Consider the following 267,285-nt stretch of genomic DNA (forward strand, 5'->3'; position numbering starts at 1 on the left):
TAAAAGATTGGTTCGGCATTGCTAATTAAAGATCTGCTTACAATTAATTCTTACACTGATTTAAAATTACCACATTTTGCTTGAATGAAGAGGTAAATCCAAATATACAAAGCTCAATTCTCACTATTATATCTGTTTCCCCCCTTTATATATACATATATAGATTATAGTATACCAATGTTCACTTATCACTTACAGATACTTGTAGGTTCAGATGACATATTTTGCTATCAAGCATATTCGCAAATTCGAGGAAGTAATTGTCTTCACTTGCGTTTATTGTTTATTTGAAAACAACGTTAAGATATGGCTGATAAAATAAAATAACAACCGAAGTTCATGCTAATTCTAAAGATAGACTAAAAATCCGGGGAATTCTCACTTGAGCCCACGTGATGTCGCTAACCATTCCACACCAGGTACAGCATCATTATCTTATTGTTTATAACGATCTTAATTGCACATAAATGGACGCATGTCAGTTCGCATTAGATATGGGACATTATGCGATTCTCCACCTTCCGCCTTGAATTCAAGATACAGTTGACATGTATTTGGACCTTCAGTAGTGTATTTAGCATATTTTGAGACGTTTTGGGGGGGGGGCTAGATTAAAATTTGGTAAAAATGACTGTGCTGTACACACTACTGAAGGTCCAAATACATGTCGATTGTAACTAATTCTCAAGTTACCGTGAGATATACAGCAACATATATGTAGATGTCCGAACGGTAGAATCTCAAAATGGGGCTGTGGTTTGGAAGGTCGTGGAATTATTTCACGTTGAATAATTAAGTCATATAAAGTCATAGTCTATACATATGTAATTATATCTTATTGTGTCCACTATTATCATGTGCTTTAAGTTGTTTGTTTGTTTTTGTTTTTGTTTTTTCTTAATTATTGAATTTTAAAATCCCCGCCAGATTTTGATATTTCTTTCTAACTATATTACTTCGCTGGCTTTAGGCTCTTACCATCACTTTTACGATTTCTAGAAGGACGGAACAGCTGTATGGTGTCCCTAACATCACTGACTATTCATAGAAGGACGAAGCAGTTGTATGATGTTCCTGGAAACAGCTGTATCATGTCCCTAACATCACTGGCGAGTTCTAAAATGACGGAACAGCTGTATGATGTACCTAACATCAATGGCGATTCCTAGAAGGACGGAACAGCTGTATGATGTCCCTAACATCAATGGCGATTCCTAGAAGGACGGAACAGCTGTATGATGTCCCTAACATCACTGACGAGTCCTAGAAGGACGGAACAGCTGTATGATGTCCCTAACATCAATGGCGATTCCTAGAAGGACGGAACAGCTGTATGATGTCCCTAACATCACTGACGAGTCCTAGAAGGACGGAACAGCTGTATGATGTCCCTAACATCACTGACGAGTCCTAGAAGGACGGGACAGCTGTTTGATGTCCCTAACATCAATGACGATTCCTAGAAGGACGGAACAGCTGTATGATGTCCCTAACATCACTGACGAGTCCTAGAAGGACGGAACAGCTGTATGATGTCCCTAACATCACTGTCGAGTCGTAGAAGGACGGAACAGCTGTATGGTGTCCCTAACATCACTGACGATTCATAGAAGGACGACGCAGTTGTATGATGTTCCTGGAAACAGATGTATCATGTCCATAGCATCACTGGCGAGTTCTAAAATGACGGAACAGCTGTATGATGTACCTAACATCACTGACGAGTCCTAGAAGGACGGAACAGCTGTATGATGTCCCTAACATCAATGACGAGTTCTAGAAGGACGAAACAGTTGTACGATGTCCCTAACATCAAGAACGAGTCCTAGAAGGACGAAACAGTTGTATGATGTCCCTAACATCAATGGCGATTCCTAGAAGGACGGACCAGCTGTATGATGTCCTTAACATCACTGACGTGTCCTAGAAGGACGGAACAGCTGTATGATGTCCCTCACATCACTGACGAGTCCTAGAAGGACGGAACAGCTGTATGATGTCCCTCACATCACTGACGAGTCCTACAAGGACGGAACAGCTGTATGATGTCCCTCACATCACTGACGAGTCTTAGATGGACAGAACAGCTGTATGGTGTCCCTTGCAACACTGACGAGCCCTAGAAGGGCGAAACGGAATTTTAATTCCTTTTTGACTCGAATGTATCTAATTCTGAACTTACTGGTAGGTGCTATTAAAACACGTATCTTGTGTATTTCGTGTAAAACCATTTTGTACAAAATCTAAGCTGGGGCTAGTTTTATCAATATTCCTTAACTTACGGACGTTTTTTTAACTCCATTATCACGGAATTTGGAACTAACTAACTTCTGTGATACTTTTTTATGATTAATTAAAAGTTAAGGGAATATTGATCAAACTGCATGAGGACAGATGTCGTCATTCCTGAAAACGTTCTAACTAAATGACGCAGAACACGTGAGCTGTACATAATTTGTGAGTGTATACGTGTAACAGGAGAGGAGAAAATGTAGCGGCCAGACCGGCGTTCGAACCCGGGACCTCCGAACACTAGCCGGATGCTCTACCAATTGAGCTACCTGGTCACCGATGATCGACCCAGTCCAGTTCCGCTACACACCTCCCTCCTTTTTTCAAGTCTTCGCCCTCGAAGACACACGAGACCCTTATACCACCACCGTGGGTATTTTAGTTGGGCGCCAATTTTGTAACAGGAGAGGAGAAAATGTAGCGGCCAGACCGGGGTTCGAACCCGGGACCTCCGAACACTAGCCGGATGCTCTACCAATTGAGCTACCTGGTCACCGATGATCGACCCAGTCCAGTCCCGCTACATACGTACATACATACGTACCGATTTTTGGGTAAAATATATTTTCAAACATTTTGGGCTTACGTATTTTATGTCAGATTTAATGTAATATAATCACATTATCGTGGTACAGAGATCTCTGGGCTAGAATAAATATATTTCGGGTCGTGTACCAAATGGAGTCTTGTACCACATAGGGTCCTGTTCAAGACTTCTACTTCATTTAAGTTATCTCCCTTTGAACGATGTTTTTCATGTACAGTAAAACCTGACTTTACTGACACCTGACTTTACCGACACCTGACTTTAATGACATCCTGTAATATACAGTAAAACCTGACTTTACTGACATCCTGTAATATACAGTAAAACTTGACTTTTCTGACACCTGACTTGAAGGACATCCTGTAATATACAGTAAAGCCTGACTTTATTGACACCTGACTTTAATGACATCTTGTAATATACAGTAAAACCTGACTTTACTGACACCTGTCTTTAATGACATCCTGTAAAATACAGTAAAACCTGACTTTACTGACGACTGACTTTGATGACATCCTGTAATGTACAGTAAAACCTGACTTTACTGACACCTGAATTTACGGATATCCTGTAATATACAGTAAAACCTGACTTTACTGACACCTGACTTTACTGACATCCTGTAATATACAGTAAAACCTGACTTTACTGACATCCTGTAATATACAGTAAAACCTGACTTTACTGACATCCTGTAATATACAGTAAAACCTGACTTTACTGACATCCTGTAATATACAGTAAAACCTTACTTTACTGACACCTGTCTTTAATGACACCCTGTAATATACAGTAAAACCTGACTTTACCGACCTCTGACTTTAATGACATCCTGTAATATACAGTAAAACCTGACTTTACCGACCTCTGACTTTAATGACATCCTGTAATATACAGTAAAACCTGACTTTACCGACCTCTGACTTTAATGACATCCTGTAATATACAGTAAAACCTGACTTTACTGACACCTGACTTTATTGATATCCTGTAATATACAGTAAAACCTGCCTTTACTGACACCTGACTTTAAGGACATCCTGTAATATCGTAGAGGATGTAATACTCTCACTCGTCTGATATCTCTGCTGAAAAGATACATAAAATGTACATATCATATGTTAAGTTTCTCCTTCGATCACCAGCAGACTGGCACTATTAGAGGAATCAAAATATCTCTAAAAGTTAAAATCAATGACATAGGCAATATGTCCTCAGTAAACAAAACAGTTTTAATGATTTCCGGGTGGCACAGTGATTACACACTTGCCTTTCACCTAGGCTGCCGGGGTTCGATTCCCCCATCAGACGTGAAAAGGTATGGGGTCACCTGCCCGACCACGTGGGTTTTCCCCGGGTACTCCGGTTTCCTCCCACAGTAAGACCCCTCACGTGCTTCCATCCGGGCCAACAAGCATGATTAATATAAGTTAATTTAACTTGTTTTGCAATTGTTGTAAAATAAATAAATTTACAAATAATGATTTCCTTTTCATTTGTAGACAAAATAAATAAGTGAAGACCTTTCGTTTAATATGTTGTTTGTCACAGTCACAAGATCTACTGTTATGCAGTAAGCCACGCAAAGGCACAGAAACCTTGCAATTTCAACAAGAGGCCCAAATGTCCTGTATCACCCACTGGGATATTTTAGTGATTATGACAAAACCTAAACACTCAAGGTAATTAAATCACAAATAATTTCCTAATATTGGATCTGTCACTCATGTTCACACATTGTAGTAAACACTTTACTTCAACTATAAGTTATCTTTCTAGATTCAAATATTTGATATTTTGATTTCACGACAATTTCCTATGATCTGAATCTTGTTTCCTTCTACAGTTTGGTTCCGTTTATTTTGTTTAATGTCCTATTAACAGCCAGGGTCATTTAAGGACGTGCCAAGTTTTGGAGGTAGAGGAAAGCCGGAGTACCCAGAGAAAAACCACCGGCCTATGATCAGTACCTGGCAACTGCCCCACGTAGGTTTCGAACTCGCAACCCAGAGGTGGAGGGCTAGTGATAAAGTGTCGGGACACCTTAACCACTCGGCCACCGCTGCCCCATTCTCCCTTCTACAGCCATGCAGTATGTAATGTACAGGCACAGAAACTGATAGGAGAAAAAATCTTTTGTTCAAACAAACATGTTGCTATCAGTAGCAGTATGTTTCAGTTACATATGGTCGCAGAAAAATATACAAATCTATAAATATTTTCTGATGTCATTTTAAAAACAAATAAAACGTAAAACTTTCACAGTGCACCAAATTTTATTTTTAGAATTTCAGAATATATGAACACAATTTCAAATAAAAAAATAATCAATCATGAATACGATACTGCATCTGATTCCGGGACGTACCAGACTATACATGTCCTTGATTCAGGGACATAGGTACACCAATATATATATCCCTGCTCCAGGGACGTACACAAATATACATGTCCCTGCTCCAGGGACGTACACAAATATACATGTCCCTGCTCCAGGGACGTACACAAATATACATGTCGCTGCTCCAGGGACGTACACAAATATACATGTCCCTGCTCCAGGGACGTACACAAATATACATGTCCCTGATTCAGGGACGACCACTGATATACATGTCTCTGATTCAGGGACGTACACCAATATACATATCCCTATATGTCCCTGACACAGGGACGTACACAATATATTTGTCCATTATTCGGGGACGTATATTAATAAACATGTCCCTGATTCGGGAACGTATATTAATAAACATGTCCCTGATTTGGGGACGTACACCAATATATATGTCCCCGACTCAGGGATGTACACTAATATACATGTCCCTGACCATATATCTCTATATTTGAATTTCATGTTTTAAAGTTAATTAGTAAGAAATAAGGCGATAAATACTAGAACTGCAGATTATTAGGAAAAGCTAACAGGCACCAAATAAACCAAGTAATACTAAAAATAAATTAACCCTTTCAACCCTAAGAAACATTAGTGGACCCTGCCATTCATTCATCACTTGAAGTCCAATATGGCCAGTAGGGGTGAAAGGATTAAAGTTATTTTTTTCTTCAGAAAAAAGAATAAAAAAAAGTTCATGTATGATCATTTTTAGATGACTCCTAAGTGACATACACGTCGTCATTAATAGATGTTTATCTTACTACTATCAATTAAAGGTCTGATCACACGTCGGGACCTGATAGAGTCAAACGGAATAAAACTCCCAAACCTTGTAATTTATATTGAAATTTATTACTAGACTACCTTTGTTAAAATAAGATACCCATGACAATTCATACCACCTACCTATTAAAATATTTCTAAAACCACCAAAAAAATTACCCACAAATATTTCATGTTGTACAGTAATTATATAAATTATCGGATATTTTTGTATGCGTTGTATGTTAATAGGATGGTGGGAGGCCCAGTGGTAACACACTTGCCTTTCACCTCGGCGGCCGGGGTTCCCACAGTCAGACCCCTCCCACACTTCCAAGCGTGATTGTCATAAGTTGATATGACTTGTTTCGTAATTGTAAAATAAAAAAGTATATATTTTACGTTTATGTATTAATAAGCTATATTTGGAAAATATTCCACAACAACAAACAAAGAAGCTTGATATAAAGCAAACTAGAAAACATCTGTTTTAAGTCAAACATGACAATAACAGAAAAATGATATTGAACAATATGATATTAACTGATATGATATTAAGCAGAGTGGTGTGATATAAAAAGAAAATTTTCCGACATCCCAATACTGAAATATTTTTTGGTAGAATATGCTCAAGAGATTCTTGATTAATATTTTTTTTTTTTTCGTAATATTTACTGATAACAATACAGCTATCAATTTAAAACATAACAAAAATATTTTGATATAATTCAACCTCCTCATACAAATCATAACAACATGTATGTTAAACATACTACAACAAAACTAACAAAAGGTCGAATAGCTGTTAGCGACCAGCTGTATAAAATTATATAAAATATAGCTGAATGATAAGGCCAAAAAACTAGTATGCGGTTCTCAGGCCCTCATCTGCTCTGAATTAAAAAAAAAAACCAATCAACTCATATATTTCCTTGGTTAGTAATAAAAAAAATGTCCCTAATATTATTCTTCGAGAGAAGAATGTTTGGAAAAACTCATCACCGACAAACCTCCCTCCTGTAATATCCATTATATTTATTCATTAATTTGAAACAAAGACAAAGAACAATGATCATTGTTTCCCTCATTTTGAAGCAGTTAATATGAAAATGGATGATTGGTTAAAAAGATAAAAAGAAAAGGTAATTGCGATCATCTGTTTTCACTAATTAAATGATACAAACAGTGCGACTTCCTTCCTCATTTTTAGAAAAATTGGCCTGAGAACCAAATAATTGATTTCATTTAGCCTTTTTACAGTTGAGTATTCCCTTTTCTAAAATTCAACAACTTGCTAGAATTAACAAATAACAACCACATAGATTTATCTACGTTACTGTAAAGATGGTTATTTACGCAAAGGGTATATTTAAGCAAAATATGCAAATGCAATTGGGCTGCAAAAAATTTACTCACGCAAATTATTTGTGATGTATGTGGTATGTATTGATGGAAAAAGTGAAAAAATTAACCCTCATGTGTATATCGAAATTGCAAAATTACCATTCTCAAAAACAACCCTCATACATGAGTTTATCAGTCAAAATCACGAAGTTTAACACTCGCAGAAACAACCCTCATGTGTTAGTTTATCTGTTGAATTCACAAAATTTAACACTTGCAGAAATAACGAGGTTTATCATATCATTCATTTACTTTTATCAACAACAAATTTTTTTTTTTTTTTTGCAAGAATTACGGTAATAACTGAATCAATTCATACATTAATTGTTGTTTAAAGCAATAGTAAATTATCACAGGGACTTGACACAAATTGATACATAAAATACATTTATGGACCAATGGACTTGGAAATTGCGTGAAGTCCCTGTGACTTAAATCAAATTTGCACCAAATCCTGGATCAACAATTAGGATTTTAACTGCAAACTTTTTATCCATTGGAATCATAACAATGAAAACAAAACTACATAACAAAATTATCATAACCAACCAAGTTTCAAACAGTTTAAAACTGAATGAGATTTTTTGTTTGTTTTTGTTTGTTTGTTTGTTTGTTTGTTTTTGTTTTTTTTTTGCTGGTTTATTGCCCTGCGAGCAGCCATGTTTATTTTGAGGCAGAGTCTCCTTGTAGTAGTTGGTGACTACTTCACAGAACAACATACGGGAGGTCTGTCATATGCCACCAAGAACAATTTAGTTAAAATGTCTTGCTCAAGGTAACAACCATGATAGCACAGATCGACCCGTTTCTCAGCTTTCCGAAAAACACAAACTGACACGGATAGGGAACATCATACAACACACCTTGAACTTTCACCAGAGGTTACATGGCGCTCTAACCAACTGAGCTATCGCGGCGAGAAGATTGAGAAGATCTCTGCACAAAGATTTTACAAGACAACAATGGTATACCGTAATGTTCCAGTGAAATTTTGACACGTAAAAACTAAGGGCTGTTATAGTAAAAAGGACACAAATACTGGCATCAAAATCTGGAATGATAACATCAATGTTTAGAAAGCCCAACTAATTTTGTCATAATAAACTACACTTCTCCACATTGTATTTTAAATTTTAAGAAATCAACCATTTTTTAAACAACTATCTCTTTCACCAAAATCCATAGCAATATCTTTATGGCTATTCATGAATATGGATTCTATAATTAGAAATTTTTATCATTTTTGGGTGAAAAAGAACTATACCTCAATATAGATTATGATAGAGTTTAATGTCAAGGGACAACTGTAGGTCACTACGGGATACCAGCTATATTTTATGATGATTTGGATTAAAGCTTACAATCAATGTAATGAGGGTTTTGAAACTACTATGCAAGATATTCTGATATAATACAGGCTGATTTTTTTTTCTTTTTTTTTCTGGTCGAAAAACTTTTCCCTATTTTACGAAAAATACCAAATACAGCTATATATCATCTTACACATTATTTGATTAACATACAGAGTCCATCTGTTTGATAAGTTTTAATTATCTCCCTTGAAGGATACATGTGCCATGTGGTTTATGTGAATTATCTCCCTTGAATGATACATGTGCCATGTGGTTTATGTGAATTGTCTCCCTTACATAGAGTTATCTGTTTGCTATGTTTTGATTATCTCCCTTGAAGGATACATGACATCTATGACAGGCTATATAGTTTATGTGAATTGTCTCCCTTACATATAGTTATCTGATATTTTGATTATCTCCCTTGAATGATACATGACACCTATGTGTTTTTATGTGAATCATCTCCCTTATGTGGATAGCTATCTGTTTGATGTTTTAATCTGCCTATTTGTTTTTTTGTGTGTGTACTCATTATGGTTAATATAAATCAATATGGATGAAAATTAGATTTTATTCAGGTATTAATTTTTTTTCAAAAAATAGAAATTAAAAAAGAAATAATCAAAATAAACACTTCAGCTCGTGCAGTTACATTTACACATTTACCACTCACATCTATAAATTATATTTCTTATTCATATACTGTAAAACTGTAGTAATGGTAAACATAATTAACTTTAAACTTATTTTGTAGATCATGGATTTCAATTTAATGTTTTCCGGAGCAAATTTATCTCTGATCTTCAGATTGTACATAGGTTTTTAACAGTCTTCTTGATTAAAACAAGCTGGAAAAGTTTTCTTTCTTTCAAGTTTTGAGTTTCCAATACTTTATCTTTGGGTAAGATCCTGCAGAAAATTATGAAGACAATTTAATATAGAAGTTTAGTGATCACATACGCAGACATCATTCAACATAATTCTCTTCTCATATTCCTTATCAAAGATTTCTCTATACTCACGCATATACAAGTCACAACCTTAGTATCAGGGTATCATAATTCCTGGCATTTTCATTGGCTAATATACAGGCACGACCTTTATTATTTATTAGTATCAGAGTATAATCATTCCTGGCATTTTCATTGGCTAATATACAGGTCACGACCTTTATTATATATTAGTATCAGGGTATAATAATTCCTGGTATTTTCATTGGTTAATATACAGGTCACGACCTTTACACGAGAGTTTAATCATTACGGGCATTTTCATTAACTACTGTACAGGTCACGACCTTTAGATGAGACCAAAATCAAACAGGTCACAAGCTGCAGGAATCTTTTTTTAACTTAATTATTTTACTGATCATACAGCTAACACTTTAGTGCAATATGTTTTAAATTTAGATGAACCTGACTTCAATATTAACACATGTATAATGACTTCATATCAAACATCGTTTGTGAATTCCAGATAATATTTCCTGTGAAGGTGTGTTTGGAAAATGATCACTTTCGGATTATATGTGATTTAAAGCACACAAGATGGGAATCCAACTTTTGAAACAAAATGGGAATCCAATATGTGAAACAAGACGGGAATCCAACATGTGAAACAAGATGGGAATCCAACATGTGAAACAAGATGGGAATCCAACATTTGAAACAAGATGGGAATCAAACATGTGAAACAAGATGGGAATCCAACATGTGAAACAGGCGAGCTGTGACACATGGTATATTGAGGGTTTTGTCTTCCTTCTGATACAGTATCAACAAGCCTTCTGACCCAAGAGCCATTATACTCCATAGGAATTTCTTTCTCAGCAGGAATTTCTTTCTCAGGTCTCTAGTTATTTTCAGCAGATTCTTTACAATATGCTGCACATTCATTAGGCTTGCCCTGAAAGTACAAAACCAAACATGTATAATGGTGAAGACATTTGTTTTAACAGTTTTCAAAGGGAGACAACTTGTCCAGAAGAGGTAGCTCAACACAATAACGGGATGTTCAATGGAAAATTACTAAGGGGAGACAGCTGAGAGTACAATGGGAAATTACTAAGGGGAGATAACTGAGAGTTCAATGGGAAATTACTAAGGGGAGATAACTGAGAGTGTAATCGAAAATTACTAAGGGGAGATAACTAGATGTACACTGGCAAATAACTCAAGGGAGATAACCTGGTGTCCGAAGGGAAATAACCAAGGGAAGATAACTGAGAGTAAAATAGGAAATGACTGGGTGTCCAAGGGACATTATTACGGGGAATTCAAAGTAGGTAATTTTGGATACAAATAATGATCGCCAAAATTGTTTAAATTGTCACTTTTGTAGAATTCAGAGTATGTATTAGATATGAACCAGCAGGTTATCTTGAATTATATTTTACAAATTGCAATTTTTTTTACATTCTACTACTTCAGGCTTTCCCTTGGAGTTTGTAATACACAGAAAATTATGAAGTTATGGCAAGAAAATTATTTCTACATACACAAGGGGTTCGCTCCCCAAATTTGCTCCAGAAGGTGACCTTTCCTGGAAAACTATGGCCCGTGTTCTGGTCAAAACATCGACACTCATCAAATGGCGGACTGTAGAGATGGAGAGACACAGCTTTGTCGGAGTGGCTCGGGTTTAGTACGCGGTGGAGTCCAAGCTCATCTATAACATAATGTCACATGTCACGTTGACGCTGTAAACACATGTATGGCTATCTGCTAGGTTTTTGTAAAGAGAGTTGAACTCTAAATAAACCATAAGCAATTGATGATGAGTATAAACTTCCCTTTTTCGTGTTATAGCTTCTTAACATCAATAATCACATTCAAGTTAATCCTTATAATTTAATTAACAATACACAATCACTTACAAATACACTTTTATTGATGAACTATTTTTCCTTAGAAATTATTACGCCACTGTTTCAGCCAATCCGAAGCGATGTTACAAACAGCAACATCATTTTTTACATAAGGGGCTGATAACGCATAATTAAGGAAAATATATCATTTCTAAAATTTGTCAATTCCCTATATATATTGATACTACATTGCTATAATGTATGAAGTGTTATGAATACTTATGAGCTTTAAGTCAATAAAATGAAATGAATTGAATTGATAACATATATATTTATAAGCCAATGAAAATGCTTGTTAGAAGCAAGATTAAACTATAAGCTTATAAGCATCACTCTGTAGTTTGAAACTTATGATCTAGAAGCAGACATATATACAAGACAGCAAAATTACAAAGCTTAATTTTATTGATAATTTTAAAATTTCAGACATAGGGGCTAATCTAAGGATGATCTATAATCCTTAATCCAATTCTCTGTGTGAATTTTGACAAGATGGCGGTATCATTCATCAACATCATTGTTACTAGCTTTTGATGCATGGAACCTTCGCGAATTAAGTTTGAGAATATCAAATTACCATTCTAATTTAACTACTGGCAGATATCAAACGAGTAAACTTGTCCATAGAACAGACCCAACTATAATCAAATCCCAGTCTTGCCAACTTTCCCGATTTAGTCAGTAGTTTCCCAATTTCAGACCAATGCACAAGAAAATGTGTTGTCCCGTCAAAAATGTCGTTTAAGTATGACATGAGGCCGCGGTGGCCGAGAAGTTAAGGTGTTCCGACACTTTAACACTAGCCCTCCACCTCTGGGTTGCGAGTTCGAAACCTACGTGGGGCAGGTGCCAGGTCCTGATTGTAGGCCGGTGTTTTTTCTCCAGGTACTCCGGCTTTTCTCCACCTCCGAAACCTGGCACCTCCTTAAATGACCCTGGCTGCTAATAGGACATTAAACAAAAATAAAACCTAACCAAAGCCAGACTGTCATCAAACTTACCACAGATGTAGGCAGTTTCATTTTTTTTAAACCCTTTTGTGTCGATGTGCTTCATCTGCTCGGGGTTATCAGCCGATTCATCCGGCCACTCAAACCGTTCCTCCTGGACACCGCCGTCAAGGATCTTCATAAAACAGTGAGAGTTAGCATGAGAGTGTATACTGCTTCCCTGTGACTCATTCCAACAGAGCAACATTAGGTTGAATTTCCCATTTCCTTCGTCGACCAGGTTCCGAGTATATCTGTCAACAGAAAAAAAAAAGTGAAAAAATAAAATTTGATTTCCTGGTCACTAAATCAACAACAAGAGGCCAAGAGGGCCTGTATTGCTCACCTGGTTGGATATGACCATGCAAACATCAATGAAAATGTTCCATGTTCAATTTGTTAATACATTGTATTAATATTTGTTGATGTCAAATAATGCTATTTATGGTTATGGGGTTGGAATCTCAAAGGTTTCAAAAATATAACCAAGAAACTAAGTCCGTAGGGGTGGGGAAGGACCCAAGGGTATATTTTTAGAACATGATTATGTTTATCTCTTTTTGCCCAACAATGCTATACATAAAATCAGAAAAGAAAATTCTCCCTAAGGAGAAATTCTCCAAGAACCAACGTCCTGCAGAGTTCAAAAATGTGCTTTGTTTCATCGCTGGGTTCCAGATATATATAGTTATAGGGTTGGGATCTCAATGGTTTCAAAGAAACTAGGTCCCTAAAGGTGGGGAAAGACCCTGTTGCCTATTTTTAGATCAAGATTGTGTATATCTCTTTATGCCCAACAATGCTATATATGGTTATGGGATGGGGATCTCATGGGTTTAAACTAGTAGCAATTTAAAGGATTTAGCTCAATATCCCATCCCTCGGGAGCCACACCCTCCATTTACACAACATTAGATCACATTTACCAAATGGTGCTCCAGACCAAATTTCATCAAAATCCTGGCATTCAGGAGCTCAGAACTATTAGCGTTTTAAAGGATTTACCTCAATTTCCCCTACTGTGCCCAGCCCCAGGGGAGCCACAGCCTCTGTTTATACAACATTTGATCTCCTTTGTCCAATAATGCTCCAGACCAAATTTAAACAAAATCCATCTAGGCATTCAGGACATGTAGGGATTTAAAGGATTAACCTTGATTTCCCCTATTGGGCCCCACCCTTTAGGCCCCCTAGGAAAGTCAAACCCTCCTTTTATACAACATTTAATCCCCTTTGCCCAATTATGCTCCAGACTAAATTTCATCAAAATCCATTCAGGCATTCAGGACAAGTAGCAGTTTGAAGGATTCACCTCAATTTCCCCTATCGGGCCCCAATTCTCCAGCCCCACAGGAGCATCACCCTCCGTTTATACATTTGATCCCATATGCCCAATAATGCTACAGACTATGTTTCATCAAAATCCATTCAAACATTCAGGATTAGTAGGATTTAAAAGTTTAACCTCAATTTCCCCCCTATTGGGTCTCGCCCCTCTGGCCCTAGGGGGGCCACACCCTCCGTTTATACACTGTTTAATCCCCTTTGCCCAATAATGCTACAGACTAAATTTCATCAAAATCCATTCAAGCATTTAGGACAAGTAGGATTTAAAAGATTAACCTCAATTTCCCCCCTATTGGATCTCGCCCCTCTGGCCCTAGGGGAGCCACACCCTCCAGTTATACAAAGCTTGATCCCCTTTACCCAATTATGCTCCAGACTAAATTTCATCAAAATCCATCTAAACATTCAGGACAAGTAGCAAGTTATGAAAAAGTTGACAGACGGACAACGGATGTCATACCACAACATTAGCTCACCAGACCTTCGGTCCAGGTGCACTAAGAAAATGTAGATGAAATCTATTTTTCCCTTCACCTCGTCAACAAGGTTCCGAGTATATCTGTCAAAAAAAGGTGAATAGATTCAATTTTCTGTTCCTAAATCAACCCAAAAAATATAACTGAAAATTATGTTTGTCTTCCTCTCCTCAACCAGGCTGTAATTATATCTATCAACAAAACAAAAAAAGAACAAACAAAAATTTAAAATATTAACATAAGACTTTCTGTTTCTCTCCTGTATCAGTTTACCTGGAATTTATCTGTCAACAAAACCAGAGATGTAGAAAAGTGTTGGGACACTCTCCCTTAACCGGAAAATAACTTAAAGACCTTTATACAGTAGAAAATTGGCCTACAAACATTTAATACATATCTATTAACATATCTGGGACAGTCGACATCTCTGACAATGAAAAATACACTGAGGAACACACTGCAGAATAGAAATTTGAAACAGACTATACTGCGACCTTCACCTTTCATACATATGTCTTGTGGGTGTGTACAATGCAGGCATTTTGTTTGGTTGATAAATTTGGAATCTTGCCAGACACTGTGCTTGGGAGAATGCATGTACAATGCATGAATTCATATCCCAGCTGTCGATTCTCCCAATCTATTTCTGGATGTTACTAGTTCGACACCACAAGAATGACAAGATAATGTCACAAAATTTAATTATATAAAAATATTTATTTAACATATTCTTAAAGCATTGTTAGCTTAAACTGAAAATTTCTGTAGAGGCTGAAAATTATATCTTTATCAATGGCATATATTTTACTGCCTAAATTCTGATAACGTTGTTAATTATGTCACAGAATTTCTTACAAGACATATACCGAGACATATACCAGCTTTATGTAGCCCACAAGCGGTCTTACTTCAATAAATTGATTTATAATCTGGTATTTTACTGCATATAAAATTTTAAAAAATGACTCCATTTTGATTAAATCATTAATACGTTTGATGCTGTTAAAAATACGGTACCCCATCCAAAATAATATTACATCTAATTTTTTAATACCAAGAAATGTTACTATACACATTTGAAAAATAATGCTCCATAAAATTATGGCTTAATTTTTATCCGATTAATTCAAGGATGTATCAGCATATTAAGGCAAGCTTTTTTTTTTAGGATTCCATTTAAGCAAAAATGTACAAAGAGCATTATATTCCGGTACATAAAATCTGTAAATTTTTCGTTAACTTTGAAAAAAAGTTCCATGGAGTAGGTTTATATAAAATGGATGAAAATTTTAGAATCTCGAAATATTTGAATACCTATTTTTGCAAAATCTAACATTAGCATATATATTAAACCCAGATAACTTTCCAAAATACTGAATTCAGGATCAATACAGAGAGCTTTATATATACACCCATATATGTAACTAGAATACATCTATACATATATGTATATATATAAACAAAAACATTCACTACATAGCACATGCTGCCATCACAAAGATTTGACTCGCGATGTTATTTTGTTAAACCTTTTAGTTATATTATTTATCTATTTATTTACTTTTACCATCTGTACAGCACCTAAGATGTTTTCTAATTAATTATAACAGGCCCTCGGCAAATTAATTATCGGCCGAGGGGGATCGTTTTCACAACATAACGATATTTATTGTTGTTTATACCTACTATATTTGTGTAACTGTTCCATGTTCTATGTCTATATGTGATCGTATGTAATTTACCTGTGTCTTGATAAAGGGGTAAATTGCCTCGAAAATTCGACAATTTACTTGTCTGTACTGTCGTTATTACTACTTGACAATTATACATATATATATATACATGTATGTATGTAATTTGCCCACCCAAAACTTCAAAGTTAAAAAAAAACAAAAAAACACATATGATATGGAGTTTTATGGTACATGTACAACAAAACGATAGCTCTGTCAACAAAACAACCGGATCAATCGAAAGCCTGGGAAAAGCTGACAATTGATTGAACGTTGCTCAGATATAAGATGTTAGAACATCTGGTCCTCGACATTAAGATACGGATCAATTTATCTACCAGAAACGTATATATATCATCAATTGTGTAAATATTTCAATTTGATCACTTGGAAGGGAAATTGTTTTACAGCCACATCTGAAAATGTTTATAATGTCCCCTAGGTGACAATTTGTCAAACAAATGTATAACAAGAGGCCCGATAGGGCTTTATGGTCACCTAAAACCTGTTTATATCTACTGTAAATCACTTATATTTCGTGTGGGATTTATTTCGCGTTAATTCGCGAGGAGAGTCAAATGCGAATTCAAATCCCTCGCGAATATTTATATAAGAATGACAAGAACACTAAGTGGCATCCATTTTGAATCTACCGTAATCTTTAGTTAGTGAGTAAACATCGCCGTTAAAGTAATAATAGAATGATAGATTATATAACATATCAGAGTAAGTTTTTATATAACAAAACGCTAAAATTTCACACACAAAAAAAACCCCCAATGAACACTGATATTGTGGTTGAACTCGGACTTAATTAACTTCTAGACAACGTTTTACATGTAGTTAATTTATGTACAATACACACGTCCTGAGGATCCTGAGGATCCCAGATGGTCACCCGGAATACGTCCTACTTTATTACCCACGCTGTTGTAAGTTATGTTAGGTTACACGTATATATAGCACTTCACATCGCTTGATTCTCGAAAAGATATTTACCATAACAAAGTTGAAATCAAACAAATTATTTATTTCATTCAAACATTCAGAGCAAATAATTGCCTGGAGTATAAATCATTCGCAATAGTCTGTCCCGAGAACTGTTCATCGGTATCACTGTATACACACGTACGTTAATTACAATGTACGTTAACTCACAACCTATTGTAGTCCCATCATCTTCCAGGCATTCTTAATGAGCTGTGGGTTTTGTTCAATGTCTGACATCGCCTTTGTAAGCTATTTAGCATGTATACAGGTACGGTAAATACAATTCAGTATGTCCAGACACCGATATCACATGATTGAATCACATGACTTCTCTTGTACCGTCACATGACTTTCATAAACAAAATGGCTACCAACATGAAAAAATCTCCCATCTGTTAACGTCATTCGCAAATTTAAAGTCATTATGAGATCAGAATTCGCGAAATTATGTATTTGTGAATAAGTCAAATTAGGTGAGTTCCCGAAATTAAGGGGCATCTAAACAGCAAATCCAGTCAAAACATTGATATTTTACAGGCCTATAAATCCCTATTATGGTGCAATGTCACAGAAGTAACATGATGAACTTTTAGTATGTATCATGGCAAACCCTGGGTCTTGCTGTTGACATGTAATTTGTTAAGCTGTTTGTAAATTTCAACAAAACGTAAGAAAAATGCATGTTTAGGGGGGACATAATTAACTCATTTGTATCCCATATATTAAACAAACTTGCCATGTCGTTTTGCTCACAAGTGTCTAAAGCACAAAATAGGAGCATTGGTTTGACCAGCTTTGACGTTATTATATGTATAAACGCTGTTTTTATTTTGACCTTGAATTGCAAATGGCGGTCGTGAATGATATCACACAAATATGGCATATGAGGAGGTATTTAAAACATCAAAAATGCTCTTATTAGACAATATAAAGTATTCTTGAAGTGGCAAGAAGACTGCTTTTATGAAAAAATGTTCAACCGTTGAGTTTGGGGTAAAATATGCCAATTTCTGAAAAAGGCTGCAAACTCGCCATTTTCACAAATTGACATTCAAATGTTCATGTTACTATGATGAGATGTCTTAAAAGTACGATATAGGAGTTTTGTTATTAACTGAAATGCCTCCTTTAAGCCATATTTGTGTAATATTATTCTCAGCTGCCATTTGCATTTCAAGGTCAAAACAAAATAAGTGTTTATACGTACATACAGTAAAATCCGGTCAAACAAATGCTCCTACCCTGTGCTATAGACACTTGTGAACATAACAGCATGGCTATTTTTCAGGTTTGATCATTTGCGTGACTTAGAATTATTCCATGCCAAATCTTACCACAAAGTTACTCTACAGAAGAAACTGGTAGCATCTATAGCATATTATTGGTGATTGTAAGAAGCTACATGTCCAAACAAACATTTTGGTATATTACATGACATTTTTTGTGCAAATCTTAAGGTATTTATTCATGTTTGAAATTCAACACTATTCTGCTATATAGATGACCCTTAAGTACACATGAAATATAAGTGATTTACAGTATTAAGTTTTATTTCTATTTCTTAACAAAAACAAAAACATAATTCAAAATGTAAAACCAATAAAACATCTAACACAATAGGAGGGGGTTATTTAACTCCCTAGGCATGAAATAATCATTACAACTGTTGAATAACATTCAGTTTATACCACATGAGGAATAAACTCTTAAATGCGTTTTGATTGGTTGACACGGTGACATTTGACCCAAACAGCCATTGTTATTAATGCCACCAACAATCGAATTACGTCATATCACCGTGTCCTGGCTGTCACTTGTACACCTTATTTGCATATACACGAAATTATACTTGGCCACGTTCCCCTTTGATTCAAGCCGATATCATTGTGGTAGAAACAGGTCACATGACTCGTGATTTTTTTAATATGGAATTTGTTTCATGCTCATATATTATTCTTTTGTAACTTTAAAAAAATAAAAAAAAATAAATTTCATATCCAACAACCACTCGTTGTTAAACAAAACAAACCAAAAAGTGTCGGATAACTTCTATCGTACGTACATCCTGTCCGCAAATCTCCCATATGCGGCCTTTCCCCCCAAACTCTCGATCCTTATAGTACAAATGTCACTTCAAATCTGTCCCCAGACCCTGGTCTGACTATTTCTAATCCCCTACAACCTCGTGTGATCAGAAACAAACACTAATTGTTGTAAATGTTTCAATTCCTGACAATTTGGAGTCAGCAATATTATCAATAATATCAAAATCATTATACACAGTCACTGTTAGCTATAATATATACGAAAAATTGAAAACTTCCCTCACCAATTAGCAGTGAAACATCTCCACAGAATAGTGAAATTAATGAATGCATATGACTGTTCCGAAATAACTTATTCTGAATATGATAATTAGAGACGAATTAAGAAATAATTGTATTGTTATCAAACAAGCCTTCTCTCTGCTCAATAAAACACTGCTCAGTATTTGAAAACAAAATATATTATTTTTTTATATTTTTTTTTATGCTCAGATATAGGCTCATACATGTATATAGTCCAACTTCTCATTCATATTTCATTACCATACTTTTACATTTCTCGTTATACATATCATACAAACGTGGTGTTCATAATTTCATCCTCGAAAGTAATAATCTCTGTCTCTGTCTCCCTCTCTGTCTCTCACTATCTCTGTCTCTCTCTCTCTCTCACTCTCTCTCTCGCTCTCTCTCTGTCTGTCTCTCTCTGTCTGTCTCTCTCTCATATACGTGCTTATATAATCTTACTTAACACCACAAATTTATAATTATTAATTAACACTAATTAATTAATTAATCATAATGCATTTCACAGCCATTTTCTCACAATATATAAAGCAAATTCGTCAAACATTTCTACAGCAATATATTTGTTTTGTGGAAAACAGGAAGAAAACTAGCAACATCAAGGCGAGAGTTGATACATATATGGTGGAATATTATACTGTATACCTGAAATCTGAATACAAATTATATAACTGAGGTGAAAAATTGTCTGTCTACAGAATTGCCAACCTGAATATAATATGATACGGCCTACAAGATATCCACTTATCTTTCATAAATTAAACTGGATTTTTTTTTCATTTTCTAACAACCATTGCTTGGCTTTCAGTAACAAACACAATAATATCACAAAATATGGTAATGATTTCATTTCATGAATGATGACAAACATTTGCATTTTTTAAGTTCTGTATATCTCAACACAATGATATACAGTTTCCTCTTAAAATATTTCAAGTAGGCACAACATATATATATGTAGTCAAGTATATAGTGTTATATATACTATAGCATTGTTAATTAACATTATAGCAGATGTTTTAATTCAGATTACGTAGAATTGTTATACAGTATCGTATTAAATAGTCGCACTACAAACTAGACATGGCAGGCAGGAAAACCTGTCTAAACTGGACGTCACAGGGACCAGACAATTTGGTCGGTTTACACAAGTATCTGGTTTATAGAGGTCTGTAATAATCAACAGCTGTGAAATGGGTTTTGACTTAAATTTAAAACAAAGAAAATGTACATTTCAGCTATTCAATTACTTACTACAACAGAGGCAGAGTCGACCGTTTCATGATCTGGATATTTTATTGACAAGTGCATAATGAAAAATTCAACATTTGTTCGAAATTAAAATGTCCCGTCATTTTTTATGTGTGTTAGAAATAGATTTTTCATGAATAATAAAAATACATGTATATTTATTTTCTGATGCCATTTTCAAGTCCTAAACAGATCGTAAATGAGACTTGATAACAGAAGCTGTGAGCACATCTCTGCTATGTTCATGCTGGAGCTTGCAATGTATTGAATCGGTAATGCCCTCATAGGTATTTTTTTCCACATAAAATTTACCACGTAATTAGTCAATGACCAAATCATTTTCCTAGTATGGAAGCTTGAAAGGGAAGCATTTAAGATTTTTGTATATTTGGCCCCTGTGACTTTGAATGTATAGGTCAAGGTCATTCATTTATATTGACATTAGCCCATTATTTCAGCATACATAGTCTCAGTGTCTCTTGGTCATCGAGAAATTCTCATTCAAAGATATTTGATATTTTGATATTTGACCTCTGTGACCTTGAATGTAAATCAAGATCATTAATTTGAACAAACTTGGGAACCCTACACAAAAATGCTACTGGGTCAATATTAAATCTCTGGGCCTCTTGACTACTGAGAAGAAGTTGTTGAAATACTTTAACCTATTTAAACCCTGTGACCTTGAATGTGGGTCAAGGTCATTCATTTGAACAAATTTGCTAGCTCTTTATTCCAGCTTGCTACGTATACAGGCGCATGGCAATATCAGGTCTCTGGGCCTCTTGCAAATTGGTTACTGCCAAGATATTATTCAAAGGGAATAAATCAAGAAAACAAGATTGAAGTTGATTTGATTAATTTGAAACTGCCCTACAAACTTTACAAAAACGGCCAACTGGATGGATGTATGCCAGTATAAGTTCACTTGCACTTTGGGCTAATAATACAGTTTTTGTTTAAACCTAACTACTCCAATTAATGTAGTCTATCTCTTTTTAAAGAAGCCAAAGTCCTACCATTTGAACATTTAAGAATAAAATACCATACAACTGTATTAGTCTATAAAGCCTCGCATAATATGACACCTGATTATATACGCTCATTAATTGAAATTTGTCAAAATTCGTACTTCTATAACGTGAGGTCAACAACAGAGAACAAACTTCTTTTGCCCAAACAGAATCAGAAAAAATGCGAAAACCATTCACCTACTCTGGAGTATTGTCATGGAATAACCTTCCACTAGATCTTAAATATATAACATCTCTTACAACTTTCAAACAAAAAATATGCATTTTCTCTCAAGCTTAAAGTCATAAATTTCAGTTCTTCCGATTCAAGCGAAACTACATTATTAAGAAAGCATGCGTATTATGATCTGTTGATTTATAAAGAAATTCATGTTCTTCAGAATGAAACATGTAACTGTATACGATTGTTCTATGAGTACCTGTATGTTCATTACTATATATTTACCATTGTATGGCACTGCAACTATATATAACCCTACCAATTCAGTTGCGAGTTCACCAGCGTATGAACTGCCAACTGAAATTTGAATTTGAAAATTTCAACAAAAAAATCGCACGACAAATAAAAAATCGCAGATGGTAAATATAGCGCTTCATGTTGAATTTGCCTCTGTCCAGTTGGCATTCATCTTGACTATGAATGCCAACTGAAAGACGTTCAATGCTTAAAACTTGTATCCAATTACTCAACTATATTGTATATATTTCAAGATATCATGGTATCTGTTGATTAATGAATAACATGTTTTGTATGTTGTTATAGAGGGCCATATGGATGATTAGCTAAAGCTAAATATGTCACTCTCAGAAAATCAAGTATTATTATTATAATGGTATATAAAAAGATTGTGACCGACAAACTGGGTCTAGACCAACATGATTATATTTACACACTGGTAACCAGAATAGTACTAATTTCCTCGTGAGAGGCCTAATTATTAGACATTCTTGAGTGTAAATAAGCCTGAATTCCTAACTTATGCCTAGTTTCCTCAAAACGTTATAACTTCCTCAAATTAACAATTCTAATCGATTTCATCAAAATAGTTAACAAAATAGTTCTAATTTCCTCAAAACAGTTCTAATTTCCTCAAAACAGTTCTAATTTCTTCTAAATAGTTAACAAAACAGTTCTAATTTCCTCAAAATAGTTAACAAAATAGTTCTAATTTCCTCAAAACAGTTCTAATTTCCTCAAAACAGTTCTAATTTCTTCTAAATAGTTAACAAAACAGTTCTAATTTCCTCAAAATAGTTAACAAAATAGTTCTAATTTCCTAACAAGAGACCAAATATATTCAAGTAGGCCTAATAATTAGGCTTCTCGCGAGAAGATTAGTATTATTCTGGTTACCAGTGACAGCTGCCAGGAGACTAACAGGAAGTTTGACCAGTATCAGACTATTACATAATGGTTATTCCTTGCTTTTGACAAAATTCCAGAAAAAGTTTGAAATCTTTTTTGTTTTTTCTTTGTATTTAGCCATACTATAACCCCAAACAAGGCCTGTATATACCAATGAATGTATATATATATATATATAGACAGACAGCCATATATAACTAAATAATTGGTTTGGCCGTGGGTTCTTGTTCTTAGGAACATGTAAACATATCAACAAATAACAAAATTTAATTTGATCTATTAAACTTATTACAGCCTGGAAATATTCATTCTACTGGTGTTCACTTCTGAAGGCATTAAGTGAACCCAACCCCCCAATTCTGTTGTCAAAACAATTCTTTTGTATAACAGTCTAAATTTAAACCACCTATCCATTGGTCTTCATTCACAAACAAACAAAATGTCTGAATTTTTTTTTTTTTTTTTTAAATTTGACCAAATAAAGTAATCCTTATCCTGATATCATAGCTTTAAGGTCTATATATATATATACATCATCTACTGGCATTCAACTCAGACTGTAGAGTGATCTCCCCTGTTGTCAAAACAATTCCTTTTAAAACATATTCCTTCTTGGAATCTGACATTGGCACTCAGCTGGGTTTCTCCTTGAATCTATATATGAAGGATTACAACATTTGAAAGAAATAAAAAAAATAGTTGGCTAATTAAGCTTAAAGTACAAAACTGGTCGTAAACAAAATAAGAGATGATGAAATATTTGATCAGCCTTGACTTCTATGATATATCGGTAATTCTAGGTAATTCTCACATGATTAACTTTACCAGAGCCCCACTCGATTTGCACTCTTCTCAGAAGAGAAGCCTTCTAAGAAGATTGTATTCCGTTATATGTAAATCGAGTTAACCGGTAGAATATAACCCAAAATAAACAAGTTTTAAAGTTTTTTCAAACACTATGACACAAACACATGCATGTATGTGTCATAAATCCTTCTTTAGTGAAACTCATCACTCGCACACTTAAAACATGGTCGCCGCCATGTTGGAAGAGAAATATTCCGGCTTCGAGACAGAAGAGGTAGAAGATCTTCCAGAAGCAGAAGAGCTTCAAATCGAGTGGCCGGAAGATATATGCTAGAAGGAGAAGAGTGCAAATCGAGTGGGGCTCAGGCCATAAACCTATACCCAATAGTCACTGTGGTTCTCAATAAAAGTCTAAAACTTGAATTCCTATGAAATACAGTGTCCTAATATAAGCTCAGTTATAACTGGAACAAAGTTGTTAAGCCCCAACAATCAATAAAATCCTACAAAATATTCGAACTTTAGAATGTGCTGTCCTCATCTTTTATATGATTAAAAATTACCAAAATAAGTTGGTAAATCTGTAGACAGAGTTCTCAATTGATACCATAAAATATGTTATAATTTTCACCCCTCATGTCTGTCTTCAGTATATACTGCATTATATATAAATTAAACGTGTGCTTTCCTCTATGATTCTACCAGGAAGTTCGGGGATCATTTTAATCATTTACGAGGGGGCCCTGGGGTCATTGGCCCACAATTTTCCTGTATGACCCTCATGATTCAGAAAAATCCTTTAAATTCCTATAAATGGCCCAAGAATTATATTACAGATATTTCTTTGTCTTGAAAATGACTCATGCATTTGGTAACCCAAAATAATAAAAGAAATTGATAAATGTGATTAGCCTAATCACCTTCTGAACAACTGGGCCCAGGTATACTGTAACTATGATTAAATGATCTTGAAATAAACTGACCTGTCTCCAATTTTTTTTTTTTTTAGTTAACCTAATTAAACGATGAGAACCAGGACTTTTATCATAAGTAATGGGACAATCAATATTAAATGATTAATCTGCGAAAAAATTTGGCATAGTGAAAAAACAGTCTAAATCTAAACCACCTATCCATTGGTCTTCATTAGCAAACAAACAAAACTTAATATCTCAATGTTTTTTTTTTTTTTGGGGAATTTGACCAAACAAAGTAATCCTAATCCCGATATCATAACTTTAAGGTCTATATATATATATATTTATCCTGCAACTACCACCGCATTGTCGGAATACACCCACCGTATATATTTTTGCTGTATACGGCAGTGACGGAAAACAGCTGTATTTTGGAATCTTAGCACGTGCGTCAGTTCGACTGACCTACTTAAAAGTGAAATAACGTTTAAAAGGCGAACATATTTCTGTCATTTTTGACACTGTTTCACTTCAAAATGATTATTTTTGATGATTATTTTTTTTATTGTTGCAGGATAAATTGAATACATGGTCAGTGTCTTAAAATATAAGCTGTATTTTGGCTCGGGACAGAAAGACACTTTCTTTACCCTCGCCAAAATACAGCTTTTATTTTAAGACACTGACCATGTATTCTCTATATATACATCATCTTCTGGCATTCAACTCAGACTGTAGAGTGATCTCCCCTGTTGTCAAAACAATTCCTTTTAAAACATGCTTCTTGGAATCTGACATTGGCACTCAGCTAGGTTTCTCCTTGAATCTATATATGAAGTATTATAACATTTGAAAGAAATAAAAAAATAGTTGGCTAATTAAGCTTAAAGTACAAAACTGGTCGTAAACAAAATAAGAGATGATGAAATATTTGAACAGCCTTGACTTCTATGATATATCGGTCATTCTAGGTAATTCTCACATGATTAACTTTACCAGGCCATAAACCTATACCCAATAGTCACTGTGGTTCTCAATAAAAGTCTAAAACTTGAATTCCTATGAAATACAGTGTCCTAATATAAGCTCAGTTATAACTGGAACAAAGTTGTTAAGCCCCAACAATCAATAAAATTCTATAAAATATTTGAACTTTAGAATGTGCTGTCCGCACTTTTGATATGATTAAAAATTACCAAAATAAGTTGGTAATTTGTAGATAGAGTTCTCAATTGATACCATAAAATATGTTATAATTTTTTACCCCTCATGTCTGTCTTCAGTATACCACTGGGGCACTTTACAATAATAACGTATACATGAAATGATAAAAAATATATGTGGGTCAGTATAAACATATAGCACAAGGGATCAAGCTCCGATTCTGGAATTCCGGGGGCGCAAATTTCAAATAAAAATTAAAAACACTTATTTTCATTCTTTTTTCACGAGAATTGCTGCTATCATTTCGTTATTAGCTATAGTTATCACATATATCATTCTTATTGGACCATCTGTTCTCGTTCTCTCCATTTTGAAGAATTTTGATGACAGTTTTCAATGTTCCCTCCAAAAAAGTGATGATATCGACCGGAAGTTGCGCAACAACTTTCGGAAGGCGCTGCACAATAGCAACAAAAGATACGTAAAGTCCCGATTTACACCGAAAGTATCATCACCGCAGTAAATATTTTTAGCGCAAAATTTGAAAAAAATATGGCTGAGATCGTTTCTTGGTGAGTAATCCTCAATTATTCGCCTTATGCGTGACCAGAAAATAACCAAATGTTTTCCATAATTAGGAGAGGCCTTTTCTCTGTACAATTTCATCTTACGTTTCAATAAGGCATCCCGATAGTACAGATAATTCAGTGCGGGCCTGTCAAGGTGTTGCGCAACTTCTTTTCTTTTTTCCAAAAATGGTTTTCTTTTTATAAAGTTCTGTAAAAAAATTCCGCTTCTTTTAAAACTTCTTTTTGGTCAAATATTGTCAAACCATATCATATTTGTTGCATATATTCAGTAGTTTTTCTCCCTCCCTTTTCCATTTTGCCCTTGAACAAATCATATCTCCAGTTATTTTATGTTTTTTTTTAACTTCCTGACATATGGTTTTTTTTTGTTTATCGTAATTATAGTTTTTTTTTTTTTTTTTTTTCATTTCATGTAATTTTACGTTTTGTTTTTATTTCATGTAATCTTATGAGGTATTTTTTGATTTCCTGCAATTTTATGGGTTTTTTGTTTACAGTAATGTTATGTTGTTTTTTTTTAATTTTCATTATTTTTTGCTTTTTCATTATCCCTCTCATTCTGCTTTTTTATGGTTGTAGTTTTATTTATTCTTTCTTAATTTCCTGTAATTTCTTGTTTTTCATTTATTTTAATTTTTGTAATTTTACATATTTGTATCCCTTTAATTTGGTGGGTGTGTTTATTTTCTGTATTTTTATGCATTATTTCACTTCTTTATTTTTGTTTTTTTAATTTCCTGTTATTGAAGTTTTTTTTGATTTCCTGTAACGGTAGCTTCGTATATTTCCTGTTATCAAATTTCATGTTCTTTATTTCCTGTAATTTGATGAGTTTTTTCACTTCCTGTAATTTTGGTTTTTTCTTATTTCCTGTAATGTTATGGGTGTTTTTCATTTATTGTAAATTCATGTTTTTTTCTGTTGTTTTTTGTTTTTCATTTATTATTATTTCCTGTAATTTCAATATTTTTTTTTTATTTCCTGTAATATTATGGATTTTTTCTATTTCCTGTAATTTTACATATTTTTATTGCTTTTGATTTTTTTTTTTTTTTTTTATATTTCCTAATTTTTTTTTTAATTTCCTTTTATTTTATGATTTTTTAAAATGTTCTTTTATTCCATGGTTTTAAAATTTCCTGTAATAAAATTTTTATTTTTATTTCCAGATTTTTATTTCTATTTCTTGTAATTTGATGGGTTTTTATTTCTGTAATATCATAGGTGTTGTTTTTTTATTTCCTGTAATTTTGGTTTTTTCTTATTTCCTATAATGCTATGGGTGTGTTTTTCATTTCCTGTAATTTTGTTTTTTTCTTATTTCCTATAATGCTATGGGTGTGTTTTTCATTTCCTGTAATTTGATTTTTTTTTAATTTTCTGATACGTGATGCTTTTTTTTATTTTCTGTAATTTTACGTTTTTTAATTTCCAGTCATTTGTATTTTTTTTTATTTACTGTAACTGTATGTTTTTTAATTTCCGTTAATTTTACTGTTTTCATTTTTTTTTTATTTCCTATAATTTTATGGATTTGTTCATTGCCTGTAATTTAAGACATCTTTCATACGAAATAAAAATAATAAATCGCTTTAAAATTGCCACATAACACATATTTGTTTCTAATGTTTTCTATGATATTTAATAGTTGTTCAAAAAAAGACGATTTGTCAGTGTTGGGTCCATACAGTGTTGTCAAAGTTAGTTTCTCCTCCTGAATTTATATATCTAAAGCTAGCATATTACCATTATCATCTCTTCTTATCTGTAAGACTTTGTATTAAAACATAATTATTAGAGAATATTCGAAGGAGTCCTCCTCGAGTTGGAATTACAAGAGTTAAAAATATTATCCAATCCCCAGTTAGAATGAATGACATTTTCTTAATCATCTGTACAATGGGTGTCTTGAATGCAGTAAATATTATATTTAAAAAAAAAAAAAATAAATTGATATATCAAAGACTCTGGCATTTGACAGATACATGTATGTATAATCTTTAACCTATCTTGTATTGACGCCAGACGCAAAACTTCGCCGATAAAAACATGTAAATTATTTTATTGTTTATCAGCATTAGGTATAACAACAAGGTCAATTTATCTCCCTGTTTATTGGCCGTGTATCACCAAGCCGAGTGACTCCCCTGTCGTCAAAACAATCCTCTTTAAACTTAGTAACAGCCTTGAGTTCAAACCACATATCAAGGGATCGTCACTAACAGTAGGCCGGCAGCCCTGGGCAGTCTGGAATCTGGACATTCTGGCAGCGCTACCAGATTCCAGACTGTTCATTTACTTCAATAATTTTATCATCAAAATTTTCCTCATAAAACCGTTTGGTGTAATATCAAATATTTTTATGCTCAAAATGAACTAAAATGCAGGAAACTGCATCTAGAATATTCAATTTTTTCCTTAGTGTTGGGGTAAGGGGCTGGTGGGACAATGCCCCCATATCCCCCAGGAGGGGCTTCACCATTGGCAGCCCAGGTTGCCTCATTTCAAACTCTAGCAGCCAGGCAGTCTGTCGAGGTGAATAAGTGTGTGTGAACCCCTGGAGGGATAACTCTGGAGGGGGCCATTTGCCCCATATTTTCCAAAATGGCCCACCAAATTTCACATATTTTTTCAATTGTCTATCTTTTTGCCCATGCGATTTCTGAAATTTTGTCAAAATGGCCCAAGATTTTTGGGTCCAGGGTGAACCCTGCCTGTGTATCAGCTGGTTTCCCTTAACAAACCAAAATTCTCTGAAAATGTTTTTTTTCGAATTTGACTGAATAAACTATCTAATCCTGATAACAACGCTGTAAGGTTTATTTTAATTATATACCAGGGAACATCGTGACCTTGCCTGTTGTCAAAACAATTCCTAAAATATACTTCTTGAAATCTTATTTGGCTCTCGACCAGGTTTCTCCTTGAATCTATATATGAAGGATTACGACATTTGGAAGAAAGTCAAAAATCATTAGGCTTGATATAAGCTTAAAGTCCAAAATTGATTGTAAACAAAATAAAACAACAAAAGATTTGAACAGCCTTGACTTCTACGGTATACATCAGTCATTTTAGGTGCGCCCCATGTGATCAAAGACTGATTATAAAAGACTTCTCTAAACTGGATTTGTATCATATATCAATCTATTAAATTTCAACAACAGAAATTGTAGAACAAAGTCAAAAAAGCAGAAAACAACCATGAAAACAAATTTAAACAGCCTTATGATCATTTTTATTTTTATATATATGGCTACACAGCTGTCACAAAATGGTTCACAAATCATTATTCGGGCTTACTGGACCTTTAGCAACCAGCAAATGCCTTTAATGACTCCATGGAGAGCATGCAGCCGGAGCTGCCATTTAAGCAATGAACAGTGGTTTTAATGTTGTTATTGTCGATATGGCAGCAAGATGTATGGTGGGCAAATGGCATGGGAACCCAGCAAGATGTATGGTGGGCAAATGTAGCATGGAACCCTAACGGGTTCCCATGCCATTTGCCCACCATACATCTTGCTGCCATTTCGACTATAACAACATTAAAACCACTGTTCAATACTTATATTTACATTGTCTTACCATTTTCGTCAACTTTGAAAAAACTAAACCAACACAAAAAAAAATCCCGCCTTTTTTAATGTCACATTACCCACTGGGTGTTATAGCCTGAGGCACTGGGTGTTATAGGCGTATGGTGGCAACTGCCTCTTAGCATTGTGTCAAATGGGAAATGCGGAGCTAATGTAAATTTCTTAGCGTTAACATCTTAGACATGTCATTTCTTGCACTTATATCCTGCCCTACCACATACTCATTTACAGCCGATTTGCCAGCTGGAATACAACGGAGTAAAGTATCTTGTTCAAGGATACAACACAGTACTAATATGCCCGGACTAAGAGCTTCAGCGACCCTGCTTCCTACCACTAGACCACTGTGCAGGGGACACTCAGGGACGAGTGAATATTGGTTCAGGTTAGTGAAAGTTAGTGCGTTAGTTAGCTACTCGTCCCGAGTACTCTTACTGTTAATATCAGTGATAATCACAAGTAATTAAGGTTAATGAAAAAACAACAACAAATACATGTACATTAAAATCTGAAGAAAAATATGCCATTTTTTTTGTAATTTAGATCAAATGTTAATGACTTTGGGCAAAATTGTCAGAAGATTTGGACTTGGACTACCGCTACATAAACTCATGTATATATATATATATGCACTTTGTACATATACATTGTGAACAATCATATAAAGAACTACATATATACATGTAATAACAAGTACTAATTGTAATGGGAAACCATTACAGATGTCCCCCCAAACGCCTCCGCAGTCGCACAATTATGTTCGGCATCCCACAAAATTCCTATATACCAAATTTCATTGAAATCGAACAACATCTTAATTTAGACCTATCAGAGGTCAGGAAATGGCGGCCATTTCATTAAAAAGTGAAAGTGAGGTTACAAGATTGACCAGTGTCCCATGATGTACCTACGTACCAAATTTCATCAAAATCAGACAATATGTAAATTTAGACCAATCAGAGGCCAGGAAATGGCGGCCATTTTGTTAAAATGTGGAAGTGAGGCTAAGGGAGTGACTGGTGTCCCATGATGTACCTACGTACCAAATTTCATCAAAATCAGACAATATGTAAATTTAGACCAATCAGAGGCCAGGAAATGGCGGCCATTTTGTTAAAATGTGGAAGTGAGGCTAAGGGAGTCACTGATGTCCCATGATGTACCTACATACCAACTTTCATTAAAATCAGACAATATCTAAATTTGGACCAATCAGTGGCCAGGAAATGGCGGCCATTTTGTTAAAATGTGGAAGTGAGGTTACGGGAGTCACTGATGTCCCATGATGTACCTACATACCAAATTTCATTAAAATCTGACAATATCTAAATTTGTACAAATCAGAAGCCTCAATTTCGTTTCCATGGCAACGGACGGTTTCGTAAGTGGTACCTTTGTGTTCGCCTTCCCTCAATACCCCTATGTACCAATTTTCAGCTTAATCCGACAACATCTAAATTTCGACCAATGACAGGCCACCATTTCATTACCATGGCAACAAATCTTTTCGGAAATGTTACCACGTTATTCGGCATCCCTAAAAACCCCTATATACACCAATTTTCACTGAAATCAGAGACCGAAATCTAAAAACAGGAAGTGGGCTCTGGCGGCCATCTTGGATGTACGATCGCAAAAAAAACACCTGGTTGCACACCCCCATACACTAACGAGTATGTCTGTAAAGGTTGATGATGATCCGCCCAGTAGTCCATGAGAAAATTGTTGGAAACCTCCGCGGCGGAAGAAAGTGGAAGAAATAAGAATAATTAAATAAGTATTTATATAATAATCCGAATTTTTATGTTAATGACGGTAGCGACTAAACAACAACTGTTCTGAATACATATAGACAAAATTAGATGATCTGACCACACGGGAACCTTGTACGATGTTTACTTGCCGAAATATACGCAATTTAATTCCAATCCAAACCGCCACACAGCTTCAGGTCGCCATCTTTGCTCAAATCAAAGCATCTGGGCGTTTGAAAGAGTCAGTACTGCAAAGCTTCTAAACGATCTTGTGATAAAAATTTTAAGATTATAATAGAAAAGAAATGTGAATTTTAGAATAATTTGATTTCAATTACTTATGCTTTAGGTTAGCAAATCGTAGCAATTATTTACGATGAAACTTTAATGTTGCACTAAATACTGATCACAATATTTTTATTTAGACATTTTTTTATTTCTTCCATTTCATTTCATTTCAAGTGTTGATTTAGATTTCCCAATAAATTCGCGGGAAATGAATTTTATGACGTAACCGGAAGCCCACATGCTATTAGAACGTGACCCGGAAAACATGCATGACGATAATAAAAACAGAAGATGATTGAACATTATACCGGATTATTTTCGCATTTTTTGAGACACCAATGTGCTAAAATACAACGGAAGGTAACACTGATTTTGTTCATAGCTATATATCGTATCAAGTAAAACGAACAGTTATTGCGTAAATAGCAGCATGTGCTTCACCTAGTTGGGCTAGACCTACTTTCGTTTTACAGTTTACAGATATGGTCGTATAAATAATTCATCTTCTCAACCATAGTCGATCTAATTGCTTATCCGCGGGATTTTTCTATTAAGAATATTTGTACTTCTCATGTACAGTGCATCTTTGTTTAAAATTGACTGGTCTGCAGGTCTGATCTGACTACCCTCAGCTGACCCTGACCCCAGGGTCACGTTACTATCGAGTATCGTATCCCTTTGTAAACACTTCATAATAAATATCTGTATCTACGGCAGATTCGTCTGTATTACTACAAATGTCTACCTACTGGCAGAGACGTGTATATGATATACACGTCTCTGCTTCTGGGACGTTGTGTCTCCACCGGGGTACCCCCCTGTATTGACTTCATAATTCTGTTTACCCACAGGGACTTGATAATTAGTTACAGTCTACATGTATTTGAACAACCCCACCCCCCCCACGTTTTGGGGGGCTAGATTAAAATTTGGCAAAAATGACATCCCCAGTGGTCAGAATTCGAAGGGGGGGGGGGGGGGGGGAACCCTATGACTCTAGCTCATACAATTTATTGTAACCTGTCTTTGTACTCTATGACTCATAACCTGTCACAGGTTAACTGGGAATGAGTTACTGGGTATTAAAAAACAGACATACATGTACATGTATCAAGTGTGTCACAGGTTATAAGTCAGAGGTAAACAGACATGTAACAGGAGAAAGAGAAAACTTAGTAGTGAGACCAGGGTTCAAACCCAGCACCCTCCAAATACTAGACAGACACGTGCACTCTAACACTGAGCTACATGTACCTGGTCGCCGATGATCAACCCAGTCCAGTTCCGCAACATTCCTCCCTCCTTTTATCAAATCTTCACCTCCCAAAGACAACAGGTTCGGATATCCTGTTGCTTTAGCATCCTCCCAATGCTTTAAACAAGGATTTGCAAGCTCGCTAAATATGTAACTGGAGAAAGATAGTAGCCAGACAGGGGTTCGAACCCGAGACCCTGCAAACTCTAGACGTACACTTTACCACTGAGCTATCTGGTTGCTGGTGCATTAGTAATAATAATAATAAGAAGAAGAAACGGAGCAAAAACAATATGTCCCCCCACTTCGTTTGGGGGACATAATTACCTCAAAATTTAAAACAGTGAAGTGTGTTGTTTTGAGTAATTTCATTTATATCCGATATTCAAGTTACTGCACGTACAAACTTCTCTTAAAATCATTGACCTTAAGTAAATGGTAGAAAAAAATACTGATTAAGACGGGTTAATTGATGATTTGGACAAGTTCATGTCACTGATCCTTTGTCTAGTGACCATGTTTTAAAAAAATATTCAGACTCCTGAAACCGCCTGAAAAAATACAGCATGCATATATAACTGCCAATAGCTGTTCTGTGTGTAAGCTGTGTATCTATCAAGGCTTTTTACAACATTTTCAAACCATTGAAATATTGTACACCGAGCATATGTATTAAATTGTCTTATCATTTCAAATCATAGTGGATACATATATAGCTACCAGGGATTAATCTAGAATTTAGGGGAAACTACCCTTTTTGGACAATAGCTAGAGGGGAAAATCAGTTCTGAAAAGGGGAAATTTAAACATCACAAAGTTTCAGTTTTTTGCTTTAATAACACATTTTCCAAGTAAAAACAGCAATTAATTAATTAGGAAAGCAAATCTGGAGTATTTGGGAATATTATTGCCATGAAAATGAGGGAAAATACAATATTTCAGTGAATTTAACAGAAGTCTGAGGGGAAAAATGGAACAAAATTCTAAGGGGAAACTACCCATAAACGGTAGTAAAAAATCCCTAGTGATCCCTGACTACATAGTATTGACACTGTCTCTGATCTATGATAGATGATGAATTGATGACATAATCAAACACCAGGTGCCGGACAACAAAGTTATTAAAAAGCTGCATCATGTTTTCTGTTGATTATCTTGTTGGCAAATCAGTTTTTTATACAAGGCCAATACTTTATATAAATGGTGCATCGATTCACTGAAAAATTGGGCACTTGATCGCTGCACAAGGAGCTCAAGGTCAAGCTCAAATTGGCCATTGCTGTTCACCGATTGCGAAAATATATATATATATATTAAGCTCAAGAACAAACAAAGCTTACTGGAAAGGCATGTATGAGTTAATGACAGGTTTATATTATATAGGTGACCTTTATATACAGGTTTATATTATATAGGTGACCTTTATACATATACAGGTTTATATTATATAGGTGACCTTTATATACAGGTTTATATTATATAGGTGACCTTTATATACAGGTTTATATTATATAGGTGACCTTTATATACAGGTTTATATTATATAGGTGACCTTTATATACAGGTTTATATTATATAGGTGACCTTTAAATTTTATATACAGGTTAACATTATATGTGACCTTTTTAGGCAGGTTTACATTACAAAGGTGACCTTTATAGACAAGTCTATAGTATCCAGGTGACCTATATATATATAGGCAGGTTAATAACATGATAGGCCTTTAGGATTTTAGACTTAAAAACAATTTTAAATGCAAATTCTTACCTGTGAAGGTCAAATTTGGCGTATTTCTTCCAGTCGGCTCTGTTGCTTTCATACGAGGTCATCAGCTCTTTCACATACTCCACATTGACCTTGTCATCTTCAAATACTTTGTGTAGTGCTTTGATGAGGTCTTCCAGAGTACGCGGGACGTCAATCTTAGTGGTATCACAGAACCGTGATTCCATTGTGTCGGTTTCCATGGTGACCGGATTCCTTCGTATTGTGGCTTCTAAAGAGCGACTGTATACAACTGTCTGTAATTAGATTATAATGAATGTGTTTATTGGCCAAAGCGATTATGATTTTTTTTTTAGAATCTTTCTTGATATGAAATTAAGGCTGATGAAAATTTCAAGTTGAAAAAATAAAGAGGAATTTTTCACCAAAGAGTTTGAACGAGCTCCAGACAGCCTTAATATCGTGAGGTCTAGCTAGCTAATAAGCACCGGAACTGGACATTTTACATGAATAGTTCGTACTAAAATAGGAATCAGATGTAAGAAAAATATATAGAAATTGAATGGCTTGTATGACAAAATATCAAAATATTCTGTCATGTGTGATGTGTGAAATATGTTATACATCTGTATTACATTCCATAGGAAACGAATCAATTTTCTTTTTTTTGCATTTTGATGTGAACAAAAGTGAAATTAAAAACACCGAAAAATTAATAATGTCAAAAAGTGCGGAAATCAGTAACATAATTCATAATGTCAACCCATTTGTGCCGTTACACCACGTCAACTTAAAAGGACTGGTCAATGCAGTTTAAGCGTTTCTGCTGTTATCGGAGAATCAGTGTATGAAAAGCTAATGTCAAGTGAGGATTTTGTCAAAAACTAAACTGAATATTTCAGAACTACTGCATAATAACCCATTTATCTATCTTCACTTCAACTGGAAAAATCAGCAAGTTTCAATGAGGTGAATACAAAGGTTTTTGCTCTGACTTGTCAAAAACGAAAAACTTATATTTTCACAATCTGATTAAAATGGCTAAGTTTACTACATATATGTATACTATGTCTGAGAATCTGAAGGTGCTCCTATCAGGATCATGTACGATCAGGTGACCTTTCAATAATATAATAGCTAATTATCACATTGCTGCTGGCAAGATCTGTCCAGCACTTCAATATTCCTAGGCCTCTTGACGGTACACTTAGTCATAATAAAATCCAAATAATCAAACAGATGTAAAACAATATGGCGTTGATCCTGACGCCCAGAAAAATCAAACAGATTTTGTAATTTGTGTAATTACCATGCCGTTTTGCCTTTGGTTAATCATTGACACATGCAGATGTAACGTCAGTTCAAACGTTTTATGACCTACTCGAAAAACTTCAGAACTGTCTTTATCACTTCATTTAAATCTGCCATATCTTTGTCGCATCTTTTTGCTAACCAAAATGTAACCAAAGCCTTTGGAAAGCTTATCTATGAATAGCTTATATGAATGAGCTTTCATTGTTGAGGGGGTGATCACCTGAACATGAATGACCCTGATCGGAGCACCTTCAGATGTTCACTCAGACATATAGTAGGTAGTAAACCTAGCCATGTAACAGCTGATTTTAATCAGATTGTATCTTTTATATTTTTGCTGCAAAATCTGATACATGTATTTTCACTGTTCATGCATGATCACCACTGCAGTGAGCGAAAACAAAAGTTTTTCCAGTTCAATAAATTTCCCTGGCAAAAATGCAATAACCAAATATTCAATAGATTATGGTATTTTATATTATTATTATATTATTATTATAAAATCTTCATTTTGAAAGGCAAGAGCATTATGACTAAGTGCACCCTACCAGAGCAGGGTTTTTTCTTGGGACTTTTCGGGGTCGTTAATGGGCCCCATTCCCAATTGGAATTACGTGTATTTTATTTGACAGCCAAATTCCCAAAATTTGCAGTTTACTCATGAACAAATCTTTCCCAATTCACCAATTTTCTTCCCAAAATGAGACAAAAAGGCCCCGTACCAAATCAGTGAGAAAAAGCACTGCAGAGATTCTAACTCTATAAAACTTTAAATTTTTGATGTTGAATATTTAATTGAAAACTATAACGTTACCTCTTTTGCTTAGTCGTAAAAACAACCTTTGTTTGAATTGAATAGCTGTTTTTTTTTTGACAAATTTCTTGGTTTTAACACCTTCTGAAGAACAGCGATTTTGAACCCTTTGAATCAGCGATAACTAACACATTACAAATGATACCAACATACATTTAATTATAATAATTTCAAAAGTCAAATCATCTTTTTTGTAGGGAAATCTTAATCTTCAAAACACATATATTGTGACTTATCCCGCCAATTTTAAAACAAAAAGAATCACATCTTATTTTAGGAAGACCATGGCTAGTCTCAGGAAAGGCTAATCTCGAATCGTCAAAAGAGAAAAACTGTTCCCAAGGCAGATATGGGTCACGCTCACTACGTATACCAAAATAGATCACCAATCTGCATACTGGCCTAGTGTTCGAGATGTATATCATGAGAATCGTTCATGACATGATGTGAGGTCATAATGTCAGATAGTGATACCCATGTCTGGCGCTGAAGATAAAGTTGTAGGGGATCGCTAACATAAACCATGCGTATCTAGACTTTATACATGCTTTTAGAGAAAAAAGCTACTAGTCTAAATTGGATTATATAAGCACGATGGTAAACAAGTAATATTTTATGTAAGTTTGCATTTCACTCATGCACCGAAGCATGGCGAAACATAATACCAACGTAACCTTGATTTTCGAGAAATGTTTCCGGAACACGGAACATGTTACCATCAAAATTGATAAATATCCACACATCATCTTATTCGTCTTCCATCGAGAAAAAAACTCACCTATCTCCTTTGGTTTTCTGTCTTTCTTGTTAACATAAATTCCAAAATCCAAGCAGGAATTTTTTCGCACTCCTTATCGTTGTTGATGTAAACACATGTATGACGTCTGGGAACTTCGGGTTCTCTCTAGACCGGTCGTTTAATTAAGGGTCAAGGTCATCGAACTAGCCTATAGTCCGTTTCCGAAATGTTATATGCTCTATGCTTCATGAGATTTAACCTCTAACTATGGAATGCCGGAGCCCCGTTCGATTTGCACTCTTCTAAGAAGAGAAGCCTTCTAAGAAGATCGTATTCCGTTATATGTAAATCGAGTAAACCGGGAGAATAAAACAAAAAATAAGCAAGTTTTTAAGTTTTCTCAAACACGATGACACAAACATGTGCATGTATGTGTTATAAATCCTTCTCTAGTGAAACTCATCACTCGCACACTTAAAACATGGTCGCCGCCATCTTGGAAGATAAATCGTGAGATGATGTAATTTTAGTGTGGTATCTTTGCTTCTAAATATTTGAAATCCTGTCAATAAAATTTTGCTACTTTAGTCAGTGTTAATAATTGATTGACTGACAAGTTAAGAGTATCTTTTGATTGACTGACAGGTTTAGTGTATATTTGTATTGACAAGTTTAGTGTATCTTTGTAATGACAGGTTTAGGGTATCTTTGTATTGACTGACAGGTTTAGTGTATCTTTGTATTGACTGACAGGTCTAGTATATCTTTGTATCGACTGACAGGTTTAGTATATCTTAAGATTGACTGACAGGTTTAGTATATATTTGTATTGACTGACAGGTTTAGTGTATCTTTGTATTGACTGACAGGTTTAGTATATCTTAAGATTGACTGACAGGTTTAGTATATCTTTACATTGACTGACAGGTTTAGTATATCTTTGTATTGACTGACAGGTTTAGTGTATCTTTGTATTGACTGACAGGTTTAGTATATCTTTCAAATGACTGACAGGTTTAGTGTATTTTTGTATTGACTGACAGGTTTAGTATATCTTTGTATTGACTGACAGGTTTAGTGTATCTTTGGATTGACTGACAGGTTTAGTATATCTTTGTATTGACTGACAGGTTTAGTGTAACTTTGGATTGACTGACAGGTTTAGTATATCTTTGTATTGACTGGAAGGTTTAGTGTATCTTTGTATTGACTGACAGGTTTAGTGTATCCTTGGTATTGACTGACAGGTTTAGTGTATCTTTGGATTGACTGACAGGTTTAGTATATCTTTGTATTGACTGACAGGTTTAGTGTATCTTTGTATTGACTGACAGGTTTAGTGTATCTTTGGAATGGCTGACAGGTTTAGTGTATCTTTGTATTGACAGACAGGTTTAGTATATCTTTGTATTGACTGACAGGTTTAGTGTATATTTGTATTGACTGACAGGTTTAGTGTATCTTTGTATTGACTGACAGGTTTAGTGTATCTTTGTATTGACAGAGAGGTTTAGTATATCTTTGTATTGACTGACAGGTTTAGTGTATCTTTGTATTGACTGACAGATTTAGTATATCTTTGTATTGACTGACAGGTTTAGTGTATATTTGTATTGACTGACAGGTTTAGTGTATCTTTGGAATGACTGACAGGTTTAGTGTATCTTTGTATTGACAGACAGGTTTAGTATATCTTTGTATTGACTGACAGGTTTAGTGTTTCTTTGGATTAACTGAAAGGTTTAGTGTATCTTTGGATTGACTGACAGGTTAAGTGTATCTTTGGATTGACTGACAGGTTTAGTGAAACTTTGGAATGACTGAAAGGTTTAGTGTATCTTTGTATTGACTGACAGGTTTAGTATATCTTTGTATTGACTGATAGGTTTAGTGTATCTTTGTATTGACTGATAGGTTTAGTATATCTTTGGATTGACTAACAGGTTTAGTATATCTTTGTATTGACTAACAGGTTTAGTGTATCTTTTTATTGACTTACAGGTTTAGTGTATCTTTGTATTGACTGACCGGTTTAGTGTTTCTTTGGATTAACTGACAGGTTTAGTATATCTTTGGAATGACTGACAGGTTTAGTCCTTCTTTGAATTAACTGACAGGTTTAGTATATCTTTGTATTGACTGACCGGTTTAGTGTATCTTTGTATTGACTGACAGTTTTAATGTATCTTTGTATTAACTGACAGGTTGAGTATATTTTTGGTTTGACTGACAGGTTTAGTATATCTTTGTATTGACTGACAGGTTTAGTGTATCTTTGTATTGACTGACTGGTATAGTGTATCTTTGGATTGACTGACAGGTTTAGTATATCTTTGGATTAACTGACAGGTTTAGTGTATCTTTGTATTAACTGACAGGTTTAGTGAATCTTTGTATTGACTGACAGGTTTATAGTACATCTATGGATTGACTAACAGGTTTTGTGTATCTTTGTATTGACTGACAGGTTTAGTATATCTTTGTATTGACTGACAGGTTTAGTGTTTCTTTGGATTAACTGACAGGTTTAGTGTTTCTTTGGATTAACTGACAGGTTTAGTGTATCTTTGGATTGACTGACAGGTTTAGTGAAACTTTGGAATGACTGAAAGGTTTAGTGTATCTTTGTATTGACTGACAGGTTTAGTATATCTTTGTATTGACTGACAGGTTAAGTATATCTTTGGATTAACTGACAGGTTTAGTATCTTTGGATTGGCTGACAGGTTTAGTATATCGTTGTATTGACTGATAGGTTTAGTGTATCTTTGTATTGACTGACAGGTTTAGTGTATCTTTGTATTGACTGACAGGTTTGGTATATCTTTGTATTGACTGACAGGTTTAGTGTATCTTTGTATTGACTGACAGGTTTAGTATATCTTTGTATTGATTGACAGGTTTAGTGTATCTTTGTATTGACTGACAGGTTTAGTATATCTTTGGATTGACTGACAAATTTTGTGTATCTTTATATTAACTGACAGGTTTAGTATATCTTTGGATTGACTGACAGGTTTAAGGTATGTTTGTATTGACTGACAGGTTTAGTGTATCTTTGGATTGACTGACAGGTTTAGCTGTATCTTTGGATTGACTGACAGGTTTAGTGTATCTTTGGATTGACTGACAGGTTTAGTGTATCTTTGGATTGACTGACAGGTTAAGTGTATCTTTGGATTGACTGACAGGTTTAGTGAAACTTTGGAATGACTGAAAGGTTTAGTGTATCTTTGTATTGACTGACAGGTTTAGTATATCTTTGTATTGACTGATAGGTTTAGTGTATCTTTGTATTGACTGATAGGTTTAGTATATCTTTGGATTGACTAACAGGTTTAGTATATCTTTGTATTGACTAACAGGTTTAGTGTATCTTTTTATTGACTAACAGGTTTAGTGTATGTTTGTATTGACTGACAAGTTTAGTGTTTCTTTGGATTAACTGACAGGTTTAGTATATCTTTGGAATGACTGACAGGTTTAGTGCTTCTTTGAATTAACTGACAGGTTTAGTATATCTTTTTATTGACCGACCGGTTTAGTGTATCTTTGTATTGACTGACAGTTTTAATGTATCTTTGTATTAACTGACAGGTTGAGTATATTTTTGGTTTGACTGACAGGTTTAGTATATCTTTGTATTGACTGACAGGTTTAGTGTATCTTTGTATTGACTGACTGGTATAGTGTATCTTTGGATTGACTGACAGGTTTAGTATATCTTTGGATTAACTGACAGGTTTAGTGTATCTTTGTATTAACTGACAGGTTTAGTGAATCTTTATATTGACTGAAAGGTTTAGTATATCTTTGTATTGACTGACAGGTTTAGTGTATCTTTGTATTGACTGACTGGTATAGTGTATCTTTGGATTGACTGACAGGTTTAGTATATCTTTGGATTAACTGACAGGTTTAGTGTATCTTTGTATTAACTGACAGGTTTAGTATATCTTTATATTGACCGATAGGTTTAGTGTATCTATGGCTTGACTAACAGGTTTTGTGTATCTTTGTATTGACTGACAGGTTTAGTGTATCTTTGTATTGACTGACAGGTTGAGTGTTTCTTTGGATTAACTGACAGGTTTAGTGTTTCTTTGGATTAACTGACAGGTTTAGTGTATCTTAGGATTGACTGACAGGTTTAGTGAAACTTTGGAATGACTGAAAGGTTTAGTGTATCTTTGTATTGACTGACAGGTTTAGTATATCTTTGTATTGACTGACAGGTTAAGTATATCTTTGGATTGACTGACAGGTTTAGTATCTTTGGATTGGCTGACAGGTTTAGTATATCTTTGTATTGACTGATAGGTTTAGTGTATCTTTGTATTGACTGACAGGTTTAGTGTATCTTTGTATTGACTGAAAGGTTTGGTATATCTTTGTATTGACTGACAGGTTTAGTGTTTCTTTGTATTGACTGACAGGTTTAGTATATCTTTGTATTGATTGACAGGTTTAGTATATCTTTGTATTGACTGACAGGTTTGGTATATCTTTGTATTGACTGACAGGTTTAGTATATCTTTGGATTGACTGACAGGTTTAAGGTATGTTTGTATTGACTGACAGGTTTAGTGTATCTTTGGATTGACTGACAGGTTTAGTGTATCTTTGTATTGACTGACAGGTTTAGTATATCTTTGGATTGACTGACAGGTTTAAGGTATGTTTGGATGGACTGATAGATTTAGTATATCTTTATATTGACTGATAGGTTTAGTATATCTTTGTATTGACCGACAGGTTTAGTATATCTTTGTATTGACTGACAGGTTTAGTATATCTTTGTATTGACTGACAGGTTTGGTATATCTTTGTTTGACTGACAGGTTTAGTGTTTCTTTGTATTGACTGACAGGTTTAGTATATCTTTGTATTGACTGACAGGTTTGGTATATCTTTGTTTGACTGACAGGTTTAGTGTATCTTTGTATTAACTGACAGATTAAGTGTATCTTTGGATTGACTGACAGGTTTAAGGTATGTTTGGATGGACTGATAGATTTAGTATATCTTTATATTGACTGATAGGTTTAGTATATCTTTGTATTGACCGACAGGTTTAGTATATCTTTGTATTGACTGACAGGTTTAGTATATCTTTGTATTGACTGACAGGTTTGGTATATCTTTGTTTGACTGACAGGTTTAGTGTTTCTTTGAATTAACTGACAGGTTTAGTATATCTTTGTATTGACTGACAGGTTTAGTGTATCTTTGTAATGACTGACAGGTTTAGTATATCTTTGTATTGACTGACAGGTTTAGTATATCTTTGTATTGACTGACAGGTTTAGTATATCTTTGTATTGACTGACAGGTTTAGTATATCTTTGGATTGACTGACAAATTTTGTGTATCTTTATATTAACTGACAGGTTTAGTATATCTTTGTATTGACTGACAGGTTTAGTGTATCTTTGTATTGACTGACAGGTTTAGTGTATCTTTGGATTGACTGACAGGTTTAAGGTATGTTTGTATTGACTGACAGGTTTAGTATATCTTTGTATTGACTGACAGGTTTAGTGTATCTTTGTATTGACTGACAGGTTTAGTATATCTTTGGATTGACTGACAGGTTTAAGGTATGTTTGTATTGACTGACAGGTTTAGTGTATCTTTGGATTGACTGACAGGTTTAGTGTATCTTTTGATTGACTGACAGGTTTAGTATATCTTTGTATTGACTGACAGGTTTAGTATCTTTGGATTGACTGACAGGTTTAAGGTATGTTTGGATGGACTGATAGATTTAGTATATCTTTATATTGACTGATAGGTTTAGTATATCTTTGTATTGACCGACAGGTTTAGTATATCTTTGTATTGACTGACAGGTTTAGTATATCTTTGTATTGACTGACAGGTTTAGTATATCTTTGGATTGACTGACAGGTTTAAGGTATGTTTGTATTGACTGACAGGCTTAGTGTATCTTTGGATTGACTGACAGGTTTAGTATATCTTTGTATTGACTGACAGGTTTAGTATATCTTTGGATTGACTGACAAATTTTGTGTATCTTTGGATTGACTGACAGGTTTAAGGTATGTTTGGATGGACTGATAGATTTAGTATATCTTTATATTGACTGATAGGTTTAGTATATCTTTGTATTGACCGACAGGTTTAGTATATCTTTGTATTGACTGACAGGTTTAGTATATCTTTGTATTGACTGACAGGTTTAGTATATCTTTGGATTGACTGACAGGTTTAAGGTATGTTTGTATTGACTGACAGGTTTAGTGTATCTTTGGATTGACTGACAGGTTTAGTGTATCTTTGTATTGACTGACAGGTTTAGTGTATCTTTGTATTGACTGACAGGTTTAGTGTATCTTTGGATTGACTGACAGGTTTAGTGTATCTTTGTATTGACTGACAGGTTTAGTGTATATTTCGATTGACCGACAGGTTTAGTATATCTTTTGATTGACTGACAGGTTTAGTATATCTTTGCATTGATTGACGGGTTTAGTGTATATTTGTATTGACTGACCGGTTTAGTGTATCTTTGGATTGACTGACAGGTTTAGTGTATCTTTGGATTGACTGACAGGTTTAGTATATCTTTGTATTGACTGACAGGTTTAGTGTATCTTTGGATTGACTGACAGGTTTAGTATATCTTTGTATTGACAGACAGGTTTAGTGTATCTATGTATTGACTGACAGGTTTAGTATATCTTTGTCTTGACTGACAGGTTTAGTGTATCTTTGTATTGACAGACAGGTTTAGTGTATCTTTGTATTGACTGACAGGTTTAGTGTATCTTTGGATTGACTGACAAATTTTGTGTATCTTTGTATTAACTGACAGATTAAGTGTATCTTTGGATTGACTGACAGGTTTAAGGTATGTTTGGATGGACTGATAGATTTAGTGTATCTTTATATTGACTGATAGGTTTAGTATATCTTTATATTGACTGATAGGTTTAGTATATCTTTGTATTGACTGACTGGTTTAGTGTATCTTTGTATTGACTGACTGGTAAAGTGAATCTTTGGATTGACTGACAGGTTTAGTGTATCTTTGTATTGACTGACAAATTTTGTGTATCTTTGTATTAACTGACAGATTAAGTGTATCTTTGTATTGACTGACAGGTTGAGTGTATCTTTTTATTGACTGACAGGTTTAGTGTATCTTTGTATTGACTGACAGGTTTAGTGTATCTTTGGATTGACTGACCGGTTTCGTGTATCTTTATATTGACTGACAGGTTTAGTGTATCTTTGTATTGACTGACAGGTTTAGGGTATCTTTGTATTGACTGACAGGTTTAGTATATCTTTGGATTGACTGACAGGTTTAAGGTATGTTTGTATTGACTGACAGGTTTAGTGTATCTTTGGATTGACTGACAGGCTTAGTGTATCTTTGTATTGACTGACAGGTTTAGTGTATCTTTGGATTGACTGAAAGGTTTAGTGTATCTTTGGATTGACTGACAGGTTTAAGGTATGTTTGTATTGACTGACAGGTTTAGTGTATCTTTGGATTAACTGACAGAATTAATGTTTTTTTTGATGGAAGTCTCGTGAAGATCTGGTCTCCTCACAAAACCTCTCCTATCCACCAGATTGAAGTTGCTCAGCGCAAATTTTTGAAATTTTTGTGTTTCAAGGCACACGCCGATTTTAATTCTATGTCTTATGCTGAAACATGTAAGTATTTCAAACTTCCAAGCCTCAAACAAAGGCGAGCATATTTAGTGTTTTTCTTTTCAAATGTGTAAATAGTGTATTTGACTGTCCTTATTTAGTTGAGTATAGTACCTGGACGTAATCTACGATCATCCCGTTTTATTCAGTTTTACTGTCAGAAAAGTCGCATAAATATTAGAAAGTATAGTGTTTTAAACAGGATTCAATGTAATTTTAATTCTTTTGATCTTGCTACAGACTGTGATATGTTTTATTTGTCTCTCACTGGGTTCAAAGTTCGATTACAACATATTTTTTTCCACTAGTTCAATACTTTTGTACATATATGTCTGTGTTACATTCATAACGAACTGTGATATTTTAAACTTATGTTGTAATTGTTATCCATTCTGTAAGTGGACCCTCGGGTCTGTTGAATTGGAAATAAATAAATGAATAAAGAATTTCTCCCAACTGGAATTTTTTCTCGTCTCTCACATTTTGTTTGCTTTGCTTTAAATATTTGTTACATTCTTTGCTCTCAATTTTAGCACAAAATGTAAATTAAAGTGATGGATAATAATCCTATGCTTTTTGTCAAATGTCAGGAATTCCGCATTTTAAACTTCTTCTCAAAAACTGTTGATAGAATTTCAACCAAACTTTGCCAAAATAACCGAGTTGGTATGAGTGAGAAATATGAAGTCAGATATTCTAAGATAGTTTTATCATATTTTCAGTTTTATTTGCAACTTGTAAATAAAAACAAAGACCAAGAAATTCTTAATTGTTCATTTTTAATTGTGATGAGCACACAACAAAAACTTAACACAGATAAAGTAAGTTGTGTGAAGGCTGTTTCTTATCACAGTTCACATGACAGACATGTGATCCCATCATGTCACATGACACATCATGTGATCTCACTGTGTCACAGGACATCCATGTGACCCCATCTAAACCTATCACTACTTTTGTAAATTTATTTTTGAATATTATATAAATATTATAATTATATAATATACCTCAAACTAGACACATAATTTAAGGATATCAACAAAAAGTACATCAGTGTAAATCTTTTATATACTATAACACTGTACAAACTGTATCACATAGTCATTTAATTATCACTCATAACTGTGTGCAGTCTTGGACACAGATATTAATAAATTAGATTTAGTTAAAGGCTGAACCCTGATATTGATTCAGAGTTTATATCACAGTCAAACGGACGGAATCAACAGGGAAAAAATACATCTTAAAACAAATGTAAAATGAATCGTGGAAAAAATAATAATATAAGGCAAATAAATATATAGGATTTAGAAAATAAACGAATGTTTTCAGCTACATGTATGATTTAAACAAGGCACATTTTGAAGATGATAGCAATTTAAGACACTAAAGAAAAACAGGCACAGGACACTCAGAGATCTGTTCTCAGGACAGTCAGCTTTGAAAAAATACCTGAAGTTTCCAAATCTAATGTTTAGTGACTTTTACAAAAATATTTGTATTCCTGTAATCTTTCATTGTTTTTTTATAGACTGAAGTTTTTGTTGTTGAATTATTCCATTAGAAAAATATTTAGGGTTTTTTTTGTATTTTTTTCATTTTAACATTTCTGATTTTTCAAATATGTCTTAAGATTTTCTTAATTTGGCATAAGATTTTCTAAATATGTCTGAAGATTTTCCAAATATGTCTTAAGATTTTCTTTTAGGATTTTCTAAATGTGTCTTAGATTTTCTAAATATGTTCTAAGATTTTCCAAATATGTCTTAAGATTTTCTAAATGTCTTCAAGCTAACAGAGTTACTAATGAGTGAATAACATTATATTTTATTTACACATGAAACAATTGCTTTTATTTACAAACGGAATGTACCATATACATAGACATTTCAAAGTCCTTCATATTATTAAACTTCTTTCAAATGTTTAATACAAAAATAATTTTACTCCATGAAAAAAGTTTTTACACAAATTGTAGCAAATACCATTTACCACAAATAGCACATTAAATTTCCCCATTAAGCGGGTCAGAAAATGTTTTTTTTTTTCACAACATGATGATTTTTGATGAGCCAGTTCTCTATGACAGAGTTATGTCCCTTGTTATTCATTAAGCTGGCACAACAGGGCGGCGCCCTTGGCGATCCAGTAGTCGTTGGAGAACTTGGACGGTAGATGTGTCATCACAACAAAGTTTGTAGAATGACCTGAAATAGACATCAGAAATATACATACTGGGAAACGTGAAAGGACGCCTGCGGTCATCGTCCGAAAAAATCCTGATACATGTCATCATAACTTACAGTAACATATTTGTAAAGAACCCAATCAAAAAACTTAGTCTTTGCTAAATTACAAAAATCTTACTAAAGATTTTCAAAGTAATCAATTCGTACTTATTTCCCTAGCAATACAAAATGTAAAAAAAAAATATGTTGTATAATTTTTCAAAACATTATTTCTATCAATATGTTCCCAAGGATTTCAACTTGGGAAAAAGAGCTACAACAAAGCATTACCTCAAGATTATCTGATTTAATATTTGAATCTGATTTTCTCTCCTTCAGAATAAACATGAAAATAAATTTTGGTTTTCTTTTACTCTATATACCTACCCAGTATCGCAGAGACAATTATCAACTGTGACCTTGACCTACCTGTGATGGAGAGATCACCTATGACCTTGACCTACTTGTGGTGGAGAAATCACCTGTGTCCCTGACTTACATGTGGTGGAGAGAGCACCTGTGACCTTGACGTACCTGTGGTGGAGAGGTCACTTGTGACCTTGATCTACCTGTGATGAAAATCACCTGTTACCTTCAACTCCCTGTGATGGAGAGATCACCTTTGACCTTGACCTTCCTGTGGTGTAGAGGTCATCTATGATCTTCACCAACCTGTGATGGAGAAATCTGACCTTGACCTACCTGTGGTGAGAAGAACACCTGTGACCTTGACCTAAATGTGGTGGGCAGAACACCTGTGACCTTGACCTACCTGTGGTGGAGAGAACACCTGCACGAGCTGATGTTTTGTAGAGTGGAGCTCGATAATCCTCCGGGTCAGGAGAGAAGTCCATCTTAGGCTCCATGTGAATAACAGGAAGAACGCCGTTCATAATGCCAGGGATGGAGTCAACAACCACCATGTCTTCAGTGTCCCAGCGACATCCGTCCATGAACATCCCGTGTACGAGTACACCATCATCAGGTAGTACAATCTGTAACACGAATCATATATGATATCTGTCATAACACATACAGATACAATGTACAGTTACTGACCTTTTTGAGGGAGACATGAACATTTCTTAACCATGGTAACCATGAATGACAACCAAAACATACATGTACAATAGGGAGGATGGGGAGGGGGGACTCTTGGGAATTCTTTTTAAAATGTATTCACTTTTAAACCAAAATTAGACCTCACAATGAGTGCAAATTCTGAAAATTTCTAAAAACTATTTTAGCAAATCAAGAATATGGAGGAGGGTAAATTGTATAAGTCATCAAATGGGAGAAAGAACATCAACTTAAGATGAGTAGATTAGCAATTTATCACACAGTAACAAGGAAGCCAGGTCACATGACAGAAAATCAGACAGTTTGGTTTGGTTTATTTTGTTTAATGTCCTATTAACAGCTAAGATCATTTAAGGACGGCCTCCTGTGCGTGCGTTGTGCATGCGTCTGGTGAGTGTGTGTGTGTTTTGGGAGGCTGCGGTATGTTCGTGTTAAGTCCCCTTGGGATAGGCCGGAACTTTTGCCGATTATACTGCCGGAGACACCTAGCAGGACACCCCACCCGGTCACATTATACTGACAAGGGGCAAACCAGTTGTCCCATTCCTTATATCTGGTGTGAAAGAAACCATTTCCTGCACCACATGCGGCTCCTTATACTAACCAAAATTTTTAAAAAATTGGTTTTCGATATTCGAACTTATCATTCACATAAACATTCATAAAATATTATGGTGTAAGAAAACACAGAAATCCATTCCATCTTACCTCTTTGTCAAGCTCAATCTCCTCTCCAAATTTAAGCTCTGCCATCTGTTTTGTTACTTCCTTCTGGTCCCGGAAAAGCTTCATCGGATGGAAGTGGAATGACAGGTGATCGATGGGAAGGTTGTATTTACGAGCGTAATTCTGTAGTGACCCAGTGAGGAAAGCCTGACAAGGACAAAAAGAGGTCAAGTTAGTATTCTATTGTCAAATCAACTTTGATTTTTAGACAAAAATGGTTCAGGAAAATAGAATTTGAATTTCAAAATTGAAATAAAATTTTAGTGATTTTGTTTTCTTGAATATTTGAAAAAAAAATGATTTAGCATACAATCTTAAATGAATATTTCTTTTTTCATTTAAAAAAAGATATCTAAAGTTTTTCAGAAGATTTTATTGTGGCTGGTAATGGGATCAATTTTGATTATTAGTAATGGAGCATAGATAACTAAATAAAATCTTCTTTCTTTTTTTTTTTAATTTCAAGAAAAAAACAAGTTCTATATTGATTTTCATTATCAGTAATGGAGCATACCTAACTAAATCAATTTTTTTTTCCAATTTCAAGACCAAACAAGTTCTATATTCATTTTGATTTTTCTGGAATGAAAAGTTATAGATAATCCTACAAAGTGATTGTTTCTGACCTTGTGGGAAGAAGAACCCAGACATCCAGAAAGACTTGGGAAGTCCGTGTCTGATCCAATTGTCAATAAACGCTGTACGGTAGGTCAAATCCTCCACCCAGGAGCCGAGGGGCTTGAGGGAGGGGTAGGCTGCGTTGGCCCACATAGTTGGCACCTGTTTGTTGAGGAATGCGTTGTAGACCCCTTCTAGGGCCTCACTCATCACCACCATCCCTTTGATGGCTTTCTGCAGTGTCAGCAGAGAGTTCTGAAACACAAAGTTAAAACTGATACTTTGGAGAAAATAAACAACAATGACAAAAGTCAACAGATGGTTCATTGATTCAGAAACTGAGGTTCAAATCTAGGTCACCAGACAATACTGATACATGTTATTGATTAATATTGTAGTTATTTTCAATGGTGTCTGTTACGTAATAAACAAATGCATCTCCAAAAATTAAATCAATGAAAATAAGATGGTTGCTACAAATCTGATTTTGTCTAATAATATGTATTTGTATGACTACAGAGAAAGGATATAACTATCAAAGTGATAGGAGTGAACTTAGAGTTGTTTCCTTTGATGACAATTTTTTTGCTTTATTTTCTGGAGTTATCTCCCTTGGTAGCCTGGTAGAGGTTGCTATTTTTGTTGGGTTGTTAACCTTCAATTTAATCCTTCATCGAGTGACAGGAGAAAATGCTAAAATTATGTTAATCAGTCTTTTCAAAATGGCGATATCAAGTTGACGGTCCGGTAACGTCACAAATAGACGAAGTCATAATTATGTTACCTATTCCTGCCCCTATTAATCCTCTGAGCCTTTTTTCACTGCGTATACGCTAATTTATTCGCAGTCAGAGTTCACTAAGCTGAAGAAGGAAGAGGTGTAAATATACTCTCCCCCCGAATGATCCGGATGCTCAATAGATTTAGAGTTATCCCCCTTGGTAGAAATAACTTACCTTGATGACTCCCAGAAGGTTATTGAAGCGGTCAACCTCCTGTGTGAGCACAGTGGTCAAGGAGTTGAGACGACCCTTAGCGTCCAGCGCAAACATCTCCTGGTTAGCCTCGTCGATGTCCAGTTTATCCGTCACTTTCTCCAGAATACTCTCGGCCAGCTCGTAGACGATTTCGTCATTTGACTTACCGGTACCGCCGGAAGACATACGCGGTTGTACATCAAGTATAGTCGTAACTAGGGAGGTGGTCTCTTGGTTCTGTCCAAAATAACCATCATAATGATTAATAAATTAAGTAATTAATTTTCGTTAAATCAAGCTTCTTCATAACAAGGATCCTATGAAGTACATCTTCATTCTCAATGACAACAAACGACATTATCTCAAATTTCTCATCTTTTCTCTGCGTGTAAACTGCCTAATTAAATGATACCATTTATGTATGCGACAGATTAAAACACATTTACAATATGTCTCTATACATTGTATTTAAAAAAAAAAGGTAACTAAATTTAGCAAGGGCATCCCAAAGAAGACAAAATGAAAAACGGTTTCCTCACGAGTGCTACAGATATTATTTAACTTAGAGTTGTCCATAGAAAAGTACTACTGGCCATTTCCTTAAAATCTGTAATTTTGTTTCAGTTTCCTTTGTTTGAATATACTGATGAAACTGGAGGTGGAAGATTAAGATTCTCATCTACTCCATCAATTGGTAACATATTCTATGGATTTACATAAAATTCACGATACTGATTTGTGTAGCCCAATAAAATATCCTAATTTTCAGACTTTTTAGATTTAGATTTTTTCTTGTAATTTTTTTTTCTGAAATATTTTTCTTGAATAATAATTCATTGAGCTGATTTTATATGTTTGAGAAATCTTTCTGTTTTGAATTATCAGGTGTTGAAGAGTACAGTGACAGAGAAAAAATATTTTTGGAACATACGAAATTATCCCTAGGACAGTATACACACAATAAATTACCTGGAACGCTATGTTGGCGTTTTCGTGCATGCCGAATATTTCCGGTTCCTCAATTTGTGGTAAAGACTCAATGTAGTCTCTGTACTGATGGAGCTCCTCCAGATCGGGGGCGTAGTATATACCTGTCAATCATACCAAACTAATATTGTACGTCATTCACACATAAAATATTGCTCAAAGCAATCAATAAAGGGACATAACTCCAAGGAAAATCATCGAAATGACAAATCAATCACAAGCACATCATTTATTTTTGTGATGGAAATAAGCCCCTACTCTATAATAAGTCCTTACACACAAATAAGCCCAATACCAACAAATGAGCACCATACCCATAATTAAGCCCTTTCCCATGAATAAGCCCCATATCCACAGTAAGCCCATTCCCCACAACTAAGCCCTTTCACACAAATAAGCCCCTGTTCACAAATACGCCCCCTGATTCAATTTTGCAGAATCATCAAGTTTAAAACAGTAACCTTACAGTGGTTCAAAAATAAGCTGTCCTCACCAAACTTTAGTATCTTTAACTAGGGGAGGGGCTTATTTGAGGACGGATACTGTATAGGTATAAGTTGACTTACCAGAGGGCGAGTACTTGTAATCTGGATCAAGCGTCTCTGGGTAGAAGAATGTTTTGAGTATGGTACCAAGGCATCTCTTATCCTGGACATCAGTGACACGTCCTCCGTAAGTGATCTACAATATAGGTATGATATTAGAAGGCTCAGCAAGGAGATAACCGTCAAAATTGACATTATAGTACATTTTGAAAATATTTCTTTTTTTATTTTCGGAAGAAATCAGTAATCACCAGGCTTGGGGATAACTGAAGATCTGGATTTTGAGTGAAGGAAAATATAGGAGCTGACGTTAATTTAAAGATAAAATCTGAAATTAAAACAAATAAAAAATTTTGACCACAAACTCTGAACCGGCGGATATGCTTCTGATAATAGGATTATGCAGCTTTGATCATTGTGTGGAATTCGCACACAAACTTGACCGGCTATTATATTAAAATATATTTATTTTCAGAAGAAGGGATTCATTGTAAAACTGAAAACTAGGCGCGTTAGTTGATCTAAAATAAAGATCTAAAACTAAATCAATAAATAATTCTCACGAAAAACTCTAAAACAGCAACTTTGCCCCTGATGATCACATATTGCATTTTCGGTAAATGGGTGGAAATTGTACATGAATTTGACTGACTACTAAGTTGAAATATGTTAAATAATTATTGTTTGCATAATATATAAAAAGTGTCCTCAAATACGGAGTTGTCATGACTTACCTCCCTTGAAATGTAGATCAGGGCGTCCCATGGAATCGTCCCGTCCTTACAGAACATCTGAAGGTTGAGTAGAGCGCATTCCCGATCACTGTCGCTAAACTCGTACTGTAACATAAAAGAAAAAAAAATTACGGTAAACCTTGAACCTGTTCGAATTATTTGAAATTATACTTCAGAAAATAAGTGTGAGTTCGAACTATCTGAGTCAATATCGGCAAAAATCTTGGCCAAGTAAAATCATTCGATACAAACACATCCAATGTAAATCTGATACGTAACAACAATAAGCCCATGTTTGATAATAAGCCCATGTCTGCCATATCTAGTAATAAGCTCATTTTTGATAATAAGCAAATATTATCTTATCATCCTACAATATTCGCCTCCCCTACTTTTGACAAGTTAATGTGTTGGTACCATGGGTTTATGAGATAATTACAATGCTCAGACATTTTAATCAATTCGACCACACTAGATACATACCCTAATATTCCCCTGCCCTAATTAAAGTTAATGTGTTGGTACCGTGGTTTAATGAGATATTTGCAGTGCTCAGACATTTAAACAATTCGACCACACTAGATACCTACCCTGATATTCCACACTAGATACCTACCCTGATATTCCACACCAGATACCTACCCTGATATCCCACACTAGATACCTACCCTGATATTCCACACTAGATACCTACCCTGATATTCCACACTAGATACCTACCCTGATATTCCACACTAGATACCTACCCTGATATTCCACACTAGATACCTACCCTAATATTCCACACTAGATACCTACCCTGATATTCCACACTAGATACCTACCCTGATATTCCACACTAGATACCTACCCTGATATTCCACACTAGATACCTACCCTAATATTCCACACTAGATACCTACCCTGATATTCCACACTAGATACCTACCCTGATATTCCACACTAGATACCTACCCTAATATTCCACACTAGATACCTACCCTGATATTCCAGCCGAGTGGACCGAACTTCTTCCTCTCAAGAATAATGGCGTGGAAGAAGCAGAGTCCAAATATCATTCTCTTCCATTTGACACCCAGTACTGTTAAAAAGAAAGGTGATATAGCATTAACAGCTATACTGGGTATGAAACATGAAATACAATACAATTTACTTAACATAAATCATAGGTAATAATCAAATTGATATCCTCATTTTTAGTTCTTTAGAAGCCAAAAATCTGTATTTTGTATGTCCTGAGGAAGCATAATCACGGATGAAACTGGTAAACTAATAGATAGATGAACCATTGAGGTCTGCTGCTCACTTTTCTCCATTTTACATTCAATATTAACAACCTAAGTTTTCCATTCTGGGGGAGGGGGGGGGGGGATTTTTTTTTTTTTTTTTTTATTTTTTTTTTTAAAATAATATACACTTGGTGACTAGATACATATAAATTAACTTATTGTGAAATAGAATATATCTCTTTATAATAAATTTGACATGTAGATATAATAATATAGGAATTTCAATACCCCTCGACCCAGCAAGTATTATATCATACCATTTTCCTCAAAGAATGTAGGCGTCATCTCGCCAAACGCACGCCTCATATTTGCACGTAGGCCCTTGGGAGGTTCGTTGGTGACCTTGACACTGTTTTGAAGGACACTGACGGGGAATGCCTTGGAAGGCATTGAGCTGAGGAAAAGACGGAAATCCTCATGGATGTCTTGTGGGGCTTCTCCCATCTGTTTTACGACGTTCTCCATCGACAACATCCAGGAGGCAGCCAAGTGACAGTTCTATTATAAAATCAAAATGGTGTCATGTAAACAATGTACTCTTTACAAATCTTGAGACCCTAATTTTCTGGTTTCCAACATGAAAAAAAAGGATATTAATTCAGGTGAGATCATGAGTCAAAAGTGTTCAAGCTACATGAGATTTTAGTTAAATTTGAAAATAAAACTTATATACTTACCAACTAGAAAATAAGATGAAACATCAAAAACCTTTGATGTATTTTGATGTAACTTGATGTAATTTAATGAACTTTGATTTAATTTGATGGATTCTGATGTTTTATTTTGATGACTTGTTTTTACCTGAATGAATATTATTTTTACCTGTAAAATGACCCAGTCGCCTGTTTTAACTGCACTGGAGATGAGTTTTTCTGCCACGGGTCCCTGTCCCTGTCCGAGGGAGATCGACTGGATCCTACGGACAAAATAATTAAACAATTCACTCTCAGCAAAACCTGATTACCCATGATTACCCATGGTAGTAATTCTTAAATCAATGATATCCTACACATCAGTTGGGAAGCTGACAAGTTTTTCATAATTTTCGTGGTCACCTCATTTTTTTTTTACTTTAAAAGTTACCCTATTTATCTGAGAATAAGCCCCTGCTCACAAAATAACCCCTTTCTTCATTTTTTTAGAAGTTCCAAAATTGGTTCACAAATATTTAGCTTTCCCCAAAACTTCAATGTTTAATTTTTACACAAGGGGAGGGGGATTATTTTAGTGGTTCACAAATATCGAGCTCTTCCCAAAACTTCAATGTTTAATTTTTACACAAAGGAAGGATATTATTTTAGTGGTTCACAAATATTCAGCTCTCCCCAAAAATTAAATGTTTAATTTTTACACAAGGGGAGGGGATTATTTTAGTGGTTCACAAATATTCAGCTCTCCCCAAAAGTTAAATGTTTAATTTTTACACAAGGGGAGGGGATTATTTTAGTGGTTCACAAATATTCAGCTCTCCCCAAAACTTAAATGTTTAATTTTTACACAAGGGGAGGGGATTATTTTAGTGGTTCACAAATATTCAGCTCTCCCCAAAAATTAAATGTTTAATTTTTACACAAGGGGAGGGGATTATTTTATAAAATAGATAAGATAATTAAGACCAGCTGACAAATACTTATCACATTGATGGCTTTGTTTTAAATTTGAATATGCAAAATTGAATTTTAACAGTAAACCTAAAATGTTGAGTATTGTAAAGTATACATACTTGTCTGAGTAGCCTTTGTCCCGAGCAAACCTCAGGAAAGCTCCCATTGGGTCGGAACCTGTGCTCAGTACGAATACAAGAGGCGTAATTTTGTTCATATCATCATAAAGGGTCTGTAAACTGACGGGAGGACTCTCCACAAACTGTTGTCCAAGGTTCTCACGAACAAAGTCAGTCACCGCAAAAATTGTCTGTAGATCAAAATAATTCACAATTTAGTTGATTTGATAGTAGAGAAAATCACTTAAAATACATCCCAAAGTTAAATTGATGCAAATTTATCAACAAAATCAAACGGCGTAATTTTCTTCTTAACATTATCTCTGAAGTAGAGTTATCTCCCCTTAGCTGCAAGAGTTACCTTCTCTTCCTGAAACACTTTTATGAACATGAGTTTCTGGAAACTTGTAAGACGTAGATTCCAGTGACCTTTAATCGTGCCATCATCGACCTCGATCTCCTGTTCCTGACCTTCCTTCAACGGTTCTGGCTCTGGGGGGAGGGGCTCATATGTTTCATATTCGTCAGGGTTTGCGTGGATCTACAACGAATACGCCTAATAGTCAAACTCCTGAACATTCACTACTGCAAGTAATTGTTTATTTCAATGTGTCATATCTATGTTTAAGAAAATACAAAGTTCAAAGCAGTTTAATTACTTTGACTTGATATCAAGGACAATTATATGTATATATAAAAACTAATCTCACTTTTGCCGGAAAAAAATTGGGGAAGGTATATATGTGCTGGTAAAACAACAATTTTGTAAAATATTTTACAGATTATCAAAAAAAGTGCTAAATTTCTCAATCAAAATGTAACCCTGGTTAATACTAGCTGCAATATCCCGCTTGGCTAGAGAGATCTTCTCTTTAGCTCGATCGGTTGAGCGTAAGACTAGTAAGCCAGAGGTCCCAGGTTCGATCCCTAGCGGAGGCAGTGATTTAATTCTAATCAATTACGCACTCTGTTACAAAAATGTTCTCATTCAATTGCAATCTTCACAAGTTTACCTCAGTTTCTCCGAGTTTGACCCAGACAGGTGTTTTCAGAAGATCAGTATGTACACCCCTAAATATAGGCAGGGTGTCGTTGATATCGCATGCCTGGTTCCATGTCAGTTTCTTGATGAAGTTCACCTCAGGTTTCGGAGCTCGTTGGCGGTCCATACCAGTGGCTCCTCGCAGGAAGAAGTTCCATTCAGGCATAGATATGTTATTCTCTTGTTTCATTATCTCGACACACAACATAAAAGAGAATACGAGTTTGTCTTTCTCAAACAGTGCCCTGTAAAAAAACAAAGTGGTCAAGGTAGAATTAGTTGTTGTAACAGCCCCATAATAAAAGAATGTCACAAAGGGTGTTAAGTTAAATGTTGCAACAGCCTAATAAAAGACAGAAGAGGGGTAGAGTCAGTTGTTGTAACAGCCTCATAAGAAATAGAAAGTCGGGGGAGGGGGTTAAGTTAAATGCTGCAACAGCCTAATAAAACACAGTAAGGGGGTAGAATCAGTTGTTGTAACAGCCCCATAATAAAAGAATGTCACAAAGGGTGTTAAGTTAAATGTTGCAACAGCCTAATAAAAGACAGTAGAGGGGGTAGAGTCAGTTGTTGTAACAGCCTCATGATTGATAGAAAGTCAGGGAGAGGGTTAAGTTAAATATTGCAACAGCCTAATAAAAGACAGTAGAGGGGGTAGAGACAGTTGTTGTAACAGCCACATAATAATTAGAATGTTGGGGGGGGGGGGGGGGATTAGATGTTGTAACAGCCTAATAATAGACAATAGATGGGTAAATTTAGTTACTGTAACAGCTACTTGAAAGACAAAAGATGAAGGAGGGGGTAAAGTAAGTTGTTGTTACAACGTTGTAATAGACAGATGATGGGGGATAGAGCTAGTTGTTGAACCAGCCTTGTTAAAGCCAACAACAGGGAGTAGAATTATTTTTTGTAACAGCCTAGTCAAGGCTTACCTGGCCACGTTTTTGTAGATGGCGCTTGTTGTTTCAGCCAGACAGATTTTTAATCGCTTCTGTAGGTCTGGGTTCTTCTCACTCGTTGAGATAGTTGTGTTAAAGAGCTGGAAACACAACAGTAGATTTCATTGGACAATTGTAATACAACAGTGGATTTCATTGGACAATTGTAATACAACAGTTAATTTCATTGGACATTTATGATACACCAGTGGATTTCATTGGACAATAGTAATACAACAGTTGATTTCATTGAACAATTGTAATACAACTGTGGATTTCATTGGAACATTGTAATACAACAGTGAATTTCATTGGACAATAGTAATATAACAGTGAATTTCATTGGATGATAGTTATACAACAGTGAATTTCATTGGACACTGACCACATAACAGTGTATATATTCCAGTCCAACATTTCACTATTTTGTATTAAACAATTTTATCCTATATTGCCTGATTTGTGAATATTCAACATAATTACTTCCATTAGGTGATGAGGGTGTGAAATGTTTTGTATTATTTGAACTAGATTTAACTAACTAATTATATACCGTGATATCATTGGTTTGCAATAAGTTTAACTTTAATGTATTGATTAATTTTTTTATAAACCAGTCAAATATTTAGGTTGAGATGTTATCTGGTTTAGACTGTTTATACTGTTATTATTGTTAATCCCCACCTTTTTCCCTTACCTGTTCTGTTAATCCCCACCATTTGTCCTTACCTGTTCTGTTAATCCCCACCTTTTCCCCTTACCTGTTCTGTTAATCCCCACCTTTTCCCCTTACATGTACCTGTTCTGTTAATCCCCACCTTTTCCCCTTACATGTACCTGTTCTATTAATCCCCACCATTTGTCCTTACCTGTTCTGTTAATCCCCACCTTTTGTCCTTACCTGTTCTGTTAATCCCCACCATTTGTCCTTACCTGTTCTGTTAATTCCAACCATTTGTCCTTACCTGTTCTGTTAATCCCCACCATTTGTCCCTTACCTGTTCTGTTAATCCTCACCATTTGTCCCTTACCTGTTCTGTTAATCCTCACCATTTGTCCCTTACCTGTTCTGTTAATCCCCACCTTTTGTCCCTTACCTGTTCTGTTAATCTCCACCTTTTCCCCCTTACCTGTTCTGTTAATCTCCACCTTTTCCCCCTTACCTGTTCTGTTAATCCCCACCATTTGTCCTTACCTGTTCTGTTAATCCCCACCATTTGTCCTTACCTGTTCTGTTAATCCTCACCATTTGTCCTTACCTGTTCTGTTAATTCCAACCTTTTATCCTTACCTGTTCTGTTAATCCCCACCATTTGTCCTTACCTGTTCTATTAATCCCCACCATTTGTCCTTACCTGTTCTGTTATTCCCACCTGTTTCCCCCTTACCTGTTCTGTTAATCCCCACCATTTGTCCCTCACCTGTTCTATTAATCCCCACCTGTTCCCCTTACCTGTTCTGTTAATCACCACCATTTGTCCCTCACCTGTTCTGTTAATCCCCACCATTTGTCCTTACCTGTTCTGCTAATCTCCACCTTTTTCCCTTACCTGTTCTTTTAATCCCCACCATTTGTCCTTACCTGTTCTGCTAATCTCCACCTTTTCCCCTTACCTGTTCTATTAATCCCCACCTTTTTCCTTTACCAGTTCTGTTAATCCCCACCATTTGTCCTTACCTGTTCTGCTAATCTCCACTTTTTCCTTACCTGTTTGAAGTATTTCAGTGAGAACTGGTACATAGGGTCCACCTCCCCCATGTCAGCCACGACAAAGTACATGACAGATCCACGAGCGGCCACTGGGATGTATTTCTCACGAGCTGTGTTAATCTTCTCCTCCGTAACCTCAGCCTCAGCAAGGCGCTGCTTGATCACACCTGAGGTCACCTGACAAAGGTCAAAGTTCAAAGTTGTATATCTTGCAATTCTCTGTAGCAAATGATCCTGACCTTTGACCTATAACTCGTTGTTGACTCACAAGAGTCATTTTGACTCACAAAGCTGACCTTTGACTTGACTCATTGGTGACCTTTAACTCTTTATTAATCGTTGACCTCTAACCCTAGCAAATTGATTACCCTAAACTCTTGAACATTTGTTGACCTCTGACCCGACTACTTGATGTTAAAAAATTGTTGACCGCTGACTGAACTCATTGGTGACACTTAACTCTTAAATAATTGACTCCTCATCCTGACAAACTGATGTCCCTTAGCTCTTGAACAATTGTTAACCTCTGACCCTGAAATATTGATGAACTTTGACTCATGAACAAATGTTGACCTTTGACCTGACTCATTGGTGACCCTTAACTCTGACTTGTTCATGTCAATTAGCTCATCATTACTCAAACCCACATAGTGAACTACTGTACTAAATTCTGATTGGACTCATTGAAAATATTAATGAGCTCCTAATGCGACCCTTACCTTAGACTCATTTAGAGTGTTAATGAGCTCCTCGTTGTCCAGAATGTTGCCTTCTGATTCAAACAAAAGCTTAAGAATCCTGTCCTCGATGGCCTTTAACTGGTTTTTGTCGGCGTTAATCTTCATGATCAGTTGATTCCTCTGTTCCTCCAGATCCGGTCTCTCCAGGCCGACCACATCACTACAACCACATGATATCAATGATTACTACACAAAATACTGCATGTTACTATAAAAGTAGTTCATTTTAGTGCATTTAAATTTTAGTGCATTCAAATTCTGGTGCATTCAAATTTTAGTACATCCAATTTTTGTGCATTCAAGGTTTCAAATTTCAGTGCATAAAATTTTATATTCGAATTTTCGAATTTTAGTGCATTCAAATATTAGTACATTCAAATTTTAGAACAGTCAAAGTATCGAATTTTAGTGCATTCAAATTTTATGAAGTAATTGCAATGACAAATTGGTACCACAACATTATTTACTTTGTATTAAAGAATCAATGTTAAAATAAGCGTAATTAACACAATCAACTGCCAAGATAAGATTTACCCCTAAAGGAGTACTTTTACTGACATTCCAGTGTAGCAAATATCAAAATTGGATTGCAAACAATCCATTTGTCAGAATTTTCTCTAACCCTGGGTTTGGCAAAACAATTTCTGCAGTTACAGTTCAATGTCATTTGATCAGTTCAAATTATGTCAATAGTACAATACAATGTATGTCAAATAATTGGAAAATACAAAAGCTGCAAACCTTACATTTTAATGGTTTCATGAAAATTGAGCTAATATACAGTATGCTGACATTTGGAGTGAGGTTGACAAACTCCAGTTACTGTAAATTTCTATCTGTATCAATAAGGAGACTTACCCCAACAGCTGGTCCTCCAACCCCTGCTTGGTCACGGTGAAGTTGATAATGGTTACTTTAATACAGACTTCCGGGAGGTAATGAGGGTTGGTCATCTTGGATGTCATGAAGAAACGGAAGTTACGATCGTAGTCGATGTCACTGTCTCCAAGACGGATCAGCAGACGGCCACCCTAAAACAGACATATCAAAGGTCAAGGTCATGTTTTGAGGTCAATATTACATTTTGAGGTCAATGTTGCATTTTGAGGTTAATGTTGCATTTTGAGGTCAATGTTGAACTTTGAGGTCAAGGTTGCATTTTGAGGTTAATGTTGCATTTTGAGGTCAATGTTGCATTTTGAGGTCAAGGTTGCATTTTGAGGTCAAGGTTGCATTTTGAGGTCAAGGTTGCATTTTGAGGTCAAGGTTGCATTTTGAGGTCAAAGTTGAACTTTGAGGTCAAGGTTTTCATTTTGAGGTCAAGGTTGCCTTTTGAGGTCAACATTGTGTTTTCAGGTCAATGTTGAATTTTGAGGTCAACATCATGTTTTGAGCTCAATGGTGACTTACCGACATAAATGTCTGTTTGAGGAGGACTGGTTCTAGGGCAGGGTCCAGAGATTCTCCGAGGTCCTCACACAACACTGGCATTCCGATTCGGATACAGTTTTCCAGGGTCCGTAGGAAATTACTGTCAGTGAGCTTGATAAACTTTAGGCCATTCTTAGCTTCCTTGTTCCTTATCCAGCGGTTAGCCTTAAATACAATCAACACATGTGTAAATATATAACTTTAGATATTCCTTGATATTTACTGTTAGAATATTTTTGATCAAAAGTAAGAAAGTCATCAATTTAAGTAGAAAATGTCTGTAAGACATAAACTCCCCCGATGCCACTTGACGTCGCAAACACAGTTTTGTGAGAATTGCATCCGCAGTTCCTGATGAGATTAGCTACACAGTCGTTACATTGCATTGGGACGGGATGGGACGTGACGGGACGCGACGGGATGCGACACAACACAATAGGATGGGTAACACTATATACATTATGTATGCCCCCCCTCCCCCTATCCATTTCCTGGCTGGGCCAAAAAAAAACACAAATATCACTATTACTATAAAAGGTAACTTCTGGTACATCTAGAAAATGTCTATGATATTGAATATTCTTCATAAATTAACTATGAATGCACTGATCGACTCCCATACAAATAAGTATCGCTGTTTAACAAAAACATTGACATGACTAGATTTTATATAAGGGCCCTCAGGAAACCTGTTGGCCCCTTAACCAAAAGGTTACATGTTCACTGTACCTGTTCCTGCGGGTCTATCATAAGGGGCCAGCGCCGGCCCCGTGTCACCAAGATGGCGTTCTCCGTGGACAGTTGATCCTTTGGCAGACCATCCATATTCCACTGCCGAATCTCAAAGGGGTCCGCAAGTACGGAGATGATTGTCATTCCATGAGTGACAGGGATTTCCATTTCCTGGCAACGCTCCGTCCATCCTGTCACCAGTTCGTGACGATATTTTGCCGTAAACGCTCCATAGTACGCCACACAGGCCGCGGACACAAATACATCACCAACAACGTTACCGATCTGCTTGTTAAATTCCTGTCAATAGTAACCAATTAAAATATGCTCAGTAAATTAATATTTCTTTATTAATCGTGTATGAAATGTCTCAAATGTCCTCTAAATCTGACAAAAATATTCTCTATCAGAGCTTAAATTATTATTTAAATCGTCTTAACCAATCACAGACTTCTGCCCACATTGAGGACATACGTTGTCCCAGAATGGGCTGTTTGATTGCCATATGTTGGCATTGACTTAATGATGTTGATCAAATGTTGGCTGAATGTTATAAACCTAACTGCTAATTTCATGTGCAAAATGGCTAATGCTGGCTGGATGTGGCCATCTTGAATCCTAGATCTTAAAAATTGGTTGTTTACAGATTCATCCCTCGAGAAACAGATTTTACATAGAGCTTGGTTTGTTTTTGTTTAACCTCCTATTAACAGCCAGGGTAATTTAAGAACGTGCTAGCTAGGTTTTGGAGGTGGAGGAAAGCCGGAATACCCGGAGAAAAAACCACCGGCCTACGGTCAGTACCTGGCAACTGCCCCACGTAGGCTTCGAACTCGCAACCCAGAGGTGGAGGGCTAGTGATAAAGTGTCGGGACACCTTAACCACTCGGCCACCGCGGCCCCGATTTTACAGAGAGATTGAAAATAATTGCATTAAGTACCTAAACCAGGGCATCCATTAGACCCTTGAGAGCATGTTTGAGATTCGTCAAATTCAGATCGGACTCTTGGAATTGACGGTACACAGGCCAATTTGACTAAATTAATGTTTTGATCCTTCAGATTTCTGAGAAATAGTGATTCTGAAATTGCTAAAAACCAAGGGTCAACTGGATGCCGAGTAGCTGCTAAACATCTAATTTTGTTGTCAATAAGAACATTCCAAGTTGGCAGGAACATTCAATTTTGAACACAGTCGTAACATTACAACATACCTTGACTGTTTCATCCCATCGGATCTGTTCGTCACCTAAAGCTGTCGTCAACTTAGCGGCACGCTTCAGACGAGATGCTGTCTGGGCAATGTTGCGTTCCAACTTCTGTTTTTCTGAAACACTTTCATCGTATGTTTTCTGAAGCTCTGCAATCTTTGCTTCAACAGCCGCCAATTGGTCCTGTTTTTCCTTCAACAGGGACATGACGGTCTCGAGTTCTGATTCAGCGGCAGCCAACCTGCAAAACAATGATACATTGTTACTGAAGGTGTCGGATATTCCTTAAGGTATAGATCTGTGATTTTTGATTCCCAGTGAAATGTCCACATAGTCAAATTTACAGATATTAAAACAAAACAGGACTTCTGTCAATTTTAAATCTTAATGATTCTTTTGTGATACCCTTAATGGAAATGGAGATATCATTTAACATTCATCTAGCAGAATTTTATCTTTATGTCATTGATTTCTGTGTAAAGAAATTCAATAAACTTCCTTCAGATGAATTCTTCAAAAAATATGATATTTTAAATCAAATGGTAATTAATACTTTTTTTTTTTTTTTTTGAATTTTGACAATATTTTTGGGAGACATGATATATAATTTCAGTGGATGATAAGTCACTTACTTTTGCCTCTTTGGCTCCACGGTTTTAAATACATGCGAGTAAGAGTCCATGGCCAGCACCCACATACACATCGACTTACAAGCCTAAAACAGAGTAAAGCAGAGTGGAGGAATAAAATTGTCAAATTTGATATTTTGGTATTAATTTTCTTTATTCAAATTTTGTACTTAGAACACTGCATTTTATGGAGTTTCTGTTGCAAATGGTGAAATTCATAAGCAAATAACAAATTTACCACCAAAAGATAATTATTTTATCATGGAATTTTTCACAGGAATTAATTAGTTTTTGTTGCTATGGAAACAGATTCTACACATAAAGCATCTTAATCTATTTGGAATAAATTTGTGTTAACAAATATACACAATGTACAAGGGTTTTTACCTTGGACACCTTCTCCACGGTCTCAGGGATAAACTTTGGATTGTCTACATATTTCTTTAGTTTCTTCAGTGTTGTCTCTGAAATGCTGTCTTTGTCATAATTCAGCATGTTTTTGAGGAAGTTCGAGTCACCCAACACTGATTTGGCTGAAGCCCAGTCTGTCCTTTAAACAAAATATAAAAACGTAAATATTTTAGTGGTAATCTTATTTTAGCACTCTTGTGCTGAAAGCATTTGCTAAATCATGGTTGTGCTTCTTGATACGATAACAATTTCTTTACACTTTTGAGCTAATCTGTTGACTCATTATCGAGCTAATCTGTTGACTCATTATCAAGTTAATCTGTTGACTCATTATCAAGTTAATCTGTTGACTCATTATCAAGTTAATCTGTTGATCAATTCATTACCGAGCTAATCTGTCGACTCATTATCAAGTTAATATGTTGACTCATTATAGAGTTAATCTGGCGACTCACTATCGAGCTAATCCGTTGACTCATTTTCAAGCCAATATGTTGACTCATAATCGAGTTAATCTGTTGACTCATTATCAAGTTAATCTGTTGACTCATTATCAAGCTAAACTTCTCACTCATTATCAAGCTAATCTGTTTGAATTCAGAAATGCATTAAAACTAGACAGCACCAAAGTATATTAGCAGTACATGTGTATTAGCAAGTATGTGTTTTGCTCTTGTATAATGTTGAGCTGTGTCTTTAAAAATCTAAACAGGGTTATTTTCATGAACTACAAATTTGAAAATTTCTGTGTTAATTACCTGGTTTTTGATTGGATGTTAAATCATAAAAACTTATTTCTGAAAGATTTTCTCAAGTTTCACAACTGCTGCCCTTGTTACTTACTTGGATCCCATCAGAATACAGACAGCCTCCATAACAGTTTGCACCAACTCTGGGGGCTTTGAGAATACACGGATCTCAGAAATATCATTCTTGTCGAGGGAATCAAGTGCCTGTAGAGCAAAAATTAACCAATCATAGCTAGGATTCATTCAGATACAACTACCGTATTGGAGACTAGTTACCATATTTATCTGCAAATAAGCCCCTTCTATTTTTTTTTTTGCAGAATCATCAGTTTAATTTTAATAAAGAAGGGTCATAAATGAGCTCTCCTCAAACTTTATAAACTTTAATACTATACTTTTACACTAGGGGAGGGGTCATTTAAGGACGAATATGGTACTTAACATCTACACTAGGGGAGGGGTAATGTTTGAGGATAAATATGGTACTAAACTTTTACACTAGGGGAGGGGTAATGTTTGAGGATAAATATGGTACTAAACTTTTACACTAGGTGAGAGGGCTTATTTGAGGATAAATATGGTACTAAACTTTTACACTAGGGGAGGGGGGTTATTTGAGGATAAATACGGTACTAAACTTTTACACTAGGGGAGGAGGGTTATTTGAGGATAAATATGGTACTAAACTTTTACACTAGGGGAGGAGGGTTATTTGAGGATAAATACGGTACTAAACTTTTACACTAGGGGAGGAGGGTTATTTGAGGATAAATACGGTACTAAACTTTAACACTAGGGGAGGGGTAATGTTTGAGAATAAATACAGTACTAAACTTTTACACTAGGGGAGGAGGGTTATTTGAGGATAAATATGGTACTAAACTTATTTAGGGAAAATTATAGTATTGACCTCTGAGCTACCAATCAAGATTGATTTACTTGAAAAGGACTATTTTTACCTGTGATTGTGAAAATTTTTCATTAATTGTTCAACAGTTTGTCATGTCATATCTAAAAAACTATACATTTAAGAAGTTTTATCCACATTGAAGATGAAAACTCTGAAAAAATCTGAGTAAACACAGGTGACCTCTGACCTTAACAGCTGCCTCAAGAGCAGGGAGAGCTTGGTCGAGGTCTCTCTGGGCGTCGTCTGCGATGGCCTGTGTCTCCTCTGCTTTAGCCTTTGCTGTGGCCTCATCTTCCATGACGACCTTACGAACCTAAAACAAGATTTTTACGGTTTTGAATAAGAACGGCATAAATAAATAGAATATTGTTTCATTTATTAGCAACATATACAGAGCGTAGAAACATGGACTAAAGGATAAAACTGAATTACTGTTAAAATAATCTTCAAAAATAAATAAATAAATAAAAAAGAACAATGAAACAGGAACAAAAATTGCAAAATCAAGATACATGTCAATTGCAGGGGTTTTCTTTCCAAATGAACATATACAGAGCGTAGTAACATAGACTAAGGATAAAACTGAATTACTGTTAAATAATCTTCAAAAATTAATTAATTAAAAAACAATAAAAAACGAACAAAAATTGCAAAATCAAAATACATGTACATGCCAATTGCAGGGGTTTTCTTTCTAAATTAACAAAATGTTTCATGAAAAAAAAAAAAGAAGATTTCATCAGTATACCAATAGATGATGAGGAAGTTCCTTAGAAATTAAAAAAAAAATAAATAAATCTAAATAAACAGAATTTTTCTTACTTGCGAACAGGAAATCATTGGAAATATTTTCATACTTTAGCGATATATGAAACTTGATCAAAATGTATTTTAATATGAAGTTTCTATAGAGTCATGCAAAGATTTTCTACAGATAGAAACTGTTGCCTTGACATTGACATATTGAAACACGATTTTATTTTTGTGATATTCTCTTACTCAACCATGAAGTTTGATCTAAATTCAATTAAAATTTAAGTGGCTAGAATGATGAAAGAAAGTGAAGATACGAACGAACAAACGTATGTGTGAAGATAAACGAACAAACGAATGAACAAAGGAACAAACGAACGAACAAAGGAATGAAAAAATGAATGTTTGTGCTATGAGAACAGTCTATCTATTGTTGTGTAGAGATATTTGAAGCCAGAGTTACCTTGTCAGCGGACTCCTGGTCCACCACAAGACGTTCCATCAATTCGTTAGTGTCCTGTGACTTCTTCTTCAGCTCCGGCTCCAGTGCCACCAACTCTTTCTTCATGTTGTCCACCAAATCGTTTGTCTCAAGAAGTTTGATTAAACCGTTCTGGACGCGATCCCGAGCATTCTTCAGTGACCTGTACAGAACAAAGTATGGTATGTGAAGGCAACTTACTCAGAAATGCTGAAAGTAATTTATCAAAAATTTCTGTTTTACTTTGTGGCAATAACCAAGTAAAAACCTGAAATCTGACATATTAAGATTGGTGATTTTGATAAACATAATTGTATTGCTTAGCAAGGTTGAAAAAAAGAACTACAATTTTAATATTTTACGTCATACAGACGTATAATTTTTTTTTTTTTTTTTTTTAAACATTTTTATTTTCTTCCATAGCAATATAACATTGTTACATGATCCATTACAACAATTTCTCATGCTTAAGATTCACTTATCAATACATGCACCTAGTGAAAAATTACCACCCCAAAACTGGCATTGAGCTTATTAACACATATTCAACATGTCTGCCGTTTTGGGTACACTCTTGTTTTGCCTGATCTTTTTTCAGTAAAAAGTTTTCAAATTTTTTAGTTAGAAATAATCAGTTTAAAATAATAATTAAAAGACAAAAATGTATTGTCAAAAAATGTTGACTTTGTTGTGTATCTATGTTCATGTGACAATAAATATCAACTTTCCTTCCAATATCTCATTGTTCAGTAAGAATCATTGTATTTCAATGTATCATATTCATCCTCAAATAAGCCCCCTCTCCTATTGTGAAAGGTCAGCATTAGAATTTGGGGTGGTCTTAATTGTGAACCAGCTTTCCCTTACTTTTTGAAATAGACAACTCTGCAAAAATGAAGAAATGGTTTATTTGTGGGTAGGGCTTATTTGTGGGTAGGGGTTATTTGTGGGTAGGGCTTGTTTGTGAGTAGGGCTTGTTTGTGTATAAGGCTTATTTGTGGGTATGACTTGTTTGTGAGTATGACTTGTTTGTGAGTAGGGCTTGTTTGTGGGTATGACTTGTTTGTGGGTATGACTTGTTTGTGGGTAGGGCTTGTTTGCGGGTAGGGCTTGTTTGTGAGTAGGGCTTGTTTGTGGGTAGGGCTTGTTTGTGGGTATGACTTGTTTGTGGGTAGGGCTTGTTTGTGGGTAGGGCTTGTTTGTGGGTATGACTTGTTTGTGGGTAGGGCTTGTTTGTGGGTAGGGATTATTTGTGGGTAGGATTTATTTGTGGGTAGGGCTTATTTGTGGGTAGGGTATTTGTGGGTATGACTTGTTTGTGGGTAGGGCTTATTTGTGGGTAGGGCTTGTTTGTGAGTAGGGCTTGTTTGTGGGTAGGGCTTGTTTGTGAGTAGGGCTTGTTTGTGGGTAGGGCTTGTTTGTGAGTAGGGCTTATTTGTGGGTAGGGCTTATTTGTGGGTAGGGCTTATTTGTGGGTATGACTTGTTTGTGGGTATGACTTGTTTGTGGGTATGACTTGTTTGTGGGTATGACTTATTTGTGGGTAGGGCTTGTTTGTGGGTAGGACTTATTTGTGGGTATGACTTGTTTGTGGGTATGACTTGTTTGTGGGTAGGACTTATTTGTGGGTATGACTTGTTTGTGGGTAGGGCTTATTTGTGGGTAGGGCTTGTTTGTGGGTAGGACTTATTTGTGGGTAGGGCTTGTTTGTGGGTAGGGCTTGTTTGTGGGTAGGACTTATTTGTGGGTAGGGGCTTGTTTGTGGGTAGGGCTTGTTTGTGGGTAGGGGCTTATTTGTGGGTAGGACTTGTTTGTGGGTAGGGCTTGTTTGTGGGTAGGGGCTTATTTGTGGGTATGACTTGTTTGTGGGTATGACTTGTTTGTGGGTAGGGCTTGTTTGTGGGTAGGGCCTATTTGTGGGTAGGGCTTATTTGTAGGTAGGGGCTTGTTTGTGGGTAGGACTTATTTGTGGGTAGGGCTTGTTTGTGGGTAGGGCTTGTTTGTGGGCAGGGCTTGTTTGTGGGTATGACCTATTTGTGGGTAGGGGATTATTTGTGGGTATGACTTGTTTGTGGGTATGACTTGTTTGTGGGTAGGGCTTGTTTGTGGGTATGACTTGTTTGTGGGTATGTTGCCAATTTGTGGGTAGGGCTTATTTGTGGGTAGGGCTTATTTGTGGGTAGGGTTTATTTGCAGATAGATATAGTCCCCAATAGTTGAGATAACTCACTTTGTTTTCTCGCCCAACATGCTAAGGTAAAGGTTGATCAGCTCTAGGTAACTGGTGGGCGTCGTGTAATAGCGGCGTTTCAGCTCCCCGTAAAATGTTTCTGCCATACTGCTTACACTTGTGTGGATCTCCACACACATCTCCGCGATGGCCGTCTGTGGGAGACAAATTCATCATTCTCCGTAAATATGTAACATGAATTTTAACATATACAAGTTCACTTGAAGAAATTTTACAAATTTTTAGAATATACAGTCCATTAAGATCTTCAACACTATGAAACTGTTCACTTACTTATTACATATTTTTAATTTCTGCTAAGACTCCTGGATTTCATCAGAAAGTTACATAAACCATTAAAACTTAATTAAAACAAATTCTGCATCCAATTAATATATTTTTTGAAACATTATGTAGACCATTAAAATTCCATTAATTTTTTTTAATGAAAACCATTAGATTTTAACTAGCATAACATAATTGATTCTCAATATCTTTTTAAATGGTTAAAAATCATGACTTTTAATGATAAATGCTTACTCTGAGTTCATCTTTTCCTAGGTCAACATTTTCAAAGAAGGACCGTGAGACACCAAGCAGAGCCTCACGTGGCCATTCCGTGAACCAGTCGATAGTACAGCAGTTTACAAGGGACGGAAACATTCGACATCTTGTACGGAATGCGTTCCCCACTGGACTCATACACAACACAATGTGCAAATTATTCCTGGAATGAAATGGAAAGAAACTTGATAATATATAATCATTTTCAATAAAATATTTTTGAACTTTGTCATCGATGAAATATTCTATCAAATATTTACATGATTATTAAATTTCTTTATCTTTGAGATTTTTTGTTCATTTTCTTATCTTTTGTTAAAAATGTTTTGCCCTACTTCATTTACATCTCAATCTGACAGTAGCTTTCTTCTTTCAAATGTGCAATATTGATAGATATTGGATGAAGATTCATTTCTACACAGTGCATGCTTTATAACACTTTCCTCAAGAGTGTACAAGACTGTGAGAAAACCTCTTTGAAAAAATTTAATGGATTTATACACATAATTCTATAAATAGCATTTCACAAGTCTAATGAACACATGGATGCTGCTACTTTGGACATATGATTGTCTCCCCTTGAAAACAGTTACTAACCTGACTCTGTTAATACAGAACTCATAAATAGCATCTCTGTTGCCCTCGGGGATTCCTGCTTCCTTGGCCCCTGCGCGACATCCAATGATAAGCTGCTCGTATTCATCGGGCTCGAACAAGTTTGGCACCTCACCAGAGTTCAGGATGTTGTTAATATCCTCAAGGAACTCTTCAACTACAATCTGTAAAACAAGACACCAGTTATCTCCCTTCTTTGACTATGATCTGTGAAACAAGACCCAAGTTATCTCCCTTCTATGTCTACAACATGTAAAGCAAGACCCAAGTTATCTCCCTTCTTCTACAATCTGTAAATCAAGACCCCAATTATCTCCCTTCTTTGTCTACAATCTGTAAAAAAAATACCCCAATTATCTCCCTCCTTTGTCTACAATCTGCAAAACAAGACCCCAATTATCTCCCTTCTTTGTCTACAATCTGTAAAAAAAAATACCCCAATTATCTCCCTCCTTTGTCTACAATCTGCAAAACAAGACCCCAATTATCTCCCTCCTTTGTCTACAATCTGTAAAATAAATTCCAAGTTATCTCCCTTTTTTGTCTACAATGTTTAAAATATATTCCCCAGTTATTTTTTTCTTTGTTTACAATCTCTAAAACAACACTCCAATTATCCCTCTTTTTCAACCTGCATCTATCATATAAAACATTATTACAATTATTTCATTTCTTTACAAACCTGGCAGGTAGGTTGTCTGTGTTTTTTAATGAAATATCTAACTTTGGGTCTGTTTCCAAACCTAGCATGTACAATAAATGTGATTTATTTTAAAGCTACATACCTGTGTGTCTGTAAATAAGAAGACAGTGTGTTCGTTCTTCACTCCTGCCGACTGGTACAGCTTCTTCAAATCATCGTGGAACGCGTTATAGTCGTAGCCTCGACTTAACTCTATCTGGAAATTCCTATATCCGCAGATATGAGCAGCAAGTCTGTAACACAATCAGATAAGAATCAATTTGATTTTAAAATAATCAAGAAAATCAGAGATCCTCTTTTTTCAGATCAAATAAGACCTAGCTGGTGGACATAAGACTGAATATTTCTGTGGATAATTTTTTGGTCATAATAAGATTGCCGTGTATAAGAGGTATATTTTCATGGCCTAAACTGAGGATAAGATTTACTTCGGCCATGGTAATTACCCTTCAATAAAAACACATTAAATAAACTAGAAAAAGTCTGTAAGACATAAAATGCCACTTGACACAGAATGGTGAGAATCGCATCAGCAGTTCTTGATGAGGATGGAATGCAACATGATGCAACATGACGAAATGCGATGGGACATGCTAGGACGTGACAGGACGGACATGGGTAACAATGTATACCACTCCTGCCCCCCGGAGTTCATGGCAGGGACATATAAAAAGAAAATTCCAGAATAATCAACTGGAGACTCGACTATTATGGTCTGTAGTCTGAATACCTTGTAAGGGATTGTTTTCCCGTTCCACCGACGCCGACTAGAAGTGCGTTTCCTCGTTCCTGACGAATCATTCTGGTAATACGTGACACATGCTCAATGGCGTCCATGAAAAATACCAGCTTCATTTCTTTGGAAGATTGCATGTTGAAATCATCGAGGTACTGTTGGAAAATTAAGAGAGATTAATGACATTTCGAAATTATCAAGGTACATATATGTACTTTCGGAAAATTAAGACAGATTTATGACACTTTGAAATCATCAAGGTACTTTCGGAAAATTAAGACAGATTTATGAAATTTTGAAATTTTTGAGGTACTTTCGGAAAATCAAGACAGATTTATAACATTTTGAAAACATTGAGGTACTGATGGAAAACAAAGTTTTGATATTCTGAAATCATCAAGGTAATTGGTAATCAGGTAATTGTTGGAAGACTAGAACATTGAAATAATGACAAGTAATCAATGAATAAATCTTTTTATACAAGACATGCGTCAGCGAATACACATATGGGAGACAACAACGTTACATGTGTTTGTCAATTTGTCAACATTTTGTACGTGTGTCAAAAAAGGAAACAAAACTATAAATAGAAAACAACAATAAACACATACATGTCTGAAAAGTCAAAATAAAAATTGGATCAGTATTTTGAAAACCTAACTTACATCTTGCAGAACATTTTTGACTTTCTTCAATTCAAGTTCCTCATACAGACGGTCTGCAGGATCGGCACCCATCTTTATGTAGTCACCAAACAGGATTGGATTGGTGGAAAAGGAATCTGGCTCAACATTCTTAGATAAAAAAAGAAATTGTTTAAAATGGGTGTAATGTTTTTATCATTTCTATCTATACCCACAGCCCTCCCTCCCCTCACTTCCTCCTCCACTTTTTTTTTCTTGGGTGCCCTTATTTGGGCAGGCGCCCTTATTAGGTCATATACGGTTTATCATGTTCAGGCAACACTTATAAAATGTATACCCTAATGATACTTTTTGAAAATTGTTTTTACTGTCATATAAGTTTAAAAGACAAAATAATTATGACAGAATCTAATCTGCTCTTTGATCGAAGCTGCTGAAAATCAATACGAACTGAATTTTTGGTTTAAAATAATGATAAAGGATTAACAATAGAAATGTAGGAATTTTATTTTTAGATCTACATGATGTAGATTTTAAAACATTACTTGTACTTACTTCTCCAAAGTGTTTGCTTGCCATCTCGGCCAGAATCGTGTAGAAGTACTGTTTGTCTTCGTTATTGATAAGACGGTCATGGAACACACGCATCGCCTCGTGACAGAACAGGCGGAACATCTGTTTATTGTCTCTTATTACACCAGTATCAGCCTGGAGTATACCTGTAAACAAAGGTCAAGGTCATTAAACAATCTACTCTAAACAAAGGTCAAGGTCAGTTAATCTACTGTAAACAAAGGTCAAGGTCAGTTAACATTAAAATGTTAACAAAGGTCAAGGTCAGTTCACATTCTACCATAAACAAAGTTCAAGTTCTTTTAACCTTCCACTGTCAACAAAGGTCAATTTTAATATCCTTCCGCTGTAAATAAAGGTCAAGGTCATTTAGTCTTTTATGGTAAATAATGGTCAAATTCATTTTTTAGCTAATATTTTTTTTTTTTTTCAATTTTGATAAAGGTTTCAAACCAATGCATTGGGAGAGCAATAAACTGTGTGGCAACCTCCAGTTGTCCTGTCAGTACCTACCTTGTACACACTTAGAGAGATCTCGCAGATTGAAGACATAGTGAGATTTGGCCGGCGTTGGGAGGAGATCGGTGTACATTCTCCCGTAGATTTCCACGGCGGCGGTGACGATGGATTCTGTACACTGACGTACAGAGGTCGGGAAGTCCATCAGGAACCCGTTTAGAATTTGCTGTAAATAGGATAAACACATAATTAACCATTAGACATTACAGCGGAGACGTTCTCTAAAAGGGAAAAGACAGCTACCGGGGTATGTATCTAATGAACACTCATGGAAACCGGATCGAAACCTCAGAAAGGGAGTCTGGAGAATTACAAATTCTAAATTATAATCAGTACATATATTGTACACATGTACACTGCATAAAAAGTTTCCTAATGTTTAACTGTGGTTAAGGGAAATCAAAAGGAACTCGAGGCAAATTTAAATATTTAGATAGAACGATAGACAGACGGATGGACAGCTGGACTTGTGGAGTATGTAGAATCTGAAACATTTGCATTAATTTTTTTTAAAAATTAAAAAAAAAACACATGCACAATGAGATTTAATGATGAATTGTGGGTGAAAAAAAATTAGCCTCACTTTCTTTACCAATAGGAAACCTGAGAAATTTTTAAAGAAAGAATCATGAATTCACCACATAAGGATAATTCTTGAGTGGGTGTGAACAGACGGACGGACGGACAGACAGTCCATCTGGATCCAGTAATATACCTCCCTATATATTTGTGATGGACTATATAAGTTAAGGCCCTTACCATAAACATGTGCTTCAGACTGTGCTCGGAAGGCGATGGAATACAAAGCATGGCAAAATGGCGGAACATCCGGGGTGACACAGGATTACGGCCACCACCAGGGGGCGCACATGCAGCTGCCAGAGTAACATCCTGTAAACAAGGTCAAGGTCACAATTTTAAAATTGAAATTATTATCAGTAAATGGATAGAAATAAAGCAAATCATATCTTTATTCATTCCTTAGAAATGAGTGGCAGTTTAACCAATATCATCACACACTGGAATATTATAGATATGTGTGTTTCCAGTTCAAATAATAAAAATAATGAATATTAAAAGTTTATTCATAAACAATTAAAATCATCAACAAAAAAAAAGACTTTGAAAAATTACCTGGATCTCTTTCCAGTTGAGTTTCTGACGATCGTACATTCCACCAAAATCTTGATATTGACGTAGAAGTTCAATGGGAGGCTGTGACCCATATGTGTCCAGCTTGGGCATGTTCATATCATCAATGAAGATGATCACACGCTTGCCAGTAGGGGCACCTGGGGATTATACAACAAAAGTACCATGTACAATCCAAAAAAATAATTCTGTCTATGTGAAAGGAAAAGTATAAAAAACATTGAATTATTGCAAATTTATCATATCATAAAGTATTCTCAATTGCAAATGAATATTTCACAAACTAATTCATACGCAGGAAATGACCTTGTCTTTGATATATAATGTTGATCTTTAACTTTATCCCTTTGACTGCTAATAATGACCTTTGATTGTCATGAACTTTGACCTTTAAAGGTGACCTTAACCTTTGACCTGTAGTGATAACTTTGAACTTTGACATACTCACCAATGACATTTTTCCTCCTCTTCTCCAGTTTTCCCTCAATCATCTCTTGGGTACGTTTGCTGCTGGTCTGCGCTGAGAAATTGATGAACACCGGTACATAGTCAGCCTTCTCGGCGATGTTGTTGAGGAGACCGCGGGCAATCACAGACTGAAAAACAAAACAATTTGATGATGTAGGCCAGTCTAACTCAAATTTTTTTTGCATTTTAGAAATTTTTGTTAAATTTTCCAAATTCAGTCGAAGAACTTGTGTATCAATGTTAAGTATATACAATGTAGCCTCAATATACTGCCACCCTTTGCCCAATGGGTTTTGTGGTACAAGTTTGGAGGCAAAACAAGTTTTAACTGTGAAAGCCATTTCGCTGTTTTACCAGCTGGATGCTGGACTTTTTAAGGTATTTTTTGTGATACATTGACAGTGTTTTGATGAACCCGAAATAGATATTTACCATTTGTTCTCAAAATATGGTAGCAAATGGGAGTATGGTGGGACATCAGATGCATTTAAATGTAGAGAAATCCATTCTGATAAAATCGATGAAGTCCTGCAAGTCAGGTGCTAAAGCAAGTAGTAATATCTAGAACTCAATTTTCAAAATGAGTTACTTCCCTTGCTTAAGCACCTGACAGAAATGAGATTGTATTGTTCGTTATCTTCCATCACTGTCTAACGGCCGCAATGGTAGCCTTAGTAAGGTCTTAGTTCTTTGCCTAAATTTCACATACATACATATTTTTGCAGTAATCTTATTTTAGCGGTTTTTGCCTTCATATCATTTTGCTAACAAAACAAGCATACTACTAAAGTATATGTCCCATAATGGCCCATGCTAAATATAGTAAGTAACCTTGACCTTAACCCAAAACCCTGAAACTCAAATATGGGCAAGATATTATGGTCCTTTATCATTGTGTGAAGTTTGATGAAAATCCCTCAAGGCATGAAGTCGTTAGAGCACTGACAAAATTTGATGTGAAATATGTAAATATACATACAAGACGGAAAGAGAGGAAACCCATAGTTTGGTTTGTTTTTATTTAACGTCGTAGTAACAGCCAGGGTCATTTAAGGATGTGCCAGGTTCTGGAGGTGGAAGAAAGCCGGAGTACCCGGAGAAAAACCACCGGTCTACGGTCAGTACCTGGCAACTGCCCCATGTAGGTTTCGAACTCGAAACCCAGAGGTGGAGGGCTAGCGTTAAAGTGTGCGGGACACCTTGACCACTCGGTCACCGCGGCCCCAGGAAACCCATAGTTCCCCTAGTTTCACCAGTAGGGACTTAAATGAAAACTGCCCTAAATTGCAGTTTCTGTATGTTGTTTTCTACAGCAATTACTATCTAAACAATTACTCAATTCATCATCTTGTTAATCTGATAAATTCAGTTATTCGCTAAAATTTCAGCGCACCAACATAAATACTTTTGCAGTAAGTCCGATTTCATTGGCCGATAGTTACCTTGCCGACACCAGTTCCTCCTGTGAACAGGACAGAGAAACGCACAGCAAGTAACTTCTGTAGCAAGTAGCCGAAGCGAACGGTGTCCACTGTTGGTACCAACATCTCAAAGAACGGCACCTCTTTGTCATATTTGAAGGAAGGCACAATCTTCTCCCAGTTGTCCATGCGGCGTGTCTCGAAGTCCATGTAACAGCTCCAAAGATCACCTCCTGTGGGTAACTATAAGAACAGAAAATATCTTAAGTAATGCTGTCGTCTGTAGCAACTTTATTATCACTTTTATTATCAGTATTAGAAATTGATGAAGAAGACGCTTACTCTACAGAAACACCTGGTTCTATTCTCCTTGTACATTTTCAATGATCTCCATGCAAATCTTAATGTTTTTTCTTCAAATTTTTTCCTTATTTTATCAATAACACAATAGAATTATGCTTTTTTAACTTTAATAAAGCGGCTTTTGTTATTTTTGGATTATACCCGTCAAAATTTAACTTTCAGTTCTCGTGATCAATTCGCCAAATTTTATGACCGCTAAAATTTCCTGCTATACGGTAAGCCCCGTTCCTTGTTGAATAACATATTTACCCTCAAATACTTTCCTACAGTAAAAGTTAAGTACCTTATTTATCCTCAAATACGCCCCCTCCCATAGTGTAAAAGTTAAGTACCTTATTTATCCTCAAATACGCCCCCTCCCATAGTGTAAAAGTCAAGTAGCTAACTGTTACCTTTGCATCGCCGTTATCTTCAAACAAATTTCGACAGAAGGAGTCGAACGCGTCCCAGTTTGTCTCCACAAGGTTGCCTCCGATGGACCAGACGTAGCAGAACACGAATGTCGTGCACAAGATAATATTCAGCTTGCTGGCGTCCAAGCTGAAATCTGGACCGCCACGTCGGAACAGCAGAGATTCCAACAGTTTACAAAGCATGGAGACTTTATTGATGTCCACCTGTGATTAATCAAGGAATGCCTATATTACAACCCTCGTAACTTTGTTAGAACGAGTGGAGAAAAGGGAAAATGCTGAATTGTTTATGGCGTGGGGCCCCTCCCCTGGGGTAAAAAATTACTACCATATTCATCCTAAAATAAGCTCCCTCAGCTATTGTAAAAAAAATTAGTACCGTATTGATCCTAAAATAAGCTCCCTCAGCTAGTGTAAAAAAATTAGTACCGTATTCATCCTAAAATAAGCTCCCTCTGCTAGTATAAAAACTTGGTTCTGTATTTATCTTCAAATAAGCCCCGTTCCTTTCCTAGTATAAATGTTGAGTAACATATTTCTCCTCGAACACGCACCCTTCCTTCCCTAGAGTAAAAGTTCAGTACCATATTTATCCTCAAATAAGCCCTCTCCCCTGTAAAAAGTTTAGTACTGTATTTTTCCTCAAATAAGCCCCCTCCCATAGTGTAAAAGTTTAGTACCATATTTACCCTCAAATAAGCCCCCTCCCATAGTGTAAAAGTTTAGTACCATATTCATCCTCAAATAAGCCCTCTCCCCTAGTTTAGAAAATATAGTTAAGTTTGGGGAGAGATTATTTGTGAACTAATTTTAGCTAATTATTTTCAAACTGAAGATTCTCAAAAAATCAAGAAGGGGCCTTATCAGCGGATTCTGAGACTAAACACAAGATGACCACTGGTCAGTCTTGACCATCAGTACATACCTGATTAATTGCCTGAGTACACTTTTTGTGTACGTAGACCAGGCCAGCTTCCACATACTTCTTGAACAATTCTAGTAAATATTCAGACGTCTCTGCTTTCATCTTCTCGGAAAACTGTGTAATCCATGTCTGGACGTACGGCAGCCATTTTAGTTCACCGGGATCAATGAAAACCATGCCACAACGGCTGACAGTGGCAGGCGAGGCCACGGCTAAGTCCTGAACCTCGAACAACATGTGAATGTAAGGAGTGAACTTTATACGTTCGCTGTTGGCGAGACACAACATCTTGTTATCGTCCAGTACGGTATTCATGTTCTCGATCCATAACGCGTCGACTGGACCATCGCATACAACCCACTGGTGGTCTTCAGTAGTATCCTGTCAACACATGCATCATACGGCGTGAGTTAGGAATTTTAATTTTATTTAAATGCTACCTTACCAACCTAATTTTACCACAACAGTTGTAAATATCTTTAAAATGGACGTTTTTTGAGTCAGAAATTATGCTTATAAGATAAATGCTTTTTTTTCGGTTTTTTGAGTTAGATATTATGATTATGAGATAAATGCTATTTTCATGCGCTACTTTTGTCAATAAAAGGGACATAACTCTCCGGAAAATTCACAGAAATGAAAATAAACAGGACACTTAAATCTCATTTATTTTAGCATGAAATCATAACTTTCAGATAAATGTTAATTTAATGTGCCAATTCGCCAATGGATGGACATAACTTCCTGCAAAATCATTGAAACATACAAATGGAGAGATTACATTTCGTAAAACTTGGTTAAAATCGAGTTACTTACGTTGACACATTTCCTCACAGTAATGGCCATGAGGCCATCGGCCCACTCAAGCGTGAGTTTGTTGATTCCTCCGTACAGCTCCTCCATGGTGATGGCTTTCGGGTTCATCACGTACGTGTGGACGGGCTGGTAGAAGTAGTTATCGATTTTGGCTGTGTGAAGGTTTGTCAGGGTAGTAGCAAGTATCTGCAAAAATATTCAATAATATTATATAAAATTTTCAAACAACTTGGACTCAAGGACGTTTTCTTTCATAAAGATCTACTGAAAATTGTCGATTTTGAAGTGAAAATGTGTGGGTTTATTACCAGACATCGTGTTATTGTCAGATAAATACGGTATATTGCTGTAAAACATCCTTCATTAATCCCCAATTTTATATATTTGTTACAGATGACAAAAAAAGATAATAATTTCAAGCGCTTAAAGTATACTAACGTTGTAGACGGTTGTCTTTCCTCCACCGGTCGGTCCGACCAACATGACACCGTGACGTACGACCATTGTTTCGTACAGTTGTATAATCTTGGTGATCTGCGTTTCCACAACTTGTAAGTTCATACCCTCGATCACGCTGATGATTTCCTCACGCAAACGGCCGTAGTCGTGCTCCGGAATCTCAACGCCGGGGAACAGATCTTGTAGAATAGCCTGTTAAATAAAATGCGAAAAAAATGTACTACACATCCCTCGAATATTGTCAGTTACTTTATTTCTCAAATTCTAATTCATAATTGTGTACATGTTTACTGTAAATACACTATTTTTAGTGGTAATCTTATTTTAGCGATTTTCATTGACTTCTGTAAATACATTATTTTTAGTGGTAATCTTATTTTTGCGATTTTCAGTGACTTAAATTTACTTTACTTACTTTACTTTACTTTGTACGAAATTTATACGAAAACTGAAATTGGAGTGCAGGAATTTGTTTACACATTACTGGTGTGTTCACTGACCTGGAACAGGAGAGCGTCCTGTTGAAGGAACTTCGGCAGGTTACTGTCCCGGAGAGCTCGGATCAGTACAACATCCTCACTCTTGTCCGGGTTCTGTCTCTTCAGAGCTCCCGCCATGACAAGCACGGACTTGACAGCACGCATACCGAAGTCGTAATGATCCTGCTGAGAGAGCTGTTCACTACATAACTTGTACATCTGTGTCATCTTCTGGGCCAAATTCTTGGAGGACTCGAAACCCTCGGAGTACAGGATCACTTCCGCAATCAGACCTGTAAACAAAGGAAAAGAATCAAGGAATGAAAGAAGAGCGGCAACTCCGGAGTCCAGGTTTGAATATGATCCTGCCAAATGTTAATCATCAGATATTTTGTCGTCTTCAATAAAATGCTAATAACATATTTTACGAATTTGTGAACCAGGAATTTTTGTCTAAGACATGTTCTTCCTGACGTCATCTAAAGAAATTTTCCTTTTATTGTTTTCCAGGTCCTTTTCATTAACATGCACAAGGAAAATTTTCAACATTAAAGTATTTATCCTCAAATAAGCCCTCTCCACAAGGGCTTGACACATTCCTATGACCCAAAATGAAAATTCAACAATAGGGTCCAACCCCTAGATGAAGTTTGGGGATAGCTTATTCTGTGAACTATATTTTTTTTACAATAGATGATTTTGTAAAAATGAAGAAGAGCTTAGTCAGTTAGATTTCAATATTACATCTTGAGAAAAATTTATGATTTCATTGAAAACGGCAGATTTAAAATTCTAAATTTCAAAAACTCAAAATGTGGAACGGAAATGAAGTAGATAAAATTCGGCCAAATTTAAATAAAAGTTCTTCAATATCAATTATACATACGATAGTCTGGCACCATCATAGCGAAGGGTCGGAATAGTGCCTTTAAATTATCTGGCAATTCTGTACGACCAGCATATCCGGGGTTCATTGTGATGAAAGCAGCACAAGTTGAGATGAGCTTGATCTCACGGCCCTCAAACATGAATCTTGACACCTATAGACAAAGCGAAGACATGTGATTAAGGTAATGCATTTGTATATTAACCAATCAGAGACAAGCACTCAAAACTACTTCTACCAATCAGAAACAGTTGCTCAAAACTATATTAACCAATCAGAGGCAGACACTCAAAAATTTATTTCCCAATCAGAGATAAACTCTCAAAACATCAGAGAACATCATTGTTGATATTGTGTAAATATGAACGAAGGGGGGTTGGGGGATGGGGTGGTGGAAGGATGGGGGGGCATAAATGAAGATTTTACCTTGGCGGCCTTTGCATTTCTGATTGTGATCAGTTGCTGGGCAATCACAGACAAAACTTCAATGTCAATACGATTAAACTCGTCAAAGCAGCACCAGGCACCAGACTGTGCCAGCCCAGAGAAGAAGCGACCCATCATCTGTAAACAAACAAGTACATACATGTAAACAAAAATTCAAATTTCACATTTTTTAATTTTTTTTTTTAATTAATTTTTTTATTCTTTTTTTAATCATTGATTATTATCAAGTTTCTACATTTTAGTAGCAGGAGATGGCATTTTTTTCTCACAGCATGCTATACTTTGTTTTTAAAAACAATCTGTGAAAAATGATAACATTTGAATATTTTCTTAATGAGTAAATCTAACCTGATAAGGAAATTGATGCTCTTTTCCTTTAATTTATCAAAAAGTCATTGTTTTAATTGTTTAAAAAAAATTTCGCTGTTTTTCATTCCCATTCCTTCCGATTTAAACTGTAAAAAACATTATCATCAGAATAGGCTGTTTAAGAACTTAATATTGACAGAACATACCTTGTAGTCGAGGCCGTCGGAGCAGTTGAAGACAACACACTGTTTAGACAGGGCTTTAGCGAGATCTTTAGTTGTCTCGGTTTTGCCTGTCCCGGCGGGGCCAGCTGGAGCCCCTCCCAGGTCAAGTTGTAAAGCTCCCATGAGACACAGATAGCATCGATCAGTGAGAGGGGTGATGACAAGACGGGCCGATGCTCCGAGGTACTCGTAACCACACACATATAGAGAGTTCGACATACGAATCGCACAGTTGTCAATCTCGAGATCCCAGTAGTAACGTAACTGTTTCTGCCACTCAAAACTGCCGACATCATCCACCTAAACAAAAATATGTAAACTAGTGCTCTAAACGCAGTCCTCATTTTCAACTAGCTTCACAAAAAATTATCTTTATTTAAAAAAAAATATGTAAACTAGTGCTCTAAACGCAGTCCTCATTTTCAACCAGCTTCACAAAAAATTATCTTTATTTAAAAAAAATATGTAAACTAGTGCTCTGAACGCAGTCCTCATTTTCAACTAGCTTAACAAAAAATTATCTTTATTTTAAAAAAATATGTAAACTAGTGCTCTAAACGCAGTCCTCATTTTCAACCAGCTTCACAAAAAATTATCTTTATTTAAAAAAAATATGTAAACTAGTGCTCTGAACGCAGTCCTCATTTTCAACTAGCTTCACAAAAAATTATCTTTATTTTAAAAAAAATATGTAAACTAGTGCTCTGAACGCAGTCCTCATTTTCAACTAGCTTAACAAAAAATTATCTTTATTTAAAAAAAATATGTAAACTAGTGCTCTGAACGCAGTCCTCATTTTCAACTAGCTTCACAAAAAATTATCTTTATTTAAAAAAAATATGTAAACTAGTGCTCTGAACACAGTCCTCATTTTCAACTAGCTTCACAAAAAAAAATGTTGAATATCTTAATGTTGAATATCTTACATCTTACAAGTATCCAAGGGCCAATTTATTGCTGATCAATTTTTTTTCATTTTTCCCACAGATCATGTTTTTTAATTTTTCTCCACAAATAAATAGTCGACCTCACATGCTCTTGATAATTTCCAACCTACCTTGTTCTGACACATTTCAGTGATCATGTCCCTGCCGTGTACATCAATGGTGATCAGGGCACACAGATTAGCACGAGCCAGTTTAGGAATCTCCTGACGAACAACACTAGCCAACTCGTTCAGATCCTGGAAAAGAAAAAAAATCTTGTCAGAACTTAAAACCAAAATCAGAATCATTCTTTAAATCCAGCTTAATCTACATTCACCATCCCTCATAAATCCTGTCAAAAGATAATAATTAAGATACCTTTGAGAAGAATTCTTCAACTTGTATGTAAATACTGTGATCGATAAACTGATAGATTCCAATAGAAACGTTGTATTTATTCTCTCCAGTTCAAGGAAAATTAAACGAAATGATTTTCATGCATATTTTATACATTATATCTTTATAATTTTTAATGCCCAAATAATGTGCAATATGTAAATTTGTTGTCTTAGAATGAAGACTTCTGAATTTAAATAAAACATGTAAATTTTAAACATGAATTTCAGCAAGAAAAAAAAAATCACAATTCATATCTAAACATTTCTAATAATGATAATGTATTTATCCGTAAACAACCCCACAAATAAGCCCTTTCTTCATATAGTTAGCAGGTACATTTTTAAGGTTCATTTTCAGAAAGAAAAAAAGAAAAAAACTTGAACTAAAATTCTGCACTAGGGGAGGGAGCTTTTTTGGGAAATAAATACTGTATTGTCTTGGCGATACTCGTTAATATATTATTGTCATGGCGATACTCGTTAATACTGTATTGTCATGACAATACTCTTAATTATACTCACTCTGAAGTTCTTCTGTTCAAAGTCTTTCATTCCTTCCACACGATCGAAGGTTTCACTTTCTAAAATCTCCGTCACATCTCGACACCAGACAATCTGGGACACAGCTAACACAATCTGGAAAAATGGCATAAAAATATTTGAATTTCTACTGATCTATAAAACATTTATAATCAATTTTTAGAAAAAAAAGTCACTCTATCTGAGATAATGAGAATTGCTTTTTACTTACCAAGAAAATACAATTGAAAATCAAATAACTAGTGAATGTCTATTCTTACAGAGAACAGTGGCCATTTTGTAAATTCTAAAATAAAAGTCATATATTCTATATATGCATTATTTCAATTCTGGATCATTACCATGGCAAGCTTATAGGACTTGTCTTACCAGAAAACAAAAACATAATTATATATTTTGATTTCTTAAAACTTCATAAAGAATTATGAGAACTGGTAATTTCAAAATTTTAGTATTTCTTATTTATTGAAAAATTAAATTAATCTATTTTTGCATGATTAATATCTTTGAATAATTTTAAGAAATTGTTTTGATATTTTGTATATAGATATTTTACCCACAATGAGGTTATTGAAAAAAAAATGGAAGCTAATTAAGCAATATACCTGAGAAGCATGGGAGACAACCCATTCCTTACGAGGGCGCTTCTCAAAGTCGCCTATAGCCGATTTGGTGAGTCGGCGAAGGTTTGAAAACATGGCTTCCTCCACCTTACCAAGCCAGTCTTCTACATTTCCTCTGGCCTTTAGCCCCTGTAACACACAGACAACAATCAAATACGATGGTCAACAACGACTGACCACACACATGGACAATGGTCAATGAAGATTATTGGTCACTTGAAAGTTACATTTAAAATATTTTTCCTGAACATTTTTTAAACATAATTTTCTTTTTTTCAGATTATATTGAAAAAAGAATGCAATAGAATGATATTTGTTTAATTTTAATTTCTAAAAACAAATTCCACATCAATTTAATTTACATAAACAAAATAACACTTTACATTTTCTTTTTGATGAATTTGGTGGATTTTAATAATTTGAAACGAACAATATGTGTAATTTTCAAGGAAGATTTTATAAAGATAAAAATAAACATATTTATTTTTTTAAATTAAAAGTAAATGGTATAAAAAATATTTATAAATTCTGTGTCTTGATACGATGACGTATATTGATTTTTACAAGACTTACCCTGCCAAGACTGACTTTCTCACTCTCCGGCGACACCATAGCCAGAATATCATTACTGTATTGTACTTCCTGGTCGTCTGTAAGTAAGGTATAATTGTATAGATGTATAATATGTATATACTAAATAAACATAGTGATGAATATTCATAAATGCGAAACTGTAAATTTGTGCATATAGTGAACAGGTACATTTTTAAGGTTCATTTTCAGAAAGAAAAAAAAATGAAAAAAAAAAGAGATAAAATTCTTTTATTTTTTTCTTAATGTTTAACTTGAACTGCACAATAGCAGAGTAATTGTTGAATCCATTTTTTTTATTTGCGAAATGTTTTGCAGTAAAACAGACACCAACCAGCATCTTGTAACTTAAATGTGTCTGTAAATCAATAATTCTCGTGATTTTTTGTATAAAACTTGACCAATCGATCTGTATACACATGCATTGTCCCGAGATTGTCCATTAATGACAAACTGACCATCACAGTTTAAGTTTTGTTACTCGAAATAAACTGTCCAGGCAAATTATGGTTGGTTGAAATATACTGACCGCTCTGTTCTGATTGGATGCCAAATTCAAGTTTAGCGATGGCGTCAAAGCACTTCCGAAGATGGGGTTGTACAGCAAGTGGATTCCTCGTCTGGGCGAGAATCTCCAGCAACTCGTCGTTAGACAGGAAATAAAACCTGGGGTGAAAGGTCACAAGTCAATATCATCAAAACAGAGACTATAAAGGTCAAGGTTCAGAGGTCAATTACAAGATCATGTCAATTATTTGATACAATTAGTAATTATGACCATCAGTATATTTTTGTTAAAACGGTATTCAGATATGAAATTGTATACAGTTAAACTTTTTCTTGATACAAATTTCTGCACATTACAAAGCAATTAAGTTAAATTCCCTGAATTTGTCCCAACCATACTTATTTTACGATCAAATTACGAATTTCAGATTGAATTAGTTTATAGTAAATTTTACAGTCTTTAAGTCGAAAGATTAAACAAATTGATTTAGTTTCTTATTTTGGAAAGATAAGAATTTAAACAGAAACTCTTTATTTAGCTGAATGCATTACCTTGGGAAGATGGCCCGTTTGGACTCGAGATAGGCCTCAAGACACTTCTGAATCTGGTCGAGGAGGGCGTTATTGTTTTGGAATGTTTCCAAAAGTCCAGGCTGTGTAGCTGCACGGATAGCTAGAGGCACCTTGTTAACCTTCCTCATGATGTCCTTGTAGGACTTGTCCACCTGCATAAACATCTTGGCCTCTGCAGGTAGCTGCCGCTGTATGTCGGGAGCACTGAAGATCGACTCCAAATACAGCCACGACCTCTGACAGTTCAGCCACTCATCCTAAAGGTCAAGGACAAAGGTCACCATGTGTTAAATATAGCAAAATTAAATTTTTTATTATCTAATTTATTTTCAAAGATTTTTTTTTCAGTTTTCCTTTTGATTTGAAACAATTGATCAACAATGTTTAACTTAACAATCCATTATTTTTTAATTTACACAGACTTTATGATTTAAATACTAAATAATTTAATTTCTTGCTCTACAAGGCATCATTAATTTCTCATTGGCATAAATTTGTAGTTGGAGAAAGATTTTTTTCAATCCTTCTTTAATTTTGATTATTTAAAAAAAAATTTTTTTAACTTAAAATAGATATTTTCAATTATAGTTTAAATTCATTTTTAGAAAGAAACTCACAAAATTAATTTTATTATTATTACCAGCAGTAAGTAAAGAAGATCTATGAAAACATAAAGAATTTGAAAATTTAGATTTTACATCCCTAAAAATATCTGTAAAATCAATGATCAAACAGTATGTATAATAATTACTTCAATAATGCTACATCGCCAACAGTGTATACACAGCTTCTCGATAGTTGGCATACAATAACAACCAGTGTAAAGAAATAAATCTAATATAACACCAACAGATGAAACAAATAACATCAGTGTCATAAAAATGCTTGTAAGACCGAAAGTTACGTAAAAAAAAATTCGGATGCAATTGATTATTTTTTCTCTTCAAGTTTTGAAGATAAAAGCATCTAAAAATTTTTGAGGATGGTGATAGCGAAAAGTATGATATTTGGGGTATTATATATGATTATACAACAGTTCGCTCCTGTCTTCCTTCGATCACAATAACACTGTCGGAGAGGAAGCACCTGGGCCCAGTTATTATTTGATAAGTGAAAATTTCATTTCTCATTTGTTGCAAAACCTGTGAGGATATCAACTTTAAATTATGCCAGTTGGAAGAGAATTAAGAATTACAGAATTTGAATTTCATAAAGTTTTGTCAAGTTAGATCTACTAGAAATTATTTTATCAGCATTTGAAAAATGTTGTTAAAATGTGATTAGCCTAATCACCTTTTGAACAACTGGGTCATGAATGCTAATATACAAACCAAAGTTTTGCCGAAGAGGTCAAGCTGTTTGACCCAGTCTTCAACACGAGATTTGATTGGTCCAACATGACGAGAGCTTGCAATGGTTGCTATGTTGATGTTGCTGTCGTCAAGGAGTTGTTGGATTTCGTCTGTACCACCAAGGATGAAAACGTCCTTGCTATCTTTATGGAACAGGACCATAAATTCTGTTGTCTTCCATGAATCCTCAACCTACAAAAGGAAATATCATACCATTGTACCATAGAACGATGTTACCGTAAAAACTCGTGTAATTTGCGCAGTTTTCGGCATAGCCGTATAATTTTCTTTTTACCCCGGATATGACGCGACAGGTGGCGTTACTGGTCAGGATGAAGTATGTGATTGGTCAATGTAGCGGTAAATGCAAAATGCAGATATGCAGTAAAAAACGAAACAAAGTTAAGATTGAATGCAAGCTAAATAAGTGGATGAATCTTTTGAAATGACATACTAATAATAGATTCAAACTGATCCGTGCTGAAATGCATTATATCGTTAATTTATTTCACCAACAGTTTTACAGTTAAACCACCAGCATTAAAACTATGCCGTTTATCTTTTTTAAAGATATTTCTTGTTTATACTGAAATTTTCCGTCCGTTAGGAACTTGAAGATAATAAACATTCACACAGCAATTTATTCTTTTTAAATATGTCAGATAATGAAGTGATGTATAGCTACCTACTATATGTGTTGATATTTGAGTTAATTAGGGATTCATGACAATTAAATAGAAATCAGTTCTTGAAAAACGTAAGTTAAAGAATGGTGTAACAGCGCCATAGTCCTACTCAGGTCTTCAAAGTTAATATTTATTTTCACAAATTCTTTATAAAAAGGAGGAATATATTCTTGGTAATCTAAACTGCTCGGAGGACATTAAATTATTCTGTTTGGTTACTGTAAATATATCTATTTTGGAGAGTTCTAATATTCGCGCATGACTGAATTCAATACTTGTCATAGAAAACAGAACAGGAACTACTATTACCATAACCACAGTTTAGTAAAAGGCTTTCATTGCTTGAAGAAGCTAAAATATGATAACTGCAAAAATATGTTCCAATATGGCAACCAAAGATTTTCCATATTTATGGACGGCCTTCAGAGGTTAATCTTGACCGATTTTACTACCGAAATTAGGTAGTATTCCCCACTGATGGTATTTTCCCTTTTGAATAAAAACAAATTTCCCATCAAGAAAAAAATCACATAAATCAGGGCCGGAAAATTCTCCATAACGGGAAATCCCACAAATTTTGATGAAATGTGTAAGAATTTTAGCAAAGATTAGCTGTAAAATGTTAAAATTTAAAGAATAATCAAGACATTATGGCCATTCATTTCCCCTTAATTTCATAGTGGGTATCATTCCCCAAACCCTGAGATTAACCACTGGTCTTATTATCAGACATGACAAATTTCGGGATATAAACAAAAGTAACATGTCTGCATGTGACTCCAATGAAGTAAATTTTATAATTTTCACATTAATTATGAAACAAGTTATATCAACTTATTTTGTCACTCTCGTTGGCCCGAATGGAAGCGCATGACAGGTTTCATTGTGAGAAGAAGCCGGATTAAACGTATCCATGACCCTACCTTTTTGAGGATGCTTTCGAGACTGGCTTCCGAACTAGCCTTGCCAGAAACCTCTTGGAGGGCCTCGGCACTCTTGAATGCCTGTATGTCGGTAAGTTTTCCGAATGTGAGAGGGTCTTCTGGTGTGAATTTGTAGTCGAGAACGTTCTCAATCATTTCCCAATGGCGAGGCTTCAGGGTCGGGTTTCTGAGGTCCGTAATGACAGGCAGCTGAAACGGCACAAAGTTTAAACTCAGAGTTGGCACAGTGATTGGGTGAGTATTCCATTATGTAGGAATTGAGATATTTTAATTGTAAAACTCGTTTTAATGATGAATCGCTCAGAATGTATACAGACTGATGCAATTTTTATGTCATTCTTTATGATTTTTATCCTAAGGTCAAGTCTTTTAAAACATGAAAGCTCTCCAAAAATCACTGACATCGTCTTTTTTCAAGCCAGGTATATTTATACTAAAATTACTGAAATTAATTAATCAATTAATTAATTAATTGTCATTCTTTTAATTACTGTAAAAAGTCTAATTTTACATCCCTTGCTTCTGTAGGCTGATTTCATAAATCTGTCAATCATAGTTTAGATTAATATTTGAAAATAAGATAATTTAATTCTAGTTAAGAGTTTTATGTTTCAACTAAGCAAATATCAAAATGACAGTGTCATCAGTTTTAAGCACAGGAAAATAGATCTCACAGTTACTATGGTTTTCACAGCCTTCAATATCATGATCTATTTCTCCTCTGTCTGTACCATACAAACACTTAGGGCCGCGGTGGCCGAGTGGTTAAGGTGTCCCACACTTTATCACTAACCCTCCACCATTGGGTTGTGTGGGTCGAAACCTACGAGGGGCAGTTGCCAGGTACTGACCGTAGGCCGGTGGTTTTTCTCCGGGTACTCCGGCTTACCTCCACCACCTCTAAACCTGGCACGTCCTTAAATGACCCTGGCTGTTAATATGACGTTAAACAAAATAAACCAAACCAAACACTCACCCTTTCCCTCATTTCTTCCACTTTTTCCTTCAGGACTGGTACGACTTGGTTGGGTGGAAGACCTTTCTCAAGCTGCATCACAGACTTGGCGTACTTCATAGTTGTGGCATTCATGGCTTCCGGATCCAACGTCTCGAACGGAACGGTTGTCCAGTCCAGGAGCAGCTTATCCCAGTCATCAATGGCCGTCCACAGCAGTTCCTTCAGTTTGAGTTCAGCATGCGCTTCCTCAAGCGCGTCAAACTTTGTAACTTCCACTTTAAAGTTCTTTTGATAAGATTTGTAGGTGAAAGCACGTTTCTGAAGGTCATCCATCTGGGTCAATAACCGGGACAAGATATTTCGAACTTTGTCCTTTTCTGAGTTCACGTCTAGAATCATTGGGTTCTGTAACAGACAATATACCGTAAAAACTCGTGTAATTTGCGCACCGGTATAATTTGCGCAGGTACTTTTTTGGGGTGATAATGATGAAAAAAACAAACTTCTATCTGTATAATTTTGCGCATGAAAAATTTGACCAAAAACGATGTCCAGGAGGTCCCGAAAACGATGTATGAAAATGACACTAACACAAATTAGTACAATACTTTGCTTTAAAATCATTCTAATAAATACTTGATGATTAAAATAATCTGATTATTTTGTATTTGTAATGAGAAAATAGCAAAACTACATCTTGTTTATTTTCTTTAGGTACCATACTGTAGTTCACTCTCACAAGTTTTTTCTACAGTTATGAAGCTTTTGTTATGCAAATAATTGGTAGAATGAAATGATGTGACATGCAGAGCTATAATATTTTCTCAGTTCACCTAAGTTCTTTTGATAAGATTTGTAGGTGAAAGCACATGGTGAAAGTAGGTGAAGGAAGAATGAAATGATGTGACATGCTGAGCTATAATTGATATTTTCTCAGTTTACCCAAGTGTAATTTTCCTTTCCGTTTTAATTACAATATAAAAAGAACAAGAAATATCCTAAAAACCAAGAAATACTACGCTTTTTCAAACAATCATCATGAAGGAAAAAAAAATGAATATTCATATGCCCTTGTGTTCAACTTTACCTCTTGCCTGGGTTTCCTGTTTAACCCCTGACCTCTTACCTGAACTTCTTGTTTGACCTCTGACCTCAAACCCATAACCTTGACTCTCTATTTGACCACTGTCCTCTTTGACCTTTACTTTGACCCACTGACCTCTTACATGGGTCTCCTGTTTGACCCCTGACCTCTTATCTTAGCTTTCTATTTGACCCCTGACCTCTTACCTGAGCCTCTTGCTTGACCTCCTTGACCTCCTTTGCGAGTTCTGCGATATCTTTGTCAAGGTGGGTACAGAACTTGTCAATGTTGGCATCTCGTTCAGTGAGGCTTTTGTCAATGGCATTCCGTACATTAGTGATACTTGGGCTCAGCGTCTAAACAACACAAATCATTTGCCATTAATATTTTATCTTTCACTACACTTCACATTTTTATCTTTAAAACATTTATTGAAGTTATTTCAAAAACTTGACGGTTATCTTAACAATCAAAATCTTCACATTTCATTTAATTCAACGTTGATTTCTCTAAACAAAATATGAAATGACGGTGAAGATAAATGTATAAGGTCGCTAGGTTAATTGCCCTGTAAACATCCACGGTAATTTTGAGGCTGGTACGAATACAAAACTTTACAATCCTTACATGTACGTCACGCAATATTTGTAGAGAATTTATATGGACTACCTTGGATTCCATTCTACAACAATCTGTGGCAGGGCTCAAAGTGGCGCCTATTTTAGTGGCCATGGCGCATATTAAACTCACCATTGGCGACCAGTTATTGACCTATAAGGCACCTGCATGGGCACTAAAAAAACTGGGTAAATTTGCGACACGGTTAATCTTTGAAAGGTTGCAGTCAATGCTTTTACACAATGGTGTTCACAATTGAAAAAAGTTACAGAGAGATGTTAATTTAAGACAACTAGGCCAGGCAAGTAACTTTTCCAATTGGCGCCTAGATTTTATGACTTGGTAGCCAAATAGGCCACTTGATAACAATATCAACTTTGAGTCTTGTGTGAGACAAATATTTAGAAGTATTCTTGTTCACACTAAGTCGGCCATCATTGAAGTGATATTTCGATCATACCTGGTAAACAGCGAAGTCCTCTGGCGGAGTTGGAACGTTGTACAGTTCTATCAACTCGTACATATCCTTTACAACCATTGCCTCTTTCTCGGCTGGGTCGATCTGGAACAAAGGGAGATAACTGTTAAAGCATGGAAATACTGGCATTGATAACTCAATCTTACTGAATATCACTTATTTCGGGGACATGATATGGAGGCCATATTTCTGTTTCATTTAAAACAATATTTTAAATCTTTCAAAATGGAAATTCAATTTGACGACCAAGTGAGTATATTACATTAAATCATGCTTATCATGTTATAGGGGAAAATATCAAGATGACTGCTAACTTTGTGGTTAGTATAATAATGAAGCAAGTAACAATGGGTCTATTATAACCAGAAGGTACGATTTTTAGAGTTACGACTCATAAGAAAATGGAAAAACACGAAAATCACAATGTCTACAAATTTTATGTAACTTCAAAATATATAAAAAAAAACCATGAAAACAATATCATGTTGATATATAGGAAATTAATTGTCAAATGTCAACAAATTGTGTATAATGTTAAAAAATGAAAAATATGGTAACAATTTATTATCTAGATACCGGTATTTATATTTAAGAAATATATTGTCAAAAAAGTGTAGAAAGAGATGGAAAAACAAGGAAATTAAAATGTCTTCAAATTGTGTGTATTGTCAAAATATCAAAAAAATCATGGAAACAATTTATTATCTAGATGTTGATATAAGTTAAGGAAATTCATTGTCAAAATCATGACTTAGAGTAGTAAGAGATTGAAAAACAAGGAAATTACAATGTCTTCAAATTGTGTGTAACGTCAACTTAATATATTTGAAAAAACTTGGAAACAATTTATTATCTAGATGTTGAAATATAGAAAATTTATTGTCAAAATCAGCGTGATCAAAGTCTCAATACATTTATACTCTCAATTCTAAATTGTAATGTTTCTTGGAAATTATATGTTAAATTGACATTTAAACATTTTGATTTATTCAATTAAAGATGTTATTTTGACTCACCCTGACTTGTATATCGTCCAGGAACGTCAGCGTCTTCACAAACTCCATAGTTGTGGTGGGCGCAAATTCCAACTTGAATTGGGCGTCCTGCAGCTCAGCTATCAGACGATTCACCTCAAGGTGGGCCTTGACTGGTAGTAGATCGTTTACCACCTAAAAAAAAAATAAAAAATATGATAATATTTATAAGGTGAACAGATTAAGTATACTTCCTCAAAATTTAGTCAGTCCAGAAGAAAGAGTAATGTTCAGTCTTAATTAAGTTTGCCTGAAGAAGACTTGTACATGTATAATTTACATTTAAGAGGTATGAAATTTTGAACAAAGAGTCTTCCCCAATTTACATTTAAGAGGTATGAAAATTTGAACACACAGTCTTCACCAGTAAAATTCCATCAAATCAAAATGTATGGACTTAGTGAAATAATTGTTAGATACATATCTAGGAAGTTAGGTATCTTTGCATTAAACTGTAAAATAATATACAATGGCCTTTATATATGGAAAAAACTAGGAAATGTCTGTAAGACATAAATGCCCCACTGCTATGTAACCTTTGTATAGATATTGACCAAACTCTGTCAAAGAATGAAGTTTGAAGTGTTTACACTGAATCGGGACAGGACGCATGGGACGAACACCGGGCAACATAATATGTCCCACATTTTATGGTGGGGTATGAAAAATTGCATTCCACACGAGACCTAGAACATAGTATTTTTTCATCAGTTCATGCTTCCTGCTCTCTGAAATGTACTTACGTCAAGACAGCGTAATGGTGAAGGTATAAGCAGATTTTTCATCTTCGTGCCATCCACCAGCAGCATTCCGATTGGTCGTTTCTCCTTGATTACTTGCGCCATGCGGTGCTGACCATTGTAACGCTCCAAAGCCTCAGTGAAGAATGCAACATCTGTGGAAAAATGTTAAAACAACCAGAAAGTATGAAAATATATCCTACTTGTGTCAATTTGGATGTGACAGCTATTTGCCAAAATTGGTTAGTGTCCATGCAAATGAAAAATGAATGAATGTCTATGTAAATTTGAAACAATCATTATTCAATTTACACCAGCAAAATAAACATAAAATATATATTCAATTAACATTTTTTTTCGTTTTTCATGTATCTGAACTCTTTTGTCAAGGAGATGCTTAATATGGTAGCATGCATCCTTACATGTAACAGTAAGGTAGCATACACCCTTAACATGTCACAGTAAGGTAGCATACAACCTTAACAACATGTCATAGTAAGGTAGCATACACCCTTAACAACATGTCACAGTAAGGTAGCATACACCCTTAACAAAATGTCACAGTAAGGTAGCATACAACCTTAACAACATGTCATAGTAAGGTAGTGTACACCCTTAACAACAAATCACAGTAAGGTAGCATACACCCTTAACAACATGTCATATTAAGGTTGTATTATACACCCTTAACAACATGTCAAAGTAAGGTAGCATACCCCCTTAACAACATGTAACAGTAAGGTAGCATACCCCCTTAACAACATGTCACAGTAAGGTAGCATACACCCTTAACAACATGTCATATTAAGGTTGTATTATACACCCTTAACAACATGTCAAAGTAAGGTAGCATACCCCCTTAACAACATGTAACAGTAAGGTAGCATACCCCCTTAACAACATGTCACAGTAAGGTAGCATACATCCTTAACAACATGTCATATTAAGGTTGCATTATACACCCTTAATTAATAACATGTCACAGTAAGGTAGCATACACCCCTAACAACATGTCACAGTAAGGTAGTGTACCCCCTTAACAACACGTAACAGTAAGGTAGCATACACCCTTAACAACATGTCACAGTAAGGTAGCATACACCCTTAACAACATGTCACAGTAAGGTAGCATACACCCTTAACAACATGTCACAGTAAGGTAGTGTACCCCCTTAACAACATGTCACAGTAAGGTAGCATACACCCTTAACAACATGTCACAGTAAGGTAGTGTACCCCCTTAACAACATGTCACAGTAAGGTAGCATACACCCTTAACAAAATGTCACAGTAAGGTAGCATACACCCTTAACAACATGTCACAGTAAGGTAGCATACACCCTTAACAACATGTCACAGTAAGGTAGTGTACCCCCTTAACAACATGTCACAGTAAGGTAGCATACCCCCTTAACAAAATGTCACAGTAAGGTAGCATACACCCTTAACAACATGTCACAGTAAGGTAGCATACCTCCTTAACAACATGTCACAGTAAGGTAGCATACACTCTTAACAACATGTCACAGTAAGGTAGCATACACCCTTAACAACATGTCACAGTAAGGTAGCATACACCCTTAACAACATGTCACAGTAAGGTAGCATACCTCCTTAACAATATGTCATAGTAAGGTAGCATACACCCTTAATTGTCAGTGAATTATTCAGCCATTTTATAACGTACCATGCTCCTGTGTTTTAACTGCCTCCAGGTCCATGCTCTCATTCTCACGGAAGAATTCACGATGAGGCTCGAAGGTGTCGGCATACTGTGATGCCGCATTGAAGGCAGCAGCCGTAGCTTCCTGAGGACAGAAAAAATAGAAATAAATATATCTATTTCCAAATGATTTCAACACAATATCTTCTTAGACTCTACATTTTAATGGGGTTTTTTTTCTATCATGTGTTATTAAAATCGACAAGTTTAATAAGGATGGAAAACTTAACTGTCACCTATGAAATTCAAATTTCAGTTAAAATCATTAAGGAAACTTATTGTGAAATAAAACTTTGAGATCAGAAAATGAGGATTAGGATAAGATCAGAAAAGTGGGTGTGGCATAACTTGATGCCATCTATAAAAGTGGGCGTGGCATAACTTGATGTTATGTATAAAGTGGGCGTGGCATACCTTAATGTTATCAAAAAGTGGGCGTGGCATACCTTGATGTTATACATAAGTGGGTGTGGCCTACCTTGATGTTATACATAAGTGGGTGTGGCATAACTTGATGTTATACATAAGTGGGTGTGGCCTACCTTGATGTTATACATAAGTGGGTGTGGCATAACTTGATGTTATACATAAGTGGGTGTGGCATAACTTGATGTTATACATAAGTGGGTGTGGCATAACTTGATGTTATACATAAGTGGGTGTGGCATAACTTGATGTCATCTATAAAAGTGGTTGTGGCATACCTGGATGTTATCTATAGAGTGGGCGTGGCATACCTTAATGTTATCAAAAAGTGGGCGTGGCATACCTTGATGTTATCTTTAAAGAGGGGTGTCATACCTTAATGTTATCAAAAAGTAGGTGTGGCATAACTTGATGTTATCTATAAAGTGGGAGTGGCATACCTTAATGTTATCTATAAAGTGGGCGTGGCATACCTTGATGTTATCGATGATGGTGTTCAGATGTTTGTCGTCCTCAAACATGGTGGTAAGACTCGGACCATCTCCACATGTCTTCTCCTCAAACTTATTGTTGATAATCGGCCTGAAACATAAAATTTTATGAATTAGATTTTGTTTCAAGCCATTTCTTTTTTCATGAAATGATTTTAGATAATTCCACATTCTTCTTTAGAAAATTGTGAGAAAATGAAAATCACTCTGTAAAATGATAAATACAGTTTGAGTTCAAGTTTTTCAATTAAATACTTCCCAGTATGGTGGTAGCCATTTTAACAGCTGGGTAGATTGGAACAATCTGGGCATCTTCCATAAGGACACCACAGAGGTAGATACCGCCCTGGTAGCTATTAGCAGGGCTATGTCTTAAACCATTAATCAAGGATTAACTTGAATGATTTTTCACGTTATGGAAACACAACACAAAAGTAGTATACTTTAGATAGGCACTGAGCTCATAAAATTTATCATTTGTCCGAGATGTTACCTTGTGAAGGCGTCGAAGTAGGTATCCGGGACAAGGTTTTGTACGGACAGGACAGCATCCTGGAACTTCTGGATCACATCCTTCAATCCTTCCTGGAAGTCCTCCAGGTCCGGCTGGAACAGGAGCTGGTTCGGCTCCAGGACAAACTCGGAGATAAACAGGGGCGGGGCCTGTGGAACTTCATCTTCATCCTACAAACCAATCACAAAGGTCATTCACTTACAAGGTCATCAGGTCAAAAAGGTCAAACCAATCACAAAGGTCATTCACTTACAAGGTCATCGGGTCACAAAGGTCAATCCATTACAAAGGTCATTCTGTTGAAATTAAAGACAAGGCGAAGAGGGTTCAAAACTTGTAATCTAAAAATAGCCCCTATTTTGAAAGGAGAGGATTTCTATGAAAATGAAAATGAAAAATCTTACCTTAGTCACTTACAAGGTAAATCTATACATATTCTATATTCAGAAATTAGATATCATGGACATATTATATAAAATTTTATACAAAATTTTGTGAATGATCTAAAGTATTTCAGTTATAAACAGTAAATTACTTACTTACTCTGAAAGTGAAATTTTCTAAATGTAAATAAAATTTCAAATACAAGAATTTCAATATTTATCATAATCAACACAACAGTAGCTGTATTCATAACATTTTTTTTTTAAAACTCTTAACAAGTGAACTCATACTGTTTATTCTTTACCTAGACTATTAAAGTACAATGTATATAAAATCAGTAAATTCATAGAATTCTTTCCTCCCTTACATCAGATGATAATAATTACGATATCCCCTCCCCCATCTCTGGCATTTTATAAATACCCTATATAACCTAATTAGTGCCCCCGTCCCTAAAACACTACTCAGCTTTTTTTTCTGGAAAACAGACTAGCTGAGACATATAAAAAACTACTGCTCACCGATCTGCCAACATTATCTACCATCTTTCACCCAAAACTCTAGATTATTTTGGCTATATATACTGGTATATAAATGATAAAACGATACTATTTTTCCCAACCAGATGTCGCAGAGAAAATTTTCCCTGTACCTGGTTTCATCAAACACACATGCTTCTCCATTAAATATAACAGATTTTTAATTGATTTTTTAATGGATTCAGGATAATATTTAATGGATTAATTCATTAAAACACCATTAATATGCTGATAACAATATATTCATTGAGCAATATATTCATAACAAAAATGAACTATTCAGAATTTTTAAACTATTTATTTTGATATACATGTACATTACAAGGAATTCCCTTAAAAATGTAAAATATAATGAAATATTGATTAACATCAATTAATTAAACAAAATAAGGCCAAATAAAATTGTTATCTGTTTTGTTTTGTTTTGTTTTGTACCCAAAAAACATAAATCAAGTGAATAAATTTTTCAGTTGGCAATTTTTTTTTTAAATACACAAAATTTCCAAATGTCAAGTTGCCAACCAGATATTTTTAATTGGCCTATTAATTAAATAACATGAGCTGAAATTGAAAATATCTAGCACTACAAACTAAATAGAGAGAATGCTATACCAGGAATCAATTTGGATATTTTTTTTGATTACTTATAATACTTGATGTGTACATGAGACAGATTTTGTTTTGTTTATTATTCCAAAAGCTGACAATGCTACATATACATGTATATGTTTTGATAATTTCATTTTATTTATCACAAAGAATTTAAAACAAGTTTAAATGATCATCTAGCACTGTAAAGGGAGACAATTTACATTTTTTTCAATAATTTTTGTGAAATGTATAAAGAAAAAGAAAACTATACAGGCTGAGAATCTGAAAACAGGTTTTGTTTAGGCATGACTACAGAAGGATGTCCTTTACTTAAAACAAACTCCATCACCTGGCTAATAAGCATTTTCTACATAAATACCAGTAGATACATTTATAGCTGCTTAAAAACCAACAGAATTTTCCTATGGTAGGATGTCATTTAGCAGAAGCATACAGGCCTTGAAATAAGTTAAATTTTCAAAATAAAAACAAATGAAACGAATTAATCTCTTTAGAAGTATATTAAACTCATTTTAGAAATATAACATGTATATAAAGAATTTATTTTGAAACAAAAAGATTTCATGTTTTCCAGTTTATTTTTTTACATCAGTTTTTCTTCGATTAACAATTGAAACACAAAATGTACATTCAAATGTTTTCATTGAAAATGAAAACGAAAAGCATTTTCACCTCAATTATTATAAACAATTCATATGGTTCCTTCATTTTTAAATGAGTTAAATTAGAAAATAAAAAATTAAAAAAAAAATTTTAAAAATTAATTTTTCAAAGATGTCAAGGCCATTTGTATTGGACTAATTCTTTCATACCTAGCCTATTATATCTACGAGTCTGAAGTAGAAGGTAGGAAGTTCAAAGTTAATAATTTTCTATATGAATAACTCGCTAATGTTAGCAACTAAGGTAGATAACTCAGAAACAGAAAAATTATTAACTGAACATCGAAAGGTCAAAGAGACCAATGATATGACGTAGGTCAAAGAAAGCTGACCTTTCACATCCAGAGGTCATAAAAGGTGACCTTTGACATTTCGGGAGTCAACTGTTAAGAAATGATAACCTTTGACCTTTCCAGAGGTCAAAGGTAAAACACCTACCGTAGCCATTGTTTCTGAACTTTGAACTTCTTTCACTTTTTCTTTCTCATCCTTTTTAGACTGAAAGACCATGTCATGTGACTCCAAATTTTAGTATAACTTCACACTGGTTACAAACACTCATTTGATTCAAACATATCAGAGACACGGATGTAATGTTGAGTACTGCTTTGTGCTTCAATTTCAGAGGTTCATGTTTATTTCACCCTAAAACATTCAAATCTGTCAATCTGTTGTCTTTCTGATAAATGATAATTAAATCATACAATGCCTTATTATTTTAAGGTATGTAAATGAAATTCATTTCTTATCTTTTTGTTTTAAGAACCAAAGCTGATTTAAACATTTTATTCTGAGAAATCAAAGCAGTCTACAGTATCAACATTACTGTTACAAAACTTGTTAAGATTAATTCAAACATATTTATGACACAGATTGTTAATTCAAACATAGTTGGGACTTTGAATGGACTTATGGGACATACAGGGCATAACAGACTGGGACTTATTGGGTAACATTTAAAACGTTGGCAACAAACCTGGGACAAAATGTAATATTGGGATATGGAACGTCTTATGACATCATCAGAAAATTAATTAGGCAGAGTGTTAATTGACTGCTATAAAAACGGTTTCTAACATGAAATCTAAATTGGTCTTACTTCTGCATGCTTCGCCTGTAAAAATTGACACTGACATGTCAAACTTCTCCTCATTGGTCAAATACCCTAACCATGGATGTCTCCAATATTGTGATTGGTTGTCTATATTTAGACATCAATCAAATCATATAAGTTAATCATCAAATCAGCTAATGGTAGAGACCCAGAATTTGATTGTATTACTATAATAAACATAATATACCTTAAATTTATTCACCAACATTAAGGATTTTGAATTTTATTTTTTTGATTATTTTGAGCTTTGGTACACCAGAAAACAATCATAATTTAATGTTTAATGAAATCACATACAATGTATATAGCGGCATATTAGAATTATCCAAAACATGAGTTTACTGAAACACAGCAAAATAAACGACATGCTGAAATCTGTAGATCAAACACAAGTTCATCACAAGTGTTAAGTGTCATGAAGCTGCGAACAAAAGTGTTTCACAGAAGTTGATCATATGTGTGCTAACGGCACATGTGTAATTTGAATGTGTGCGATATTTGTCTGCTAACTGCACATGTGTAATTTTCAATGTGTGCGATATATGTGTGAAGTTTTTACCTTCTCAGCATCTGCATCCTCGATCAGCTTGTCAGCTTCCTCCTTAGCCTCATCAGCATATGCCTGGATCTGAGCGATGGTTGGCGTGGACGACAACTGTTCAGTGAGGTAGTTCAACAGTGTGGACACCGAGTTTACAGCCAGAACATGCATGGTGTTTACAATGAGGTAATCAGCCAAACGGATAAAGCTACAAAAGGTCAAAGGTCAGCATCAGTGAAAAAACATTCAGTGACTTAGAGATGTTTACTAGGAACTTCAAGAGATGTTTACTGGAGACTTAGGGGAATGTTTACTGGGGACTTAGGGAGATGTTTATTGGGGACTTAGGGAGATGTTTACTGGGAACTTAGGGAGATGTTTACTGGTGACTTAGGGAGATGTTTACTGGAGACTTAGGGAGATGTTTACTGGTGACTTAGGGAGATGTTTACTGGAGATTTAGGGAGATGTTTACTGGAGACTTAGGGGGATGTTTACTGGAGACTTAGGGAGATGTTTACTGGGGACTTAGGGAGATGTTTACTGGGGACTTAGGGAGATGTTTACTTGTGACTTAGGGAGATGTTTACTGGAGACTTAGAGAGATGTTTACTGGGGACTTAGGGAGATGTTTACTGGAGACTTAGGGAGATGTTTACTGGGGACTTAGGGAGATGTTTACTGGTGACTTAAGGAGATGTTTACTGGTAACTTAGGGTTTAGTTTGATTTTGTTTAACGTCCTATTAACAGCCAGGGTCATTTTAAGGACGTGCCAGGTTTTGGAGGTGGAGGAAAGCCGGAGTACCTGGAGAAAAACCACCGGCCTACGGTCAGTACCTGGCAACTGCCCCACGTATGTTTCGAATTCGCAACCCAGTGGTGGAGGGCTAGTGATAAAGTGTCGGTACACCTTAACCACTCGGCCACCGCGGCCCCTTAGGGAGATGTTTACTGGTGACTTAGGGAGATGTTTACTGGGGACTTATGTTTACTGGTAACTTAGGGAGATGTTTACTGGGGACTTAGGGGGATGTTTACTGGGGACTTAGGGAGATGTTTATTGGGGACTTAGGGAGATGTTTACTGGAGACTTAGGGAGATGTTTACTGGAGACTTAGGGGGATGTTTACTGGAGACTTAGGGAGATATTTACTGGTGACTTAGGGAGATGTTTACTGGAGACTTAGGGAGATGTTTACTGGGGACTTAGGGGGATGTCTACTGGGGACTTAGGGAAATGTTTACTGGGGACTTAGGGAGATGTTTACTGGTGACTTAGGGGGATGTTTATTGGGGACTTAGGGAGATGTTTACTGGGGACTTAGGGAGATGTTTACTGGGGACTTAGGGGGATGTTTACTGGTGACTTAGGGGGATGTTTACTGGAGACTTAGGGAGATGTTTACTGGTGACTTAGGGAGTTTTTTACTGGAGACTTAGGGAGATGTTTACTGGGGACTTAGGGGGATGTCTACTGGGGACTTAGAGATGTCTACTGGAGACTTAGGGGGATGTTTACTAGGGATTTAGCGAGATGTTTAATGGGGACTTAGGGAGATGTTTACTGGGGATTTAGGGAGATGTTTACTGGTGACTTAGGGAAATGTTTACTGGTGATTTAGGGGATGTTTATTGAGAAGTTAGGGAGATGTTTACTGTGATTTAGGGAGATGTTTACTGGTGACTTAGGGAGATGTTTACTGTGATTTAGGGAGAGGTTTACTGGTGACTTAGGGAAATGCTTACTTAGAACATAGGAAGATATTTAGGTAGAAAATATTCAGTGATTTTGAGATGTGTACTGGACAATATTTGTTGAGCACAAAGTGTTATTTTCACAGTGAAACAAACAGTATTGTCTGACTTACTTTGTGAGCTGTTTACAATGGGAGCGCTTGTTGGCCTGTTCTGTGTAGGTCATCCTGTCTGGAGCCTCCCCATATATGTCCATATCATAGTTACTGGGCATGAGATAGCTGGAGGATGTCCCAGGAGCAGCATCACCTAGCAACAGTTAACAACTGCATGACAACAGAGAATTACCTAGCAACAGTAAACAATCACCTAACAACAGTCAACAATCGCCTAGCAACAGTCAACAATCTAAAAGAAACAGTAAAAAATCACCTAGCAACAGTCAACAATCACCTAGCAACAGTAAACAATCACCTAACAACAGTCAACAATCACCTAGCAACAGTCAGCAATCTAAAAGCAACAGTCAACAATCACCTAGCAACCATCAACAATCACCTTGGAACAGTAAAAAATTACCTAGTAACAGTTATCAAATTAACATTTTACTTTATACAAGTTTAAATGATCAGATATCATTATGTGTTCTTACCCATGAGCCCAGGACTCTCTGCCCCATCATAGAAGTAATCGTCTGGTGTGAAACCAGCTTCCAGCAGAGCTGTTCTACATGCGCTGCGTACGACCTCCTTCACAAGCTCACGGAACTCAGTCAGACGGCCTGCAACCTGTCAAACAAAGATTGCAGGTGTACATCTATAATGTTTGTAAAGATCCAATATCATAACTCTTTTGTTTCAATTCGCTTAAATAACATTCTGTATCTAAAAGTCAATGGGGTCATGAAAAGACTTTGAGAATTAAATCAAGATTATTCAAGGTAACTAAGTATATTTTATATAAAATTGCATTTTTACTTTGAGTTCTTCATGTTATTAGAATTGAAGATAATGAAGTTTGGCTGTAAATGCAAAGATCATTTGTTAATGATTATTTTTTTAATTTTACTTTTATAATTCCTCCGTAAGGATAAAAACGATTTATTATCTATTATATATATATATACTGAAAACTTAAAAATAATGACAGATTGATGTTTAATTCATGAAAAGACAAAAAAATAAACAAACAAAAACAAAAACAAAAAAAGCAAAAAATCAAATGACTTAGAAAAGTACCTCCTCAAGCTGTTTGAACTGAGCGTCCTTAAAGTCAGTGAGTGTGTAAGTGTTGCCTTTCTCCACCTTACAGAGACCCATATCACTGATACGATGACACATCTCACGTACGTTCAGCAGCGCTGGCCGCAACGACTGGAAATAAATATTTTATTTGGTTTAATTTATTTGATACAAAATTAACTTTAATACTCTTTGAATTATTTAATAACGTTGAAATCCAAATATAACAAAAATCACAAATAATTTAAAAATTCTTTGTATAAAGAATGACAGTTTTAAAGAATTTTTTGCCATTGTCCTAAGGTGAGAAAATATACAATGAAAACAATTTGTTTTTACATGTATGGTTTGCCTTTGGATAATAAATGCAGTATAAATTATAAAAATTAAACACTGTAAAGGTTTATTTTCTTCTTCTTTTCAGTTTCATTTTCAAGGTTTCCTCAAAACTTTTAAGAAAGTAGGGAATATACCTATATTTACCTTTTGACTCTATAATCAAAGTTAAAATTTACGTAACTGTATATTTTATATTTTTAAAACATCTGAAAATTTAAAAGTAATTTAACATTTTTTTCTAAATGGAAGATCGACATACCGGGTTGACAATGAAGAGGTTCTCGTTTAGTGATTTAGTGCAGGCTTGTAGTCGTTTGGTTCTCACGTTTTTACGCCACACATTAAACGCTTTCCACTTCCTGAACAGTGCAAATGTTCGGATCTGAAATATATGAATGATAGTTAATCACAATTTATGTAATAAAATTTAAATACGAACAGAATTAATAAAGATGACTCCCTGAACAGTGCGAAAGTTCATATCTGAAATGAACTTATGACAGGTAATTACAATATACACAATGAAAGTTAAATAAGAACAAAATTAATTAAAGCCACTTTAAATAATTTTATGGGTACTTTATCATCCAGGATTTCACAGTCGTAAGCTCCCCTTTTACCTTGATGAGTTTCTGGAAATAGTGATATTCTTGTTCCCAGCGGTCCAGCGTGACAAATTCGGTTTCGTCGTCACACCTCATACGGGCAGCGCCCTGCTGACTAATCGTACAGTAGTCGGCCTTGTTGATATTTTCATGGTCCACGACCCTGAAGTCACGTAAGGTCACAAGTTTAAGTTGATTTCATATTTATTTTGAAGTTGATATCTGATTTTAATTGAATTTGGCGTTTAAATTTACTTGAAGTTGATGTTTGACTTAACTTGAAATTGATGTTTAACTTGACTAGAAGTTCACACTCAGATGTTTAATTAAATTTACTTGAAGTTGATGTTTGACCTTATTTGAAGTTAATATTCAAATTTTACTTGAAGTTGGTGTTTGACTTAACTTGAAATTGACATTTAACTTTAATTGAAGTTCACACTCAGATGTTTAATTAAAAATTTAATATATACTTGAAGTTGATGTTTAACTTTAATTGAAATCGATGTTTAACTTTAATTGAAATTAATGTTTAATTTGACTTGAAGTTGATGTTTAAATTTACTTTAAATTTATATTTAACTTAACTTGAAGTTAACATTTAAGTTAAAATGAAGTTGATGTTTAACTTTTCGTGAAGTTGAACTTTACTTTTTTTGTATGAAGCCAGACTTACTTGAGGTTGTAGTAGTGGTACTTGACCGATGTTTTTGGCACGGCGGGGCTCAGGTACATAAACCCCACCCCTCTGTCTGCCTTGATGATGTCTATGATTTCCTGAGCATCACTGAGTCCCTCAAACGACTCCAACACTGCACAAAAACCACATACATACAATAACAACAGAAACAACACATAGAGTTATGTCCCCTGTTTTGGTACATGACTGATTTAGAAATCATTCCACCATGTTTTTTTTTTTTCTTTTCTAAATTAATTAAAAATTGATTAAGTCATTTATACATAAGCTGTATCTTTTACTTTTAACAAAATGTGTTGCTTGGAATTTCTCAAAAAGTTATAGGAAAATATTTTATTTGTAATAAAGATATAATTGTTGTATAACTCATGTTTGAAAAATATTCAGAAAACCATTCCAGTTTAAAAGACGGACTAAGAAAACTGATACAAGTAAACATACTTTTTGGCTTAGTAGAGGTCGGGATTTTTGGTCCCTGGGCATGAATCCTGCTTCGAGGGGACGCAGGTTTTGGAGATTTCGGAGGAGTAGGCATTCGTATAAGGGATTCCTAAAACAAAAGAAGATGAAAACAAATAAATGCATTTTATCTTAACAAATATAGAAAAAGGCACTCATGAGAACATGACTAGAAAAAGAAGTTTATATATTACAAGCCAATATATTTCTTGTATCATATTGAATTTAAAAATAATTGAATAAATAGAAATTAATGAATGCAGTTTATTCTGCCTCCTCCCCTCTATACCCCAAATACAATACTCCCCTCACAGAAACCTCTCCTCCCTCTATACCCCGCCAATACATCCTCCGTCCCAGGGCCCTTCGCCCCTCTCTACCCCGCAATACATCCTCTCTCACTACCCTGCCCACCCCCAACCCCCCCAAACCCCCCCCCCAACCCCCCCAACCCCACCCCCAACCCACCCCAACCCGCCCCTAACCCCAACACCTACGAACCCCCCCTAACCCAACACCCCACACCCCCCCCCCAAACCCCTAATCCCCCCACCCTCAACCCCCAAAGCCCCAACCGGAGACCAAAACAGAAGGGACAAGAACCCCCAAGGAAAAAAAAAAGGAAGAAAAGGAAAAAAAAGAAAAAGAAAAAAAAAGGGCCCCCCAAAAAAAACCCAAACAAAAGAAAAGAAAAACGGGAAAAAAAGCCAAAACCCCAAGAACACAAAACCCGCCCCGGAGGAACCCAAGAAGCCACAAAAACCACAAACCAAAAAAAAAAAAAACCCGAACAGAAGCAACCCCAACACAAAAACCAAAGCCCCGCACACCCCGCCCCCGCGAACCCCAAACCCAAGCCCCAACCCAAACACCCCAACCCCGCCCCGCCAGACCCCAAGAAAGCACCGCAAATACATCCCCTTACACCCTCCCCCTCTATACCCCCAATACATCCCCTTACATACACCCTCCCCTTCAATACCCCCAATACATCCCCTAACATACACCCTCCCCCTCAATACCCCCAATACATCCCCTTACATAAACCCTCCCCCTCTATACCCCAAATACATCCCCTTACACCCTCCCCCTCCATACCCCAATACATCCCCTCACACCCTCCCCCTCTATACCCCCAATACATCCCCTCACACCCTCCCCCTCTATACCCCCAATACATCCCTTACACTCTCCCCCTCTATACCCCCAATATATCCCCTTACAACACACCCCCCCCCCCCCCCCTAGTACATACAATGGCATCTCCCGCTCTATACCCTCACTGCCACATAACGTCCCCTTCCACACACCCTCCCCCTCTATACCCCCAATACATCCCTTTCCACACACCCTCCCCCTCTATACTCCCAATATATCCCCTTCCACACACCCTCCCCCTCTATACCCTCAATACAACCCCTTATTCCATGACTTATGTTGCTAACCTGTTTGGTTTTAAGGTCCTCTGGAAGCTCCGGTAGGGGTGACTCCGTAGCACTCCTTTCCAGGGGATCCACAGATCCCTGTCGTCGTATCTTTTTGGGGACAGGCTCATCCTTCTGGATAAGTGTTCCCTTAGAGACCTGTTCATTCCGGAATTTCCTCTGCAAGAACTCTGGCTGGTTCCTCTCCTGGTATTTCTGTAGACTAGGCTGGTACAGAGAAACACACACAAAAATCAAGGCTCAGCCGTGATAATAAAATAATTGTCATTTCACTATATATATATATATACCGTAAAAACTTGTGTAATTTGCGCAGTTTTTTTTTGTACTGAAATAAAGTTTAAAGTTGGGGGTGCGCAAATTATACAGGTAGAGAAGTTTTTTTTCAGCATTTTCAATCCCAAAAAGTACCTGCGCAAAGTACACTGGTTTTTACGGTATATTAGGACAAATACAAAAACATATCTGTTTCATATCTCTGTTTTTTTTTTATATTTTTTATTCTAAGGCCAAAGATGAGGAAATGTTTGTTTTAAACTACATTTAACTGTTTCAAAAGTATCCTTAAGCTTAATTAGTAAAACAAATTACATTATAAAGCTAGTTTAATTCTAAAACAGAATTTGTCAAATGTGGAGGTAAGGAAATATAGCTACAGGGATTTTTCCTGATTTATAAATTTAGAAGGATCCACTTGAAACATACCACTGGTTCCAGCTTTGTGGCGCGGGGAATATTTGCCTTCTTCTTCTGAGCGACTGTGACTCTCCCAAAACTGTAAACAGATCATTGGGTGTGTTCATAATTAAAATATATAATTACAATTACGTTTTGAAAGCTAAATTCAATTGTGAACAAAAAAATATTTTATTAGAATTAAAGCATGATCATTATTGCTTGCAAATTTATGTAAACTTTATTTATTTTACAACAGTTGCGAAACAAGTTAAATATTAACTTATATTGAGCACTCTTGTTGGCCCGAATGGAAGCATGTGAGGGGTCTTACTGTGGGAAGAACCCAAAGAAACCCCACATAGTCAAACAGATGACCATAAACCTTTTCATGTCTGATCCAGGAATGGAGCCCCGGCCGCCTAAGTGAAAGGCATGTGTTACCACTGCGCCACCTGACCACCCATTAGTTGCTTATAATATATGGTAGTTAAAAAATAAAATAAAGAATACCAATATGCAAACAAAATTGTAATTCTTACTAAAAATGAATAAAAATTTGATGAAGTACGAACAAAATTATAGATTTGTATGGACACCAAGTAAATGAAGAATGAGACCAGACGCTCCAGAAGAGGAAGCATCCTCTGCTTCATTGATGACAGCTGTCATACAAATCTAGGTCAATCCAAGGGAGATAATAGGCCAAAATGAAAATATAGTTGGTTTGTTGTAACCCGCCCGACCCAGAAAAAAATGTACCGACTTAAAAAATTTATTGTGAATAACAAAACATTATTTTTTAACGATTTGACCGTTCTGGATATTTATGTCCAGAAGTTGCTGTGCAAGTTTGAAACTTACATCCCCCAAACTCAAATAAGGTTGGTATGTGTTTCTTTTGTTTAAGAACACAAAATAAATAATGATTTCTATATTCTGGTTTGTTTTCCAATTAAAGTTTGAAAAACTGTTTTAAGAACTGAATAAAAAAAACATTTCAGCCCTACCTACCTACCCATATGTAAAACCCCCAGTCGGGTTACAGCAAACCAAGATATTTTTAAGGGTGGCCTTATAACAAACTTACTGTAGAGCTTTGGAATTTCCTTTAGATTGTTGTGGGGCATATGAATATAAGCGACTCTTCAAAGCCTCTGGATCAATAGTCCTCAAGCCCATTGGCTGACTGCTTGTCATGTGACCATTCTGTGATGTGCCGTTCACCTCCATGCCATCCATAAGTGGGGTTCCAAAGGCCCCATTCATACTGTGGCGGGTTGGCTGTGGTCCGTAGGACATCCTACTGTTGGATTGTTCTACAAATAAATAAACAAAAAAATATTTAAATTTATGGAATTCTATTTAAGTTAAACTATATTTGATTAAAAAATAAGGAAACGCAATAACATTTCAATGATATTTTCAGAAATACCTCAAAGTTTTTTATTTTGACATTCATGTTTATGTTTTTTGAACAATTGACTGTATATTTTAAAAGTGATATACAATTTTTGAAAGGTTTCGCATTCACGAAAACTCATTACAAAAAGTATGAAGTCACAATTGAGACAGAGTATGAATGATCATATTAATCTAATATCAATATCAGATATGTCCTGTTTAGTCAGTAATGAAAAATATTCTCTCTCTTTCAAAAAAGCAAGAAAAAATTTATCTTAAAAATCAACTTGACCATGAAGAAAGAAGTCAAGACCCCATGATATCCAACCACTAGGCAAAAAGGAAATTCACACCAGGTAGACAGATGACATTATACTCTCCACTTTTACATTACTGATACCTCCTTCGTGAAGTTTTTGCACCTGAAGACAACTACAAAAACCCAGGTTCTTTATCGTAAAAGGAAGCCTCTCAGTCTCAAAAGTTTATAATATAAGTACTTGTATATGTAGTCACCAAGATTTAGTCTGTAATTGGAAGAATTAATGAAAATATTGTTCGTACTGGGGGGGGGGGGGGTCGGGTCAATTGACAGCACCACTATAAACTAAATGAAATTCCATTACATAGATAATTAAATATAAATGGGAATTTTGAGGAAATTAACTTGTATTGACACAAGACAGATCAATAGAATCATGATTTTTATCTAATCAATATAGAGAACCCTTGCCAATCATATTATGTAATATGATAAGTTCACATTTAAATGGAACAGTGTACAAAAAATATAAAATCTGTATAACCATTCATTATGGGACCATATACTTTTAAAAAAGATCACTTAATAGTTAGTAACTGGATCAAATATCAGTGATCATGATGGTATGACAGTTTATGGGCCAAATTTCTTGTAACAAATTTCAATTCAAGAAATCACGACACACTAAGTATCATAATACCTACATTATTCTGACTCAGCTTATCGATGCCAGACTGATAGGAAAAAGTTGATAAAATGACAGAATAATTTGGACTGTCCCTACAGGTACATATATTTTTGTATGTGCATGCGCATTTGATAAATGTATATGGGCAAAATAACAAAAAATTATACTTGTAAATGGAAAACTTGGCTGATACACTATAATGGTGTATTATTAAAATAGCAATGACGCACAAGTTTTGGCAACAAATGTGAATTTAAGATTATCTAAATGTTGATCTACATATATAACATGGGTTATTTTCATGGAGAGTATACATGCAATGAGAATATAATCATATCAGGTTTCAGAAATTCAGATTCTGAAACCCATCAAATACAAACAAGTTATATGAAAAATCCACACATACATAAATCTGATAAAAAAATTCGATAACCATTTTTGTTGGCACTATTCCCTAAAAGCACCTTGCCCAAAAAAAGTGCCAACATTATTTGATTCTTTTCTACTTTTCAAACTGTTGGGAAAACAATAGGCAATAATGTCATCTGTCTAACTACCCTTACTTACAAACACAAGGCAATGACAAAATGTTTTTCATGATTTGCGTCATATCGCCCTACCATTCCAGAGTTTATCAAAATTTATGTAAATTCATTGAAATTTTACTTTACAAAGGAACATTTCCCCTTTATATTCGATATATTTCATGTGTTTACAACATTAAAATATATTTCTATATAGTTTAGCATATGTTTGATCTATACCATACCTTGTCAATACAAATAAACCTTCCTATGTTATGTTATTTGAAGCTACACGGCATAATCTACACATTTCCGAACGTTGTTTTCATGTAAGCCGCCGCCATGTTGCTTCTTGATCGCTTGGCAACGACTAAACTTAACATTTTATTATTGTATAAATTCTCCAGAAAAAGCAGGAAGTTAATGATTTCAATTTCTATAGAAAACACAATAACGATTATTAATAATATTTCAAGAAAAAAATGTTGGCTATCTCTCGCCGAGACGAGATGTGTATATCTTACGGAAATTGATAAAGGTGAAGGTCATTCTGTAGTGTCTTGCTGGGGAAGGAATTTCTGAACTGAAGTTGACTACATCCTGTTATTTAAGGTAATGTAAACGAATCTGTATATTTCAAGTAACATTGCTTCACACAATATGAGTCTTTGGGGTATTTCCTTGTATAATGCATATTTGCTTTTTCACAATTATTTAAAATTTGTTGGTTAGCACGAATCAAGTGAAGATGCCGTACCGCTGAATCATAATAAACGGTGACTGATCATCATGATCAAACATAAACCGGAACCATTATTTTCTTACGATTGATGACCAACGTTGGCGTCTTTACGTTTCAAATATTCATGTGTATATACAACTGAATTGTTCAGAATTTTGCACAGCGTTTAACGTTCGCATGTATAACTTGACAACATTTAAAGACGATAAATGTTTATTCGGGTAAAAAGTAAGCTGTAAAATAAAGATCACAAACTCAGGAATAATTGTTACATATTTATGCAACTGAACATGGAAATGTTCACACAAATTTCATATCAGATTACGTTTATCTTAATAAAAAATTGTGGTGGCTTTACCCAGTGTATCGATATCCCATGAAAGAAAAATAGGGGCGGCACAAATTAACAAATAAAAACAGAACCCAAAAAAACACAAAAAAGTCAAGAATAGAACTTTAAACAATGAATTAATAATATAAAATAATTAAGATATTTAAATCATTATAGATGTTCATTAATATGCATTTATGGCCCTGGATGCAGGGTAATATGAGGTTTTGTTTACCCGAAAGGATTCATATTTCCAGAGGGCTTGGCCGAGGGAAATATGAGAGCTGAGGGTAAACAAACCTTCATATTAACCTGCATCTAGGGCCATCAATTGTTTATTATACCGAAATATAATCAGTAATGATGATACTCAAAAATAAACTGAAGATATGAACATTTTTATCACAATATCACAAACCCCTGTGATCCCGGTCACTCAATTGATACGAATCCAAGTCATGGTGTTATTGACAGTTGGCGTGTACATTTGTTGATATTTTCATGTTCTGAGCCATCTTGTTTTACAGAATTTCATCTTTTTCTGCTTCTTCGACTGCACGAAAACGTTTGTGTTTCTGTTCGTCTGCCATTTATAAATAACTGGAAGGGAGACAACTCCTCGCAACAGAATGTTGGGGTCGCCATTGGGGCACGCGGTCCAGGGAGATATGACATTTATCTCCCTGGCTCACGCGCCTCAGGGAGATATGATGTTTTATCCCCCTTCCACGTGATGCCTTTTGGCTAATGAGGTATAATAATACAAATTATGTATACATCTTAATTGATAAAAGATATTGTGATTAATCGATATTAGTGGTGGGCCGATTATCGATTATAATCGAAAATTAATCGAAATTACCAAAATACAGCGACAATCGATTATTAAATTCATAATCGATTAGTGAAATTTCCATTGAAAATATTTCCGGTAAAAAGTGCTGCGTTTCCGGAATAAGTGCCATGTGTTGGTTTCTGTGTTAGTCACTGTTCCGGTCACGAAAACGCTTCACGCACTCAAATTATATACAGTTATAAAGCGTCTGTTTAACTCATACGCTTGAACAAAATGGAGGCACTTGAGACGGTGACACATGAGGCGGAATTATTCAACCACCCAGGCGCGAGTACCTTTAGTATGGAAATATTTTGGAATTGGAAAAGTAAAAAAGGGCCTCCAAATAAAGAAAACCTCGATATGAAGGCGGCAGTTTGTCGCCTTCGCTGGTAGTCATATGCTAATAAAGATAAGTTGACGTATTTTTTGTCTCCCGTATGATGGCGTATCAAGTGACTTGTTTCAGTTTCAATTTGAATTTCAACGTTTGCCGGTGATATTTATGCTAAAGTAAACGAAACCAAAAGTTACATACTGACTGGTCTGTTATGTTACAACTTTGAACAATGGCTTTAGTTTTGGATTACGTTGACATGTTTCAAATACTGGATTTCTGTACCAATTTATGAGAGTATTATACAGATTGTGGATGAGAAATAATAACAACAACAGTGATGTAGAATTTTGTAAAAATATTGGCAATGAAAAGTACAATGTGTTCCTTGAAATTATCAAATGCATCAGATTGCAAATCAAATTATATGTAAAATTGAAAAACTCATTTCCTCATTGACTGTTCATAGTATTGCTGAAAGAACTTCTTTTTCTGGAATGTTGACACTTTAATCACTGCCACGTCAAAAGTCGGTCAAGTTATGGCAATTTTTATTGACAAATTCATTTGTTCATCACTGAATTATGAACCATAAAAGGAATGAAATTTTTGTGCAAACTTATAGTTTGCCAAATTTGGGTATGATCTGTCAAAATGTCAAAAGTATTTTTGGCAAAAACATCAAAGAAATTAAAAAATTAAGAAATTGGATGGGTGGAAGACATTTTTGCCTGAAAATTGGAAGTGATAAAAAGAGAAAAAGACTCTTTCATTATGTCTGTATACATGTACACCCTCGGGATCACAAAATGTGCTAAAACCCTTAAGCCTGGCAAGCTTTATATTTCACTACATTTTGTGACCGCTCAGATGGAGTATCCCTGTTCTTCATATATATACAGTATATACATGAAAAAGATTTAAAATCTTAATATTAGAAATATTGATACTGATAGACCAATTTGTACAACATGTAACTTTGACAGTGTTTACATCAGCTGGACAGTCACGTAAAATTGAAGCTTGGTTTGGTTTATTTTGTTTAACGTCCTATTAACAGCTAAGGTCATTTAAGGATGGCCTCCCGTGCGTGCGACATGCATGCGTGTGGTGAGTGCGTATGTGTGTTTTGGGAAGCTGCGGTATGTTCGTGTTAAGTCTCCTTGTGATAGGCAGGAACTTTTGCCGATTTATAGTGCTACCTCACTGAAGCATACTGCCGAAGACACCCAGCAGCACACCCCACCCGGTCACATTATACTGACAACGGGCAAACCAGTTGTCCCACTCCAAATATGCTGAGTGCTAAGCAGGAGTAGCAACTATTATTTTTAAAGACTCTGGTATATGTATGTCTCGGCAAGGGGACAGAACCCAAAGCCTTCCTCACAGGGGCGAGCACTCAACTAAAGGCCAAAAGTGAGGCATTGTCAAGGGAGACATTAGGAAGAAGAAAGTTGTTCAGAAAGAATTATATAATTTACACAGAAATAACATTAATAACATTTGCCGTTTTTCAACAAAAAATGTTGATATGCTAGTTATTAAATATGTGTAAGTGTTTAAATGAACATGTTTTAAAACTTTTTAACATCATTCCATCTCAATATTCCATCCAAGCTTAAATTGTCCGATGAAACAACGTCCTGACGAAAACTTCTGTCAAAGTTATGAGTGTTGAGTTGGTCTTTTTGGTGTTTGAATCTGTGAATAATCCGTTGCCAATCAAAGAATTTTGGATGCATCAAATGTACTTTCGACCATAACGATAAATGGGAAGTTGCTGGATAAAAGTAAAAAGTAAGACGGGCTTAAATTATCGAGAAATGAGAGATGCATTCGCCATCTTGTTGTTCTCTTTAGTAACATTGACCTACTTATAAATTGCATTGTTAAAAAATGGAAAATATGAGTCAATGATTTTCCTCAAGTTACAAATCAGACAGTGTGACCAGTGCAATATATGTGAAACACATGTATCATTATTTAGACCTGTTATATAATATAAGGCTGAACATGTAAAACCCAAATGTCTATTGGGCCAGAATATTTAAATAAAAATGTGATTTTATTGGACTATTATATAATATACATCATATATAAAGCATTTAAATTAAATGATTCTAGTTAAATATTTTTTGCATTTTGAAATCTTAATCTATAGGATGTTTAAGTCTCTAATTATATATAATCACAATGATGAGCTCTATTACATGTTTTAGCTTTGAGCAGATAAAGATCGAGTCAAAGGCAGGTGAAAATAAATGCCGGACCTGAAAGATCTGCGTGCTATTTTTAGATAAAAAAAAATGTTGATCAGCTCCCATTGAAGCTATATATATATGTATCTTGATCATATATATTTGAAAATGAGTGAGTCTATTTCATTTCTTTTGCTTTACATTCAAAATGCTTCATTGAAATCAGGCCAAGCATATATTATTCAACCCCAATGTCATTATTTACAAAGCACCTTTGCTACAGGGATTGATTATATACGTATACGTATATATACGTATACATCACCAGATTTTTAAGTTGTGATCATGGGACCATGGCATTTTGTATATATATCCAATACTTAAACTTTTATGGTTATGAAATATATGTGTGAACAGCTTTTGTGTGTAATATTAGTAGGAAGCAAGAAATAAATTATTGAAATATATATCACTACCAGTATATATAATTATTTGTCAAGTATGTGTAGTAAGAATGACAGTACAGACAAGTAAATTGTCGAATTTTCGAGGCAATCTGCCCCTTTATATCAAGACACAGGTAAATTACATACGATCACCCATAGACATATAGAAGATGGAACAGTTACACAAATTTAGTAGATAAAGAAAAATATTGTATGTTTATGAAAACGATCCCCTTGGTCGATAATTAGTTCGCTGAAGAGTGAATTCGAAGGACCTATTATAATTGATAAGAAAACGTCTTAGTTGGTGTACATATGGTACAAGTAATTAAATAAACAAATAAATAAATAAAAGATGATAGACCCTCATGATCATTACCAGTAACTCTTGTGATTATATATATATTAAAGGTCTGGAAGAAGTTCTAGAAAAAAAAAATTATATGATTTAATTTTGATAAATTAACTTTCAAGAGATGTACGTGTCATACTCTATTTTACGGTGTAATGTGCTGCGTAGAGAGGTGATATAGCTTATAAGTAACGGTTAGGAAAATTGAAGCTGAGGTTGGGCGCTCGTGTCCTTGTTTGTCCTTCGGCAGGCTCGTGATTGGTCATGCATGACCGAATCTCCTTTATTTCTCCTTCAGTCACCTTGATGTATCAAAGATATGGCTTCTTTTATGTATCGGTGGACAAAATGTCACAATTTTTACCTGTTCATTATATAAATAATTTATGCAGTTCAAAATCAGCAGATGTTAGTTCTATAGTAATAGGTCATTTGGTATATATGCATATATATACATTGTAACATACAGCATCTAATTAGAACTTGAACAAGCACCTGTTTTAGTTGTCATGGTGACCAGAAAAAACTTTAATAAATATAGATTTTTGGCAAAACTTTTTTCCCTTATGAGAATTGAATCTTGAAATATTCATTGTGATGAAGAAATGAATATCTGCCTTTTCAAACATAGGCATATAACTTCTCCACATTATTAATTACAGAAAGGCCAAGTTTAGTATAACATACCGTATCCTGGGGTCATTATTGTAGCCTTAACAACTGTTGATTAATGAGATGTTTATAAGATTCTGTACATCCATGGCTACATTCTCTTGGCCAGGTGTTCAACCTTAGGGTAAAATACAGTAAAGATGACCATGTTTTCCAGGACATTTTGGGAAATAGCCAGCTGGTGGAAAATAGGAATTTTGTGTGTGGCAAAAGTGTAAAATTAGAAGCTTGGGGAAAATCATGAATGAAATATTGCATTTTTACAGATTTTAGTGAATTTTGAGGTCTTCATTAATTAGGAATGTTTGGTTTTGTATTTTTAAACATCCTATCAACAGCTATGTTCATTAAAGGACAGCCTCCCTGCATGCGAGGCACATTTTTATTAATTATTCACTAAAATCATCATAATCAAAATTAGTTTTGAATTATTCATTTTCTGCAAAAAACAAAAATTGGAATGAAATTTTATGTTTATAAAGGTAATATTGTTTGCTGGAATTTGGCAGATTATGGTTAATATAATTATTGAAACAAGTTTTGTTAAATACATTTGATTGCAAACTTTACAACTTTGTAAATGGGTGATTGATACTAGGAATGTTAAATAGGTCAAACCTCATGGTAAATAATAGGAACTGTATATATACCTACAGGGTATATATTGTATAGAACAATAGGCTTTACAGCTGTTTGTGAGGTCAGTTCTCTTTTGTTTATGTCTGTATGTACAATGACTAGCTGATGATGATTTATGTCACTCAGAAGTTGAATAGACTTCACCAGTCTATGGAATTTCTTGAGGGCTCATCATGATTACTGGGACATGTATACACTTGCAGATGTTACACACACTATGACTATATGGCCCCCCCAACCCCCCACTAACTCCCACCCACACGCATACATACATCCAATCCATTCATTTGCATGAGTTGATGATCAGATACACATGTTGGTGGACCATGGTTATCTTAATTACTGAACAGTAAATTAATCTATAATCAGCATTAATATTCTTGTACATATAGTTATAACATGGTTAAAAAGTGATTCCACTAAATATTAAATCATCATGCAATTGTTGTTTAAGAATCACTAAACAACAATGTAACACAATAGCTATTGTCTAATTATTGTAACTATTCAATGAATTACAGCTGTGTACCATTACCATAGAAACCTGTAGGTAAGGTGATGATGGTGCCAGACCAGCTATTTATAGCTGCAGGGAGAGAAGTACCAACATGTACAGTGCGCCTCAGCCTCCCCATCAACTAAATATATCCCTGGTAAAATTTTCTCTTGGAGCAGAGAATTTAGACAGAAAATTAGCTCCATTATCAGAAATAATTAAGGTTGGTAGATTTAACATTACCTGTACAGTACAGATGTCTACTTCCACTAAATCGTAATTAGGAGTACTCGTTTCACTTAACATGTAGCGTCCCTATCCCAGGCAGTGTTATATAGCTAGACTGTAAGAGCTCTTCATGGTGAATTAGTGACGTCCTGATCCCAGACAGTGGCACATCTATATAAAAACTGCACCAAGGTCGGAATATTACACCTTCCCCTCTCCACCAAACTTTCTGGACTTTAAAAGTGTCTGTGACTGGGATCTATCATAAAATAAGGTTTGTAAAATCCTGTTGTTAATTTGTGTCTGAGAGGATATTATAGAATATTTTGATCTAGATTCCATTTTGTAGGAACCTTACACAGCTGTAGGAGCTAGCTGTTTTAGACTGTTTCGGCCTGCACTCTCCTCTGTAGCAAACCTTGACTGCGTAGAATGTTCATCTAAAGACTAGCTACCAGCCCTGAAGATTTTGTAAAGAATTATCCAACTTAAATTGTTAATGAATTTAAATCTCTCATCTTTTATATATCATACAATTATACAGAGTAAAATTAGAAAGCTAATATATATACCTTGTGTACAGGTATGGTAAACATGATTAATTCTATATACCAAACTCATTATAATGTTTATAAAGCATTTGAGTTTTGTCCCTAAAACATATCATGATAAAAATAGAATTTAACTATGTCCAGTATATAGGTTACTTGCATTTTGGTAATAATATAATTAGAATTCATATTTTTAACAGACACTGTATTTCTGTTAGTTTTCAAAGTGACTGTATTTTGTTTTTATTTAACACAAGTTGGGCCTGAAATTTTGTCTATAAACACTTCAAGTGTGTAAAAGTTTAAAGGATTCAGGAATGATGTCTCTGTATCACATATAGAGGCTAGCTGTACTGTTCTTGAATATACAATATACAATATACAATATGCCGATCTTGCAGTAAATACACATATATTGCATAGCACCATATTGAATCAGAAAGATCACATATCTATGACATACATCTGGTATGCCTGCTGGGCTTAGGTAATACAGTGCTGAATTGTTTACCACTTGTTTACCCCTTGTTTACACGTTGTTTACACATTGTTTACTGTCCAGCTCTGTTATTTAAGGTACTGGTCATGGCTCAGTAATGTGTATTGCCAACATTCCCGAGGATGAGGCTACTCTGATAACAGCCGAACAGCTTCTGAATCTAGTTCCTCCCAACTTCCTGGTGTATATAACATCTGTATCACATAATGTACTTGATATTTCTTGAGAATTTGAAAAAAAAAATATAGGGATCACTACTCTGGGTTGAAGTTAGGGTTAATGTCCATATTTTTGCTGCAAATCTCATAGAAATTCTCATGAATGTGCTATAATATCGTGCACGTGTATACAATATATTACGATATATGTATTTATAGCAAATCCCATCCATTTTTCCAAAACTCTGAAATTTTGTTACAATATTATTGAATCATTATCCTTGAAGCAATACAACATTAAAGTGATGTTTCCAGTTGATAATTCCTTGGCATATATTATATACTAGTAGAAATTTCACTGTGCTAATAAAAGTTTGTTTATATTTGAGCTTTTTAGGTCATCTGACCCAAAGGGTCATCGTGCTTCGTCCGTCGTCCGTAAACTTTTTCTTTCAAAACGCTACTCCTCCTTAACGCTTGGGTGGATTACTTCCAAATTTGGTTTGAAGCATCATTGGGAGAGGGCAATCATATTTTATATAAATGAGGCTGGTCTGACCCCTGGGGCCAGAAGGGCGGGGCCCCAAAAAGGGAACTTAGGTGAATATTACTATAAAATCCTACTCCTGCTTTACCCTTGGGTGGATTACAACTAAATTTGGTGTGAAACATCATTGGGGGAGGGCGGTCATATTTTATATAAATGAAGTTGGTGTGACCCCTGGGGCCTGAGGGGCGGGGCCCCAAATGGGGAACTTTGATGAAATTTTGCTATAAAATCCTACTCCTCCTTAACCCTTTGGTGGATTTCAACCAGATATTGTGTGAAACATCATTTGGGGAGGGTGATCATATTTTATATAAATGAGGCTGGTGTGACCCCTAGGGCCTGAGGGGTGGGGCCCCAAATGGGGAACTTTGATGAAATTTTGCTATAAAATCCTACTCCTCCTTAACCCTTTAGTGGATTTCAACCAGATATGTTGTGAAACATCATTTGGGGAGGGCAGTCATATTTTATATAAATGAGGCTAGTGTGACCCCTGGGGCCTGATGGGCGGGGCCCCAAATGGGGAACTTTGATGAAATTTTGCTATAAAATCCTACTCCTCCTTAACCCTTTAGTGGATTTCAACCAGATATGTTGTGAAACATCATTTGGGGAGGGCGGTCATATTTTATATAAATGAGGCTGGTTTGACCCCTAGGGCCAGAGGTGCGGGGCCCCAAAAGGGCAACTTTGATGAAATTTTGCTTTAAAATACTACTCCTCCAAAACCCAAAAGTAGATTATTACAAAATTTGGTGTGGAACATCGTTGGAGGAGGACAATCATATTTTATATAAACGAGGCTGGTCTGACCCCTGGGGCCAGAGGGGCCGGGCCCCAAATAGGGAACTTTGGTGGATATTTGCTATAAAATCCTACTCCCCCTTTACCCTTTGGTGGATTTCAACAAGATATGGTGTGAAACATCATTGGGGGAGGGTGGTCATATTTTATATAAATGAGGCTGGTGTGGCCCCTGGGGCTAGAAGGGCAGGGCCCCAAAAGGGGAACTTTGATGAAATTTTGCTTCAAAATACTACTCCTCCTAACCCCCATAGTGAATTATTACCAAATTTGGTGTGAAACATCATTGGAGGAGGACAATCATATCCTATATAAATGAGGCTGGTTTGACCCCTAGGGCCAGAGGGACGGGGCCCCAAAAGGGGAATTTTGGTGAATTTTTGCTATAAATCCTACTTCTCTCTAACCCTTGGGTGGATTAATACGAAATATGGTGTGAAACATCCTTTGGGAAGGGTGGTCATATTTTATATAAGCGAGGCTAGTGTGACCCCCGGGGCCTGAGGGGCAGGGCCCCAAAAGGGGAACTTTGGTGAATATTTGCTGTTAAATCCTAATCCTCCCTAACCTTTTGGTGGATTACAACCTAATTTGATGTGAAACATAAGGTGACGGCAATCATATTTTTTAATGAGACAGGTCTGACCCCTGGGGAAAAAAAGATGGGGCAAAAGGAGCGCTTAGGTTAAACATTTCTTAAAAATGCAATTCCTCCTTAATGCCTTAATTGATTACAACCATATTTAGTATGAAACATCATTGGGGAAAGGCAATCCTAATTGATATAAATGAGTCTTGTCTGACCCATTGAGACAGAGGGGCATGCCCCAAAAATGGGAACTTGGCTAAAATTTTGTTTTATGATGCTGCTCTTCCTGCACAAGCTAAATGGATAAAAACCAAATTTGATCTAAAACATAACTGGCTGAGATAAATAATTTATGGTAATAATGCTGGATTGAGGGGTGTGTCCCTGCTGTAAGTGTAAGTGTTTGTCAGATGACCGTTAAGGCCCATGGGCCTCTTGTTAAAAGTTATAAAGCTTATTATCAACAATATATTGACCTCTTTAAGACATGTGTCAATATATTATAAAAATTTCTTCATGAGGTACCAACTCGTTCATGATCATGGATTTAATAGCTAGGTGAACACGTATATATATGAGGTGTGTCTATATTTATAAACATGTGACATGTACTATTTACTGGTTTTTATCACAAAAACACAAAAAATGGTATCCACTGATTAAAAATATTTCAAATTAACACAAATATGTGGAAAAATATCTACAATGCCCCAAAAAAGGATCGCTTAAAAGACCAAAACTTGTTATAACAAATTAAATATAGATGCAGAGCATGGTAGATTTTTTTAGAAATGAAATTTGTTATTTATCCTCTTAAAATATGAAAGATGAAAGAGAAGCTAGAATTTTTTAGAAGGTGGTTTTAGTATGTAACTTTTGGTTATGAATGAAAGAAAGAAAAAGTTGCTGTTTTTGATCAATCATGATTACTGTGGTATCTTTATGTAATGATTGGTGTCTTGTCATGATCATCTCTCCCCTGTTAGAGAACACATGTGTTCCTGTGATGGTGAGTATCATGTACACATGTGTACCTGTGATGGTGAGTCTGTACACATGTGTACCTGTGATGGTGAGTCTGTACACATGTGTTCCTGTGATGGTGAGTCTGTACACATGTGTACCCGTGATGGTGAGTTGTACACATGTGTACCTGTGATGGTGAGTCTGTACACATGTGTACCTGTGATGGTGAGTCTGTACACATGTGTACCTGTGATGGTGAGTCTGTACACATGTGTACCTGTGATGGTGTGTCTGTACACATGTGTACCTGTGATGGTGAGTCTGTACACATGTGTACCTGTGATGGTTAGTCTGTACACATGTGTACCTGTGTTGGTGAGTCTACATATGTATACCTGTGATGGTGTGTCTGTACACATGTGTACCTGTGATGGTGAGTCTGTACACATGTGTTCCTGTGATGGTGTGTCTGTACACATGTGTTCCTATGATGGTGTGTCTGTACACATGTGTTCCTGTGATAGTCAGTTTGTACACATGTGTACCTGTGATGGTTAGTCTGTACACATGTGTACCTGTGATGGTGAGTCGGTACACATGTGTACCTGTGATGGTGAGTCTGTACACATGTGTACCTGTGATGGTGAGTCTGTACACATGTGTTCCTGTGATGGTGAGTCTGTACACATGTGTACCTGTAGAATATCTGGGAATGATCATGAGGAGCAGACAGATCCACAACACAGTAACACTGACTATTTATATATAGGACACAGCTGGTACCTTATCTACATGTTGGGTGTATTATACTAGTGGTAACCACTGGCCAACACTTTACAGTTGTCTAATGACTTTATTATGATACATTTCGACATTTGAACTAAAGTCCATATTCTTCATCTGTTGATATGCGCTGTGCAATGTGCCTTCAAACATTTCATGACTCTTTTGAAGTTGCACCAGTGGGATTCTGCTCCAAACCTGTTTGAAATGATCCTGAGATGGTCCTGATATGACCAAGTGTGTTGTTATTTTTCCAGTCAGTCCGAACTCCAAGATGCCTACCATCTTGAAAAACACATTTTAAATATCCTCTACAGTTCTGCTGGTGCCATTGAGCTTAAAATTGGTAGGGATTCAAAGGAAGGGAAGCTGATCATGACAAAATGTTGTTTTTAGGCCACCCATAAATACATTGTACTTATGTTATAGTATGGCATGCGCATGCAGTAATGGCGACCATTTTATGGCATGATTGTACCAAGTTCAACCAGTGTGATTCAGCTCAACTACATACTGAAGTGATCCAGAAATTATAAATCCTTACTAAGTGTTGTTATTATAACTATAACTTTAAATTTGGGAGGCTACCGGTTGTAATGGTGTTTTAGTATAAATTTTGGTAATAAATAAATGTACATGAAAAGTTCTTTTTGCTTTCAATTGATTTATAATTATTGTTCATCATAGATGTGGCATCTTTATGTAATGGTGTCACAGTTTTTGAGATTTAAACCTTAAAGTTTAAACATAGGCAACTGTTACTAAATATATTTATTTTTATTATGTTTTAGACAATGGCTTTGGAAGGTGTTAGTCTTAAGCCCTCAAAGGAGGTGGAGGATTTTGATCTGGAGGACATTGACAAAATTCTCTCACAGCTGACAGCAGAAGAGATTGAGGAGCTCAATGGCGACTTTGACCCTGATGTGAGTAATTATGTGCGATGTAAATATCACTTTATTTTCCACATTGATGCACAATATTGCAGGGGTATAACACCGCTAGCCAAACGCCAGAGAAAACATATTTTTATGCTGGGGCAGGTGAAAATTGTTTTGGCAATTAATGATCAAAAAATGTTTTTAAATTATTCTCAAAAGTAAAAATATGAAAGGTGTTTACTGAACTACATTTAAAATAATGACATTCTTACGTTGTAGCCATGGTAACATTCTAATTTGGTATATATCCATACATTCCAATATGGCATCTATGATAACATTCTAATTTGGTATCCATGGTAACATTCTTATTTGATATCCATGGTAACATTCTAATGTGGTATCCATAGTAACATTCTACTGTGGTATCCATGGTAACATTAATATTCTAATATGGTATCCATGGTAAAATTTCAATGTGGTATCCAAGGTAAAATTTCAATTCTATCCATTGTAACAATTATTGTATAATCTATTAATTTCAGAACTCATTTCTGCCACCAAGTCAGCGTATGAAACCACAGACCACAAAGGAAGCGACGGGTCCATATAAAGCGGGAGAAACTTCTGGCCTTCCTGGAAAAGAAAGCCAAAAATGAGAAAGACTGGGAACAGATGAAACCTTTTGTCAAAGAAACCAAGGGTCAGTCACTAAAGGGGAAACTCAGTTAAAGGGGAAAGTCTCAGTCATTGTGTAGCAATTGCAAGAGAGAATACTCTGTCACTGGGTTACAAGGGAGATAACTCATTCATTGTGTCAAAGGGAGAAAACTCCCAGTCATTGTGTTAAACGGGGGATAATTCTCAGTCAGTGAAGCAAGTGAGATTTCTCTTAGTGTGCTTCAAGGGAGATAACTCTCAATCAATATGTTATAAGGGAGATAAATATCTCAGTGTGTTGCAAGGGAGATAACTCCCTGTCGATTGTGTTACATGAGAGATTACTCTTTTAATATGTTTCAGGGGAGATAACTATATGTCATTGTGTTACAATGGAGATAAGTATCTCTGTGTTACAAGGGAGATGACTCCCTGTCATTGTGTTAAATTAGAGAGATTAAGCTTTTTATGTGTTTACAAGGGAGATAACTATTTGTCATTGTGTTACAAGGGAGATTACTCTGGTCATTGTGTTGCCAAGGACTCACTTTATTTTGTCTCAGAAAGAATTACTAAAAGTGAATTACTGACATTTATAATTCAGTCCGATACAGGGCCGTGGTGGCCGAGTGACTAAGGTGTCCCGACACTTTATCACTAGCCCTCTACCTCTGGATGGCGAGTTTGAAACCCTAAGTGGGGAAGTTGCCTGGTTTTTCTCTCCGTACTCTGGCTTTCCGCCACCTCCAAAACCAGGCACGTCCTTAAATGACCCTGGCTGGTAATAGGACGTTAAACAAAACAAACAAAGAGTCCTATACCTTATGTGCAGGAAAATGGAATGTATACTTATATTTATATCATATGCTGACAGACAGTGAGAAACTTAACGTAATCTTTGATTTATAGGGAAAGTGTATAAACCAAAAGAGGAACCCAAGGCCCAGATACACGAAGACGAGACTGTACAGACAGAATGGGACGACATCTTAGCTGAGGCCACAGAGGAGGAGCTTGTCGACCTTGCTGGTAACATCATGTCATATGATATACTATCACTTAATACTAGATATTTTGTTTCTAGAGTCAGAGATCCGATTGGGCCAAATGAAAAATACCCAGTTCTCAGGCCCTCCTCATCTGCTTTAAAGTTAACAAAAAACAGTAATCTCATATGTTTTTCCCTGTTAAATAAAAAAGATCTTTCTCATTTTTCTTCGAGAGAAGAATGTGTTGAAACAAGCATTAACAAAACCAGTTATATCGGTTTTACTATTTAAACTTAAGATTAGAACACATGTTCATTAATGTGAAACAAATTGGTCATTATATACAGATGGTCACTATAGACAGGTATTCACTATAAACAGATGGTCACTATATACAGTTGGTTTACAATAGAGATATTGTCACTATAGACAGGTGGTCACTATATACAGTTGGTCACTATATACAGTTGGTCATTATAGAGAGATGGTCACAATAAACAGGTGGTAACTTTAGAGAGATAGTCACTATAGACAGGTGGTCACTATAGAGAGATGGTCACTATACATACTGACCTCCACAGATAGATGATCACTATACATACTGACCTCCACAGATAGATGGTCACTAAACATACTGACCTCCACAGATAGATGATCACTATACATACTGACCTCCACAGATAGATGGTCACTATACATACTGACCTCCACAGATAGATGGTCACTATACATACTGACCTCCACAGATAGATGATCACTATACATACTGACCTCCACAGATAGATGATCACTATACATACTGACCTCCACAGATAGATGGTCACTATAAACAGATGGTCATTATATACAGTTGATCATTATAGAGAGATGGTCACTATAAACATGTGGTCACTATAGAGAGATGGTCACTATAAACAGTTGGTCACTATAGATATTTTGTCACTATAAACAGGTGGTCACTATAAACAGGTGGTCACTATAAACAGGTGGTCACTATAAACATGTGGTCACTATAGAGAGATGGTCACTATAAACAGGTGGTCACTATAGAAATATTGTCACTATAAACATGTGGTCACTATAAACAGGTGGTTACTATAAACAGGTGGTCACTATAAACAGGTGGTCATTATAAACAGGTGGTCACTATAAACAGGTGGTCACTATAGAGAGATGGTCATTATAAACATGTGGTCACTATAGAGAGATGGTCACTATAAACAGGTGGTCACTATAAACAGGTGGTCACTATAGAGAGATGGTCACTATAAACAGGTGGTCACTATAAACAGATGGTCACTATAAACAGGTGGTCACTATAAACAGGTGGTCACTATAGCTTGATATAAGAGAATGTTCCATGGATTGTGTTTACTACGAACAATTGATAAGTGACCTGTTTTGAATGTGTAGCTAGATAGTGCCACGTATTATTATTTATTATTACTATGGCCTAACAATTAACAATTTGTGCACATTCTTCATGAACATTTCACTTAGTAAATTTATAAAAAATATCAATTTTCATCTTCTCATCCTGATTTCTCTACATCTGTCCCTTTTCCTTCCAACTATTTGCTATCTTTCTATATAAATCAATGTAATCATTTTGTGTCGTTATCACACTTTCTGTAACATATATTTGTGGAGAGGGCTTTTTCTAAGTTGTAATAACTTGTGCCCGATCCTTTTGTTTATAACAATAAAATGTTTTCAAATCAAATCAAGAGAGATGGTCACTATAAACAGGTGGTCACTATAGAGAGATGGTCACTATAAACAGGTGGTCACTATAGAGAGATGGTCACTATAAACAGGTGGTCACTGTAGAGAGATGGTCACTATAAACAGTTGGTCACTATAGAGATATTGTCACTATCAACAGGTGGTCACTATATAGGGGGCCGCGATGGCCGAGTGGTTAAGGTGTCCCGACACTTTATCACTAGCCCTCCACCTCTGGGTTGCAAGTTCGAAACCTACGTGGGGCAGTTGCCAGGTACTGACCGTAGGTCGGTGGTTTTTCTCCGGGTACTCCGGCTTTCCTCCACCTCCTAAACCTGGCACGTCCTTAAATGACCCTGGCTGCTAATAGGACGTTAAACAAAAACAAACCAAAACAAACCAAATCACTATATAGATATTGTCACTTTAAACAGAGATGGTTACTATAAACAGGTGGTCACTATAGAGATATTGTCACTATAAACAGTTGGTCACTATAGAGATATTGTCACTATAAACAGTTGGTCACTATAAAGAGATGGTGACTATAGAGAGATGGACACTATACATACTGGCCTCCACAGATAGGTAGTGAGGTTTTATATTTTATATTACAGCTGTATTGGGATTCCATGGCATGCTGAACCAGACACAGTACTACGCTTCCCTGGAGAGTGATAGTATATCTCATACAGGAGGCTTCTCAGGTAAATACTGGCTTATATATACCTGTTTAATTAGTTACAACAAAAAAACAGAGTTATTATTATAATTTTGATACAAAATTTCACTTAAATGATTGTGAAGAGTTAATCCTTTTGTCAAATTTGGAATAAAAATTTTTTTTTTAAAAGGTTATGTTTGAACATGTGTTATGAGGCATGTGTCTGGATTGTGTATGAAAGTGTGGTTCATCACTAACAAGTGTTCTGCATGCTCCAGTTTAGTCACACAATCAGGGGTTTGTCACATATGGTCACACAAGGCCCACGTGGTCACTCATGGTCACTCACACACGGTCACTCACACATGGTCACTCACACACGGTCACTCACACATGGTCACTCACACATGGTCACTCACACATGGTCACTCACACATGATCACTCACACATGGTCACTCATGGTCACTCACACACGGTCACTCACACACGGTCACTCACACACGGTCACTCATGGTCACTCACACACGGTCACTCATACACGGTCACTCACACACGGTCACTCACACATGGTCACTCACACATGGTCACTCACACACGGTCACTCATACATGGTCACTCACACATGGTCACTCACACACGGTCACTCATACATGGTCACTCATACATGGTCACTCATACATGGTCACTCACACATGGTCACTCACACACGGTCACTCACACACGGTCACTCATACATGGTCACTCATACATGGTCACTCATACATGGTCACTCACACATGGTCACTCACACATGGTCACTCACACACGGTCACTCACACACGGTCACTCATACATGGTCACTCATACATGGTCACTCATACATGGTCACTCACACATGGTCACTCACACATGGTCACTCACACACGGTCACTCACACACGGTCACTCACAAAAGGTCGATATGTTTCATGTAGTCTTGTCAGCAATATGTTTTTATGTTTAATCATGGAGAAGAGAAACCATTATTATTTACATATGGCCTTGCAATTGGATATGTTTGTGTTTTAAATGCATGTGAACCTTGTATTGACAGCATCTCCAGGTAAGGATACAGATCAAACTCATCAAATGTTAGGCCGGCCTTTAATAAATATCTGTTTGTTGTGTCTCTCCCCATACAAAGTTGCTGAAGTCAATGTTAATTAGGCCGGCCTTTAACAAATATCTGTTTGTTATGTCTCTCCCCATACAAAGCTGAAGTCAATGTTAATTAGGCCGGCCTTTAACAAATATCTGTTTGTTATGTCTCTCTCTATACAAAGTTGATGAAGTCAATGTTAGGCCGGCCTTTTACAAATATCTGTTTGTTATGTCTCTCCCCATACAAAGCTGAAGTCAATGTTAGGCCGGCCTTTTACAAATATCTGTTTGTTGTGTCTCTCCCCATACAAAGTTGATGAAGTCAATGTTAATTAGGCCGGCCTTTAACAAATATCTGTTTGTTGTGTCTCTCCCCATACAAAGTTGATGAAGTCAATGTTAGGCCGGCCTTTAACAAATATCAGTTTGTTGTGTCTCTCCCCATACAAAGCTGAAGTCAATGTTAGGCCGGCCTTTAACAAATATCTGTTTGTTATGTCTCTCCCCATACAAAGCTGAAGTCAATGTTAGGCCGGCCTTTAACAAATATCTGTTTGTTATGTCTCTCCCCATACAAAGCTGAAGTCAATGTTAGGCCGGCCTTTAACAAATATCTGTTTGTTGTGTCTCTCCCCATACAAAGCTGAAGTCAATGTTAGGCCGGCCTTTTACAAATATCTGTTTGTTGAGTCTCTCCCCATACAAAGCTGAAGTCAATGTTAGGCCGGCCTTTTACAAATATCTGTTTGTTGTGTCTCTCCCCATACAAAGCTGAAGTCAATGTTAGGCCGGCCTTTAACAAATATCTGTTTGTTATGTCTCTCCCCATACAAAGCTGAAGTCAATGTTAGGCCGGCCTTTAACAAATATCTGTTTGTTATGTCTCTCCCCATACAAAGTTGATGAAGTCAATGTTAGGCCGGCCTTTAACAAATATCTGTTTGTTATGTCTCTCTCTATACAAAGCTGAAGTCAATGCTGGATTTTGAAATCAAATATTTTCTCAAAGACACAGCACAGTATGATCTAGTCTAGAGATATACCTCATGAATTATATGAATTTTGTCAGTGTGATATTTGTTGGTATAGATGCACAGCAAACAAATATTTCTCATGGTCTGTCTTAGGATTGCTTGTAACAGTGATATCAAACAGTGCTTATACATTGTATTTTATACAGACTGTTTGCCTGGTGCAGCTTCAAAAAATGTTTTCATCATAATCATGATTTGGCAACTTTGGGAACTTATGGAATTAGGATTTGTTTTATGATAAAATTTGAATTTATCTGAAAAAAATTGTTCTATACAGAAATTAAAGTTATCTATATTTTTCAAAAACTAAAAAAAACAAAACAAAAACAAGCAAAAATATCATACAGGAAATATTCCACAACAAAGATTAATTCTTTTCACATTTTAATTTTCCAAAATATTTTTAAAAAAATTTTGTTTTGTAAATTTCCACATCAGAGGAAACTTCCTTGATCTGTGAATTAAGTATACTGTTGTTTATATGTTGTTTATGACGCTGTACGTTGCGTGCCGTTGTTTGACGTGACTAACCTTTGTTTTATATTTGCCTGTCAGATCCCGGTAAGTAACATATATCTCTAACCTCATCCTCACTTCGGACGTAGAGCACTCGCCCTATAGGTACATGTGTACATGGACAGATTGCCTCACTCTCGGATTTCGATTATTACGGAACATAATACTTTTACCGATCTAATCTGATGGAGGTGGGCAGATAAAGGTTCCGTCCTTCAGTACACATGTCCTAAGCTTTATTCTTCAAACTCTAGCATTACTTCACTTCTATTAGACTTTGCATGACCTGTTTTCAATTTAAGGTGTTAGTAACCCTTTTCTCATCTATACATTACACAAAATGTTCCCTGGTCGTTGTATACTTTGACTCCTGTAGTTCCTAAAACTCATATACCACTACATACACTCACAAGGATCCTCAAAAGTGTTAGTCACCAAACTCAAATGATGTGTAGTGATGTGCAAGAGTAAAATTGGAGAAGTTTCAGCAAAACAAAACATGAAGATATTCTAGTAATAGATGTTGAAGGCATTCTAGTTAATGATCGTTTGCTCTCTGAAGAATGTAATGAGAAAGTTGTGTCAAAAGCAAGTAAGAAGTCAGCATCTAGGTAAAAAATATGTGTTCAGTGTCTGAACATATTAAAAGTGGGAAATGTTTCTGGTCAGCGAAAGTATCATCATCTTTTTACAATGTGCACTTTAACCATAAAAGAATTACCGACAAGAAAAAAGAAGTACTTCAAATTTGTCTCGGGGTTTGTAAATATACTTCAGTAGTACAACTTATTGGGGCTGAGGTGGCTGAATAGTTAAGGTGTCACAATACTTTATCACTAGCCCTCTACCTCTGGGTTGCGAGATCGAAACCCACACGGGGCAGTTGCCAGGTATACGTGCCGACCGTAGGCCGGTGGTTTTTCACCGGGTACTCCGGCTTTCATCCACCTCTTAAGCCTGGTACTGACTGTAGGCCGGTGGTTTTTCTCTGGGTACTCCGGCTTTCATCCACCTCCAAATCCTGGCACATCCATATAATTAAATGACCCTGGCTGTTAATAGGGCATTAAACTAAACAAACCAAACAGCTCTACTCTCACAAAATATTTGAGATTTATTGGCATCACAGCTTAATTAGTAGAAAACATTTGTTTTGTTTTAACAGTTAACATAATTACAGCACTCCTACTTGTCAACCTTCAACTCGGCTTCAGCGCGTTCTCGCCTTCAGCGCGTTCTCGCCTTCAGTGCGTTCTCGCCTCGCTTTACAAGGCATGCTCTCATTACCTTACACTTATATATTAGATATTGTTGGTTTTCAAGAACTTAAACTCTCCATTCCTCAACTCTCTTTTACTTCATTTCTTTTTAAATTAAAAAAAAAAATTCTTCTTTATGTCTGAAATGTACAGAAATATACCTGTACAAGATCAGTCCTTAATACATGTTTTATATCCACTGAAGATGAATTAACACCACTTTGTAGTAAAAACTGGTGATGGTTTTCCTTGATTTAAATATTACGTATGTTATTCCTGCATGCTCTTGTTTACCAAAGGACAAAAAAATTGTTCCTGTTCTCTCAGGTATTACTGTTTTGATCAAAAATAAGCCCATGCCCATATATGGTATCATTAGTTCACTTACCACTGTCACTATAGACAGAAATATTTATCTTGATTTTAACAAGTTACCAAATTTTGTCAAATTCAGGAATGTTTTCTTAACTGGCTGTAAAATGAAAAGAAATCATGAAATATCTTAAGTGATTGACAATTCTAGGGTTATGTGTATATTTTATATAAGTATCTTTGTGTTTTAACATTGCACTGTTTGTTGTATAAGATAATCTTGTAAAATTATGTTGTTTGATTTGAATACTGTTGATTATGCATGTCATTCATTAGTTAAAGTTCCTTCATTGTCAGAAAGTGATGTCTCTTATTAAATGTAATAAGTTTATGTCCCGTTTTGGAGGGGGAAATCTGCTTTCTCCCTGATCATGTTAGCATCACCTGAAACTTATCACTTAAGAATTATTAAAATAGCTTTAGAATGACAGCAATGTCCTCTGATAATTTAAGAATGGTGAGTTATGTCCCCTGAGGACTTTATAATGATGAGTTATGTCCCCTGATAAACTAAGAATGATGAGTTGTGTCCCCTGATGAATTTAGAATGATGAATTGTGCACCCAATGATGATGCATGATGAGTTATGTCCCCTGATGATGATAGCATGATGAATTATGTCCCCTGATAACTTCACAATAATGAGTTATGTCCCCTGATGATGATAGCATGATGGGTTTTGTCCCCTGATTATAATGATTAATTTATGACCCTTTATAGGATCTGCCAAAGCACAGGCCCTGAAGCTGGTACCTTCCGAGCCCCCTAACAATACAGATGTGGAGGAAAGCATCAAGAAAGTCCAGGGCAATGATGCCAAACTGAAAACACTTAACCTCAATAACATCAAGGTAAGGCCAAGTCATGGTCTAGTGATTTGATATCAATTCAAGGCCCAGTTATGGTCTAGTGATTTAATATCAAGGTAATACTCAGTCATGGTCTAGTGATAAAACATCGATATAAGACTCAGTCATGGTCTAGTGATTTAACATCAATATAAGACTCAGTCATGGTCTAGTGATTTAACATCAATATAAGGCCAAGTCATGGTCTAGTGATTTAACATCAATATAAGACTCAGTTATGGTCTAGTGATTTAATATCGTCATGGTCTAGTGGTTAAACATCAAGTAAAAACTCAGTTATGGTCTAGTGATTTACTCTCAATTTAAGACTCAGTCATGGTCTAGTGATTAAACATCAATATAAGGCCAAGTCATGGTCTGGTGATTTAACATCAATGTAAGGTTCAGTCATGGTCTAGTGATTTAACATCAATATAAGGCTCAGTCATGGTCTAGTGATTTAATAATAATTTTAGGCTCAATCATGGTCTAGTGTTAAAATATCTAGGTCATGGTGACATTCTAGTGGTCATGGTGATAGAATATTTTTAATAAGAATGACATATATCTTAAGGAATGGATTTACCCAGTAAAATATGTAAAATGTATTTCAGTCTACAACAAAATTGCTTCTTGATTTCAAAATATCACTCAGGGGAACATTTAGTGATAATTCTTAATTTCAAAGAGTCATATCTAATATCTATACAAATGTACAAAATCTATTGTTCCATTATAAAACAAAAACTCTTATATGATGATATTCATTAATATAACAGTTTTTCTCAATGGAATGGATTGAGCCAATATTGATATTTTTTATTTCAGAATATTTCAAACGAGCGTCAGATTGAGATTATAGAGGGACTCAAAACCAACACCTGTTTAGAGACACTTGAAATGGCTAACGTCGCTATGACCGATAAAGTTGCTACAGTAAGTAGAAACTTATGGCTAACGTCGCTATGACTTTCAAAGTGGCCACAGTAAGTAGAAACATTCATGGCTAACGCCACTATGACTTTCAAAGTGTCCACAGTAAGGAGAAAAATGGCTAAAGTCCCTTTGACTGACCAGTGGCCACTGTAAGTAGAAACACTTATGGCTAACATCACTATGATTGTCAAAGTTGCCACGGTGAGTAAAAAAATGGCTAAAATCCCTTTGACTGTCAAAGTGGTCACAGTAAGGAGAAAAATGGCTAAAGTCCATTTGACTGACCAGTGGCCACAGTAAGTACAAACACTTATGGCTAACATCACTATGATTGACAAAGTGGCCACAGGAATTAAAAACACTTACGGCTAACATCGCTATGATTGACAATGTGACCGCAGTAAGTAGAAACACTTACGGCTAACATCGCTATGATTGACAATGTGACCGCAGTAAGTAGAAACACTTACGGCTAACATCGCTATGATTGACAATGTGACCGCAGTAAGTAGAAACACTTACGGCTAACATCGCTATGATTGACAATGTGACCGCAGTAAGTAGAAACACTTACGGCTAACATCGCTATGATTGACAATGTGACCACAGTAAGTAAAAACACTTAATGTCTATATTTCAGGTTGTCCCAGCTGCACTGAAGGCCAACAAGACACTCAAAGTGCTGAGTCTGGAATCTAACTTCATCAGTGGAGATTGTTTGGTGGAGATCCTTAAGGCTATTAATGAGAACCAAACAATTCAGGAACTCAGGTTTGCTAATCAGGTAAGAACTTCAAGCATGGTTTGATCACCAGTTTAAAGGTAAAGAAAAAACAATGGTTAGCTGTTAAACCAGGTTACAGGTTAAAATTGGTTAGCTGTTAAACCAGGTTACAGGTTAAAATTGGTTAGCTGTTAAACCAGGTTACAGGTTAAAATTGGTTTACTGTTAAACCAGGTTACAGGTTAAAATTGAATTGCTGTTAAACCAGGTTACAGGTTAAAATTGGTTAGCTGTTAAACCAGGTTACAGGTTAAAATTGGTTTACTGTTAAACCAGGTTACAGGTTAAAATTGAATTGCTGTTAAACCAGGTTACAGGTTAAAATTGGTTAGCTGTTAAACCAGGTTACAGGTTAAAATTGGTTTACTGTTAAACCAGGTTACAGGTTAAAATTGAATTGCTGTTAAACCAGGTTACAGGTTAAAATTGGTTAGCTGTTAAACCAGGTTTCAGGTTAAAATTGGTTTACTGTTAAACCAGGTTACAGGTTAAAATTGAATTGCTGTTAAACCAGGTTACAGGTTAAAATTGGTTAGCTGTTAAACCAGGTTACAGGTTAAAATTGGTTTACTGTTAAACCAGGTTACAGGTTAAAATTGAATTGCTGTTAAACCAGGTTACAGGTTAAAATTGGTTAGCTGTTAAACCAGGTTACAGGTTAAAATTGGTTTGCTGTTAAACCAGGTTACAGGTTAAAATTGAATTGCTGTTAAACCAGGTTACAGGTTAAAATTGGTTTGCTGTTAAACCAGGTTACAGGTTAAAATTGGTTAGCTGTTAAACCAAGTTAGAGGTTAAAATTGGTTAGCTGTTAAACCAGGTTAGAGGTTAAAATTGGTTTGCTGTTAAACCAGGTTACAGGTTAAAATTGAATTGCTGTTAAACCAGGTTACAGGTTAAAATTGGTTTGCTGTTAAACCAGGTTACAGGTTAAAATTGGTTTGTTAACAGATAAAAATTGGTTTGCTTACCTTGTAAGAGGTGAAAAAACTGTCTTATAAACATTAAAATGAGTACCAGGGGTCAACATTAACTTTTTTGTGGACAAGTAACATTTATATTCACTTGTCCGAATGGAATTATCACTTGTCTCACTTGAACATTTTCAATTAAGTTTAATGATGTTTTTTCAATGTCTGTGTGTCATGCAGTAAAACGATAACATTACAATGACAACTATATTACTGATATTTATTGGTGCTTTGTCCAAGTTACATAATGAAGAAGAAAAAAAATGCTACGGATTCGATTTACAGAAACTAAAGTAGTAGAATAGAAATAAACTGACTAAAACATGAACATAATTGTAGAAATGCAATAGTGCATAAATATCTGAAATACTATTTATGCTAAATCTTGTAATAAATAGCGGGCCTGATAGTATCAGCATATGTCGCCACTTTAGTCCTTCAAATTCACTTACAATTTCCTTGTACGCTTTTATTCATATTCCCTTTTTTTCCAATATGCATATTCAATTCAAAGACACCAAAGGGGCTGATTGAATATTTTCGGAAAACATGGAAAGTTTAGTTATCATCTGCATAGTGTTCCGAATTTTCGTTTCATTTTTATCATATGTATAAGGTGAAGTCTTGTGAATGTTGATTTTAGAATAAAAATAAACAACACAAAGACAATATTTGTTACTTGTCCCATCGGACAAGTGTTTCGATACATTCACTTGTCCGACAGTAATTTAGTCTGGTACCGGACAAGCCTTTATGTCGACCCCTGAGTACTTCCGTACCATGTAGAACTGTATTGAGCGTATATTTTGGATAAGATTTTGTAGTATAGAAAGGGGGATAATTTGAATAAAAAAAACTGAAGTACTGTAAAGTTGCATATAGGAACTGATGACACAGAAATGTACACAAGAATTGATGCCACATGTGTAAGGTACACGAGAATCAACAACACATGTGAAAGGTACACAAGAATTGATGACACATGTGAAAGGTACACAAGAACTGATGACACACATGAAAGGTACACAAGAATTGATGAGACATGTGAAAGGTACACAAGAACTGATGACACATGTGAAAGGTACACAAGAATTGATGACACAGACATGTACACAACAACTGATGACACCTGTGAAATGTACATAATGAACTATGTATTTAAAGAACTACTGACACATTTATTATATTTTTGCATGTTTTCCCTTCTACAGAAACCTGAGGCTCTAGGAAACAAAGTGGAGATGAAAGTACTGAAGCTGATAGAAGCTAACACCTCCCTACTTAAGTTTGGTATCCATTTCGAATTCCCCGAACCCAGAGTCCGTGTCCACGACAAAATACAAAACAACAATGATGAATGTAAGTACCTGATAGATAAGGGGTCAAATATGCTAAAATCAGTGTACGACTTCTTCTTGATAACCAAAAGCCCCAATATTAGGTCTGTAGCATGCTGGGATGAAGGGCTACCAAGTTTGTTCAAATGGATGACTTGACCTTCATTTAACGTCACAGGGTTCAAATATGCTAAAATCAGTGTACGACTACTTCTTGATAACCAAAAGCCCCAATATTAGGTCTGTAGCATGCTGGGATGAAGGGCTACCAAGTTTGTTCAAATGGATGACTTGACCTTCATTTAACGTCACAGGGTTCAAATATGCTAAAATCAGTGTACGACTTCTTCTTGATAACCAAAAGCCCCAATATTAGGTCTGTAGCATGCTGGGATGAAGGGCTACCAAGTTTGTTCAAATGGATGACTTGACCTTCATTTAACGTCACAGGGTTCAAATATGCTAAAATCAGTGTACGACTTCTTCTTGATAACCAAAAGCCCCAATATTAGGTCTGTAGCATGCTGGGATGAAGGGCTACCAAGTTTGTTCAAATGGATGACTTGACCTTCATTTAACGTCACAGGGTTCAAATATGCTAAAATCAGTGTATGCCTTCTTCTTGATAACCAAAGGCCCAGAGACGCAATATTAGGCCTGTAGCATGCTGGGATAAAGTGCTACCAAGTAGATGACTTTGACCTTCATTCAGGATCACTGGCCAAATATGCTTAAATATATCAAAACTCAGGTGACCGTTTAAGGCCCATGGGCCTCTTGGTTTTTTTTTTTTATTTATTTGTTTTGTTTTGTTTTGAAAATAAGATACAACAACGTACCTGTGCACTATACATGAATATCTACTGTATGTGCTGCATTAGGAAATATTTACAATAGTCAAGCTAATAATAACTAAACAGCGACTGTGAGAGGTGAATTGTGTATGTAAAAGTTCAGGTCATTGTCTTTACCAGTTCATTATCTTTACCAGTATTACTTACCAAAATATTTCAATATTTTCTATTGCAGTGAGGAAGAAACGGTTAGGAGATGCCAAATCTGAGTCCTAGATATCAATTTAGTCATGTGATTGGATTGTAACCAACCACTGCAGTCGTAAGAATCATGTGACATTAGACTATTTTAGAACTATTTTAATTAAGTACAACTTTCCTGTATGAAGGAAGAGGAGAGTGTCCAGTGCCATTAGGAGGAATGTCCATCTCTAGACAGGATGTCAGACATCCTGGATCCTGTCTGTGGGGAACCAAGGGAAATGTATTTCTCTAGATATCCTGTCCCAGATTCCTGTAAAATGACCCTGGGGTGGGACATCCTATCCCAATATTCCATAAAAAAGGCCATGGAGGGACATCTGGTCCCAAAAGTTTGTAAAAAAAAACCATGGAGGGACATCTGGTCCCAAAAGTTTGTAAAAAAGACCCTGGGCTGGGACATCCTGTCCCAAAGTTTTGTAAAAATATCCTTGGGAGACATCCTATCCCATTGTCCTGTAAAAAGGCCCATGGGGACATCCTGATCTCTCTTCTGTACATCCCCAGGATTGAGGGGAGGGGATGTCCTGATCTCTCTTCTGTACATCCCAAGGATTGAGGGGAGGGGACGCTTTGATCTAATCCCTCACTTTATATAGGATGGTCTAGTCTCTCAGCAGCTGTTCTTAGTCATTGATATTACCCAAAGGGAGACAACTCTGTGCTGCGATACTCAAATGATCGAGTCTACAATCTACAAACCCTATCTCATCATGGATGTTAGTCCTGGAATCAACATGACAGCAGTGGATTCTCCGAGGCCTTTAGTCTGAGTGACTCTCTACTGTGAACATAGTTTCCAAGGGGCACCTTATATTAATTACCTGCTGTATAAGTTATAGGACACAGACCACAGATTATAACCAGGAATATGTTACCTGTGTTGTGGACTTTTCTTACCTGGAGTTTATCTCTCGACATATTTGTATTGTTTGAAATTGTCCACTCTAGTAGAAAACATATTTGTAGTGTTGGCAACAAAACTGTCAACTCTAGAATAAAACATATTTGTATTGTTGGCCATGAAATTGTCCACTCTAGTTGAAAACATATTTGTATTGTTGGCAACAAAACTGTCAACTTGAGAAGAAAACATTTTTGTATTATTAGCCACAAAACTGTCCACTCTAGTAGAAAACATATTTCTGGTGTGTTTGTGCTGTGCCACAACAGAAAGCATTGTGAGATACATGGGGATTTAAAAATCATTTGTCATGATAAAATATAACTGTTTTATGAATATCTTGCTGTACTTGTTCAGAGTGGTGATATACCATTATGTACTGATCAAATGGTCGTGTTAGGCGGAATCTTTTTTAAGGCATGAATTGCTACTTAATGCTCAATACCTGTTCATGTCGGAGTTCCAGGATTTCTGCAGGGGGATGATTCTTAGCTGGAATTGACTGAACCTTCCCAAGCTGCCGTTATTGTGAGGCCTTTCCTGCCATTTTTTAGTTTCGGTGGATAATATTATTGTTTGTAAAAAAAGATATGTGACAGAATGTGATCGACTTTCCTATTATGTGAGTGAAAAAAAAAAACAGAAAAAAAGGAAGAAGAGTATAAAATAAGATTTGATAGTGAGTGAGAGAAAGGGATATTGGACAAAGAATGAGTGTGTGTATTCTATTAGCTGCTGTAAAGTCAACTGGTCAGGGGAGACAACCCCTTATCAAGGTAGACAACCCTTTATCAAGGGAACACAATCCCAAAGTTAAGAGGAAACTCATTGAGTGGATGTAACCGCACACAGAGAGTAACTTCCTATACTTAAAAGGCAATCCCATTACCAGGGGAGGTAACTCCTTGTCAGGGGAGGTAACTCCTTGTCAGGGGAGGTAACTCCTATCAGAAGACAACCCATCGCATGCTTGTCATTTGTTTTAGCAATACTTAAATTGGTTGTTGAAGTATTTCATTTTTTTGTTTTTATATAGAAAATTTGTATTATTTCTTAAATTATTCCCTTTATATTGAACTATATAACATGTATTATCTAGGTGATTCTTAAATATTTAAATAATACTACGTTTTTGTCCTGGTGGAGCCAGCTATATGTTATTAAAGCTGGTTTCTGTTTTTACTTGTCCCAGATTTTTATATTAATTATATATAGCTTTGTTTCATCTACAGCAATAATATAAATATGTAGCCCACTAACAGCCGTCTCAGGGCATAGATCCATCGCCAGTCACTGACCACTTAATATGACCATAGTGTCATTCTTTGACCAGAGTGTACCGGTCAGTGTCCAACCACAGTGTTCCAGTCATTGTCTGACCACAGTATGCTGGTCAGTGTCTGACCACCGTGTACCAGTCAGTGTCTGACCACCGTGTACCGGTCAGTGTCTGACCACCGTGTACCGGTCAGTGTCTGACCACCTTGTACCGGTCAGTGTCCACCCACCGTGTACCGGTCGGTGTCTGACCACCATGTACCGGTCGGTGTCTGACCACCGTGTACCGGTCGGTGTCTGACCATCTTTCAATGCCTACATGACTAGTCAGATCTATACACCGTGTTTTTGCTACACGAGGTGCTTGCCATGCATTATCAGTGTTGATTGTAGAACTGAAATCAAACTGAAAAATTCAACACCTAGTCCCGATTTCTTTAAAAAAAAATTATTAGTTTAATTAAAAAGATAATGTCATCATCCTTCAGTAAAGTCCATCATTATTACAAATAAAAATTGTCATCATTATGTAAATATGATTATGATTTTGATTTTAATAAGAGTTCAGTTTTTAAGGAATATTAAGTAAAAGATTTCTTCACTGCGACACCACAGACTTTGATTAGAAAATTGAAGTTCTTTATGAAACTTTCTTTATATAATTTCAGAAACCAGCAAGTTATCGACAGTGTATAATAAAAGTAAGAACAATATTTCCTTTTTTTTTAAAACTTTTTTTTAGATATCGGGGAAAGAGTTGTATTTAGCAAAATTAAAATTACAGATTTATTTGGTAATTAATTTCTCTTTGCTTCTTTAGCTTGTAAGATGTTTATTTTCTAGCAGATCTGAGATAGCTTTACTCGAGGTGCTTTTGTTACACTTGGATAGTTGTAGGATCCCACACACCGTCGGTTCAGCCGACTACAATAAAAAACAAAACATTCTGTCTTGTCTCCTGTTGTCTGTCTGGAAATAAATGAAATATCGTCTTTTGTTGTGTCTCGGTGAACAGATACGAGTGTTCTCTTGTGTACTTGAGTGTTTGAGTCTTAACGTCAAGTGTGTACTCATGTAAAATGTTTTACTGTAATGAAATGATGTTCACTCTTGTGAATTTATTTATCAGAGCTTCTCAGTAAGTTAACATATCTACGAAATTTATAAGTTTATCTAAGCCAAAGGCTCATGGTGGTATCCAATGCCCTTTTGTTCATCGCATGCATTAAATATTTCTTGTGAACACAATAACTTAAGTCACAGATTTTCATGAAACTTGGTATATGATATATTGATAAGATCATAGACCAGTAAAGTAATTGATCTGATTAAATTGTAACTTGCAGAGTTATCGCCCTTTGTAGTTATATTGCCATTTGACCTTGTGAACATGATAACTGCAGTAAATATGAACAGATTTTGATGAAATTTAGTATGCAGCCTTATATCAGTTTAACAGTGGGATGGATACCAATAAATCTTGAACAATTTCCACATTGGGACCAAACTGATGGTAAGAGTTATGGCCCCTTCACTGTTGTCTTGTATCAGAATATTGGGCCAGTGCCATGCTGGGATGAAGGACTATTAAGTTTATTCAAAATGAATGGTCTTGACCTACTTTCAAGGTCACAGGGGTTTAATATCAAACATGATTGAATAGGAAAGAAAAAAAAGCTGAAAAGGGAGTCTGGATCACCACCCCCAGCGGCGTTACAAGGGACAGAATTGAACATCCAAGTTTTACTAAAAACTGAATTCTGCTTTAAAGCGGGAAATAAGCACGTCTGAAAAATGAGAAGAAATAATATTAATCCAAAATCAAATTTGGATATCCAAAATTCGAATTATGGATATCCAAAAATGAATTATGGATATCATAAATTCAAAGCATTTTAAGATATCATAAATTCGAATTTTGGATATCCAAATATCATTTCTTGATATCATTAAATCGAATTTTGGATATCTTAAAATGCTTGGAATTTAGGATATCCATAATTCGAATTTTGGATATCCATAAATCGGGGAAATGTTAATATTTTACTGTCTAATGATTTCTCCCTGCTACATCCTGTTCCCGCAGGCGCGTTTTTTCGTAGGATCGGAAGTCATCGGACTTCACTATACGAATCAATGCGAATCCAAGATGGAGCGAATGGTGTCAAGTGCTTTATGTGCCGAAGTATGTCTGTCGCCATGTTCTGTTTTGTACAAATTCCTCCGTTGACTTGTCGGAGCACCCTAAGTAGTAACTTTTGGTAAATGTTGTATGTAAGGGCCTAACTGTCTGGGGAAGTTTGTCCTTTGGAACTCCTCTGCTGTATTCTATTTCGTAAACGTTGTTTCCGGTCCATTACGCGTATTTACAAGTTCGTAACAAGGGCACTAAGACCACAATTAAGTACTTCCGGGTTCAGACCCCCACGAATGAAGTCCCCTCAAAAATGTATGTATTTCAGGAAAACCAATCAAATGCCTCTTTGAACTTGATTTCTGTTGATGAATTTAATGTGGATTTATAGCAGAGATGTCAATCTATGTTTTGTGATGTAAAATAATAATATTGATCATTTATTATGTGCTCCAGGACCCTGTGTGATGAGTCCTGATTTGACCTCTACCCCTGACCCGGATGTATATAATCCACGTTGGTGACACATTTTGACAGCTATCTCCAGAAAATGCCCAACATGCTGGGTTGAAACTTTTATATTTTGCTTCTCAGATGTTGGTCTTGGCCAGGTGAGATGGAAAGTTGCATATGAGATGTTGGGAATTTATTATGAATTTTAATGTTACAATGAAACATATAGCGAAGCTAATTGTGGTCTTAGTCCAAGGGTCGGTTTTGACCGAAGTAAATATGGTTGCAAACAGAAACACATAGTTAAATATTTATACAAATTTCCTTTAAAAGAATTATTTACTATTGTTAAACATTCTTGCTGGAACATATCTTTTAACCTTAACTTTAAAATCTCTAAATCAACCTTCTGAACTGTGGGTAAATTGAATATGTATCCGATTCCAATTTTGTCTAACTGTCTTAAATTTACTATCCAGTTATCATTATTCGCTACCATATCTTCAAGGCACTCCTTTAAAATGCAATTATTAGTATTTTTGAGCTTCATCCAATAGGAGAATATTCTAATTTTTCTAATTATTAACCACTAATAGTCTTTTCAAGAATGTCTGGAGCTTTTTGAAAACCCCATATTTCACACCCATAATTTAATATACTACTAACATATGTATTGAAGACTGCCAATGAGGTTTCTATATTAAAATAATTACGTTTACAAACATTAGACATAGCAAATAGAGCTTTGTTTCCTTGTTCGGCAATTTTCTTTTTTGTCTTAAAAAAATTCCCGTTATAATTCATCATTAGCCCAAGATAATTGAATTCGTTCACTATTTCGATTTCTTCATTATTGTAAAACCATTTCTCATTATTCCTTATATTGCCCCCGTTTCTAAATACCACAATTTTGGTTTTATTAATATTAACAGTTAAGCTCCATTTCCTTGTATAACTTTGTAACGAGTTCAGCATGCTTTGTTATTCTTCAGGAGATTCGGACACCAGCACCGTATTGTCTGCATACATGAGTAAAAATATATTAATTGTTCTTATTTCTATTGATTTACAATTATCATTGATAAAATTGATTTCTAGGTCATTTGTGAACACTGTAAAAAGCAGAGGTGACAATATTTCCCCTTGGAATAATCCACAATTCACTTCGTAGAAGTCTGAGAGACCATTATGCTTTATACAGCATCTTACATTATCATATAGACTTCTAATAATCTTCAGCATTTTACCTTCAATACCCTCCTTAATCAATTTAAACCAAAGATTTTGTCTACTTTTATAATAGCTGATGACCACTGCGGTCAGTTTTATTTCTTTGAGAAGTCTTTGTCCTACTGATATATGCCTTCAACGTGGATCGCCACTTTTGTTTGCCTCATCTCTCGCTAAAATACATGTTATATTTTAATGACCAATGACAATGTATTATCTATATATCCGATATGTCACAGGGACTGTCCGACATTGCAATACAACAATTACTTGTTATGATGTGTAGGGATTTTACAGTTGGTATTTGAAGAAGAAAACTGATCGATAAATGGATTAGAGCAAGACACAATGATCGCAAAGCACTGATCATGGACGGATAAAATGGTCAATGTATGTCCGGAATAACCCATCACCGTTTGTCCGGAATAAATCACAACCTTTTGTCCGGAATCAATCACAACCGTATGCCTAGGATAATTCAACACCTTTTGTCCGGCATCATTCACCACCTTTTGTCCGGAATAATTCACAACCTTTTGTCCGGAATAATTCAACACTTTTTGTCCGGAATAATTCAACACCTTTTGTCCGGAATAATTCAACACCTTTTGTCCGGAATAATTCACAGCCTTTTGTCCGGAATAATTCAACCTTTTGTCCGGAATAATTCAACCTTTTGTCCGGAATAATTCAACACCTTTGTCCGGAATAATTCAACCTTTTGTCCGGAATAATTCACAACCTTTTGTCCGGAATAATTCAACACCTTTGTCCGGAATAATTCAACACCTTTTGTCCGGAATAATTCACAACCTTTTGTCCGGAATAATTTAACACCTTTTGTTTGGAATAATCCCCAACCCTTGTCCGGAATAATCCGCCACATTGTGTCCGAAACAATCCACCACCTCTTTTCGGTAATAACCCACTTTTTGTCCGAAAAAAAGCATGTAATCGACGGGTTTTTTCCCGGAATAATCCACTTCACATTTTGTCCGAAATTATCCTCACGGATTGTACGGAATGATCCATCTTATTTTGGGAGTATGAATATATTACAAAAAAAAAAAAAAAAAAAAATCACGCAATTAATATTTTAAGTGTGTTCCTGAAATTTACATTTCGAATAAGCGAGTAGCTATTACTCACATCTCGGAATTGGCCTGGGGCGCTCGAGAGTTTCGGCCTATAAATTGCACGTATACTATACAACTCTTTCTGTAATTAAGATATTTTTAAATACATCTTTGTATATGCAATTGTTAATTAAATGATATTCTAATTAATTAGAAACTATTGGATAATGGAGCAAATGTTATTAATTGTTACATCATATATAGACTAAACAAACAACACAGTCCACTTAAGTTTCGTAACAATATTATGTGTATCAACGATTTATTTTATTCAGTATTGGTTTAACTTTTAATGCCAATGATAAGAACTAAATTAAAGGTTAAATCAATATATATAAACATTGTGCCTCGTGTATAAGTATATTTACTTATCAGATAAAAAAAACCCGTGGTATGTCTCTTGTCTGACGAAACGCCGTACGACTTTCACGGTGGAGTCACAATTAACTGTCAACTCCGACAATCAAATAAAACAATGGGGATACTCAGAGATCATCAACATTAACTATAGCGTAAGATATAATTTGAAATAAAATCGTTCAAATTTAAACAAAATAATTTTATTTTAAAGTTTGTGCGAATACACAAAGTTTTAAAACTGACAAGGCGTAAGGTCAGACAGCGTGACGATTTGTCTCCAATGAAGCGTGAAATCCTCTACCGAATCTGTAATTGAGATCAATAAAGACCAGACATCTTCGTAAGTATTGAAATAACCAATGAAGTTATATGTATAGAGGAAAGTCAATTTGTTTACCCGGAGTTGGAGACTTTTAGTGAAACATGATATTTACCGTACGGTATTGACTAGTGTAATGTATATCTGATTTGGGGAGACGTACCATTCAGTCGGGGTACAGAGTTAGATGAGCTGGAAGGATCGACATATGTAAAATTTAATTTTAAACAGTTACTTGGATCTGTCGCGGTGATGGGTAAACAGGATATGAAGCCAGACGGCACGAAAACCACGCTTTACCAGTAAGTAACCGTCGACAAAATTTAGTTAGACATTGTAAACAATATCAATTTATTAATCAATGCTTTGGTCATTGAAAATGCAGTATGTATTGCTTAAACGTATATCTTACAACAGCGAATTTGTAAGTATAGAAACGTACTTTCAAAATTTGCAGGTGTATCTCGGGGTGGTGGCGTTTAAGAATTTCACTAACATTTTGATCAACTTGTGTTTTTTTTTTTTTTTTGTTTATCAGGAAGCGCTACATGTATAATACCAGAGACCTATATACTATACATACTTTAGTATATAGGTCTCTGATAATACTTATGAAAATCGCCGTATATCGGGACCTAGCAAAACGTGTGTTTGTATGAAGCTAAATTTATCATTACGAAACATTATCAATTTGTCCATGCACTATCTGCACAGCAAATGATTTTTGATGCATCCGTTTTTGGCCAAGTTAATTGATTGGATAATATGACTAAAATTACTTCCAATCAGATCAATGTAGTCTATGGTTCCTGAATATTTCGTTAATATAGGACAAATTAATCTGAGGTAATTGTCCAATCTGTTATTTTGTGTCTGTGTCCTTGGGCAAGACCTCCAGAGACGGGCATCTCGTATATCATCCGGTGGGGTAGCCACCAGCTACTACAACGTCCTATGCTATGCATGGTTAAGTGTCTGAACAAGACACTTTTCTATTATTGCTCTGTGTATCATACGACGGGCCTCTCGTGTGTTGTTGTTCGAGGTAGCCACCAACTACTACAAGGCGACCCTGCTTAAATGGCACTGGGAATAAAGAAACAAAAACGTGATATATAATGTATAGGATTACCTTGTAATAAAATGTTAACTAACCTGCTCCCTGTATCAATTGTGGTTGAAGACCGCAAATACTTAAAGCACTAGCGGATCCAGGGCGGATCCCCCCTTTTTTCGGAGGAGGAAACTTTTTTATTGCCTCAAAAATGGAGAGAAAAAAATTCCTACGGCGCTCGCATTATCACTAAATTACTGGAACCTCCCCCCCTTTCAATTTTTTTTTTTTTTTTTAACTTTTTAATATTCCTCTGCTCATTTTTCATTTTATCGGGGATTTTATCGATATACGGTATCAACACCATTTCAATGAACATTAATTATATCTGTGTTGGAGAATCGGTAAGGATCATCCGAAAGTGTTTTAATGTAATTCATAAAGTTAACTAATACACAAAGTCTTGGTTAGACCACAGGTTTTCGTTTCTGATATAAATAAAGAATTAAGATGTCATAAGAAATAAGAAGTCTTCGTTTATCATATCATCAATTGGATTACCTGCCCTAGTACCGTTCCCCTCCGCTAGGCTGTGCTCATTAGTGCTCGTATAGCCCTACACAAGACACGGTGTCAGGGTCAGAGGAAACTCGGGCTACATTGTACATGTACTGTACAGGTTTTCTCCCAGAGCACGAAAATTTTACTCTCGTGCTTCCACTCGGCTTACAGAAGGGATTGATATTTTTCTTAGTTGATATAATCTATTTTTCGCAATTCTTGTAAATTGATCATTGTAGTTTATGATCAACAAAAACAGCAAACCTGGTATAGATTTGGTAAAGTTGATATATTTATTAGTTTAGATACAAATATAACATTTTTTAATTAAACACCAGATTCAGAGTTAACGGTGACAGAATCAATAACAAAAAACTGGTTTACCAGGGACGTATAATAATGTGCATTTATTGTCCCTCATTTACCACGTGACCTTTTTATGTAATTGCATCTATATTATATAACACGTGTGTGTAATTATATACATAGTGTATTACACTACTGGTGGGCGTGTCTCACCATACAGGGGGCGTGTCTAGTGAAGTCTCGATTCCATTATAAATCGTGACAATAAAAAAATTCAAAAGGGGCGTGTCCCATTTCAAGTGTGTGTCAATATTGAAATTAACAGTCTGTGTCAAAACATACAACGAACACGCATGGTTGTTCATTTCTTACAAACGTATTAATGAATCTGATTGATCGTGAGTATAGATCTATGTTTATCTTCTTGTTAATCTCGATACGGTAGTAGGTTTACTGGATCAGGTATCCGTGTGTGATAGTAAATTAATTAACTACATGTGTGTAATTAAGAGATCGTCTGGTGTAGGATATTAACCCGATACGATATCGGAATGTCGTCCCTTGGATCAAGCGCCCGATCGATACCAGATTTGATAAAGGTTATAGGAATTTAGGGAAAGTTTAATTCAAAAGAGGCAAGAAAAATACAGAATCGAAAATCATTACAACAACACAAGCAACAACAACAACAACAACAACAGCAGCAGCAACAGCAATTCATTCAGCCTAAGCCATCCCTTATGATTGAATTGACAGATACAATGTACATGTAGGTATGTTATAAGCGAAAACAATCAATTAATCAATCTATCAATCAATCATCATCATCATCATCATCATCAGCAGCAGCAGCAGCATCGTCATCGTCGTTGTCGTCGTCGTCGTCGTCGTCGAACTTTAAGAACAACCAATCAAATCATTCGAATATACCAGGCTGGCGTTTTTTCTGAGACGTAGAACAGGTCTGTTGGCAATGCGTTTGAAATTGTGTGTATATTTCAACCTCATTGATTTTTACTTACCTACTTAATCGTCCAGTTAGAACTTGAAACTAAAATTATAAAAGATATAATGAAATACCTTTTTTCGTTAGTAGAAATATTAATCCAGAATACACCTCAGAAAATAAAGCCGAAAAAGATAACAAATTTGGAAAGAAATGTAAATTTGAGCGTTCCAACTACATGTACCTAATGGCACCATAGTACGTATACGCTTTTAATTGTGGAAAACTGAATATATAGTATATCACTCTCGCACATGTGAATTGTATCTTATAGTCGCCAGTCACATTTTTCGATAATCTGATGAATATGCTTAACATTATATAAAAAAAAGACTGATTTCTCAACACAGCTCATTTATGAGACGAAAAACCAACATCGCTAGTACATATACATACTGTAGTTAATTCGTCGCACTGTATACACTGACAATATAGATTAAACTGTCGCATCAAACCCATTATACACCAACTTCAAAGTCTCGTCAAAGTCTCGTCAAGATCCGACCCCTGATAACCTGTCAGTGCGCTTCAGTTCATGCGTTTTAGGCTCAAATCAAGCGCTAAATAGAACAGACAACCCCGACAAAATAGCTGTGTATTCATTTGCTTTATCTTAATTAAAACTCTTATGAATATGAAAAAAAGGTTGGAATTATTTCACTTTATTATTTCATTTTACTCAATAGTGTTATGGATATCCGTTATAAACTGGAGGATGTATAACGAATGCCCATTCAAAACCGAATTTATTGAACGAGCTTATTAATCTTATTGGCAACGAGACTTTGAAACTCGAATCAATTAACGAGTTTAATTAATTCAATGTAATCATCAGGAGAGTTGGATTCTATTTATCATATAATTCAAACATGAAAAAGTAATTTCAGTTTCCTCCTCCGTGTATTGTCGATTTACAGAAACTGCCAGATTTTCACTGGACTAGTACTTTAACAAAAGTATGACGTCATGCATATGTGACGTCGCAATAATGAGCGATATTCTCCTCTATTTTTTGCCGATAAACAGATAACACGTTTTCACAATAGTACCACCTAACAAAATCATGACGTCATGATATATAAAAGAAAATGACGTCAAAATAATGCGCGGTATTGTATTGTCGCCTTTTTTTCATTATGCATTTTGAAATAACAAATTGCCTCCTTTGTAAATATGATAATAGTGTGTACAAGAACGTGTTAAGGGTGCACTCAAAGTTCGATATTTGTACTTCAAACAGAAGAGCAGAAATCAATTATCTAAATAAGTAATTAATTACCGGACAGGACAAGAAATATAACTCCGCTATTAATTGTATATAACATCACGAACACTATTAAATTGACGTTATATTATCGATCGGGGCAGTATAAAGTTTTTCTTTTGGTGGATTTTATTGGTGGTTCATTGGGATATAATTGAGGATCTAATTATCACGTAATTTGATCGAGAAACAAATGTTATCATTATACAGTAACACGCGGACCTTTAAAACAAAACAGACACGTGTACTTTGGTTCAAAATGATACACCCGGATTTCTGTTCAGGAGAGGGGGTGGCTAAGTAATTATATAGTGTATTCATGTTACGGCCTTTTTATTTAAGGAAACCATCACTCTTAAAAGGGCTGTCTTATCAATGATAGATTACGGAGGACATTCAGACCATCAGAAGGAGCGGTTCTCTCCGGAGTGAAATAACCGATAATTAAATATGATTTTTAAATTTTGAATGTACGAAAGTAAAATTGTTAATTTCTTCCCAATACTTATGCCTGAATATGTCGTGTGAAATTTTCCAGTCATCTCCAAGATGTTTGATGTCAAAGATAATTGACAACGTCATTTCATGGTAAGATTATCATCTCGGAGAATGACGTCACAATTACCACGACGACACGTGATATCCTTGTGATGGAAAGCGAGGCGGCAGGAGTCTGAATTCTAGAGTTACGCATTTTTGGCGAATGCCAAATGACATATCATGTTATTGTGAATTGAATATTAAAGTTATTTAGGTATGAGTAACAGGGATTTGCTGGATTTAAATTAGCATGAATATGAAATATGACAAACGGGAACAAGCGTATAATATTCAAGATTTATTGCTCCAGTTAAACCTTCATTATATTATATTATATTATATTATATTATACTAGTTGGGTGACACCTGAAGGATGTCACAGAAAGAATGAAGCGTGGTGAGGGGCGATAACTCTGTTTCAGCAGTTTTCATCAAAAATCGCTCAATATCTAAATTTCAACCAATGAGAAGACTGTGTTAAAGGTTGGGCCGCAGGGCCGAGTGGTTAAGGTGTCCCAACATTTTATCACTAGCTGTCCATCTCAGGGATGCGAGTTCGAAACCGACGTGGGGCAGTTACCTTGTACTGACCGTAGGTCAGTGGTTATCCTCCGGGTACTTCAGCTTTCCTCCACCACCAAAACCAACACGTCCTTACAAATATTGTAAATGACCCTGGCTTTTAATAGGACGTTAAACAAAAATAAGTAAAACTGTCTTGTTGCCAAGGAAATGAAACCCATAAAGTTGAATTTGCTGTCCCATAATACCCCTATTTCATTGAAATCAGACAATATCTAAATTTGGACCAATCAGAGGCCAGGAAATGGCGACCATTTTGGTAAAATGTGAAAATGGGGTGACCAGAGGGACCGGTGTCCCATGATGTACCTGCATATCAAATTTCATCAAAATTGGACAATATCTTATTTTGGACCAATCAGAGGCTGGGAAATGGCAGTCATTCTGTTTAAAAAAAAGGTTAAAGTGAGGTTACAAGAGTAACCGGTGTCCCATGATGTACCTATATACTGTACCAAATTTCATTGCAATCAGACAATATCTAAATTTGGACAAATTTCCTCGAAAAAGATAGGATTAACTCTTTCAGATAGGAATATCCAAGATTTTATGGGAATTGGCTCGCCCCAATATTAATCTTGGAGAAAATTGTTAATAAATCACACTTGCGCGAGGAAAATCCCATTTTTGTATGAATTCCCCAGTGGAACACAATGATACAAATGAGAGAAGGAAAATTGTTTGTTTGTTTGACATAGCCATTTTTTAAATTGATATTTCGAGACTTTCCCCATAGTTTAAAGTCAGTATCAGTGTCTTTGTCAGTGGTCAATGTCGAGCAAATTGGGAGATTATCTATTTTTTTTTTATTCAAAACTTTTGCAACTTCTTCAGTAGTGTTGGGAATCACTAATAAAATCATGATCAATCATCATCATATCGATAATTGATCGATCATGAATATAACTTTAGGGAAATATCTACAAAAGCATTAATATGAATTGTACATTATAATTACCCAGGTAATTTTATATCAAGAACAGGTGAGCAAGTTATCTCCCTTTTTCTATCACAGATGAAAATTAGGTAATTAGCAAGTTTTAAATTGTTGTATGTGAATTTGAACAATAATTCATGTAAAGGAAGCTTAACCATGCATAATAAAACATGTTTTTATTTTTAAATATATTTTTTCAACCTTTTATCAGGTAGCAGTGTACACCAGTTTGCCCAGTTTCTGAAAATTAAGTGGCAATTATCTCTTACTCTTATATATATTTGGTTTGTTAGCTTTGTTTATCACCCTTTGAATAGCCAGCTGAGTCAGTTTGAGGCAGGGTCTCCTTGTAGTAGTTAGTGACTACCTCTGAACAACATGCAGGAGACCTGTCTGTCCACATGCCATCCAGGAAATGGTGCAATAATTTATGAAAATGAAGCTTACCAAGCAAAATAAATAATATTTTCTTTTCAAATAAATGATTTAAACTTCTTGTAAGGTAGCAGTGTAGACCAGCTTGTCCGGTTTCTGAAAAATAAGTAGCATCTTTAAGTCTGAGGCTGGGTCTCCTTGTAGTAGTTGGTGACTACCTGACTGAACAACATATAAGAGGCCCATTGCATGCCATCCAGAGCAATAAGGGTAAAATGGTCTTGCCCAAAGACACAACCACGACAGCACATACCGGCCTGATTGTCAGCTTCCCTTTTCTTCTGCAGGATAACTGTTCAAACTTTTCTATACTTCTTCTATATATATAATACTAATAAACTTTGTGTATTTGGTTTAACAGCCAAGTTCATTTAAGGACGTGCCAGGTTTAGAGGTGGAGGAAAGCCGGAGTACCAGGAGAAACACTACCGGCCTACGATCAGTACCAGTTAACTTCCCCACGTAGGTTTCGTACTAGCAACCCAGAGGTGGAGGGCTAGTGATAAAGTGTCATGACATATCTTAACCACTCGGCTATCGCGGCCCCTCAATAATAAATAATTAATAAACTATCTTACAGTAAATATTGTGGAAAATTTGTTTCTTAATATCTAAATGGCTTGAAATTGAGAGAATAGTTTTACTAAATGAAATGAAAACCATATTTCATACAAAGTCTCAAAAACATTTTAATGAAGTTTTTTTTAAGTAGAACATAGAGGGTAATTACTTGCGGTCTAAGGCTTGCAATTACAGTAACTGTTTAAAACTTTTTAATTCTTATTTGTCACAGTTGCAATTGTAAAAGATGTGAAAATTAAAGAAAATGGTGTTATCCCAATATCAAAATATTTGATAATGAGAGAATAGTTCTACAATATGAAATTAAAACCAGATTTTATGTAAAGTTTCAAAATTCTGAATTTGTTTCTTCAGTAGAATATAAAAGGAAATTAAGTGCGGTCTTTGGCCAACAATTTAGAACACCCCTCCTAATGTAAATACGGAGTGTATATGCATATGGTGGTGTTGGCCTAAAAAACAGAAACATATAAACTATTTACATGTATACTAGTCCCTGTGTTACAGTATTTTACCTGTGTGGAGATGACATTATGAAGAAGACTATTTTGTAGAATGGTTATCATTAAAATCCTGGTCATTGTTTGAATTTGTCAAATAATTTTCTATAATACCTTTATATAATTAAAGTTTAAATTCAAAAGATAAAAAAAAAAACTACATATGGTTCCCCAACATTGAATTTAACTTAGTGCTACACAATAAATACATAATAGTTAAAAAAAACATAAGTATAAATTTGTCAGAATTGGTTTCTTGCACATTGTTTTCTTTGGTATATGTAAGCGAAAGGTTGAAATATGTTGGAATGGTATTTAAAGCAAAGATATTTCAAAATTTACTAATTGCTACCTGTGTGCAGATGAAATTTTGGAGAAAAACTATTTTGTAAAATAGTGATAACAAAATATTGGTAATTCTTTAATTTTGACAAGTAGTTTTTTATAATACCTTTTGTAATAAGTTGAAACAGATTAAAAATTCAAAAGATAAAACAAAAATACAACATGGTCCCACACCCTAAATTAGTTAATTAAATTAATGTGATATAACAATTGACATAATTTTAGTAAAATTTTGTCAGAACAGGTTTCTCGCACATGGTTTTCTTTGGCACATGTACATGTAAGCAAAGAGTTGAAATATGTTGATATGGAATTGATAATAAAGCAACTTATAGATATTTGAAAATTGACTAATTCATGAAATTTCAAAGTCAACTATTTTGTAAAATTGTGATAGCTAAAACCTGGTAGCTCTTTGATTTTGTCAAATAATTTTCCATCTTATACTTTGTAAAGGTTGAAATTAATTTAATTTTAAAAGATAAAAAAAAATGCATGACACCCAAAGCAACATAATTTTACTTAATGCAACATAATAATTGACAATATTTTAGCTTAAATTTGTCAGAACAGCTTTCTTGCATATTGTTTTCTTTGGTGCATAAAAGTGAAGGGTTTAAATATATTTGAAAACTTATTTCATATATTTATTAATGCAAAAGATGATATAATTTGACACTGTCCTAAGAACCATCTCAATAAAGGGCAGGTCAGAGACTTAAATTTCAAAATTTAAAGCATTAGAATATAAATATTTCATTAAAAATTTGAAAAAAAACTTCTATTACTGAAAAAGAATTGTTCAATATACTGCTAGTGTGTACTGAAGTACATGTACACTAGTTCCTTGAAAGTTCGTGTCATCGTAAGCTAATATGTATGAGATATGATTCTCGAAACGTCGTTGCTCCTCAACATAAACAAATATCAGCTGATCAAGACATCAAAGCATCAACCAGAGACCTATACTAGTATATAGGTCTCTGCATCAACTAACGACACAGTAATTTCATTAAACAAACAATAAAGAAATTAATTAAATATTACATATTTAAACGTCGCCTGTCTCTAAAACGTTAATGAACACGTAACATTTACAGTAGGCCTACTGCCAGTACTGGAAGCCTACGACTCAGTACGAGTTTAGATTTGTTATCGAAAAGAATTGAACGCTGGTCTGGGTTGACGATGAATACTGATCCTGGAAAGCAACAAATATGGTCATAGTAGAACAACTATAATCTCCAATGTCACTTTTGATATGAGATGGTATTAAAAAGTCCTGGCCCTGACGCGAAAATGTAATACAACTCACTTATACTGCCTGGAGTTGAACGAGTAAGCGGCGTGAAGTCCCCGGTGTTGTTCCATCCGGAACTCCTCGGAGAATCATTTCAGTCATAATACCCGATGAGTTCAGGATGGCGTTATTCTATATTGTCCTTTATAAATGCGGTCAAGCCGACCAAACCAATTGTGTTAATAATTTCTATTACATATAAACTTCATACGTCAATTTTAATGGACCTGTTGATGTTAATGCAGGCTTTCAAACACACCATCAAGATGACTCGCGCAAAACAAATATAAAACCAGTTTATTTGTAATGAATTTAATGCTGATAACTATGTATGCCTATCCGGTCCATCTGTTCAACCGTGCTAAACGGAAAGGAAACACCCGGTCTTGCGTCATCAAAACAGGCAGGAAAATACCCCAGTCGAGTGGAAAAATACTGAGAAGGTCGAAAAAATAGGCCATTTTCAAAACAATCTTGTAACCGTTCTGCTAAAGATATCGAAAAACTAAACAGACTGTTTTCTTCAGGAAACATTTATCTCTTTGTATGTGCATTGTATATATCTCTGGATTTTTTTCTGAATTTTGAGGGCGATTCAAACAGAACCTCTTAGTCAAAGTGACGATTTTGGCATGTTTGACCCAAAATATCTCATAAATACGAATTTCCACAGGGATACCAGATACATCCAGACCTAGATCGAGCCGAGTTTTACAATGGTTCAAAAGCCCATCAAAATTGTATATGCCATTTTTTCCGCTCCCAAATCGCTACAATAGCCGGCAAAAATCGCGAATTAGCTCATACTATCATTACGTTCCGTAAGGAACGATAACGAGTTATCGCCCCTTACTACACTTCATTCTTTATTATATTATATTATATTATGTTATATTATATTATAAGAGTTATATAATGAACTTTCCCTGTATCCCGTTCTTCATCGCTATCTAGAGTGTGGTCTATTTTCCATCGTTCGGTTTATATATAAGTGACGTGACTGTTATTCTGAGCTGTTGTCCCGTGTCCGCGGTAAATAACTGTCCGGTGATGGTGGGTATACGTCTTCAGGAAACATATCCGAATCGCGACATCAATGCTCATCGCACTCATGTTTTGTAACATTCCCAAGTGACAGAAATATATATAAATTTATGTTTAAAACAACAGAAATCCAATGCCATTTGTCAAATAAAATTTGAACCTTTGTCGACCGCCTGTGTTCTAGTCTAAGTGCCTTTGTCGATCGCCTGTGTTCTAGCTTGAGTGCCTTTGTCGACCGCCTGTGTTCTAGTGTGCGTGTCTTTGTCGACCGCCTGTGTTCTAGTGTGCGTGCCTTTGTCGACCGCCTGTGTTCTAGTGTGAGTGCCTTTGTCGACCGCCTGTGTTCTAGTGTGAGTGCCTTTGTCGACCGCCTGTGTTCTTGTGTGAATGCCTTTGTCGACCGCCTGTGTTCTAGTGTGAATGCCTTTGTCGACCGCCTGTGTTCTAGTGTGAGTGCCTTTGTCGACCGCCTGTGTTCTAGTGTGAGTGCCTTTGTCGACCGCCTGTGTTCTAGTGTGAGTGCCTTTGTGCCTTTGTCGACAGCCTGTGTTCTAGTGTAAGTGCCTTTGTGCCTTTGTCGACCGTCTGTGTTCTAGTGTGAGTGCCTTTGTCGACCGCCTGTGTTCTAGTGTGAGTGCCTTTGTGGGCAGCCTGTGTCTCGGGTATATTATGTGTATTGAGTGTGTATCGGAGAGTCGGGAGCCTCGGTACGTACTAGTCGCCCTGTAGCCCTATATCAGGATAACATCTGGGAATATTATAATGTGTGTGTGAAAAGCGACAAGATACATGTACACTTCACAAACATTACATGTGTGAAAGGAATTTTTTTAAAGTCTTCGAAGTCGGGATATTTGTCCGGGTATCGAGATAAGTATATCAACTGTCAAAGTCTTGTGATTGATAAGTATACTGGGGTATTTTTGTGTTTAGATTGATAATGGCAATTTTTTTAAATGGAAGTTTTTCGGCTTTGTTTGTTCGTTTGTTGTTGTTTTCTCTCGGTTGGATTTGATTTCTGAGTCTATGCTACAGTCCACAGGGACTTGATAATTATAGTTACAGTCTACATGTATTTGGACATTCCCTAGTGTGTGTAGCGCATTTTTAGACGTTTTAGGGAGCTAGATTAAAATTCGGTAAAAAAGAAACACCCCCGCTGTTCATCCGTATGTATGGACAGTGGGGTTGTCATTTTTACCGAATTCCAATCTAGCCCCCACCCCCCACCCCCACCCCTCCTCCTCCAATCCAAGTCCCTGTGTTACAATCTCGACTAAGCTTCGTGCGTGTTGTTTTTATAATTTTATATAATATCAACAAAACAGGTGAACCCCAGGCAGACGTTTGACAAGGTACACTTTAAAAATTTACAAGACATACATGTATGTTGTTCGATAAAAATCACTAATGACTTTATATGGAATGCGATCGCGTGCATTCCGTCAATAAAATTTGAACAAAAAACCGGCTGCAGCTGACAAACACATTATGTATTTATATATAACAAATTATAAAAGGTGTTATCGATTTTGTTAACTTGGTAACAAATGAATTCGAGGTCATATACACACACACCTTAATATGTGCATGTATGGATATGTCTTATGACACCCCACACCCCCACAGTTCTCTCCGTCTCTGTCTGTCTCTGTCTGTTTTTCTGTCTGTCTCTGTCTGTTTTCGGTCTGTCTGTCTGTCTGTTTTTCTGTCTGTCTGTCTGTCTGTTTCTCTCTCTCTCTCTCTCTCTCTCTCTCTCTCTCTCTCTCTCTCTCTCTCTCTCTCTCTCTCTCTGAATGCATAAAGTTAAATACTTACGTCCTTTCCGAAGGGATAGCAATCACAGGTATTCTAAAACGTTATAGATTTTAGTCTTTCCTCCGAATATATACTGTGGTTGTTATCTGTGAGATTGTGAAGCTTTAAGTAAAGGGATCCCCATGGTGTATGAGAATATGGGAATGACATTGGAAGTGACGTCATTACATTTGAAATATTGAAACCCAGGTTGTCAATACAGGCCCTCTGTACCTTTTATATTTTGTATATGACTTTTACTCAATAGATATACATGTACTTCATTACCTTAACCATCGAACCAGGCGCACGGTTCTGCTTATTAATACACAGGGGCTTGACACGAACTCCCAGTCCACGGTATATATATATGTGTACATGTATTTTTATGTATGGACTGTACGTTGGAAGTTCGTGTCAAGTCCCTGTGGCTTTATAGCGAACACTTTTCTTTCCTTTCCAGTCAGTATATGATGCACCCTTAAGTTAAGTTCGTGTCAAGTTCCTGTGGCTTTATAGCGGAACACTTTTCTTTCCTTTCCAGTCAGTATGGGATGTACCCTTAAGTTAAATTCTTGTCTAAAGGTGTTTCCCCAAACCTGTATGTCTTTTGTACAAGTCTGCTATACCCGGTGACACATTCCAGATTTATTATATATACATGTTAAATCGTTATATCGTCTCTCTAACAAATGTTGATTGTTGGGTACAGAGTTAGAAAAGGAAAGTCTTTGTTGGTCAGTTTCTGAACATCATATAAAAAGTATCACTGGTTTTAAAATCGGGTATAAAGTGTCCTACAGTAAATGTTCTGCTTGGATTGTTCCTGTGTTGCCCCTCCCGGTAATACAGTCAAGGTGAACAGGTGCGTGATTGTCCGTACGTCTTACGTACGATATAAAGTTTCTATGTAATGTTGTTAAACAATTCACGTCTGTTTGAAAACCTTTCGCGAGACATTAACGGGAATGTGTTACACCAGGGTTTGTCGTGTTAAGCAGACTTCATAATTAAGTTTACTCGTAAAATAATCTAAAAAAACAACAACCCTAAACAACGCCCCTCTCCTCAATTATACCAATAAATTGCACTCATCTAATAGAACTGTTATAAGAAATTCTTGAGTTTTTGAGAGAGGCCTAGTTGTGTTACACTAGTTCGTGAGAGAGACCTAGTTGTGTTACACTAGTTCGTGAGAGAGATCTAGTTGTGTTACACTAGTTCGTGAGAGAGGCCTAGTTGTGTTACACGAGTTCTTGAGAGAGGCCTAGTTGTGTTACACTAGTTCTTGAGAGAGGCCTAGTTGTGTTACACTAGTTCGTGAGAGAGGCCTAGTTGTGTTACACGAGTTCTTGAGAGAGGCCTAGTTGTGTTACACTAGTTCTTGAGAGAGGCCTAGTTGTGTTACACTAGTTCTTGAGAGAGGCCTAGTTGTGTTACACTAGTTCTTGAGAGAGGCCTAGTTGTGTTACACTAGTTCTTGAGAGAGGCCTAGTTGTGTTACACTAGTTCGTGAGAGAGACCTAGTTGTGTTACACTAGTTCTTGAGAGAGACCTAGTTGTGTTACACTAGTTCTTGAGAGAGGCCTAGTTGTGTTACACTAGTTTGTGAGAGAGACCTAGTTGTGTTACACTAGTTCTTGAGAGAGGCCTAGTTGTGTTACATTAGTTCGTGAGAGAGGCCTAGTTGTGTTACACTAGTTCGTGAGAGAGACCTAGTTGTGTTACACTAGTTCTTGAGAGAGACCTAGTTGTGTTACACTAGTTCTTGAGAGAGGCCTAGTTGTGTTACACTAGTTCGTGAGAGAGACCTAGTTGTGTTACACTAGTTCTTGAGAGAGGCCTAGTTGTGTTACACTAGTTCGTGAGAGAGGCCTAGTTGTGTTACACTAGTTCTTGAGAGAGGCCTAGTTGTGTTACATGAGTTCTTGAGAGAGGCCTAGTTGTGTTACATGAGTTCGTGAGAGAGACCTAGTTGTGTTACACTAGTTCATGAGAGAGACCTAGTTGTGTTACACTAGTTCTTGAGATAGGCCTAGTTGTGTTACACTAGTTCTTGAGAGAGGCCTAGTTGTGTTACACTAGTTCTTGAGAGAGACCTAGTTGTGTTACACTAGTTCTTGAGAGAGGCCTAGTTGTGTTACACTAGTTCGTGAGAGAGACCTAGTTGTGTTACACTAGTTCGTGAGAGAGGCCTAGTTGTGTTACACTAGTTCGTGAGAGAGGCCTAGTTGTGTTACACTAGTTCTTGAGAGAGGCCTAGTTGTGTTACACTAGTTCGTGAGAGAGGCCTAGTTGTGTTACACTAGTTCTTGAGAGAGGCCTAGTTGTGTTACACTAGTTCTTGAGAGAGGCCTAGTTGTGTTACACTAGTTCTTGAGAGAGACCTAGTTGTGTTACACTAGTTCTTGAGAGAGACCTAGTTGTGTTACACGAGTTCGTGAGAGAGGCCTAGTTGTGTTACACTAGTTCTTGAGAGAGACCTAGTTGTGTTACACTAGTTCTTGAGAGAGACCTAGTTGTGTTACACTAGTTCTTGAGAGAGGCCTAGTTGTGTTACACTAGTTCGTGAGAGAGACCTAGTTGTGTTACACTAGTTCGTGAGAGAGACCTAGTTGTGTTACACTAGTTCGTGAGAGAGGCCTAGTTGTGTTACACTAGTTTTTGAGAGAGACCTAGTTGTGTTACACTAGTTCTTGAGAGAGGCCTAGTTGTGTTACACTAGTTCGTGAGAGAGACCTAGTTGTGTTACACTAGTTCTTGAGAGAGGCCTAGTTGTGTTACACTAGTTCTTGAGAGAGACCTAGTTGTGTTACACGAGTTCGTGAGAGAGGCCTAGTTGTGTTACACGAGTTCGTGAGAGAGGCCTAGTTGTGTTACACGAGTTCGTGAGAGAGGCCTAGTTGTGTTACACTAGTTCTTGAGAGAGGCCTAATTGTGTTACACTAGTTCGTGAGAGAGACCTAGTTGTGTTACACTAGTTCGTGAGAGAGGCCTAGTTGTGTTACACTAGTTCTTGAGAGAGGCCTAGTTGTGTTACACTAGTTCTTGAGAGAGGCCTAGTTGTGTTACACTAGTTCTTGAGAGAGGCCTAGTTGTGTTACACTAGTTCTTGAGAGAGGCCTAGTTGTGTTACACTAGTTCTTGAGAGAGGCCTAGTTGTGTTACACTAGTTCTTGAGAGAGACCTAGTTGTGTTACACTAGTTCTTGAGAGAGACCTAGTTGTGTTACACGAGTTCGTGAGAGAGGCCTAGTTGTGTTACACTAGTTCTTGAGAGAGGCCTAGTTGTGTTACACTAGTTCTTGAGAGAGACCTAGTTGTGTTACACGAGTTCGTGAGAGAGGCCTAGTTGTGTTACACTAGTTCTTGAGAGAGGCCTAGTTGTGTTACACTAGTTCGTGAGAGAGGCCTAGTTGTGTTACACTAGTTCTTGAGAGAGGTCTATAGTTATCTAAACCAGGTCATAAGGGAGACAAAGTTGTGATATACCAGTTCTTGAGGGAAGCTGATATGTATGTAAAAATGAATTTGTAAGTGATATATGCATTTTCAAATAGATAGGTCCCTTTGTATGGTTTCTTTGGAGAAGTTTGACAAATATTTAGGGAAAATAAAGTAAATTTAATGGTTTAAATCAAATTATTATTAAGGTGTTTCTATTGTGATTACGTGATACAGGAAATGCGTACCGAGGATTTAAATACGTCATGATCATCTAAAAACGTGACGTCATACGGAGTGCGCTTGTTTGGATATCAAGGGAAACAGCTCCATTAGGAGATGGCCTCTCTGGCTAAGGTCTCATTTCAAGCGTAAGTATTAAGGGAAAAAAATATGTTTATCTTAAACACTTTATGATTCTCTACATTATATGATATACCTTACATATAATTAGGATGGCATTCCTATTAGATATAACTACATTTGATAAATTGTTGACGTGGTTTCTGTATAAGATACTATCTAGACATTAAAAAACACACTCATAAATTATTTATTCATATATATTAAACAAACAAGCAAAAAAAAAAAAAAAAAAAAAAACGACAACAACATAAAACAAACACAAAAAAGTGTTGATCTATAATTTTTATATTTATCGGTTCGTCATTCCTTCTACACTCTATCTTGTCTCGCTTCGTTCTCCTGTAGTTGATGAATTCAGTCACTGAACCATATCTATGACAAATCACTAAATCAAACATACAGATTTTGACTTTTTTATCTTGACCTACACCAATGCACAAATTGTCACTGGGTCTTCTAAGATTATTTTTTTTTTTTTTTTTTTGTATTTGGGGACATTTATAACTTCTCACATCGTCTACTAAAATTAGTGATATTCCTGAATCCATTAACATTAATAGCACAAAATGCATTTATTGAATTGTATTGAATTAGTTTCTACACGAATTCATCATCTGTACATTCTTGGCATGTAATTTTACATCCGGGGTGAGAATGTCATTCGTCAAATTGTCTATTTTTTTCCGATTTTGCATGTGTATATCACACTTCATAACTTACTTGACGTATTGTTTGTGTGTATGGTTTTAATTATTGGTTCCCAAATCATTGCCAGACTAATTTATTCCACCAGTGCATTGTCAATCTGTTTTTGTACAGATGCATTTTCTATTTTATCCCCCCCCCCCCCCCCCCCCCCCCTTTTTTCATTTTGGAAAGTAAAACTGTTCCTTTATGAGCGTACATGCATGGTATTAAAAATTCGACAAACTTTCCTCTTTGTAGCACATATTTGCAAATATTACAATTTAATAATAATTTCAATGCAATTTGATATTGCAAACATATATTTGTAGACAATAAACAGAATAGATTTAATATGATAAAATATATATGTCTTTCCTGGCATTGTCTATAACGTCTTGATAATTGTTTTATTTATGACGTCATTACAATATTGATGACGTCATTTACAGTAACTATTGGCGACAAATTAAGAACAGACCGCCGGAAGAAGCAATATTGACTGAAGAACGAACCATCTATATTTTACATATAGGGCTCTTCATGTAGCAGTAGCTTTGTCCGAGATTTTTGTCCACGGAAGAAAAGACAAATACTGAAGTTTTAGATACATGTTCAGAATTTCACAAGATTTTATCGGGAAAATAATGACACCAACGGTGGCATTTAATTGTTTGGCTTTTGTCGTTAATAATTCAGATTCAGTATAGATGGGGTTTTAACAAAGTGTTGAAAGTTTCGAAATATTTTTATTCCGATATATGTAATTCAGATTTTCGTTGAGCATTGTGCAAGGAAATCTTATTAGTTTTGATTCGATTATTGTGATGAGAACATGGATACTGATGATGATACTGATGATGATGATGACGAATTGAAATATTTTGGACGAGATATTGAAGGTGTGTCAAGGTAAGCTAATTAAGCACGTGATTAAAATATAAAAAGGAGAAAAAATCACATTAATATTATCGAATGAAGTTATTGAATTATTGAATGCGGTAACGTTGGCTTGTCAAACATCCAGTGTATTGAATTATTTTTTCGTATACAGTGTAAAAATAAAACATTAGATTATCTACCTCAAAAGAGTTCATTTTACGATAAAAGTATAAAAATATACAGAAAATATAAGAAAGTTTAAGTGAAAACTAATCCTACAAATCTACGTAATCTTGTACAATATAAGCATGATCAGTTATAATAATATCTACATGAATATATATGCTTCCATATTATTAAGTTTAAAGCTGAATAGAGTTAAACTGTTTACAGTTTAATTACTATAAATTAGTATTTATATATGCTAGTTTTGCTTATGAATTGATCAAGGACAAAAATATGAATTATGATATGAGATATGAGGTAAAATTAAAGTCGGGAAAATAATTGAAGCGTATTATTTGGTAGTTATTAAGATTTTCAAGTAACGTAATTCTATGCATTGTCTGTGACGGCTTTTCCATGCTAAAATTAAGCTGGCACCATGTCCCTCTCATTCGCTCCGTCCAATACACAAAAATGTTTACTTGACTCGTTTCCGCCTTCCGGCGCCTTTGCAGAAAGAAAAATCGACATGGTATTCGCTTTTATGGGTCCGTAAAAAAGCTTCAAAAAAACATCTTCAATTTTTATTTTCATAAGTGCATGAAGTTGAACATGCTGAATGGCTTTATATGACACTACACTAATGTTGGCACGTGTTGTCAGGGTAAACAGGAAGTAAGTTGTTCTTTCAATAACAGTACATGCGCACTAGAGATTCACTCTACGCGTATGGATATTTAACAGATAATTAGGCTGTTTGTGTCTGTTATTGCATTCCAAGTAGTAAACATAATATGAAAGATATAAGAATACATAAATAGGTGTAAACAAAGGAATACTATTCTCAGGAATATGATAAATCCTGTGGTCTACTTTTCATTTCCCTATCGCGAGTTTACATCCGTCGTCTTGTAATCACACGGTGATTAGGCTGCAATTTTTGGGTAAGCGAAAGAAATGGTATGACAGTAAATGTCGAATATTAGCACAAATGCGAAATTATATACTGTGAAACAGTACTAATCTTGTTAAATGATATATTAAGATCAATATATACACAAAGTCGTTAATTGTTTTTTGTCGATTAGACGAGTTTCATGGACGTCGGAGCATTCGACTTTGAGCAAAATGATGCATTAATGGTCCGTTTGTTTTGTGTGTTGAGTCTAATTCGAATGTGAATAAAATCATTGCGAACATTGTCATTAGACGATGCTACTTGTCCTTTCCCCTGCATCAATCTATATTTCATCACTCCCGGGCACTGATACGAGATTCCTCTAGCGCCAAACACAGGTACTTGGGGTAAGAAATATATACTAATATATTATATATTACACCTGAAGTGCTTGCTCTCAAAGCATGTGAAAGCGCTAGTGTGAATATATGGTTTGTGTTTTTTATTATTATCACTATGTATATCCATCACAAGGACATTATATATTTTTAATTACTATATCATATATGTGTAGGCGTATTGCCTATTGCACACCTGACCCAGGTTCTGGCTTGGGCTTTCGGTACAAGAGCGTGTTGGGCCCGGTTTATGTATGTAAACAGCACCCGACTCGCCCCTGTGTATCGATGCAACCCAGGTTCGATTGGGTATGATGTACTTGTTTGTTGAGGAGGGGAAGAACAGACACTTGAATAACAATTAACAATTTATTGTGATGGTGGCCGAGTGGTTAAGGTGTACCGGCAGGGTTTTCAATAAAAATATTTGTAAAAGGCTACAAATGAATAGTAACAGGTATACATGTATCTGAGGATAACGGTAATACATTTTTAGACATTTTTTAAAAAGTGAATTAAGTCATTTGAACCGGCCAAATCACCATTCTAACAGGTCAATTTGGCCGGCAGCGGTTCTAAATGAAAACACTGCCGACACTTTAACACTAGCCCTCCACCACTGGGTTGCGAGTTCGAAACCTACGTGGGGAAGTTGTCAGGTACTGACCGTAGGTCGGTGGTTTTTCTCCGGGTACTCCGGCTTTCCTCCACCTCCAAAACCTGGCACGTCCTTAAATGACCCTGGCTGTTAATAGGACGTTAAACAAAAACAAACCAAATTATGAATAACATAAATATTTACAACACTTAACACATGAACAGAGACAATAAGCCTAGGCCTAGCCAACAAATAATACTACATGTACATTCTACAACCGACCCCCCATACCCGACAATACCTACGAAACTAAACCCATCCCGGCCCACTCCTAACGTTATATACCTAAAACCTAACCTAACTATAAATACCTTGGACGAGAAAGTGACAGCACGCAGGAACTCAATCCGTCAAGACTGCTCAGTCTACAAGTAAAACCCTGAATTTATCACCCAATACGAAACTAAACAACCAATCACAACACAGGACTGACAGAGGTACACGGGTAAGACGGACTCTCACGAGAAAGCAAGAAACAACTACACAACAACAACATCAACACAGACAGGGCACGTGATTGGAGTACAACAAGGGTCACAGTGACGGGTACACACACACAATACACAACATAGAGACAAGCTTAACTAGTCAGCTTACCCTGACAAAATACATACAGGAACATACCCCGCTACATATATATCCTCGTATTTACAAATATAATTTCTTACCCCAAGTACCTGTGGCGCCAAAGGGGGATATGTATTTTGAGAAAATAATTGCACTGCCAATTATTAATTACTGTGAATTGTTACAATGTGAATTTGAGAATTTTTACAATGCATCTGATCAAAATATGAAGATTGTTCATCATCATCAATTCATGATCAGCATCATCATCTTACCATATACATATATTACTGTAGACATTGTATTGTAGGTGAAACGAACATTTCCTTCAAGATGTTTGCTGTGGGGTAAAAAATAGATTTTTTTATGATGAATTATTGAATTATAAATAGAATCAAGCAAGAAGCATTTAACTACAGCACTGAATGTAAGAATGCAGTGCTCTTTCTGGGGGCTCATAATGTACCCTATTCCCAATTAAAATAATTTCATATTTTAGCCAAAGTCACATTGCAGTTTGCTTGATCTTGAAAAAACATTCTTCCCAATTCAACAATTTTCTTCCAAAAATAAGACAAAAAGGCCCTATCTAAAACCGGCTTGACTTTTTACTCAGATACACATCTAAAACCAATGAGAAAAGTCCTGAAATGTTTTGATCAAATTAAATGAAAGCAAAAACACTTTGATTAAATATACATTACCAAGTTGGTACACTGTATGTTAATTCACCAAATAGACATTGTGATCAAGATTAATGCAAAAATAATTCATAAATATATATGCAATTATGCAAGATGTTTATTTCCTAAACCCCAATTGTTGAAATAATTTGAGAACAGGATCTATATTATGTGTTCATTATCGATGGTATTTCATACATTCACACAAATGCTTCTAGCTTAAATTTTGGTGGATAAGTTATTAGTAATTTCTAGCATTGAAAATGATGACATGTTTTCACTACCTTTTCATTTTCAGCCCCATAATGCATGGTTATTGCTTGGTTACTGTTTCTAGTACATTTGTATTAATGAATTTGCATAAATGTTTAGTACATTGTATTGCATAGAACCAATTGCAATAATAATCTTTTTTTTTTGCCTTCTGTACCCGGAATTTACAATTTCTCTAGTATAGTGTCGTCTTAAGGCTAAAAGCAAGGAGATATATAGATTTAATTTAAAGACTAGAATTTCCAATATTTATTACAAAACTTATAGGTTAGATTTTTAGAATTTTTGAAATCTAAGTTGCATGCAGGCTTCTATCTTACACTAGACAAGCATACTCTCCTGAAATCCCAATGTATTCTGGATAATTTCATAGTGAGAAAAATATGATCAGTTAGATCAAATAATTATCAAAGCAGTGCCAATAAAGGCATTGCTCTCTCTCTCTCTCCGTCGCGTAAAAACTAGAATTGGGACCCGCAACGTAACGATACAGAAACAGCTAATGAATCTTATTGTTTATTTTATGGCAATTAAAAAAATTTGATCAGAATATTATAATGCCACATTACATGGATATATATGATGCATTATAAAATTATGATTTAATGTTTTTTCTCTCTTTTATTTTTCCTGACACTTTTGTCAAGCTTAAAGTAAAAAAAGAGCAAGGTACTCATCAAATATGGCCATATGTTTTGTTAAAATGTATACAGTTTGTACTTAGGTACAAGAAGCAGGGATTTTTTCAGTTTGAAATTGCCAAGAAAATATTCCATAGTGGCAAAATATATGTACAATTTTTACTAAATCCTTTTTATGTTTTATGTATAGCTACCATGAATAGGTGAGGATGTAGAAGGGAGAGGGGCTAACATGATTTCCATAAAGTTACCACAAAAAAAATGTTAGAAATTAGCATATTCATATATTATTTATCTCATATTATTTTGAATTTGTATCATGGATACATGTATACCTTTCCTCGATAAAAAAATATATATTTATCTCGAATACAATCACAAATGTACGTTACAACTCTGTGATGTTATCGAGTGGACAAGAAGAGAAAATTAATTATAAAACTAAAGAATTTATGTAGAAAATGCTTTATTTGAGGTTGAAAATTTTTTTTTAAAGTTTATATTTTGTGGTGACATTATGGAAATGGTATTTTGTAGCTGATAAATTAATTAATGATGCTGAATACTTTATCACTCTTCGTCATGGTGTTCTGTACCTAACTCACTGTAGTCATTATTCTCTAAGGAGCGATGGGTCCTGGCACTGTTCAGTAGAAGGCAGAGGGTCACTCTTTATCGAACGATTAATTCCACTTTGTAATTAAGTCAGTGGGACATGTATTGTTTAGGTATAAAATTTTATTGATAAAAAAAATCTTGGATGGAAACTTTTTCTGCAGATGACACAGTGAAACCAGCCAAAGTAGATTAAATAAGCCAACATTGTTCTGGTATCATAGTGATAATACTGTCTAATCTGACAGCTGAGTATTCTGACATCGGGTTGCACCCTGTTTTAACTGACTCATAATTATTCTTAACTCATGTCTAATGTGAACTTGTATATTCTGACATCCTGTCTAATCTGGCACCTCATTAAACCAACATCCAGTGAGCTAGCTTATATTCCCTTTAGGCAGGTTAATCTGGCCAATATTTTATATACCACAAAGTGTTGCAATTAAACAGGTTTGTTTGACCAATATATTGTGTTCCACATGATGTCAGATTAGACAGGTTTGTTTGACCAATATATTGTGTTCCACATGATGTCAGATTAGACAGGTTTGTTGGACCAATATATTGTTTCCCACATGATGTCAGATTAGACAGGTTTGTTGGACCAATATATTGTGTCCCACATGATGTCAGATTAAACAGGTTTGTTGGACCAATATATTGTGTCCCACATGATGTCAGATTAGACAGGTTTGTTGGACCAATATCTTGTGTCCCACATGATGTCAGATTAAACAGGTTTGTTGGACCAATATATTGTGTTCCACATGATGTCAGATTAGACAGGTTTGTTGGACCAATATATTGTTTCCCACATGATGTCAGATTAGACAGGTTTGTTGGACCAATATATTGTTTCCCACATGATGTCAGATTAGACAGGTTAAACTGACCAATATGTTTTACCACAAATGATGTCTAGTTAGGTAGACAAACAATAGACCTGATTGTACTTGATTCTTTATGTATCGTATATTGGTGGAGATATTGTAAAGACCTATTTGATTAACAATCGGTCTTAATACATCAGATGTTTTGAACATAAAAGGCAATGGTAGATTTTTACTCTATTTCTACTGCAGATTATGTTCGAAAATTATTTTACTTACGGTAATAATTTTTTGTCGGAAAATTATTTTACTAAATAATAAATAATTTTCTGTCAGAGTGTAATTTACTGGTATTTAGATCAATTTTAATTTTTCTTATTTCTGCCAGAATTGCAAACCGTGTGAAGATGGGGAAGAAGGTGGAAAAATCCCTGAAGGAGAAAAATCAGTCGGCCGTCAGTCAGGATGAAGATGACCCAAATAAAACTCCGGGTAGGTAAAACTCTTAAAGTAAACAGACCTGCAGTAAAAACGGTTAACGGAACCAGACACCCATTTAAAACTGTAAATTGAATCAGACCCGCATTACAAAGGGTTAAAGGAACGAGACCCTGCATTAAAACAGGTCAGAAGAACAAAATTTGCAGTAAAAAGTCAGATTTGCGCAACAACAAAGGACTGCTATTAACTCGACCAAAGCTCAAAATATGAAAATTTAATACCAGACTGGAAAATTGCTTAAACTGAAAGTGATGAAATGTAGCATTGTCTAATCTCACCAGATTTTCGTTAACATTTTGAATTTTCTTTTAAATATGTTTTTTACAATTACAGAGCCGTACAATTGCACAGGAAATTTCCAGGCCGATTTTACGGAGCTGTGCAAGAGAAACAATATGGCCGTCATTCCACCAGTAGTTCACAGAGCTAGACCTCCAACCTCTCAGTCGCAGGTCGAGAGTTCAAAACCCGAAAAGGGCAAAGAAAAAGGCAAGACGAGTGCGCAACAACAGCAGGCGGAGGTGGAGCCGGACCCGGAATTAGTGGAAGGTGGTGGGTAGTTTGTCGTGAACCTAACCGTAACATCTAACATTTTTTTCTTCTTGTATAGGTGTTAATGGATTATACAAAACGCTTATAAGGTCATTCAATTGATGCAAAATGAGAATTAGCTTCAGTAGAGTCAAACAAATTAATTAAACTGCTTCAAACAGCTGATTCTTCCTTCTAGAACTCGTCAGTGATGTTAGGGACATCATACAGCTGTTTTGCCCTTCTATAACTTGTCACTGATGCTAGGGACATCATACAGCTGTTTTGTCCTTATAGAACTCGTCAGTGATGTTAGGGACATCATACAGCTGTTTTGTCCTTCTAGGACTCGTCAGTGATGTTAGGGACATCGTACAGCTGTTTTGTCCTTCTAGGATTTGTCAGTGATGTTAGGGACATCGTACAGCTGTTTTGTCCTTCTAGGACTCGTCAGTGATGTTAGGGACATCGTACAGCTGTTTCGTCCCTCTAGGACTCGTCAGTGATGTTAAGGACATCATACAGCTGTTTTGTCCTTCCATAACTTGTCAGTGATGTTAGGGACATCGTACAGCTGTTTTGTCCTTCTAGGACTTGTCAGTGATGTTAGGGACATCGTACAGCTGTTTTGTCCTTCTAGGACTCGTCAGTGATGTTAGGGACATCGTACAGCTGTTTCGTCCCTCTAGGACTCGTCAGTGATGTTAAGGACATCATACAGCTGTTTTGTCCTTCCATAACTTGTAAGTGATGTTAGGGACATCGTACAGCTGTTTTGTCCTTCTAGGACTCGTCAGTGATGTTAGGGATATCGTACAGCTGTTTTGTCCTTCTAGGACTTGTCAGTGATGTTAGGGACATCGTAGAGCTGTTTTGTCCTTCTAGGACTCGTCAGTGATGTTAGGGACATCGTACAGCTGTTTTGTCCTTCTAGGACTTGTCATTGATGTTAGGGACATCGTACAGCTGTTTTGTCCTTCTAGGACTAGTCAGTGATGTTAGGGACATTATACAGCTGTTTTGTCCTTCTAGGACTCATCAGTGATGTTAGAGACATCATACAGCTGTTTTGTCATTCTAGGACTCGTCAGTGATGTTAGGGACATCATACAGCTGTTTTGTCCTTCTTTAACTTTTCAGTGATGTTAGGGACATTATACAGCTGTTTTGTCCTTTTAGGTCTTGTCAGTGATGTTAGGGACATCGTACAGCTGTTTTGTTCTTCTAGGACTCGTCAGTGATGTTAGGGACATCGTACAGCTGTTTTGTCCTTCTAGGACTCGTCAGTGATGTTAGGGACATTATACAGCTGTTCCGTCCTTCAAGGACTCATCAGTGATGTTAGGGACATCATACAGCTGTTTTGTCCTTCTAGGACTCGTCAGTGATGTTAGGGACATCATACAGCTGTTTTGTCCTTCTTTAACTTTTCAGTGATGTTAGGGACATTATACAGCTGTTTTGTCCTTTTAGGTCTTGTCAGTGATGTTAGGGACATCGTACAGCTGTTTTGTCCTTCTAGGACTCGTCAGTGATGTTAGGGACATCGTACAGCTGTTTTGTCCTTCTAGGACTCGTCAGTGATGTTAGGGACATCGTACAGCTGTTCTGTCCTTCTAGGACTCGTCAGTGATGTTAGGGACATCAAACAGCTGTTTTGTCCTTCTAGGACTCGTTAGGGATGTCATACAGCTGTTTTGTCATTCTAGGACTCGTCAGTGATGTTAAGGACATCATACAGCTGTTTTGTCCTTCTAGGACTCATCAGTGATGCTAGGGGCCCGAAGTGTTATTACATGTACCTTGAAGGTGATGGAAAAATACAAAAAATAAATTTTGTAGGTTTAAAGAAATGACAAAACCTTGGTGTGGACGTCAAATATCCCCTTAATTCAATATATTTAAAAATCAAATTGGATTAATGAAGAATATTAAACAAATGTGTATATTATAAATCAAATCTTGGCAACCCTTGTGGACTAATGACAGGAATGTCTACTCCCTGCATAGAATGTTAACATCTCTATGGATTATATCAACGGATTAGTTTTGATTGACGTAATCAATTTCATTAAAAATTTTGTCTTAAAATGTAATTTATTTTTCACTAAATTTTTTTTCCTCTCAATACTCAAAAAGTTGTATTTCAATTTTTGGATCATGCAATTATTTTTGTCTACCAACCCAGAGATTCAGCATTTTAGATAATTTTTTATGATGTGGTCTGGGGGTCTATATTTAGAAACTCTCTCACTGACTCTAGCAAGTCTCCTCTGAACAAGTGTGAAATGATGTTTCTCAGAAACTAGATCAGATTTCTATAGACTTTTCATAACATGCTTCCACAACTGTTGGCATTCATAAGCTGATGATGACCGCTGAGCCATCTTGGATTTTGTATCATTTCTTCATGAGAAGAACCCAAAAAATGGAGAAAAAAAAAGGATATAATTCCATGATTGTTCATTTGATGGTGAAGAGATCACAAATGGAGCTAGATCTCTTAAATGTTAATTGGGTACCACCAAGATTTCAGTTTTCATTGTACAAAGTCATTAACTGTACAAGGTTAGTAATTGTACGAGGTCAGTATAGATTTCACCAAGGTCAATGATAATACAGAGGTCAATAATTGTTCGAGGTGACTACAGATTTCACCAAAATTAATGATAATACAGAGGTTAATTATTATTTGAGGTCACTACAGATTTCACCAAGGTCTATATGATTGATAATTGTAGAAGGTTATCATGGATTTCACAACTTAAGGTGAATAATTATGTAGAGGTTAGTAATTGTATGAGGTCATAATGGATTTTACCAATGTTGATGATTATGCAGAGGTCAATTATTGTATGAGGTCAATATGGATTTCTTAAAGGTTAGTGATTACACACAGAGGTCAGTAATTGTGTGATCAGTATGATTTCAACAAGTTTAATGATTCTTCAGAGTCAGTAATTGTATGACGTTACTACAGATTACACCAAGGTTAATGATTATGCAGAGGTCAGTAATTGTATGAGGTCAGTCATGGATTTCACAAGGTTAATAATTATGCAGAGGTCAGTAATTGTATGAGGTCAGTCATGGATTTCACAAGGTTAATAATTATGCAGAGGTCAGTAATTGTATGAGGTCAGTCCTGGATTTCACCAGAGTTAATGATTTTATTCAGAGGTCAGTGATTATACCAAGTCATAATGGATTTCACCAAGGTTAATAATCATGAAGAGGTTAGTAATTGTATGAGGTCAGTCCTGCAGAGGTCAGTAATTGTATGAGGTCAGTCCTGCAGAGGTCAGTAATTGTATGAGGTCAGTCCAGGATTTCACCAGAGTTAATGATGATACAGAGGTTAGTACCGAGTGTGTTAGGGTGATGTGCTGTGTTGGTGATGGGAGGGTGATTATTAAATGTACTGGTTGGTTCTGAACAAACAACCATGATATTTGTGTTTCATCTTAGATGAATCCTGCTGTAAATAGCCATATTTTTTGTTTTGGTTTGCCATTTCTCTAAATTTCAGATTTGAAAAATAAACAGCTTGTCACCAAATGCCAGACCATGCATTTCACTTTCACAGTGACAAAATGAAAAAAAGAATATTTTGGATGAAAAAAGAGCCTGAAACACAAATATCATGTATAGCAATAATGCTTATATAATTAGCTTAATTTGTTTATGTTTTGTTTATGTTATTGTATACTTTACAGGGCTTGTCTTCAATGGTTTGAGTTGGGGCTCATTTTGGGAAGAATTGGGCTTAAATATGAAAAAATTTCATTTGGGAAAGTGGCCCATTATCGGCCCCAGATAGTCCTCTGAAAAAGCCCTGCTTTGTTTAATTATGTGTATTGTAACATATTTATCCATCAATAAGCCCAGGGTGGGTAATGTCTATTGCAGTTCAGCAAATCTGATTTCAAAAGTAATATCATTGTCCTGCAATAAACCCAACCATTTCTATTGCAATTCAGCAAATCTGATTTCAAATGTAATTTCATCGTCCTGCAGTAAACCTTCCTATAAGCCCATATTCTGACTTTGAGTCGACTTGTATATTTGCTGAGTGACCCTGGGCTTATCACAGGATAAATATGGTATTATCAGAGTCTCCTGATACATATATACGTCTCTGTATGTATACTTACATGTACATTGTATGTAAATATGTATGACTACTGTTAAGTCTATGTGTACAATTAACTAGGAACATTTGTATGTTAAATGTTAATCAATACCTCAGATCTTTTTTTACTGAAATGTTCATCTTTCAAACTAAATAGTGAATGTTGTGTATTTGTGGTAGATTAAGTCATTGTTTTAGTGTGTATAGTATTTTTAAGTGGTTGGTGTGAGGGCCAAATATTTAAATCTCATCTTCTTGCGTTCTAAGACCTGATGTTGAAAACCTGATGATGAGGGACCAAAAATATGACAATACAAAAATGTGAAATCATCTGAATTTAAAAACATATGTGAAAATGTGAAATTGATTTAGTTTTGAAACACATGAATGTGAAAATGTGAAATTGATTCTGTTTAATATGTAAATGTGAAAATGTGAAATTGATTCAGTTTTGAATCAAATAAATGTGAAAATGTGAAATTGATTCAGTTTTGAAACGCATGAATGTGAAAATCTAAAAGCTTGTGAGAAATGTAAAAACATAAGATTTAATATTTTGCCCCAAACCGACTACTATAGTATAGTGTTTATGTCTTATTTGTATTTGTATAATGTGTAGTTTTAATTAGTTCGACATTTCAGAGGTTAATCTAGACCGGTTTTACTACCGAAATTAGGTAGTAATCCCCACTGATGGTGTTTTCCCATTTGAATATAAAAGCAAATCCCCCATCGAGAAAAAATTCTATCAAACGGAAAAATTCTCCAAAAGAAGGAAAATTCCCAAGTTTTGATGAATTTAGAGACTAATTTAAGACACTGTGGCCCTTCATTTCGATTAAATATTATATTCCCAAAATCCTAGATTAACCCCTGCATTTGATATGTATAGCTATGTATTAATTAAGTGTTAATTATTGTAGCTTGAGTTAATAAGTATAGCTATGTATTAATTAAGTGTTAATTATTGTAGCTTGAGTTAATTAATCCACTGATACCCACCACCTAGCAGTATATAGCCGTGTGACGAAGTTGGACTGTATTTTAAATGAACTTAAAACAATTTAAATTAAATTACAGAAAGATTTTTCGTAAGCTCTTTTAAAATGTTTGTAGAAGATCTGCAGATAATCATCATTAAATTTTCCATTAGAGACATTTCTTAGATAAGATTTTTTTTTTTTAATTCGATGTTTCCGTAAAACGATGATTTTTTTAATCAATTTCATTTATGTGATTAAATTTGTTTACAGTTCAAATAGGAAGAAAATCAAGAAACATTTTTTTATCATCATTTTTTTTTTTAACAGAACCTGTTGAACCGCCACCAAAGACATTCGTGTTGAAGGAGAAATTTGAATATTTTAAACCGTCGGTCCAAGTAGAGATGGAGAATTATGACAAACCAGACACAGTTACAGAAATCTATATACGAGGTAAAGTCTCACATACAATATTCTATGAAAATGGCGGGATGAGTTTCTGAAGAAGTCATTTAAAGCTTGGTTTCTTCTCTTTCTGTCTTGTATGTACATGTACATATACATACCATTGAAGTTGTCAGCACTCTAGCCTCTAGAGGCTTCATTCCTGCGGGATTTTGATCAAACTTCACACAATGATAAAGGACTATGATATAATTCGAACAAGTTAGAGGTTTTTGAGTCAAGGTCAAGGTCACTTACTATTTTTAGAAAATCATACCAAAGGAGAGTACTTTGAGCATGAAAATTGCTAAAATAATATTACCTCCAAAATTCATATGTTTGCAGTATTATTATTTAAATTTATTTTTTATTCTACCATGTTTGCTATGCAACGCCAGTTTTGATTGGTTTAAAACCATGTATTATTTTTCAATAATACACGCTCGTGCCAATAATACACGCTCGTGAGTCACTGCTGTTACTGTGTTATGTATCTAATATTCACCATTTTGCTAATACGGTTACTTTAGGCTAGTGGGCTAATGGGTTGGTCTCTCATTAACTTTTTATCACGACGCGAGTTCGAATCCTACGAAGGCCGTTTTTTTCTTTTTTTTTTCATCATTTTTTTTTTTTTATTTTCAAAATCAATGCCATATGATAGATGTTCTTGATTGTAGTACTGTAGTGCCTGTATAGAAATGTATATTTTATCAACAAATAATGCAATACTCAAGAAATAAATTACAAGGTTTTCCCGGGGTTTCTTACCGTTTTTCTATTAGAAAGAGGTAGATCTCAGAACAAAACAGTACATGGTAGAATAGAAATAATCAACTTTGACTCGTGTATTGTTGCAGGATATACAACTCGGACTCGGATATTTTGCAATTTTAATTAATAACTCAGGCCTGCGGCCTTCGTTATTAATTTAATTGCAAAATATCCTCGTCCTCGTTGTATATCCTGCAACAATACACGAATCATCGTTAATTATTTCTAAAAATAGCAAAAAACTACAAAAAATAATTGAGAGTTCTCTGTTGAGAAAAATATCTGATAAGAAAAAAAAATGCATTATAAAATACAGGAAGAATTTTTTAAATAATTAAGATGCTGCTTTTGTAGAAAGCTATCTAATACAATTTTAATTGGTTTGTTGACAGGTTGGAAGATAGATGAGACAATGATGGCTACGTTTGCTCAGTGTTGGCCAGTCATGGAGAAACTCCACACAATCAAGTGAGTTATCTCCCCTAGATCTCAGTAAAGTTATGCAAATTATACAATGTTATACTCAAAAATAGCTGAAATTTGATAAATATTTCATGTTTCTTAGAATCATTACTTATAAAGCGTGATAAAAGTCATAGGACACAGTTAAACAAACATGAAATAAAAATGTAAATAACTTTCTGTAATTATAAGGTTAAAATGTTAGAGAGCTTGTTCCAATACCTTTACTGTGCACATAAATCAGTTTTATCATTATCTTGTGTACCGATATGAAAAAAAAATTTGGAAAAGTCAGTGTCAAGCTTAGAAAGTTTTAAAATTTGCTGCAAAATCTGTCCGTCCATCCATCCACCTGGTGCGCTCCTACATTTTTTGACTGATCTCTTTCAAAATTGTAATAAATCATAATCACAATATCAAGTTGTGTCTCCATGAAAAGAATTCCGATTTGACTGTTTTTGCAAAAGTTATTTTCCTTTGTCCTAGAAAGGTCTTACAATTTGATGATTGACTCAATGTTGATATGAATCTTGTAATTATAACAAAGTTTTTGATTCTGTTACAGTTTATGGAACACTGGTCTGACTGGAGAGACGGTCACCATGATGGCTAACTGTATCCCTAACATTGTCAACCTCAGGTAAACAGCTCAACTAAATTATTAACTCATTATAACATGTATATTGCTTATTTCTGACCCTTGACGAACAATATTATATGACAACACTGTTCACAAGGGAAATCATTCTGAGAGTAGAAAATGTGTTGCAGACTGCCACAAAAATCAGTTATGATATCTCCATAACCGACGGAAATACTACAACAAATCATAATGTAATTTAGACGGCTTATTGACGTAGTTAGCAGAGGTGGGCTTATTCTAGGATATCCCCAATCAAACAGAAGTCAAAAGTTGAGGGTGGGCTTATTCCAGAGTATTCCCGAGCAAACTGGAGGAGTCCGAAATTTGGGGATGGGTTTATTTTGAGTACATTTTGTATTTCTGATCGACCAGGAGGAGTCAAAAGTTGGGGATGGGTTAATTATTGAGTATTCCTCGTCGAACAGGAGGAGTCAAAATTTGAGGGTTGGCTCTTAACACGGCATGAGCTTATTCTGCATAGCTACAACATAGACTGAAACAAAGTATGAAGCTATAGGAAAAACATAAACATTTCTCCTGATTGAGTAAAACATTGTTCATTTTTCACGATTTTTCTGATATTTTATCCAGGACACTGATACTTGATGGTAACTGTGTAGCGGCTGAGAACTGGCACGAACTCGTCAGCGAAGAGAGTCCGTAAGTTCAATAAGTTGTCTCGCGTCATCGTTTCCTGTATTCCTGGCGTTATAAACAGTCATTGTATACATTCCATTGCAATTTTAAATTTATCATACCTTGAAACATTGTGCCAACGGGCAGATTTTTGCTCAATTTTTAAAAATTTTAAGAAAAATGTATAATTCTCCTCCATTCAGCTATGATCCTGTTCAATTCTTTCTTAAATTTTCAGATCTTGCTGATCCTTTATAAACTTGTAAGATCTTGTATAATCCTGTATGATCCTTAGATCTTGTAAGGATCATTTAAGAATACAGGATCTTATAATGTAAGGTCTTTTTGAACTTGTAAGATCCCTTGTAATTTTGTAAGATCTTTTTTGATCCTGTAAGATCTTGTATGAAAGTGATTTTTAAGATCTTTTTAAAATCCTGCCTTATTTTCTTAGATCTTGTGATAATTTCCAATTACAGAAGATATATGAAAATCTGTTTTGTTTTTACCAGATTACAGAATCTGTCTCTAAGACACTGCGGAATTACTGACAAAGGAGCGCAGTCCCTTGGGGCTGCTCTCGGCACGATAAAAAAGGCCAACATGAAACTCATCTCCCTCAACCTGGCCGGCAACATGATTAGAGACACAGGCGCAGAACACATTGCCATGGTAACCATTTTTTTTTTGTCTAGGGTAACTTACAAAAAGTAAATGAAATAAAAAAAAAATCAAATAAATTTGTATATAATAGATGTGATGCCATTTCATATGAAATATAATTGTATAAATTTCACAAGTTGCTTTTGGTCGTAATATTGATATGATAATCCTTTTAGCCACTCAGATTTCAGGAAACCATTAATTTCTTTGCCACTGTTATGATTTCTTATAGGGTTTGCGGATGAACCGGACTCTGATGTCACTTTCGCTGGCATCCAATCAGATTGGAGACAAAGGGGCCATTAAGTTGGGAGAGGTAAGTTGTTTGTTGGAGATTTCAGCTGTAGGATATATAATAATTTAACTCTTTCCGAAAAAAAAAGAGTTGCTCTCTCTTCCCAGATTTTGACTTAAGCCAACATGCTGTGTTGAATTTATCAAAATATTTATTACTTAGAAGCAGAAGAGGACACACAGAAATAACCAGTATGATTATTCATATAAAAAATGCTCATAATATAAAATTATTTATGTAAAATATGCTCCTAATTTCAGAAATGAATATTTCATAAATTGTTAGGCCAGGTGTGTTGGTTCACAGTTGTCTCCCTTTCTTTGTAGGTGCTGTCCAGATTTCCTCTGTCACATGAAGAGGTTGTAGAACGACGGAAACAGTTCTCAGAAAAAGGTTCCCCAGATAGAAATAAGTCGGTATGTGGAACACAAAACTTGTTTTGCTGTAAAAATGAAGAAATGTCAAAATAGAAGTTGGAAGAATTATGGATTTTGAATGATTTGATAGATATGTGTTTTAGAAGGGTATTTAAAATATAAGAAAAAGAAAATGGAAGGCATATAACAAAATTTGAAAGTCTTTTAAAATCTTAATTCAAATTGGAAAAAAAACCCATAAAAATCTTTAAAAATCTTAATTTAAATTTGAAAAAATACCAAAATCTGGATTGAGATTCAAATTGAAAAAAAAATGAAAATCTTGATAAATCTAAATTAAAATTGGGAAAAAAAACATAAAAAATTAAAGAAAATCTTAATTTAAATCGGAAAAAAAATCAAGAATCTAGATCTAGATTAAGATGGAAACATTTTGAAAAACTTAAAAATCTTAGTTAAGATCAGAAGCAATATCTGAATTTTATTTAAGTTTTGTCTCTATTAATGAAGATATTTATTTTTATTAGCCCACCATCATCAGATGGTGGGCTATTCAAATCGCCCTGCGTCCGTGGTCCGTCGTCCGTCCGTCCGTCCGTCCGTCCGTCCCTCCGTCCGTCCGTCCCTCCGTCCGTCCGTAAACAATTCTTGTTATCGCTAATCCTCAGAAAGTACTGAAGGGATCTTTCTCGAATTTCATATGTGGGTTCCCCTTGGTGCCTAGTTATGCATATTGCATTTTGAGACCAATCGTAAAACAACATGGCCGACAGGCAGCCATCTTGGATTTTGACAATTGAAGTTTGTTATCGCTATTTCTGAGAAAGTACTCAAGGGATCTTTCTCAAATTTCATCTGTAGATTCCCCTTGGTGCCTAGTTATGCATATTGCATTTTGAGACCAATCGGAAAACAACATGGCCGACAGGCAGCCATCTTGGATTTTGACAATTGAAGTTTGTTATCGCTATTTCTGAGAAGGTACTGAAGGGATCTTTCTCAAATTTCATATGTAGGTTTCCCTTAGTGCTTAGTTATGCATATTGCATTTTGAGACCAATCGGAAAACAACATGGCCGACAGGCAGCCATCTTGGATTTTGACAATTGAAGTTTGTTATCACTATTTCTGAGAAAGTACTGAAGGGATCTTTCTCAGATTTCATATGTAGATTCCCCTTGGTGCCTAGTTATGCATATTGCATTTTGAGACCAATCGGAAAACAACATGGCCGACAGGTAGCCATCTTGGATTTTGACAATTGAAGTTTGTTATCGCTATTTCTGAGAAAGTACTGAAGGGATCTTTCTCAAATTTCATATGTAGGTTTGCCTTGGTGCCTAGTTATGCATATTGCATTTTGAGACCAATCGTAAAACAACATGGCCGACAGGCAGCCATCTTGGATTTTGACAATTGAAGTTTGTTATCGCTATTTCTGAGAAAGTACTCAAGGGATCTTTCTCAAATTTCATCTGTAGATTCCCCTTGGTGCCTAGTTATGCATATTGCATTTTGAGACCAATCGGAAAACAACATGGCCGACAGGCAGCCATCTTGGATTTTGACAATTGAAGTTTGTTATCGCTATTTCTGAGAAGGTACTGAAGGGATCTTTCTCAAATTTCATATGTAGGTTTCCCTTAGTGCTTAGTTATGCATATTGCATTTTGAGACCAATCGGAAAACAACATGGCCGACAGGCAGCCATCTTGGATTTTGACAATTGAAGTTTGTTATCACTATTTCTGAGAAAGTACTGAAGGGATCTTTCTCAGATTTCATATGTAGATTCCCCTTGGTGCCTAGTTATGCATATTGCATTTTGAGACCAATCGGAAAACAACATGGCCGACAGGTAGCCATCTTGGATTTTGACAATTGAAGTTTGTTATCGCTATTTCTGAGAAAGTACTGAAGGGATCTTTCTCAAATTTCATATGTAGGTTTGCCTTGGTGCCTAGTTATGCATATTGCATTTTGAGACCAATCGTAAAACAACATGGCCGACAGGCAGCCATCTTGGATTTTGACAATTGAAGTTTGTTATCGCTATTTCTGAGAAAGTACTCAAGGGATCTTTCTCAAATTTCATCTGTAGATTCCCCTTGGTGCCTAGTTATGCATATTGCATTTTGAGACCAATCGGAAAACAACATGGCCGACAGGCAGCCATCTTGGATTTTGACAATTGAAGTTTGTTATCGTTATTTCTGAGAAGGTACTGAAGGGATCTTTCTCAAATTTCATATGTAGGTTTCCCTTAGTGCTTAGTTATGCATATTGCATTTTGAGACCAATCGGAAAACAACATGGCCGACAGGCAGCCATCTTGGATTTTGACAATTGAAGTTTGTTATCACTATTTCTGAGAAAGTACTGAAGGGATCTTTCTCAGATTTCATATGTAGATTCCCCTTGGTGCCTAGTTATGCATATTGCATTTTGAGACCAATCGGAAAACAACATGGCCGACAGGTAGCCATCTTGGATTTTGACAATTGAAGTTTGTTATCGCTATTTCTGAGAAAGTACTGAAGGGATCTTTCTCAAATTTCATATGTAGGTTTCCCTTGGTGCCTAGTTATGCATATTGCATTTTGAGACCAATCAGAAAACAACATGGCCGACAGGTAGCCATCTTGGATTTTGACAATTGAAAGTTTGTTATCGCTATTTCTGAGAAAGTACTGAAGGGATCTTTCTCAAATTTCATATGTAGGTTTCCCTTGGTGCCTAGTTATGCATATTGCATTTTGAGACCTATCAGAAAACAACATGGCCGACAGGCAGCCATCTTGGATTTTGACAATTGAAGTTTGTTATCGCTATTTCTCAGAAAGTGCTGAAGGGATCTTTCTCAAATTTCATATATAGGTTCCCCTTGGTGCGTAGTTATGCATATTACATTTTAAGACCTATCAGAAAACAACATGGCCGACAGGCAGCCATCTTAGATTTTGACAATTGAAGTTTGTTATCGCTATTTCTCAGAAAGTAATGAAGGGATCTTTCTCAAATTTCATATTTAGGTTCCCCTCGGTGCCTAGTTATGCATATTGTATTTTGAGACTAATCGTAAAACAACATGGCCGACAGGCAGCCATCTTAGATTTTGACAATTGAAACTTATTATCGCTATTTTTCAGAAAGTACTGAAGGGATCTTTCTCAAACATTTTTATAAGTTCCCCTTGGTCTGTAGTTCTGCATATTGCATCTTGGGACCAATAGGAAAACAACATGGCCGACAGGCAGCCATCTTGTATTTTGACAATTGAAGTTTGTTATCGCTATTTTACAGAAGGTACTGAAGGGATCTTTCTCAAATTTCATATGTAGGTTCCCCTTGGTCCCTGGTGTTGCATTTTGGGACCAATCCAAAAACAACAGACAGCCACTATTGCTAAATCTTAAATTTTATATATAGGTTCCCCTTGTTTGAAAAGTACTAGAGGGCTGTTTCTGAATTTACACAGATTAGTAAGACTTAGAGGAAGGGAAAAGTAGAGAAAAGATCAATCTGACATGGAACCTATAAAGATCATTCAATGGTGGGCGCCAAGATCCCTCTGGGATCTCTTGTTATACATATGATTGTTGGTCTGAAGTTACAATTTTCCTATTTTTGTTGTTGTTGTTTTTTTATGATTAGCCCCCGCCCAGTCGACGTGCAGACTCTAAGGACCGACCGGGCAGTGTGCGCAGCAGCTCTCATGCTGATAAAGACAAGAAGGCAGGGAAACCATCCGGCAAAAAGAAGGTCAGAACTGCCAGTCCGAACTATAACAGAGAGTTGAAAAATTGCTGGGTCAATGAGTGTCAAGCTAATTAATTATTTACAGTAATTAGTCTTACATAGCCATATTAGGCAATTTGTTTATTCATTTCTCTGAAAATTATAACTGGGTGGTCTCGAAAATGAAAAGGGTCCTATGAAGAACACTGTCATCAATGTAAGATTAAGTCTAGCCTTTCTAACTCATGTGAGATATAGGCCCCAGTCATGTACAATTTGGTTTTTAGGCCCCAGTTGTGTGTGAAGTGGTTATTTGGCCCCAGTCATGTATGAAGTGGTTTTGAGGCCCAAGTCATGTACAAAATGATTATTTAGGCCCCAGTCATGTACAATTTGGTTATTAGGCCCTAATCATGTACAAAGTTGTTATTAGGCCCCAGTCGTGTACAAAGTGGCTATTAGGCCCCAGTCCTGTATAAAGTGTCTATGAGGCCCTAATCATGTACAGAGTGGCTATGAGGCCCTAATCATGTACAAAATGGCTTTTAGGCCTTAATCATGTACAAAGTGGCTACGAGGCCCCAGTCATGTACAAAATGACTTTTAGCCTTTAAGCCCCAGTCATGTACAAAGTGGCTATGAGGCCCTAATCATGTACAGAGTGGCTATGAGGCCCTAATCATGTACAGAGTGGCTATGAGGCCCTAATCATGTACAAAATGGCTATGAGGCCCCAGTCATGTACAAAGTGGCTATGAGGCCCTAATCATGTACAAAGTGTTTTCTGATTGCAGGACGGTAAAGGTGGAAAAGATGCTAAAGAGGAGGAGAAACACGATAAAACAAAAGGAGGAAAGAAAGAAAAAGAGGACAAAGGAGGACAAAAGAAAGGTAAGAATGTATAAAGGTAAACAATTCTGATATTGAGGTGTTTAATAGTTTGGAGATTTCACCGGATGCTGTTGTGGTGTTGATGTTCTATTTCCTTATCATCAAATTTTCTTCATATCACAATTTTCTCATCATTTCTCTTTTTACTAGTACAAGTATACGTATGTATGTTAATTTGGTTTGAATTAAATTTATTTTAAATTTCAGATTTAGAGATAAATTTTTCAATCAAGTACAATGTTTACTTATCTATATAATTTTCCTTTGTTTATTAAAATGCTTTTTATGTACAGCAATTAAAAAATCTTAAAATAGATAAAATGATAATTATAGTAATTAGAACTGGGGTCCTAAATATCTTCATATTTTATCTTCCACAAAAACAATATTTATGATGGAATGCCTTTTATCTCTCCAAACTTCCTTGTTATAAAGTTTATGATGGATTACAATGTAAAAGACATCACGCTGTCTATCAACTTTAAAGATTTGACTCGTGTACATAATCGACTCGTCAGTACCCACTCCCCTGTGTGAGATCCGAGTCGATGTGAAGTCTGAAAATCACTTTATATTCAGCAAGAATTCAATTCTTTATAAACTGTTATTTCCATAGATATTTATTTAAGTCGGATCTTTGCTATAGTAAATTCAGGTAATAAATGGTATTTCTGTGAATATAGAATAAATTTAAAATGTGAGTTTGCCATATAAGGCACTTAATGAAAATCATAATAGAATTGGGTTTTCATAAACATTAGAAATCTAGGCTCTATGTAACTCAATCCTGGCTCATTTCTGTTTGGAATCTGCACTACAATCACCAAAAAAAAAAAATTAATAAATAAATAAAAATAATAAGGTTTGCCTAAACCCTATTTTGAATCTGTCACGACAAGTCTTGTTTTTAAGGAATAAAACTCCCATTGTGTGAGCAACCATTTTTAGGCTTTCACTGTACAAGCTGACAAGAATTGGCAGGTAATTGAGTAACTGTTTGACTAATTCTGGTATATACAGTGAAACCTGTCTAATCTGACACCTGACTTTTCCGACAACCTGTCAAATCCGACACTACCGTATTTCCGTGATGCCAAGTGTAGTCAACAACAAATACCTGACTTTTCCGACACCCTGTTTAATCTGACCAAAAGTGTCACTCCCACATGGTGTCAGATTAGACAGGTTTCACTGTACTGTAAAATCAAAAAAAATTTGGGGGGATTATTTTCATCTTTGTGGTTACTCTTAATTGTCGAACTTTTACATCCACAAATTTATTAACTGTTGAAATTTTATATTAATTTTTAATATAAATACCTATCACAGGTACCATTTTTCCTTGAAATCAACCTTTTTCTTCTTTTTTTTGAAAAACCATGAAAATTTGAACCTCACAAAAATTTGAAAAAAAAATTGTAGTAAATATCCTGTTCATACTGTGATTGTAAAAGTTCTTTCCATTTCCCAACAACTGATTTCACATAGTAGTGAGCCAGATTAAATGTTTGTCCCCATATTGATTTCCATTAAAACATTTCTTTTATTTTATTTGTCGTGCATAGCTACTAGTAACTTTTAAAAGTAAATTAAATATTTTAAGATCAACTGAAATGAAGGCCGATCGAAAGCAGTTATTTTTAAACTAATCGTTTAACCAATTTAGCATAAATAGAATCAAATTATCAATATTTTTTGCTTTTTTTTCTGAAATCGATGGTTATGATACTTCAGTCAAATTGAGCAAAATATTTGGATTCAAACATTTTTCATTGATTCATTTTTATTCAGTTTTAGCATTTAAAGGCATTAGGACTTCTTTTGTTTTATTTCAATGCAAATCCATTTTATTTGCTTTCTAAAAATTCTGAAGGGTGATTTTTTATTTTTCATTATTATTTTTTTTTTTTTTTTCAGTAGTTTTCCAAAATGATTCTATTCCCCTTTTCTCAGAGACTGGTTTTATAAAAATCTTCTCAAGAATACAATGTAATGCTTCAAATCTTATTTTCAAAGAATAAAATTCACAATTTTGATTTACTAACTTCATCATTTAGAACATAAACACCTGTCACTCAGCACAGCATTTTTTCTCTGTTTCCTGGTTTTGCCACTTTTCTTCATTCATGTACATTGAATCATACAAAACACTTTCCATGTGTATATACAATTGACAATTGATTAATTCAGCCATGGAAAACCTATGACACTTAATAATATACGAAAAAACAACCACAGCATTTTACATCAGAATATTACTTGATTGTAGACCAATGAGAGCTTGGGAGAGAACCCTATTACATAGGGGACACTCCTCTTTTTAAACTTTCCGATTTTCTAAAATATTGTTCTGCAGTCAAGTATCACAATCTATTAGCATGAGCCTCACTTGAACTCAAACTCAAGGCCCAAAATTACAGAGATTTAAGAAACTCAAGCTCCCTGGTGATAGAGATTTAAGAAACTCAAGCTCCCAGGTGATGGTGATTTAAGAAAATCAAGCTCCCAGGTGATAGATAGTGATTAAAGAAACACAAGCTACATGGTGATAAAGATTTAAGAAAATTAAGCTCCCAGGTGATAGAGATTTAAGAAACTCAAGCTTCCTGGTGATAAAGATTTAAGAAACTCAAGCTTCCATGTGACAGAGATTTAAGAAACTCAAGCTCCCTGTTGATGAAGATTTAATAAACTCATGCTCTCAGGTGATAAAGATTTAAGAAAATCAAGCTCCCTGGTGATAGAGATTTAAGAAACTCAAGTAAGCTGAAGCTGGGGTTACAGACTAAAAAGTGTTGATTATTCTGGAGGCAGCCAACCTCGTGATGAACATAAATGAAGTTTTGATGGCAAAACCAGATATTGGGAACTTCAATTTTGGTAGAGGTTTAAATAATGGATTTGTTTTGCCTTGTACAGATACCCGAGGAGGAAAAGGTTAAAGAGCACTTGTTTTCCTGTCTATGTATCTTATTGGTGTGGCTAGAACCTATGTAAGGAGTCTCAAAATATGACTTTTCCACGCAGACACGTTAAAAAACAATGGATTTATACAGATTTTTGGTACTAAAATGATCTATTTATTAAAAAAAACAAATGCTGAAGCAAAAGTATATACCTGGTTACACAAAAAAAGGTATTGAATATAACAAATTTATTTTATATAAAAATAATTGATTCCATACAAATTGTGATCAGTTTTGATCTTTGGAATCATAGCATTTTTTTTTTTTTTTTTGTTTTGACAAAAATCGTGATAAAATTTTGCAAATATGAAAGTTTTGATCAGAATTTGAATCATATTCTTTTTACTCCATGTGTTTAAAAATTATTATTATAGAGATTTCTATAAAAGAAAGTGTAAAATGCGTGGACTCGGCCATTCTTGAGTACCCTTGTCTTGAAGTCGACACAGATTGGTGTGTGATGTGTAACAAGGGTCGTCCTGTGGCCATGATGCTCCATGACTGCCTTTACTTGTATATAGATTTTATAAATATGATGTTTGATTTTTTTTTGATTTTTTTTTTTAAAAGTATTTTTTGAAAAAGACAAATTTAAGTTGAGAATTGGAATCACCATGATATTGTTTACGAGGAAATTTTGTCTCTCGGGACCAGGAAATTAATAAAAATAATTTCTGACAGGATTTTATTATTCCTGCAAATACAATAAGAATATGTCTGTTTTATGATGTCGTTACTCGCCAGTCCGTGTTTTTATGATGTCGTTACTCGCCAGTCCGTGTCGACTCTCCGTACTATTTGACTACTGTTCAGGATGAATCGCTGTTCATTACTGCTACACAACATTTACGTTCAGCTGAATATTGAAACACCCAAAAATTTTATGCTTGGTAATATTGAATACAATGTACCTTCGAGATGAATAAATTTTATTATCAGGGAAAGTTTATTAAAAAATCTTAAAAAGTGTTTTCTAATTGAAATTTTGTAATACAATTAAGAACAAAAAATTAATGATTGATTATTCCAGAAAGGAATGATATATCAAAATAATAATGTTGTGCAGAATTAAATTAAAATGTTTTTGAAGGTTTGATGATAAAAATTCAAGGGTGTCCATTTTGTCTGCTGAATGTTGATCTGTGTATCATAAGTCTATGTGTCTAGCTTCTCAAAGGTAGTGGTGTATATAATATGTCCAGCTTATGGTCAGAGGAAAATGGTGTAGGGTGATAGAGGATGGCAGTCGGACATCTAGTCACGTCCGATCTAGATTTAACATTGTGTCCATTTATACACCAGTCCAAAACTAATTAGAACTTAATGAACATATTTTTAAGTATCATATATATATATTTTGCAGTTCGTTAATTATTTAATCAAAATTTTACTGAAAACATTTTTTTATAAATTTATGTACATTTCAGGATAAATTTAGTTCATGACTTTCCATATTAATTTAAATCTTGTAATAGTGAGCATCATTGAGAATTCTCTTTGTGCGTTTCAACAAAATTTTTTATGATTATTTAAACAAGTTTAGGTTGTTTATTTGAGCTTTTATTATAATTAATTTCTCATCAAAGATTTATCTTAAGCTAACCCTGCAGATCTTTTCTGTAGTCGGTCGGCCATCGGAAACTAGCTACAACAGCTTTTTCGTTTCACAGCCTGAAAATGAAAACTTTTATGCCTTCCACCTATAGACTGATGCTTAACGATTCCGTATTTCTTGCTGACAAGGAAAAACCCTGTCATCTATCACATCATTAGAACTTAGATACAGGAGATTTTTTCTGTTGCATAAAAAAAAGGCGAATAAAAAATATTATTTATCACAAATTAGATTAACTCTTTCAACCCCAAGAAACTTTAGTGGACTTTGCCATTCATTCATCATTTGAAGACCAATATGGGCAGTAGGGGTGAAAGGGTTAAAACTTGGAAAAATTCTCTTCACTGTTATCAAGCTAAACCATGAATAAGGAGAAATTTTCTGTATTAACTGAAAAAAAGAAAGTTTTCATATGTCATTGAAATTTTGATAACAGGGGATTTTTTTTTTATAAGAAACTTAAATTATTCTCCTTATCTGTTTGTTTGATAAAAAATTTTATGAGGGGAAAATTTTCAGTTTTAGACAAATAATTTTTCTTATCTTTCACTAAATCAAAACTTTCATTAAGGGAGATTTTCCGGTATTAGACTAAAGGAATAAAGAATTTTTCTAATCTTCCATTACATCAAATCTTGGATGAGGGGAAATTTTACTTATTAGTCTAACACTAAAAGAAGACATCATTTCCTCATCTTTCACTCAAATCTTTTATGAGGGGGGATTTTCTGTATTAGATTTAAAGAATAGAATATTTTTCTCATCTCTCACTTAAGCCAAACTACGAAGAAGGAAATTATCTATGAAGAAAAGTATTTTCTTTTTCTGGCATATTTCGCATACATTACATACATTAAATTTATTTCTGTTTAAACAAGTTTGAAAAGACCGAAACGCTTTTGAGGTTTTTAAGAGTAAATATATTTTCTATCTTTTAGTAATTACTGCAGATATACATGCATAAATATTCAAGTTTTCGTTTATTATCTAGAGAGGAAAATTGATATTCTGGTGAAAAGAAAAAAAGGAAATAAAACTTCTTCTCTGAACTGAGTGAGATAAATTCTTTTGTAATCTAGTTTTATTTTAACTTCTTAAATTTAAGAACTTTTCTGGCGTTGTTTCTTATGTTCAATAATAAAAATTTCAGCTGTATCAGGTATGTGATGAAATTGAGATTTTAACATTTTTTGAGTGTTTTGAAGTTTTGAGTTTTTTGTGTTGTCATGACGATAATGTTAATTACAGGATCATTACCAGAACGAGGCTCCCAACATCACGCCTTCCTTCTCAGGCCAGGTCTGCTTGAGATAAATTGTTCATTATAATTAACACACGAGCTTTAATCCGAATTAATATACAGAGATGAAATTAAAATTTAGTAGTCCTTCGCGTATTTAAATCCACGTTTTTATGACAATTTTTGCAGCGTGGGATCTTGTGCGGTCAAAACTTTTATCAGGTATCATGTCTGTATAGGATACAGACAATTAAAAAAGGCAAATTAATTACAATTAGCACACATGACATGATTCAATTAATACAAAAAAATAACAAACAAAATTATAATATGCCTGTGAAGTTTGTTTACTCGTAAACAACTGAAATACTTACATCTTAATTACATTCTGTATATATTTTAAAAAACATTTGAATAACATTTGTAATCAAAAGATATCTCAAAAACATAATGTGTAATTAAAAAATCTCAAAAACATCAAAGAAATTTAAATATCTCATATATCACATGTAATTTAAAGATATTTCAAAACTAAAATATGTAATTAAAAGATATTTAAAAAAAAAAAAAATGTAATCAAAAGATACCTCAGAAAAGTAAAAATTTGCATTTGAAAATAGATTTTACACAACATGTAAAAAGTGTAAACATTTGTTCTTTGTTGCATTGTTACCCTGATTAAGTCTGGGTTTAGTTCATACATTTTCATCTGCATATTGACTTTCTAGAAATCCAGAAAAAATGATAGTGCAAATAAAAGTATGAAAAACAAGTAATGAAATAAATTCAGTTTTTCAGCTTGTTTTATTACCTTATATTTTTCTTATTTTTTTTTACTTCTAGATTCTACTGCAAAAATAATGAAATGAACATTTCCAATCAATCATGCTTAACCAATGCCCTTATATGGTATACTGTATATACCTAGGGTGTGGCGATAAGTTTGCTCAACTTCAAATTATCTTCCTTTGGAAATAATTTATTGCAAATTTACTTCCAACCCTCAAATCTGGTAAAATAAAAGCTTGTCATTAAATACTGTGAAAGCTGTCAGTCTACAGTACAGCATGGAAGTTAAATTCCATTGACTTATTAAAGATTCCAACAGATAATAGATAGGTAGGGGAGACAATTTCATTTTGTCATTTATAGGAAGGCTCAATAACATGATTTATCTCCCCTGATAGGAACTTTTCTATGTCAACTGTGCTGGCTGGTTGTCATGGAAAATTCTTTAAAAAGTCACATTTGTGTTTGATTAAAAAAAAATAATATGCAAAAAAAAAAAAAAAAAAATGTGTTTGCTTGGATGAAATAAAAAACAAACCTGATGATTATAAACACTTTGTAAAAAGAAAGAAAATTGGTTAAATATTTGTTGTGATTTTTTCTAATACGCTTAGCGACTTCTCTGTGTTACATTTAAAATAGAAAAAAAATCTGCAGCAATTTTTTTTCAAATGTGATGACTACTATGGGAGTCCTGTATAGTTCATTTTTAAGTTATGACGGACATTGCATGCATCTTTTCTGAAGTTTGATTATTATCATTAACTTAATTACTTAATTAGTTAGAGGTTTAACTGATAGTTATTCTTTAGTTAGTATCTCATTAAAATTCATTAATTATCAGTTACCAGTCATTAATATTCAAGAGTCAATGTTGTTCTCAGATCTAATTACATTTATATCAATTCTATATTTTTTTATAATTCTTTACTTGTATATTTCAACATTGACTTTTTTTCTATAATTGAATCTGATGTTTCATTTTACTTTAAATATGTCTTAAGTTTTACATGGATAATGTGTTTCTACTTTTGGGAACATTCCATTGTTAAGGTTAGAGGTTTTTTTCCAATATTTTAATTATAATTTTTACAGAAAATTATAACATCAGTTCAATTCAGTTTTCCTTATGAACATTGTCCCAATAAAAATGTTGAAAATAATTTTATTTCAATATTTAACTTTTTCTTAGAAAATATGGGAGAATTTTTACTTAATTGTAAGAAATTGATGTACAAGATTGATGTACTTTTCTTTTAATGAGAGGCCTGATTATTGAAATAAATTAATTTCTTGAAATTATTTAAGACAAAAATCGATAATTGACCATTTCATGTGAACAGACCCAGGTTTTATTGTCAGACACATATTTTATTAGTGAATGTAAATGTCTTTCTCAGTCATTGTAGTTAATTTTCAATTTAATTGCAAATGTTTTTAAGTAGTTCTATTGTTCATAACAAACAAGTTGTTAACACTTAATTGAAAAGTAATCAGACATTTTGAAGAATCAGTGTTCACACGCATGTTACTATTTCATGAATATTCAACACTGATTAATATCTCATGAATATTCAACACTGATTAATATCTCATGAATATTCACATTGATTAATATTTCATGAATATTCAATACTGACTGATTAATATTCATGCCACATTCTCATCTGGTCTTGTAACTCATTTTTGCCCACTACAGACAAAGGATCTAGTGTCGGGGGTAGAAGCTCTGGAGGTAAGTCATCAGCCTCTCATTTACATAGTATTAATTCCTTTGAATATGTACATGTGTAATACCTTAAAAATTTTCATAATCACTTCCTCTTCCTTACTGATGACATATATGGTAAAATGTGAAGTCTATCATTTACATAGTCTTAATTATTTCCTTTGAATATGTAATGCCTTATAAATTTGTATAATCACTCCCTTTTCTACTGATATCTTAGTTATATGTTAAATATTCATATACATGTATGATAAAATATCTACCTTATTTACATAATCACTCATTAGCACTGAACAAATTCTCTGATATATATCTGTTCTTGTTTGGACACACAACTCCTGGTGAATTTGTTAACATTTTTCCCCATCAATTCAAAATAGTCTTAACTCGATCTTCTCTCTCTCCTAAGTCTACTTTTCTCTCGTTCCTGAGTCTACTTTTCTGTCATTTCCAGCAGCCACTTTTCTCTTTATTTCCTCAGCTTACTTAGCTCCAATGGCTCTAGCTTACTTACACTGGGATAACGATTCTGATAAAAATAAAAAAAATATTCAAAATTTACTTTTTAGCATGCAAACTATTTTAAGCTGATTTACTGAAATGTCTAATTTCATTAATCATAAGTGTGTGTCCTGAAGTTCCAAATACAGTTAGACTTTCTTAGTATTCTAACTCTTGAATGCTCATCTGTGTAAAAACTCACAAGTCCAATTTCTGTATAGTACCCATCTGTAAGATTAAAGTAACAGACTGGTAGATTTTAACGACTGTAATCTTGTCCAAAATAGAGAGGCACTTGTCGAGAAGGTGTGGTCCATTTACGTGTTTGGTGGTATATATAGCGGGGTTGATATGTGTTGTTCAAGATCACATACAGATTTTAAGTTAATGATACAGTAATTTAGATTACAGCAAGCCAATAAATCTTCAAAAAAACTTGATTGTCTTCTGCCTGTGGTCCGTCGTCTGTGGTCAATCTTCTGTCCATCCTATTTTCCTTATTACTACTACTACTAGGAAATTGGAGAAATTATGTAAACCTCGAAGAAAATTTCTCCAATTTCCTACATGTGGAGTCGATTATCATGGATTTTAACACCAGAAGTTATTATTAATGCTTAGAAAGTACTATACAGATTTTCTGAAATTTCAAATTTTCTTTCTCATCCTTATATGAAATATCGCTGATTACACAAATCTCCTTTCATTTGGTATGTTCCCAATGGTCTGTTGAGTCAGTAGTCCTATACATTTCCTTGTTTTGAATATAATTTGTGTATTTATTGTAAAATAGATAAATCTTTTGTGATCTTGACGACACGTATAAGTTTAATTGGCCTGGTTTGGTTACTGGTGGAATAGCAACAACTAATCTGGAGAGGTTTTGGATAGTAAAACATCATCATCATCATCATCATCATCATCATCATCACTGTAATTTGGACATATGCTTACATTAACATTGGGTTGTCCCCCTTACCTTACACAATATAATTGGGTTATCTCCCCTTGATGGGATAACATTGAACTAATGATTATCTCCCTTACCCTGACACTTTAATCACCCATACATTATCTCCCTTACCTTAGCACATTATTATTGGGTTATCTCCCTTACCTTAGCACATTATTATTGGGTTATCTCCCTTACCTTAGCACATTATTATTGGGTTATCTCCCTTACCTTAGCACATTATTATTAAGTTATCTCCCCTAAACTCACCACATTATTTAATATCACAAATATGTATTCATTTCCATACATTTTATCTCTGCACAGCTGCGCTGCGATTTGTAACTTCACTTACTGGTAAAATTGTACATTTTCCCAGTTGTCTCCCTTGCATAATCTCATTTTGGTTCTGGTTACAATTGTATGTTGTCATATATCCATATATGTGTATTTATTGGTTTAAAATACAATCATGGTCCAATATTTATTGTTTGAACGTTAAGTTCAATGAACACTACAGGCAGCAAAAAACAACAGGAATTAAGAATTAAAATTGAAATATTTTCATCAAATTTTTTTTCTTATTTTATATTTCAAAAAAGTTGATTTGTCCAATATAATAATGTTAATTTGACCTAAGTGAGATACATGGGTGGGTGATATTCAAGTATTTCAATTTCTAAATGACAATTGAAATAAGGCACATTTGATTTAAAAAAAATTTAATTAGAGAATAATTAAAATAAATCTTCATATGTTTCACATACTGAAGTGTCTCGTTTCCTGTTATAGTGAAAATAAAGGCATTTCAGATTTAGAATAACATGTAGATTTTCTTTAGCTTTGAAGTAAAACAGTCCATAGACATATGATATCATTAAACAAAAATTTACACTGATAACTGAAAAATGGTCCAAAGTTAAAATAATTGTTCAGATTTCTATTATAATGTACAAGATTTAGTTAAAGTGATAATTTAGCCGAACAATACATACCTACAGTCCGTATATATATCTTTGTTGTTCTCAGTTTTGTGTTGTGGTTAGTTGGTTACCATGGCTACCGTTGTAGTAGACGAAGGGTCGGGATATATATATTCTCGGGCCAACATTTTTGTTTGCTTATTCTATGATCCAAATATTCCCTATAGACTAGAAGTCATGACGTTCCAATGTTGTGTTGACTATTTATACCATAGCATAGCTTTCTATAGAAGCTGAGACTCAAAATAGAATTTATTACATTTTTACCAGTGAAATATCAAAAATTATTCATTCTATAAAAGTGATATTTTTCACTAGTGAAAAATATCACTTTTGCTGATTTGACCAATCAAATTAATGATTAGATAATACCATAATAATTGACCAATCAGAAAGCCCTGACATATATGTCAGCACCTGGACAGGGGAAACTACTTTTTTTGTTTACAAATTATCGCTGTAGTCCTAGTTTGCATACGGGGTAGGGTTTTCGTTGATAAAAAATGTAATAAACCGAATATCTAACAGTGTCTTCAGTAATACCAAATATATTTCACTCGTGTGGCTAATATTTTGATATTTTTCACTCGTGCATGCAGCACGAGTGAAAAATATCAAAATATTAGCCACACGAGTGAAATATATTAGGTATTACTGAAGACACTGTTAGATATTCTGTTTATTACATTACTGAAGACACTGTTAGATATCCTCTATATATTTTAATTTATTATGACAGTGGATACAAGTTCGTTATCAGACATGAAAAGTATATATGTATATAAAAAAAGTTCATCCTAACTTTTAAATAAGGTTTTAGCTGTAAGTCTGAATATCAGTGTGAAAAAATGTTTTAAGTTTCAATGGATATCAGATCAACTAGATGTTAAAATAAAAATTAGATTCTACATAATATTGTATGTAAAGATATACATTGGTATTATAATTATCACGGAGCATGATATCGGAACCCAAGCCTGAGGGTCGGTATATGTTAGACCAATTAACAGATGTCAATGTTCGTATTTTTAGGGGTTTGAGGGCGATATCCGTAACCCTCACTTTCAATGTCCATGTATTTAGGTCAAATTACGGAAATTAATGTTCGTATTTTTAAGGATTTGATCGTGATATCATTAAACTAATAGAACCCCTGACCCTCGGGGTCCGTATGTTTAGACTGGGTGAGTTGATTACAGCATAGAATTCTCGTAATAATAATTAATTCAGAAATTCTTTTTATGCATTGTGCATGTATTTTTTTCTCTTTTTCATTTTTGATTAGTAAGATACATACATACTGGATTTTTTTTTTTACTTATTTTAACATTTAGCTTTATTTTTTACTCATTTGTGAATATATTGAGAAAATGATCAGAAAATGAAAATTGAAGAAAAAAATATTGGCGAAATATGCAGTCTTCAATTATCCATTAAAGTCACACAATACATTTTGTATATAATGTATATAAATTATGTGTATAAATAATATTTGAATATTGATCAACATTTTATTCATACTTTTAAATATTCTGTAGTCAGCTGAATTATGCCATTTTAATCACATATTAATTTATTCTTGACATATTTTATGAAAAAAACCCGTACACATTAAATAAGTGAGTTTTGCAGTTGGTATACCATTCAAAGATCAATAGACTTATATTTCAATTTGTAAATTTTTGAAATTGCTTTAAGGCAGAACATGATTGAAATAAAGTATTTAAGATGATGTCATGAGAAACAGATTTGTGAAAAAAAAAAAATTAAATAAAAAATAAAAAATAAATAAAATTAAAAAAAAATTGAAGTATGAAGAACTAAGAAAATTCTGATTAAACCTATCCAGTATTGATTGTGAGGGCATTTTGTGGTTTGTTTACCAATATTTCAAAAATATATATCTTAATGTTTCAATTTTAAGATTATTTTAGGTATAATAGGTATAATATAATATTATCAATGTGACCATAATGAGAAATGAATCTGTGGGGAATGAAAAAAGAAAAGAAAAAAAAATATGGAAATATGAAGCCATGATCATTGATTGTAATGGTATTGTCATGTAGCTTTGGGTGCGGATGTACTAGGCACGATTTTTATAATTGTATATTAAAATATTATAGATAATGCACGATTATACATATTTTTTTTTTGGAAGTTGTCGTGATTTTGATTAATTCTACATTTATCATACATTCTTTATACATATCAAAAGCAGATTTAACCCTTGAATTTTGAAGATGTAATTTTGACACTTTCTTTAGTTTGACCGACATTTATTTTATTGAATAAAGTACAATTATATGCCCTGTACCATAGTACATGTATAACAAATATTTCTTTGTTTAATGTCGGAAGTTTAATTTTTCTATAGGTTAATTAAGGTATAATAAGTAACCTCTTTTAGTAGGTTTGTTGAAATTTATGCCAGCTAGTTTAGAAAAGTAGACTTTAGTAATATCAGTTAATTTCCAGCGAAGAAGAAATATAAACAGTGTTTTATTGATAGTATAAGTTTTATAATTGAGACCTGTTTGACTGATGTATGTATTTCTCTCCTCTGTTAAGAGGTTTGTTGAATAAAATACCAGCTAGTTTAGAGAGGTAGACTTTTACTCAATGATCAGTTAACTTCCAATGATAGCAGGTTTTTGGTTGATGTTACTAGTATTATGAGTGACAAATGATTGACTGATGTATATTTCTCTCCATTGGCCATAACCAGAGGCCACAAACAAAGGTAAACTCCCATTGTTGTGACACAAACACATTGTTGTTGCTTCAAAATTTATTTTGCCATTTCCCAATTATTTATTGTTTTCTCCAAAATTCTCACACCAACATTTTGCTTCTCAGTGTTTTTGCAGCAGGTTTTACAACTAGTGAGTCTGGCAAGAATCACATACACAAATTCAAAATGAATAAAATTTAGAGTTAATGCCCTTGATTTTTTCATACATGATAAATAGAATTCACATCCGAAAAAAAAAGATTAAATTTTTTTTTTTTAAAAAGTCAATGTCCTGATGAAGCCCACATAGTTTCGGCAGTATCACCAACTTATCCCGAGATTGTTGCGATTGATCGGTTACATCGAAAGTTACTTTGCTCCTTTTTTGGAAGTCTTGGTTGTTGTATAAAAGTAATTGTTATTATTTACGTTTAAATTAGATATCAGATCTACCTTGATATATCAACGAGTTTAAGTTACAAATTTGATATGAAGTTGTTTTTTTACAGAAATGTCCACTATTTCTCAAGTTTTATTGCAGATGAATTACACAATGTTGAACAAAGTTAATCCAAAAGTTTCATTCCTAATGAATTAAAGACTATTCCTTGATTTTAGAATACTGTTACATTACAGTACTCTTGACAATTTCCTATATTGAACCTCTGTATGTTTGTGTTTGAGTATATATTCTAATTCTGCAAGTTTGATTTTTTCTTATTCATTCATTTTGTAAGAATTATCTCTAAAAAATATTTATTGATTTGAAACAACAACCTGGTACTGCTTTAATTAGTTCGGTTTGTACCTGTTAATTACATTGTATAATAAACTATTATTGCCATGCATGTAAAATATCAAACCTCTTCAAATAGGTATTTGGATGAACTAGGTATAATCATCTTGATTCAAATTGAGGCAGAACTTCTCATTTCTTTCAGTTTCAAATTCAACAAAATTCAATAAAATTTAATGAAAAAAAAAAAAGTTCTAATAGGTTTTTTGGTGATTTATTTGCTTATATAAGGATCTTTATTCAAATTTAGGCAGAACTTCTTGTTTCAATTCTAGAATCAACAAAAATAAAAAAATAAAAGATAGTAATATGCTATGATTATTAACTTAATACAACAGTTGCATGTGATTTAGCATATGATAATGAACGCATGCTGCTAAGCTTACAGCCAAAAACGCATGTCGCATGATTGTAGCTAGGTATGTTGGTTATACACCACAGAATACTATTAGCCATTCTTATGGTGATGACTTATATTAATAAATTTTAATTCAAAATTTCCTTAAATTCTTTTTTTGTCTTTGACTATCAATTAAATTAACATTAATTAAACTCTGAAATTATGAATTGATCATCGAAATAAATATTTTGTGTTGATAATTACTCTTCCACATTGTCTTGTGTATCTTATAAGTAATTCTTTCTCTTATCTTGATTGATCTATTTTAGATTATCGTCTATTGTGAATTAATTTTGTATATCGTCTTTAACTTACCTTTTGATAATTGTCTATTGATTTGTATTTCTTATTTATCTATCGGAGGTATTGAGGGGAGGAAAGAAAAAATGTTATACTAATATTAAATTTTGCTGAAAACAGTTTGATGTTACAGTTCATTAATTTAAAACTTTTATTTGTGTTTCTGAAATTCATTTTTTAAATATAATGCTGTAGCTTGTGAATTTCAACCCAGAAACAGCTATCTGACAGAATTTGTTTTTTCTTATAGCGTCCATAGCAGCCGATACAAAAACAGCCGGAAAAGGCAAAGGCAAAGGGAAGGACAAAGGCAAAGGGCCTGCTGTACAGGAAGTAGAGGTGGGTATAGGGTAAGGTGGCTAGTGGGAACAGGGTAAAAGATGATACCATAGTTTTCAATGCCTCTTCTAAGGATCGAACCCTGAACCTCTGGTTTGATAATCTTATATGCTCAACCAACCAAGCTAAAGAGCAGATCTTTCTAGACGAGCGGTATATTGCGGCTAGTATATGCCAGGGCTACATACTCCTCATGCAGTGATGTTTGTGAAAGTACACTATAATGATCAGTACAGTATCATTTCCAAGTCTCTACATGTGTCCCTGCAATGAATTAAAGAGTTGGTCTTTATTTATTTTGTTGCCTGCACTCTTAAAGTCTGAACTGATATGGTCTCCAACATATTTTTTTTCTTTTTTTTCTCTCACTAATATGATTTAGTATCACACAGAACATTAAGTATAAGGATTTCATTGTTTGTATTATGTCAGGATGCTGGAGCCTCGGACTTTGTGAACCCTCTGACGGACGCTGCTGATTTTATTGATGGGCAACTCCTCGTGGCAGGGAACAGAGTCCTCATCAACCTCAATTTGTCTAGTAAGCAATCAGTTTCATCTTAATGGTGGTCACATCTCACTTAATAAAATATTAGAAATCTCTCAATCTGTCTAGTACATTGTATCTAATCAGTCTCCTCTTAATGATTGTCACCGGTCATGTAATAAATTGTCAGAAATCTCTCAAATTTCACACATATTTAAATACCTTATATGAAGGAACAGTTAAATGTTAATTATAAGAACAAGGATTGTCATTGGCTATCATTTTCTGTAACAGGGAACTCCATTGGTGAACATGGGCTGGCCGCTCTTTTGAAAGCGATGCAGTACCAGACAACTCTAACACACGACAGCAAAAGCAGCGGGACTGGCCTGATGAGAATAGGCGTCTATGTAAGTATTGATCTCAAACCGGTGTCATGGGGAATTTTCATCCCCGTGAAATACTCACCCAGGTAGGTATTTTATTGGGGTGAAAATTTTACATGACACCGGTGCATAGTGTTGTTATAGATTATCTGTGATCATTTAACTTTTTAGCTAAAAATCTTATTTATTAACTTCACAATTTCCCATAGAAAACAAAATTATATGACCATTGTATCAGTAAAATATTAAATGTATAGGTTTGTTGTCAAATGTTTGTATCACTAGCCCTCCACCTCTTGGTTGCAACTTCGAAACCCACGTGGGGCAGTTGCCAGGTACTGACCGTAGGCCAGAGGTTTTTTCTCTAGGTACTTTGGCTTTCCTCCACCTCCAAAACCTGGCACGTCCTTAAATGACCCTGGCTGTTAATAGGATGTTAAACAAAATAAACCAAAAATAAACCAAATAGTATACATTTCTATTTTTTTCTTGAGAAGAATGCATTTATGATATAATATTGACACATTGGTACTTGTTTCCACAGAAAAATAAAGTGTCGTCCGACAGTGAGGTGCTTGCAAAACTGACGGAGTTTATGATGCCGAAGGATCCGTTCTATAAACCACCACCACAGACTCCGGATGGCGACTCTTAACTCCTTAACATATTAACGTTGTGTAATGATAGATTTCCGTCCGTTCTTCAACTTCACCCATGAAATCAAGCATCATCTCTCATTTACATGTTTTAGATTTATACTTTGGACTTCTTATCTGTTTGTTTTGGCATTCTGTCCATCAAAAAAAATTTTATATGAGAATTAAAATGTCTATAATTTTGTGTGAAAAATTGATAAATGTCTGTCGTACATAACTAAATTTTTATTTTTTTATTTTTTTTTTTTCAAATGAGAGGCATTAAATAATAAAATATTTAAATATCTTTTGTCAAAATAAACTGATAAACAAACGCTTCTGTATTAGAGGTAAAAGTGAAGGAGTATATTTCATTTTGAGTTAATGTAGAGCATGAACAAGATTATTTTATAGTATACTTTCATGGAAATGTTGTCTGTATTTCTGTGAATTTTTATTCATCATTATGATGATATTTCTTCATGAGGAAACTTTTAAAGTTAGAAAATGGGTAAAATTTACCCAATGTTACTTAATCTAAATGATAGTTTGGTTTAGTGGAAATCAACTAAAACGTACTTGTTCTCCTTGACTCTACGATGAACACGCTAGGCCTATATGCATTTTTGGCCTGAACGACGAGGTTAGTCTAATTTTCGTGCATTCTTCCGGCTCTCTCCTGATTAATGCATCTGAACTGTTCAATCTGCCGGCAACCTGAACCCACGCTTGCCTATTTGCCGATGCCGACATTCCGTCCTTAAATCGTCCACGTATGACATGTTTTCTTTCACTTGTAAACATGTACTAGCCTCACCATCGCCAGACATTCGTCCTTTGTCAAGTTTGGTCATCTCGTCTTTTTTTGCTGTTGCCATTTCCGGATTCTGATCGTCTTGGAATGCCAGGAACGCCGGTGCCAAATTACACGTTTTACGAAAGACATCACGCAGCTACTTAACAACAACATAGCAACTACATGAAATACTTAAATATTCATACTTAGCTAAGTATGCACTAAGTAAATACTTAAGTCGTTTATGAATAGTACTTAAGTTCTAACTTAAGTTTTATTTAACTAAGTAAAATATTTATAGTTAAGTATAACTTAAGTCAAACATAAGTATTTAACTTAAGATTTTTTATGAATATGGGCCTTGGTCTTTATTTATTTTGTTGCCTGCACTCTTAAAGTCTGAACTGATATGGTCTCCAACATATTTTTTTTCTTTTTTTTCTCTCACTAATATGATTTAGTATCACACAGAACATTAAGTATAAGGATTTCATTGTTTGTGTTATGTCAGGATGCTGGAGCCTCGGACTTTGTGAACCCTCTGACGGACGCTGCTGATTTTATTGATGGGCAACTCCTCGTGGCAGGGAACAGAGTCCTCATCAACCTCAATTTGTCTAGTAAGCAATCAGTTTCATCTTAATGGTGGTCACATCTCACTTAATAAAATATTAGAAATCTCTCAATCTGTCTAGTACATTGTGGTCACCTCTCATTTAATAAAATATTAGAAATCTCTCAATCTGTCTAGTACATTGTATCTAATCAGTCTCCTCTTAATGATTGTCACCAGTCATGTAATAAATTGTCAGAAATCTCTCAAATTTCACACATATTTAAATACCTTATATGAAGGAACAGTTAAATGTTAATTATAAGAACAAGGATTGTCATTGGCTATCGTTTTCTGTAACAGGGAACTCCATTGGTGAACATGGGCTGGCCGCTCTATTGAAAGCGATGCAGTACCAGACAACTCTAACACACGACAGCAAAAGCAGCGGGACGGGCCTGATGAGAATAGGCGTCTATGTAAGTATTGATCTCAAACCGGTGTCATGGGGAATTTTTATCCCCGTGAAATACTCACCAAGGTAAGTATTTTATTGGGGTGAAAATTTTACATGACACCGGTGCATAGTGTTGTTATAGATTATCTGTGATCATTTAACTTTTTAGCTAAAAATCTTATTTATTAACTTCACAATTTCCCATAGAAAACAAAATTATATGACCATTGTATCAGTAAAATATTAAATGTATAGGTTTGTTGTCAAATGTTTGTATCACTAGCCCTCCACCTCTTGGTTGCAACTTCGAAACCCACATGGTGGCAGTAACCAGGTACTGACCGTAGTATAGGCCAGTGGTTTTTCTCCAGGTACTCTGGCTTTCCTCCACCTCCAAAACCTGGCATGTCCTTAAATGACCCTGGCTGTTAATAGGATGTTAAACAAAATAAACCAAAAATAAACCAAATAGTATACATTTCTATTTTTTTCTTGAGAAGAATGCATTTATGATATAATATTGACACATTGGTACTTGTTTCCACAGAAAAATAAAGTGTCGTCCGACAGTGAGGTGCTTGCAAAACTGACGGAGTTCATGATGCCGAAGGATCCGTTCTATAAACCGCCGCCACAGACTCCGGATGGCGACTCTTAACTCCTTAACATATTAACGTTGTGTAATGATAGATTTCCGTCCGTTTTTCAACTTCACCCATGAAATCAAGCATCATCTCTCATTTACATGTTTTAGATTTATACTTTGGACTTCTTATCTGTTTGTTATGGCATTCTGTCCATCAAAAAAAAAATTTATATGAGAATTAAAATGTCTATAATTTTGTGTGAAAAATTGATTAATGTCTGTCGTACATAACTAAATTTTTATTTTTTTATTTATTTTTTTTCAAATGAGAGGCATTGAATAATAAAATATTTAAATGTCAAAATAAACTGATAAACAAACGCTTCTGTATTAGAGGTAGTAGTGAAGGAGTATATTTCATTTTGTGTTAATGTAAACCATGAACAAGTTTATTTTAAAGTATACTTTCATGGAAATATTGTCTGTATTTCTGTGAATTTTTATTCATCATTATCATGATATTTCTTCATGAGGAAACTTTTAAAGTTAGAAAATGGGTAAAATTTACCCAATGTTACTTAATCTAAATGATAGTTTAAAGATAATTAATTTAATGAAAAACAAGGGGGAAAGCCAAAATGGTGAAAAAGATTCTTCAGAGTTATCTCCCTTTGTTTACTCTCGTTTTACCCTAACATTATGCATTAATATTATTTGTAAGATATATGATCAATATTATTTTTATTTTTTTTAACAAAACATTCTGTGATAAATATTTATATCTAATAAGTGTGTGTGGATGACGAGTGCTAGGAAATGTTCGATTACAAACATTTGAATTTCGAAGGAATGATACAGGATGCATTCCAATATAGATTTGTTTTACATGTATATGTATGTCATATTAAAAACTTGCAAAATCTAGACATTCCTCAGTTTGTCCAGTTTTACAGAGGAATGGTTATTAAATGGCGTCATCCTCAGATGATTTTCCTAGGTTTTGTTTACAAAGAACTTAATTAGGTGGAATTATATGTGTTTTTAATCAAACGCTATATTTGGAATGCTGTATTTTTGTTATGATATTGGTAAAACTCTGTACTGATGTTTATGATAATGCTGTTTGAACAAAATGTCATTGTTTTAATTGTGAATAAGACTTATTACAACTAAGTTAAGCAGTGTATTGGATTTGTTGATTTTTTATCGAAAGACAATTATATACTGCCGCATCATCTGTTTTGTGAAATTTTGTTTGGGGACTCGCTTACATGACGGTACATATCACAGACACACAAAACACGTCTTCACGTTCGTTTGAAGAATCATGTTATCTTACAAAGAGAGTTCCAATAAAGGGAAAGAACTCTTACAGTTTGAAATCCAAATTATCTCCCCTAGACTACATTGTATATGACTTTCCTGTTACAAGATATTATGTAAACTGGTCACACCCATACAACCATATACACAACACCGGGAGACATGGAACTCGACACCAAAGCTGGGACTACCCTGCAGATCACCGATACGCGAGAAAACAAGAAATATCTTTTAGAAATGATAAACGGCATAGTTTTAATGCTGGTGGTACAATCAGAGACCTAAATTAGTATATAGGTCTCTGGTACAATAATGACTGTGAAATAAATTGATAACAAAATTCTATCTGTTTGAATAATTTTTGGTGATAATAAAACTATTTGAATCGGGAATATAATTATATAAGTGTTTTATTTGAAAAGATACGTGTACATCCACTTGTTCAGTTTGCATTCAATCTTAACTTTGTTTCGTTTTTAACAACATTCTGCATTTTACATTTACCGCTATATCGACCAATCACATACTTCATCTTGACCAGTAACGCCACCTGTCGCGTCATATCCGGGGCCAAAAGAATAAACAGCAGAGAGTGGAGAAAGGAAAGCCTATTTTAGTCACCGTGGTATTTGTTTGAAAACACCTCCGACTTCTGACTGCTCGATGGTAGGGATCTCCTATTCCCTACCAGTGGCGTAGCTACTGTCAGATACGTATACGTCTCTGCTACTCTATATGCTAAAGAGGAAAAATTAGAGAATTGTACTGTAGCAATGCGTAACAACAGTGGAATTATCATGATGATTTGTGCAATTGCTAAACAAGGACACGCGCATACACCTTGGGGAACAGTCAATCGACACCTAGGGCTGTATACCTGTATCTGCACTGGGTGTTCATGGATGTTTTGTTTGTTCGTTTTTTGTTTAACGTCCTATTAACAGCCAGGGTCTTTTAAGGACGTGCCTGGTTTTGGAGGTGGAGGAAAGCCGGAGTAACCGGAGAAAAACCACCGGCCTACGGTCAGTACCTTTTAAGCTTACAACGTTCGTAAGAGGCGACTGAATTTTGAGTATTACTTTTTTTCTAATTAACTATTAATGTCTTGATTGACACAGCCTCATGGTCACTAAAATTGACCTTCAGTTTAGCGTTCGTTCCCGCGTGGAAGGTTCAACTGTCGTGTTCCCGGTAGGGAATGGTCTTTTTTTAAGATTGTTGGCTACCATGATCATAGAAGACGAGTACAAAGTCTAACTCAGAAATAGTTAAGATTTATATTACAACTTTTATCGGATGCTGTTTAGGTCATTGATTTTGAGGTATTTGAAAAGCTATGGCGTTCTCTCTTGGAATCTCTTGTCAACTACGGGGCAGGAATATAAGTGGGATATCAAAATGGACATGTGTAAATAGCATACAGAATAAGTATGTAGATTGTTTCTAGTATCGTCAAAAAACTCATCGAATACGTCGAGGCGAAAGAATTTATGTCGACACATCTCAAGCCAATACTGAATTGAAGTCCTACACCTTCCAACTACAGGACGCTTGAGAAAGTCGGTTAACTACAAACATTTACATGCTTCCGTCCTTACCGGAAACTCATGGAAGGGGAGATGTAACATCATAAACAATTTTAGTTTTGCTGATATGATAAATCGTCAACGCTCTGCAAAATACTGACATTTTGCCTTTTTTCAAATATCCACTCATTTTCTGAACGAAGAAGGAATTTCCATTGCAGCCATTATTTGAGACCAATCCGTCACCAAATTGATGCATCACTTTTTTTAACCAATCCGTTACATTTTCGTCTGAAATTTTGGGAGGCCAATCCGAAACGTAAACAAAATCATTTTCCTTTGTCTTAGTAAATATCATAGGACTGAGAATAAACATCGTGATTATGCCACCAGGAAATCTTTATGGCAATACGTTAAATTAATATGAGCATGAACTTGCAGCGAATCACGCTTCGATGCCGATTGTTACAATTCGGCCATCTTTGCGAACGATTTACAGTCGTTTATGAAAGAAATAGCAACCAATAAATGATGTAATATAAATTTTAACTATTTCTGAGTTAGACTTTGAACTTCTCTCCGTCAGGTTGTTCTTATAAATAAGTGATTTATTTACTTAAAGTACACGATTATTTCCGTAACCATGACGACCCGCCATCTTGAAAAAAACCTTCCCTATCGGGTACACGGCCTGTGGTTCCATTGACCAAGATATTTACCTGATTCTATGAAATGGTAGTTGTTACTGCTGCTTAACGTTCTTGAAGTTTTTGGTTCATCCTTCGTTAGTATAATATGCACAAAACAAACCTTCAACCCTTTGTCGGGTTTCATCGACGCCCCTTAACTTAAACATTTCTATAGGTATAGGACTAGAGGAAAAGATCTCCGTTAAGGAACCTTCCATAAGTTTTGTAAGGGTTTCCTATCGAAAATATTAAGTTAAGGAATATTGAAAAACCTGGGCCTGACAAACCAGTCTGTATTGTATCTCTTTAAATTTAAGAATGCTTTTCAGTGGTAATACATCTATCGAAAAAAAAGACAAAGAACAAAAAAAATAAAAAAAATAAAAAAAAATAAAAACACATAAATAAAATGAAATAGTTATAAGGGAAAAAAAACTGCTAACGACACTTATTACTATGGTGTTCCGTTACGGCCAAATTTCCAATATCGCTCCTTCGACCTAAACGGGAAGGAGCGAAAACACGATGTCTAAAGAGACAAGGAACGAAAATACGATGGCGAAGGAGCGATGGAACTTCGCTCCTTCGCTCCTTCGCCATCGTGTTATCGCTCCTTCGCCATCTTGCTTTCGCTTTTTCGCTCCTTAGCGTTTAGGGCGAAGAGCGATATTGGAAATTTTGCCCTAACGGAATATATTTCGGTTCTAGTTGAACACAATTTCGGTTTCGGTTGCCTAAACATGGAAAAGTCTGATTAACTTACGTCCAGTCATTGGTCATACAGTACAACAGGTGGTCTGGACAAGAGAATATCTACATTCAAACCTAATAGCAGTTCTTACTCATCAAAATGGAGATCACTACAAATAAAAACGATTTGCACGGATACCCTAGACTACCAGGCGAATACGATCAGGTGTTTGGAAAGATTAAGCGTCTTCGGAATCATCGACGGCACCGCCAGGTAAATCTATGTCAAATCCGTGATAAAATTCATGTGGTTCATGTAAGCCAGGGTATCATATCGGGTTTTATAGTTAAAGAGGCTTACCCGCAGACGGACCGGTAAACGGCACATCTTCGATCACTAAATAAACTTCAGTACACGTTTCTATGTGACAAAATTAGAGGCTTTCCGACTTCATTTCTTGAAAACAATTACAGAATATGTATTTAAAAGACGTTTTAAAACTCAACCTGAGAGGGAAATGTATGGAATATAACGGCAAATCTTCTTTGTAAATCGTCGCTGCCTTTGAAGTTATCACTGTGCGGCAACTGTGCACGTGCTTGTTTCTTTGATGTGTCAATCAAATTAGACTCCACTTTATAGCGGGGACTTATTGCGGGTTGCGATTAAATAAATAATATTTAAAAAATGAGGTTTTAATATCACTTTTCAGCGTTTTATAAGGAAAATAAAATGAAAAACTCAACAATTCCAACAATCTGTCATGTGTAAAAAATCTTTTTCTATTAGCCAATTTTTCTTATCTCTCTGCGGGCAAGCCTCTTTAATATATATATAAGATATCAATAACCAGGGTCATAATAAAGATCGGGGTCAAAGAGACACCACAAGCCAGGGCCATATGAGGACGGATCCAAGGAGACACAAACAGCCAAGATCATATGAGAACGGGTGTCAAGGAGACGCCAACAGTCAGGGTCATATGAGGATGGGGTCAAGGAGACACCAACAGCCAGGGAAAAAAATTGTCTTTTTTTTTTTTATATAGAAATTGCTTCAAGATGACGATGCTAATAATTCCACAATTTTCACTGTATGTGGATTTTCTTTTTCCCGAAGGATTGGAAAGACCGAATAAGAATTTATACGGTTTTTTTTTTCATATCTGTTAAACGATACACTACACAGGATTATGGTCAAGACATTCCATGGTCAAGACATTCCATGGTCAAGTAAGGTTCCCTTAGATAGATGTGTCGTGTCATTGAGGTACATTTTGTATGTAGTGAAGGAAGGAAGGAAGGAAGGAAGGAAGGAAGGAAGGAAGGACAGACGGACGGAAGGAAGGAAGGAAGGAAGGAAGGAAGGAAGGAAGGAAGGAAGGAAGGAAGGAAGGAAGGAAGGCAGGAAGGAAGGAAGGAAGGAAGACAGTGAAATACCCGTATGCTAATGTTCATTGTAGCAAATGTAGCATCATTTTAGTGCGAGTGAATTCTGTCATTGATGAATTGATGTATCTAGCTGGTTAATTGATACCAACAAATCATAAAAAGTAATAATTATAATTAATTTATTTGATCAAGCTCAACAAGCGTATAAATTAATACTCGGCTGTAAATATATATTTATATGTAAAGATAACAGCTATATGTACAAATATATACAGTCACGTGGTGGTTTCCGGAAGTGGTACACAGGATATGCGTGTCCAAGGGAGACCACTCGTTGCAACATCTATTCGAATTCACTGACGTACATGTAGATAGAGGGATATTGCACAATTATAGAGATAAACTATAATGTTGCCGTCACACAAAAAGTCATTCACTATGTTCTGATTTTTTGTGTGTATTTTTAGACACGCGATCTATGAATTATATCGCTGGATATGTTTGCTTCGCAAAAGCGTTCGATCTACATTTCACCGGAAATATAAAGTAAGCTCCCCCTGGGATATGTCATACTTTATAAAAGCATTTTCGTTCACAGTATATAGCACCAATTAATCTCGTCACACAGTTTATCACAAGTTTTAACTCTTGTAGAATTTACAAGTTTTCCTCTGGAAGAATAAACAGAGTTATTTCCCTTGGACTGTACGTACTTCCGCCATTTAGGATTTCGAAATGAATGATATTTGTCAAAAGTTTTTTTCATTCTGAAATTCCTTTTTCTTTCACCGAATAACTTTTTTCGTTCCTGATCGAGGTTATGACCTTGCTTTTTCCATTCTTTCCCACAAAACCAGTTGTTGGGCTCAGCGTTCCGTCAATCAGAAATCCTTCTTTCCGAGTCATGGTCTCCATGGATTTAGGAAGTTTGTCCGGGATTCTTTCCCAGGATTTAGTCTAGCAATGCTTCCTTTGTCCTGAGGTAAATTTTTGTACTGGGTTGCCTCCCTTAATTGTTCGCACAGGCCCGACAGGAATAGGCACAGAGTTGTTTCTCTTGAATACGAGTAGACGTGGAGTTCTCCTCGTTGGAGTCCTACAGACACTTTTCTTCGGTTAACTTTGTTTCAGCAAAGTTTGCCTTATATCTGAAAAATATAAACATATTTTAAGTTTCATTTACAAGACGACTATGTCAGGCAACACCAACTCCAACCCGTTTAACCTCGACATAGATAGATAAATCATACAATGTGTATAACCTCGACATAGATAGATAAATCATACCATGTGTATAACCTCGACATAGATAGATAAATCATACCATGTGTATACATATGTCGCTTTGTAGCACAATGAAGACCCTCGTTACTCCGGACAAAAATCGTCCGGATTAAAGAATTCCAATCTATCTATATATATACGATTAGATTGTGTTCTGTATTAGATTAAAAACTTCTTTATCTCGAATAAAATATACGAAAACACCCTTTTTCCCATGCTTATCAGTAACGCATTGTACCCATTCTAAGACACTGTTGGATATGAACTTCGATGTCTCGAAATCGTAATAAGTCTATATGCTAAAAACTGTTGGATTTAACTTCGATGTCTTGAATACATAGTAACAATTGTCACACACTAGCTTATATAAACTTCGATATCACGAATAACTATTTGAACACGTCACACCCTTTCTTATATAAACTTCAATGTCTCGAAATCCTAATTACACATATAATACCGTAACTGATATGAACTTCTGTAACTCGAAAACTTATTAAACATGTAAACAACTGTAACTCGAAAACTTATTAAACATGTAAACAACTAACTGATGCCAGCTTCTGTTACCAGGATTTCTAAAAACGTTTGCTATATACTTCCTGATATAAACTTCTGTATCCCGAATACCTAGCCTACGGACAATATACTGAATAAATGTCCTTCATAGCGTCCTTATCACAATACACTATAGCTATATACTTAAAACTTTTGGATATGAACTTCGGTGTCTCGAATACCTAGTTACAAATGTCATACACTAACTCATATAAACTTCGATATCACGAATAACTATTCAAACACGTCATACCCTTTCTTATATAAACTTCGATGTCTCGAATACTTCATCTCTCATGTTAAAAACAAGTGGATATGCATTTTTTTTATCTCGAATCTCGAATTACAAATTGAACAAGTTCTTCGTTAGTGGATATCAAATTCTGTAACTCGAATTACCATTACCCGTGCTATGTATAACCTTTATGAACTTCAGTATCTCGAACACATAAATTTCTGGTCGTTGATATCGGATATGAAATTAGATATATCGAATACTTCATTAAACACATTCTACACTGATTTTCTTATAGCTTACTTGTTGTTGTAGCATTGCTTAAACAAAGGGTTGAGTTCAGTAACACGTTTGTCCAGCAGTCCGTCCGATCGTCTGTCCAGATGTCCGTCCGACCGCCCGTCTGATATAGATCCATTAGTATGGGAAGACTTGAGGGATTGAGTCGACCTGTGAAATCATCGTGAAGCTATCTATAGCGTTGTTGGAAAGAATTTGCTGTTTCCCTTATATGTTGGACGAATTTTCAAACAAAATTACAGAATTTCTATAAGCACAATTGGCGGTACGAATTCAGTTTTGTGTACCTTTTACTGAATAATATGTACAAATGTATTATGTAATCTATACACATGACAACCACACCAATGTCCTCAGACAAAATATCATAGTTGTTGAAAACGTATTTAAATAGCCTAACAACAAATCAAAAATAAGATTTGTAAGTTGATGAAAACGAATTTGAAAAATCTAAATATGATGTTAAAAACAAGTACAGATATCGAAATAAACGAAGTCATCCGACAATTACCGAAAGTTACCGAAAGTTACCGAAAGTTATCGAAAGTAACCGGAAGTAAACGAAAGTATTAATTGAACACAACTAACACAGCTAACCAACAGCGTAACCTTCAACAACCAATAGAATAATCTAATGATAAAACTTACGCTCTGTCGTCGAAAATATCCGAACCTCGTTCAGTGTCCGGTCCCGATTTTAGAAAGCTGTTTCCGCTATATTCGATAAACCTGTAAAAAGATAACGTCAATTATTGCAGGCGCAAGTAACGATAAAATATTTTCCCACCAACATTTTATTCAAGTTTTTCGACCGTTAAAGTGATTTCATTGTGGTTAAAAGATTTTTTTTTCTTCAAAATTTGAAATATTTTGTCACGGAAGGAAAATATCAAAATCAAATGAAGGAAGTATGACACTCTTCGCCTATGTGAAAATACATTCGTGCATTAGTAAAATACATCAGTCAACCGGGCATGCGCACTTACGTTTTACAAGACAATGCTGTCATTATGCTAGCATTGACGTTGAGACCTTCGGAGGAGTGTGATCGGGACAAACAACCACTGAAAAAAATTCAATAAATAAATCAATACGGCCGACCAAATCAGCTAAAGTGATCGGGACAGTCAACCACAGTAAAATGTGAAAAGGACACATGAACACAATGAAATATACCTCTAAATCGTGTCGCTCATTTACCAGACAGTTTAACAATGAAATAATAAATAAATAAATAAATAGATAAATAAATACGGCCGTCCAAATCAGCTGAAGTGAAAGCAAGCTTTAAAAAGATAAGTGACTTATCCTGTTAATCTTAATTAATATACAATCAACAAGTTATAAACAGCATATATTATGCGCATTGAGGAAATGTTAATGAAAAAAGGACCAAAGCATTTAACTTTAAAAAGGCCATCCACAATGACCCGCTGAGGCCTGACGCCATTCCCGCCCAGTGATTCATTGTCTATCAAAAAAAGCTTGAGTGGCGAAACATGTGGACCCGCGGCGCATGCGCGACACATCTGCGGGAGAGTTTGATGCATGTTGATCGATTTGATCGTCGCCAGGTGTACAAAAGGTAAAAGCTAGTTACAGCGGGAGTATGGGGCAAAATGACTTCAGATTATACAGCTCAAATAAAATAGGATAATAATATACAATATTGACCGAGGATGGGGTTTGATGTACTTTAATGTAATATTACACCACAGAGATGACACACCTTACTGTGTTAGGGATCAAAACTAACAATGCTATATGGCTTTGTTGACAAATCTGTAACCAGCTTGATTGGATTTTGTACTTTTTATTTACTCACTCGCTCACTCACTCGCTCACTCACTCACTCACTCACTCACTCACTCACTCACTCACTCACTCTTTTTTATTATTTATGTATTTTTTATTCTCTATTTATTTATTGACTTAATATCATGATCATGATCATGACCCTCATCATGATCATGATCATGACCCTCATCATGATCATGATCATGATCATCATCATGATCATCATCATCATCATCGTCTGTTGTTTCAATTCTTACCTATCCCCAGGTAGACACACAGGTAAGGATAACGTAGATCCCATCAAATTCCCAAACGAGGCTTCCTTCCACAGCGCCATCTGGTGACTGTCTGAGGAGTAGTACGTACTTTTTGTGTGGTTACTGGACGTTTCCGACCAGTCGGACTGTGTCGAGGATTGCGATTGGTCAGACTGTGACGATGACTGTGATTGGTCAGAATCCATAGCTAGTGTATATGGCGCATATAAGCTGTTTGGAAAAAAATATAGAGTTATATACATATAATATTTGTAAAAAAAAAAAGAGAAAAAGATTCGAACACAGAACACAAAGTTTCAGACCCACACACGTTTGCTGTTCCATATATATCGTGTGCGAAGTATTTCTTTGTGCGAAGCGTTTGTTTTGTATTCCCGTCAATTTTGCGTTAAAGATGGAACAGAAAATGATAACGGGACTATTTACCTTATTTAAGGTGTTTTTATGTCGATAAAAATACGCATTGAATTATGAACAACGAATCGAAAGGGAAGTTTTAATGAACCATATACTGTATAGTTAATGATATTCGCGGGAAATTCATTTCCCCTTTATTTGCGGTCATTATATAGCGCGAAAATAAATACCCAAAATAAATACCCAGTGAATATTTTAGAATTCCATGATATTTGCAAAGCGTCGTTTCGCGAATTCTAATACCAACAAACTAGGTTTGACTGGCATTACCGCGAGACATAAGCTCCGTGAAAATGAACAACTCTACAGTAACATGAATAAAGTAAATCTTACTACATCTATTTGATTAATACAATAATTTCCAACAGGTGCTTCCTTGCTCTGAGGACGATATAACTTAGATAAAGGAGTTTGCGGACCACACTACAAACGGGATCGTTATAGAGCAATGTATGGTTAGTTGTTAACTAATTTAATCTTGCTTGTAACAAGCGTTTCATTGGCTTAAAATAACATTATCAACACTTGGCGTAAAAAATGACGTCATCGTTTGTAACGCGGCCTTTGATTGACTCATATACACAATTCTAAAAAAAAAAGAGTTCGCCAATAAATGAGGATTTACACAAAGATTGTAAAAGGTAAATTAAATTATAAGGATTAACTTGAATATATATTTTATGTTATGGAGCTATAACACTTAAAACCGGATTGTACTCTCTTCACTTCGCGGTCTATATAAATGAATAATGGAGTTGAATTGAACTCACCCTACAAACTCGATCATTCAAAGGCATTGCGTAGTAAGTTGCGTGGCCTCGCAGTTTAAATAGAGCACACTCTGTTTTTTGGTTTTGTTTCTTTTTTGTTTTGTTATAGCTTCATAACATAAAAATATACTTAAGTTAATTCTTCAATAATCCGTTTTGCTCTTTTTAACCAATCAAAAATGCTGTAACATCTACGACATAATCACAAACACAATTATACTAGGTAGCATGGTTAGCTGTCGTTTAATAATCTGTGGTTGTTAACCAATGAAAAATGTTGTTACATCTACGACATAATCACAAACACAATTATAACAGGGAGCATGATTAGCCGTCGTTTAATAACCTGTGGTTGTCAACCAATGAAAAATGTTGTTACAACTATAGTAAATATATAGATAACAAGGATGATTCTTTTTGAAATGTGATGACATTACCGTACCTACCTTCCATCTGTCTTCTTCTCATCATACAGATCCTCGGTTTGGATTTCTGTGTTTTGTTTTTTCGCTCTTCGTCTAATTCTGAAGATTGGCATTGCAAACCTAAGAACAATAGCTAATATCGCCAGAAAGCCTACTGTTATGGCCGCTCCCATTATAACCTGGTCCTGAATCGAAAGCGAATCGTCAGTTCTGTCTAAAACCGGAAATGTATCTAACGTGTCTGAGAAGTTTGTTAGTTTTGTACTTCCGGTTGATAACTGCACTGTCCGGTTTGTGTGGCGTTCCTTGAGGTTACCTTGTATAAGAGGAGGTATATTCGTTGTCGTGAGCGCTGATGAATCATCGGTAACATTAAATGTACTTATCAACTCAGTAACAGTTCCATCCCTGATCGTCTGTTGGATGACGGAAGCCAAGGATTCTTCCGGTAGAGACTCCATACTCTGTAACAAACAAAACACAACTGTAGCAACACACCTCTATACTGGTCAGTTGATGACGAATTTGTGACTATAAATTCCGGAATTATTGGTCCGGAGCCCGGTTAATTTTAGTTTGCTAACTTCCTGTTGAGAATGGAGGAAATTCGAAAAAAAAAAAAACAAAAAAACTCTACAATTACAAAACACCTCTCACAACCAAGCAAGGTCCTCCAAACATATGATTCAACAACATGAATTTACGATGATTCAGGCTTTTCATCTTTCAGTAATTTTGGCTAAATGGTTCCAGGTCAGCTCTTGAGCAGAATTAAGTTGTTAACCTCACTAAACCATTTCTGTAAACGAATACGAATGATTCTACATTGTCGTTTCCGACATCTCAAAAGTCTCACGGACAGAGACCGTCGGACTATTGACACAGAGAATCTCGTTTCGACTCTAAAAATAGCAACCAATCAAATACCTCAACACATATCAAACTTCGGAGCTCTTGTGCGAAACATTTTGGGGATCCCCGTCTTTGGCGTTGCCACCAAAACATGCAATTTAAGTGCTACTAATGGTCTATGCATTTATCGGACACTTTTATTTGTTTGTTTGCGTTTTACGGCCCATCGACAACTAGGGTCATTTAGGGCCAAACAATAATATCGTTTTGATTTTATATGTTAAAATAAGATAAAATTGGTCATTTTAAAAAACATTCGTATTGTATATTTAGATAATTATGATAAAAATGATTATTGCTTAAAAATGGTAATATATATATATATATATACGAATAGATTTTGTGAACTTTGTAATATATAATATATTGAATATAAATAGAATGTCAAAGGGAGTAACGTTAAAGACATCAGAGTCTATAGAATAGATCGATTTCTTTCAGGTAGCTAAATATCGTTTTCGAATCCACGGAACTGAAAAGGGTTATCATATCCAGGACTCGAAAGTATTCATCACAAATATCTGACAAACCTACATCTTTATTTTGTTTTCATTAAAGAAGACATCTGAGTTTTTAGTCTTTAAAACTTTGTATTTAAATCAGTTCTCTCACTATCGAAATGTAACCTGGAGAGGCAGCCGTCAGTCGGAACCGAAACCCCCAAGAAAGCAGTCTTCTGATTGGTCCAAAAAATGTACGAATCGTGCCACGGCCTCTGGATATGAATTCGTGGGTTTTACATGTATACGGCAATATGTAGAGGGTAAATGTCATTAACGGCAATATGTAGAGGGTAAATGTCGTTAACGGCAATATGTAGAGGGTAAATGTCGTTAACGGCAATATGTAGAGGGTAAATGTCATTAACGGCAATATGTAGAGGGTAAATGTCGTTAACGGCAATATGTAGAGGGTAAATGTCATTAACGGCAATATGTAGAGGGTAAATGTCATTAACGGCAATATGTAGAGGGTAAATGTCATTAACGGCAATATGTAGAGGGTAAATGTCATTAACTGAATTCTATTTGATGTAGTTTAATTTCGCTATCTCAGACTATGATGTTTAACTCAAACAAAATATTCAGTTTTGAGAGTAGAACAAATAAATAAAATAAACTCGGTTATCTCGAATAATTTTTTTTTTCATGACCATTGACTTCGAGAAAACGATGTTTGTATGCATATACTTGGGTATTTTGTTTTTCTGAACTCAATATAAAAATATTTAAAGCTTATATAGCAATCATAGTTATGCAAATACGTGTCATACCACGGCCGTAACTATCTGTATTTTAGTATAATATTTACGAGTTTGACCTTCACGATAAATGACCTAACTAGTTATAAAACACTAGCTATGTACATAATATTTACTGAATTCGTATTTCTTGGGTTCATTAGTATTGTCAATGAGTTTTTATTACAGGTGGGCTGAGGTGTCTAAAATGTATGTTACACTATACACGTTTTATATATAGCTTACATGTACACGTGAAAACACACATGTGTACAGTTGAGAAAAAAATCACAGTTAAGAAAAATATCTACAGATGTTGAAGTCACAGTTGTGTACAAGTGATAAAAATACAGGCCTGTACACATGAAAACACACATGTGTACAGTTGAAAAAAGTACATTTTAAAATAAATATCTACAGGTGATGAAGTTATAGTTGTGTGCAAGCGATAAAATACAGGCGTGTGCACGTAAAGTGAAAACACACGTGTACAGTTGAAAAAAATCACATTAAAATTCATCTACACGTGATGAAATAACAGTTGTGTACACATGATAAAATACAAGCGTAAACACGTGAAAACACACACGTGTACAGTTGAGAAATAAATCACAGGTAAAACAAAATATCTACACGTGATGAAATACACTGTACCAGTTTTGTACAGGTGTTAAAAACACATGTATGTACATGTGAAAACACGTGTACATGTGTACAAGAGTGTATATGTGATACATTGCAGGTGTATACTTATGTACAGGTGAACAATACAGGTACATATACAAAAAATATGTATTTACATGTGAAAAAACATCTGAAATAAAATACAGGTGGGTATAATAAATTGTGATACAGTTGTATGTTACACATTTTGTATGTATGCACACACGTGTGTATTACACAGGTATGTTTAGATATGTAAAAGTTAATGAAAGGCGTTACTGCCCAGTTAACGTCTTATAAACACATCCAGAGAATGCTATAATGCATGTTTTATGCAACACAAGAAATGATGAATTGGTGTGAAATGCAGACTTCCGACTTGTAATAGACATCTAAATTGCCCCGCCCGACCGTAAAACTCGCAGAAAACGGGGCAAACTGTTTTCAAGTTGATCTTATTTACAAAGATTCTGAGAAATATCAGTCAAAAAGTGTGACTGGAATGTCACGCATTCTCAATCAAAGTAACATCATGTAAAATGCATAAGAAAAACTCGTAAACTTTGTTATACATCATAAACTTAGTGTCGTTAGTGATAAATAATGTGTATATTAATACTCCTTTCGTTGTACCTGTAATATTTCCAGGTAGATAGTTTCCACAGTTACAGACTTACATCAACGAGTAATTTATCAAATCTCAAACTTTACTATCAAACTTAATGCAAAATATTTTGTACACACGTTTCGCCTCTTTGAAGAAGCTTGATATCTTCTCGCGGACCACAGGGGCTTGAGAGGAATTCTGAACCCTCAGTCCATAACAGTATGTATCATTTAAGCAGTGAACAGTGGTTTTAATGTTGTTATAGTCGATATGGCAGCAAGATGTATGGTGGGCAAATGACATGGGAACATGCTACATTTGCCCACCATACATCTTGCTGCCATATCGACTATAACAACATTAAAACCACTGTTCAATACTTATATTTACATTGTCTTACCATTTTCGTCATCTTGGAAAAAAATAAACCAAAACAAAAAAATCCCGCCTTTTTTAATGTCACATGACCCCCCGCCTGGGTGTTATAGCCTGAGACACTGGGTGTTATAGGCGTATGGTGGCAACTACCTCTTAGCATTGTGTCAATGGGGAAATGTGGAGCAAATGTAAATATATATATATAGACCATGGACTGGGAATCCATGTCAAGTCCCTATGTCACAGACAAGGCATCCTCGCAAAAATTGCATATTCTCCAGTTGGCTAATGAATGGGAATATTTTACAGGGAATATATCAAAGCTCTAGGCGGAGGGGGCACCCTGGTAGCATATTTAGACACACATACCGCCTCTTGGTCTCCAACAAACCTGTTTATGTCAAAAAGCAGGTCTTCAACAAAACAGCTCTTTTGCATAAACAATTGCAACTTGGCGTTGGCTTTTTTTGGAATTGTTTATGTACATTTAAAACAATGACGTTATTTAAACGTGCTGCATCTCATAACAAAGAGTAATTCTGATTGACATAATCAAAACGAGGCTATTATATCATAAAATCTCTGAATCTCCCCTTCAAACGTGACATACTTTACACCAATACCTGTCTCCATAATTTAAATATTTTACACTATTACATGTACCACCTTCCAAGAGTTACATACTTAACACTATTACCAGCCTCCAAATGTTACATACTTTACACTATTACCACCCTCCAAATGTTACATACTTTACACTATTACCACCCTCCAAATGTTACATACTTTACACTATTACCACCCTCCAAATGTTACATACTTTACACTATTACCACCCTCCAAATGTTGCATACATTACACTATTACCACCCTCCAATAGTTACATATTTTACACTATTACCACCCTCCAAATGTTTCATACTTTACCCTATTACCACCTCCCAAAACTGCCATACTTTACACTATTACCACCCTCAAAATGTTACATACTTTACACTATTACCACCCTCCAAATGTTACATACTTTACACTTTTACCACCATCCAAAAGTCACATACTTTACACTATTACCACCCTCCAATAGTTACATATTTTACACTATTACCTCCCTCCAAAAATTTCATACTTTACACTATTACCACCCTCCAAATGTTACATACTTTACACTTTTACCACCCTCTAAACGTTACACGCTTTACACTATTACCAGCCTCCAAATGTTTCATACTTTACCCTATTACCACCTCCCAAAACTGCCATACTTTACACTATTACCACCCTCAAAATGTTACATACTTTACACTATTACCACCCTCCAAATGTTACATACTTTACACTTTTACCACCATCCAAAAGTCACATACTTTACACTATTACCACCCTCCAATAGTTACATACTTTACACTATTACCACCCTCCAAAAGTTACATACTTTACACTATTACTACCCTCCTATAGTTACATACTTTACACTATTACCACCCTCCAATAGTTACATACTTTACACTATTACCACCCTCCAAATGTTACATACTTTACACTTTTACCACCCTCTAAACGTTACATACTTTACACTATTACCACCCTCCAAATGTTACATACTTTACACTATTACCACCCTCTAAACGTTACACGTTTTACACTATTACCACCCTCCAAAAGTTACATCGTGGCATGGTGATGACTTTGAAATGTGACTTTATTTTCATGCACGAGCTTAGTTCTTATTATGAGAATAGGACTTATCTTGGACTGCATGGATATAGATTTGTCTGGTGAGCGTCGTCGATGAAGAAGACGCTTACTCTCGGGAAACGCATGGTCCCGAAACGCCTGGTCTTTTTCCCTGCAATGTTTCTAATGGTCTCCGTACAAAACTATATGTTGTTCGCATTTTGTCCTCGTTCTATCGAGCTTAATTCAGAATTAAGGTTTCGATTGAGATGTTAGTAAAATGCTATATAGATCTTATTCATCACTTATGACTTTGTACATAATAAAACCGAACCGTTTACATTACATGGTCCACAAATATCATATTAAATGCAGTTTTCTTTTTTTCAAAATAGATTTCCCCCCACAAATTGCGTGACAAAAGAGGATTAGAAAAGTCCGACTTACGTAAACTTCAGAATTACCTTGTGATGCAAAATCCATGCATATATGGATGGAATTTCGGAGCTAAGGTTAATTTAACCGTCAGACAACAGCTTGAATTGAACTTTGAATGTTTAGATGGCAACGTTGATAGTTGTCCCGCCCCTGTTTTTAGATACTTGTCATCTCTGACCCTATACTTTCAGTAAACAAGCTTGGTAATTTAGATCTACATTATACAACGGCTGTAATCCTAGTCACGAATATGATTTACTCATATGTAAACATACTAGTTACATCATAATTTTAGAAGCTGTCAAAACAAGCGTGTGTGTGAGTGAGAGGGGCGGTTCACCGTTTCACACCTGTCTGGCTTTTTTACGACCGCTTAATGTCAAAGAACGCTTTGGTTGACGATTGCCACGCGAGCAACAAATTTACTCCAAAGATGTTGATCTTGTTCACAGAAACACAACGGAATGTTCGACATGTTGAAAAAAAGCTTGAACAGAACACCGGTATGACAAACGCGCGGAAAACATGATGTGTGTGTGTGGTCGGATTTTAAACATGAAGACCAGCCACGAAACTGGCATTTGCAGACAGAGTAGCTCAGCGATTTTGATATTGTCTTATTCATTTGGTTTTCTAAAATAATTCTTAAATATTTATGCCTAGTTTGCGCTTCTTCTTTTAACACCACCACGTGCTTCGCTTTCGACCCTTGAACATTCCATGTCCAGTTTGTAACTTTCGTTCGACACTGCCATTTTAAGGCCTATTCATTCTAAGGACAGATAAATTGAAGGAGTGTTCACAAGACACACACATTATTAGCACATTTCAGAACAAACTGGATTAAGATAGAACTGAGCCAAAAATGAACTCAGCTCTGCTCTCCTTCCAGGACAGGTCAGTGTTGCTAAGAGCCTAAATGTTAACAGCCAGGATGTGGCAGAAAATAAATCAAAAGGGTCAAAAAAGAATTTTCAAAATCCGGATAGAAAAGTACAAAAAAAACCCAACATATTCCAATAAATAGTAATTAGCATTCCTGAAATTAAATATGCAAAATATATCACTTGATTATCATAATTATGTAAATACTTTCGAAGAAGAAACATTTAGTAATGTTTCAGGAAACATATTTATATAGGTTTAACAACTTTCTGTATCCATTTTTGTGATATTAGATTCGTTGTATATTGTAACTTAAAGTTTAGTATATAAGTAAGAGTATACTATTGTTTGACTACGACAAAGCAGCCCGTCTACAGGTAAAGCTTACCTGTGTTTTGTAGTATAATCCGTACGACTGTCTCACCTGTACGCTTATGGAATGGTGAATTAAATCAGCGCCTGTTGTTTTCACATGGGATACACCTCTACAACTATGACGTCACAATTGCGGTTTTAAATATAGAAACAGGAATCCTCCCCCACAATTAAACATGTATGTTTCCGGAGGCCCCATAAGGTTTAAAGAAGAATGGTATAGGAATTGAATATGTATAACGACATGCTGTTGTCCATTTGTGATTAGTACAGTCATTTGTGCCGATCTCCAGTGACCTTGACCTCCTTGATATCACTGTACCTAAAACCACTCCAATTCCCTATCACATGTCCTTGCCCGCTGCCCTCTGCCCTCTGCCCTCTGCCCTCTGCCCCCCACCCCATCACATGTCCTTGCCCCCTGTCCCCTCCCTAACCCTCCCCCGACTCTAATGATGACCATAATCTTGTCATTTGACCTTCATATTCTTTGAACCATACAATGATTGTGTCCTAATTGTTTAAACTTAGCCATGTTCCCTGAACTTGACCTTTGTAAAGCGGCGCCCCTTTTTTTCTATTATGCCAGTTTTTGCAAACACTTCTACACCAATTCTCAAGAATTGGTGTAGAAGTATTTGCAATGACTACGGCATATAGTGACGTTGTTTGTGTATATCCATTGAGTATTAAGCTTTACGGGTCCCGTGCACTTATCAAATTGTTGATATCGATATAGTAAATGAGTTTAAAAGCATCAAACTTACCGCGAGCTGGCACTTTCGTCCGCCATTAACAGACTTTTAGTGTTCCCATATCTGTTACAGGTCACAGGCTTCGCCAACTGTTTATCAGCCATCTGCTGATCTTGTTTTAAACCTTTGACCTTATTCATGGACTGACCTTGATATCCTCCCTACCAATAACTTTGTCTCTGAGTTTGACCCCTTCCCCCTGCCCAGTTGACCCCTGCCTCGTGCAACCCCTCGCCCCAATTTCCATTTACCCGTGCCCCAGGTCGCTTAACAGAGAATACCGCCATGATAACGAAAGCGCAATTCTATATCAAAATCGATAACACTGGGGCAAAATAGAACAAAAATACAGATTTTCATTGTGACCCCGGAAAAAGGACAAAATAAATGAGGCCAGATGCTTCTAAAGCATCAGCGTCTTCCGCTTTACCGACAAAACGCACCATACAAATCAGATCCCGATTCTGGGTTAATACACGCGTTTTCTTAACGCCTGTTTATACAGTGACTTTTGACGTTAATATTCGTTATTGCGTGAATGACTGACCGCAGTTTCATAGCTAATTAAAATATTTCATAACTAGATAAAATAATTAATGTACTGCAGCTATGCGCGAGATCAAAGGTTACGGCATTTGATGCAACTTGATTTCATGTGCACAAAATAAATTTGAAAACATTTCTTCTCCTCCCAATGGTACAGAGAAAACAAATTTCTCATAACCCTTAAAAGGTTCACATATGGATATGTTTATGGTGTATAATATAAAAAATAAACAAAATTACATAAACAAATACTTGGATATCATTACCACAATTATGTAAACATGTAATCCCGCCATCATTGGCGTACGGACTTCGCCACATACCATTGGATGACGTCACGCCAGGCGCGAGGTCGTTAATGAGTAATATTATTAGAGGAGTGGGCGGGGCAGGGCGGACGCCATTTAACAATACATGGCAATAACTGTTTGTATGTTTTTTTTCTTTTATTTATACAAATAATTGTCAAATACAAATGTAGCACAGAGATATGTATATTATATCTGAATACTAGACGAGATTTGAAGGTCACTTAAGTTAAAACTGAACATAAGTTGATATTACATCTGCACGTCGGCAAAGGGTGTGTTAATAAATTGGTCATAATAACCAAAAAAATGGCTTACATTGTTTATACATCAGTTTAAATAAATGTCAAAATTAAAAAAAAAGATTAATAATCGCCAGATTGCTGTATACAGCCCCACGCGTATGACGTATCGTTCACACGAGATATAAACCGAAATGTCACTACAGTTTAACAAACGAAGACTTATAATTAATTGTTTGATGGATAAGAATCTCGGAAATGTTTTCTTTTTCCCAGAAATAAGTGAATGATTGCCAATAAATCTACACAACCCAGGGAAGTTTCTAAAATGATGTATGGAGAATTCTACGAAATTCCGTGTCTTTTATATGAATCTATTTTCCTTCAATCTCGTTTGATTTTTCAACGCAACCTGCATACCGATCTCATTCCTTGTATTATATTAGCTGTTAAAGAAACCGTTACAAAAAATACAAATGCTCATTATTTTTTAAATCTTAAAAGAATTTTGTTTTGAGAAATAAGAGCTCAATCATTGTTAAGATTTTGATTTGGTGTTCAGGTGGGTTTTCATTGAACTTTCAACTGGGCGATCTGGGTTCAATTCCCCGAAGGGGCCTGAAAAGGAATGAGGGTTATTTGCCTGATTACTTGGGGATTTTCCCCCGGGTACTCTCACAGAATGACCCCTAACTCGCTTCAATCTCGATCAGAAAGAATGATTGATTTATAAGTTGATATAACTTGTTTCATAACAAATGAATAAGTGTAAAGTAGTAAATAATTCAGTGAAAGGGTTATGGCACGTGCTGAACTACGTCATTTGTATTTAGAAGGGATGGTGATACGTCACGAAGCGCGAGATAAATCGTGTCTTTCCTAAAGTATTTTAAATCATACTTCAAACAGCTATCTTCTGTAATTTAAGATTTATGGAGTTTTAACTTGATTTCAGTTAAACCACAACCCCCGATACATCATTGATAGTAAACATCTTACTGTTAAAAACGTGACGAGATACAACGCTATTTCTGGTCACACATTAATTACTTATTTGTCTAACTTTCTTCTCAAATTTCAAAGTCGCATTCCATTTGAAAGAAGGGCACATTAGCGGATAAAACAAAATGAACTGCCACAAAATCAATCAAATATTTGTCAAAATTTCTTCAAAAACGTCCAAATTTCATTTCAAGTTTGAAAAAGCCACCCTAGCATAGAAAAAACTCATTTTATAAGATATTTTTCTAAATTTCTTTTAAAATATCATAAATCCCTTTTTATTTCAACGACAAGCACCGTCTTACAGATAAGACAAAATAGATGTGTTATTTGTCAAATTCACTTTTAAAATGTCAAAATTTCTGTGGAAAAAGTGAACTTAAGTGTTTTTTTAATGATGACCCAATATAAGTCAGTGTTTGAAACACACGACTGTCTGGTCCGGGTTAGTAGTGGCAATCGTGGTTGTTTGTTGTCTAGTATTGTTCCGATATACATACCGTGGTATACAGTACATGTACACACGATTTTAATGTAAATATTTAATGATATATCTCTCATTTTATAGCTGCTTAACCATCGACAGCGTATACACTGCTGGTGAAAAAATGTATGAAATGACACCCATTGTTACTAATTGACACAAAATAAATAAATAAATAAATAAATAAATGAATAAATAAATAAATGAATGAATGAATGATTAAATAGATAAATATATGAATAAACATGAATAGATAAATGAATATAGATAAATGAATAAATAATAAATAAATCAATAAATAAATATTAAAATAAATGAATGAATGAATGAATGAATGAATAAATAAAGAAATAAATATAAATAAATAAATAAATGAATGATTAAATAGATAAATATATAAATAAACATATGAATAGATAAATGAATATAGATAAATAAATAAATAATTAAATAAAGGAATGAATACATAAATAAATGAATAAGTAAATAAATAGATAAATAAATAAAGCACCTGCTAACTATCACACAGAATTCATTTTAAGTTGATATTTTCACACTTCTTGATTGGCTAAAATGGTGTCAGGTGATTCTTAGTCAAGTTACATTAACCGGCTATAAAAAAATGCTGGTAGAAATGCTGGTTGAGACTGGGCGTTTTCTAAAAATTGATAAATTATGAATCACCTCACCTTCCTTTTGTCCAGCGTATACAATATAGATGAAGTACGCTTTTGAAACATGGCACACAATAGCTTTGATTTTTTAGACTATTAGATTACCGTAAGAATTAGTGTATGGAATGTATCTTAATGTATTATTTTTTATTTTTTATTGTGTAGTGTTTAAAAGATGTAATTAAATATTTACAAATGCTTCACTATTCCTTTTCTACCATTACATGTACCGGTGTTACTTTCATTCAATGGTTTGTTTCGTTTAATGTCCTTTTAACATCCATGGTTATTTAAGGACGTGCCAGGTTTTGGAGGTGGAGGAGCCGGAGTACCCGGAGAAAAACCACCGGCCTACGGTCAGTACCTGGCAACTGCCCCACGTAGGTTTCGAACTCGTGGGGCAGTTGACAGGTACTGAATGAATGATTATCCAAAATCAAAACAGTTGTTTTACAATAAAATTATCATAGCCTTTTTTCGGTTAATAGATGGTTTTATTAACCTGAAAAAAATCAACCTCGGACTTCGTCCTCGGTCGATGATAAAACCCCGTATAGACCTTAACAGAAGTCTATTATTGTATAATACTAATTGACACCAAATTAATAAATAGATAAAAATGTCCGTTTAATGATTGTGAGTAAGTCTAAAAGCTATATATAAAATATAGAGGCGGAGAACGATCGAAATGGTAAAATTACGTTGGGATGCAAATAATTATTTATCCACTTTAAAATTAAAATAAAGAATTGAAATCTCAAACGTTTAGGGAATTGTAATGTACATCAGCCTGTTCTAGTTTTCAATGGATCACGATCACTTTTTGTCATAGAGGTCGTATTATTGACCAGAGACATGCATTATTAATTAACAAGATAGTTCATTTCCATGATAATTACATCGTAAGCTTAACTTCTAAATTGAAATACCTTTTTTTCTAAAGATGATACAAAAATACTTAAGTTTTCATCTCAAAAAGAAGAAAAAAAGGAAAAAAAGAAAAGAAGAAAGGAGAGATAATCCACAGATGAAGAAAAAAACAATTGTACTTCAAAACCGATTAAACAAATTATGAAAACAAAAATTGTTTGAATACAAGAATTATTGGAAATGGACCTACTACCAGGTGCTGTTGAATGGTTGACCTCTTCTTATACCGTTTTCACTACGTAAATCTGGTACAGAATATGTGTTTATACTATATATTTACTGTTATTACATAATGCACTTGATTTTCTCTAATTATACGCATATGCTATATTTTGAGTTATCATAGCTTTCCTTATTTTACAATTTATAAAATGTAGACAATAGAAATGTTATTTGAATATCAGATCTTCCAAAAATGCTATTAACCAGGTTAATAGTCAAAAGTGTTATTTACCCGGAATGAGCGCATTCATATTTTCGCGGTTTTTTTTACTACGTTCATTCTGATTGGACAATGCATTTGCCATACCCCTTCGGATCGAATCTACCGCCAGCCCTCGTATAGGAATAACGTCCGAAAGCGCTTTCGAGAACATAAGCGTGTTTACTGAAATCTTTCCAGTGAATGCTACAGGAACATTTCGGAAAATGTGTTCATCTACTAATTTCGGTAATCTGGATAAAGAAGTGCTAGAGAAGTTATTTCTGAAAAAAAAACAGCGCCAACACTTAACAGTTTATAAAAACGGCAGTTAGCATGCTGAAAGACTACCTACGGGAAACAGCATTAGGAACAGTGGAGGATATGAACAATGGTTCGAGAGAAAAATAGATCATTTCAATGCTGGTATAAAAAAACCAGTTACTGTATGGGTATTTCTGGAAATAGCTCTTCTCCTCGGGAAATAGTTCATGTCCCGGGGGACAATTAAAGTGCTATTTCCCTCACACCCTCACAATAACTGTATACAGCTAGAATGCATATTGCACTGTCACGTGTAAACTATTAAACCCCCATTTAGTCCTATCCCTTTCAAGCGTCTAAGTCACTCAGATGTCAACACTGCCAGACGATAGTCATGGCGACTTCTTGGCGATTCTAAGTGTGTTTTAGTGATTATGCGGCCACGTGCAATAGACCATGGTCGATTATCAATAACCCGGTGTCAAATATTCTGAAATATTGCATATACACTAATGATGTGAAAGAGTGAGAGTTACATATCTAAATATCCACCCAAACATTTAGATAACAGCTAATCTTCACCGATGCCGACAACAGAAGTATACACAAAGCCGAAGCTTGCTGCTGGTACTATTGTTCATCACTTCCCATGCCAATGTTTCGTTTTCCTTTCACTCATTACTTCCTTGAATATCCGTTTCTCTTTTGTAGTCGGCAACGGAAAAGATTAAGTATAATCAATTGATACTATATATATATATATATATATATATACATATACACATGTATACACACATATAATGTATACATACACAAAAACATAACATATGTAAATATATACATAAACTATGGGCGAGGTGGGATGCATAAAGAAAATTAATGCTCAGTTTTATATGTGCTGTTTTAATATTATCATCATTTACTGATGTTTAATATTCAACAATAAACTTGGAATTAATTAACATTATATGACATGATATTCATTTATAGTGCTTATCTGTGATAAGCAGGTTCTAATAAATGTCCCTTATGCAACTTTTGATGAATTCGTAGGATACGGAGAAAGACAATTACCATTTATTTAGAATGCTAAGTCAGCTGAAACGAGATAGCAGAACACATACAGGAGAGAAAACTTAAAAGTAATGTCAAGGACGAAAATTTTTAATCATGAAAGAAATAAGTTTTTGTCTCTGAGAAAAAAAAGTGTAATTGATGACGAAAACTGAACAATGTGCATAATAAATGCCAACTTAAAAATTATCAACCTTTTCTAAGAGTGACCTCCCCTGTCTAGGAGTGAACTGCCCTGTCAAAGGATAACGCTTCTTGTCTGGCGATCATTAAGAAGCAATGGATGTTCACAGACATTGCAACAAAAATCTGGATTTTTATGCAAACATGCAACAGTCCCATTCATCATTTCGCCACTTTAAAAGACGTCACGCCTTGTGGAAACATGTCCAGAATTTCCCACAAAGGAATTAGGATCAAACAGTGTATTTTATGGCGAAACATTTGTTCTTCAAAGGTCAAGGTTGACTTGTTAAACTACATATATAAGAACGATACCAGCCGTATCGAATCCATTCTATTAATAGCTGCAGTATTCTTCTTTGAATACAGAACCTTAGCGGATTATTCAACAAGAAAATACTAGTCATTTCACAGATTAGAATATGCAAGGGAAAGGTAACATTTTGTTAAAGCATTCAATACACAAGGTGTTTCAGAAAGCATGTCCCGATTTAAAATGATTATTTGTATATATATACGTATATGTTTTTTTTTTTGGAAAATCATAATCACATATGTATACACAAATGTATACGAAAAAAAAAATCATAAAATAAAATTGAAATCATTTTTAATACAGAAATGCGGAAAGAAATTCATGTTGATGTTGTGAAATGCTACTTTAAATCTCCAACAGTTGAGATCAAGCTCATTCGGAAAAAGTACCAGGATGTTACGCATTTAACTAGAAAGCAAAGAATTATCTAAAAAATTAAACAGCATTGACCAATTACCGACAGAAGAAAGGAGTCATCTAGAAGCTCAAAAGCTGTAAGAAATGATGAGGTCACAAACAGTATTGGAGGCATCATGGACGAAGCATGAGGTCACAAATTGGAGTATTGGAGGCATCATGGACGAAGCACCTCTAAAATCAGTTAGAGGAGTATTTAGGGAGCTGAATGGAAATATATGTACTTTGTTTATAGATCGAATTTCAAAATTTGACTTAAAGCTCATGCCATATAAATTTAAATTATGCAGCATCTGAAGGATGCGATAATTCTTCCACATTGTGTTTATCATTTGGATGTATGAACTTTAAAACCTAATTGGTGTCGTAATGTGCTTTCATAAAGCTTACTTTATGCTTGACAAACAGAATAGGCGTTTCTCGGGAACAGAAAATCCAAAAGAAGATGAACTTTGTTCCTGAAGTAATACGCAGAAGTATAGATGTGGAGGACGTATAGTTTCAGCAAGATGGGAAACTCCGATCAAGACAAAAAGAGTGTTAGCATGGCCGTCCATTACATCTGGAGATAACTTGATATCGCTGCGTTCTGACCTTAAATGACCTCCACATTAGCCCGAAGTAAATCAATTATACTCTTTTTATTGTGATTGCCTTAAGGTTCATGTCTATTCCCCTCATTCCGAAGGACATTAAGAGACTTCAACAGGCGATTAGAAGAGAGATAAGAAAGATTTCAAGTCAGACTTGGTTTGGTTTGATTTGTTTTTATTTGACGACCTATTAACAGCCAGGGTCATTTAAGGACGTGCCAGGTTTTGAAGGTGGAGGAAAGCTGGAGTACCCGGAGAAAAACCACCGGCCTACGGTCAGTACCTGGCAACTGCCCCACGTAGGTTTCGAACTCGCAACCCAGAGGTGGAGGGCTAGTGATAAAGTGTCGTGACACCTTAACCACTCGGCCCCTTAAAGTCATACACTTGAAAATGTGACAAGAAACTTTCGGTTACGAATGAGATTATTATTGGAGCAGAAAGGTGGTCATTTTGGAGCACATTACAGGCTAAAGTCATAATTCAACTATTCATGATTGTGGCGTTATTGATACACATCATGAAAATATATAGGGGTCCCAACACTTTATCACTGGCCCTCAACCTACGGGTTGCGTGTTCGAAACCCACGTGGGGGCAGTTACCTGGTACTGACCGTAGGCATGTGGTTTTTCTCCGGGTACTCCAGCTTTCCTCCACCTTCAAAACCTGGCACGTCCTTAAATGACCCTGGCTGTTAATAGGACGTTAAACAAAAACAAACAATATGAAAATATAAGTTCTGTTTAGGATATGAATATTATGTGTATTGTTGACCTAAACTTGTATAATCATCGAATTTTATCCCCGTTTGACTGATCTACAATTACCTTTCATACATTTCCAATTTTTCATTCTCATTAAACATTAGACTCTTTTTCAGAAACACCCTGTATATATTATTCAAACAAAATTACAAAATAAATAATTAATTAATTTTAGTCATCGGTCATAGTCTGATCACGTGGTCCAATGATTAACTGAAAGGTTGCTACAAGGGCTTATACAAAAAATACGCCATGCTAGTATCACGTGATCTCGAATCTATTTATAGTATTGAAAAAAAAACCGGATTTAAATATAATTATAGACTTATTCCAATTAATATGTGTATCCCATCATGTATGTTCTCAAACGAGATCAATGCAAAATATCACGAATCTGAAACATGTGATGAAGATCATAAAAGAAATATCATTTAAACGCTTGGGACGCCCTTCCAGCTTTGAATTATGTATAGAAATTGACCTCTGTCAAATATCAATTATTGATAAGCGTTTATATAACACCAGATTTTCATGACGGAGAACAGACGTGTGAATACGACTGGAAACATATTAATATAATTTCTTCTGTTCAATGTTCACATAAAATGATTAAAAATTAATCCAAGAAGGAAACGTTTTCTAATTATGTCTCGCTGCTACAAGCTATAAATCATGAATGTGCGTGTCCCGCTGACCTAGGTAATGTACAAGTACACAATTAGAAGGCTATATACGACTTCGAGATAATTTGATGGATGTTGACAGGCCAGTCAGTAACGTTCCGGTTCATTGGTTTCTATTGACCTAATCTAGTAAATGTCCATTACGTATAAACTACGGAGTTAGGGTTAGGGTTAATGTATAGTGTTAGGGTAAGGTTAGAGGTTATGGTTAATGTATAGTGTTAGGGTAAGGTTATAGGTTATGGTTAATGTATAGTGTAGGTAACGTTAGTGTTAGGGGTTAGAGTTAATGTATAGTGTTAGGGTAAGGTTAGGGTTATGGGTTAGATTTGAGAAAGGATAGGGCTAGATTTAGTGTTAGGGTGAGGTTAGGGCTAGGGGTTAGAGTTGGGGAAGAGATAAGGCTAGATTTAGTGTTAGGTTAAGGTTAGGGCTAGAGACTAGGGTTAAATACAAATGTTAGGGTAGGGTTAGGGTTAAGGTTAGGGGTTAGAGTTGGGGAAGGGATAAGGCTAGACTTAGTGTAAGCATAAGGTAAGGGCTAGGAGTTAGGGTTAAACACAAATGTTGGGGTAGGGTTAGAGTTGGAGAAGGGGTAAGGATAGATTTAGCGTAAGGGTAAGGCTAGGGCTAGGGATTAGTGTTTGGGGAAGGGATAAGGCTAGACTTAGCGTAAGGCTAGGGCTAGGGATTAGTGTTTGGGGAAGGGATAAGGCTAGACTTAGCGTAGGGGTAAGGCTAGGGCTAGGGATTAGTGTTTGGGGAAGGGATAAGGCTAGACTTAGTGTAAGGCTAGGGCTAGGGATTAGTGTTTGGGGAAGGGATAAGGCTAGACTTAGCGTAAGGCTAGGGCTAGGGATTAGGGTTTGGGGAAGGGATAAGGCTAGACTTAGCGTAAGGCTAGGGCTAGGGCTAGGGATTAGGGTTTGGGGAAGGGATAAGGCTAGATCTAGTGTGAGGGTAAGGTTAGGGCTTAGTAGGGTTCAGAATAAATATTGAGGTAGAGATAGAGCTAGGGTTGAGTGCTGGGGAAGAGGTAACGTGAGGGTTTAGTGATTTAGGGTTAGGGTTATGGTTGAGGTAGGGATAGGGCTACGGTTTAGTGTTGGGGACTTCTGTAGCTTTAACAGGACTTAGGCACTATAACAGGGCTAATGTAGCTTTAAATTGTTTCTTATTCAATTTATTATGCGAGGAAAAACAATCGTAATAAAAGTCAACAAATAATGGTGTTATACCTCAGATATTTGATATGTTTCAACCGAGATCCAAAATTTCAATCGAGATCCAAAATTTCAACCGAGATCACGTTTCAACCGAGAACACGTTTCAACCGAGATCCAAAATTTCAACCGAGATCACGTTTCAACCGAGATCACGTTTCAACCGAGATCCAAAATTTCAACCGAGATCACGTTTCAACCGAGATCCAAAATTTCAACCGAGATCACGTTTCAACCGAGATCACACGTTTCAACCGTGATCACACGTTTCAACCGAGATCATAGTGAATTATATTAGTCAGCTATTCCTAATTGTCTTTATTTCCCAATGTTTGAGGACAAAAAAAAAGAAGACCTAAGATATCGAAAAGGTTTTTTTCTAAAATTAACCATTTTTTTATTTGAAGACAAGAATTTCGCTGGATCAAATCGTATGGTTGGCAAATTGTTTGAAACAGGTTACTTTTCTTATTATAACATCATATTGTTTTTCAACAAAGTGGTAAGTTAAGACAAACTTACAACAAGCCCTGATTAGCTAAGGCATTATTAATAAAAGTGTGTATTGTCTGACTTAAAAACAAGCAGAGTTAGCAATAAGGTATGTAGCAGACTGTCTACTACTATCGTAAGAGTCACCTGGTGAATAATTTATAGCCAACTTGTAAACTTTGCTATATCTCTTTAATAAATTCACCAGGTGTGTAACAAACTGACTGTATCACTATAGTAAGATTATCAGGTGTGTAACCAACTAGCTGTATCACTATAGTAAGATTCACCAGGTGTGTAACAAACTGGCTGTATCACTATAGTAAGATTCACCAGGTGTGTAACAAACTGACTGTATCACTATAGTAAGATTCACCAGGTGTGTAACAAACTGACTGTATCACTATAGTAAGATTCACCAGGTGTGTAACAAACTGTCTGTATCACTATAGTAAGATTATCAGGTGTGTAACAAACTGTCTGTATCACTATAGTAAGATTCACCAGGTGTGTAACAAACTGTCTGTATCACTATAGTAAGATTCACCAGGTGTGTAACAAACTGTCTGTATCACTATAGTAAGATTCACCAGGTGTGTAACAAACTGTCTGTATCACTATAGTAAGATTCACCAGGTGTGTAACAAAACTGTCTGTATCACTATAGTAAGATTCACCAGGTATGTAATAAAACTGGTTGTATCACTATAGTAAGATACACCAGGTATGTAATAAAACTTGTTGTATCACTATAGTAAGATTCACCAGGTATGTAATAAAACTGTCTGTATCATTATAGTAAGATTATCAGGTGTGTAACAAACTGGCTGTATCACTATAGTAAGATTATCAGGTATGTAATAAAACTGGTTGTATCACTATAGTACGAGTCACCAGGTGTGTAACAAACTGGCTGTAGCACTATAGTAAGATTCACCAGGTGTGTAACCAACTGGCTGTATCATTATAGTAAGATTATCAGGTATGTAATAAAACTGTCTGTATCACTATAGTACGAGTCACCAGGTGTGTAACAAACTGGCTGTATCATTATAGTAAGATTATCAGGTATGTAATAAAACTGTCTGTATCACTATAGTAAGATTCACCAGGTATGTAACAAAACTGTCTGTATCACTATAGTAAGATTCACCAGGTATGTAATAAAACTGTCTGTATCACTATAGTAAGATTATCAGGCATGTAATAAAACTGACTGTATCACTATAGTAAGATTCACCAGGCATGTAATAAAACTGTCTGTATCACTATAGTAAGATTCACCAGGTATGTAAAAAAAACTGTCTGTATCACTATAGTAAGATTATCAGGTATGTAATAAAACTGTCTGTATCACTATAGTAAGATTCACCAGGTATGTAATAAAACTGTCTGTATCACTATAGTAAGATTATCAGGTATATAATACAACTGTCTGTATCATTATAGTAAGATTCACCAGGTATGTAATAAAACTGTCTGTATCACTATAGTAAGATTCACCAGGTATGTAATAAAACTGTCTGTATCACTATAGTAAGATTATCAGGTATGTAATAAAACTGACTGTATCACTATAGTAAGATTCACCAGGCATGTAATAAAACTGTCTGTATCACTATAGTAAGATTCACCAGGTATGTAATAAAACTGGCTGTATCACTATAGTAAGATACACCAGGTATGTAATAAAACTGTCTGTATCACTATAGTAAGTTACACCAGGTATGTAATAAAAATGTCTGTATCACTATAGTAAGATTATCAGGTATGTAATAAAACTGTCTGTATCACTATAGTAAGATTCACCAGGTATGTAATAAAACTGTCTGTATCACTATAGTAAGATTATCTGGTATATAATACAACTGTCTGTATCACTATAGTAAGATTCACCAGGTATGTAATAAAACTGGTTGTATCACTATAGTACGATTCACCAGGTATGTAATAAAACTGTCTGTATCACTATAGTAAGATTCACCAGGAATGTAATAAAACTGTCTGTATCACTATAGTAAGATTATCAGGTATGTAATCAAAACTGTCTGTATCATTATAGTAAGATACACCAGGTATGTAATAAAACTGTCTGTATCATTATAGTAAGATTCACCAGGTATGTAATAAAACTGTCTGTATCACTATAGTAAGATTATCAGGTATGTAATAAAACTGTCTGTATCATTATAGTAAGATACACCAGGTATGTAATAAAACTGTCTGTATCACTATAGTAAGATTCACCAGGTATGTAATAAAACTGTCTGTATCACTATAGTAAGATTCACCAGGTATGTAATAAAACTGGTTGTATCACTATAGTAAGATTCACCAGGTTTGTAATAAAACTGTCTGTATCATTATAGTAAGATTCACCAGGTATGTAATAAAACTGTCTGTATCACTATAGTAAGATTATCAGGTATGTAATAAAACTGTCTGTATCATTATAGTAAGATACACCAGGTATGTAATAAAACTGTCTGTATCACTATAGTAAGATTCACCAGGAATGTAATAAAACTGACTGTATCACTATAGTAAGATTCACCAGGTTTGTAATAAAACTGGTTGTATCACTATAGTAAGATTCACCAGGTTTGTAATAAAACTGTCTGTATCACTATAGTAAGAGTATCAGGTATGTAATAAAACTGGTTGTATCACTATAGTAAGATTCACCAGGTTTGTAATAAAACTGGTTGTATCACTATAGTAAGATTCACCAGGTTTGTAATAAAACTGATTGTATCACTATAGTAAGATTCACCAGGTATGTTATAAAACCAGTGTCTAGATATTGTACATGAAAGATTCATCAGAAATGTAATTAATTTCTTACTATGTTGTACTAAATTTGTAATATTTACAAAAAATGTAAATAAACATCGAGACTGAAAAAACCCAGATTAATTAATTACACAGTCTGTTTTACTAAAAGTGTAATATTTACAAAGTATTAATAAATCTGTCTTGATGACTTTAGTAAGATTCATCAGGTATGTAATAAAGAATTACACGAGAAAAAACAGGTGTTGTGTTTGTAATTAGTGAGATAGGTATATGTCCCCCATGGGGATATTTAAAATGATCTTATCTGAATATTTCTATGTTATAAAGAAATCTTCAACAACAGATTTTAATTGCCATACGTGAAAAAAACAAAGTCTTGCCTTTATTCATTGGTGTATGAACTGCAGCTCGGCATGTTTCTTGTGACGGACGAGGTTCGTGTCAGATATAACATAACTCGTTTGTAAAGTAAATGTGTGTACGGCTTGGATCACTGAGATAAGGTCATCAGTTATCCTCGGTTCGTTTGTGGCGCGTGGGAGCGTTCTATAATCTAGCATGGGCGAATCACTGTTCATCAGACGACTAACTCATAAAACATTGTGTAGATATCGATATATTTATGCATTAAGGATGAAACAGATTACATAAATGACTCATATGTATTGTTTTAAAACGAGTTCAATAATTTGATTTGTCATGAGCCTTGAGACGATTCATGTCAAATTATTGAACATGATATCCTTCTTTGACACATTGGACGGTGTGAGATTTTCATATGCATTATTTAATCTTTCTTTTGTTTCCTAGCTTGATTCCATTGTTTACTTAATGACAAGCCATTCTGGTACTGTATTTTGCCTATAGATGACAAGTAAGCCGTTCATTAAAAGACCAACTCAGACATTCAATGTAAGTAGCCATATTTGTTTTTATCGGTAATGATTTACTTTTAGTCATATATAGTCATCTTGGCGTGGAAAGGAGCACATTATTCAAATTCAAAATCAATTAAATGAGGGTAAAATATCAACAAAAATATAGATTTGAACGGAGACCTATGAAAAAGTATAAGAGAAAGAGACCCCCCGCAAAGAAATCTCGGCCAAATCTGGATAGGGTATCAATCTAAAATGAGAGTTAGATGTGGTGACAACAGAACGACTAAGCATATTGGTTCCAAATTACCACGTTAACGAAATATTTTCACAGACGTAAACATTTACAAATATGTTACATTGTACAGTGAACGAAGGTTTTGTTTTCATTAACGAATACATTATGGAGATGTATTGACCATATGCAAGTATGTATGCCCAAAACTATTTATATTAATTTAACTAATCTGTATTCCCATTATCATAATCAGTAACTTATCTGTACTCCCATTATTACAATCAGTTTATCACCTTTACCTTCCCTAACATGATACTATTTTTGAAATTTCCTGAATCATATGGAAGTTGCTGTCCATTTCACGTATAGTAGAATGCAATGCTAAATAATCCTTTTTTATCAAAAGACAAACCATTAATTCTGGTATTTGGCCTACTGACGACTAGCGACCAGTTTATTAAAAGACAAACCATAATTTAATGTTAGTAGCCATTAGCTTAAATATCTGAATAAATTGTCGTGAATCTTGTATCTAGTAAATAGCGAGCCTATACATGATACACCTGTACGATATTACACGCGTCAAGATTTGTGTTGGGAATAACTATGTGCTATTACCTTGCATAAGAAAGAGCTATTTATGGAAGGAGGTATTTATGGGAACTGTCTATAGACTGGATCTAATTTTACAGGCATGCATAAAAATTAAAATACAACAACGTAAAGGAAGTCGTAATTTAAACTCAAATTTTATATAGCTACTGAAATTTATAAGCTACTTTCAATTGCAATTTCAATTTTTATTTAACTTTAGGGCGTACAGCCCATCAGTATTGCAGGGTGAATATGGTATTTGAAGAAATTGTCTTTATGATAAAATAAATGAATATGGATTTAAGTAGTGTTAATTCAATTTGTTCTGTAGATGGAGTGATACTGTTTATAATCAGAAAGTAGATAATTACTAATATTTATAAGATCTATTGTACATTTTTATTGGTAAAATAGAATTTAAAAAACAACAAAAATAAAAAACGTAAAAATAAATAAATACATTATTGTATGATATTTACATATATCTTCTCAACTCCCCACTATATATATTCTATACTTTCCATTTTTAACTAATAACCGAATACTTATTATTTGTAAGAACTTATATAGGCTGATCTTCAATCCAATTGTTTTCCAATCAAATACGTTGAAATGAAAGTAATATTATTAATAAGATTTGGTGCACATGAGGCTTTTGTTAATTTCAATAGTACACTGTGTTGTGAGGTAATATGTTTAGCTACATAATGAAATGATTGTACAAAGACATAGTGAATCTTACCTGTAAATAAAAGTAGGTATATATACAGTATACCTGGTCATGGATATAATATAACAATTAAGATATGGTGTTGGAGGAACATTTACTTTATGATTAAGTACTAAAACTAATATAGGAAGGGATACTGTGTATATGACTTGATGTTAAGTTGTTGGTACATCTATTGATGTCAGGATGAAGTTCATGAACACATAAACGGAGACAAAATAGGGAAAGTGGAAGAGGTCGAGGGAATGAACTAGCCGACCGCTTAGAGGAGTACAATATATACTTGACCTACCTTCGATGGGGAGCTCCTAATTTATCTGTCACTAGCAAAAAATGTCACGTGGCTTGTGGAAGCTGGATGGCAAGTATATCTTGATTTCAGACACGGTAGACTCCCGTCTGCAAGGTGTCCATATCACTCAATACTACCCCAAATAGGGAATCGAGATGGGAACTGCAAAATCCAAATAATGGAATCCGATGAATGATCTGGTAAGTAGTCGAAGACAGTAAACAAAATTGATCAGTGTTCCCAAGGATCAATAAGGGTCAATAACACATGTGTTTTGCAAGGGGCTGGTAGTTCTAAGGGCTGCAATCCGAGATGTTTCAGGGGTTGGTACATCAAATGGCTTCAATGACGAAAAATGTCCCAGATGTTCCCAGGGGTTGGTACATCAAATGGCTTCAATGACGAAAAATTTCCCAGATGTTCCCAGGGGTTGGTACATCGAAGTGCTTCAATGACGAAAAAATTCCCAGATATTCCAAGGGGCTGGTACATCAAAGGGCTTCAATGACAAAGGTTCTCCCAGACGTCCCAGGAGTGGAATTAATCAGACTTTCAAAAGTCGGTTGCACATGTCTAATTGTAAAATACTAGTTTGTAGTTCCGACGTCATTTATGCACTTTGAAACATTGATTGTTAACTGTTATGATACATTAACAAAAGCTGTGGATGGTTACGGGAAGACCAACAACTCCTCTCCCTTGTATTAATGAGAGTGCTGAGTTATGTAGTCACAGTCAAACACAGACGTGTGTGCATGTTATGAATACTCGACCAATGAAATATGCATACATTCCAAATATCACATTCATTCATTTGCATCAAATAGTAAAACAAGGCCAGAACGCCCCAGTCTGACGTCACAATCCAAGTCGCCTGTGTCTGGCATATTATTCAAGGTCAATCTAAGGTTTGTTGATTTTGCGAAAGATGTTTACTCCAAATTTGACAGCTGACGATATTGTGACTGATAATGGTACCAGCACTAATTTTAGCTTCAAGAAGAAACTAAAGCACTGCTCGGCCCATGTATATGATATATTCGCAGTCAACATAAGTTATAAATAGATACCATAATTGTTAATCCTAGTGACACGTCCTGCTTTCGATATTTAAATGTGATAACCTGGTGGTGAATAGTCCTGTTCTGTCTTATTGTAAAGAATATATGTTGTCTTGGTTACGTGGTCCTAATTCACCTTGGATACGTGGTCCTAATTTGCCTTGGCAATGTGGTCCTAATTTGCCTTGGTGATGTGGTCCTTATTTAACTTGGTGACGAAGTCCTTATTTAACTTGGTGACGAAGTCCTTATTTAACTTGGTGACGAAGTCCTTATTTAACTTGGTGACGAAGTCCTTATTTAACTTGGTGCCTTTTTGATGCGATTCTAAATTGTCTTAATATATTTGAGCCTTACTTTGGTGGTTCCTAATTTGTCTTATTATTATTCATTCCCTTGGTAAATTGTTATTTATTTGCCGTAGTGGTAAAGATATACGCTGCCGTGGTGATCTAGTCTTAATTTGCTTTGGTGATATTGTTATGCGTTGGCTTGGTGATGTGGTCGTACGTTGCCTTGGTGATAAGGTCAAATTGAGTTGTATTGGTGATATATCTTTTCATTGTCCGAGATGAACGAGGCACACGAAACAGCACAGTAGATTTATATCCGGATATCCCGTTAAAGGATCTTCTAGTTCTGTGATCCAATAGTTCGGATTGGGTGACAGTTACACTTTTACAACCTACAAGTTCGCCAACACTGGAAGAAAGGAAGGCATCATAGAGGCACCAACGTGGACGGACATGGACCAAGCTGACGAGAGACTCCGATCTGTCGGACTTTCGGACTGCCGGAACACGGAAAGACGGACAATATCACAGTATCCAAAGCTCTACAAATCTATCTATCCTGTATCCGAACTGATGTTGACATGTGAAAATGTCGGGATATTGGAACCGGACACCGGTCGAATCCCTCCTGTTCCGTTGGTGTTCTCTCCGCCTGGCTGTTCCTCCACTGGTGACTACAGCCAACCAAGGGTGTACTTGTTTGATATACTCCGTGGTTATCCGACCAAGCGTTCCTTATCTGACCCCGTAATCGATCTGTCCTAACCGCTACTCACCGGCCCAGCACGCCCTTAGGACTGATCACCTCGACGAGCTGAAGATTTACTTTACCAGCGCAAGGTTTTTGGTTCAATTGTGTATCGACAAAACTAAAGAACACAGGCGTTCAAAACGTTCAATCATTTAAAGACTTAAATTTATGTTTGATTTAGGTTGAACTTTTCCCTTAAAAAAAATATGTGATTTTCCGACAGACGTTTAAACTTATAAACAGTCACATTAGCTTAGACAGCCAAGTGCACGTGTGTTTGATTGAGTACATTACTGGAAATTAGAAACGTGGTTTAAGGAGTAAACGCCTTAAGAAGTTATGTAAGTTGTTGAATTTGGCGGGGCTACTATTTCACGGTTTACACAGTCATTAATACGAATATTGTAGTAGTTTGAGGGTATTTAAGTTAGCATCAAACCCCATTGTAAAAATTCAGAAATATACAGGTGTGATATTTGCGCGTATAGGAATATAATAAACGTTTAGAGAGAGTATAATTTTTTGTCCAAATATTCGCGAGACTTTTATTTTCGCACTGTTTTAATGATCGCGAATATGTAGCCAAATCATATCTTCCGAAAATGTTACCATCTATTAAATATTACTTCGCGTAAACATATACTAAAATAGATAGGTTAAGTCTTTGTTAGATTATAAAAGTGTCATTCATCAGATGTTTTTTGTCTATCATTGTCTATCCCTCTGTCTATCACTGAGCCTTTCATTTTGTTTTTCACATAGGTAATCTCTTCCACTTTGATCGTAATCTACAAGTTTAATAGCTTCTTGGCAGACCGATTTACCCACAGCCACACATTATACTATATTGTCACAGTATTACATTGATATCAAATATCTATAGTTCTTCAAACATACGATGAACTAATCAGTAGTTCATCTATATAAAGATATTACATATAAACAGTGAAATAAGATATGTGACGTGGCATCTTAAGGGTCAACTTTTAGCTCTCGATTTAGCTTTTTCGGTGTTTCTTTTTGTATCCAAACCTTTCCTTTTTTGTCGACGATGACAAATTTTGTCAACCAATAAGAAAGTCTTAGACTACAAAATTTCGTTTTTTCTCGTCGAATCCAACTATTTTACGTACCACTTACTGTAGAAGTAGATATTTTGTGTGATTGTATTCAAGCTTTTGGATAATTTATGAATACACTAGTTTCTCTTTAATTTTTTTTTACTGCATCCATTTTTAAATACGCTGAGAAACTCCCTTCATATTGTTTTCTTTTACTGTTTTTGAATACGCTAATAACTTTTCTTTGTTTTTGTTTTTTTCTTTTTTAACTCCTTTTGAACACGCTAATCAACTTTCTTTGTGTTGTTTTTACTATTTTACTATAACTATTTGAAATACGTTGATAACACTTTTTTTGTATTGTTTTACTACAACCACTTTGAATACACTTATTATACTTTATTTACATTATGTTCCCCCATTTAAGGCGCGCTAATCCATCATTGCACCAATTCATTTAAATTCGTTCAAGCGCTGAATTTGAGCTCCCCAAAATTCGTATATTTGCACCAATTGGTCTGTATTTGAAATAAAACGTCGCCTTTGTCTAACCATTGTCTAATGTGTATGAGCACGTGCACAGTTATAGTCGCTTTGAAATAATGTTTGTTGTTTACTCTGACCTTGGTATCATTTATTATCCTTGTTTATTTTGATTTTTTTGTGACATTAATCTTTGTTTCTCTGCCATTACTTTTTATTGTGTTAGTTTAAAGAATTTTTTATTTTATTTCATTTCTGTATTAAAATGAAGAACGAACATCAGGACAAGGATTCAGTAAAAAAAATAAATAATTTTTTTTTTTTTTTTTTTTTTTATAAACCTATCTCCTTAAAGGGTTTGACAGACGGGTGACAACATCAAACAAAGTTTAACAATCAATGTATAATGGTAATATATGACTATATGATAGAGAATGAGAAGGAAAGAGAATTAGAGAGAGAATGAGAGGGAGACAGAGGGGGTTGGGTGGTATTGGAGGTTTGCACGATAATAAGTGATACTACAGTTGGCCTATTCAATTCAATCAAATATAACGAATCAATTGTTCATATAATATAAATGCTAAATGTCATTGATTGATTGAATACTAATGGTTTAAGAGCAAATACAATTAATGTAATAATAAAGGAATAAACACAATATAGCCCAAGACTTATGCCATAATGCAATCTACGGAAAAGTCATTTTTTATTTTCTTTTAATGTTTACAAATTATATATCATACTTATATTTCCATTTGATACATACATATGCATGAACATGTAAAAACAGTATTGTATTTTAGGATATTTATCGGGTCCCACAGAAAACGTATTATATATATATATATATGTAACAAATGTAATATATACCAAATATATATACTTGGTACCAGGGTGATATATGAATATAATACATATATATTATAATACTACTTTTCATAATTACACACGCATTAATCGTACGATAAAGCAGTGCTGGAAGTAGACCTGAGGTAGTCACAGAGCATGTTACGTATAATGATATATTCTTCCGCAAGCGAACTGTTCACTATAGGGGTATATCATCCACGATGCGAACAGTTTCAAGATAGGGATATGTTCCTCCGCGATGCGAACTGTTTCACTATAAGGATATGTTCCTCCGCGATGCGAACAGTTTCACGATAAGGATATATTCATCCGCGATGCGAACTGTTTCACTATAAAGATTTGTTCCTCCGCGATGCGAACTGTTTCACTATAAGGATATATTCCTCCGCGATGCGAACTGTTTCACTATAAGGATATATTCCTCCGCGATTCAAACTTTTTCACCGTCAGTTCATGCACAGTACGTTCACTAAAAGTTGACATCTGGTCATAATTGCTTCAGTTGTTTCTCTAAGTAATGCGCACATGTTATATCCGGGCATGTAGACTAGAATAGTGACATATTTATGACTAGTTTTCTCCAGTTCCATGACTCAAACGTTGTCAACACAGACGCGAGCAGTTTTCCTTCCTCTGAAACCAACTTCCCAATGAATTTTTCAATGAAATCGAGGTTTGTTTAACAATGAGGCCAGAATAGGTATAAATAGCCTCTAACCGAAACCAATTCATTAATTCGTATGGAAGCTCCATTTCAGAGAACATTTTCCTGTACTAGAATCGTATTCTGGCTATTCTTTGTTTTCTGGATGACCTTTTTTTCTGAATATCCTTCGTTTTCTTGCTATACATTGTTTTCTGGATAGCTTTGATTTCTAGATATCTTTTGTTTTCTAGCGTTCCGTTGTTTCTGGAAATCCTTTGTTTTCTGGCTATTCTATGTTCTTCTATTTATCCTTTGTTTCTTTTGGCACGGTTTTGTTTTGCACAAATTTAAAGATCTCCATAAGTTATGCCAGATTTATAGCAAAGTTCTTCTGGTATTATTTTCGTTTCATTGTATTTACGTCTCAGTCTATATATCTTGTCTATTCAGGTGGAATCCCCAATTCGTATCCCTGTGAAAATAAAATGAAAAGTGGAAATAAATCATACACGATATTTCTTTAAATGATACACTGATGATGTAGAAGAAATACAGTTAAAAATACATGAAAGAATACATTTACTGAAAAATAATATATTTCAAATTTCGAAAGCCAAAAATCCTTCCGCAAAAACTCCGGACAAGGGAGACTACTTCGAGAAGCTTATCCAAAACAATTTGTTTAATCAATGTAGAAATATTTTTAACGGCATACTACCGGTGAAAAACACTATGACCGACAAACAAACGAAAGGAAAAGGCAGTAAAGTCGTGTGTGTCGTCTGCTATAAAGTTTAACAGATATGTTGAGTTAATGTGTCGTCTGCTTTAAGTTTAATAGATATGTTGAGTTTATGTGTCGTCTGCTTTAAGTTTAATAGATATGTTGAGTTTATGTGTCGACTGCTTTAAGTTTAATAGATATGTTGAGTTTATGTGTCGACTGCTTTAAGTTTAATAGATATGTTGAGTTTATGTGTCGTCTGCTTTAAGTTTAATAGATATGTTGAGTTTGTGTGTCGTCTGCTTTAACGTTTAATAGATATGTTGAGTTTGTGTGTCGTCTGCTTTAAGTTTAATAGATATGTTGAGTTTGTGTGTCGTCTGCTATGAAATATTACGGATATGTATGGCGTTTATGTGTCGTCTGCTATAAAGTAAAAATGATAAGTTTGAGGTTTGGCTGTCGTCTGCTATCAACGACATTGAAATGTATAGTTTTTTAAGTGTCGTCTGCTATCAACTTAAATTGATATGTATGAGGTCTGGCTGTCGTCTGCTGTCAGCTTATATTCATATGTATAGGTTTTATGTGTTGTCTGCTATTAACTTATATTTGTTTGAATAATTTTTTGTATGTCGTATGCTGTCAGCTAATAGTGTTACGTATAGGTCTTGTGTTTCGTCTGCAATCGACTTATATTGATATGTTTGGAGATTGACTGTCCTATGCCATAAGGTGATATATACGTCTTTGTTTGTGTTTTGTAGGCAATTAACTTGCATATACATAAATGTTAACCAAAATTGATATTTATAAAGTTGATCACTCTCCTTTAGTGATATCAGAAAATGATATACATTTACTTGAAAACCTGCCATTATACTGAGTAATGAGCAGCTGTATATCTACTTATGATAGGCCTTTATAATAGTCACGTGATACCTACACAGGACGCCACAGGAATGGATCACGACCGTGAAAAAGAGCTCTCCTGTCAACAAAGGTGTAAAACTCATTCATAAAAATATGAACCAATAAATCAAGGTGACAATCAAAGATGGCAATGGTGCCATTACGCTTGAACTGGTTTTACAATTTACAATTTAATGATAAAATGTTTATTTGTTTCGTAAAAAGTTAAAGTCATTTACTGTTAATTGAGATAAAGTAGGAGATGAAGTAAGACACATCATATCCAGTGACATTACGATGATATATTTGTTTCAGCTCTGCTAATTGTTCCATATTTAACAAATCTCGCATGCATTTGACCAAACTATTGCAATGTGCAAACTTTCAAAATATTGAAATATGGAAAAACTTCATAATATGGAAATATGTATAAACTTCAAAACATGGGAATATGGATAAACTTCATAACAAAGATTCAGAATTATATTTCCGGTACCAGTTCAATCTCAGTTATACACTTAACCAGTATTGTTAACAGGATATCACAAAACCAAAAGATGGATACCTTTAGTAAAAAGTTCAAACTTAACCTCTCATTAATTGAAGGGTAAAATTTCCATCTCGGCAAAAATCAAACAAACAAACAAACAGAAAAAAAACCCAAAGAATAAGTCTGACGTGGTGGAATTTTTAGGTCATGGCGTGTAACAACATTAGGCAACATGCAATTTCCATTGTTAGGTATTTAATTACTTACGTGTTAAACTCTTCGAGATCTCTTGGTTCTGTACGGGAAGGCCACTCCCCCGCTACCCTGGAAACAAGAACTGTCACGTGATCAAGCATAGATAATAAAGGACGTCATACCTATTATTATGATATTGTTATCTCTATTGTTCAGCATAGGTTGCTCCACCTTCTGCACAACATGAAATGTGAAAGGGTACTATATAACTCTTGAATTTCAAAAGGCTAGTATTTCGCGGTCGGAAGTAGTTTCCTATCATACCTTATACCAGTGAACATGAAGTTTCACTCAACTTCGCCATAAAAATTCTGCAAAACATAAGACTTGCTCCATGTCTCGCAAATATTAAAATTATAAATAAGATTGAGCTTTATGATTTTGGTCTTCAGGATATGTCTGAACAAGTTTCAAACTAGGAAGAGATAAGCTAGTATTAGAATTTTCTTCATAAAAGGGTCTAAGGGTCTGGTGACCAGTCTACAAAGACACATTTGGGTATGTATACCAATATTTGTGAAAAATATTTTCGAGCTACATCAAATGACCGCGAATATAGATTCCCTCGCGAAATTGATCAACTATACAGTATTTGGGAGAGATACTCAGACAAGATGTCCACTAATTTTGTTGTATTCATTTTTATATATGCATTTCCTTATAAACAATGAAAGTGTACACAGCAAAGCATATGGAAAAATTTGGAAGAGTTCTAGGTTTAGATAGATATTTTACGCATGCGCATTAAGTAATAACTGTTCAAAATCTCAAGCATCCCAAATACTCAAGGATGCATTCGCCTTTTGACCATCTTGAATTATTCCATGGAAAAAAATAAAGAAAACAAAAACACTAGTTTGATCCTATCCTATCAAAGGAACCTAGGGGTATCCAAACCGTTAAATGACTGGTATGGCCTTGAGCTTTAAATAAATGCACCAGTTTAGCGATTGGTCGGATTATTTTCCCCCAGGCACCATTCAAATCCACCATTTCGTATGCAGTCTGTTCTGTCTCTCATAGATGAAAAGTAGATGTGTGTGAATTGATTCGTTCATTATTTGTTTGTCTGTTCTGCCATATTCTATATAGTATATGTGTTAAGGAGGTGTAGCATGAAGTAGTCCCTCATCAGCGTATGGCAATTAAGATGTAGAAGTTTACAAAATCTGTCAAAAATATTCTAAAAAGAAACAAGGAGAACTTTTTGCATTAACGTAAATGAGTTTTGCACCATACATATCGATTTTTTGTGCGATGATAATGATCATGATGGCTAATAAATGATAACTATATACGAATTGTGGTGTGGTTCGACAAAATAAAATACTGTCAGTACAATGTTACAAGCTTACAGATCAGAGTTTTTTCTGTGAGGTCGAGTCACAGGGGCCGATCTCTCTGAGCCAGACACCCCTCCCCGGGGTGGCGGACCCCTCAAGTTCCCAACGTAGTCACTGAAGGCTTTATCAGTTCGGTAGTTTATCTCGCTTACGGGTCTCTCACGTTCGTCGGCACGGCGGCCCTGCTTCCGGTACCGTTCTGGGTCCCCTTTGTATATATAAAACATCTCGGCCCCGCGAAAGCCCCTCGTCAGTGATCCCGTGACGGACTGGGCTTTTTGTTGACGGGGATCTACAGGACGACTGAAAAAAAAAAAGAAAATAAATGTTATTACTTTTTTTCATGGTTTAATGTCCTCACGATGGTAAGAACGACCTTTGACCTTTTCACGATCCTATCGCTTTAGTAATGTTTAATGTGAATGACATCATATATCATACGAGCCCCAATGTGAGTATCATATAGAGGGGATGTAACCTGTGGCAAAGTTATGGCAGATGAAGTTAAATACTAACAGTATTTTAGAACGTATAACTGACAGCAATGCTGATCATTTTATGGATTATGAATTAATTACGGTAAGCAATGTCATAATGTGATGGTTAAGAAGTTAATCACAGTAACAATGATGTCATCATAGCTTATAAAACAATTCCGATAATGATGATGATATGATGGTTTATAGAATGATTACGGTAATTATGATATTGTGGTTATACATTAATTACGGTAATTATGATATCATGGCACTTCTAAATCAATAACGCTAATGACGATGACATTATTTACGGTAATTTTACTGTGAAATGAAGGTTTATAGATTAATTACGGTAATGATGTATGCTTTTATGGTTATAAATTAGTTACGGTGATGAGGATGATTCGAAGGTTTACCTTTTTATTACAGTTATGATGGTTAATAAATTAATTACGGTAACGATGTATGATATGATGATTTTAAATTTATTACGGTAACGATGTATGATATGATGGTTTTAAATTAATTACAGTAACGGTGCATGATATGATGGTTTTAAATTAATTACGGTAATGATACGATAAATTGACGGCTTACATCAAATGTCACTTTCAATTAAGATAAACTTCTGAATATATACAAATTGTACATGATTATGACCATATTGTATATAGCTTTATTCACTGCGACTTACGTATAAAAGTGAAATGATGATTGAACGTGTGTTACGATGATATGCTAATTAAACAATAAAATATGTTAATATAATCACGTTCAGTACCTTGACAATAGAGATCGCACACCCTTATGGTAGTACTACACTTAAATACAGTTTAGTTTATTTTGTTTAACGTCCTATTTACATCCAGGATCAATTAAGGACATGCCTGTTTTTCGAGGTTCAGGAAAACTGGAGTACCCGGAGAAAAACCACCAACCTACGGTCAGTACCAGGCATCTGCCCCACGTAGGTTTCGAACTCGCGACCCAGAGGTGGAGGGCTAGTGATAAAGTGTCAGGACACCTTAACCACTCGGTCACCTTACGTTGATGCACAAACCCAGTAACTAACCCGAAAGGAACTTAGATCAATATCAGTTAATGCTGTTTAAACAAGTAATATCAATGGTCTGCATAACTTCCTTAAAGAAAGCTGTTTCGCATATCAAGATTTTATTTTAATTTTATTTCACATTTTCTTATGACCCTGTTACTAATCATTGCTTATTAAACAGTTTAGATACCTTGAAATACCAAAAGCCAGTAAATATACCTTGAAATATCGAACGCCAGCAGATATACCACGGTTTGATATATCATAACGATAATCTATAAATCCAATTATGAGATATTGGATTATGTTACAATCAATATCAAGGGAAATGTTTTTCAATGAAATATATTAATTAACTTTTTTTGAATGATGAAAAAGGTTTCTTTTTGTTTGATTTAGTACAACAATGATAAGGTATAACAAGCGAATAATTTACGAGAAAAGTAATCACTTTATGATAGAAATAGTAAGATAATAAGGGCCATGATAAACAATATTGCACATCTATCGTCAAGATGATATTCAGTAAACATTTTTTATTGTTCTCTATAATTTTCATTATTTCCTATGATATCCATTTTTCTCTATCATATCGATTGTTCCCTGTCATATGATTTGTTCTCTATCATATCCATTGTTATAAGTAAAATCTATTGTTCTATATGATATCCATTGTTCTCTATAATACCCATTGTTCTCTATAATATCCATTGTTCTCTTTGATACCCATTGCTCTCTATGATACCCATTGTTCTCCATGATATCCATTGTTCTCTATAATACCCATTGTTCTCTATAATACCCATTGTTCTCTATGATACCCATTGTTCTCTATCATATCCATTGTTCTCTATGATACCCATTGTTCTCTATGATACCCATTGTTCTCTATCATACCCATTGTTCTCTATGATATCCATTGTTCTCTATAATATCCCATTGTTCTCTATCATACCCATTGTTCTCTATCATACCCATTGTTCTCTATCATACCCATTGTTCTCTATCATATCCATTGTTGTACTAACCTGTAAGCTACGTCGACGCTGGTACTTCGAGGCCTGTAGCGGTTGTCGTACTTATCGGTGAGAGGTTCATCACGTCGGGAAGGTGTTTCGCTTCCTCTATATGGATTATCTCCCCTGTATTGTGTATCATTCCTGTACAAGCTATCGTCTCTGTACGACTGAGGGGCACCAGAACGCGGAGGGAGAACGTAGGAAATCTCTCCAGCAGGGTTACCTTTGTTTCCGTATAAACCTTTGTTTGCCGCCCTTAAAGATGATAACAGAATTCACAGGTAACATTAAACATACGTAATTTATTAATTATGAATATAAAAATAAAAATATTTGTCGAACATAGATTCTGTCAGAGTGGGGCGGCTAGACTTCCTTCATAAAGGGACTTTCAGAAGACAAAATAAAATAGCTAAGGTGTTGGAAATCTACGACTTTCAAGAGGGAACAATATCTTTAGCAACAAAGAACCAAATCAAAAATAGATTGTGGGGTTTCCCCGTTTGGGCAGAAGATTCAATAGGAAGGTGAATGCATCGGGGCCTACTGATTGGATATTCAGGTAAGAGAAGTTTCCAAAAGTTTTATGTGTGGGCTGGGCAATACATGTAGATGTAAAATATATAGAAAAAACTTATTTTTTTGTCCAGCCTGTTTTTGTCAGGGGGGAGTTATTTGTTGTTGATTTATGTGAATTTTTCAATACAAGATGGTTGTCCCCCATATAAAAAAGTTCCAATTGGTAGATTTATATATTCTATTTACAGGTTTGTGAGATGACATTCTTCAAAATAAGGATAGAAACCATTGCTTGTCGCCCTTAAAGATGATAAGAGCATTTACAGGTAACATTAAACAAACGTAATATATCAATTATGAATATGAAAATGAAAATATTTGTCGAACATAGATTCCTTCAGAGTGGGGCGGCTAGACTTCCTTCATAAAGGGACTTTCAGAAGATAAAATAAAATAGCTAAGGTGTTGAAAATCTACGACTTCCACCTGATTTTCTCTTAACATTGTGGGGGCAATGATATAGGGCAGTGTAATTAAGGGCATTGGAGGCGACTGATGCTTGATTCCCTTAAAACATTATCCGTTCAGCTCTCGAATATCCAATTAACCAGTATTTACTAAATTAATTTGGTCAGCTATTTTTGCTAAGTTTAAAGTGGAGAGGGTGTGTTTCTCACAGGGCTGTTCATAACATACCTCTTAAAATTAACCAATAAGTGTTTTAATTATGAAAGAAGGGGATGATATCCAGAGATTACTGGCTGTTACGCAGAACTTTTTTCTAGATGAAGTACATTTGAGTAGCTTAGGGAATTATTTTTTGTTTTGTTTTGTTTGGTTTGATTTGTTCAACGCCCTATCAACAGCTAAGGTCATTTAAGGACGGCCTCCCGTGCGTGCGATATTCACAGGTGTTGTGAGTGCGTATGTGTGTTTTGGGAGGCTGCGGTATGTTTGTTTTGTGAATGACCTTCCCTGTATAGGTTGCAATAGGGTCTCAAGACATTGTCGTCATCGGTTGCTGTCATGCCAACCACACAAGGTGAACGGGGTCCTTGGTTGTGGCTTAAGCTTATGAGCATTTAAGAATGTTTGGTCAATTTTGCTTTGAATTTTAATAATGGCAAAGTTGATTGGCTTCCTAAAAGTTTGCTCAGGCATGCATGTTTAATTTTGGTGTGGTCTATTTGCTGAACTTTGAGGGACGCCAAATCGCCCATATTTTTGTCTTGGTCGGCTCCCTATCTTAGACAACAGATTGTCCTGCTTTTTGTTTTTAGAACATTTATATAATTTTACATCTTATAATAATATCAGCTATTGAATCTGGGGGAATATCATGTTCCCAGTTTTCTCCAACTCTTTCGCGTTGTTGAAGACTTTAGCCATCATTCGCCATTTACTAGTAAGTTTAGGACCAATCAAAACAGGCATCAGTAGTGAAGAAATGCTATCTTGGTTTTTGCTAAGAGTGTCTTCTATCTGATAATAAAAAGTCTAAAAAAAGAATGATTTATCTAATGAAGACCGGCGTATTTGATATGGGTTTAGTTTGAAACATTTTGGTCAAAATCCTTTTTCTAGTATGAACATAGATTATAGATTATATTTGATATGTTTCTGGCATGCGAACTGCATCTGTGAGGAGAATACATGTATGTATTTTGGGAGGCTGGCTTTTTTCTCTTTGTGGTATCGCTGTACTAATTCCGATATTATGTTGCTATGTTCTTAACTGACGTTAAACGCCGAGGACACCCAACCCGGTCACATTATACTGACAACTTTCCCACTCCCAAAATGCACAGCGGTAATAATGGGCTGCATTTCGACTTTCGTCATAATTTTATGTTGTGTGATTTCATATGGCATAGTACCCAATTATAATGACGTAGTACACATACCTTTTTTGGCGACGAGACTTTGCCGTTCCCTGAACAATGCATACAATGCATAAAAGCACCATGACGACGAACGCACCCGCGCCGACCAACACACCAATCAGAATCTTAGTTTCATCCGTCATACCCTCGTCAGACGGAGTCTTGGCTGATGTCAATAATGTAAATAAGTAAACAGACTATAGAAAATATCGATAATCAGAAACGGTCTATAATTCTAAATTCGGACTGAAATCGTAATGATTTTTGATGAGCATATAGGATTGTAAGTAAAATTATATATGTAAAAAACATTTAATCATAGACAAAAAGCAAGTTTTTTTTCATTATGAGACTCCAAAGCCTTTATCAATACCATAAAAAATATGCTACATCAAAAGGCCGAAGTAATGTACATAATATAGTTCAATAAATATATTGTAAAATTATTGGTTGTGTATCGTCTCGTCTCGCTGTAGCTGGTGGCTACCTAACTGAAAACATACGGGAGACATGTTATCATAGGAATAAAGTGTCATGCCAACGAACACAACCATGATAGCAGAACAACCCTCCAACAGCATCAGCAAACAATAAAATAAGCAAACCTCCGCAGTAAGGGAATGGTGTCCACATTCCAGGTTCCGTCCGACTGGCACGTGACCTTTGATTGACCATGAAGGACATAGGGAGAGTAACAGGACAGTGTGATCTCTGTTCCTTCCGTCCGGTTGTATGAGGACAGTACCAACTGTTTGTGGTTGGCGGAGGTGATGATATCAGGCTGACCGTCCTGGGTGTTCAGTTTCGAGCATTCTGTAGAAAATATAAACTTAAAGTAAAAAAACAAACCCCCAACCCCCCCCCCCCAAAAAAAAAAACACAAAAAAAAAAAAACAACAAAAAACAAAACTACAACAACAGCAACGAACAAAAAAAACACACCAAAAAACCAACAAAACAACAACAACAAATTAATAAAACAAGAAGAATCTTAACCGTTTGTCTAAATCAAAATAATGAAAACAAATTCAAATTATGACTACAGCGCAGTCTACACAGAGCAATATCTCGACATATTGGATTATCACCGCTAGACTACAACAACCAAAAGGAATTATAAGAAATGAATACGAAACCAATTTCTTTACTCAAAAAAGTGGAAACGACAGGGAAAAGTGTTGAATTAAGATTTCCACGAAAAGAAGAGCCTTGGACATTTACAACAATGACCAGACCACTTGTTCCTGAATAGTAAGCAGCTTCTTCTTGCATGGAAAGTAAACTTTTCATGACCCTTTTCACGAATCTTTTTTCACATTTTATTCCCATCAGAGAATAGACAAGTCTTGTTTACATATTATTGTTGTGTGGTCTAGAATACATGCAAGGTAACAATCAATTGTTAAGATTGGTAACCAGTTCTTTAATAATCTTATATGTAACCGCTGTCAACAATAATATCATGTCTTCTGCATATAGACCTTTATCCAGACAATTTACACGTAAGTTCACTTTCACTCTTGGAATATGTCCATCCTTAATACTCCAAAGGTAACGTTCATTTTCACTCTCTACATCCCTGGAATATGTCCATCCTTGATACTCCATGGATTACGTTCATTTTCAATCTCTACACTCCTGGAAGATGTCAATCCTTGATACTCCATGGATTACGTTCATTTTCACTCTCTACACTCCTGGAAGATGTCCATCCTTGATACTCCATGGATTACGTTCATTTTCAATCTCTACACTCCTGGAAGATGTCAATCCTTGATACTCCATGGATTACGTTCATTTTCACTCTCTACACTCCTGGAAGATGTCAATCCTGATACTCCATGGATTACGTTCATTTTCACTCTCTACACTCCTGGAAGATGTCCATCCTTGATACTCCATGGATTACGTTCATTTTCAATCTCTACACTCCTGGAAGATGTCAATCCTTGATACTCCATGGATTACGTTCATTTTCACTCTCTACACTCCTGGAAGATGTCAATCCTTGATACTCCATGGATTACGTTCATTTTCACTCTCTACACTCCTGGAAGATGTCCATCCTTGATACTCCATGGATTACGTTCATTTTCACTCTCTACACTCCTGGAAGATGTCAATCCTTGATACTCCATGCATTCCTTCACTTTCACTCACCAACCCCTAGAATACGACCACCCTCGATTTTCCATGGGTAAATTTCATTTTCACTCATTAACCCCTAGAATACGTCCATCTACGATACACCTTGAACACCTTGCGGATAAAGCAACATGACTTATATTCCTCAAAGAAATGCATGATTTTAAACGATTAATCATACTTTCCCCTTGACACCAATTAAGTAGCTTTTCGCAGGCCTTCGATTTTTTCCTAACAAATTCCAGTTGTGTAGACAGCGAAAGTATCCCGGAAGTAACGAAGATGGATGTGTATGGAGCCAACATGCTTGAAAATAGTTTTTTCAGTCTAGAAAAAACTACAGTAGCGTTCTTTTAATTTGTTTGTAAAGCATGAAGGGAAAGAGATTATAATACTGTAGTATAACTATTAGATATCTTTCCGTATACTGTAACAATACATATCGATAATTCATTATTAAAGTACAATATGTTTCATTACTATGAATTCTAGAAACACCACCTACACTTGCTGTAGGTGTAAAAAAAAAAAAACCCAAAAAACAAACAAAAAACCAAAAAAACAACAAAAAAAAAAAAAAAAAAAAACAATACAAAAACAACAAACCAAAAAAAACAACAACAAACAAATGACTGGAGGGAAATTGGAGGTCTCAAACGACATTCAACGAGAGACACTAAGCATATATTCTTTTAACAGTTCTGAAGAACACAACCGAAACTGAAAGTGGATGAGTGTTCACCTATTGAACTATAACAATTGCATGTTATCCATTTTACTTTTATACCGTTTACCTATTTGTTCCGTGTATATTAGATATGCATATTCTTGTGCAATATGTCATCAGAGTTAAAGAGGTCAAAGGTCAATGAGTTCAAGGAGGTCACAGAGATATTACAGAGTATCTGACGCTAAATGGCTTGATTTAAACATATTTTATTGCCTTTTAGCAACGGGATTGGGCACAAGTTGTACAACTTATATGAAGCCATTTCCCTGTGACAAAACATTGGTATATATACAATACAATTCAAGATGGCATAAAATAATATAGCAGGTATATATACACTCAGAGAGAGAGAGAGAGACTTTTGATTGGACGTTATGCACTTTCAGTTGGGTTTTTTATGATATGGAGGATCATGTCCGACACCGAAGACAGTGCAGTTACACAGGTCACTAATCAGTTAAAAGCTATCAGAATCCTGGATGAATTGCTGAGTGTGGATAAAAACTTGTTCGTTTTCCTGAACAGACATATTTAAATCTCCATTAACATTCGGCCTAGTACAGAAATAGTTCTATAATTAAAATAAATGGTGACTAATTAATTTTATATGACGCGTTATTATGTCTGATTCTTTATGTTAAATGTCATACTAAAGTTTACCTGTCTCCTTTCGTCCTCCTTCGTAAATCACGTGACACACACACCAAAGCTAGCTTCACCACAATGGTTACCTAGCAAATAGCTGTGGGGTCAGACCGTCGTAAACATTCTCAATTGATGAATATATCTTAGTATCAGAAATATTTTATCATGAATTAAATATTCATATATTAACATAATGAATTGAAGAAGATTTAATTTTCTTTAATCCACTGATATGAGCCTAAGGCATGTATACATCAGGTTGTACAGGTATATGTGTATACATTTCATTTAACGTACGGCTGTTACCTGTATGCAATACGAGGGGTTTAAACCGGAAGTTACCTTGCATGTTGCTTTTGTCACTTCCGGTGTCAGTCAGCCATGTAGTTGGTCAGTTGGTGCGATGGGGTTTTCTGTAAAAAAATCTAAAATGTACATCACATATATGCACATACATACACATTCGCAACGCTTACATATCTTTATAGTAACGTCAGTTACAATTGAATTCACTTAACCGCACGTGCACCTCGGTCAAGTTCAATAATCTGTCTACCGGGAATAAATATCTTGTACGTTTTGAAAACTAAACACTTTACAATTAAAGGCAATTAGCATTTTTCTACTACAATTATCGTTTTAGTCAAGAGAAAACAAATGATACAGAGATATTCCGAGGTAAAATAAATAAATAAATAAATAAATAAAAAAAACAACAACATTTTCTGTATACAATTAACTATAATCATAAATGTCTTGTGACATAACTTTTATATCTGTAAATATACCGTTTGTGAAACAATACTGCTACCTACATATTTTTGTACTCGGTAATCTTTATCAGAAACAGACTGTAAGTGTGCTACTATTGATTATTCTTATCGGTGAACTTTTCCGAAACTTTACATACAGCATCTTCACCTAACAACGGTGCAGTATATAAATAAACAAATATGTCATTAATAGATTTAAAACGGAACGAAACCTGAATGAATTATAAACCTTGCTCTGAATCGATCTCACACATTAAAGTTACACAATATATATATTAAACATTCAGTTGTGTAAATTATCTTGTAATAGAGGTCGAATGAACCCATTTTTCTATCACTGTAATGTAAAATCAGTAGCCCTAATAATGATATGCATAACACAATATATTGTATATACCTTCCCTTGTTGCCTATCTTGATAAACAAACAATGATAAGCAAACAATGATAAATAAACAATAACTATGAAGCTAATCTCAACGTGTGACAAAAGTCTAACTCAAAAATTATTAAAGAAGGCAAAATATGAACATCAGAAACATTTAACATGGAAGTTCCTTGAATAAGTAAAGATATATTTAAACAATTTGTGAATCAATACCATAATATCACGTGGACCTCAGCTGATCGAATCACCTAGTAAGCGAGTGTATGTTCAAAGCAATACACATTGGGATGGATGACCACATGTTGATACTAAAATACTTCTAAAAATTAACATATTATACGTCTGAAATTAACATATAAGTATATTTCCGGTGGAAACATAATTTAAATGTCCAATATATAACAATTTCTCACAAAATGTCATGAAAGCCAAACATAAATAGTAAATAGAAAGACCTTACCTCTGTAGTAAAGGTTTTCTACTGTTCAGGCCTGACTAAAGCTGACTGATAAGGATATTGGCTCAGTGATTATAAGGTATTGGTCTATAGTAAAATCAAACAAACATATCTCCCCTGTGTCCTAATTATATCCGGGTCTTGGTGGGGAACTGGGAGAAAGGATCTCACAACTTAGTGGACACTCGCTATATATAACACACAAATCTTACCACTCTTCTGAACAGGTCGGGAACCAGTGCTTGAACATAAAAAGTGGTAACGTGTTCGAATTTTAACAGGACAGGGACAGTATTCTTGAAAGAATACTCATGCACAAATACACGATTTGAGCTCAGCTTCAATTACTATTGGTGATAAATATGATGTCTGATTAAGATGTTCTAATAATTTGAAGGAATTGTTTTTCCATTTTAAGGTTTTTTCTTCATAACAACTTTTTCATGAGTGAGTGTAAAGAAAGGTTGGTTTCGTATGTATTATATTATTTGAGCATGACAATGGTGTCGTGAATACATGACTAGAAATCAGTACTTTAACGTAAATCTTTGACATGTTATTGTATTTGTAAAACTTAAGCTTTCGCGGTCGGATGACAGTGTAAACGCACTCTCCTTCCAACTAGGCGGACCGGGGTTCGATGCCTTAATCGGACGTAAACAAAGACATCCGCCGGATCACTATCCCCAATAGTAAGACCCCTCCAGCACTTCAATCCGGCTAACAAGAATCTTTAACATAACCTGGTATAGCTTTTTTTTTTAAATTTTTTACTTTTATATATATATATATATATTTTTTTTTTAAATAAATGAAATTTTTGTTAAAAAAAAATAAAACATTAAAAAATTGTTACAAATTAAGACATTTCTCTAATATATTATTATTTTTTAGTTTAAAAACTGTAGGTAACCTTTCCCTAAATGTATTTATAACCAATGAAATTTCGCAAAACAGTTTTTCTCTTCTGGTCATACCTGAATGATGGTATTTTTGATGACCTATTTAACCCAGCTCTGTATAAATTGCCCGTGGCGCTGACCAAACGGCGATATTTTCTTAGCTGAGAACCCAACACTGTCTTTATCATGTAAATAAGTTTACGGTTAGTACAGTTGATAAAATCTAGATATGTATATGGATTATGACATTGACGACTATTACTGTTAGATCTAGTGGAATATTTTAAACATGGACTTGGCATTCTTTTACTTTGATTTCGCTTTCATTATGATAATGATCTGTTTCTGAAAAGCTATACGGAGAATTAAGATGATAGTCATCAGTTGAATCGACTTCTGCCAAATCTTTTATGAAAAAGACATTAAACATAGCTAATTCGAAAATATTTGTTAACTTACAATGACCCCAAATGATAAACTCTCTTTGTGATTATTAAAACGACACTTGCTAGAGATTCGGCTGCAATTACTACAAACTTTCTTTACACATTTTTTTTTTACCTTTTGCGACAATATTTCAAATGATCACACCTTTCTTTCATCAATTTTCCTCACTTAAAATCAACTCCTTAACTGGTAATTTTCCATAGGAAAGCACTACAGAATTAAAGAAAAACTTCCTTTAAGTTTTCGCCTCAAATCTAAAATAGCTTTAATATACCAAATTACGTTAAATAAAGACACATTTGATGAGTTCTCTGTTCTATAATTAGCTGTTAATAATTAATTAACATGTGATGCCCTTAATTGAAATCATTAATGTATAGTAAACATGTTTACGCCTGTCTGGTTTATTTTCCAAACCACACTGCGGTTTCAAAAACACTACGGTTTAAAAAAAACTTAGCTTTTTTTTGGTCTTTTCATATAGCTCTGTGTGCACCTATTTATGATTGTGAGCATGATGCTATCGTTAATCCAACGTCCCCATAACACTATTGTTCATAAATATCTATCTATCGCTTTTACTACCGTAGTTCTCACCTTGAGCACGTGACCTTACCTGGATTTGACCTAGAGTTGTATGGTTGGACGCTTACCACACGGTTACACCTGGTCCGATCCTCCGCGTTCTCTTCACCATACAATATAGTTTTTGTTTATATATTTGCCTTATTTCATATAATGATTTTGAGTTGGAATTACATTTATGATGTTTGGTGTTCTATGTTGGTATATTATTTCTTAACAATTTTTTTTATATCACAGCAATTATTCCTTTACTTATCTTGCTTCAATAAAACAATATATTATCCATAGTACGATGATGTATAGTTGTCATTGCTGGTATCATGTCAATCTAGTTAGCAATTTGGTAATTTTAAGGTTGAGATATCTCTGTCCATGGAACATGTAAGATTATATTCTCCCTAAGTAGACTTTATACAGCTGTTTTTGTGATTGACATTTATGACGCTGGTGTTACTTTATGAAAAGCCCTACGTACGTAGCCTCATTTTAAATTTATGTGCGAAATATCAAATTCCCTGTACCAAAATAAAGATAGTTTACCCTATATAAAAATAATATGCATCATGTTGGGTATAATAAACTGCGGTTAGATTATGTCTTTTATCAAATTGTATACTTTTTGTGTTAATGAAAATTTCATTTTTAAATTGATTTATCAGAAACGGACTATAGTGTTTGAAAAACGACCCTCGGAAGGAAGCAAATAATATCTGTGTGATGAACATAGTAGGGTGTGTATGTATTTAGACTATTATGGGATAGGGAAGATCCCAAGAGATTACATGTGGGAAAAATACACCCGGACGACACGACAACAACAATGGTATCTGGGTGTGGTTTGGTTTAGACCAAAGGCCGGGCGGAGCTCGGCACATATTACTTGTTATGGTATGTGGGGTCGGTAAGGTGGAAGGGGATATACTGAAGGAATATTGGACTAAATAAGTGTTTTTCGATGAATAAATATCTCATCTTTATGAAAGGTAGGTTTTCTGTCATGCCGATTTATTTTATCTACATCAAAATCTTAGCGACACCAAACGGTGTCGGAGAATTCCACGTTAAATGTTGTAGTAGTGCAATCTGGCCCTACACCAGACATGATGTCAGGGTCAGAGGAAACTCGGGCTAGTAAGATGTGTTTATCAATAACGGGACTAGGAATGGAGGATCAAACAGATACTTTAACTGTGGGGACTAAAACTGATATATCGTGGATATCAAAATGAAATCGTGACAACAGCACGTGGAGGATGCTGGATGCTGGACAAGGCTAGTGGGTACTTCGAGGTATTAATTAGGGGAGATATGATTGAAGGAGGGGGAGGGGTGGGGGGTAGGGGGATCAATAGCGACATCACATGGAAATCACTAGACTGGCCCCCTGTCTCTAGAATATTAAAATTATAAATAAAATTGAGCTTTATGAGGGGCAGATAATCTAGTATTAGAATTTAGCTTGGAAATTTTTAACAAAACAACTTAGGGTCTGGTGGCCAGTCTAGGAAATCACGGGCAGTATCAATATCATGGTAAGGGAATAAGACAATGTCTAGATCTACATATATATACAAAAGTGTTTTTTCCGGACAATGGAGGGCTAAAGGTGAGAATAGATACATCAGCTTAATTAAGACTATGTAGGGCCTTTGAGCCCTAATATTATGGTTTTTAGTAACTAACTATAGGACACTATTCTTTGATAGGTACCCAGCGTGTGTTTATAATATATATAATATTATGTTATGTTAGTGCACGCCCATGTTTCTAAGTAAAATTTCTAAGGTAAATAGAAAGCTGAGTAGCCCAGCATGCTATCAACAGTCCGCCTAGCAGGTACGACCATTCTTAAATAAAATGTCTCTATTCAAGATCAAAGCAGCATCGCCTTACATCAATAACGTCGCCTTACCTGCTGTTCGGATTACCTCCCTGTGATCCATCCACCGATGTACCCGGCTGTTGATAGTTCCTCCCCTTTTGTTGAAAGTTGTGTCCCTCCCGTTCTGGGTCGTTCCAGAGTTTGTTATGGTCGGGCTGTCAAGCGTGAATTCTACACAAATTTACATGACAGAGACGACGTGAATGGAATAATTTATTCACTTAGTATTAATAACTTTAAGGAGCACTGCGCCGCCTTGGGTGTGACGAGACAAGTTGAGGTATACGTCACCAAGATCATAGATACACTGGGTCGGTAATACATATTTTGACAGTACAGTTACTGAAGACATGTTTCATATTTTGACAAGTCGTTAGGGCCTCGTTTACTTAAGAAAGAAGTCATTCAGGAATTAATTTTCACATCTTCAACAGCGCAGGTGGGCTATTACAATTAATCAAGGGAGCTGGCATACACGAGAATCCCTACATAACATTTCTGGTTAAAGATGCTATACCACCGAAAAAAAAAAAAAACGCACAAAAAAAAAAAAAAAAAAAAATACATGGAAAATCTGCAAAGTGGCACTCATCTCATAGACATATTTATCAATTATTGACCTCTTTTGTGAGGTTAATTGGATGCTATACAAACCTGGTAGAATGAAATATCTTAAATTCTATCAGGTTATTATAACACGATATTGACCGAATCAAAAGGTCCGTTTTAAATTTTTTATAAGATATGAACCTTTTTTGCACAACGATGGAATTGCATTATATTTCAAAACAAAGAAACAACAAACTAAAAAGAAAAATAAAGTACAGTGCAGTACCATAATCTCTGTGTCGGCCTTATAATGTTTTTCTTTATCGAATAATCGCAGAGGGATCTTTTCTATGCGGGTTGGATATTCCCACACGGGCCGCCGTTTTAAGCCCCATCCGACAATCTCAAGATTAGAGGTTAGAAACATGCATGTGGTTTATAGGGATTTATTTTTGTTGTCCTGTCACTTTATTCCATTCCAACACAATCTGTCATATCAACTTTTCTATATGTCTACAAACTTCTGTAATCACTCTCCTTCCGATAGTCAACTGTGCTGACAGTTTTTTATGTTATTTTTTGTGCGAAGTAAATATTGTTAATATTAATAAAAAAAGTTAAATTGGGAGTACACAATGAGTAGACATATACGTGTAAATGTAAGTATTATGTTATTCAGAATTATATTGTTTCCGTTTGTTAGGAGTAAGGAAGGTATACATGTAAGATTGATAACAGAGCCGTGGTGGCCGGGTGGTTAAGGTGTCCAGATACTTTAACACTAGCCAGGCCTCCACCTCTGGGTTGCGAGTTCGAAACCTACGTGGGGCAGTTTCTTGGTACTGACCGTAGGTCGGTGGTTTTTCTCCGGGTACTCCGGCTTACCTCCAAAACCTGGCACGTCCTAAATGACCCTGTCCGTTATTGGGATTTAAATAAAAAACAAACATAAAAACAAAGTAAGGGAAATATAAGATGGATAATTCGACAGGCCTATAAAGGTGGTGGAGAAGAGAAGATTCCATTATGTTAGAGGGGGAAAGGGTTCTTATGTATATTCCCATGTATGTTATAGGTTATAACCCTCCAGAATATCTCTTTGTTGTCGAATGTGCTTGAAATACCATCCTGTGTATTATCCGTACACAGGAAATTGCTACCACCAAAGCGAACTGCTGGGTGGACGCGGGTCAAACACACGTAATTTCATCAATGTTTGTCATCATTATATATTTTTACACGGTGTATAACCTCTTTCTATCTCAAGCCTATTATGTATGTATGCGTAGAACCTCCGTATGTGACATTTTCAGTGCTTACAATGTGCATCTGAATGTATTGTGTCTCAGACTCCAGCTATTCCTATAGTGTGTCGCATGGAATATATACTTCGATAACAAATTCCACAATACTCGTAGCAGAGTTTTCGAGAAAGATGTTGGAAACCTTGTCGACGGAAGAAAGTGGAAGGAATATGGATTATATGATAAGAAACGGAGCAAAAACAATATGTCCCCAATTAACAAAATCCCCGTTTTATCAGTATAAATATTGTTTGTCATTCAAAATATGTCGAATGAAGTTTTCGTTTGGATCAGACCAAGTCTGTCAGAGATAGGTATTGTGGCCACCACACAAGTTGTTTTTAAAATATTTTAAAATATTCATGAAGATACAAAGTCAGTGACCGAGAAACCATTCCCAGCGGCGATGGCGTCCTTTAATGACTCGGGCTGTTAATGGGACATTAAACAATACAATACAAAACCGGCGGCAAGGCATCCTTAATAACCAGGTCACAGGTCTTGACCCTTTAAGTTTGAATACATTTCTGATATACTTGAGTGTAAAAGTTCTCAGTGACTTGTAGAGGAGGTTCGATCATTCTTGTCTATCGGAGTTACCTCCCTTCACTTTACTGTTCGACTGTGCTAAGGTATGGACGAAAACCACTATATAGCAGATACATGTATATTGTTAATGATTAAAAAAATATGATGATATGTTAATTGAGATTTGTTCCTGGTTTGAATTCAATAACTAATATCTACTGTATTGATTCTCACGTTATAAGGTATATATTCTATCATTCAACAGGTTTTTGTAATTTTATCGTAATCTATATCTTACGAAAACATGTGACACTTTAAATAATAATGGGCTAAATCAGGTTTGTTCAATTTTGCTTAAGACACTTGTACATGATATGAAATACATCATGCTCACTTGACTTGTTGCACGAGAATGAAAGATGGCGGTGTAAGTTGCGTGACTGGTGGCATTCGTGTTCCTGTATTGCACACGGAGGAGCTTACATAAGTGTGAACGCCACATGGAAATTATTAAACACGTTTAGCGTGTGCCGTCGTCACCTAGATTTGTATGGCGGGGATGGTCGTGACCTAGATTTGCATAGCGAGTGTCGTCGTGATCTATATTTTTATGACGGGTGTCGTCGTGACCTAGATTTGTATAGGAGGTGTTGTTGTGATCTAAATTTGTATAGCGGGTGTCGTCTTGACCTTTATTTATATAGCGGGTGTTGTCGTGACCTAGATTTTTATGGCGGGGTTGGTCGTAACCTAGATTTGTATAGCGAGTGTCGTCGTGATCTAGATTTGTATGGCGGGTGTCGTCGTGACCTAGATTTTGTATAGTGGGTGTCGTCGTGACCTAGATTTATATAGCGGGTGTCGTCGTGACCTAGATTTATATAGCGGTAGTCGTTGTGACCTAGATTTGTATAGCGGGTGTTGTCTTGACCTAGATTTGTGTAGCGGGTGTCGTCGTGACCTAGATTTGTATGGCGGGTGTCGTCGTGACCTAGATTTGTATGGCAGGTGTTGTCGTGACCTATAT

General features: G+C 35.2%; 6 protein-coding genes across 16 annotated transcripts; 2 read left to right on the forward strand and 4 right to left on the reverse strand.

The window, feature by feature from the left end:
- Positions 1 to 5,096: 5,096 nt before the first annotated feature.
- LOC117315428 (cysteine dioxygenase type 1-like) lies at positions 5,097 to 38,278 on the reverse strand. The gene is made up of 5 exons (XM_033869613.1): positions 38,167 to 38,278; positions 35,303 to 35,556; positions 12,626 to 12,867; positions 11,256 to 11,425; positions 5,097 to 10,663 (listed from the first exon to the last, which is right to left on the reverse strand). Exons 2-5 carry the CDS (start codon positions 35,500 to 35,502, stop codon positions 10,610 to 10,612), a joined length of 666 nt encoding a protein of 221 aa, XP_033725504.1. The 5' UTR covers positions 35,503 to 35,556; positions 38,167 to 38,278; the 3' UTR covers positions 5,097 to 10,609.
- Positions 38,279 to 46,573: 8,295 nt separating this feature from the next.
- LOC117315008 (dynein heavy chain 6, axonemal-like) lies at positions 46,574 to 112,856 on the reverse strand. Of its 3 annotated transcripts, none has more exons than XM_033869130.1 (75): positions 112,750 to 112,856; positions 110,717 to 110,945; positions 109,657 to 109,726; positions 108,952 to 109,158; positions 107,489 to 107,597; positions 107,024 to 107,159; positions 106,363 to 106,510; positions 106,002 to 106,124; positions 105,401 to 105,535; positions 104,815 to 104,950; positions 104,336 to 104,471; positions 102,484 to 102,673; positions 101,249 to 101,308; positions 98,593 to 98,783; positions 98,082 to 98,190; positions 97,147 to 97,267; positions 95,463 to 95,614; positions 94,702 to 94,854; positions 93,668 to 93,769; positions 92,796 to 92,945; positions 91,524 to 91,910; positions 90,527 to 90,736; positions 88,897 to 89,109; positions 87,545 to 87,822; positions 87,015 to 87,151; positions 86,468 to 86,544; positions 85,877 to 86,023; positions 85,254 to 85,367; positions 84,465 to 84,590; positions 83,390 to 83,707; positions 82,854 to 82,991; positions 82,428 to 82,581; positions 81,563 to 81,834; positions 81,042 to 81,254; positions 80,604 to 80,789; positions 79,788 to 80,168; positions 78,842 to 79,066; positions 78,108 to 78,329; positions 76,646 to 76,793; positions 76,180 to 76,337; positions 75,805 to 75,936; positions 75,040 to 75,211; positions 74,509 to 74,672; positions 73,975 to 74,103; positions 73,304 to 73,464; positions 72,656 to 72,806; positions 71,853 to 72,034; positions 71,232 to 71,418; positions 70,692 to 70,846; positions 68,444 to 68,624; positions 67,415 to 67,540; positions 66,412 to 66,521; positions 65,545 to 65,707; positions 65,161 to 65,243; positions 64,532 to 64,769; positions 63,315 to 63,617; positions 62,565 to 62,750; positions 62,013 to 62,185; positions 61,134 to 61,314; positions 60,412 to 60,591; positions 58,698 to 58,804; positions 57,734 to 58,007; positions 57,082 to 57,261; positions 56,721 to 56,911; positions 55,820 to 55,913; positions 55,255 to 55,495; positions 54,689 to 54,789; positions 53,709 to 53,813; positions 52,996 to 53,110; positions 52,412 to 52,533; positions 51,422 to 51,679; positions 50,473 to 50,720; positions 49,830 to 49,992; positions 48,814 to 49,036; positions 46,574 to 48,020 (listed from the first exon to the last, which is right to left on the reverse strand). In XM_033869130.1, exons 2-75 carry the CDS (start codon positions 110,926 to 110,928, stop codon positions 47,917 to 47,919), a joined length of 12,627 nt encoding a protein of 4,208 aa, XP_033725021.1. In that variant the 5' UTR covers positions 110,929 to 110,945; positions 112,750 to 112,856; the 3' UTR covers positions 46,574 to 47,916. The 3 variants fall into 3 exon arrangements, with proteins under 3 accessions (XP_033725021.1, XP_033725022.1, XP_033725023.1); XM_033869131.1 differs by lacking the exon at positions 101,249 to 101,308 and adding an exon at positions 101,910 to 101,924 and having other exon boundaries at positions 47,832 to 48,020; XM_033869132.1 differs by lacking the exon at positions 101,249 to 101,308 and having other exon boundaries at positions 47,832 to 48,020.
- A 175-nt stretch (positions 112,857 to 113,031) lies between these two features.
- On the forward strand, positions 113,032 to 142,962 carry LOC117314894 (tropomodulin-1-like). The gene is given in 12 exon segments (XM_033868989.1): positions 113,032 to 113,116; positions 125,475 to 125,609; positions 126,110 to 126,175; positions 126,177 to 126,267; positions 127,134 to 127,253; positions 129,556 to 129,645; positions 130,675 to 130,683; positions 134,623 to 134,753; positions 135,579 to 135,686; positions 136,327 to 136,470; positions 138,653 to 138,800; positions 139,808 to 142,962. Coding segments are annotated over 11 exon segments (1,080 nt in total). The 5' UTR covers positions 113,032 to 113,116; positions 125,475 to 125,477; the 3' UTR covers positions 139,849 to 142,962.
- Positions 142,963 to 147,830: 4,868 nt separating this feature from the next.
- LOC117315948 (leucine-rich repeat-containing protein 71-like) lies at positions 147,831 to 203,450 on the forward strand. 9 transcript variants are annotated; one of them, XM_033870388.1, is made up of 21 exons: positions 166,373 to 166,384; positions 169,749 to 169,761; positions 171,395 to 171,498; positions 171,841 to 172,059; positions 177,481 to 177,606; positions 178,764 to 178,839; positions 179,399 to 179,473; positions 180,068 to 180,136; positions 180,625 to 180,784; positions 181,008 to 181,091; positions 181,397 to 181,486; positions 185,102 to 185,209; positions 185,980 to 186,076; positions 188,996 to 189,013; positions 194,386 to 194,421; positions 196,196 to 196,225; positions 199,580 to 199,594; positions 201,332 to 201,420; positions 201,853 to 201,961; positions 202,202 to 202,317; positions 202,838 to 203,449. In XM_033870388.1, the coding sequence occupies exons 2-21, from the start codon at positions 169,754 to 169,756 to the stop codon at positions 202,946 to 202,948; spliced, it is 1,740 nt and encodes a 579-aa protein (XP_033726279.1). In that variant the 5' UTR covers positions 166,373 to 166,384; positions 169,749 to 169,753; the 3' UTR covers positions 202,949 to 203,449. The 9 variants fall into 9 exon arrangements, with proteins under 9 accessions (XP_033726274.1, XP_033726276.1, XP_033726273.1 ...); XM_033870383.1 differs by lacking the exons at positions 166,373 to 166,384; positions 169,749 to 169,761 and adding an exon at positions 147,831 to 147,949 and having other exon boundaries at positions 202,838 to 203,450; XM_033870385.1 differs by lacking the exons at positions 166,373 to 166,384; positions 169,749 to 169,761 and adding an exon at positions 163,668 to 163,714 and having other exon boundaries at positions 202,838 to 203,450.
- Positions 203,451 to 211,102: 7,652 nt separating this feature from the next.
- Positions 211,103 to 224,225, reverse strand: LOC117315950. Its single transcript, XM_033870391.1, has 7 exons — positions 224,190 to 224,225; positions 217,026 to 217,468; positions 215,372 to 215,602; positions 214,304 to 214,381; positions 213,966 to 214,046; positions 213,321 to 213,467; positions 211,103 to 212,088 (listed from the first exon to the last, which is right to left on the reverse strand). The coding sequence occupies exons 2-7, from the start codon at positions 217,463 to 217,465 to the stop codon at positions 212,037 to 212,039; spliced, it is 1,029 nt and encodes a 342-aa protein (XP_033726282.1). The 5' UTR covers positions 217,466 to 217,468; positions 224,190 to 224,225; the 3' UTR covers positions 211,103 to 212,036.
- A 21,165-nt stretch (positions 224,226 to 245,390) lies between these two features.
- On the reverse strand, positions 245,391 to 264,018 carry LOC117315951. The gene is made up of 9 exons (XM_033870393.1): positions 263,908 to 264,018; positions 258,787 to 258,857; positions 255,530 to 255,737; positions 254,946 to 255,090; positions 252,532 to 252,777; positions 249,983 to 250,273; positions 248,640 to 248,696; positions 247,917 to 247,961; positions 245,391 to 246,718 (listed from the first exon to the last, which is right to left on the reverse strand). The coding sequence occupies exons 3-9, from the start codon at positions 255,606 to 255,608 to the stop codon at positions 246,676 to 246,678; spliced, it is 906 nt and encodes a 301-aa protein (XP_033726284.1). The 5' UTR covers positions 255,609 to 255,737; positions 258,787 to 258,857; positions 263,908 to 264,018; the 3' UTR covers positions 245,391 to 246,675.
- Between the last annotated feature and the right edge of the window lie 3,267 nt (positions 264,019 to 267,285).

This window comes from Pecten maximus, chromosome 17 (genome assembly GCF_902652985.1).
Source record: "Pecten maximus chromosome 17, xPecMax1.1, whole genome shotgun sequence".
Taxonomy (NCBI): Eukaryota; Metazoa; Mollusca; class Bivalvia; order Pectinida; family Pectinidae; genus Pecten; species Pecten maximus.

What these genes read in the sequence shown, in the direction of transcription:
- LOC117315428 (XM_033869613.1), bottom strand. Translation starts at nt 35,502, where the DNA reads ATGGAAACCGACACAATGGAATCACGGTTCTGTGATACCACTAAGATT. An exon ending in TGAAACTGCCTACATCTGTG is followed by an intron (nt 11,426 to 12,625) that starts GTAAGTTTGATG and finishes ATTATGTTATAG; the next exon opens with ATGAGCTTGGACTCCACCGC. An exon ending in TTGGGGAGCGAACCCCTTGT is followed by an intron (nt 10,664 to 11,255) that starts GTATGTAGAAAT and finishes TTGTACTTTCAG; the next exon opens with GGCAAGCCTAATGAATGTGC.
- LOC117315008 (XM_033869130.1), bottom strand. Translation starts at nt 110,928, where the DNA reads ATGTCCTACGGACCACAGCCAACCCGCCACAGTATGAATGGGGCCTTT. An exon ending in GTACTCAGGCAATTAATCAG is followed by an intron (nt 79,067 to 79,787) that starts GTATGTACTGAT and finishes GATTAATCACAG; the next exon opens with GTGGACATCAATAAAGTCTC. An exon ending in GCGACTGGGTCATTTTACAG is followed by an intron (nt 55,496 to 55,819) that starts GTAAAAATAATA and finishes ATTTTATAATAG; the next exon opens with AACTGTCACTTGGCTGCCTC.
- LOC117315948 (XM_033870382.1), top strand. Translation starts at nt 165,229, where the DNA reads ATGGATACTGATGATGATACTGATGATGATGATGACGAATTGAAATAT. An exon ending in TGACCCAAATAAAACTCCGG is followed by an intron (nt 171,499 to 171,840) that starts GTAGGTAAAACT and finishes TTACAATTACAG; the next exon opens with AGCCGTACAATTGCACAGGA. An exon ending in GCGCAGAACACATTGCCATG is followed by an intron (nt 180,785 to 181,007) that starts GTAACCATTTTT and finishes GATTTCTTATAG; the next exon opens with GGTTTGCGGATGAACCGGAC.
- LOC117315950 (XM_033870391.1), bottom strand. Translation starts at nt 217,465, where the DNA reads ATGGAGTCTCTACCGGAAGAATCCTTGGCTTCCGTCATCCAACAGACG. An exon ending in GTGTGTCTACCTGGGGATAG is followed by an intron (nt 214,382 to 215,371) that starts GTAAGAATTGAA and finishes AATTTTTTTCAG; the next exon opens with TGGTTGTTTGTCCCGATCAC. An exon ending in AAGCAATGCTACAACAACAA is followed by an intron (nt 212,089 to 213,320) that starts GTAAGCTATAAG and finishes TATATTTTTCAG; the next exon opens with ATATAAGGCAAACTTTGCTG.
- LOC117315951 (XM_033870393.1), bottom strand. Translation starts at nt 255,608, where the DNA reads ATGTCCTTCATGGTCAATCAAAGGTCACGTGCCAGTCGGACGGAACCT. An exon ending in GATCTCGAAGAGTTTAACAC is followed by an intron (nt 247,962 to 248,639) that starts GTAAGTAATTAA and finishes CTTTGTTGACAG; the next exon opens with GAGAGCTCTTTTTCACGGTC. An exon ending in CCATTCCTGTGGCGTCCTGT is followed by an intron (nt 246,719 to 247,916) that starts GTAGGTATCACG and finishes TTATTTTCACAG; the next exon opens with GGATACGAATTGGGGATTCC.